We start from the raw sequence: 236,951 nt of genomic DNA, 5'->3' as shown, positions 1-236,951 counted from the left end.
GAGTGAACTAAAGAAACGACCTCCTCGCTTCCTCTACCTGTGAGAGACAAGCGGCACCTGGAAGCCCGGACTGATGTCTGTCCCGTGAAGTGTCCCTCCACATCTGCTCTGTGCGCACCGCGGGTTCGAGCCTTTACTGCGGCGGGCATGAAACCGCTTTTATAGTCTCCTCTGGTCTGCAACAGCACAGCCTGCCTGCTGGGTCTTCCTGCTCTGCCCCGGTGCAGCCTCATAAGACGAGGCTACCTCCTAAATGACCAGCAGGGTGCCGCCGCCACTGGGACGGGTCCTGGTTAAATCCTGGTTAAGTTCTATTTCTGAACGAGTTCTATGGCATGGCCGAAACAAGTACAGAATGAATCCATCTATTTATTTTCTTCAATCATCCCTATCCGGTTAATATGAAATAATTCAGGGTTATCAGACTCTTGACTAGACTATCGACTATTTTGGGGGTGTTTGTCAAGCAAAATGAGTCCATGATACACTTGGGTGGCGCTGGCGGCTGATGACTCTGCTGAACCTGTGATGAATATGGGGGGAGATTAAGTACATGAACACCAGCAGCATGAATGGACTAAAAGCACGGGAGCAATTTGTTCTTTATTGCCTTTGGTATAGCTAAACTCTGGTCGAGGCCATCGGTGCCCTAGCAGACAGTGGCAGAAGAATAGCTGAGGTTATCGTACCCCATTTTGACCCATGCTAGTTTACAGTGCAAGAAACCAGCAAACCACAGGGCTGCGGTTCTGCTCCAAACTAAACATAGCCCTGTAACCAAAACTTGGACCCCCACAATGTAATGTTTATGTTCTTGCATATTTAAAAAAAATGTGGTTTAGCCATTTGTTTACACAACAAATGCATTTTGGGGGCCTGAAAAAGAAAATGAAACAAAAAAAACCGTTGAAATCAGATTCCAGAGAATCAGATACATCTTTGATTTGCGTTGAAGAATGCAATAGAAAAACGTTTTTTTTTTTTTTTTTTGCAAGATTAAAATTGTGTAAACGGTGCCTAAACTCCATGTAACACCACCTGCAAATGATTGTGAAGATAGCACTTATGTAACTGGTTAGTTTATACAGTATTGGTTTAATCCACAGCTCATGGTATTTACCAGGAAAGCAGCATGTGCACTTGAATGGGACTCAGTAAACCCGTCTGCTCTTAATCATAAACTGTTTGGGTGAGGGGGGGCTTGACAGTGATGTTGCAGAGTTTTTTGTTTCGGGGGCATCCGTAGTGTATTTAATGGGTCTGCAGGCAATGGTGCCAAGCAGGAACTGGAGCAGTTTAAAGTTCTTGTAAATCCCTCCAGTCACAAGCAGCTGAAAATAATTTTGACCTCTGAGGACGCAGACGAGTCTGTTCCGGGATGCTTTATTTTCCATGATCTGCTTCCACTTCATCATACAGTTATAAAGAGGGGCACTAGCCATTGTCTGATTCATACGAAGTGTTGAGTTCCATACAACACTTATCAGCCATTCAGATTTTTACATTTTACTGTTTACCTAATTATGTCTTCACCTTCTAGCATGCTGACGCCTACCCCAAGTAAGTAATTCAAGGATGCACATGCAGACCAGTTTGTTAAATGTTTGAATAATAAAAAAAAACAACCCATTGCTGCCTAAACAGCTGGAAAGATTCTTTGGCAATGTGGAAAACATCAGTAGCTGTTATTCAGTGTTAAATTATCCATTGTATGCAGCAGTTTATGTTAACCCTGCACAACAGAAATATTAAAATCAACCAGATCAAATCAAAGATACTTGGGAGTTAAAGAAAGTTGGGAAAAAATAATTATAATTAAATGTTTCCATTTACTCAGTAATATAATATTCATAATGTTCTGTAATAGAAGTTCAGGCTGCCAGTACACTGTTTACTGGGACTCAAAAACTGATGAAGGGAAATCCCTGCAGCTGCTGCCCAGAGAGCTCTGTAATGCCCTATGCTGCCATCTAGTGAGGCTATGCAGTAAGTGCAGCCTTAAAACTGACCATTTGTGAAAACTTTGTGCGGTTTAAAAACAGCAACACCCTTATACATATATTGGTTCACCTCAATGACAAAATGCCCAAACACAAGGACTCAAAAGTCAATAACAGACACATCCACAACACATTTTATGAAAATAGTATCATGTTTCCTCAAGGGAAAGGGACAGCATGATTACAGGCACCAACTGGCAGAGGACTTGGTTATTGCCGTACATGTTTTCTATTTCAAACAAAACAAAATATATCCACTTCAAAATTGTACACAATATACATCCATCAAGTTTCTCTGTATTTGTAGATAATGACAACAAATTGAGCCTATTTTTTTTATTATTATTTATGACAGTCTTTAATCCATCTATTTACAGCTGCACACAAAATTATCTATGGTCTGGAATGGAAAATTACATGTTAGAACTTTAATACAGAGGTTATTTCTAACCTCTTCACAACTAGCTTTGCTTTTTAGAACTTTATTACCAATACAACATATTCCATGTCTGTAGTTACCCCATTAAATCCCACGAGTGTCGTCCTCTAAACAAATTTCAGACAAATAACTGGAAGATTTAGGGAAATGTATTGTCTGTTTATTATAAGTGGGTCAAATGCATGTAATTGTCCAAACCCAAACACACACATAAAACATTAATGACGCGAGGACGACTTTCTCAAAAGAATAAGAGTATGGAGTGTTTTTCAAAAAAGAGAGAAAAGATTAGACCTGCATTAGAATAAATTACAATACCATTCCATGTTCTCCCCGTGTCTGCGTGGGTTCTCTCCGGGTTCTCCGGCTTCTTCCCACCACCAAAAAACATGCAACTTAGGTCCAGGTCGTTATTGCAAATGATAATTAGTTCTCAATTAACTCACCTGGTCAAATCAATTCTCCCTCACCAATTGTAAAATCAATATTGACTCCATGCGGTTCCACTGATAAAATTTGACAGAAATGAAAACAACTTTATGGCTTCTTCTTAGCAAATTGCATTTACACTGAAACAATACATTAAGTGTCCTTGCCTTAACCAAACGCAAACTCCATACAACATTCTACAAATTTCAGTTTCCTCTAAATAAAACCTAAAACAATATATATATATAGAACCTTTCTAATAACGTGTTTGTTCAGCAAAGCCGAGGCAACTGATGATTGTTTCTAAGTTTTTGATGCATGATAAATTGTGTAGAAAATAGCAGAAGCATAGGCAACACTGTGAATGCAATAAAGTAAAAGAAATGATATCCTATTCACATTCAAATCTAATTCTGGAGTAACATTTTAAAATATAATAAATTCCAAAAAACAATTCCAGAATTGTATTCTATGTCTCATCGCATCACTGGTCCAAAAGCATGATTCCATAATGAAAAGTCATCGCAGGGTAACTCTGGAGCCGGAGAGTACGCCGTCCTTTGGTTGTACTTCTGTAAAGCTGTCCGTGCAACAGAACAACTGAACAACACAAGATCAAAGGTGGCTTCCTCCAAAAACCACACCTGCCAAAACCAAACCTGGAATGGAAAAGTCCAAATATCATCGTGAACATACAAAATCGTGCCAGAAATAATGGAATTAATAACATTTTAGCATGTATTTTATTTGACCAGCAATATCATAGAAAAAAACAACTCAGCAGCAGACGTTCAGCATAGACCAGGTCATCAAAATCCAATAATCTCATTCTAAAATTAAAGATCGTTTCTCATTCAGTTGCATTTAGGCAGATGTGGTTCCAACAGGAGACATCAACAACTGCGGGTCAGGAAACGGTGCAGTGAAGTCTGAGACAGACGTATATTAAAACCGTTGGTGGGGTATTCTTTAACTTGATAAATAGTGTGATTCTTTTGTTTTTTGCTCCGATTACCAGCTGAAATGATCATCACATAGTCTTTTCATAACAAGTCATCGATTTCCAAGCTGGTGGGCAGAAGAGAGAAAGCAAAGGCACAGAACTTGACACCATGCCCACTGTAGAATTTATTCTGGAACTCCACCCTGGGGGGCAGAGAAACAAAAACAAAATGCTGTAATGAATACGAATAAGATCACTCAAAGCACTGTGGTCGTACGTCAGAGTTTCCTGTAATTTTACCAGTGCAACCGAAGGGCATGAAGGAACGCAGACAGGCCCTCCATCAGTAGGAGGATGGACACAGTCAGAATGGCGAAGAGGCCAAACATGGGCACCAAGAGCAAAACGCCAAGACTGATGTCCATTCGTAATCCCACTCGCATCACCATCGCCCACAGCACCTCTGACAGCTCTGTTAAGGCAGAGAAACATGAGAGTCTGTGTGATTTATTTTACACTCGGCAACGTGTTTAATCAGTTGCAGAATGGCGACAGTGCGGACGCAAGTTTAAAGACAGATTTTTAGAGACGTTCACTGGATACTTGGGTCTCTGTTTTAAGCCTAGTTGTCAATTTTCAATTCAAATATAATTTGACAAGGGAATTTCTTTTTTGTTTGTTTGTTTGTTTGTTTAAAAAAGGCCAAAAAAAAGAAAGAAAGAAAGAAATCTCTGAACATAAATGATACAATCCATTACAGCATCACACTCACGGGCATGCGCCAGGCTGAGAGCCCACAGCCGAAGGTAAGAGGCCGTGTTGGAGATGCAGCCCAGGCAATACTCGATCGTGTGGATGGCCTGATGCAGGAGCTCATCTGCAAAATTAAACTGTTCCAAACACAAAACGAGAATCAGGTACACTGATAAATAAATGAATAATACCGTGCATATAGTCGGTTATTAATACATCTGAGATTAAGGAGTAGCAATCAATGTTTACCCCGTCCTTCTGGCATTCTCCACTGGAGGAGAGATCGCGGCCACCCTCCTCCATGTCATGAGCCCTCAACAGAGAGAGCTCTTCTTCGCTGTTTCGCCTCACACGCTCATATCCCTGAGAAAACAAGACGTAACCAGAATAAAGTTATCCACAATCAGAACAAATATTTAGACACATTTTGTATTTTTCTTTTTTATTACATCTGTCCACACATTCAAAAGAAAAACCCGCAAATGGGATCCTCACCCTGTTCATTCCCAGGCGGCGGCTTCCGGTGTGAAGCCAATAAAGGTACAAAGGTTTCCCCAGGAGCAAGACTGGCACACAGAGAACAGCAACAAGCATCAGGAATACCTGCAGACCGGTCTGGAAGGAAGCAAACAAAGCTGCATCACGCTGCTCGATTTAACCTGGGAGGCGTTCGTAGGGTAGTATTGCACCAGGTTTCTCACCTGTCCCGGGTAGAGGGGCTGCAGTGCATCACCCTGCATCATGAACATGTTTATAAAGTGGATGAGGATGCTGGGGGCGTGTGTGGAGTCCTGAGCAGAGAAGACCAGCCACTTGTACAATATCATGAACACGAGGTAGCCGAACAGACACAGCAGAAACAGGATCTCGGGGAGAAACACCAAGTAGACGTTGCACTTCTTCCTAAAGTGCCTGATTTAGTTGACAAATATAAAGGGTGGATATTAAAAAAACTGTTATTATAGCATTGGGAGCTTTATAATGTTAAACATGTGTACTTACAAGTGGTTGAAGGTGCTCAGGATCACCCCAAAGCTCATGTGCAAGATGCCCATTATCACAGACATCTTCATCTTATAAGAGTTCAAAAATGTAAGGCGGTTGGAGGCCAAGTTCCAAATCTTTAAAACAGAGACACACTCCATTAAAAAAAGTTACATTTTTAATTTTACTGTACTAATAGAATTTTATATATAGACTCAAATGATGTGATTATGATTCCTCAAAGCCTATGTTAGATCCTTAATCAATTTAAATCCCAATCATGGTACTTTTACATAGATCAATCTCATCAGTTCACACTGATTTAAACAAAAGTAAACTGTTGAATCAGATTATGAATTGGTATTAGCTTGTCTGCTTCTCCAGGAGTCTCTACTCACTGGGTCGATTCCCACGGGGTACGGTCCTTTAAAAACTCCCGTCACATTTGGATCAAGAGTAAGAAATCGATTCGCTCTGACATCATCAAAACTGTTAGAGAGAAATTAAAAAAACATTTCATCTCATCATACCTTCAAACATGTACCATAAGCTCTTCCAATAAGTTTCTCAACAGTAAAAAAAGGATAACACACATGTTCTAGTGGGTGAAGTACTCACCTCCACTCCTTCTGATCAAACATAGCCTTCACGCTCCATCCGGAACCAAAGATATTAAGCGACTTTGAGAAACAGTCATTATATATCAGCCCAGTGTAGATGGAGAACAGGCCCATCATCAGGATGATGTAACGCCCCTCAAAGAAGGTGTTCCAGATCTGCGTAGGCACATCAAAATCAATATATGCAGGACACACAGGCATTTCTGAGGTCACGTAAAGAAGAATCTCAACACTGGAAAGATGCAAAAAACATAAATCCAACACTAACGCAGGGTTCTGGCCACACGTGAGATAACAAATAAGCAATGCCGTAAAATGATTTGATCAGACTTTTGATAGTTTGAGCTCATTAGCCATTCAGGAATTCCCTCCCCCTCATTCATTTCTAAGAAAAAAAGGTTTACGCCCTTAAAGCTTGTTTCTCCATCTAACTGCCGGTGGAATATAAATCAATACAGAAGTACGAGCTGCAGTTCAAACAGAAGACGGCTGGATGACTTAGCGTTTCTTAAAGGTGCACCATGACCTTTTGCACACACTACTCATACTGTAATAATATAATAAAGATGACTGAAGAATCGCTTAAGAGACCTTTTGTACGATTGTTCGGTAACAACACATGCTTTGGAGTATTCACTCACCTCGTTCCTTGTGTTTTTAAGCTTGCGATTGTTCTCGTACAGCACCATCCAGAAAGCAAACAGAGCCATGAGAACTCCATGACCCAGGTCGCCAAACATCACAGCAAACAAGAACGGGAATGTGATGATTGTGAAAGGAGCTAATAGGGAGAAGAAGGGAAAGAAAAATAACTCGAGACCAATTAATGTAAAATAAATAAATACGTAATTAATTCATTATTCATCTTCTTGAAGACTTTTTTTTAGGATTATGCTCTTTATCTTTCTGGTACTTCTCTGACAATACATGTAATACTCATAACAGAAAGAGGAAGGATAATACCTACCAGGGTTAACCTCCCTGTAAGTGCCCACTCCATAGGCGTCCACAATATTCTGGAAGCCTGAGGTAAATTTGTTGGTCCTCATTAAGGTCGGGGGGGTGTCTTTGGTGGGGATACGATTAACAAAGGAAGGAACCGTTGCTCCATTTTTCCTCTGGGAAAAAAAAACAAGGTGAAATCCAAATGTCAGCATAAAATCTGGAAACATTTGACCAACTCTGTAGAAAAGAAGGTAGCAAATGTAAAAAAGAAAAAATGAACAAACAAAAAAAAAAAGCATAAATGAAATAATACAATATACTAATTCCCTTTGAGGTTCGGTAGTTTCAGCAAACAATAAATATACCTGAAGAAGAGAATGTTAGCGCATCTTATCACAAAAACTTCAGACACACATGATGCAATTTCCCTAAATTAAAAAGGACAAACTATGTTTAACTGTCCAACCGCAGAGAAGCAATAATCAAATAGAGCAACTCTATGAAGAGCGTCCTCACCGATCCTTCCTCTAAGGCACTCCGCAGAGTGGGAACGTCATTGACGGGACACCACACCTCAGCGATCAGGCACTTGTTCGTCACATCAAAACTACACAGGTTCAGAATGTAATAGATGGCCTTCATCTTCTTGACCTGGATGACCCAGGTATAGACGGACTCCGAAGCCTTCATCAGGACCTGTCTCAGGTATTCCTCTGTTCTATGCAGCACCTAGACATAGAAAGAAAGAAGATTTTACATTATTAATTACTTTAATTCAGAAGCAATTCATTAACTAAAAAAAGCACTCGGAGAGCGCAAACCTCCGCCAAGCCAACTTTTGAATCCTTAAATGAGTTTTCAATATAAAATATTTAATATTTTTTCCTGACCTCATTCTGGATCAGATCCAGAAGGATAAACTGCATGATAGTTCATATCGGACCCCTTCATGACTGTGATTGTTGGGGAGTGAATTCAATACATATTTTACAAGATATGATTTTTTGAAAAAGCCTCCATTATATATAAATGGGAAAATCTTGAATTTCTTTTGGTATCTAGTTGGGTATCCAGATCACTCTCAAAATGTAATCATATCTAAATTAGACCAATGAACTCGCTGACAGACAGATAAATGCCGTCAAAAACATTTCCTCCTTGGTGGAGGTAATAATTTCAATACTGTATATCTAAAGACAGAAGTATAAATGTGGCAAAACTTGATGCTTTCTATAAAATTTCCATGCCAAATATTGACAGAATGAAAATAAATTAACATAAAAAAGAGGCGCGTGGGTCTTTGTGTGTACATAACTAACAGGGAAAAGGTATCAAGAGAAAAGGCCAAGGATGAAAAAAGAAAAGCACAAAAGAGTTTCTCCTTCAACTGAAGTTCCATGCTGATCATGTGCTTCAGGGGTTGGGTGTAATTCCACTTCTCAGTCACAGCTGGGTTAGGCTGTGAAATGATCCACCATGAAATGTCCCGGGACCAGTTCATGAGAACGAAGGGTAGACACAAGTAAACAATGTAATGTCGCTCCTCAGTTATTTCACCTTCGAGTGGTGCTGAAGACAAATCCACACCACGTCTCACTCACTGAACAGAACATCTTTCTGAACTCAAGGAAAAACCCACTGAGAAAGTAAATATGAGGAAAGCAAAAATACACAAGTAAACCTTTGGAAAATGACTTATATCAAGAATTACCGGTAAGCATTGATTAAAGTTAGAAAACTCGAGAGCGCAGACCTCTGCCAAGTCGAAACAAGATATTGAGGAACCGATTTTTGAAGCTCCATTTACTGCAATGTTAACGAAAAATTCAAAGTGACCCAGAATCCAGGATCTCTTCTGGATCACCACCAAAATATAATAATATGTTCCTGGTAGCATTCCCAATATCTCCTGAAAATATCATCAAGATCCTTTTGTAACTTTTTGAGTTATCTTGCTGACAGACAGACAGACAGCAGTAAAAGCTTAACCTCCTTGGTGGAGGTAAAACTTACTGTGTGCAGGTCCTGAATGCGGATTTTTATTCCTTCCACAATATGATTCCTGTCATCATTGCTAGTAGGATAGGGATACAAGTGGCAGTGGTAGCTATGGGAAAGGACAAGAGTGAAAACATATGTTACTCACATCTCACTACTGCTACCACCAAGACAACAAATGGAAGGAAATCAAACCATTTTTCTGTCAATAACAAAAAAAACAAAAAACGTGTGATAGCTCATTAGGCAATAATTACCAGTCACAGATCTTTTTCACCTTCTGCCCAATTTGGTCTCCCCAGTACGAGATCAAGAACACCACGCTTTTGATTGGCTCACCCTGCAGATTTAAACACATTTAAGCCTTGTGATCAAAGACAGAAGGAATAATACGACAAAAAGAAGTGAGAATGTTTTCTATTCTAAAGAAATACCGGTAAACAAATTGATATGTAATTATTATTTTTTTTAAATCATGCTAAAGTTCCACAATATTAGACCGATAAGCATTTCAGACACAAAGGTTGACCTTGCCTTATAAACACAATGGAAAGTACAGTTTTCTATGTGGGTCAACATTGCGTGTATAGTTTCCTGATATCATCAGCAAAAGTACATCCTGACATTCTGTTAGTGTTCAGCCACAGACGCGCGTTAACGTTGCCGCTAGATGAGATCTTTCTAAAAAGTAAACTAATATCTATTTTATTAGTGTCAGAATTTTCCTTCGTTGCCGTCGTTTGAAATGCGCTGCAATACTCCTCGAGCAACCTTTCACCATCAAGAACTGACAATGACATTTTAATGAGACCTAACAGCATCAGTTATGTAATGTCAAGCAAACATTTGTCATTTTCTTCCTTTGTTACAGCCTCATCAGACCGTTGGAAATTGAAAAAGTGTTGGAATAGCTCAATTTCTCCATTTACAAAAGAACACAACCCGGGGAGTGAGAGACAAAGAAATCAATAATTTCTGTAAATGAATTGTATATTTTACATAATCTCAAACTGTAATGTGTGATAGACAAATAACATTTGACTATCCCTCCGTGATGAAACGTACGGTATCAGGATTGTCCAGATACTCCTCGACCTCTGCGTAGCTCAGGATGGTGTAGCCTTTACATGCGCGCCAAAGCATCCGCTCAAAGGCCTCAATCTTTGCCCTCTGAATGAGGCCCGAAATGAAACTGAAGGAGGTAGAAGAGAACAGAATGAATGAACTTTAACGATAATCCATCCATTTTCTTGTAAATGAGACGAACGCAATAATCTCGTCTAGGGCCGTTTATCTGCCTTGAAGGCCAGGGGTCTGCTGGAGCTGAGTATACACGCTCCCATGACGTCTACTGAGATAAAAATTGTCTCTTTCTACTCCGCTATTTTCCATATTATGACGCAGCATAATATACTTACAGTAATTTAGCATGGGGCGATTAACGACCGAGTCGGCATACGACAAAACCCTCGGAACCCCCTGTATATAAACAGACAGAGAGCATGAACAAAGAGGTTCACATCCCTTACCCCAGTTTGGCTCCGAGCCTCTGCATGCTACTGTAGTCCGTCGCTGGGTCTTTTTCTTGGAAAGGAAACTCCTCGTACTGTAAATGTCGGGGCTCTCGCTAAATTGAAATGCAGGATGTAGGAGACTGATCGTAATTGCCATATTGTCAATAATGATAATAATAATAGCAGAGAATCCAGTTGCATTACGAACGACACGCTACCTCAGCACTTCTCTGTACGAAGTTGCGCGTGATGCGTAGCATGTGTGTGTACTCCGTCAGCTCCAATAGATTCCTCTGCAGCTTCTCCTTATTCCTGGTGACTTCACCTAATTCCCCTTCGAGCCTCTGCAGCTGCTCCTGTGAACACACACAGTCCTATAAATATAATAATGCAATAAAATAGCGATTGGTGGGGTTTGATAATTATTTTGGATGTACTCCAACGTGTAACAATATATACACAGATAGAGCAGATCAAATATTCAGGATCCCAAGTAGACCAGCGTTCTGCTGCATTTGCTGCTTTGACAGTGACATTATCAACATATAAATAAGTAGAGTGGTAGTAAATAAAACATATATATATATATATGAGCAAGTAGCTAACCATTATAGAAATGACATGCTTGGGTAAAGGAGCCACTGGGTTCACATCTGCTTCTGGGAGGGAAATGTCTGCTTTCTTGATTTCTCTCAGAAGGTATCCTGTTAAAGAAATGAAGAGAAATCATTTCTAAGAAAAAAACACTGCAAAACGAATGAAACATTAAAGGAAGGCATTTCCTTTAACTGAATCTACACCCAGATTGCATTTCTCATGACTGTAGTGTCTACGGCTCTCCAGTCAATGACGCTGAAGCTAAATTTCCTGCCCAATCGTAGACTCTATTAATGGAGAACACTGCATATCAAAAGATGGAATATATGCTTACCAAGGATCCGTTCCATCTCTTCACATTTTTTAATCTCGTTGACATATTTCCGCTGGAACGCATTAACACTTGGATTGAGCTGAAAGAGGCGCAAGAGGTGCAGTCAATAATTGAGAGTTCACCAATCAATAAAAGAAAAGTATCTCAATGTTCCACACAAAGCCATCGTGAACTTCTCAGCGAGCACCAGTGGCGCCACTTTCCTGCAACATGAACTGCCTTCTGCAAATAAAACAGAAAACGTGCCACGTCTGCCTTATTATTTTAATAACACAGTGATAAACAGGCACGTGCGAAACGGGTGACTCATGTTGGGTGCTTCTGGTGGCATCAAAGAAACTCTGCATGACTTTTAAGGTGAACTGAACTTAACTTCATTTGCTTTAGGACTCACGTCTCTGAACTCCACGAGTCCCAGTTCTCCAAGTTCACTGATGCAGTCGTAAGACGACCCGGACTGTAGGAACAGCTGCGCCAGACACATCTCCTCACCGCGAAGCAGCGAATTCATCTCGACAGGAGCCGCTGCTATTCGCTCGGGTGCGCTAACGGCAACAAGCTAACAGGTGCTGCTTGTCAGAATGCTAGAACACCCTCGTTGCCTTCAGTTAGGTTAAACGCGGTGTGAATGTCATACCTGAGCGTGGACTCTAAAACGATATTCGGCTAAAGGATCCTTAACGAAGACGTAAGATAGCCATGCAGAGGCTGTTCCTGTTAGCTACTAGGTTAGCCGGCGAGCGCCGTGTTGCTCGTTCTGGGATTAACTTCTTTTTTTTTAGAGTTTAATCTGAGACGCACCGAGTAACGCAATCACTCGTGTGGAATATCCGAAGATAAGATCACAACTCGTCTCATAGTTCCTGAAGTTTACGGCAAACGTCCGCCTCCCGTGTCAACAGGAAAACACACAGGAAGTGAACGTGTCTTTGACCAATGAGCGCTGCCGCCCGGAGTCTGCGCACAAGAGACGCACAAACTTTTTGTTTTTTTTATTGTTTTTGTCAATAAAGTTTACTTTGAACATATTTTCTGCCGTCCTGGAACTTGGTTTGAAGATTCCATGGTTGCGCTCTGGGTTCTTTCCTAAGGAAATAGCCTGAAATCTTCTAACCTGCCACCAGAGGGCGCTTCAACCCAGCAAACCAAACTTGATTTTATTTTTATTGCAGGTATTAAAAAAAACACTATTGTGGACGTGAAATGAAAGTCAACATTTAACAAGTATCAAATTCATCTAACATATTTCAGTACCTTGCCACCAGATCTTACGGATCACTTTCAAGTCTCCTCGTGAATATTTATAAGCTATCATTACAAAACCTCAAAAAGTCTTAGAACAATATACATTCATTACAAAATGGGGTGGCAATACAAAAACATTCCGACAATCATATTATACACATGTAAAATCTGTGTCATTATAAAGCTTGGCTCATTGACAAATACGCAGTTATTCTCAGTGACATTCAAATACTCCTTGTTCAGTCATGTTCACGTGTCTCCAGAAGGTTTACAGAGCAGCACAGCTCCATGCCTGTCGAATTTGCTTCCATGGAGTCCCCAGAAGCGAGGCGGCGATAAAGAAGAAAACTAAGATTAGGCCTTTAGCCAGTGACTGAGAATATGGCTCACCTGGGAGGGGAGAGGTAAAATGAGTCAGTAATGACACTGTTATTGTCCTTTATCAAAGAGCAAAAGTGTTTCACTACTGTGGCCTTTTCTTTTTGCAAATGAAAGATCCACTGATCGTTGCATTTAATGGCACCCTGTGGTGTAATACCACATTTACTTTACCTTTACGCAATGTTTAAATCTCCTCTGTGTCGCATCGCTCTCTCTCTGTAGTGGTGCCTGATGTGTCGGATGCGTCCTGATAATTGATTGTGTATTGAACTCAATCAATTATTGTGGTGCCTTTTTGGTTTAAAATAAAACTTTGAATAAGTTACTCTAAATCTTTGGTTGGCCTCACCCTTTGTGATGACGGTGCCGTATCTTCCATCAGTTCTCTTCCAATGCAGTGTCAATGCCACATGATGAATTTTCACAGCAATTCAATGTCTCTTGGCGTGGAAATTCCAATTTACCGAATGATCAACTAAAGCCAATGATGACACACAGTACTGATTTTACTGATCTGCATGGATTCCCACCTGTGTAGTACTTTGTGATGGGGAAGGCCAGTTCCGGCCAACACACATCATTCCTGTCGCAGTCATACTCTGTGAAGTTGATCTGAAATCTAAGGAGACGAAAGGTACAAAAGAAAGTGTCACGGTCAAGCAGCTCACACAAGTTATCGATTGAACTGCAGCGTTTAACACCCTTTGGGGGGGGGGGGGGCATTCTGCCGGTTTGAGGAAGCACCTGGTTTTCGGGGGTCCTGTGTTGACAGGATTATCCGTAAAGGTGACCGAGGAGGTTACGGGGAACAACTGACTCTCCATCGGGTCCAAACATGGAGAAACATCACCGCCTCCACAAACCAATGACCAGGATGAAAGGACGTAGCTAAAAATGAGCAATACAAGAGGATTCATTCAGAATCACTGATTATACCAATAAGAATGAGAACACAGTATACACTGAGCCGTTTAAAAAGCAAACAGCTACTACACACCTGACTTGCAAAGCAACGATTTCCCTTTGAGGCGAGCCATCTACAGCTCCAGTGGCAAGACTCCAAACACGAATATGCTGGTGGGATGGAATGCCACTGCAGGAACTTTCTGTGTCTTCCATAGCAGCACTGGAGTTCAGTGTCACAACTGGAATGCATTTGTTGTGTGTTGCATTTCGTTAGAAAGAGGACGGAACCATTGGCTCAATGCTGTACAATGTGCTTTGCAAATTGAAATAACAATGAACAAATGCACGATCTCAGAGACTCGCATGCAAGGTGAGAAGCGTAAGGTTTGTGTTTACGTACAGCTGATGTTCACCCAGTCAGCCGTAGTCAGAGCGTCTGGGTTTCCAGACTTTGCCACATACGTGGCTGGAATCAAAGCTGCTTGGAGAAAAGTAACAGCCTCTCTAAAAGAGAGAGAGAAAAAAAGGTACTGCAAACACACAGACGGGTCAGACATGAATCTGCGTAAAGCTACTGACCTCAGGAGATTACACTGAGTCACATTGTGTCGACTGACAGGCAGCAAACAGCCCGATGTTGAATTATATCCAAACAGAACTGTGTTTTTAGCAGCAGATGAACACGATCCATCACCCTCTGTTTGGCAAAAAAGAAAATGGCGTCGCGTCTTTCAGTTATGAACGACATGCAGGAAGTCCCTGCTCTTCTCCTAGACTAGAGAGTAACCCAGTCATAAACTTAATATGTTTCACCTGGTTTCCAGAGATTGATTGATGTCCTCTGTATTGATCCTCCATCATTATCCGGTGTGTCCATGTTTCCACCAATAACAGGTCTTCCATCTTGATAACCTGTAATTTGAAATATTCTTAAATGAAACTGTTATCAACATGTAGAGCATTCCCACAAACATTCTCAGGAAAGTTACTGTTTTGCTCTCACCTGGGTTCCCTGAGTTGGTCTCCCTCATAAAGTCTCCATTTAGAAAAACAGCCGAATACCTTGTAGTCAATTCCACTGTTAAGGGGACAGAACATCATAAAACATTATAAGATGTAACCGGCGATGAGCTAAATTATAGGTATGGCTTACCAGTACTTACCAGTATTATTTAAAGTGACAGTTCCAACAGTACGCCTCAGTGTGATATTTGTGATTCCGCTTCCTGTCCAGTAGAACGTGTAATCTAGTGCTAAGGTCACATTCTCACAAACCAGCCTCACATCTTTGGATAAAAACATTAAAACATCGTTGTTACTGGTCAGTTTAAGTTGTTTTGATAATATGTTGAAAAACATCCATACCGGAAGCCCCAGCGTTTGAAATAAAGTGACTCAAATCAACCACCACTTCATCAGTTACACTAACTACAGCGTCACCTGCAATACATCACAAAAGAAATATGAATGAATAACAATGGCTTCTATGTATTGCTACAAACATGTTTCACAGTGAATCGATACCTCCTTGAACATTCTTCACTGTGACGCTCAAATCCGACGGCAGCGTCTTCAGAGGAGATTCGGTCGGACAGGACCGCAGCAGAGTGACGCAGCCGACTCGGAAGTTTTTCAAAAATGCAACAGGAGCACCGTTCACACAGCTCCCCAGCACCTTCTGTGAGACAGAATATATATTCAAGGCATTACAGCTTTGGCCCGGCGTACAATGTCAAATATAATCTCAACACTGATTGTTGATACAGAATTACTGTTAGGAAGAATGAGTTAACAGCAAAAATAAACAGCTATTATGCATTAACAGAATAATAAACAATGTACAAGATGAACAAGCCGTTTTTAATGTCATGTTTTGATTTTAGTCTCTTTAGTAAATGAAGAGTTGAAAATCACAAATATATCCTTCTACCAACTCTTCTAAATAATGTTCATCTCATTTCATCTCCATGTTTGAAATGAATGAATACATTTACAATTAAAATAAAATCAAAAAAACACTGTACCAAAAAAATAAAAATAGCATGCAGCTAACCTGGGGAATCGTGAAGTACTGGTCATCCATCCTAAAAATAGGGCTTCCTTGAGTATAAATGCTAATTGGCACGGGTGCTGACAAAACGGAGCTTTGAAAAGATGGACCAGATGCAGGCATACTGGAAAAGGCAAAGGGGAAAAGATCAAAATAGACAAATGGGAAAGCTGCAATTTCAATAATCAAACAACAAAGAAAACATATGCTTATAAATTTTTCACATTGTGTCTCCCCGATAAAAAAGCCCAAGGAAGGGGTTGTTTTCAGGTGGAGAGTTGACGCATAGGAATGGAAACCAGTCTGGGGCGTTCTCAGCGGACTGAACTGAGCACTGATAATCTGGGGCAAGAGAGACCTGTCCACCGAAAGGCCCCAGAAGACAGTTGGATGCAAACAGTTTCAAATCTTCGTTGGAACAGTCCTATTAAGAGATAAATGTTGGAAATAAGCACTTTAAAATTAAGACATGACGGAATATAGATTTACCTTCTTTGCACTTTTGTTAAAATAATGTATAAATACCTTGTCACAGCAGCAGCGTACATCACAAGCTCTAAATGTGAGGTCACAGGGACAAGAGCCCAGGCTTTGGTACGTGTTGTTTGGGAAGGCTGTTTCATTACCTGAAATGGACAGGAGATTTATATTTATTGGAACTGTGGCACATTCTCAACATAATGGCCTGTTATGATAAAAGATAGACGTGTCATTTAAAATACCATTTCCCATATTTTCAGGAAACAACAGGGCATGTATCTTGGCCTGGATCAGCAGTGACGCCCGCTGCGTTCCGTCCACACAGGCAGACACTCGTATGGTCTCCAGCACACACAGGGGCTTTGGACAGCAGTCTGTGTCTGAGTCATTGTCACCACACAAGCGCAGACTTTTATCCAGTCTCAGATGAACTCGAACTGCAGTCTGGGGCAGCAAATTAAACAAACATGGAATAAAATGGTGATGATGGCCATTGGACATTGTTATGTCATCGTCTAGCATATAGACGTATAAAGAATCTTAAAAGAGTGATGCATTTTTCTAACACTGAACCAAGCAAAGTGGAATGGATTCTCTTTTTTTACCTCGTCAATCTGCTCTCTCGTAAGTGTCCAGTGCGTTGCCTCATCTTCACATGATGGAGAATCAATACTTCCTGTAAGAGAAAAACACGCACGCACACACACACACACAAATAAGTTCCAATTCCTGTTCTGGGGCCTTCGTGTTCTATTTGGCTTTTACCTGTTGTATTGGATGGAGACACTATCCTCAGATTCAGAGACATCTCTGACGTGTTTCCAAGCAAAAGCGCGCTGACAGCTGGTCCGTTTGCGGTCACATATGACGGCTGGAAAACTGGTTTGAATATTTAACAGTTTAATGTTGAAACCCCGTTAAGTTATAGAACAATTTGTACAATTATCTTAATTCAACTTTCAGCGTTAGCAAGTTAGCTTTTAACTAGCACTCGAATAGCTGGATATTTATCGATAGCGTTAGCAAGGTGTGGGAAAAGTTAGCTTAGCTATTTTAACGTGAAATCGGATTAATTGTGCGAATAAAATGCCCTTACCGACAGTGTTTTGAGTGTCCGCCAGCGACATGAACAATAAGAAACATATAATCTTGCGTAAAACAGACGGGGGAAGCAATAAAACCAATACATTAGCCATTTGGTTCACGCCTAAGGATAAAGAGGACACTTGTAAACTATTCGCGATGTCTTGGCAACGGGAGGAGTTCTTCTTCTGGAGAAATAGGAGGGACAAAATCAGCTTTAAATACTCAACAGCGACATCATCTGGCAAGAAATGGTAGTTACATGTAGATTTTCTGCATTAGTTTGAATGGAAACAACAAGACAAGAAACGTCTAAAAGCATACAATAGAAAAGAAACCACCGAAGTCAGAGTCGTGTAAAAGGGTTAATCATTAATTAAAAATTAATTAATTAACGCAACAAAAATGTAGTAGTAGGAGTAGTCGTGTGTCCACCTTTGGATTTCGAATATATTTTACGTTATGATGTGTGTTTTTTTATTGGCTTTAAACTTTAAATTACGAAAAGATAAAGCTTAGAAATGGCCAGTAGGGGAAAACTTGGCGCCGAACTTCTCCTACGACTGCATCTAAAAACGAGTAGAGCGAGAGAGCTACGTCACGTGACGTGAGCACGTCAACGCGCTAATATGTATGTCAAAAAAAGATCACAATCTGTTCACTGAAAGTAATCGAATAATGTCGTCATTCCAGGAACTCGTGACAAGTTTTCAAAACTGTGTGCTCACCGACGACCAGGCGCCGGAAAGCGTCTGTAAAACACTCTGGATCTTAATCGATAAATTATCTGAATCCTCCAGGTCGGTGGTATCTGTAAGGAGGACGAACTCGCCTTTTTGAATCAGATGTTATTAGTAATTATTCCGCCTTGCTTCGTGGACAGGAGCGCCGTGAAACGATGCAAGGAGCGCCGCTTGGAGGAGGCCGCCCAGCTGCTGAAGCAGATCCCGGAGGCAGAGCTCCGCTCTCTGGAGGAGAACCGACTCCTGCTTCTGGTCCGGCTCCTGCTCTCCGTGCAGCTGCAGACGGTCCACATCTCCACGGCCTTTCGCAAAGTGGACCAGGTTCCGCCCTGCAGGATGCTCGTCTTGCTCATCGAACGGGTTCCGAGTTCTTATCCTAACTAACTTCACATTTCTGTGACAGATGCTGCAACATCTGGCCAAGGCGGACCCCCAAAGGGTTTTTAAAGAGACGCACGACTGTTTGGGCTCCACGATCCAAACTGACCAGGTGCCAGAGCTTCACTTCTCTTGTGATGGTCGTGTCGTTGCATACACAGTAACCTTTACAAATGCTCTTTTCAGATCCTGTCATTTGAGGATCTGCAGAGAGGTTAGTGGCTAGAGATCAGATTACTATCACTATTTTACGCATTTAGTTATACATCCCCTTTGTATTTTGGGTTTATTGGATAACGTATGCTATTTATTAACTTTTCACAATGACTAAATCAGGTATGTACAGTTAGGAAAGCTTAACATGACATATATTACAAATGTTTTCCACAGATATAACACAGATATAACAAGTGTCCCACACAGATCGTTGCCCTTTAACTTGTCCTCTAATGTCCCCGGCTTCGTGTCCCACAGCCACAATATCTCAATTCCCCTCGATATTTTCTGTAGAATTTTCTGTAGAATTTCCCAGACACCAGATGAGCAGTGTGTATTTTTTTTATTTTGAAGCCTAACAAACAAAAGTGGTTTAAAGCTGTTTTTCCACCTTGTATTTTCTTTGTGTACTTATTTTTTAGTCTGCATGTTCCTGGAAGACAGCGCCGTCGGCCGTGAGGTGTACCGCCATTCGTGCCGGCCTCTGCTGACTAAAGTATCCGAGTCGTTTCCCGTCATCCTGCGACAGCGATCCCTCAGAGATGGACGGCGGTGCTACCTCGCTGTTAAGGCACGTGGGGGAGGAGTGTGCGGCACCAATCGGGCCGCTCACCGCTCCGGTGTTCTGACCGGATGCTCCGATCTCTGCAGGTGTGTCTGCAAACCTTTCAGCTGTTGCCCGGTGACGTGGCCTTTGCGGCGTGGGACGAGAATGCGGCGAGCCCAGCAATGCGGGCGATTCTGCAGGCTCTCATGGACATAATACTCGGACAGGTTTTGTAAATGAAATATCGACGACCTCCTCCTTCTCGCTGCCTTTGCTTGACCTTTGACCGCTGTCCTATCTGTCAGTGCTGCGACAGAGACACTCGTCTTCTGGCGGGCGCCGCCGTGGCCATGCTGATCAACACGGCGCCGGCGGGCGGCGCTGGGGCAGCTGCCGCCTGGAGCCTGCTGCAGGTTTCTCACTCAGGTCGGTCGCCGCTAGCGGCGCTAAAGTAAAAGCCAATCCTGAATCAATGCGTGCGTTATTCTCTCTTTTCCATTTCACAGAGCCGTGGCTGCTGACTGTCGGCGTTCTCCGGGTGCAGTGCAGTCCTGCGTGGGAGGACGGCGTGGGCCTGCTGGCCGTCAGCAAGGGCCTCCTGACCTGCTGTCGGCCTCACGTCCTGCTCAGTTCACTCAGGGATGGCGCCGAAGTAAATGGCGTTGGAGCTAAAAGGCGTGTTTTTTACCCGTGTTGCGCTCGTTCCTGAACAAATCCCCCTTTTCCTTCCCTTCAGGCGAGTTTACTGCTGAGCGGTTTGTTTCCTCTGGTCTATGATCTGTGCGAGCAGAAACTGGACGGCCTCTACTTCGCCTTTGAAGGTGAGCAATGCAAGCTTCCTTAGTGTTCAGCAACCCAAGTACTTTTTTACTCGATGACGTTTTAAGGTGACTGCGCGTCCCTTTTCGACGCTCCGCTTCCCGTTGTAACGTCGCTGAGCTGGTTCTGGAAGTAACCGGCATGTCGTTTCGCAGTATTAACGCTGTGGCTGAAGAAGGCGAAGGACTGTCTGTCTGCTATCTGGAGGATGAGCGGCGTTCGCCTGCTGCCTGACGGCGGCGTGCTGCAGAAGCAGCTCATCCACATTGTCTGGAGCAACGCAGAAAGCCCAGTGAGTCGCCCGAATACACGCAAAACAGGCTTATGTGAAGCGACCCGGACTCGTGTTGGTTCCTCGGATCATTTAAAGGCCGTCGTCGCTCTGTGACATTTGTCTGGTTGCGTTTCGCAGGTCAGCGGCGTGTCAGACTTTGTGCGTGCGGCCTTCGGTTTGCTGCTGGACCTCTACGACATGGACTGTCAGAAGTTCTGCGACACCAGCAGGCCTCTTTATTTGACTTTACTTAAACGAGTAATCCAACTACCATGGGAGGCTAAAGCCAAGTATCCCCGCCTCTGCGCCCTCCTGCCATATTTGGGCACCAACACGGTGAGGATTGAGGGTGACCGCGGGGGGGGGGGGGGGGGTTTAACGATGTAATGGTCCATTCATGCTGATTTTGGGTCCGTGCCTCTTTTAATCGATCAATCAGGTGCTGGATCAGTACGCTGAAATGCCCACTCATCTCCTGAAGTGCCTGTCGACCAATCACCTTTCACCATGCGGATCAGAGCTTTACAAATGTCTGATCCTGCAGCACAGACGCGAGCTCTGCGGCGGCCCGCAATCGCTTTCACGCACTGAGATTGATCTCGCCGACCGGTGGTCAAGACGCTGGCGCCGCTTCCTCCATGAGGCGCTGACGTCTGACGTGACCCTTCTACAGAGCAACAGCTCGACGCACTTGCTCCCCTGCACCATTCAAGTCTTCCCCTCTGCTGTGGATCATTTGCTGGCCCCTCTGGACCCATTCACCCGCGGCCACCTCCGCGCCTGGGCCTGCATCATGAGCGCCTATCGAGCCGCGAATCCGCGCTCTCCATGGGCCCTGCAGGGGAGCTCGACCCTCGACACCCTCCAGCTCGCTCTCGGGTCTGCAGACGATAAAGTCCGCCTGGCCGCTCTCGACTTCCTCTGCTGCAGCCCAAAAGACAAAGACGCTCCAAGAACGGAGGAGGTGTCCATGATGAGGGTCTTCATTCCTCAGAACCTGAACTGCGAGTCCTCGTCCTTTCGCCAACACGTTCAGGCCGCGGTGAAGAAGTTTCTTGTTCGTATCAGAGACGGCTGCTTGGCACATATCAGAGGGCAGAAGAGCAAAGAGAAAGGCGATGCCGTTCACTCGGAGAGGACACGGGACACGCTGGAGCAGGGAATAGGTGAGGGAACACTGTGGTACTGGACAAACTGAAGTATTTCAGTCCTCCAATCAGCACCTAAATGGAGCTAACGTCAAATTCAGAAGAGCTGCCAGGGTTTTACATGACCTGAAGCTGTACTTAAATGATCGATAATTGAACACATGATACGATTACAGCGTAGCTCTTTGTTTTGTTCATCCGATCTTTTTGTCAATAACGCAGGGTTTGTGGAATGGCTGGGCCGACTCCCGTATGGCTATCTGGCGCCGGGACACAGTTATCAGAGGAAGAAGACGGCATTGCTGTTGCTGTCTGCGGTGCTGGAGACGTGCACAGACAGCTGGAGCCCCGGCAAAAAGAAGGGACAGCCTCCAGGTCAGTTTGGAAATCGGCGATCGGAAAACATAAGCAAAAAAAACAAAGTTGACTCGGACATTTCTGTGTCGTTTCAATATATATATATATCTTTTTTTTTTGCAGCAAATATGGGGTCTCTTATTAACGTTGCCAGACAAAGAGGACAATGGGATTTCACCTGCAGGGCAAAACAGCTGGTCCTCATCAGCTGTTTAGAAGACTCTACAAATGAGGTAGAAAATGCGTTGACTTGCTCAGATCGAGCTTGACGATAGTATAAAGTTTATTCTTTTATTTCTTACAGATTCGGGAGCTTTCAGCCGGGTTACTGTTGGGATTCTTCCCACCCAGCTTTCCAGACGACGTTGCTGCCGCGCTGCTCGCACGAACCAAGCATCTCCTTCGCAGTCCTCGGGTGCAGGAGGCTCAGACGGGCGCGCTGATGATGAAGGTCCTCCTTCAGAAGTAAGGATTTCCTCCCAAATCCCCTCAGTCAGACAGATGCAAAAGGAGAGCACACACACATATCCGATGCTGCTCGACTTGTAGATCAAAAGAGCAGCTTGAGAGCTGCAGGCTGGACAGTAGCAGCGCAGCCGGGAGTGGGAGTGACCCCCACCCCTCCTCGGTGGTCAGATTCCTGGTAAAGGAGCTGGAGGAGCATTATCTGGCAGCCAAGGCCGACGTGATGCTTGCTGCCCGAACCAGGCCTGTTCACGGTGAGGCTTGATAGCGCCAAGAGAATTTAGGCTTAAATGAAAAACGCAGTTCAGTTCCTTAAATCCTGTGTTGAATCATGTTCCAGGCGTTTTGGGCGCCCTTCAGAAGTGTTTGCTTGAGACGCCCTGCAGTGTCTACGACACGCTGGACCACAGTGTGACCATTGACATCCTAACACTGCTGGAGAATATCTCCCAGCTGCTTCTGGGTGTTCTCTACGGAGGCCTTGATGCTTCTGCCACTGAAAAGGGTGATGGAAGTTGGTGACGCGCAGTTTTCTTTTTTTTTTTGAGGGGGGGGGAGGGGGGGTGAAATACATTTTATATTTCTTCATGACACCTTGTAGTAAATGTCATCTTTCACAGATGCCCCCCCTTCTTTTTGTGATATGGGAAATGCTATTAGTTCCCTGATCGCCCAAGCCTCCGGAGGAGAGCAAGGGGATGGCGAGGAGTGTGTCCTGCTATCTGAAGAGCACAGCCTCGTCCTCACCTGCTGCTGGGTCTCCCTCAAGGTGAAACGGGACCCGACACACTGCCGGGCCGATCGCATTGTGGAATCGTTAGTTTGCTTTGGTTTTAATTTCTCTTTCTTTTTCTTTTTTCAATCAGGAAATAGGAATCTTTTTAGGTTCTCTGGTGGAGAAAATTCACTCTGAATCCAAACCCGGCGAGAACCGTCTGACGAAAGATGATCTGGTGAGATCCTCAGCAATATTTAAGAATATTCTTCTTAAATGCCGTCACTGGGTGAGTTTTTTTCTTCTTTTATGTTAGTTCATTGCATCTCTCATTATATTTCCTGAAAGTCCTTATTTTCTGTCCACTAGGGGGCAGTAGAGGGATGTTGTGTGGGTTTCACCAAGTTCTGTGCCTCTCTGTTGAGCAGCAGCGATGCAGAGATTAGGGATGTCCCGGCTCACATGCTCAAAGAAGTGAGTGCTGATTTGTGCTTGTCTGTACTCTGTAGGTTAGTATTTGGAGCTGCTGGGACGGCTGGCCTACAGATTCCTCTCGTATCGCTTTCTAGGGATTGCAGGTTGTGCAGTCTCCTCGGTTGACGTCCGTGACCCGCCGGGCTGCCGGGCTGCCGATGCTCATCCTGTGTGTCGTGTCGGCTGAGGAGGCCTGCAAAGCAAGACCGCTGCTGACCCACAGTATGAACTCTTTACTTCAAACTGCTGAGACCCCTCTGCCGGAGAACTGGGACCAAAGACTGGACCTGCCACAGGTTCATAAACGGTGGAAACAATGAGGATATTGATCCTTTGTAGATGCAACATCAGGGGGAGCCCCCCGGATAAATGTCCTTTCCTTTACAGGTGTGTGCGGTTCACACTCTTCAGGCCATGGTGCGTGGATCAGGTCTCGGGGTGGCTGTCCTTCAGTTCGCTCCTGCTGTGGCCATCTTGTCTCTCACGCTGCTCAGCTCTCCTTGTTGGGCAATGAGGAACGCTGCTCTGCAACTTTACAGTGTGTAGATTTAAAAGATTACGCACTATCTATATTGGTAATCGGAAGAAATGCGCTGGTCATCTGACCATGATTTTCTCGACCCGAACCAAAACGCCACATCCCACGCAGGTGGGATATGATTGGAACTCTTTGTGTTCACACACATGTTTGGTGATTCTGGTTCTGCACCACAGAACTTCATTTCCACCCTGGTGTTTTATAAAATGAATACATTCAATAATTGATGATGCAAATACCCAGTGAAAATTAATATCCTCTCTATTATTAATCCAGCGTTTGGTTTGGGGCTCATTGATGCCTCTGTTACTATTGATAGTGTGTGTGTGTGTGTGTGTGTGTGTGTGTGTGCAGGCTCTCTGTGCTCACGAATGCTTGGCCAGCGGCCCAGCGGCGAGGAGGATGGCCCCACCCAGCACGGCATGTCCCCCGTTGCCTTCTTCCTCCACTACCCCGCGCTCCAGCCCTTCCTCCTGGGCGAGCTGAGAGGGGCAGCGCGAGACCTCCAGAGTCCCTCCAATGAAGCCAAGCTGCATCTCCAACCCTCGCTCTTTCCTGTCCTCACTCTGTTAGCCCAACTCCAGCCTGGTGTCCAAGACTCATCAGAGTGATTACTTATTGCTGGTCACAATTAAACACTTAGTTAGTATGAATCTCCACTCGACCTGTTAACTGTGCTTTCTGACTTCCTGCCTCCAGAACCCTGTCGGACTTTCTCCCTCCTTTGCTCCAGCTGTCCGCCAGCCCGATTTACGGCGTGAGAGCGATGGTCTCAAAGGCTCTGGTTGCTGTGACCCCCCCCTCAGAGTACATGAGCATCCTCATCAAACTGACCGGTCAACTTCCTAGTCCTCAGGAGCGCCGCTGTCACAACCGGCTCCACGGACAGCTGCTGCAGATCAGGGCTCTTCTGGAAAAAGCTCTCTGCGCGGTCGGGTGAGACCCGGAGCAGCTGCCCGGTCACTCGTAAGACAAGGCCACGCTTTTTGAATCTGCCTTCTTACCCCTTAGCGCCCCTTCATCTGACCTTATGGAGGTCCTAAGTGGGGTTGATGCCTCCCTGTGGTTGGTGACTGCCACTCAACGCTGCCCCCTGGTGAGAGCGGCCTACCTCGCGGTCGCAGATTTACTGAGAGCGTTCTGCAGTGAGGCCTACCTGTCAAAACTCTGCGATATCCTCCTGCAGGAGCTCCGCACGCCCCAGAAGGAGCTCCAGGTTTGTGAGACGCATACTGACGCATCCGTATACGAAAGATAAGGGTCTTTGATTCACAGGCGAACATAAACAGAGATGGGGAGAGAGAGATGACATGCGGTGATTGTGTCTTAAATATCCTGAAAAGCCGTTTCTCAATCAGCCATTTCCTCCAAGAGACTTCGGTTTTAGCGACTGTAATTTCTAACGCTCCGTCTCTGTTATCTTCACAGATCGGCTGGGCGTCTTTCCACAAACAGGCCGTCTACTTTCTCTGTGCAGATCCGACGCGGGCATGTCAGATCTGGGATGCCTTTTCTCCGGCGAGCCCTGAAGTGAGGCTCTCATTGGTCACATGGACGAGGGACGGGAAGGGTTTACGCCCGCGCTCCTTGAGAGAGGCTGTTCAGCGGGTGCTGCAGGTGAGACCTGATTTGCTCTGCAGACTTCAACGTGAAGCGTTGGAACAATCCCAAAACCCTGTTTGATGGCTCTCGGCTCAAGGAGAGGAAATTGGTGGAGCTTCAGATCCTGTCTGGCAATACAGAGGATGTGTTGCTAAACTGTTATATTCTGGAACCCAGAAAAAGGGGATTATGGAACTGTGCTAATGCTCTCTGTTCCCAGTCCAACCTGAGGGAGGCCTTGGCGAGCCACAGCGTGGGATATCGCAGCGCGTACCTCGCAGCCCTGGCGGCAGTGATGGCTGGCAGTAATTCTATTTTACCACAGCATCTGCCACTTGAGGAGCCGGTTTTGCTTGAGTGTCTGAATATGTTGCTGGGGGACCTGGAGAATCAGCGAGGTGGTCCAGAGTTCTTGTCCCAGGCTCTCCATGTTGCCAGTCTGCTACTTATCCAGCTGTCAGACTCCAGGTTTGATGTGGTTTGTCTCTTATTTACTTCAACGAGGAGTCAAATGTTATCGATTCTCCAACCTGCAGCTCTGACTTTCTTCTCATCTCTGCTGTAAATCAGAATGAAGTTGTCCTTGTTCCGTCGCTGGTGCGGCATCTTGGAGTGCCAGCGTTCCCCAGCCACCCCTGAAGCGCTCAGGATGGCGTGTGCGGAAGCTCTTCGTGTGGCTGGAGTTCCTCTGATGAGCATGCGAGAAAGCAGCACTGCCGTCATGAGCAGGTGTGCAAGGAAGTCAAACGTGCAACTGCATGAAACGCTGACTGGAAGTGAAAGCTGTTTGACTCTCTCTCCATGTTTTAGGGTGATCCACACAGGCCTGTGCCTGCTGCAGGACCAAAGTCTGCAGGTAAGGCTGGCGGCAGCTTCCTTTACGTCCACGTTGCACCACAGGCAAAGAGGGGGGACCCAGAGGAGGGTCCACCACGTGCAGGTCAACCAGGCTCTGCCGCTGCTACTGGACCTGCTGCTGGACACATGCTGGGATGCCCCTGCCACACTGGAGGCGCTGCTGTCTCACCTACCTCGGCCTGACCTCAGATCAGTGCTCAGAGAGGCCTCAGAAACGGGGTGTGCTTATCTCGCAGCATCACAGAACACACACGCAAACGGGAAAACCATCAGTTGTTGCTGATTTGCTTTTGCCGCTTTCTCTTTCAGGTGCTCCAGTCTGTACGAGCAGGATGAGGCCAACGTGTTTGCAGAGCCGTCTGTGATGTCTGCGCACGTGCTGCCCTATCTGCTGCGGATGGCTGACAAATGCTCTGAATCGTCTGCTTTGGCACAGAGCCTGAGTGCGTGGGCAGAGGAGAGCGCCGCACGGGTGTTTGACAGCCTGATATTCTGCACAGAAGAGCTCCAGCCAGGTACCGCGGCTGGAGTTAGGATGAGAATGTGCATGATAAACGTCTAAAATGTTCTGTGTTAAAACGCGGTTGTTTATTCTCTCCAGCTGAGACACTGACCCCCGTCTGGCTGGCTCTCCTCAAGAACCCACGTCTCCATCGCGCCCTATGCGGCCTGTTCGCCAGGGCTGCCTTTCTCCTCCGCCTGTCGAAGTCATCGGATGATGTGGGACGCCTCTGCGATCCTTCGTCCCTGCATAGGACTCTACGGGAGCTTCTTTGTCTTCTCAGTGAGAACGGTGTCCACTTTCCCGCTGCTTTAAATGACGCTGTGGCCGGAGAGCTGCTAGGATGATGGAACGGAGAACACAATCACCTGTGGGATGTCTCTGGGAGACGTGTATGCTATCTGAATGTGCGGCTGGTGATGCTGCTAACAGAGCGACGGTGACTTCAGTCTGTTGTTACTGTAATTATATTAGCTGTACTGACATGAGGCACTCTCAACTTTAAAGACCTGATTTTCTTGCATTCTTTTAAATTAATCTATAATATCATATTTGTAACTACAAACTAGTTTTTTTTAATTTTTTTACACAATAAAGATGTTTTAAGCAGAGCAACGTTCTCCAGAATTACTCCCATCCCCTAGCGAAGTGCTTTTTCTTTTCAGAGACGCTTTTGCAGGATTCAGGCTGGAAGCGGTGACGTAATTCAAGGAAATTGGTTGCTTGGCGCCCAGCAGGGAATACGGGATATGTTTTAATGCTCCATTAGAGGCCTTCTGCCGGCGTAAGTGTCCATTTAACGGCCGTATGAGGGCTGAAGAGGGTTGACCAGTTCTGAGAGCGAGCCATCAGCCGTCCTGCAATGAAACCGCACACTGCTGGAGTCTTACGTAAGCAGATGGGGCCCGATGCTTCTGTTTGGGATGGGCTGCTGTCAGCAGCAGACAAACTCTGGCTTGAAACGGCCTTTCTGTGCTGTTTGTTACTTTAAAAATATTTTTACGGTTGTATTCACAAGTTTTCTGAGGTGATGAAATTCTCATCTAAACACCCAAATTATCAACTTTACTGTGTCAAACTAATGTAAGTAAATAAGGTAGCAGCTTCCTTTTGAATGTGGCTGGAGAGCCTGTGTTAATCAAGATTAGGCAACAGCTGTGTCATCAATTCGTAGTCGTGATTATGCAACAAGTCTCCCTGGTGCTGCAGTTAAGTCCTGCCAGAGCTCTGTGAGATTAGCATGCGCTTCAAAGGAAGCTTGCAGGTGGCTCAGGTCATCCTCTTGCTGCATTCTGTGGTAGAACATGAAAATGTCATCCTGGGTGATATAACTATAAGGCGCAAGTAGCAACAGTTATTAAAAGAACAAAACAGGGAAAGATTAGACAAGGAATAACCAAAGTTCTTGTCCTTCATAATTTGACTCTTCATTTATTTGATGTGGTGCCATTATTCTCTCCCGCCTTCTGACTCAGCCTTGAAAACAAGATTTCTATAAAACCCAGTCTGGAGGTTTCCTAAAGGAAATTTACAATCTGCCTCAATAAAAGCTTTTTGTCCCAGAGAGAGAAGTCTCTCAACTTTCTGCTAATGAATTTATGTCCTCTGGTGACACAGGGGACAAGTCCAAGCCAGGACCACTTTGACTCACTGTGTGTCTGTGTCCTCCTCACACAGACGTCCTATAGTTGCGACACAAAGAGTGTGTTTCCATTGCGTTGATTTGTGCTCTTAGCTCTTCTGCTTCACTGAGTAAACCGTCACTGAGTGGCTCTCCTGAAACCAAATCCTATAAAGCGAGTTTTTAATCAGGAAGTTAGACTTGGTAGATTAAACTTGTGTTCCGTGACTGTTGCCCTGACCTTTCTGATGATAACTCACTTCTCAAATACATTTAGGTATTTGTGGACTTTTTGTGGTGGAAATTGGATCAATCCAAAAGCATTTAATCCTCATCAACAACCACCTCCGACTACATCCTGGGGGAGGTTTGGGTCCTCTCTGCCTGAGAGTTGGGCAGATGTTGTGTGTTTTACTTGATGAAATGTCTGTAAACAATCGTGTCTCGTCAAACATTGACTGATTCATCCATTGGGTTGTCCTCTGCTCCATCAGCAGGTCATGTCTCTGTCCTCCTCCGACTGGCAGCAGAATGGACTCCGGCCCCCTTACTAAACGTGCTAAATAACTCCTCCATGTATGAACTGTGTGTTTTTTATTTTTATTTTTTATTTTTTTAACAAAAGAACGTAACATAAATTCATGGATTTGTCCCTTTATGTGGGTCCGCTGTAAAATCGGATTGTTTTTTTCTCCTGCTTTTTTTTTTTTTTAATCTGTTTATTCATTTGAATATAATGTACGCTTTTTAATAATAAAAAAATCAAATTTATCTCAGCTTTTTAATATATTTATTTTATTGATGCGATGATGACGTTTCACTCATCGTCGTATCAAGCTAATCAGAATCCGATTAAGGCGGATTACGTCACCACATTAGTCGGGTTTCAAAAAAAAAAAAAATCGAGTTTGTATAAATAAGGTAAAGATGCACAGTTTAGAGTTTAGACGTAGTGTATGGATGGCTGCGTAGTTTGTGAGGCTTTAGGACCTTGAGGTTTGTACTGCAAAGTGCTCCTCCTCTTCCTCCTCCTCCTCTTCCTCCTCCTCCTCCTCCCCCTCCTCCTCCTCCTCCTCCTCCTCCCACTGAAGGTTGTTTACGAAGAAAGCTGAGCTCCTCTGACAAAAACAAGGGCTGGGACCCCAGCCTGCAGGAGCCATCTATCCGATGCATGTGCAGATCCCCAGACCCGCGATGCTTCCCGTGGATTCAGGCCATCAGCTCTGCAGAATGCTTTTCTCTTTGCACGCTGTTGTTTTCCTGAGCGTGGCTGCAGCAAATACAGACCCGAACACAGGTAACGTGTGATTGAAAGTAATTTAGATTAATAGTTATAAACTGTTTACGGGATTAACTCGGGTGGAACTCATCGTCCTCCTGTCGTGTGATTGGTCAGACTGTTTGAGAGCCAACGGCGTGGGGTACAGGGGCCCACAGCAGAGCTCCTCAGCAGGCTTGACCTGTCTTCATTGGACCAACGCCACTAGAGACTATGACGTCAGCGTGACCCCTGATTCACAGACAGGTAACACAACGTGCTGTGAAGTTTTTAAACAAATGTCACTGATGGTTTTTTTTTTAAATACTTTATTAACAAAACTCACTGAATAGATCTCACACAGTATACAAAACATTCACATTTTCCGAGGTCAAAATAGAAGGAAATCTAACAGTGAGTAATATAGAATCACCAATATGTTCAAAAGGAAGGAAAGAGTGAGAAGGAAAATAATTAAATACAAAAATAAACGCAAGAAGTATATACAGGTAAATTCAAAATAAAATTACAAACAAGGGGTTTGGGAAAAGTTAAATTCTTCTATAAATGTCTTCAATTTTTTTGCAATGTCACTGATGTTGATGGATACAACAGTTTCCTCTTGCATCTTTATTTACATTTTACATCCCCAGCGATTGTGTTTATAACCCACACTTCAGCTACGGTGCATTTTCCTTTTTGTTTTTTTTTATGGTGGTGTAAATGCCTCTTTATACTGAAGCCGCCCTTGCTTTTCTTTCTGCTCATGGTGGCCTGTTCATTGTGCTGGCGATGAGTTACAGTTAATCATTAATGAATCCACAGGGCGAGGCAGACAAGGGAGTGCATTGCTGGGAGGAATCGGTATAACATTCATGTGCTTGTTTTTTTTTATATATATATATTCCTCCTGTAAGGCGTCGGAGATCACAATTACTGCCGGAACCCGGACTCCTCTGAGGGGCCTTGGTGCTACGTTGCTGGCCCGGATGGGACAGTCCAAAGACAATTCTGCATAACTGCCCCATGCAAAGGTAGATTACACGTTGAAACCCAGCTGCAAAACAACATGTGTGTTTCAAATGAATAATAACAGCACACACCTGGCAGCCGTTTCCATGTATTGTGCAGTTTTTCCAAACTGTGCACACTTTCATGCTGATTAAAAAGTGAGATGTGTGTGTAGCTCGGTGAGAGGAGATGAAATGTAATAGTTGTAGCAAAAAAAAAAAGTTTTTTGTTTTAAACCACAAAATCAACCTTAATATGTGGTAAATCTTTCAGTCTCAAGTAGTTTCATTTGGTAAAGTTTAAAGTCTAAAAGTTGCCTCTACTCTGCCCTTTGTTTCCTTCGTGTCTCAAAAACAAAGACAAAGCAGCGCGAGTCACATTTGAGGAAGTTCAGTTCCCAGAAAGCCGCTGGCCACGCCCCAGCCCCAAGCTCATTGGCAGAGAGAGAAACACTTTTACCTCGGAGACAACATCTAATTGGCTGCTCCAAGTTTCAGGCCCTCACCGCCCCTTTAACTCCTGGCGAAGTCCATAAACAAGTTTCCCGTTGGATGGAGGACAGATTTAAAGAGCAGATGTTGAGCCTCCCCATCTGCCAAAGGAGAGTCAAGCAAGGCGGGGGCTTGTTTTTTTGGTCTGGTGCTCGAAGAGAAGCGCTTTCGAGCCCGACCCCCTCGCTGCTGGACAGCTTATGTTATTTGAACCCGCCGTGAAGCACGTCTGGTCGGGTTGAAGGGTTTAGTCATTGCGTGAATGCAACAAGTTGTTTCCATTCAGAAAATAAAAAATCAATCAGAACCCACATGAGAAATGAATTTGATATTGCAGCACTGGCATATCCTATGATCATATTGTCAGCATCAAATGACCTGATATTCAACTCATTTAGGCAAACAAATGTAATCCATCACACTGATGCAAAATCCAAACATCACATTTCCCATATATCCCTCCTACGCTCTAATTTTAACACAAGCTACAATAGTTTTAAAACACCGTCAAGGAGAGATTTTATGTATTACATATTTTATCGTGGTTAGAGCATAATCTTTTGTTCTTAAACATTGGCATGGGTGAATTGTGTCTTTTAGAAGAACAAACGTCCACTGAGGCAGCAGAGGCTGAATCCCTCGATCCACGAGGGACGACTCTGTCCTCAGTGAACCTTCAGCCGTCGCGGTCGGGCCCTTCCCAGAGTGACGCCGCCGCCGCCGAGCGGCCGGTGATGGGAATCAGTCAGCGAGTTCGCACTCAGCCCAAACAGAAGAAGGACCTTGGCACTCTCGGTACGTTCCATCTTGTTATTGCTCTGAAAGCACACGTGTGTGAGTGCAGTGCGACACTAAAGCTGCCGTTTTTAATCAAACAGTTGTGAGTAATCCAAATATTGTTGCATTTAATGTGCTATTTTTTTTTTGGGTTGCTAGGCTACGTCGTCGGCATTCTCATGATGGCAGTTATAATCGTCCTCGGAGTAGGCATCACTTTCGGGTACTTCTATAAGAGGTCAGTATGAAAAAGATTACAAGTGATTGATCCCAGTGTGACCGGAGTTTTATGATAGCGGATCAAAAGTAGAGTGCTAACTTGTTTTTCTGGAAAGTTATTATTTCCAGGATGCCGTTATTAGGACACGGACATCGAGTGTCTTTGTGGCGTAATCCCCAAAACATGTCGCGTTAGATCTTTCTTGTCTTCCTGTTTCCACTGAAGCATGCGGTGTTTGAGTTTGCCTCCCAAATCTGATTAGCAGTGACCGTTTTCTATTTTCAGGGGGTGATTATTAATAAAGAGGTCGCAGCATATCGTGTCGGCGTTAACCCTCCCCTCAGCAGACAGTGGCACCATCTTCAGTTCTAGGGATGGCTGGGTGGGAGACATGTCCATATTCTTCACTGAATGAAACTCCTCCGAGTACCACACGCATCCTATAGTATAAAATAAATGCACTCTAATCTCTTTAGAGTTGTCCAGGACCTGAGAGAGGATCAGTTTCTGCAAAATGCAGACCCTGCAACTGTCCAAACAGGCCCTGTTACCTGTCTTGGGATGAATAATCTAAAGCTCCTTACATTAATATTTAGCCGAGCTGGCGTCTAACGACTCAGCAAAAGATGCACTTGATGTTTTACAAATGAACTTCTCTTAAGAGGCACTGCAGCCGATGATCAGCTGCTTCATGAGCGGCCCCACTGAAATCAGACCAATTGACTAATCCAGCTCACGTTGGAGGTGAATCAATGCCAATGAATCTGTCGTGTTTGTGTTCAGGGGCCGGGATTTAAAGAAGCAGCACGAGCAGCGGGTGTACGAGCGCGAGATGCAGAGGATCACCCTGCCGCTGTCAGCGTTTTCCAACCCGACCTGCGAGCTGGTGGACGAGAGCACTATTGAGATCACGGCAGAGCGGGAGACCACTCCGGTCCAGGAGGGCGGGGAGCCTCTCATGGAGCAGCAGGCTGGGACCCCTGGAGCATGAGGAGGCCTCGTGGCCCTGAAACTGAGACCGGCACGTTTAGTTCTCCTCTCTGCCTCCCTGAGTAACCTCTGTTTTAAAAGGAGTGGGAGGAGCAGCGCTCTCTTTATAGACTTGAACTGAACTCAGTGTCCTTCTATTTCGTGTTTTGTTTTTTATACATCTTGAGGGGCTAGAGAGAAGCACAACCGATTTGATAGCCAACGGAATAAGGTTACGGGCTGCCATCTAAAATAAGACTGTGGATGTCCAGTCAAACGGCCGTTGGGCTTGCTTTCTAATGCGGGATGCAATCAGTTCATGCAACGAGATGGTACCTGGTATGGGGACGTGTTTGAATCCCTTTTTTTAGTGTGTCCCCGTGTGGGGGGAGGGGCTGTCCACAGGGCTCGTGTGTGGTTACATAATGTTTTTTTTGTGTGTTGACCCACTGGCTGTGCCGAGAGGAGGAAGTGGAGAAGAATTATTGCAGACCGCTTTGTCAAGAAGACACTAATGTGACTGTCCAAAAAAGAAAAAGCATCTGCTCCCTAACGGGACGAGGGAACATGCGATGAAACCGTTCCACCGACGACGAGCGAAAATGCCTCAGCGTGATGCTTTCGCATTTGATTGTTTATTTTTTTGCTGATGTTGCTTCAAAGCATGACAGCGGTCATTGGCAGGCACGAAAGGGGACTTTTTATTTTTCATCCACAAGTTAAGAAGTGACAGGAAACACACATCGCACTCTCAGGAAGCATGAGAGGGAGGAGTTAGTCCTCAGGTCAGAATGGATTTGTCCCAACAAAGAGCAGATACGGCATCAGGAGAGGAAAAGGACAGCCTCCATTCAGACGGTTGGGTTATGCACTTATAGACATGAAAGGAGCAGAAGTACAGTCCAAAAGGTGTGTTTATACAGAGAATCATTCAAAGACGTGAATGCATGTCCGTGGTTACTGGCTGGACTTTAGTATTCAGGGTTAAATTCTTTTGCATCAACAGTAGAACTACTGATTAAAGTGTTATTCAGAAAAGACCTGTTGAAAGTAGAAATGATCTTAAAGCGTATGCACCGTTACTCCTCAATGTATTGCGCGTTTCCTTCTTGCCACTCCGGATGACGCGTTCCGATTATCTCCGGTTACTACTGCTCCATTTTGTAAATGTCTGTGTGCGACTTGTAATCACATTCAAATTAAGGTTCAGCATTTATTACTTGCAGTGCTTGGAATTTGTACGAATACAGCGTTTCACTGCTGAGACTGAAATAAAGCAACGCTTTCCCCATTAGTGTATTGTTCACAGCAGCAATGCTTGGCTCCAGCTCCCTCTGTGGGTAATTCTTAGGTAATCACAGTACAGTACGTACTTCAGATTATCTGAATCCAGCAGCACACACGCGCTCTTGTGCAAATTTATCTTACTCTAGCAAAACCTAAAAGGAGATGTTTTATTTTTTCATTTTATGTTGAATTCAGGAAATGAAAGTAATTACGTAACACTGAGCCAATTAAAATGTTCTTGACTGATTTTGTTATTAAAAGCCAGCAAACAAATTGTAAAATTATAATACGAGGATTTCTTTTTTGGGGGGGGGGTTTACATCTGTACACCATGCAGCTAACTGTTAAGCTAATAATCACATTGCTATTTTATTCTGTTGCAAAAGTTGCAAATATAAAACACCGCCTGAGAAATAGAGAAGTTGCTCGTGTGCTTTAAGGAAAACAGATCCTGAATTATAGCAGAAGAGCCGAGTCCTAGATATAGATTTACTGACATGCAAAGAGAAGAAAGACAAAAAAGGCTAAGTTTAAGAGTTCATTTATAAAACATGACAGTGATATAAATAATAGTGGTTACAATTAGTTAATCAGTACCATGGCATGATGATAGAAAGGTAAAAACATCCCTTGTTGCAAAATGTCTAAAAATCTAGTTGCTATTAGAAACTGTCATCCAATTAGTGACACGCTATTTACATATACATTTCTCATGAAAGAAGTCCAGTTCTGATTTCTAGTGATCAAATGTTTCACGATGATGTCTGACAATCACAATTAAGAAACCTCTGCCCCGTTTCTTAATTGGGCATAAGGAGTTGCGTCCTGATGAGATTTGTGTTGCACAAACACAAGAGATCTAATTAGTGTTCATTCGCCTTCTAAAAGACGCATTAAAATTATAATGTACAGAATCATATACGTTGTACCTATACCTGTGCATTCCACACACACCACAAGTACGGTAAACATCAGAACTGGAAACATGAACTGGAGATGCCCGGCATGTCAGAAAAAGCTGCATATTGTCTTAACACACAAGTAAACATTAGTGTAACCCCGTTTGTTGATTGGGGGCAGAGTAGATTAAGAGATTATGAGTTGACATGTCTCATTGAAATGTGTTTTTCTGCTCACACTGCAGTTCATAACTGAGCTAATCAAGAGTTAAAGTCCCAGTTAGGAAGATTGGTCCAGCGACCTCAGGCTATCCAGTTCAGATATGGATCGGGTTCAATGCAACGTTTCTCCTTATGTCATCCACCGTGTGCAGAGTGCATCAGTTCAAGATGCCCGGGGCACTAGGTGCCATCGTCTGGTAGGCTGCATGATTCGGGCGACTCGGCTATTGGGTCTGAAGGCCGATCCGTTTCCTGCGCCGACACGTCCTTAGGCCAGTTGAGCTGACTCAGACTGAGATGCAGTTCATCCAGTTCGGCTGGTATGGGGATCCCCAGCTCTTGGTTGAGGGAAAGAGCTTCGAACCAGTCTTCCAGCTTCTGGAAGGATGGACTAGAAGAGGAGGGGAGAACACAGATAAAGAGTTGAGATTAAAACCATTTTGATCAGAGAGAAAAGCTGAAGTAATCTGGTCAAGATGGCATCCGAGATAAGTTTTTCTTCGACACCTTATTCTAGATGAAATAACTGGCTGCTCTCAAAGGGACAGGCAACATTAATCCCAGATTTCTTAACATTTTTCCAACATGGCTGCTGAATACCTCTGCCTCTTCAGGCTAGTGTGACAGGACTAATAAACATTGTGACAACTATATAGATTACGCCAACAGTAGGTTCTCACCGGTTATCTGGTGTGAGGTCACAGCAGGCAACAGTCAGTGGAAAGAAAGGTGGTGGACAGTCTTCAGGCAGGAACTTCTCCATAAACTTCACAACATTTAGTCCAAAATCCAAATTTCTGGGGAGGCACTCGGGGTCTGCATAGACTTTTCCAATGATCTGTACCATTAGACAGAAGACGGGGTCATGTAGAAATGCAAACGTCACAAACTAAAAATATTCCGTTTACACACAGCACTCGGTAAAATAGCACATCACACAGTGTTGCGTAAGAATTTACCAATAAGGAATAAATCAATACATGAAGTGTGCTTACTTGCATATTATTCAAATTACAAGGATGAATCAGATACAAAATGTCTTCTCCATGTGCGACGTGTCAAACTCCAAGTGGCTGAGGATCGTAAGCCGAAATGAAACTCAACACATTTCCCAGCCTGTTAGGACCTACAGCTCAAGCCCATAGGTGAAGGTTGGAATGTAGACTGACTAGTATAGCGAGCCGTAGGTCATGGCTGTTTTCTCTCAATGCCCACATTACCGGTGGGGCCGTGAAAAAACTTTCTGTCAGAGCTTCAGCTTCCCAACACGCGAACGCCCCTCAGCACCATCTCAAAGGGAGCAGCCCTATGATTTCCGACCAAAAAACATGGCATTGCTTCTGGATCGAAGATGCTGGCTCTGGCGTGTGCTGAAGATCAAGAACCTCAGAATTTATGCTCACGTTCTTACCTCACACAGTACAATTCCAAAGGAGAAAATGTCCACCTTCTCATCGTAGCGTTTACCTGAGACAGAAACAGGTTAAAACGAATAAAAAATAAATGCACCCACTGACCCCCATGAGTAAATTATCTGCCCTAGAATAAATCCATTTCTGGTTTAGCAGTTCACCATTTAGCATCTCTGGAGCCATCCAGTAAGGGTTTCCGACGACAGTGTACCGCTTCTTTCGATCGACACGTCTCAACATTCTTTTCTTGGTGGAGGGTTTTTCAGGCGGAGGTTTAACTTTGTCTTCTAGTATGAGACGGGACAGTCCAAAGTCTGCAACGACCACAGTGTTGTCCTGTTGAGAGAAAAACATTATCAATGAATACCTTTCATAAACTAAGTCCACTTGCGGAAGAGGGGAGTCTGAAGGCTCTGCAATGCTAAGGAATGAGAAATTTAGTGAATGCTCTTGGGGACACTACTAGAATCTGCTATTGCAATAATAATAAAGCAATAAAATACAAATGTGACATCGTCTCCAGTTCTTGTTAAGAAATAGACAATATTGCCTTGAAAAAGAGAACCATGTTACGTACCAGCTTAACCAGGCAGTTGTGAGAATTGAGGTCTCTGTGTATGATGCTCATTGAGTGCAAGTAAGCCTGAAAGACAGGAAAGTCGAGGTTGATAACATTTATACATGCAAGATTTGATATAGTAAAACCTTTCAGAGCACATAATCTGGACATGAAGCCATCTGAATCATTCTCTATGAGCTATTGCTATTCGGATCTTATCAATTCTCCTTCCAACTTGAAGTGCCGTTTAGTTCATGGCGGGACAACTAGGTTCTACTTACATAACAAAAGTTTTCACTGAAAAATGAGGAACTAGAATAAATATGTGAAGTGAGACAGTGTCCACATCATTTTGAATGAATTTTTGGTTTGCTCATTTACATAAGGGTAGAGTGACATATTCAAACGTTTGTGGTTTTACTCCTGGACAACGTTGCTGCCATCGTGTAAACGGGCAGGCAAAATGTTGTGCCCTGCAAATGGCCACTCAGACACGTATAAGGCAGCTATCATCAATGGTGATGTCTTCTGAAGAGGCCAACTTACCATGCCAGAAGCAATGCTCTTTGCAAAGCTCACTCTTTGTTTCCATGGAAACGGGTCCTGTTAATCCAGAGTGAATAAACAGAAATCAAGCAAAGAAAAAAACAAAACAATGAAAAGACGCTCTACCAGAGCTAAAATGCATAATCAGCGTAATTAGAAAGTAGAAACAGGAAAGTGTTTTTGCTCCTTGCCAAGCCCCACCAGATCCTCAAAAAAAGCTTTTCTATGGGAGGATGGGAAAGACTTGAAGCTTTCCCCCCACTCAGCGTCTTTGCCACTTGACATGCCAACCGGCCTACTGTGCCCACTTATCAGCACAGAGTTTACTGCAGGTCAGTCTCCTCCCACACTGCAAACAGTTCTTTCTGTCGTTACTTTGGTTTTTGTGCTCTTCAGTCAACCAGGTTAACTCACAGTGTCTCTGATGAAATCCTTAAGTGTGCCTCCCTCGATGAATTCTGTTATCAAATTCAGCCTCTTGTCCTTGTAAAGCACACCAATGAACTTTAATACGTGGGGGTGATCCAAGCATCGCATTACTTTGACCTGAAAAAGAGGAATGAGTTCAAGACAATCACCATTAGAATTGAAATCCGATTATTTTCTAACCAGTTTCCAAGTAGGTGAAATTTCATCTTCTTAATCGTCCCACATAACAAAAGCAACATTCAGGATTTCCCACCAAGTAATAGCCAAATAACATGGCTCCAAAAGGTAAATATGTGAGCATTGAATTAGTTGTATAATAAAGGACACCATCCAGACCAGGGAACTGGTTTTCTTTTCTGAGACGATTACCTCCTTCAGGAAGGTCTTTTGGGTCTCCTCATCACACCGGAGAAGCTCTTTCATCACCATCACCTCTCCAGTTGCTTTATGAGTGACCTTTCAGAGGGGAAACCCAGCAACACGTTTCATTTAAACTGCAGGTGAAACCAGTAAAGTCCTGAATGGCAACAAGCACAAGGTGGCGGCTTGACACTGACCTTGATCGCCTGTCCGAAGAAGCCCTTCCCCAAGATTTCTCCATGAATGAGGTCACATGGCCGGAAGATGCGATGAGAGCAGCTACTGGAGGATCTCAAAGATTCAGAACGCCCAATGTCTCGTGTGATAAAAGGGGTCTCTCTAGGAGAATTTGGCCCAGGAGATTTACATATGCTATTACTGCGCCTGTAACAAACCAATGGTCATAGATAAAAAACATGTTTTAATCAAAATGCACCGGATATACAGCTCTCTGTTTCCCAGCAAACAACACATATGCAGAGAGTGTTGCTTTAGGCTGTTCTAACGTACCTCAGAGACCTCCTTTTCAGTGTGCCTTCATCAACCACGTCTGTTCTCTCCAGGACCCCATCAGGTGGCGAGGACATACGCATTCGGGAGGTGGCTGGGCCTCCCAGAGTGGTTCTCGGTGATCCCAGTCTGAGCCGCTCTAAACGCTGCCTGACAGGATCGTATTCGATAAGCAGCTGCAGGGTGTGACTTGTGCAATGAATTAGATCATCCATCTTAAAAAAACAACAAAAACAGACAAACCAACAAGCTAAGGTTAAAGGAGTTTTAGATTATTAGAACTGGGATAATAGATCCTGGGAAACCGTCACTTTTTCCGAGGATTCCTCAGATGTTTTTTAAATAAAATTTTTAATCTATTACAACAATATTGTAATTATTTCATATTTATAATACGACATGTTATGCAATATAAAAGAATGACAGAATGGTACTTTATTTCAGCATGAAAAGCCTAATGTGACCAAATCCTGGTGTACTGAATAAAATGACGTTGAGACATACAGTGAGTCGTTGAAATCATGGTACTCCTAATAAAAAGCTGTCGTGCTTTTAGTTTACACCTATTATTGAGCTGGTACGAAGGAATGAGGGTGAGGTTGTGCTAATGAGTTCTTTGTTAATTCGTTCCATGTACCGTCCTCACCCTACTGAAGAATGTATACGTCATGGAGGAATGTCAGGAATGCCACATATCACATCTGTTAACTAATGAGCGTTAATAGCTTTGCAAATTGCACCCTAAGTGAAACTAATTAGCTTGGTGTGCCAGATCACATATCACCCCATTAGCATCACAGATGGGGGCGGGGTGGTCACCCACCTCCTCCTCCAGCAACATCCCGACAGGAAGGCCATTGATCTCCAGGATTCTGTCCCCGACATGGATGGCATTCCGCACCTCTGGACTAATAAGCATCCCTCTGACTCTGGAACAACATGGTCGATAAACGTGTTTATGCGAGCGAGAATCAACCACCTTGTGCTGAAAGTGACACACGTAGTCGCTGCTACTGAGCAGACCTATAGTCAGTCTCACATGACAAATTACTCATGCCCTCCTAGCAGATCATGTGAAACAGGTACGTGCGCTCTTACTCTTTGACTTGAACGCTGGCAGAGCCGTTGGTGTCCCTGGACACCGACACCGAGAGGCCCCTCTTGCCGTTGGCTGCAGAGGGCATTGAGATGAGGGTCACCGTGTGGGGCAAGGAGTCTACGACCGAGTCGTGTGAACGCTTTTCCAACATGGGCGTCAGGACGACCTGCTTGTAGCACTTTCCGCTGTACGCAACAGAAAAGGGGGAAAATAATTGGAAGGGCAATGCAAAGAAGAAAACACGGGACACTGAGGACAGGGCTTCTCTTCAAATTCATCTTTAAATATAAATAAGAGTATAACAATGTTATAAGAGATTAGAATTGTCCAACAATGTGGTTCTCAAATAAAGCACAGCTACTAAAAGGACAATTTGTGTTTCAAGTACCGAGCTTACATCAACACTAAACAATCTTTCCACATGTTGAGGCTGGCATTAACCCAGCAGCCGCCTGCTGCTTCGCTACGACAGTGTCAATACATGCACGTAGCTCAAAAAGCGCCGTGCAAAGCGTCTTACCAGTATAGTTGTGAGCGTTCCACTAAGGCATAGGTATCCCTGTCCTCAATCACCACCTTGCAGCTCAGACAGACGAAGCACTCGGGATGATACTTGTGTTCGCCGGCCACCTGGAAGCACAAACAAAATGAGCCGATCCTGAGGGCGTTTCGGTTGCGTAGCAGCAGAGGGGAGTGATGTGGCCGCGCTTGTGCCGTGTGTTGCCCGTTGAAGCCGAAATGCGTTGTGTTGCAAGCGTGACTCCTCCCACTCTTGACACAACCTGAACATCTGCTTTGCTCTCACACCATCTGGAGCCTGCATGATGTCACCTTCCCTCTCCAAGTCAGACCATCACCTCGCTAATGTTTTCACTGAAAGGCTAGCCTGCAGGCAACGGCGATCGCCACCGAGTGTTTTACGACAGTTACAGATACTCCAGTTGAAGTTTATTACATTCTCCTTTTATTTGTTTTATGAATTGTCTTTTTTGGAATAGGGCCGTACATGAGCCATCTGAACTTTTGTGGAAGCATGAAAGTACATGACGGATTTGAGACAGAACTATTAAAATGACCCCACGTTTACCAGAGCTCCGAGTCAATGCTGGGAAAAGGGTTTCCAGCTGCAAATAAAAGATTAGCGTGATACCGGTCAAATAATGATGTCATTGCAAGAGTAACTCCCTGCCTTGCTGGCAAGAACAGAAGCACAGACTACCTGAAGAAACACCCCGCCCGATGCCAACAGCGGGGCTGAACTGTGACACGTACGGCCAAACAAGATTTAAGCGAAAGACGTAATTAAGCATGGAAACTGGAAAACGGGGGGGAAAAAAAAGAAAAAGTATTGATTACATGATAAATAATTAACACTGGGGGGGAAAACAGAGTTCTGCAAATGAATGCAGCTCTGCATAAGCCTCCTCTGCTGCTGGCTTGCCTGATGAATGATTCCCTTTCTGGCTGAGAGACTGCCGCTCCAAACCAGCCAAAAAACAACTGGCTTTACTGGCGGCTGACGCAGGAGGCCAATACTCAATAGAAGAGTCCATTGTTTGTGTTACCTCGGTTGTGACCAGCACGAACTGCTGCCACCTGAATTCAAAACGGTACACACTGCATCAAAGTTGGCTGACATTTGGATTCAACTCTCTGATGCCAGTTGTCGTTTCATTATTATACCTCCTTTTATTTTAAATCTGCATAATTATTACATTACAAGGTATGAAGATATGGTTCAACAGTGTATTGTTCTCTACGTTCTGAGAGGAGGATCTAGTAGTTGGAGGTGCGTTAATTATACATTAGTCGAGCCTCGAGTCGTACATCATCGCTTTAGCAACAGCTCAGAGTGTGTGAAGTCCACAGATCACCACCACCACCACGATGGGTTCTAAGCCCACCTCATGTTCTGTGCTTCGCTGTGCACTCAGGGAAGTGAACTGTACAGAACGTCCCAACAGAGAGGGAACATTATGGGGCCTCAACAGGGATTTCACAAGTGAGGTCAGGAACGCAAACCAGTATGTTCAGTGGCAGCCAAATGAAAGTGTCACTCATCTGTAAATGTAATGATGGCCACTCCCACTCCCACCACTCCCACCACCACAGGCATCTTAAGTATTAATCCGGCAGCTAGGTTGAAACTGGCGCACCGAAAGCATCGACACACGATGCAGGCTTTCTTGTATTTTTCAGTAGGAGGAAACGCTAGGTGGCTGTTACACAATTATGTTGAGGCATAGTTTGAAAGTCCGGCCTTCACATATAGAACAGCAGCCAGAGACAGCATCCCAACTTAAATCTCCACGAATGGGTAAGAAACACCAGATCCTGTACTTCCCAAAATGGGAGGGTGCTTTGATTCCTCAAGTTCAGCTCAACAGTTTTGTTACAAAATCTGAGTCCGTAGTTCAACGTCATCTCTTGAGCCGACTTACCATGGCGGGTCCAGTCATGAGCAGAGAGCAGCCGTGACAGAGCTCACCAAACTTCTCCCAGTAGTGTTTACGACAGTACAGCTTTCCATTCTTCTCATAGTACCAGTTGGTCAGGTGATCAGCGCACACAGAACATCTGACGAGACAAAAGCCGTCCACGTCACATTTGCGCTGCATAATGTAGAGAGTGATGGCCTTCAACAAGAAGGACTTAAAAAGACGTCCTTTTAATTCATCGGTACCGCAGAAAAAAACCTGTTTATCATGAAAGACAGTTTTGATTAATACATTGGAAAGTGTTTTTTTTTGTTTTTTTACTGCATCTCATATAACGTCACTCCTTGCACTGCAGGTAAAGTGGAGCCCGGCTTAATGACTCTGGGGAAGACGCCACATATCTCAAAGGTTTCTAGATTAGCTAAGACCATGTTAGAGGGAGGTGCTTGATGAAACACTGGAGCAATATTTCAGTCTTCAACATCAAGTGGCACCCATTCTGACGGCTTTACAAAATAGGGAGAGCAAGCAAATCGGTCTTCTCATCAGAGGGGAAAGCAAAATAATTAGACCACAAGGTCAGAGTGATACTGACTAACCACCACAACACCGGTCCTTGATTTCTAAGACAAATGCAACTACATGTTCTCCCCCACTATCGTAACTTCTGCTTAAAAAAAACAAAACAATATGGCAACAGCCATAATACCAGATATTTAATGAATTTTGTCTTCACCGTCAACCTTGAGAATCCAGTTTTGATCAAGCTGCATCAAGTAAACATCTCTGGTATGATCGGCATGGCGACTGCCAGGTGAGGCCATTGTACCCATTTCAAAACTATGTCCGCACAGAAGAATACAGAGCAATTACATTGAAGTGTTTTATGCCAACTGCTATGCATGACATTCAGTATCTGTCCAGGTGTGGCTGGAGAACCATGTTGGACTACGTCCAATTCAGCCCAAATTAAAAGAGACAGAACCGGCATAAACTACCTGCATTGTCCTTGAAGATCCTGGAATATAACCAGATAAAATGATTAACATGCGCGGATGTAATTAGCTTCCTTGCGTGTGATGGTGAATTGGGGTAGGCACCTCTAGTTTCTCTTCAATGACGATGTAAAGGTCATGCCTGCACAAACACCAAGGGTAAGCATTAGCCATTTCCTTAAATCCACATTCCTGCTGGAGGGTATCGTTTTGTCGGAGCATGGCGAGCGTAAAAGTGAGACCTCGAGTTGTGGCCTTGAAGACCTGGACAGGGAGTGTTTCCAGGTGTGACTGGAATTTTTTTTTTTAGGCTGACTAGCTGTTATGTTCCTAATGTTGCTAGCAGTAAACCGTTTAAGGAGTGGAGAGTGACAGTTATCGCTCCTCTGGGTCACGTATGCTTTATATTTGTAACTAGCGTGCAATAAGAAGACAGTCATCGCATCACAGCTGCACCAGGGACGGTCGTCTTACAACTTAGGTTAAATCCAGCATACTGGAGTTGCTAGTTTAATATATATATATATATAAACAAACAGACACTTTTCTGCAGGTTCTGAATAGCCGTCTTGGAATGCACGCCACAGCAGACTGGAATGCGTTCCTATAGGCCTCAACAGCACCGCTCGGTTTACTGGAACAAGAGTGACGTCGGCCTTTAGGAATGTTAGACAAGGTGAAGGTACATGGCAGGCAGAGTGGCAGCATGTGAACAATAGACAATAGAAGCACTGCAATTAGTATCACATAAGCAACGCCATAAACCCTTTGCTTTTCAATTTCTGAGGGGAGCTCAGACATATTAAATAAAGAGTATTAAATAACATGATTGAAAGCATCGCTTTCTCTGTGTGTGTGTAAAATAAACATTATTGCATGTGTGCCTTGATAAATAAAAGGAGATACTATTTAAATTATTAATAAAAAATGCATGTAACTGTAAGTTTAATTAACAGTAAATGCTCCTCAACCCAGCAGTCACACCAAAGAGGGACAATCTACTTAAACTGAACTGCAGAGGCTTTTAAAATATCTTATATCTGGAATTTTTATGGAGTAGCACTAAAGGTTTATCAAACATTAATGAAGGGAGAAGCCAAAAGCGCCGAGTCAAGCACTAAGGGGGGGGTAGATGATCATTCATCGCCGTCGCCTCTGAAAACGATGAAAGCAGCTGCATGTGTTGTTGGAGAGTCTGGAGAAGAGTGAAACTCCAGGTTACGTAAGGACATCACGATACTGGCTGAAAACCTCAAGAAGCTGTTTCAGTTGACAGAAGCCAGACGGTGGAAATAGAACCGACTATTTTTGGACACTTCTGGCAGAATGTAGCTTCTGAGGAAGAGCTGACCATTCACTCTTCTCATTAAAAACAATATCGCTGTAATCCTGTGATTAATTCAAATCTCAGGCCGGTTATTTTCCAATGAGAAGAAATTAGTGTTATCGGTGGGGCACTCAAGTGTGTCATTCCAGCCAAAGGTTCATTGCCCTTTAGTGAAATCTCATTAAGGGGCAATGAACAGTGAAAGCCAGTCACTGAACTCCAATCCAGGATTATTTTACCAACTGATCTGCATTTAAAAACCATGAGCATCCTCATCCAGCGGTCTGCCAGCGCCGACAGCAGCAGAAACGCTACACGGCACATTTTGTGCTCAAACACGAGGGTGAATTGTCAGAAGCAGATCTAAACCAATGCATGCGTTAAAAGACAGAAGCTTTCAGGGGCCCCAAACAACAACAACAACAACAACAACAACAAACAAAAGAACGAAGCAGTAGGTATGCTGAGGAAGAGAAAAAACATTTGCATCCATGTCAACACAAACAGCCCCACCCCCACCTTTCTGTGGACACGGAGGTTTTAGTCAGCAAATGCACTGCATGCATTAAAAATAATAATAATGAGAATAAACTGGAACACTTACTGAAAGCAAGCGTTATGCCAGGTGTCCTGGAGAACTTTAATGTGAAACGAATCTTGGATTTTCCCTCCGCAACCCGCACAGTAACAGCCGTGTGTGCCTGCAAAAACACGAACTTGTATCTGAAGGTAAAACTAGCTTAACGGCGTAGCCGAGGGAAGGAGAACGAGGTTTTTACAAGACAACAATACATGAAACCAGCGAACGAACGACAACCCGAACCACTCCCCGTAATAGAAACGTAACCTGAAAAAGTCCTCACCTTCTGGTTCCTCCATCTACCTTTCAGGGTGTCGTCGAGTTCCCAAACCGTTCACAAATACTTCATATTGAAGAATACGAGCCGCAAAAAAAAAACTTTAATTACACTCAGCGATGAAAACGGGAGCACGAACGTCGAAAACGACAGGACAGAAAATCACTCAGTTCGTCACTGAAAAACGAGCTAACCTTGCATTCGCTGAGGCCGCTTTCTTGTCGCTGCCAGAATAAGTGACGTAATGGAGACAACAAATTCCTGTACGGAAAGCGGAAGGGTTCAATTTGCAGCGCTGGGAACCCCCGCCTCCTAAAGTTAAAATAGAAACGGTGGCGCCACCTACTGTCAAAGCCACTCACACGCACCGAACACGCTGCTTTCAGCCTTTCCTTCTTTGGTTCTCCGCCCACCTGTTGCTGCTGCTGCTGCTGCTGCTGCTGCTGCTGCTGATGATGATGATGATGATGATGAGCAACAGGTGTGTCAGGGCGGCGAGCCCTGAGAAAACCTCTGCATCTCCACCCGGCTGTCTACCAATAAAGACAAGATTGGACAATTTAATTAAAAATAGTTCATATTAAATACCGACACAATGAGACATACAATTGTGTCGATAGAAAATGATACAAGATTGTATTTAAAAAAATATATATATATATATATTTATTCGGCCCCCCTTTATCACAATGCAACAATTGCCTTCAGAAGTTTAGGAGTTATATATGTATTCAACAAATAAACAATCTGATTAAGCAGATTGACCCCCAACAATAAAATGTCTTAGTTATATTTGAGGTTAATGGGAGGGCAGCTGCAGGGCACTGCAAGTTGCAAAGCAGAAGTTTCATTTCATGCAGGTCTCAACAGCAAATCTGAGCACTACATGAATAGTACTATAGTATTTAACACCCTAAAATGTTAAGAAGCTCTAGAAGTCTAGAAATGACCTTACTGCTGAACATGCACACACCAGCCTCTTCTTGAAGGTCCGTGTAGAAATGCAGACCAATCACAACTGTGGTCTCCATTCTTGATCATATCGTTTAATCATTTCTGTAGTATTTAACCATCAACCAAGTGTATCAAAAGTCAGGAACACACTTTGTTTGCAGTTTCAACAAAGAATTTAGTTAGCTCAAACCAATTTCATGGCCAAAAACCTTCGATAAAAAAGGCTCTTTGAATGCAAACGCGCGATTCACTGAGTCCGTTTTCCATTTTCCTGTAGATGAGACAATCCGCTTTGCCGCCTTGCGGGTAGAGGTTGTTGCTGGAGGAGCCTATCCCAGCCGGGCCCGGCCATAGGCCAGAGGCGGGGTACACCCCAAATGCATCGCCAGCTCATTGCGGAGCCACGCAGAGACAGACAACCATTCACGCACACACTCAAACATTACGGACATTTTGGAGCGATTAATTCATTGGAGGTGGGACACAAACGGCGAAGCTGGAAAAAACTCACGGAGACACGGGAGTACATACAAACAGAAAAGGATTCACGCTCGGTACCTTCTTGCTGTGAGGTGACAGCGCCACCCACTGCCCCATGTTAGATATTTTAGTTATGCATGCACGCTCACAATACACAGGTTGCACAAACACTCTTAGTTTCTTTATCTCTGCATGCTTTGTGGTAATCACACACATAGATTAATCACATATAAAGCATCACACAGGGTTAACTGATACATGGTGGGAATAAGGAGGAGGGTGTTTTACACCCACTATAAAGATCACTGCCCTAGCGCATTCGGGACTCTGATACAGGTTTCCCTCTGCCGCTTCTGTTGGAGAGTCCAGCGTTGTATTTCCTTACCAGCTTTGTAATTACTGAAAACCTTCAGTAAACCTGATTCGTTTTATAATCCTGACTCATTATTGACTAAACACCTCCAACACGAGATATAATAAAAGAACCGAGGGGAAAAAGGAGATCCCCCCCCCCCCAACACCCACCGATTCACCTACAGCGTCTGATGGAAACCGACACCAAAGTTCATCGCGTTTGGACAACAATGTCGGACAGAGTCGAAGGTTCAGAGATACAATCAGAGGAGGGGGATTATGCTATGAAATCCCTGGGTGTCAGACCGAGCCCCGCCAGGACCGTGAAGGCAGAGCCGCAGAGAGACACGTGGACCAAGCAACTGGAGTTCATCCTGGCATCAGTGGGGTACGCGGTGGGACTGGGCAATGTCTGGCGGTTTCCTTACCTGTGCTACAGCAGCGGTGGAGGTAAGACCGTCTGGGTCAAAGCGATCGGATGGACCTTTGTATGATATATAATTTGTATAATAGGTGTAAAAGTTTACCAAAATAATGCACTGGATGCCTATGTTCACTCTCTCAAACTTGTGATCATCAAATTTACTTCAGTAGGATAAACCGCTTGAGTTGAATCGTCTCGTTTGAGTCTGTGTAATCTGTTTGTTTGCTTATTGACTGACTCGATCTATCACAACAAAACAATCACAGTGTGTCGCGACTGAAGACAAATCACACTCAATTTCTTGCTAGAATGTTAACCAAATTATGACGTCATAAGCATTGAACACTCTATTAAGTTTGCTCAAACAGTGATGCGGCACATGACACTATAGAGGAGGCTTACCTAAACTATGTGATACCCTCCCGCTGTTTCCTTTTTGTTCTTCTGGTTCAGGTGCTTTCATGATCCCGTATCTCATCATGCTGATGTTGTGTGGCATACCGCTGCTTTTCCTAGAGTTTGCTATTGGGCAATACTCTCGCATAGGGCCTGTGCATGCCCTGGCCAAAATCTGTCCCCTGTTAAAAGGTGAGTAACTCTGCTGATCAAAGGGACACAGGATCTAGTACTGCAGCACATATAGACTGTATGTCACATTGCTGCTACACACGGGATATGATGTCACTGTCGTGTGATGAGGCATGAGTAGAACACACACTGCAAATTTATGAAAATGTTGAGCTATTTCTATAAACGTATTGATATGAGAAGGAAAATGTTTTTAAGCAGACTGGGGGGAAAAACAATCGAGATCACGATTACTTATTAAGGAAACTTCATTTTCCTCTGGTAAATGTGTCCTCGAGTAAAACAATAACCGTTACTGCTTGAAGCCAACAACTTCTAATCCATCGGTCCAGGAATGCTCTTTATATCTGTGGCTGCTCTGTCTCAATGTGAGATACAGGCGATGCTTTATCTACTTTATTGATTACCCGTCCCTTCAACGTGGGAGTGACTTGATACCAGCCATACAGATGGCATCATTGATTTTGCCTTCCTTCATTTTCATCGTCTTTCCATTCACTCTGCAGGTGTTGGGCTGGCCTCAGTCATTGTATCTTTTATGTATTCCACATACAACATGACCATCATGAGCTGGGCGCTTTACTATTTATTCAACTCTTTTGGAGAGAGCCTCCCATGGACATCCTGCAACAACACCTGGAATGTTGTGGAAAACTGTTCCAGTGTTTTCCTCGGCAACAACAACACCCTTCTGCAGTCTGCCAGCCAACAGTTTTTTGAGTGAGAATAGTTCACTTGTATTTATATCTTGTTGATAACGGCAAAACACTAATACTTTTGATACATTTTCCAAAAGGTTTTTTAAGAACAAATGGGAATAATAATTTTATTAATTGTATTTGTATGCCCCCCCCCCCCCCCCCCCACCCCCACACACCCCAGTTACAGGCTTCTGGAGAAAACCAATAGAATCGAAGAGTCTGGTGGCTTTCGATGGGAACTCTTCGGTTTCCTCATTTTCGTTTGGGTCGTTGTGTATTTTGGCATATTTAAAGGAGTCAGATCCACTGGAAAGGTTATAATAATATAATGATGAGGCACAGTGGCGATTCTAGTTAATGTTGTGTTAGAGTTCCATGGTTATAAGCTTTAATTTTACCACAATGAAAGTTGGCAATTCAGCAGCGTCAAGGAAAAAGTCTTGTGAGCAGTTCATTTTAATATCAGAATATAATTTAGAATGTAAAAGTATTCGTCAGGTATTTATTTATAAGTTTATAATTCAAAGATATATATATATAGGTATATATATCAGGTTCTCTTTTTCACTGTTGCATCATACAGGTTGTGTATTTCACTGCTATATTCCCCTACTTCATCCTTTTTGCCCTGCTCATAAATAACGTGCAACTTCCTGGAGCCATGCATGGTATTCTCTACTTTGTGACACCTGTCTGGAGCAAACTATTTGAAGTGAAGGTGAGCAACTTTGTTGTAAAGTAAGCCAACCCATGAAACCTTTGTTAGACGTTGGTATTTATCTCATTGGACATACATAAGTGGTGGCAATTACACGATTTGTTTGTCAGAGAATGGGATTATAAATCAGATAACATTCAATTACCTTGTGCTTATACTCAAGCTTCAAACCAAGATCTGCAAAAGGGAAAAAAAGTGAAGAGTCATTTCAGCACCTGCGAAACTACAATATTTTGGCTTAGAACACAATTTATGAACAGCTGCCAGAATTAGTTATTACAGAAAACTAAATTGAGTGACAATGTCCCTCTGGTGAAAAATCAAATAAACAAAATCAATAGTCAGAGTTCAATAGTCCAGTCATAGCTGGGTCTTTCTTGACCTTGCAAGTGCAAGTAAACTCCTCGAAACAGGAGTTGCCAAACTTATGTAATGCTTTCAAAATTGGAAAACAGGTTTCTGGGTGGCCCTGAAAGCGACGTAAAAAGCTACTCCACTATGTTCATGCTGTCCTTTATCTCCATTATAGGTTTGGGTTTATGCAGCTGCGCAGGTGATTACCTCCCTTGGAGTAGCATTTGGCTGCATGATTTCTATGGCTAGTTACAACAAGTTTAACAACAACATTTTCAGGTAAACCCCTTATAAGACTCTATGAACAAACGGATCAACCTTAGTGTCCCCTGGATGGACTACAAGAGCATTTATGACTCCATTCAACATCCGCGGGTCCTGGATTGTCTAGAACTGTACAACATCACCAGTACGGAAGAGCTTAATGGAATTGAGGAAGAGGATTAGCTTCTCTGTGGAAATGATCAGAAACCTCAAAATGCCCCGTGTGCTGCTTTATTTCCGGTTTACGAGAACTATACTGAGGTGGTTAATTTTGTCTTTCTTTCCCAGGGATACTTTAATTGTGTCGTTTATCAACTCATTCACAAGTATTTTGGCTGGCTTTGGGATATTTTCCGCCATTGGTTATATGGCTCATATACATAATCTCCCAGTGGACAACATAGCTACAAGTGGTAAGCATCAAGCCTGGGAAGACTCTACCCCACTGTGTTCTCATTAAATACTGTCTGTCTGTCCGTCCTTCTGTCTGTTAGCAAGATAACTCAAAAATGTTCTGGACGGATCTTGATGAAACTTTCATGAAATGTTGGGAATGTTACCAGGATCAGATGATTACATTTTGGAGTTATATTGAAACATCACAGGCACATTGAAAACCACATTTACGGATTAAAAAATCAGTTAAAAATTATTATGCAATTATGCAATTATGTACATACATTTGTATCTTAGAAATAAGAATACATTTACTCTTTCATGTTTCAGGTCCTGGTTTGGTATTTGTTGTGTACCCAGAAATCCTTTCCACCATGCCCCTCTTTCAGCTTTGGTCTGTTTTGTTCTTCATGATGCTGGTATTGCTTGGCCTGGACAGCCAGGTAAGTCTGTATAACACTCCTGTGAACACAGTGTTTGGTGAAGGGTAATAATGTGGAGATGATGCACTGAAATGTAGCATTTATTTACCATTTCGATTCGTATTTTCAGAAAGAATGGAGCTCAGATTCACATTTGTTATTGTTGTATTTGGAAACAGTATGCTCATAGGGAAATTACTCAACTATTTTACATCCCTCTCCCTTCTTTATCATTCCATTGTACAGTATTTAAAATGGCGTACCACCGGGTAGTACCGGGTTCGAATCCTATCTGTGTGTGGTTTGTGTGATTATTCTAAATTGTCCGTAGTGTATGAGTTTGTGTGTGAATTGTCTGTCTCTGTGTGGGCCCTCATTATACACACTGTGAACATTTTGTGCATTCCACAGTTTGCGACAGTTGAAGTCGCCATAACGTTTTTAAAAGATGAGTTTGGCCCCACAGTTCGACAGTACCTCAAGAGAGAAGAGCTGCTGACCCTGGTTGTGTGCAGCATTTGCTTTATTCTGGGAATTCCTCATGTTACCCAGGTATACTTTAGTTGTTGTTGTGTTTTTTTTCAAGTCACAATTGAATTTAGTGATGTTGCTCTGTCTATTTCTTTCATTCTCCTTAAATAGGGAGGTATTTATATATTTCAGCTGATGGATCACTATACTGCCATTGTTTCCCCCATGTTCTTGGCTTTGTTTGAAGTTGTGGCCGTCTGTTGGATCTTTGGTAAGGTCCTCATAAAGTTTAACAGTTCAAAACCAGCTGTCGTGTTCATGGTAAATATTTTAAAGCTCTACAACGTTCCCCTTTTCATTCAGGTGTGCCAAAACTCTCCTTAATGGTCAAACACATGCTTGGAGAAACACCAAACCTCTACTTTCGTCTCTGTTGGCTGCTATTCTGTCCTCTGTTGGTTCTGGTAAGGTTTTAACAATGAGAATAAAACAATCAGTATCATAGGAGAAAAATATTAATAACAATGGGCATTTCATTTTAAAGTTCAATTTGATAAACCATTCCTTTCCCTACACAGTCTATACTGATCTCCAGCATAGCCAAATACTCCCCTGCTCGGTACGGTACCTACACATACCCATTGTGGGCTGAATATGTGGGCTGGTGCATCTCATTGATCTCCTTAGTGTGGATTCCACTTGGAGCAATTCAAGAGATGTATAAGAATGAAGGCTCGTTTCTTCAGGTGAGTACAAGATTTATTATATGGACAAACAGCATTAGAAATTGGGCAAGTGGCACTATTTTGTCTCTCAGCTAACAGGAGGTAGCACCCATTCTGTTGAGTAGCTAAAATAGAAGCTCTGAGAAGCTGCAGCTCTAGACAATGCATGCAGTAGTAGGCAGGGGAAAGATTAGAGAAGTGATTAGCATGGTACATGGACTATATGGCGCTTTTTACACTTTGACGGTGCCCAAAGCGTTTTATGTCAGGCCTCACATTCCCCCATTCACAAACGCATTCATACTCCAGTGGGTGACTGCTGTCCACTGGGAACAAGTTTTATGTGCAGACAGGAATCAGTTTTATTGACTGTTCAATATACTCTGAGGTGTTTCTAATATTCGCCTTCTCCAACCATTAGAGACTGAAAACAGCAGTGACTCCAACAATAGATGTGGAAGCAGAAGATTTACTCCCAGAAAAAGAAAACCCTGACAACCCAGCTTCTGTAACATTGTTGACATAAACTGGATTCAGATGAGTTAAGACAACCGCCCCCCCGCAAAAAAAAACCCCGCAATTTAATAATAATTAAATATTTATAGATCCAAGTTTAGCTGCTGTGATAGCAATGACACAACATCTGATGATTTGAAGGTCACAGAATATATATATAAAAAAATCATATCGTTAATAGTTTTGAGAAATGCAGTTGACAAATAGAAAAGCAAAAAAATAAAATCAGAACAAGGTCACTTGTTTGCTTAAGTTCTTGCACTTCTACAGTAGTTATTTAACAATCAATGTTCTACATTTATGTTGGAATAAAGTTGAATCTGTGACTGGATTCTGTCTGTTCTCTCTATAGGTTTAGGAACTGGTTTCAAGAGATGGATTCAGTGTTATTTTTTTAACTTTCTAAAAGAGCAAATCTCAAAGGTTTCAGAGATTATTAGCGATGCCACATGCAACTTTGAGCAGTAGTGTTGAGTAATGTTGATTTGATGATTGACCTGACTCAGAGAACACTTTAAATTTGGGAACAAAATATTTAACACAGGGCTAAACAGGTTAAGTCAGTGATAGAACTGCGAGTTTATGGATAATATATTATCTAAATGATCCACCTCAAGTGGAACTTGTCAGTAACTCATGCTACCATACTGAGTGTGCAACAGGCCCTGAACAATGACTTGCAAAACACAACAAATCTTTTTCAGAATCAAGCAATGTGTCTAGAATATTGTAAGAAACATCCTGTCAGTAGTGGGTGCTCTATGCGTTACATTGGATTATAGATATATATAAAAAAAATTCAGAGGGACAGATATGATAAAGTAAGCAAAAGTATTTATAAAACACTCTACATTTGAGATTAATCAAGAAACAGGTGTCTTACTGACAATGAAAAGGGTGACGCAGACATCTGGATTTCAGGAGATGTGCAAGGCGTGATTTGAAAGCAGGTTCAGTTGTGATAGGTAAAATGTCATTGTGGTGGAAGTCACTTTGTCTTTACTTCAAGGCCTTCATGTACAAGTTCATAATAGAGAATCTTTGCTCACACAAGAATGTGAAGCCAAATAACCTCAGCAGATTAAATAGCATAAAACTCCAGTCATCTTTCCCATGAGATGCATAATAATATACATTGAAAGGCACCAATTCTCACTAGTCACAGATTCGTTGTTCATCTATGATGTGTTTGAATATACTCATTTGCTTAATTTAATAACAGAATATTTCACTCAGGGGTAGCCCGGTGGCGCAGTGGTACGCGCTGTTGCCTCACGGAGGTCACGGGTTCGAATCTGGCCTTTCTGAGAGGAGTTTGCACGTTCTCCCCGTGTCTGCATCTCCGGATTCTCCGGCTTCCTCCCACCACCAAAAACATGCAGTTTAGGCGGATTGGTGAGGCTTACTTGCCGTGGGTGTGAGTCAGTGAACACATGCATTCATACCGTCTATTGTTTCATAAACGACACGGTCCGCCTACATTGCAATGATGAGGCATTTGTTGATCAACCACAGGATTCTATTTTCTGGTTGCTCAGGTTTGTGTGTAAACTGGGTTCACACAAGGTGAACAACTTTATAATCCACAAAATGACACAAAATGTTCAAATGAGAAAAGCATGTGATGATGATGATGATGAATATATTTATTAGATATAATGTTAGAGCAGTACCAGTACAGTCAAACAGTAGCATGTATTACAGTACAAGTACAGTCAATCATCCTGTCTAAGAGGAGCATTTCAAAAAAGCCCTTGCGGTCTTGTTTCCGTTGAAAGTCTTTTAGTACATAAATCATAAATGTAATGTTAAAATTAAAGGCTCACGTCAACAACACAACAACAACAGGGGACAATTAAAACTGTAAACAGGGAAAATGTACTACGAATGCATGCTGTGGTTACCTCGGCTGACAATCGGAACCGAGCCAATTCTTTAAAGAAAATATTGAAGTGAAGACGTACTTATCGGTTCAATAATTCACAAGGACCATATCTTGGTGAACCACAACAGTTCTTGGTGAGGGCTTTTGTTTGTGTGTGTGTGTATTGTGCTAGTCTATACAAGTACTAATACTTTAATGTGACAAAGAGTACTACAATTACGTGCTGCAATTTACATAGTGACACCAGAACTTAATGGAGTTTATTCAGGCCCAACAGCAATTACAGTGCATGAATGATTTCACAGCCTTAAACTTTCCACAAATATAACATTGTGAGCACAATCTCTAGAAAAACTGATTTGTCCATTCATTGCTGGACTGCTGTCGACAGAGATATAAATTACTTGCTTTGGTTAATCTCATGATTAATCCATGTTTTTAATTCACTCAGTGTGTGCATTGAATAACAAGCACGTAGATAATTTGGGTCGATGCCACCATCCATGACCAGGTTTAATGGAGCACTGCCTCGGTCAAACCTGCTGAACTTGCTCCTTCCTTTCCGCCTCCACCAAAAGCATACCAGGTCAAAACTGGTTGAGTTTACACCCTCGTCATCCTCATCATCATTTGTTGTGCAACAGTTATTCAGGTCACTGAATAATGAATTGTTTAGCTCTCATCTGTGCTTCTCATTCACCGTATCTTGGAAAACATCTGCACAGCTCATGTCACGTCAAATAACTTTATTTGATTTCACATCATATGATTTAGATTACAACAAAAATCACTACATACAATACACCAGAAATGCTTTTTGCAGTTCTGCATCAATCCCAGAGTTATGAAAACATATTCCCAACCAAACTGGTCAAAACGTGCACTGCACCCCAGAGATGAGTAAACGATGTCGAGAAGTTCCCTTCCCTCCTTCAGACAGTTTTTCCAATAAGATAATTCACCTTGAATATGTAAAGATGAAAATGATTTTCTTTTCTGTCACATTCAGCTGAGTATCTTACAAAATAAACACGACTGTCATCAAGTAGAAAAACAAGCCTGTTCAATAATTAAGGTGCTGCAGTTCCATGATAATGAAAAAATAAGAGTAAGGGACTGGTGTTTTTCTCACAATAACTTTAACCAAAATGACCTCAAAGAACAATGATTAAACAAAAAAACAATTACAGTAATTTTATCCTCCAAAATATAATGAGGAGTCTGTTGCCAGAATAGTCCAAACTCAACAATCACATTGATCATTTTGGCATATATTCCTCTGGAACTCCCGGTTGCTCTTTTTCCTTCAATGCAGCGTCGACTCTTCTTATTAGCTCATTGATGTTGGCTTGCATTTGAGGAGTGTAGGGGTTGTAGGCAAGATTTCCCTGGTTTGATCGTTTAAATGTTCCTTCTTTCTGGCCCTCGACACACAGCAGGCGTTCCTCAGAATCCTTCAAACCCAGGAACTGGACTATTTCCCTCAGTTGGCAGCGCAGGTTCTTCTTTAGATCCTCATAGTGGACCACCTTGACGTTTTCCCCATAATTCAGCCAGCTTAATATTTGGGAATTCCATTTAGGAGCACTATTCTTCACAAACACAGGCCATCCTGAAGGACAAAAGGACATAATTTAAGCAAGGGGAATAATGTATCCAAGAATTTGTGAAATGTAACGCAGGATATAGAACAACCATCCAGTTATACTCAGCATTACATTTTTGAATTCTCAATGGCGTTATTGATTGGCTCCACAATTACAGTGTAATCTCTGAGAAACGGCCACACCATGAATAACACAAACACAGCAGGAACAGTTTACCCTCAACCCTGTTGTTCATTGTTAAAACAATTTTCTTTTTCATTGTTAATGTCAAGTAATTAATGATATGAAACCAAAACCAATCTAATATATTTATGATGTTTAACTATAGGATAAAATAAATAAAAGGATTTAATGATATGTTTGAAATGGAGACAAAAACAAATCCAAACTGGAACAGGAAAGAAACTCTGTACATTGAATAACTTATACAACTTTGGCATGAAGATTTTAGTGTTACATTAAGAGGAAATTATATTGCAAATTTAATGAATGTCATCATCTTTCTTTTGTTGTGCTTGAAGATGAAATGCTATAAAAAGGGTAAACTATTATTTGAAGAACCTTTTCTGATAAATTTGACTTTAATTCTGAAATATCACTTTTAGAACTTTGAGGAAAACAGAGGAGTTTAATCTCTATACTTGTTCTCCACTTATGCTGCTGTTAACTGTGCACTTTCACGTCCGCATAACTAACTGTTCTTCAGACGTTCATGAACTTCATCATTTAACCAATTTAGCAGCTTCTCCAGTCTCAGCAGTATCATCAACCACCACCACCACCACAAATGTCTGGACTCCTTTGGGATTCATTGTTTTGCAAATTTGGGCAGATGCCCTTCAATTACATTTTATGACCACCAAATGCATTCTGACAGTTTTAATTATCACTAATTTATCCATCCTTTGACAAATAACCACATATTCCTGTGGGTCACCAGTTCATCAAGCTTTTGGACACGGGGAAGATGTTGGAGCCCACAGACACGCCACAGACCAAAGGGGAAGATGCAAAGTCCACAGAGAAAGGTTCAGAGTTAGGATTCATTATTGTGGCTGTGAGGCCACAGTGCTATCCGCCACATATGAAAAATATGCGGCAATAAATTATTATATTTACTTCACCAGCATGACTGAAATAAATTACCACACAACCAACAAGGTATTAACAGTTGTTTCATATTGCACAACAAGACTGGTATCAAGCATCTCACTATACTCTCCCACAATAAGCAAAGAGACGTGAGAGACGTTTCAGCACACACAAAAACATTTTAGGAAATTAGCGCCGGAATATTACCACAAACACTTCTCACTTTGACACTTCTCCCTCATCGTCTTGTCTCACCAAGACAAACATCTTCCAGATCCAAACTAATACGGCGTGTCTGTTTTCAGATTGATCTGCCAATGGACCCACGCACACACGGCGCGATGATGGAAATAATCTCAGGATGCAATTAAAATGCATTGAATCGTCCATCCATCCACCTTCAAACCACTAATGCAGGGTCGGGTCGCGGGTGCAGCAGCCCAAGAGGAGCGGAGATACTTCGCGCTCTGTGGGAGCGTCTCACACTGTCACCCTACGGAGGAAGGTCATTTCAGCCCTTTTTTACGCGCGGCCTTGTTCTTTCGGTCACTACCCAAAGCTGGTGACCACAGGTGAGGGTAGGAATGGAGAGTGACCGGTAAATGGAGAGCTTCGCGTTTCGGTTCAGCTTCCTCGTCACCGTTACGGATGTCTATCTCTGTCTATCTCCCGCTCCATAAAGCAGTCTCGTTCAAAGTGTTTACCACACACTAAAACATCCGTCCGGAACATTACCACCAAAAATAAACTTTATGCAGAGTGTAGACGGGCAGAATGCAGACACGGGGATGCACACACGCATGTGCACGCACATCTTGTGCACATTTGCCCCTCCTGACGTCAGAAGGGCGCGATTTCTTCCTGACGTGTTTCAGGAGGTGATTACAGACCTATGCAAACTCCGAAGGATTGACTTGATGGTTGATTTAGCTGTTTTGGGGTTGATAAGGACCGGTAATCATGTATTACCGGTATTCATGGTCCTTTCACTTGAATTTGAAATCCATATAGACATGGCTCGCATGTTCTAACGAACATATTAAGGCCAACAGTTACTCAGGGTAACCCTTACAAAATAAATGTTATTCTTCACAAATGAGGGCATACTCATTCATACATGCTGACACCGAAGAAAATAGTCTTTATGTGAAACTACTTACAGCAAGGTCTGTGGATTTTGAGTGATCTGGTTGATTTCTACAAAACCACATTGATGTTTGTATGATTTATGACTATTCTCAGAATTCTCTACACCTGAGAATGCAATCTTACTTACAATCTTACACACACCAAAAGTTGTTGAGTGCTGAAAAAGAAAAAAATATTTCCAAAAATATTCTGACAGCAGCTTACTCATCCCTCTCCAGTCATCCTGGGAAGCAAATCCATTATGGCCACCGCGCATTCTGTTAAATTCTGCCATGAGGGATTTGTAGGGGTTTCGGATCAATAGGATGCTGGAACCAAATCTTTCAATATGCGGCCTATCAAAGGAGTGAGTCTTAATGCAGATCGTCTTCCCACTCTTCGAGTTTCCCTCTCCTTTAAATCCTATGACAGAATGACGTCACACAATTAATCACACATAAATCCATTAATGAATCACGTCAGATAAATGTTGTTGCGTACCCTGATCGTAAATGGCTTTGTCAAAGTGCATGCTGCCGGTGTAGAAGCCAGAGGCCTGCTCTATGAGAAGCCGTGACCAGGTGTTGCCGGATCCAGGAAAACTGGCCAGGGCCACCAGCTGCTTGGCTCCAGTAGGGAGGAAGCGTCGGTCCATGCAGCGGTTATCTGACCAATAATACAGTCATCATTATTGATTTATTGTTGACATCCACAATAATAAACACCAGCATGTTGGTGACATCACTGCTGCCAGTAGAAAGATAAAAAGCTTCCTGCAATAATTTTATTAGAACACTGGAGATTTGTGGTGAAGACATTAAACACCATCATAGAAGAAAGGTCAGTGAAACAAACACATTATGGAGGTGTTGTTTTTCAAATGGGTCAGTTTCAAATGTGTTCACATGCTTAGTCAGTGAAATTAAAAGTAAACTTTTTTTGTTCATTTTAATTCTCAGCATAAAATTCCTGTTATGCCCCTTTGGTCCCTCCTATGGGTGGTGAGCCCACGGGAAGGAGGCCACACGTTGCGATTCGATTATGGACAGAACTTCTAGGTGCAGCCTGGGTGTTGAGGGGTCCGGTTTGATGACTTCAGGATTGGGTCGCTGCTTTTTGCCGATGATGTGATCCTGTTGGCTTCATCCGACCGTGCCCTCCAGCTCTCACTGGATTGGTTCGTAGCCACGTGTGAAGCGGTCGGGATGAGAATCAGCACCTCTAAATCCGAGGCCATGGTTCTCAGCCGGAAAAGGAAGGAGAGCACCCTCCAGGTCTGGAGGAGATCCAACCCCAAGTGGAGGAGTTCAAGTACCTCGGGGTCTTGTTCACGAGTGAGGGAAGGATGGAGCGGGAGATCGACAGACGGATCGGTGCGGATTTGCACAGATCCGTCACGGTGAAGAGGGAACTGAGGCGAAAGCAAAGCTCTCGATTTATCGGTCGATCTTCATTCCTACCCTCACCCATGATCACGAGCTTTGGGTAGTGACTGAAAGAATAAGATCGTGGGTACAAGCGGCTGAAATGAGCTTCCTCCTTAGGGTGCCTGGGCTCTCCCTTAGAGATCGGGCAAGAAGCTCGGTCATCAGTAGAGCCGCTGCTCCTCCGCGTTGAGAGGAGCCAGATGAGGTGGGGCGGTGTTCAGTGCGCATCCCACCAGGATGAGACCACGGGGAAGATCCAGAACACGCTGGAGAGACTATGTCTCTCAGCTGGCCGGGGGACGCCTCAGCCAGCCGAGAGACATAATGAACATAAAAAAAATAAAGCAAAAACACCTTGTGTGGCTCTTGTCCAATGAGAAGCATGGAAATACTAACAATATAGGAGACTCAGGTGCCAGCAAGCTTTACCTTGAACCTGTGTCTGGTACACAACAAAGTACTCATCATTCCCACAGCTCTCAAACCCTCCCCCGGGGCAGTGGGGAAGACACATGTCTTCAATCTGCAGCTCGTGAAGGAAGAAGAGACGAGTTGGAAAACCACAGTGACAAAGATCTCCAGCCAGAACAGCCAATGATTTCTCCTGGAATAGAAACGCCATTACTCAGGGAATGCACTCACATGAGCTAATATCCAATGCATTAATACACATCTCCTCACCTTCTCTGTGCACATGTCCACACACTTGGCCACGGTCATATTTTGGATGTCTGCACTGAGAGGAAATGCCAGAGTGATGTTGTCTGGCCTGTGGAAACATCCTTTGAAAATGGCACTGTGATCTGAAAGGTAGAGGAACAAAATATCACAGGACTCCAGATTTATGGTCGCTGAAAATAGTTGAGACACACACTCACACACACACAAATGCCTCACGGCGTCTCAGCTCCATTTTATAGACAGTCAGTCGGTTGACTCCTCCACACTGGTTTTTCTCTCCTGTACAGTCCTTGTTACATTCAATGTCTCCTGTGTTGAGCGTGAAGATCTTCTCACCACAGAAGCACTTGGCTCCAGACTCCAGACCTGCGTACATGTAGCCTCTGGAGAAAGGAGATTAGCATGGTTTGTAAATAATAACAAGGAGGTTTGACCCATTGCTTCATGACATACGATTGGATGAAAGATGTTGAAGTTATGATGAGGACATGTCCGAATATATTCCAGAAAAATAAATCTTTCACTGGTGAAGATGATTGCCATTACACTTGTGTAACAGAGTCAGAATTGAGCCTGTTTGAATTTCTTCAAAATTCTTGCTCAAGTCACTGAAAGCATTTATGTTTAAAGTTTTAAACACAAATGCTTTCAGTGACTTGGGAGGCTAACACTAGCCTCGAGCTAGCGAATTAACCCCAACATTAATAATAACTAATAAAACAAAGAATAATAACTGTACTGAACAACAACTGGTCGTGTGTTCTTCTACACTACAGCTTAATCCAGCGCAGACATTTCTTAGAGTAGTTTGTCGTTTTAGGGAAGTGAATAAACTGGTCATGTTAAAATTGAATTACCCCTCGGTCAGCAAAAAAATTGCCCGGAATGAAACCGGTCCGTGGCAGGAAAAAGGTTGGAGACCTCTGCTCTAAAACCAAGACTGGTGTGGCCTGTATATGCGCATCATCTTTTTATTTTTTCACTTAGTGGGTGCGGTTTATAATCAGGTGCGATCAATAGTTCAGAAAAGTAAAGAAAAAGACTAAAACTGACACACGTACATTTTGACCCACTTGTGGATACAATAAATTTTTGTATGGAGCACTGAGAATTTTGTATTTAATTTTTGTAACCACTACAAATGTTGGCAAACCATTAATTTGTGTATCTTATTTTAATTGTTTAATAGGATCCCCATTAGCTCCCACCTCGGTAGTTGCTTTTCTTCCAAACTTAAAAAATTAAAATTAAAATACACAAAATATACAATATAAAAACACACAATAACAAATTCTATACAGACCCTTTAGATAACAGATATAAAACCAGTCTTAGAATTCATCTGACCGTACATCAACTACACATTACCTTAAGGTAAAATGGGACTTCAAAGCTATTTTAAAAGTACAAACAGTTGATAAGTCTTTTAACTTTTTTGGCAATTGATTCCAAAGTTGAGTGGATCTAAAAAAGACAGAAAATTGTAAAAAAAAAATAATTGTATTGTTCCATATAGTATCGTATTTTTATGGTATTTGAGTAAAGATTTTGGTCAAACAAGCTCGTACTTTTCAAGAGGTACATGAATATATGTGAGTAAGTTACCTAAGAAGAAGTAAGAAGAGGTTTGCCATGATATGAAGTTTTTATACATATACTCTGAATCAGAGGTTTTATGCCTCTCCTCGTGGAGTCTGCTACTTCCAATCTCCTTATCGAACCCAGTGAAGTGTAAAACTAGAACCTGAGTAAACTGTAATCATATTGAACTGCGAGGTCTTGGTCTGAAGTATTTTAGAGGAACCTGGATTAAATACTGTAATTAAGCCAAGATCAGTAGAATAGGAACCTAAAAAAAAGGGAAGGTTGAGAATTCAAAAAATGACTATTGTATTACAGGCCTGCAGATCTTTGATCATTTTGACTCTACAAAACACCACAATAGAGGAAATACCTCATGACGACAATCAGTGTGTTTGATCCTAGATCAGCTTTTCTTACTTTACTTCTGACGGAAGAAAGGAAAACTAGAGAAAGGAAACTGGATTTTTCATGGCTGTTGTTGCTGCTATGATACCTTTCTATACAGTTATTCTGGCATCTCAAGACCGTCATATTTTTGTAGTCAGCAAAGAAATATCCTCTCAGTGCTCGTTTCTGAGTGGAGCCAGAATCGGAACCAATGAAGCAGCCGATATACTTTGCTGTAAAAGACAAAATAAAAGTTCACAATGAGACACAACGTAACACTCACACACAAGCATGCACGCGCACACACACACATTTTATATAATTTTTGTTAATGCCTGTGATGATTTCCATGAGTGCATTTGAACCACCTTGGACACAGATGAAACTTCTCTTTCACAATAATAACAATTATTATTATTTTGAAAATGACCATAATTTGTAATTAATCTTAGAGTAACTCACCTCTTATAAAGACCTTGCCCTTGTTGTTGTTTTCCTTAACTACAGCGGTCTTGTTGCAGAAGTCAATTGTCCTTTTGGGAATTTCTTCTCCAGGGACAAAACCAGAGTACAGGAAGATGAGGGCTCCAGTAATCAAGCAGATGATGCTGAATGTGAGGATCTGGACATGTTTCCCACAAACATAGTACAGTATCTTCTCTAGTTGCATGGCCATGCTGGTTCCCCTTGGAACATTAGAAATAATGTGAGCAAGCCATGACACATCACACTGCAAGGAGACAAATATGGTGAATTTCCTGCTCGTCTTAAACCCAGCCAAGAAGTAGCCTAAGCAGCTGCGTAGGGGCCCCTGGCCACTAGGGGCCACTGAACCTACAGAGTGACGTTGGACCTGACTTTGCGATGATAGATCAGCCTTATTATAAGCAAACTTGCATGGAAGCAAGCAATACATGATACAAACAGCGGTCGTCACTAGTCATCATGTCTAAGATTATTTATCCGTCAGGTGCAGAAAAACAGAAGAAGAAAAGGATTGAAGGAGAAAAGAAACAACAGTTGCAAGGTAAATATTTAATGTTGTTTTGTAGATACACTGTTGTGACTAGGTTGATAGAACGTTTATTTGTGTGCATGCTTGGTTGTGCCATTTGCAACCGAGACCGAGTTGGTTTTTTGGTTAACCGGACAGCGCTAGTGTAAATTGTATTGAAGAAGAGCTTATCGTAAAGCAGTGGTTCTCAAATGATGCAATGTCAGGGGGGGCGCCTCTGACCTTGGAGAACATGCTTTTTTTGCCGTACTAGATTAAAGTGTAATTGCATATCCACTCCAGTAGTTGGCAGTGGTGCGCTGATTGTCAGAGTGCGCACAGGGAGTATTAGCTCTATGGTGTTTTTTGCAGAAGAAGAGCAGTTGTAAACAAACCCTCAAGAGACAGCACGGAGAAATATTTAACAGAGAGACGGAGATGATAAAACAAAGGAAGGTCAGTCGAAAGCCAAGACGAGGAAATATGACGTAGCGTATGTAGCGCTTGGCTTCACCGTGACTACGGTTGGAGACGAGGGAAGACCTGACTTCCTCAATTGTTTTTTCATTTTGGTTTTGTAGGTTAAAGTGTTTTATATTTTGTGCTCCTGAGTTAATGTTGCTGATCAATTTTAATTTATTATTATTTATTGATGTTATTTAATTTAATTTATTATTTAATTGTATAAATTGTAGTTTAAGGATTAAAGAAAGATTTCAGGCAAATTGATGCACTTCAAATATTTTCTGTTGCAGACAAAAAAAATTAAATAAAGTTATTATTTGTTGTAAGTTGATCTGTATTTCTTTATTTTTCATATTTCTTTTTATGTTAAGGATACAAGAGTGTTTTTTGGGGGGGTGGTCGCGGAATGTTTTTTTCTTCCTAGGGGGGTTGTAACAGAAAATAATTGAGAAGCACTGTCGTACAGTAAGAGAGCTGCATCAACTGACTGCACTAGGTTATGCAGTGCATTGTCATCCAATGCAAATTTTATATGTGCGTGCTGTGCCCTCCAATATGACTGTTGTTTTCGTTCGCTGTGTGCACCAATGTAATTTACATTTTATTGTGCAAACTCCATACTGGCTGCTGGGATAGTTGTTGACTGGCCCTCACTCTTGACTGTCGAAAAATGACAGTGAGAAGAGCACCAACAAATTATATATGTAGAAACAACAAGACAACATAACTCGTGATAAAATTAGACAAAAACTGTCTGCCCATTGCACTCCAACCAGACGGTCACTGGTTCAAGTCCCGGCACAGACCAAAATACGGAGTGTGGACTGATCTCTGGAGAGGAGCTAGTCTACCTCCCAGGGCACTGCTGAGGTGCCCTTGAGCAAGGGCCCCTTGTCTTTAGTTTGCCCCAAAATAATCTGGCCCTGTTCAACACATATGAAGAACAATCTGTCCATTCAATAACATGACTAGTTTCTATTATAATGCTGTTCATTCAAGCGAGTTAAACTGTCCTCTTTTGTGTTCAACTCACAGTGAGAAAACCATTTGGAATGAAGACACGATACAATAGCTGAATTTACCGTAATTAAGCCTTCCGAAATTTCTGTTCAGCATCATTGCAACAGGCTCAAGACTCCATCTGATCTCAGTGACCCAGGTCGAGATAAGTACCGGTAATGAACAGCAATGCCGCAGAATCAAGCAAACAAACATCTGAAGGAGACCTTCTCAATACTAGCTCTTAGTTAGCAACTTAACACCGGTTATGTCAGAAACTCCGACAGACCATTTCAGTACAGAATAAACACTCTTGAAACTTTAAGATTTATACATTAGATTGACATTTAAATTCAATATCCAATTCAAAATAACGAATCAATGAATCCAAAACTAATCACTTCACCCATAAAAAAACATTTTTTTTGAGCTATTATGTCTGTAGCTTCTCAGTCATGCAGGCCGAGATAAGTCAAGGAGAGCGGAAAAAAAGAAGCTGAAGAAGGCTCTTGGAAGAGAGGTGAAATGTCTTCAGTCCAGTATATTCTTTTGTTTTTTTTCTGCTCTTCTTGATCAAAATGTTCAAATTATAAATGCATGTTAAAATTAAATACTATAAAGATTCTGAAAGACTCACGACAGCATCAATCAGGTTTGCTTCCCTCATACAGTAATGCGTTAATGATAAAAGACAAACATGCATTTACACCGTCTATTGTTTCATAAACCACACGGTCCGCCTACATTGCAATGATGAGGCATTTGTTGATCAACCACAGGATTCTATTTTCTGGTTGCTCAGGTTTGTGTGTCTTTTTCAGAATCAAGCAATGTGTCTAGAATATTGTAAGAAACATCCTGTCAGTAGTGGGTGCTCTACGTGTTACATTGGATTATAGATATATAAAAAAAAAAGTATTTATAAAACACTCTACATTTGAGATTAATCAAGAAACAGGTGTCTTACTGACAATGAAAAGGGTGACGCAGACATCTGGATTTCAGGAGATGTGCAAGGCGTGATTTGAAAGCAGGTTCAGTTGTGATAGGTAAAATGTCATTGTGGTGGAAGTCACTTTGTCTTTACTTCAAGGCCTTCACGTACAAGTTCATAATAGAGAATCTTTGCTCACACAAGAATGTGAAGCCAAATAAGCTCAGCAGATTAAATAGCATAAAACTCCAGTCATCTTTCCCATGAGATGCATAATAATATACATTGAAAGGCACCAATTCTCACTAGTCACAGATTCGTTGTTCATCTATGATGTGTTTGAATATACTCATTCGCTTAATTTAATAACAGAATATTTCACTCAGGGGTAGCCCGGTGGCGCAGTGGTACGCGCGGTTGCCTCACGGAGGTCACGGGTTCGAATCTGGCCTTTCTGAGAGGAGTTTGCACGTTCTCCCCGTGTCTGCATCTCCGGATTCTCCGGCTTCCTCCCACCACCAAAAACATGCAGTTTAGGCGGATTGGTGAGGCTTACTTGCCCGTGGGTGTGAGTCAGTGAACACATGCATTCATACCGTCTATTGTTTCATAAACGACACGGTCCGCCTACATTGCAATGATGAGGCATTTGTTGATCAACCACAGGATTCTATTTTCTGGTTGCTCAGGTTTGTGTGTAAACTGGGTTCACACAAGGTGAACAACTTTATAATCCACAAAATGACACAAAATGTTCAAATGAGAAAAGCATGTGATGATGATGATGATGAATATATTTATTAGATATAATGTTAGAGCAGTACCAGTACAGTCAAACAGTAGCATGTATTACAGTACAAGTACAGTCAATCATCCTGTCTAAGAGGAGCATTTCAAAAAAGCCCTTGCGGTCTTGTTTCCGTTGAAAGTCTTTTAGTACATAAATCATAAATGTAATGTTAAAATTAAAGGCTCACGTCAACAACACAACAACAACAGGGGACAATTAAAACTGTAAACAGGGAAAATGTACTACGAATGCATGCTGTGGTTACCTCGGCTGACAATCGGAACCGAGCCAATTCTTTCAAGAAAATATTGAAGTGAAGACGTACTTATCGGTTCAATAATTCACAAGGACCATATCTTAGTGAACCACAACAGTTCTTGGTGAGGGCTTTTGTTTGTGTGTGTGTGTATTGTGCTAGTCTATACAAGTACTAATACTTTAATGTGACAAAGAGTACTACAATTACGTGCTGCAATTTACATAGTGACACCAGAACTTAATGGAGTTTATTCAGGCCCAACAGCAATTACAGTGCATGAATGATTTCACAGCCTTAAACTTTCCACAAATATAACATTGTGAGCACAATCTCTAGAAAAACTGATTTGTCCATTCAGCTGGACTGCTGTCGACAGAGATATAAATTACTTGCTTTGGTTAATCTCATGATTAATCCATGTTTTTAATTCACTCAGTGTGTGCATTGAATAACAAGCACGTAGATAATTTGGGTCGATGCCACCATCCATGACCAGGTTTAATGGAGCACTGCCTCGGTCAAACCTGCTGAACTTGCTCCTTCCTTTCCGCCTCCACCAAAAGCATACCAGGTCAAAACTGGTTGAGTTTACACCCTCGTCATCCTCATCATCATTTGTTGTGCAACAGTTATTCAGGTCACTGAATAATGAATTGTTCAGCTCTCATCTGTGCTTCTCATTCACCGTATCTTGGAAAACATCTGCACAGCTCATGTCACGTCAAATAACTTTATTTGATTTCACATCATATGATTTAGATTACAACAAAAATCACTACATACAATACACCAGAAATGCTTTTTGCAGTTCTGCATCAATCCCAGAGTTATGAAAACATATTCCCAACCAAACTGGTCAAAACGTGCACTGCACCCCAGAGATGAGTAAACGATGTCGAGAAGTTCCCTTCCCTCCTTCAGACAGTTTTTCCAATAAGATAATTCACCTTGAATATGTAAAGATGAAAATGATTTTCTTTTCTGTCACATTCAGCTGAGTATCTTACAAAATAAACACGACTGTCATCAAGTAGAAAAACAAGCCTGTTCAATAATTAAGGTGCTGCAGTTCCATGATAATGAAAAAATAAGAGTAAGGGACTGGTGTTTTTCTCACAATAACTTTAACCAAAATGACCTCAAAGAACAATGATTAAACAAAAAAACAATTACAGTAATTTTATCCTCCAAAATATAATGAGGAGTCTGTTGCCAGAATAGTCCAAACTCAACAATCACATTGATCATTTTGGCATATATTCCTCTGGAACTCCTGGTTGCTCTTTTTCCTTCAATGCAGCGTCTACTCTTCTTATCAGCTCATTGATGTTGGCTTGCATTTGAGGAGTGTAGGGGTTGTAGGCAAGATTTCCCTGGTTTGATCGTTTAAATGTTCCTTCTTTCTGGCCCTCGACACACAGCAGGCGTTCCTCAGAATCCTTCAAACCCAGGAACTGGACTATTTCCCTCAGTTGGCAGCGCAGGTTCTTCTTTAGATCCTCATAGTGGACCACCTTGACGTTTTTCCCATAATTCAGCCAGCTTAATATTTGGGAATTCCATTTAGGAGCAGTATTCTTCACAAACACAGGCCATCCTGAAGGACAAAAGGACATAATTTAAGCAAGGGGAATAATGTATCCAAGAATTTGTGAAATGTAACGCAGGATATAGAACAACCATCCAGTTATACTCAGCATTACATTTTTGAATTCTCAATGGCGTTATTGATTGGCTCCACAATTACAGTGTAATCTCTGAGAAACGGCCACACCATGAATAACACAAACACAGCAGGAACAGTTTACCCTCAACCCTGTTGTTCATTGTTAAAACAATTTTCTTTTTCATTGTTAATGTCAAGTAATTAATGATATGAAACCAAAACCAATCTAATATATTTATGATGTTTAACTATAGGATAAAATAAATAAAAGGATTTAATGATATGTTTGAAATGGAGACAAAAACAAATCCAAACTGGAACAGGAAAGAAACTCTGTACATTGAATAACTTATACAACTTTGGCATGAAGATTTTAGTGTTACATTAAGAGGAAATTATATTGCAAATTTAATGAATGTCATCATCTTTCTTTTGTTGTGCTTGAAGATGAAATGCTATAAAAAGGGTAAACTATTATTTGAAGAACCTTTTCTGATAAATTTGACTTTAATTCTGAAATATCACTTTTAGAACTTTGAGGAAAACAGAGGAGTTTAATCTCTATACTTGTTCTCCACTTATGCTGCTGTTAACTGTGCACTTTCACGTCCGCATAACTAACTGTTCTTCAGACGTTCATGAACTTCATCATTTAACCAATTTAGCAGCTTCTCCAGTCTCAGCAGTATCATCAACCACCACCACCACCACAAATGTCTGGACTCCTTTGGGATTCATTGTTTTGCAAATTTGGGCAGATGCCCTTCAATTACATTTTATGACCACCAAATGCATTCTGACAGTTTTAATTATCACTAATTTATCCATCCTTTGACTATAACCACATATTCCTGTGGGTCACCAGTTCATCAAGCTTTTGGACACGGGGAAGATGTTGGAGCCCACAGACACGCCACAGACCAAAGGGGAAGATGCAAAGTCCACAGAGAAAGGTTCAGAGTTAGGATTCATTATTGTGGCTGTGAGGCCACAGTGCTATCCGCCACATATGAAAAATATGCGGCAATAAATTATTATATTTACTTCACCAGCATGACTGAAATAAATTACCACACAACCAACAAGGTATTAACAGTTGTTTCATATTGCACAACAAGACTGGTATCAAGCATCTCACTATACTCTCCCACAATAAGCAAAGAGACGTGAGAGACGTTTCAGCACACACAAAAACATTTTAGGCAATTAGCGCCGGAATATTACCACAAACACTTCTCACTTTGACACTTCTCCCTCATCGTCTTGTCACACCAAGACAAACATCTTCCAGATCCAAACTAATACGGCGTGTCTGTTTTCAGATTGATCTGCCAATGGACCCACGCACACACAGCGCGATGATGGAAATAATCTCAGGATGCAATTAAAATGCATTGAATCATCCATCCATCCACCTTCAAACCACTAATGCAGGGTCGGGTCGCGGGTGCAGCAGCCCAAGAGGAGCGGAGATACTTCGCGCTCTGTGGGAGCGTCTCACACTGTCACCCTACGGAGGAAGGTCATTTCAGCCCTTTTTTACGCGCGGCCTTGTTCTTTCGGTCACTACCCAAAGCTGGTGACCACAGGTGAGGGTAGGAATGGAGAGTGACCGGTAAATGGAGAGCTTCGCGTTTCGGTTCAGCTTCCTCGTCACCGTTACGGATGTCTATCTCTGTCTATCTCCCGCTCCATAAAGCAGTCTCGTTCAAAGTGTTTACCACACACTAAAACATCCGTCCGGAACATTACCACCAAAAATAAACTTTATGCAGAGTGTAGACGGGCAGAATGCAGACACGGGGATGCACACACGCATGTGCACGCACATCTTGTGCACATTTGCCCCTCCTGACGTCAGAAGGGCGCGATTTCTTCCAGACGTGTTTCAGGAGGTGATTACAGACCTATGCAAACTCCGAAGGATTGACTTGATGGTTGATTTAGCTGTTTTGGGGTTGTGGACCGGTAATCATGTATTACCGGTATTCATGGTCCTTTCACTTGAATTTGAAATCCATATAGACATGGCTCGCATGTCCTAACGAACATATTAAGGCCAACAGTTACTCAGGGTAACCCAGGGGTGGGCAAACCTTTTGACTCGCGGGCCACAATAGGTTCTAAAATTTGACAGAGGGGCCGGACCAAGAACAGATGGATGGAGTATTTGTGTGAGCTGATATAAATGACACATGAAAGCTATAGCATTAAAGGATTTGGCCTTTTACAGGTAGCATTACAGGGAAAAGGTCAAATGAATGAGGTTTAATTATAATACAATTATATTTAATGATATAATTTGGACAAGTTCGGCGGGCCGGATTAAAAAGACCAACGGGCCGCATATGGCCCCCGGGCCTGGGTTTGCCCATGTCTGGGGTAACCCTTACAAAATAAATGTTATTCTTCACAAATGAGGGCATACTCATTCATACATGCTGACACCGAAGAAAATAGTCTTTATGTGAAACTACTTACAGCAAGGTCTGTGGATTTTGAGTGATCTGGTTGATTTCTACAAAACCACATTGATGTTTGTATGATTTATGACTATTCTCAGAATTCTCTACACCTGAGAATGCAATCTTACTTACAATCTTACACACACCAAAAGTTGTTGAGTCTGAAAAAGAAAAAAATATTTACAAAAATATTCTGACAGCAGCTTACCATTCCCTCTCCAGTCATCCTGGGAAGCAAATCCATTATGGCCACCATGTCGTCTGTTAAATTCTGCCATGAGGGATTTGTAGGGGTTTCGGATCAATAGGATGCTGGAACTATATTGATAAATATGTTTCCTCTTATAGTTGTGTGTCTTAATGCAGATCGTCCTCCCACGCATCCAGTTGTCTCCCTCTCCGTTAAATCCTATGAAAGAATGACATCATGCAACTAATCACACACAAATACATTTATTAATCAAAGCAGATAAATGTTGTTGCGTACCCTGATCGTAAATGGCTTTGTCCATGTATATGCTGCCGGTGTAGAAGCCAGAGGCCTGCTCTATGAGAAGCCGTGACCAGGTGTTGCCGGATACAGGAAAACTGGCCAGGGCCACCAGCTGCTTGGCTCCAGTAGGGAGGAAGCGTCGGTCCATGCAGCGGTTATCTGACCAATAATACAGTCATCATTATTGATTTATTGTTGACATCCACGATAATAAACACCAGCATGTTGGTGACATCTCTGCTGCCAGTAGAAAGATAAAAAGCTGAGTGAAAGGTCAGTGAAACAGACACATTATGGAGATGTTATTTTTCAAATGTGTCAGTTTCAAATGTGTTCACATGTTTAGTCATTGAAAGTTAAAGTTTACCTTATTTTTTGTTTATTTTAATTATCAGCTTAAAAACGTTTTGTCTCCATGGTTCTGTTTTTTCTGATCCAAACCACAGCTGTCAACATTTATTTCCTAGATTTATTTACTAGACTCCTAGTAAATGAGTAAAGCAAGAAAGAAGTAATCTTTATGGAAAATGAATTTTTTTTAAAAATATTTAAAACAAAACCCAAATAAGGCAAAAACACTGTGTGGCTCTCGTCCAATGAGAAGCATGGAAATACTAACAATATAGGAGACTCAGGTGCCAGCAAGCTTTACCTTGAACCTGTGTCTGGTACACCACAAAGTACTCATCATTCCCACAGCTCTCAAACCCTCCCCCAGGGCAGTGGGGGAGACACATGTCTTCGTTCTCCAGCTCGTGAAGGGAGAAGAGACGAGTTGGAAAACCACAGTGACAAAGATCTCCAGCCAGAACAGCCAATGATTTCTCCTGGAATAGAAACGCCATTACTCAGGGAATGCACTCACATGAGCTAATATCCAATGCATTAATACACATCTCCTCACCTTCTCTGTGCACATGTCCACACACTTGTCCACAGCCATGTTTTGGATGACTGCACTGAGAGGAAGTGCCGGAGTGATGTTGTCTGGCCTGTGGAAACATCCTTTGAAAATGGGACTGCCATCTGAAAGGTAGAGGAACAAACTATCACAGGACTCCAGATCTATGGTCGCTGAAATTAGCTGAGACCCAAATGATGAGACAGAAACGTGACAGTCAGCAGCCGCAGGTGAGTTTTCTGACACAGCTGACAGAGCACAACAATACTTCATGATGTCTGGGTGTGTATGTTTGTGTGCCGAATAAAACTTTAGACACATTATTAGCTTTTATAACACACACACTGTATATTGTATTTTTCGGACTATAAAGCACACTTAAAATCCTTTAATTTTCTCAAAAATCGCCCGTGCGCCTTATAATTCTTGGTTTTCCTTACTGACCTCAAACCGATTTTATGTTGTACACAGCACTTTTAGGCAGTGTTAGTATGACTTTGGTAAGCTGCGAAGCCGCTCCGCTTGATGGATTGTCGGAGCATTACGACTACCGTAGTCAGGAGGCTGGAATCATCACTTAACAGCTTCCGGTAATTAACAGCAATGAGACTAATTTGGTTAATGATGAGAGTGATTCGGGCATGCTTGATGCCGAAATCGCCCAACTATTCAACTCAGACACGGAAGATGAATAATTTGATGAATTTATGATAGAACAATGAACTGAAAAAGTGAGTGTATTGTTATGAATTTTATGTGTTATCACATAAGGTGTCTTAAATGACTCCCAATAACACATCCAGGTCTGGTTGTTTATTGCACCTCAACTCTCCGCATACAAGTCACTGGCAATGTTACGTCTACCTCTATGTCTATGATGATGATGATGAATATATTTATTAGATAGAATGTTAGCGTACAAGTACAGTCAAACAGTAGCATGTATTACAGTACAAACATCCCGTCTAAGAGGAGCAATTCACCAAAGGTTTGTGCTCCCTTTAGTATTGTGGCTGTGCGTGTCACTAAATCTTTGAAGGTGTTTCGTCAGGTATGCAGGGATTGAGGGGATTGAGGGCAGAGCTGCATTGACTATTTTAAATGTCAATCCCATTTTGAGTTGTTTAACCCTGTCTTCCACCCTGAGCCACTTTAGGCTCGCAAAATGTCTAGGAAGAAGGTGGGTCGTGGGCTCCAGTTGTGGCATTGTCTCGCGAGTCCCGAAGGTCCACCATGCCCTCTTGTGGTGATGCATGAACAATGTTGAGAGTTACTGTGAATGAATTCAATAAAGTTTTTACATATTTTTTTAATGCCTGTGATGATTTCCACGAGTGCATTTGAACCACCATGCTTAATATGCTGGTCGCAGCGTGCGCATGCGCCCGGGCAATGCGGGTCTTGCCTAAGGTACACATGCGCCTGAGCCGGGGGTCGAACCGCCAACCACTCGTAGGACGACCCTCTCAACCACTGCGCCACTGTCGCTTCTCTTCCACAATAATGAAAAAATTATTATTTTTGAAGATGACCACAATTTGTAATTAATCTTAGAGTAATCTACTACTTGTTGTTGTTTTCCTTAGCTACAGTGGTCTTGTTGCTGAAGTCAATTGTCCCTTTGGGAATCTCTTCTCCAGAGACAAAACCAGAGTACAGGAAGATGAGGGTTCCAGTAATCCAGTGCTTCTCAATTATTTTCTGTCGCGCCCCCCCTAGGAAGAAAAAAACATTTCGCGCCCCCCCCCCCCCCCCCCCGAAAAAAAAAAGCACTCTTGAATCCTAATTAACATACAAAGAAATATAGATTAACTCACAACAAATAATAACTTTATTACCATTTTTTTTAGTCTGCAACCGAAAATAAGGAAGTTAGGTCTTTCTTCTTCTCCCAGCATAGATTGTTTACAACCGCTCTTCTTCTGCTAATACTCCCTACGCGCACTCTGACGATCAGGGCGCCACTGCCAACTACTGGAGTGGATGTGCAATTACACTTTACTCTCGTAAGGCAAAAAAAACATTTTCTCCGCGGTCACAGGCGCCCCCCCTGACATCACATCATTTGAGAACCACTGCAGTAATCAAGCAGAGAATGATGAAGGTGAGGATCTGGACATGTTTCCCACAAACATAGTACTGTATCTTTCTGTAGTTCCATGGCCATGCTGGTTCTCCTTGGAAAATTTGAAATAATGTGAGCAAGCCGTGACACATCACACTGCAAGGAGACAAATATGGTGAATTTCCTGCTCAGCTTCAACAGATATGAAAACAAACTGTCCATTCAATAACATGACTACTATTACTACTACTACTGTACTTTCGGCTTGTTCCGTGAGGGGTCACCACAGCAAATCAACTTTCGCCACTTCACCCTGTCCTTTGCATTGTCCTCCCCAACACCAGCCACTCTCATGTCCTCCCTCACTACATCCATGTGTCTCCTCCTGGGTCGACCTCTAGCCCTGTTCCCTGGCAGTTCCATCCTCAGCATCCTTCTACTGATATAGTCCCCGTCTCTCCTCTGGACATGTCCAAACCAGCAAAGTCTGTCCTCTCTGACCTCGTCTCCAAAATGTCTAATCTTCACTGTCCCTCTTATTGTCTCATTATTTCTATTCCTCTCCAATCTGGTCACTCCCAAGGAGAACCTCAGCATCTTCATCTCCGACACTTCTATCTCCACACGTCTTTGGTCAAAATAGATGCTGCAGGACAGCGTCCGTCATTTCTGTCTCTAACAGCTCCGTCAGAAACGCTTTAAACCCGGAAGTAAAAGTATGTTCATAGCGAGCACACATGCATGCACGCTACCATGGTAAAGAGACGCAAGGGACGTTTCAGCACACACAAAAACATTTTTGCATGCCCCAGAGACACGGATGGTGAAGTTTGCAGATGACACTACACTGATGGGTCTCATCACCAACAACAACGAGACCCACTACAGGAAAGAGGTTAACCTTCTGACCACTTGGTGTAGAGACAACAACCTCCTGCTATCTGTTAAGAAAAACAAAGGATGTTGTGGTTGACTACAGAAAAAGCCACACTGAACACCCACCACTGGCAATCGATGGTACTGCTGTGGAGTGAGAGAGCAGCACCAAATTTCAGTGAGGACCTTTCCTGGACCACCAACTCTGCATCACTGGCGAGAAATCACAGCAGTGCTTCTACTTCCTCCGCAAGCTGAAGCGGGTGACTGTTTGTTGTGCGCCTCGAGCTGGGACCTGAGTGCTGTTTTTTGTTCTTGCATGAGAGTGTCTGAATGACAATAAACATTTCTTGATTTCTGTGTACCTTATCTGTCTCACCGTGGGAGAGTGGGAAACGTCCTCTCGAGTCCTTGTATGCTTTTACATACATACAAACAAGCTTTGTTTGTGTTCAATAAAATAAGATTGGAACGTTAAAAGTGTATGTTGTCAGTTATTAAAAAAAGGTCAGTTTTTTAAAAATTGGTGATCGGCCAGAAAATTGCAATCGGTGCACCCCTACTTTATATTATATCTGATTGTTTTTAGCAGTTTTGAGGTTACATACATTGTATTTACTTTTCTGTGATTTAAGGATACTGTATTCATGAACATTTTTATAAAAACTGGAAGAATTTTTTACTGTCAATACCGAGAAACACAGATCGATCAGATAACCGAAATATATTGAAATCCCACTTGTCACAATCTCGCACAAGGGATTTCACACAGTTTGTTCAAGTAAAAACTACAAACTCTGTGTTGTGATTACAAAGAAAATGTAAGGCTGAAGTTCTTTGTTCTTACCTTGGTGAAGGATAAAAATGTCTCCAACTCCACTGTTATTCCTCTTATTGTCATGAAATGATATTGAAATCATTTATCAGCCAAACAATCAGTGCTGCTCTTATGGCATGTATTTGCAACTGCTGCTATTTCTGAAAGTTTCAGAGTTCACTCATGCTCTAGTCAGTGCAGTAGAACTGGACTAACAAGTTCTCAATGCCATAAAGAAATGACCTCATTACCACAAGACAGCTAGTGAATAATTAGTGTGGTCAATCTTCTGACACACTTCTAAATACTAGCTGTCAGTTAGCAATTTAACACCAGGTACGCCACAGACATACCATTTCAGAATAATGACTCTTGAAACATTCAACATTCAGAGGCACGATTCGGATGAGACACGATCACCTTCCCCCTGAATCCTCTTCACAATGGCTGTAGAGACTGGGGTTCTTGAGAGATGTTGCCTTTTTATTTGAGGTCTCACCAATGTTTTCCACAATTCCTCTTCTGTAGCTTTCCTAGGCGATTCCACCCTGGGTTCAGTGACATCCAAATAACGAAAGCGTTTATATGCGGAGATATCCAGCATGTCAAAAAAGATATGGCCACAGAGTCGCCCGTCCCTGTGCAGTTAACTCATGAGCACCATATCTTCTTTCTGCAGCTTGTGAAAGGGAGAAGAGACGAGTTGGAAAAACGATCTCCAGCCAGAACAGCCAATGATTTCTCCTGTAATAGACCCGCCATTACTCGGGGAATGCATTAATACACATCTCCTCACCTTCTCTGTGCACATGTCCACACGCTTGTCCACAGCCATGTTTTGGATGACTGCACTGAGAGGAAGTGCCAGAGTGATGTTGTCTGGCCTGTGGAAACATCCTTGGAAAATGGAGCTGCCGTTCCCTCTGGTGGGCTTGATTTACCACAAGTAAAGTCACTGCTCGACACGCTCCTATAAGTTGGAGCATGTTGCTGAGTCGCCACAAGGAGAGGAATTGTAGGTGACGGGACTGTAAGCAATCTCCAGTCAGACTACAGTCCCCAAATAACAAGAAATGTATTGGTTTCAAACCATGAATTAAGATGCTGAATTATGTCGAGCCATCTATCATGTCAGCACACCATCATTTAGGGATGGGCCAGTTTGAAGTTTATAATAACTGTGTGTGGCATATTCAGACTGCTGGTGTTAGAGCTCAAAGAGATTAAGTAGGATTTTACTAACCTCACATTTGAGACACCCAAATACTCTTTCATTAAAACTACAACTCTCCATCAGACCTTCACCCATATTCCAAATACACACCGACTGACTGGATCGCTGACTCGATGTATTCTCTTAAATGTCTTTTCATGGATTCCCTTTTAAAGATATCTGTAGACATGTTGTTCACTTTATTGTCATTACACACAGTGATGCAATTAAATTAGACATGCAGGCTCTGCACAGTGCAAAAACCAAGTCATGTCAAAATCAAGTATGAATTTAAAAAAATCAAGTGTGAGGTTCATATTGACAAATTATGCAGTTATTGTACGTATAGTGACAAATTATACATTTAAACGAAATGGCAAAAACACAGAGTAATTTAGAACATCACTTGCGGTGTGCCAGATATGCAATACCAAGAATGCCCACCAGGGGCTCTAAATTACACATCTTAAACGAGGTGCTTTCTGATAGCGAAAGTCACAATAAGCACTAGACATAATCTCTAACTCTGTTACACCGGAAAGATTTAAAGTAAATCTCCAGAAAAATATGAAATATGTTTGACTGATGCCTTCTTGTCAACTGAGTCGGTATGTTTAGTGTTTAGACTAGTCTTCATGTGTTTGTGTCATTATTCCTAAAGTGTGGGGTGGGATATGTGAGGGTGGTCCGTTGACAGTGTCACTATTGCAGTGACATTCTCTATTGATCATTAATGACAGTTAGGCTAGCACGCTGTAAATATAAAGAAATTCACTGAAAAGATGAGCAACCAATTTTGTGATATCAATAAAGAATCCAGCTACTAACTATAGACATTTAACCTCCATTAATAGACTGAAATTCTAAAATGCAGTAAAACAAACAAAAAAAGATTATATTGAAAGCAAAGCTAACACTATTGGCTATGGCCATACAGACAGCTCCTCATACAGGTGAGTGGAAGCGAAACTAAATTCCGCGTCAATTGGCTGCATTAATAAGACTAATAATAACACTTGTTTTATTGGCACAATTGTGCTTTGCAAATCAACGCCATCTTGCTCCTTTGTATCTCGGATTGGAACAACAACCCTGCGAGAGTGAATGAAGAAATGGGGATGAAATCAGAGCGCTGAGAGTTGTGTCCACTGCGGTGTCTGTTTACCTCCAGCAGGCAGTGCTGTTGGTCCATGCGGGAGCGCAGAGCGCAGGGCGCAGGGCGCAGAGCGCAGAGCGCAGGGCGCAGAGCGCACAGTGCGGCGCTGCCTCTCTCTCTCTCTCTCTTTCTTTCTCTCTCTCTCTCTCTCTCTCTCTCTCTGCATCAGTTCGCTATTTGAGCCGAACAGCTGACTGGCGGTAGATGCAGCCCAGCGGGCCGCCCACGTTACTCCTTCCGCCCGCAATCGGAAGACAAAAGTGCGCAGCGGTGCTCGAGATTATTGGGCAAACACCTTCACGAGCGAAGGAGACCGCCGGTCAGTCATCTGCGGAGCAGGAAACGCCGTACTCGGAAGCCGCTGCTGCTCATAGATGGCTGGACGGTCGCGAAGATGAAAGCTCATGGTGGACCCTCCTCTGCTGAGTTTCACCAAACCATCTGCAGGAGCGTTCTCGTGGCTTGAAGGTACAGTGAAGCCACTAAACATAGTACGTTCTGTTTCATAGAGGAGTCCTGTACAGCAGTGCTACAAAATGGGAACACAGTTTTTGGGTATTGATCTAAAACTGCTCCTTATTTTCAGTATTCCAGACATCAGTTCTCCAAAATAAACTTCAGCATTTGTTGTTCTGCACGAAGGAGCTCTGTCTTAAAGAAGGACTTGACTGCAGTACTCAGTCTGAGCCTTAGGTGGTAAAAAAAAAAAAAAAATGCTTGGACGAAGTCGAGGCAGTGCTTTAATCTACCCAACCATACCCAGTGAAAACTATTCTATTTATATGACTCCCAGTGTGTTCTATCCAGTTTGATTGTTTAATATCTAATCTAGCTGTGTGACAGATGCTCATGCGTGCCAGCTCTTAGCTCAGGACCTTATCATGTTGAGTAGGCAGTAAAAATGCATTGGGCTCTAACCAGGTGCGAGGTCGGAGGCCCACATTCTGATTTACATCGAAGCATGTCTGTTAAATTTGATTCAGCACTGAGAGCTTTCCTTTACGTTTTAAATAAGTATTACTTTCTTTATGAGAACACTGTGAAAATGATTCTCTTGGGCATGGACACACAAAAAAAAGTGGTTGGAAAGCTTTAGTGTGCGTTCCAGGCCAGTTGTTGGCAGGTAAACCTCAAGACCACAGATTAACACTTTGTCTTTTTTACTCCAGCTAAACTAAAAAGCACTCGCAAGATGTGCCAGTTTCACTGTGAGAATAATAATGGTTTTTAAAAGGTGGCTTTTCAAAGCTTTCTGTTTTCAGGTCACTAAAAGGCCATCCTTTTTATAACTATAAGGCCAAACTGCAACAAAGGTGTACCAGCATAGAACCTAAAAGGTATTTCCTACATCTTTTTTTATATATACCGGTGTGTATATATAAAGAAAACAAAGATTCATAATTTTAAACTCTTTAATTTACATAATTATTTGGCTATTTTCATATTTATGCAAATTGTCCACCACTTCTGCCTCATGGTTTCTGATGACCTTGGTGTACTGTAGATCAGTGTATTGAACCAGCTACTCAATCTGATGTGTTGAAATGGAACATGACCGACATGATGGATGTAAAGATTGATCACATTGCTGTTAAAATCAATTCATGAACGGCCCTAATTGCTTACGCTGCTGCTGCTGCTGCTGCTATTTCGGCTGTTGACCGGACAGTAAATAAAAAGCGTAGAGCATTGGGACCTTGTGTTGTGGCAGCTGGAGAGCAATGAGCAGAGCCGGTCGGTACCATGAGATGTCATGTTAATCTCCAAAAAGTATTCTATGCCGTTTTCTCCTCATTATAAGCCTCTACTTGCAGGAGTTTTCATTTGAATATTGGTCGCAGCTGCAAAGGGTGGGAATCTGAATTGAAATCACATAGGTGTTGTTTTTTTGCTATAGCACAGCCTGTTCTGTCCCATGTGCTCATTTCTCCCTGAGGGGGGGCAGACGTCAGAGAACTATGGCAACAACTGTCAGACATATTTGTGTACTTGAGAATGTGAGGCTGCTGTTCCTGCAGCTGTTGTTAATTGTGGGAAGAATCAGATAAATCAAAGTGTCGGCAATTCGCCAACGTGGAAATTAAATTCAGCGCCATCCTTTTTTTTTGGGCTTTAACTGATAAGATTGAACTGCGAAAGAAAGAGACGTCTTTCTTCTCCAAGTGATGTTAAATTTCAGAGGGGATTTCTTTCACAGAGAACTTGAAAGTGGTTCAGGGTTGAAGTCTTTTGTATTGCGAGTGGGTTCCATTGAAATGATGTTATCTCGAACTATAATTACTTTTGGTTTCTGTGAAGCATATTACTCACGAGTTGTCAGGCCTTTAAGAAACCCCAAAAAACAATAATAATTCAAGTTACATTTTAATGTTTCATGTTTGACTGGGGAATTTGTCTCAGTTGTCTGTATAGAAAACCTTGTGCTTTTTGACTTTGGATAAATTCCACTAGCCTGATACGTTCCATATGTTCCCCAGATTGGGAGCCTCTGTCGCAAATCAGTCCATGCAAGTAATACAGAACTGCCTTACTCAAACAACTATATGTTTATTGCCAAGTCTATGCATAAAACCTCTATTTTCCCCCAAGACTGGGTTTTCACAGTGCGATCCACCCACCAGGGGGTCAGTCAGGGTCTCAGATGTGGCATCAGCTCTGGCTCCCCTCAGTCTGACCCAACAGCTCTGCTTTCCCACCCCACTGTCAAATTGATTCACAACTGAGTGACTGTCCAAAACTAACTCCTCAGGAGACGTAAAAGGCCTGAAATAGAGAGAGAGAGAGTGTGTGTGTGTGTGTGTGTGTGCATGAGTGAAAAGAGAGAGAGCAATTCAGATGAAAAAAAAGATCAATTAGATGTTCTAGAATCTCGATAATGGTGAATATAAAACCCTCCATTCAAGTGGCTGACATGAGCATTAAATACTGTAAGAGCTCCCCTGGAGTCGCAGAGCTTCAGTTGGATGCCCCGTTCACAGAAGAGCCTTTGATGGAGTTAAAGTGCTGGGCTCTGTTTTCTGGACCTGCTGCATCAACAGAGCTCTAACCTGGAAGCAAACAGGCCTTTAAATAGAGACATTTAGTTTACCAACCCAGGGTTATGACGGATCTTACGATAATACACTATTTATACTCCTACATTTGCATATGCATTTATATCCTGAAGAGTCAAAGGAGCCTGAATAATGCAGGACGAAAGACACATGATTTTTGTTCACACTGATTTTGCGTACAAGCTCTGTTCGGTCTTTTTTTTTTTTTTTTTTAAGATTAAATGCATATTAATTAGCAGCTTTGTGGTGTTTTCTCAGCTTTGAGAACAGACCCAAACAAGCTTTTCAATAATAGAGGACATTAGGAGGTTTTGATACGCCCTATCGCAGTGCCCCCCCCCCCCCCCCCAACTGGGTCTGTCAGCCTGTGCAGTCAGTGTCAGCAGTGACATCAGATCTCCTTTCACACTGCTGGTCCCTAACTGGGCTCACACTGTCTAGAGAAATTCGTCAGATTGCTGAGAGATGAAATACACGTACGCTCTTATGTTCCAACTACTGCTGTGATTTTCATGGAATAACAGGATATTGAAGCTTTAAAAGGGATGAACTGCTTTGGCTCATTTCCTGTTGGGGGTGTTTCATTGGAGGATAAGTAGGAGTACATTCTCATGATGGATGAAGGCTCAGTAATGACATCTATTACGGTGATGATATCCAAGCGCTGTCTTTTTAGAAGCTACAAAAGTAAGCACTCATGATGTTTATACTCAGCCCCACATGTTCCAAAAATTAGCCTGTCCACTCAATAGCTACTTTCCTGTGGTAAGCAGAGCTGACATGACCCCCCCCCCCCCCCCATCATGCTGATATTCTCTATCTGTCAGTAGAGCTGCCCCGCACTGGCTGTGATGTTAGGAAATATCATTTAGAGGAAATGGAGCATGCCTGGTCAGTCACTGGCCTGCTACCACACCTTGTCAGTCTTCATCATGTTGGCTGTCTCCATGACCGTGCAGATGTCTGTCTCGGGTTGCTTCAGGGTGGGAGGATGGAGCTCAAGTTCCCACTCGCCGCTTCCTCAGTCAACCGTAGCACCTTAAACTCGATCCATCTTAACAGTCAAGGCCAAAACACAGCAGCCCTTCATTGTACCTTTTTTAATAGGTGGGTTGTTTTCACCAAATACAATAGAAAGAGAGGTCAATTTATTACAGATCTTCAACATTTTTCGTCTAAAGTCCTTCATCTTTAAAAAAGCTAAAATGTTCGCCTGATCACACGATTGTTATTATTGTAATCTTTGCAAGCAGATATTTAGATTTTGGTCTGCTGAGGCTTCAAGATATCTGACCTCAGATATTTCTGGTTTTGGGCCCCTGCAGGATTGAAAATGTCAGCAGAAACTCTTTAAATAAGTAATGTCTCGCAGAAAACCCACACTGACGGGTTTTCTTTGAAACTATACTAGAAAGAGAAGCTACATAAAGAGAAGCTAAGCCCAGGTAACATAAAAACCAGGATCTGGAGAGCTGAGTTCATGAGGCATAGGAAAAATTCTGTATCTGGACCGAACCGAACTGAAGTGGAAGTATTCTTTCACCAAAGTAATCGAGTGCCCTGCTGTCATCTTCCTCTGTTACTTCAGAGATCTCTGTTTCTGCATTTCACACACTGCGATGCGTTTTCTTCCGTTGCCCTGGAGATGTTGTCCATTTTGCATCAGAGCAGCAGTGAAATACTTACTGCATGCTTGTCATATTTTATTGATCTGTAGCTCTCTCCTTCCTGTCAGAATGCCCGAATCCCCCAGATGCTTTGCTCATTTCTATTTCTACTTGCACAGACACAGCAAAGAACATTTTTTATTACACATATTCTGCTCCCTTGTGATCTATCTATAATATTCATGGAACCTTTTTTCACTTTCCTGTTCCTTTTAATTTTATGGCGTAACTGATACGTTTTTAAGAATCATATGGAAAACGACACCGTTGACAGGTCGGTGGACTTTGTTCTGCTGCTTTTCATTAAAATAGATAATAACCTACATATACTTGTATGTTCTAAGCCTAACCTTTCATGGTTGATTGGGCCGGACATGTTGACAGGCATTTAGTGCTGCTTGACCTTTTACAGGCAGATGTGCGTGATGCTGATGAGGCCCATGGTTCAGTACACTTTTCACGGGGCGTCTTGTCCGAGCAGCACACGCACTGTACAAGTCGCGTTCCTCGTGTGAATGCACCCAGATCACCGTGGCCAGCTTGCTGCCATGCATGATTGTGCACACTGCACAGCTTTTCAGAATTAGCTAAATAGCTTGTGCACAAGGCATCGAGTGGCAGGCGAGCTGCACGGGGCCACGGAAGAAGTGTTTTTCCACTGTCATCAAGCAACAGTGTTGTGTTTCATTGGCTTGTTTCTGTTTCTCTTGGAAAATAAAGAGTTGACTCTTTTGCTAAATATTTACTGCAAGCTGTGACTCATGCTGCGACGCCAGCCGGCAGTTCAGGAATCTCGTAGTCTGCATTGAACCTAGCGTGTGTTGCTGTGAGCAGGATCCCCTTTTTATTCCAGACGACGTTTATCAAACATTAACTCTGCAGACAGTGAGGTTCCATAATACAGTAAGTCAGAGATGTTGTAATGTGAAGTTCGATGCTTTTGGTTCACGATATATTCCGGGCTTACCCAGAATTCTTTGCAGTGGTTTAAACATAAATGCAAAACGCCGTTTTCATTTCTCTCTCAGTTCAGGAGGTGACACATTAGTCTCAGAGCAGCTCGGCTGAACAACTCGGCTTCCTGTTTAAGGACGCTCGAGCAGAGTGGCTGCTTATTGGAGCAGGAGCTTGAGTGTGTGGATCCTGCAGTGGAAGGTCGGTCTGCCCTCTCATTTCATGTCACGGTTTTTCTGTTCTTACGCTGTCCAACAGACCAGAAGAAGCTCTGTGATGCAGAACCGACGCCTTCCTCCCTGTGAATAGCGTTCTCTAGCAACAGACGGTTGTCAGGTTGCTGGAGCCTCGTTCTGTATTCCTTTGAGAGATGTGCTGCTTTTATTTATACCTTCTTCCTACCTGTGGTTAGAGTTAGAATCTTCTTTATAGTACTCTTCATCAAGATGTTTTTCTGGTCTAGCAAAAGTAAATACTGGGTAACGTTAAAAAAAAAAGGTACCTCGCCAGGTCTCTATACTGCCAACACCATCAAGTAAATCTCACCTGAGCAGAAATCAATCCCATGCAGGCTGCACTGGTGAAAGCGGTGAAGCCTAACCTCTAGACCAGCAGAGGCCATTAATTAGCTCGCTTTAAAATGACCACACGTTCAATACAAAGGCTTTTCCCATTCTCCCTCATTACTCCTCCTCCACCTCCTCACCAACTAAACATCTGGATCCATCTTCGATCCTCGTTTGCCTGTTTAAGCAGAGCGGGCTGAGATTCTCAACTGAGACAATGAGATCTTGTGGGTTTAGTGACGGTGGGGGGAGAGGGGGGGGCACACACTCTATTCCTCATTGAAAAGCTGGGCTGCAGATTTTCTGAACAGCTCTGAATGAAAAGCTTTGTTCAGGTCGGATAGTGGAGGACATTATTTGATCTCCCATTGATAGCGTTCCTCCCTGCTGTGGAATAATTACGTCTTTTATGAAGCCATTGGATTCAAGCGATTGTTTCCTTGATGTCCATCTATCTGGCCAACTGGGAGTAGCCGCGACTGAGATATACATGAAACTCGCTTTACAGAAAGTGAGGCATTGTGACACATCATTAGTGCCACAAATGTCTTGCCCGTTGGCAACCGTGCTTCTCTCCCGACAAAAAAAAGACAATATTTTCCTTTCTATTTCTTTTTGTCTCTCATCCCTTAGATTTAAAACAACACCAAGCGTCTGCAAATGGGCTGCTTGCATAGAGGCGTCTAAAATATCCTGATGTATCTGATCTGACAATTGGTCTAATAATTGGTCTTTATGAAGGTACAGCTAATTAGTGGACCAGATAATATGAAGCCAAACTGCTTTCATTGACTGAACTCACGCAGCATCTGCACACTGATACAGGCGGTGGGGGTGCATGCACAAGTACTGCACAATATATCATTTCAGCATAGACATTTCAATATCTGTATGCGCAATGAGTCACTCCGCAGGATGTGCAATGTGACTCATTGCGCATACAGATATGGCAATATCAAGTGTGTATGAGGCACATTAACTCAAACACACCAGTACAGCTGCTTGATGTGATTTGATGTGGGTGTCTAATACAATATAATTTACATTGTCATAGGAGACAGTTTGATATTTGTCATAAGTGACTATGACCGGCAGCTTTTTCCTTTTGCAAACTACAAAATCAGATTTTCAAGTCACTCGAATCAGAAAAGACCGGCGGTCGACGTAAATAATGTTGATTAGAATAAATGATATGATGTCATTTCTGTGGTGTGATTATGTCTTTCACTGAAGAACTGATGAGGACAGCTGATAACGAGCAACACTCTGGACTGTGTTGGCAGGAAATTAAGACGGCGCACTCATGAGAGGTGCGAACGACAGAACCGTATGGTGACGGTTAATAAGTAGCTCAAGTGCCCAAAGGCGTCGGCTTCCCGACTGACCTTACGCTGTTCTATAGAAAAAGAAGGGGGAAATGTTTACAATTGGTTCGTGTCTATGAACAGAAATGGGAAGAATCAGCGCAGCTTGTTGTTGTCATGTTAGTGATGTGAAACTGCTGCGCGTGCACAAAGTGGAGAGACAAGTCGTCATTGCAGTGATTTTTTTTTCCTTTGGCCTCAGAGAGACTGCATCCGTTGCCTTCTTATCCTCAGACGTATAAAAAACGAGCAGTTATGAGCATCTTTTCACCTGAGAAAGAGAATTGATGTAATGGCTGAAAAAGATTGCGTATCCTATTTTGTTCAGTTTGTTTAGTGTTTTTCTGCTTGGCGGCTACAGTAGAGTGTTATTGCCTCAGTTTTGACTGCATTGCTTTTGCTTTGTACTGGTGGACATGTTCACGATCAACACACACACACACACACACACCCCATTTCAATGCTGCAGCTTAATGCTACTGTGCACCAAAGAAGAGGATTACATTATTTTTAGGCCCTTTAATTTACCTCTTCTCTTTCAGAGGAAAAGGTCACCACTGAGCTTAATGGGCCATTGAGTATTATCAGGATTACAAAGAGCTTTTTCCCTGCCATCCTGGGCTTAATTTTAAGCTTCATAGGATGTATTTAGAATGAACTTAGAATGTCCTGCAATTGGTCAGCTCTGCCTCTTCAATGTCAAATATGCCTGTATTTTTTAATTACAGAAAGCTTTATAGCTAAGAAAGCAATTAAATTGTGAATGCATAAAAAAGATAGGTGCTGAAATCTGCCTGTTTTTGTTTTACTGTGCAATCAAAGCACACGGATTTGCACCTTTTTTAACTAAAAATAGTCAATGCTCATTGTATGTTGTAGATTGAATCATAACCTTGGTGTCTTTACTTCAATTATTCATACGCTGGTCCTGATGTGTGAGTAGAGATCTAGTGCATACCTGAATCAAAGTATGGTGGCTTGGAAGTGGATATGATACAATTCCAGATTCCATAAAAACTTCTCGGGCGATGACGCTGCAAAGTGCGACTCCATTGAGCAACTTTGTTGTTTCTGTTTAACTGCCTTGCATAAATGATTCATGTTCCAATTATCATCTTCATTCTGAAGTAATGAATAAATGAAAAAAAAAAAAAAAATTATAAGTTGCATATAAAATGCAAAACTATGTCTGTATGCCTTGTTTTTAAAATCAACAGTGGAGCTATGCTTCCCTTTTTATCTCCAGACCAGAACTGGCAAGGCTTGTACTCAGACATGTGAAACAGATCTCCACTCTACAGCTGCCTCTTTGTTCGCCTTGCCTTGAAAACATCTCTGCTGATGATTGTCCTTTTGACTGGGAAGTAAGCAGTTACTGGTGCATTGGGCATTAAGCCAATCTCTAATGCGGCAACACGCTGAGATCAAAAGCTACTCTAATACAAATGGCTGAAACAAAATGGAAGGCCCAAAGTGCAGTGCTGTTGTGCCAAACTGCCCTGGCAGCATGACCCTGTTGGTTTTGGAAGTGCTCTTGTTCACACTCCAGTGTCCCGGAGCCGTTCTCTATTTGGAGATGCATTCTGGGCTAAGCGAGCTGCTTGAATCTGCAAAAGTTTGGCATTAAACTGTTCTGTGAGCTTTATCAGAGTCACACTGTTATATGTCACCTTACTTTTCCAATTTGAATCCCCATTGATAAGAATTTCGAACAGTTAACACATTGTGTCTGCATAATGACGCGTTTTAAACTTTCAGCCGGTTGTGAGTTTTCTCCTGGGCTTGTTGTGGGACGACTTTGCCGGTTGGATGGCAAGAGAACGGCTGTCTTGAACGATGCACCCAAATGCGTTATCGCCAGGAGAGCAATGCAATCTTTGGATGGATTTGATTTGGCAAATGTTGTTAATGTGCACTGGCAGGCCAAACGCACGGGGAGAGCGGTTAGACCGGCTTCAGGGTGAGGGAAGGGTCGGGGTCAACACTGTTAACCCTTCCAACCAAAAGGATGGCAGCGTTCACAGGATGGGACTCTGTCTGCACACAATACAGGCAGGGAGACCATATGACAATGAGAGAAGAGACGGTTTCCTGTCCCTCTAACGCTCATGCACCGGATAAGCTCTTCTTCCTGCTACTGTTAACATTTAGCATCTCAACCACAATAACCTTCTGTATCGTTGCCTGTATCGAGCACTTCTCTGACATTCTGCCACGCGGTGGTTTTCCTGTACTCATTTCTAGCTTTTCTAACGGACTCAACAAGAAAAACACGTTTTAAAGACGGCTGAGGATTGCATTTAAAAAGTCTCACCCACTTTTGAGTGAAAGCAATGCTTTTTGGCAATGGATACATATTACATATAATGTATTAGTACATATATTACTACATCTGCAGTAATATATCCAATATATTCCATTTTTAAATGATCAGTTTCAGTTGAAATCAGGTTTTTTTGTTGTTGAAATATTTATACCAGAAACGTATATCTATTTTCTTTTTAAATGTTGCGTGACTTGTCAGTTTCTTTCCTTCCAACCTTTAATAATAATATAGGAGATTTTTAATGTTTGTATTTAGCTAAATCAAGAGTATGTCTTCCAGCAAGATGACTCCATGTTTGCTGAGCCCACCAGTTGTTTTTGCTGACTACAGACATGTTTTTCTGAGGTGCAGCTCCGTCTAACTCCAGCCTCTCCTTGGACGATGCATCCCAGGATAGATATGAATAATATTTATGGGGTGACTGGAGGAGCCGTTTGCCTGCAGTGTGCGCTAAACTGTCTGTCAGCCTGCTCACCAAAGATTAACTCTGACATTTCCTCCTCTAAATCCACTCTGATTAAATATTTGCTGGCTCATTTAATGTGAATGTGAATACAACAGTCAGTCACTGAGCTCATGCCTGATTCACTTGAGTAATTGCCCTGAATTGGCAAACAGATTCCTGCATTCTGACTGTCAAGTAACACATTCTCATCCATTCATCATATTTTTAGCTTCATAGATGAAGTGAGTGATGTCTGCCAATCATGGCTGTCATTAGTAAAAACATTTTGTATGTGAAGCTGCAGTGTGACGGCCTGACTGTGAATTAGTCTCTAATCAAATACCCCCCTCCAATTCTCAAATTTCCCTCAGGATCAATAAAGAAAATAAATGTTTTTTTGTGAACTGTTGATGTAAATTATGATTTTAAATATCGTCACCATCAGAATACATGAAAACAAGCTGACAGCCTTCCCAACTTCCTCAGCTGTGCTTTGTGCTCGGCCTAATTAATCAACAAATATCGATCTCACATGAAAGTGACTCATTGAAATAAAGATCCAAGTATCACCTAGTCGGTATTACATCGTGAGCATGTTGTCATGGCGATATAAGCATTTTGCCGTCGTATAGTAGTGTCACAGAGTCACTGCGCCTCTTCCATTTAATTGCAACTGGACTCCATCCACACCATTGATACTGTCATTTGAACCTGCAAATTAGCCTTGCGTTCAGTTGCATATGTGTGGGCGGGCGTGAATTATTAACAGCAGTAATTACCCAATATGTGTGGACTGCTGCATACTGAGAGGCAGCAGGGACACCGTGCACTTTATCCTGTTCCATTGTCACACAGTGACCCTGTTTACTGTTTGAACTGAAGTGTCTGGTTTCCTTTAGCGTTAGCCGCCATCGCGTTATGGATGCACACGTTTTGTTCGTAAGATCTGGACACATTGCAGCCGCGCTGTAGAGGCCACAACATCTAAAATACTTCCACCCTCCAGTGAGTCTGAAGATTTATTTTTTTACTTGTAGCTAAGCTCAGCTACATCTGTCTACAGGATACAACTGAATATGAAGATCTAAATTATGTCAGCTGCATTTATGTGAATGGAGAAGAAAGACTGTTCATGCCAATAGAAGTATCACTGAAATGAATTGCCATCTCAAATGTGTGTGGGTTTTTTTTCATAAATATTTATGGCAGCCAATATAACCGAGATCTTTTTACATAATTAGTTTATTTTGAAGTTACCATGACAGTATCAGGAAAACATGCCAGATCTGTTGGTGTGCATTCAGTAAAGAGTAATTTGTCCAGTAATAGTAGAATTTTATGAATCAATATTTTTCTACTTACTTGGAACTTAACTTTAGTGAGGAAAAGACTTTTGATCTAAAAATAAACAAAATACTGAAATGCAGAAAAAGGTGTATATAATGAAGCCCGTCCTCGCTGGTATTTTTACTGCTGAGGATGCAGTTTTGAGAAGTCAGGCGGGATGAGGGTTGCATTTGTGTCCAATTGTGAACAGAAGCTCGTGAGCAGAATGTGATCCATTTCTCCTTGAGGGTCCGAACTCTTCCCAGTCAGGAAAAAGCAGAGAGGCGGAAAGGCAAAGGGAGATCTGTGCTACCATACAGGTTTCAGGTGACGCATGTTCTATCCTGGGGGAGCCACAAGGGCGAGTGTCCCCTTGAATGTTCTGGAGAATGTCCTGACCCGGGGGAGTGTTGCATTACACCTTCCACTTATAGGCTCTCAGAATCGGACTCATCCCAGAACAGAGTTTCCTTTGAAAGAGGCTGCAGAGAATTTTGGAAGTCTGATTATGACGGCTAAAATAGCGGCAGGCTAGATGAACAAGCGCGTAGCAACGGGACAATGCGTTCAACACATCGACCCTGACGTTCCACATCCACACAGGGGGACAGCAGAGATTCGTTCACTTTAGAGAGCTGCAGGACAGCACAGGAAAGACAGAGGCGGTTGGGTCAAAAAGACAGCATGATGGGATCTGGAGTTCACATGAGAGTAAAATGGTCGCACCTGCAAACTGTGATTCAACCCATCACTCCTTCCATCCGCTGGTCAGGGGCCAGTTGCGGTGTTTACATATAGATGATGGCGATCCGATCGGGCCGCCTCAACAGGGGGGAGTTATGTGTGTTATTTCTAATAACAGATGGAAGTGCATGCTTGCACAACTTAGCGCTGCAAAAACATTTACTTCTTTGTTTATCACTGATCATGATGAATCATAGGGAATAACACACCACGGTGCACCATAGACGCATTCCGATGATGCATGACGAGATAAGACGAGATAAGCCGGCCAGAGCTACTTAAAAGCTCACGCCCCGCATCGTTCTTAGTTGTTCGTCAGAACCTGCTGCAGCGTCTGTTGAAGAACCCAGCGCTGTATCCTCGCCCAATTTGCTCCTGATTTGTGTTCATGAAATGTTTGATTAGCCTGCGATTGTTTGTTATTGACTTTACACCTCTGACAGAGATAAAAGAACCAGAAGAGAGATTTGACACAGAATCTCTAACACATTACCAAATGTATTAAAGATCCGATGGAGTCTTGAGCCTGTTGCAGTGAAGCGGAAGAGAAATGTCTCAATGCTTAATTTTGATATAAATGCTGCTATTGTATCTTAGTTCCAAATTGTTTTCTCATTGTGAGTTGAAGACCGAAGAGGACAGTTTAACAGTCCTTGAAACATCAACATTAAAATAGAAACTAGCCTTATTATTTTAATTTGCAGATTAGGTAATGCTTCACATCATGCTCATGCTATTTCTCCTTTTCCAAGTGTGTTAAAGCTGACTCAGATCTGCACTAATTCTTCTCTTCTTTTTGTGGTTGTCTTTACAGTAGAATGGTGGGTCACGCCCTCTTTCTCCGGGATCGTTCTCAGTGAATAGCCGACACAAAGACGGAAAGATCTCAGCTCAGCCCGCCAAATGAAAGACCTTCTCCTTCTTCACAGCGTGGGAGAAAGCGCTACTGCCGAGCTAGTGGGGCATCTCTATTGGCTGATAATTAGAGTGAAAGCGGTGGCGGGCGATCGTCTTTCACTCGGAGCCATTCAACTTTTATGCCGTGGCCCCTGAGCCAGCCTTCAGAGCCTGACTGTCAGCAGACACCAGGAGAGACTCTCGCGTGGACACAATCGGCAGGGCTGCAGGTTTGCATGGGTTGAAAGCATCTTCATCATGAGGCAGAGGAGGCATACATGACGGAAAAGTCATGCGATTGTTTGGATGAACTTCCAGAAAGTGCTAAAAAAAACTTTGTCACAATTTTTTCTTCGTTTCATTTTGGACTGTGTAGCAGGAATCGGGCTTGCTGGTTGTGACTCCTCTGCTTTATGAGTTTTCATCACTGGGGAGCGGGTCTGAGTGGCGGGGGGAGCCAGCATGGCCAAGCCACTACTAAAGATACAACGTTATTTCAGCAAGAAGCCTGTCCGATTCTTTTCCCTCATCCTCCTCTACCTGACTGCTGGAAGCCTCGTCGTCCTGCACTCTGGCTTTGTCGGGGACGGTCCCGGATCTAAAGGTGCCCGGGACGCTTCATTTGCTTCAGAGATGGGCAAGCGGACTTCACTATCAGATGCTCGCGGGCTTGGCATTGTGAGTAGAGCATTTAAGGAGACGCACAGGTCGGAGCGGCGGTACGGACCTCCATGGATGAAAAAAGCTACACAGGACGGCCAGGAGACGGTGCGCAGGGGAGGAGACTACGCCAACAACTGGAACCGTGCGCTGAAAGGACGCAATTACAAAGACACGGACGACTCAAGAGGTGGGTTATATAAAAAAAAAAATACATTAAAACTCTTGTGATCTTCAAAAACAATTAGTAGATTGTGACTGACAAGCTTCAAATTTGTCATATATCAATATTTTAAAAGAAGTCCAGTAATTCAATGCACTTAAGCAGATCGTCTCAGGCGCTCACAAAATGTGCAACACATTTTGTCTGAATCAGGGAATAATACATTTGTGGTAGCATTGATTGCTCAGCGTGTACCACGCTGCTGATCATTATCATTGAAACGGTCGTTCTTATTGCAGGCTGATTCGTATTGGCAGCGTCATCCCTCAAACAGCTCGTGTTAATATCAAATGGATTCATGTTTGCCTCTGATTACAACGTGCTCTGCGTAAACTAATGAGTTTCCAGTTGTCATTGGTCCTGTAGGGAATCTCGCGAGCGTGGAGAGACGTGATGATAATGATTAAGCCCTCTGTTTCGTGTCGGAGTGAAACATTGTACCGTCTCGTGCACGTAGCTGCGGCTGCTCAAGCTCTGACACGATCAAAATCCCACATCGGTTATCGACATTACTCAAGCGCTCGCATTGTGTTTACATAGTGCAACTGCAAAATGGTCAGATAAAGTCTGCGTATAAACTCCTGATTATCAGATCCTTAAGTTTGACAACACCAGGGGGACAGGAAGTTCCTGTCCAGTGCAGATATCTCTGACCTTGGTTGGAAAGAATATCCTGTTTGCTCATTCCGTTCCAAAGGAAAGATCAATTTATCTGGTGAGAGAATAGCATTTACTCCAAACCTTCCTGCAAAAGCGATGCTGAACTTCTGCCTGTTTGTCCTTTAAGAATTCAGAAAAAGTTATTGTCAAGGAGGAAGTCCTACAATTAAGTAATTCTTTTTCCAAATATCAAAATCAATACTCTTTTAATGTTTTTTTGTTTTAACAATTAGTAACTATAGTTGTCAGGAAAACATAATGGAATATATGTAGGGGATAAAAGTAAAAAATGGCTAAATGCAAAGCGGGATTAAATAAATTACTCGCGTAAAGGACCTTAAAGTCAGTTTTAGTTCTGCAGTGAGAAGTGATCATCTTAGCGGTTCTACTTGTGATTATCTGTTCTTGATGTGACTCCAGTTCAGAGGAAACCTGTTTTTGTCGTGTGGCCGTTTCCCTTCAGTAACATCCGTGATATCTTGATCATTCCATGGATTTCCTTTGACTCTGCTGTGGCTGTTTGGTAGAAACATGAGTGTGAGGCTCTGCTGCTGTGTTTGGATTGGCACTATGACAATATGTGGATGTTGCTGTCTTGATTTGATTTAGCCCCCCTCTTCTCTTACGCAGAGCAAGTTCTCACTGAACTGAGGAGAAAATAAATAACTGATTATGTTACAGGAACTCGCAGTACTGCAGAGTACCCTACTGTGTACAATATTAAAGAACAATATTTGCCTGGCGCAAGCTCACGCTCTTTTTTTCCGCAATTGGAGGCCCAAACAAATGTTGACAAAGTGAATTCAAGCCCATCACATGAAGGTTTCTCAGCCTCGCTCGGTCCTCCTCCTCGCCCGTCTCCAACACTGACCTTGTAGGACTGCAGCCAAAAGAGATAATGGACTAATTACTTGCTTCAAAGCGTTTGTTTGCTTTTATAAAAGCAGCTCAGCACCTCCAGGAACCTATTACATATTTTCATCTCTCGCCTCGCTGCAGACGTTGTCATTCTCAGTGGCCCTGGATTTAATTATAGCCGTTGTAGTAAAAGATGCACCCTGCACCTGCAGCACATAAACACATTTCCTCTTTCTGATGCAGTACATGTGTGCTGAGGGCAAAGCGGAAAGAACACCCCTAAGACACAGCCTGGGTTAGTTGGTTCTCTGCATTCCGGAATTTGAGCTCATTGCATATGTTCTGGGGGGGAAAAAAATGCATCAGGCGCTCTCATCCTTTACCAGGAATATTCCCAGTTTCATTTAATTCAACACGTTTATTCATCATGAAGCAGATTATTTATCCGACTCAACAATAGTTAGAAATAAAGATTACGAGTGAGTCCTGCATCTCACCAGCTGCTCAAATGCAGCTTTAATTGTTTAGCTTCACAGAGGCTCTAGAGCGGTTTGTAGGTTGCAGATGCAGCAGAGATCACTCAGCTTCGTTCAGCAGAAGAGCCGGTTCATAGAGTGAGGATGCTGAGGAAGGTTCGCTGCCTTTTCAGAGGACTTCTGAAGCCCAGCCCCCCCGCCACACACACACACACACACATGAAATAATGCAGAGATGACTGCCTCCACAGCTGCACCAGAAGACGGTGTGCCTCTGTAAATAAATAAAGGCTCTGCCCCAGTTTGTGTGTGTGTGTGTGTGTGTGTGTTACATTGTGTCTCATTGTGATTTTATTTTTATTTTTTTGGTCTTTTTCAGCAAAGTATATCGGCTGCTACGTTGACGACACTCAGAAAAGAGCACTGAGAGGAGTTTCCTTTTTTGACTACAAAAAAATGACTGTCTTCCGTTGCCAGGACAACTGTGCAGAAAGGTACCATAGCAGCAACAACATCCATTTAAAGTTTCTTTCCTCTCGTTTTCCTTTCTTCTGTCAGAAGGAAGTTCGGAACTGACAAAGCAGAAGAGCTGATCTAGGATCAAAAACACTGATTATAGTCATGAGGTACTTCCTCAGTTGTGGTGTTTTCTAGAGTAAAACTGATCAGAGATCTGGAAACCGGTAATTGATAGGCTACATGACTTTCATCTTAAATGCACAAAACAATTTGGGTCTATCCACATCAGCAAAAATTAGGTTGTTCCAGTAGTGGAGGCAAAAATCAGTTAAAATACACATCAACTCTGATTCACTTTTACTTTTCATGGTTGCTGTATAAAGATACCAAGAACAATTTATAACCTTTTGATGATCATCCAGATCAACATGTGGACAGTGTCAATCTATTTATGAGGGGAATGAGCTGCTCGGCGGAGGGCTGCGCTCTCTGAGTGCTTTTCTAGTTTTATAATGTGTTTAAATGTATCCTCATCTTTCATTCATGGAAAACAATCAAGATATGTAATGAAGTAATTGATGAAACCTCCCTGTATTTATTTCCTGCCGATGCTAATCATTTATCGTTTCTCTTTTCCCAGAGGCTACATGTATGCGGGTCTGGAGTTTGGAGCCGAGTGCTACTGTGGTCACAAGATCCAGGCGCTCAATGCTTCAGACAGTGAATGCAGCATGGAGTGTAAAGGAGAGAAGAGCAACCAGTGTGGAGGCGCCAACCGATTGTCCATCTATAGACTGGAGCTGAGTCAGGAGTCAGCGCGGCGCTGTGAGTCTGATGCAATAAATAAATAACCTCCCTAACAAACAAACATTCAATTTCAATCCTTGTTTAAATCTGAAAAAATGTATTTGCTTTTTCAAAAAGACCTCAATCTACTGGCAAAATCCTCTGCGGCACAAAAATGCTATTTTAAGAGCGAACACTTGTTTTATTTTTGGGACGGCGTGTTATTGTTGTTGTGTTTGCCTCTTCCTTCCCATTGTGAAATTTAAGTGACGCAGATAAAGAGCTGATTATCAGAAATGCAAATTATTTATACTCTGAGGTAGTTCCAAGTCGTTTTGGTTCTCGTTCTTCATTATGTGACATTGTTATTGTGACATTTTAAAAAGTCCCGACAAGGAAAATTACGTTCTCATGCTGTCTTTCTCCTTGAAGTTTCTCTTCCCGCTGCTTCTCAGAAGTAATCTGCCAACAAGAAAGGAGAATTAGCGACCGAATATTTGATTTTAAGTCATTCCAACTCTAATTTTCTGGTCCAATTTGTTTATTATGATTTTCATTTCTGCTTTTTTCCTCTGCTTTCTGGCTTGCAGATCGCTGAATAAGCCCTTTGCGTTTATGTCTTTACCTCTGACCCTGAACTCTGTCATGTGAACATCAAAGAGGAAATTCAGAAAACATGTTGAGGTGGCTTTTCTATGGTTTTCTGCATTTTAGAAAGCCTCACAGTTTGTGTATCGGGATTAAAGCCAAAACTCGTTTCTCGCAAATATGTCTCCAATTACGTGTTGTTATGCAGCTTGTAATTAATCTTATTAATCAGCTGTATTTGCTGTGCAATAATTTGTGTTTAATATACTGTGTATTTGTAGTAGTCAAGTTGGTCAGATTTCTTCCTCTCTCATGAACATTTTACAAATGGAGAGACACACAGCCTTCATATGATCAACAGCAGCTTGAATAAACAGATCTAGAAAATTACATCTAATAATTTCCTTGTCATTTTGAAATAGGCAAAAATGTGTGAGCAGAAGTCGCTCAATGAAATGTCTAAACTATGAACCTTCTGAAAGTGTGAAAGAGGCAGCTCTTCTCTGCTGCTTTTATGTCTGTGGTTTATCTGTCAGACCAGAGTGAGGACCTGAGGTCAAAGGTCATTACCACACTGTAGGGATGTAAGTGCTGCTGTTGGCTGGCTCTGCTGCAGGTCAGGGCTCCTGTAGACTGCAGGGGAGCCCTGGTGGGATTTCTTTTCATTATGGGCTCATTGAACAGAAGCCAATCTGATGGAAGCTTTGCTCAGCGACCATAGATCTGGAGTCCTGTGACAGTTTGTTCCTCTACCTTTCAGATGGCAGCGCCATTTTCAAAGGATGTTTCCACAGGCCAGACAACATCACTCTGGCACTTCCTCTCAGTGCAGTCATCCAAAACATGGCTGTGGACAAGTGTGTGGACATGTGCACAGAGAAGGTGAGGAGATGTGTATTAATGCATTGGATATTAGCTCATGTGAGTGCATTCCCTGAGTAATGGCGTTTCTATTCCAGGAGAAATCATTGGCTGTTCTGGCTGGAGATCTTTGTCACTGTGGTTTTCCAACTCGTCTCTTCTCCCTTCACGAGCTGGAGAACGAAGACATGTGTCTCCACCGCTGCCCTGGTGAAGAGTTTGAGAGCTGTGGGAATGATGAGTACTTTGTTGTGTACCAGACACAGGTTCAAGGTAAAGCTTGCTGGCGCCTGACTATGCTATATGCTCGTTATTTCCATTTAATTCTCCTCCATGTTTGTGGAGACGAGGTCAGTCAGAGCAGGTTAAGCCATAAACTAAAGGGCAGTAAAGACCCACAAGATCCAGCACTAGTTGAAGTCCTTCATAATGGGAGCACTGGGAGGCCAGTGGAGGAAAGTAAAGCCTCCTAATCCCTTTGGTTTCACCAAGAAACTTCCAAAGCAGAAGTGGAGTACATCTGCGTAGACACATTGGTGGCGGGCCGAAGGGGGACCTGACCATGCTCTGGGTAGACCTACCCAATCGATCAGGTTCCACCCCCCCAATGGGCTGGTCCAGACAACCGTGGCTATTGATGATGAGACTCGGACTAACCCATAGACACAGAGCACCACCATAATGTGACTGTATCGTTGACCTTTGCTCCGCCAGTGACGCGTCAAATGTCTTGACCACAAATGTCAAGCGTTTCAACATCGTTCTTCTTCAGACCATATTATTAAGCAACTTTTTTTTTTGTCTTCTTCCCTCATTTGGATGCAGAAATGTCACCGACATGCTGGTGCTTATCAGAGTGGATGTCAGCAATAAATCAATAATGAAGTGTGTATTATTGGTCAGATAACCGCTGCATGGACCGCCGCTTCCTCCCTATTCGAGCCAAGCAGCTGGTGGCCCTCGCCAGTTTCCCCGGAGCCGGCAACACCTGGGCTCGGCATCTCATCGAGCTCGCCACTGGCTTCTACACCGGCAGCTACTACTTTGATGGCTCCCTTTACAATAAAGGTTGGCGTCAATATTTATCTGACACAATTCACCAACGTATTTCGCGCGTGATTCTTTGATTGACGTCACTCTTTTCCTAGGATTTAAAGGGGAGCGGGACCACTGGCGAAGTGGAAGGACAATCTGCATTAAGACACACGAGAGTGGCAGGAAGGAGATTGAAGCATTTGATTCCAGCATCTTAATGATCCGAAACCCTTACAAAGCCCTCATGGCAGAGTTTAACAGGAAATACGGCGGCCATATTGGGTTTGCTTCCCAGGCTCACTGGAGAGGGAAGGGTAAGCTGCTGTCTGAAAATCCTGTTGCATAGTTCTGTTTTCTATTTTCCTTCCTTATTTAAAGGTATAAATTTTAGCTTAAAGTGTCCTTGAAAGATTTTTGATTGTTTGTTCTTTTGTTTGTTTACAAAGTGACATGTAAGCATATCTGATAGGAGCCACTCATATAAAGCATCTGTGGTGTATTCACTTAATGAACAAAGGAGTTGCGACTGACGCTCAGAGTCCCAGTCCTCGTTTCTCAGTGCTCGCATTCTGCGTCATCCCTCACCACAAAGAAGCCTCCTCAAAGACCAGGAAAACGATCAATGATGATGTGGTATTCTAAGGAAATGATGGAATGAACTCAGGGCTGTTTCAGTGGTTTCAACAGATGGACCGATATGGCTGAGCAAAGTTGTTGTTGGTTTTTTCTTTTTTTCCTTTGAAGGTCTCATGCAAAGTCAAAAGGAGAAGTGAAATGGTTAGCCAACTAAAGCCGCGGTCATTCCTGGCAAGTCGCATCATAACTTGTGTCACTAGGTAAAACAGCTGGTTCCTCAAAACCTCGTGCTAAATGTAGCTAGAACATTTACGTGGCGTGTGTGCAGAACATTGCGGTCCGTTTGTTACATTCCCCAACAACTGGCAAGAGTAACTGTATTTGTTTGCTTTGTGTGCGAGAGAATGATAAGAGCCAACAGAGAAAACCCAATACCTGTGTGTGCGTGGGTGTGTGTGTGTGTGTGTGTGTGTGCGTGTGTGTGTGTGCGTTTTCTCAAAAGCCATTTTATGGTGAGATTTATTATTGTTCCATACTAGATTGACTTCTCTTGAAATTTAAACCAGGAATACAAGAATAGAATTAGATTTCATCCATCATCTGCATTTTCTCGCTATGTTCTCACATTGGTAACTATGGCAACAAGTTTGGTCTTCTCTATGTATCATCTCTCTTCCGTTCTGTGATCTTTGATCGATTTTTCCAGAGGCTGGAGAGTTGGCAAGCCGGCATCAGCAACATTTGCCCTTTTCATGTTCAGTCCTTGTATAGTTGGGGAAATGATTACAGTGACATCAGTGAAGAGAAAGGCTTTCTGACAGCTGCCAGTTGCAATACAGCCAGAGAATCCAATGTGAGAGTCAGCATGACATTGTCTGCAGAGGGAGGCTGCGGGTCCCAGATGACATTACAGATACTGATGCGTTCTCTATAAAGTCAGTGTGACTGTATGCTTGTCTGCTATTTTTAACTTTGATCCATTAAACTTACATTTTCGTTATATTTTTTATTATTATTTAGGGTGTAAAGTGCATTTCTTTAGTGTTTCTATACAGTTGGTTGTGGTTGTTGTTGTTGTTGCTTGCAACTCCTGCCAGTCCCTGTTTTTATGAGCCAGTAGATTGTCTGTGACCAGAGGATATAAGCAGAGTCTGCATTTTTACAGCCAGACAAACATTTCCACTTGGCTGGCTGAACATTTCAGGAATGACCTGATGTACGCCTCCACGAGTTGCAACAGATCTGAATGCCATCAGTGTTCGGGCGCCATGAATCTCACTTCCTCTTTGTTATATTTTTTGCCTTGTTATTTATTTTACCTGCCTGTGGTTTGTTATAAGGTCAATGTCTATATTTATTTTCAATGTAAAATTTCAGATTTAAAGCATTTAAAAAAAAAATTCCAACAGCTGTTTTTTTTAATTATTTAATTATGGGGGGGGGGGGGCGCTAAAAGAAAGAATAATGTTGACTTTGATAAATAAAACATTTCAGTTCTGATTAAAGTAAATCTGGTTGGTCTCCCATGTTCTGGTTCCTAATAACCTTGCTTATATTCTGTCCTTTCTTTTCTCCTGCAGAATGGCCTGAGTTTGTACGGAACTACGCTCCGTGGTGGGCGTCTCACACGTTGGACTGGCTGCATTGGGGGACAATTGTCAAGGTGGTCCACTTTGAGGATCTGAAGAGGGACTTGTTCTCCAAGTTGAAGGAAATGGTCCAGTTCCTGGGTTTGAAGGTCTCTGAGGACCGCCTGCTGTGTGTCGAGGGCCAGAAAGATGGAAACTTCAAGCGATCTGGGCTGCGAAAGCTTGAATACGACCCCTACACTCCTGAAATGCGGGCTAACATCAATGAACTGATAAGAAGAGTAGACGCTGCCTTGAAGAAAAGAAAACTACCAGGAGTTCCAGAGGAATATATGCCAAGATGATATTTATGATTGCTAAGTTTCTCCTTTTTCCTCCTTTGAACAGACTGTTTTTGTCAACAGACCCTGCATCATATTTTATAGGATAAAATTGCATTAATAGTTTTTTATTTAATGTTTTTCTTTAAGGTTGCATATGCTCAAGCTGTGCTGAGAAAAAAAAATAAGTCTCTTACCTTTCGTTTCCTTTTTTTGTTCATCCTTTTTTGTTGTCCTTGTACTTTGGCAGCTTAATTATTTAATAGAAGAGGCTTTCTTCTTGTTTTTCTGTCTGAAAAGCCCTTTTAATCCTGCTCTATGCACATGCCTTAACAAGAGAATACAATAGCTGTGATCCCAGAGGGGCTCTCGCGACTGCAAAATTTGTTTAATCCGCTTATTTTCTGTAAAAGAAGGCATAACTATGGGAGGTCAAAACATTCACATGTATGAATTTTCTGCTGCGATCAGTTACAGAGCAATGCTATTTTATTAAAACACTAAAAGCGTTAAAATTCTTTGTCAGAGGAAAATAATGCAATATAAAGGCTATAACTACCTGATGATGATGATGATACTGTGTGTTTCCAATTTTTTAAAAGTACTCAGCTGACTATATGTCAAAGAAAGGAAAATAATTCTCATCGTCTTTTATTCAAGGTGAATTATCTTGAAAGCACTGAAATCTCGAGCATTTATTTATCCCTGGTGTGCTATGTCTCTGGGCTGGGTGCAAATATCCAAAAAGCATTAACCTGTGCGACACTAGCCCCAAAGATCAGAGGGGTTTGGCATTACAGGTTTATTTCTTTATTTATTTTTAGATTTAACATTACAGATTTATTTTGTGCCACTAAATTCAAACTGAATGCAATTTCTGTTTGTTGCAGGTGATAATTTAAAGTTTAAATATTTTTTTTTTAATCTTTATCTCAACGGTGTGAAAAATTCTGTTCAGACTCCATAAGTAGCATAAGTGTACTAAGCCATAGGATTAAAACTACAGAATCCAAATATTAGAAAGACTATAAAGTATAAATTATCTTTTGACTGAGCCAGAGGGGGAAAAAAAGATTAACTTCCATTTTCAGTATAATATATATTTTTATAGCTTGTGTTCACGCATCAACAATGTTTCTATTTGTAAATCTTTAACGCTTTAAACTTTATTAGCTCCCGCTTTCATTGACAAGTCGACACTTTCAGAATATCGGCGTCAGAATCGAATGTATTTTCTATGTAATGAATGACCCAATAAATGAGTGCGTAACATTCATTATAAGGTCGACTGTATTTCATAAATCACTTGAGAGAAATTTGGGTGATTACGTGTTTATGAAACAAGGTAGCAAGGTAACATCATCTGGGTCTGTGGTGTTTGCGCTCCATCGTGATTGCTATTCTGAGATGCTATTAAGGTGCCTTCATCACACACGATACGGGTTGTAGAACACTGGAGAACAACAGTTATTTATTTAGTCTCTGCTCCATTACAGACAACTCTTTCTAAAGCAATCATCCACCCATGAAATACTTCAATACAATGCAGCAGTGGCAGCTGATAAAGCCTCAGAACACATATTATTGGGCAGAAGCCAAGTTCAGGATTAATGTGCATGAAAGAGAAATAGCAGCAATCAGCTAAATTCTTTCAGCAACAGTTTTTCATGATTTTCTGTTATATTTCAGTTGAACGGTGTCGTCGTTTTAGTCCAGGGGTAAATTCTCCTGGAGCCGATGTCGGGAAAGTTGCAAAATGTACACTGCAGTTTATAAGATTATTTCCCCTCTTGTTGAATTTTGATTTGTTTGACTAATCAGTAAACGTGCAAAAGTTAGATGAGTATGTAAGAGCGCTTTCAGAATCACAAAATGTATGTGCATGACCTGTATTTACGATTTGAAAGGCATGCAGAGTATCAAAAGTCTTTCTGCTGAATAATACTGAAAGGAGAACTTCCCGTTTGTATCTGGCCTTGCAATGCCTGACATAATAATCATACATTTCCTGTTAGTAACTAATATTATAATATCATAAATGCTTCCCTTACTTTGAAAACGTGCTTCGTGAAACTGCTGTCACGCACCATCCGCGCTAAAACGAACCAACGAGTGAATATTGTCTCAAACGTGACATTCTGGCAGCGTTATTTACACAATTACACATTTCATCCAAGATTCTTTCCCCACATCGTGACGCCTCTAGATGTGTGTCGAAGCTCTGGTGTCCACGGAGCTTGACCTGGACAGGTATCGGCTGGTGGTGCGGCCTTCGTCCGCCATCGCGTTCTCCATCTTCGAGAGCACGGAGCTCTTGAACTTCCGCTTGAAGTCGTTGCCCATGAAAACGTACAGCACTGGGTTGAGGACGCTGTTGGCTGCAGCCAAAGAGGTTCCCACTTTGAGTCCGGCGGATAAAACGCTGTGGCTGTAGTTCTGGTGGCTCAGCTCAAGCAGGACGAAAACGTGATACGGCAGCCAGCAGACGAAGAAAGCAGCGATGAGCGCCGTCATGACTTTGAAGGGTTTGGAGGATTTGGTCATCCTGTTGGTTCGAAGTTTGAGGATGATGATCGAGTAGCAGATGATGATGATGACGAAAGGGGCAATAAACCCTGCAAGGAGGCGGCTCAGCGCTACTATCTTGTGACTGTGCTGGCTTGATGTGTAATTGTTGAAACAGATGGTCCGGCCCAGGTGACTGCCGACATCCCTGAAGACCGCGGAGGGAACGCTCAGTGCGATGGCCATGAGCCAAGCCAGGACAACGATAACGGAAGCTTTACGAATCGTGCGATGGTTCTGGGCCCAAACTGGAAACGCGACTGAAACGAAGCGGTCGACACTGATGATGACCAGGAGGAAAATGCTGCTGAACATGTTGAGGAACATAACGGACGGGGCGAACTTGCACATGAAGCGACCAAATACCCAATCCTCCATCGCCATGTTGGCGATGCTGAATGGAAGGAAGGCACAGAACACAAAGTCCGATATCGCCAGGCTCAGGTACCAGGTGGTGTTAATTGTCTTCTTCATCTTGAAACCAGAAATCCAGATGACCAGAGCGTTTCCACAGAAACCCAGCAGGAAAATCACCACGCTGACCACGAGCAGCGACATGCACAGGATTTCCTTTAAGCACGTTGACGTGTGCTGAAAAACGGACTCTTCGGTTACAGTGGCGTTCTCGTCATAGCTGTAATTATAGTCGTAGGCGTAGTTATCGGAATAATCCATGTCGTGTTGAAGAGCGGAGCAGGCTTAGAGATTTCTGTCAAATTTGGAAAAACATTTAAAATTAGTATTTCGTTTAATTCTGGTAAAGAAAAAGAAAAAGAAAAGATTGAAGTGCATTAAAATATATTTTGAGCGAATGGAAGTCTCGTGCGATACTCAGCTCACTCATCAATGACACGTACCTGTAGCGAAGCGCTTCACTGCTGCTGACCCGATCGTGAGTCGAGCTTCCTGTCAGCCGGGTCGTGCTGCTAGCTTTTAACACAGAACCAGCCTATCAACAACTCATCTGCTTCCTGATCAGCTGACTGTTGGCTTTCTCAACACTTCCATCCCTAAAATACTTTCAGTACTTCATTTTTGAGATCCTCAAATACAAACTGAGCTGAGATAGGCTCCAGACCCGTGACCCCACAAGTCGAGCAAGTGGCTGAAGATGGATTGATGGTTGGATGGATGGATGGATGGATGGATGGATGGATGGATGGATGGATGGAAATGTTCAAAGCACTCTGATGTGGGAGGAATGAAAGACCTTGGTCTTCATTTAGCAATAAAACAAAGATAAGAGTCTCAAGCCGTAAATAATCTGATTTAATTTGATATTTCAGGCGCGGCTTGTGATCCAGATGTTCCAGACAACAAGCATGAAAAGCAACAGCTGCTCTCCATACAGGCCAATGAACATCAGTGTCATCATTACGGACTGAATCGGCCCTCCGATTTTCCAGCTTCATTGAATCAGAATCGCTACGGCAGATGCAGCCGTCCACGATGTCGTATGTGAAGCAGCTTGAGAGAGAGCCGCAGATGCCAACGACGCTTCGTTTAAAAAAATAGAACATGACCCTGTTTTACTCGCATTGAAACAACAGACTCACAAATCCCATTTATTCCTCCAGCTCGACGTTGTTTATTATTTTTACGATTTTTGGGGGAATTTGAAGAATTTTAATAACCCCACCCAGCCACAGAAATGTCTGGAAATAGTTTGCCATAATTAGAGAAAATAGTGAAGCACAAACAAAACAAAATTTAATAAAACGTTGGAGGAAAATGTCTGGTTTCACCCTGTCCTCTGGACCCACGTCTAAATTTAAGGGTCGCTCTCTGGCCCCCCCTGTGCATCCACTGAATCCGTCCCGTCTGTCTTGTGTAAATAACATTGTTGGACGTTATGATATTAACTCATTCAGTGCCATTCACGTTGTTTGCCATTCGTAAATACGTTTTTTTTTAAACCCAAACATTCACTGCCAACCCTAACTTTAAAATCTGCCTCTCTTCCACAGCCAATAACTCTGGAACGAGAAATGGTAGGAACGCACTTTCTTTTCCTGATGAAAGAATATTCCGTGGGGCTTGGAAAATCTGGCAAAATTAGAAAAAAAACTGGGGCACTCAGCAAATAGCTGAGTTGAAAATGGCTGGCACTCAATGAGTTAAAGGTTTTTATTTGACATTTTGTGTTGTGTTAAAATATCATGTTGACCGGAAGGGATCGAGTTACACATCTAGAATTCTATTTCAGGTTCGTTGCTGATGTTGTCCAGAGAAGTTTAAATTTACAATAATAAATAAAACAATATAAATCCTAATTTCCTGTTCATTTAGTCTCCAATCAGCACGATGTCAATCTGCCTCCAAACGTTCCCCACTGAACCTTTCCGCTCCACCAGTCGGGACCGATCTCCCTCTCTTTCCCTGCAGCTTCACAGAGGATGCTTCACCACACAGTATTGGGTTTCTCCCCACCTTCCAGTGCGCTATTTCAATTGTATTTTTCAGTAACTTGAGCATTATTGCCACATTAACGACTTCAGATGAAACCCATTACATAGATTAGAACTTGGCAGCGATCCTCCAGTCAGCAGAATAAATCTATTTACTATAGAATCCACCTCCACAGCCTAGATTAAAATGGGCCGCATTTTTGAGTAATCTCAGAAATAGAAAGTTATCTTTTTTTTAACGGGCCTCTGTGCCCCCCCCCCCCCCCCCCTTTGTAATGTTGTTCAGTAGAACAGTACAAGTGAAATGCATTACGTTTTTCATCCTTAATGGAATTCATGTGTTTTTCCAACACATTTCAAATTATAAAGTGGTAGCCTTGCAAAAAAAAAATCGGGAAAACGGGAAATAAAACTGCCATGGACATGAAACAGTACAGAAAACATTATCATCATCATCATCATGGACTCTGCTACTGCCCACTAGAGCATCAGTGAATCACTTCTACTAAAATCATATTAATATTAGATTATATTTGATGTTGAGGTTCAGCAAGGTTTTCATTAGCCGGTATTAAAAAAATGCTTTCGTCTTTTTTTTTTCTTTTATGTAAGTAAGAAAAGAAATGGAATTAATACTACTAGTTTATCAGATTAGTATAATTAAACCCAGCGCATGAAGCAGAGATGCCCATTAACTGTGCATGTAATCTAATTTGGCTGTAGCTCTTTGGATTTATACTTATGTGACCATCTGTGAAGCTTTTAACCAGTTAAATCCTGTTGGAGCGATCAGACAGATCCTATAGCAATGAAAAACTCAGTTAGTAAATATAATCCTCCAAAAGACCAAGGATCATGATGATGGGACGGGAGCGAAATGATCATCAGTGAACATTTAATCATACGGTAACAGAATACATCTCAAAGGCATCATCTGGAGGAAGGGTTAACAGGATGAGAAACGTTCTTTGGTTTGCAGTGGGGGGGGGGGTCACATGATGAAGATCAGGGTTTTTTTATTCAATGCCAAAGGGAAATTTGTTTTATTTATAATATCAAGTTCAGTCACCAGATGGATCCTGGTATGATAATTTCCGCATGGGACCACAGTCACATCTCAGTGTCTCTGGAGCACAAATGTCTGCCAGTAAAATGCACGGATCATTCTGTCATGTGTGTGTTAGTTTTCAAATAAGAGCTTTTTTTTCTTGTCTTTATCTATGAGTGTAAATAAAACATAAGTGAACGTCTGACTTGAATGAAAATGTCTTGGGGAAGAAAAATAAAAACTGAAATTTGAGGTGAATGTTAACATTGGCAAGATAAAATAACATAAAATAACACATGCCAAGCAGTATCTCAGCTAAAAACGATGCACGCAATTAATAGAGAAAAGACTCAGGACACTACAAAAAGAGGCCCACCGACAGAGTTTAGGATTGATTTGCGCCCTTTTATGGCATTAGGCTTTTGGTGTAGACATCACACCAGATCATTAGAGCATGTGTGTTCTGGCTGCAGGCAGGCTTCATTAAAAAGGAATCCAAACTAGGGCTGTGGGAACGGTTCCACTCATGGTATTATTTGTTTCCCGTGCAACAAATCAACAGGCCCCACCGCCCCATTGTCCAATTCTACTGGCTTGTATTTGATTGAGCAATAAAATGTTATTTTCCTTGTCTCTGTGTATGTTACCAAAGAAACCAAACACAGTCATCAAATATTTCCTGGTGGGTGGAGAAAATAAAGAGCCACCCACAAGTTGCTGAATCACGGCTGTGTGTGTCTTAATATCGCCTGTTAGTGTTACAATTGGTGCATTCAGCTGGAGGCTCGGACACCCACTCCACTGAGGCCACTCTGGTGGCCAGTGAGTCAGTGAGACGTTACAGGAAGAAGATGCACTGGGGGAGGGCTCGGTAATGGATGGTCCTCAATGGAGACCTGATTATGTCTGTCTCCTGTCCTTCCACCAGATCATTTATCACCTGGCGGCTCCACTCGGATTCTCGATGAGGAAACCAGGCTCCAGCGTATGACAGAACACGTGGGGCTGGGCCTGAGGAAAGATAATCTAATCTAAGAGAATATGCTCAAATTAACATATAATAAGCATAAATGGCAATACTGAACACTTCAAGATTGTTTTGATGCAAAATGTCTTCCTTTGGGGGCAAATGTGACATTTGGAGGACGAGGCAGACAGATAGAAGCAGGAAATGAATACACTTTATTTCATTGCTTGTACTTGTGACATGCTCAATGACAATAAATTGAATCTTATCTTAACTTGTGGAAAAGGTTACTTTAGAAAACAACTAGAAGAACTGATTTTATTTTTAAATAGAAAATCACTTTTAGAGACAGTAGAGAGACTGCTCTTCTGAGGCTGATGAATTACCTGCTTGCGTCTATTAGTCTATTATACATACACACACACACACACACACGCACACACACACACACTCGCGTGTTGCTATGAACTCTCTCTGGTTTCCTGGCAACCCAAGACAACCTTCTGTCCCCTCTATCCCCGATGAAAGCAAACAGCAGCCTGACCTCCAGCAACGTCTTGTAACAGTCCCATAGCCAGGCTGCCAGCGAGTGCGTGCAGCTGGCATTCCACAGTAAACCTTCCATTTACAGTGGCAATGAGGACGTTTTCACTCCCAGTGCAGCTCTCCTTCACTCTGTCATCTGATTTACGCCCCCTCATCCGGGCTCTCTGAACCAGCATCCCTCTCTCTCTCTGACTGCCTAATGAGATCCTCTATCTCTGACACCGAGCTCTGTCACCCAGAGCAAAGCCTCCTCTCAGACAGAGGGGCAGGCGGACTGACAGCTCCGCAGAGACGGGAGAGAGGAGCTGGAGCCAGGAGGAGGCGAGGAGGCGAGGAGCCGAGGAGCCTCTGCCACGGGGCTTTATTTCCTGCCCTGACAGTGAGCTTCTTTTCCAGGTGGCAGAACAGCCTCAGCAAGTAGTAAAAAAAATAGAGTGTGTTGTTTCAACATTCTCTGAGATCCTCTCTTTTTATACTTTATTTGTTTTATCAAACCTTTATTTTAATCAGGTTGATTAGAGTTTAATTTTCCATTCTGAGGGAGAATGAAACAAATACCAGAGTAAATCATAATAAATGGGAAAATAAACTATTGAGCATGTAATAAAATAAACAAGGAAGGGTAATAAGAGTTTTACTAACTGCCTACTTAAAACACCTCTTGTTACAATAATTTACAAAAACAGTCAGTCAACTGAGAATAATACTGACTCATGTATTCGCATAATCTACAGATATTCAGTAGAATCAGCTGTTTTTCCTCAGATCAATGAAAAACACTGGCAATAAAGGAAATACAGGCATACATTAAAAATGTAAGATAACTTTCAATGAAGTTTGTCTGTCCTGTTAATAATCCCACAGTGGCACGAGGCGTTTCACTGCAACAACACGGCGTAAACTGAATTAGCGCTCATCAATGACTTCAGCTTTGGTTTTATCTGCCAGATGGGCATGAGATTAGTCCGCAGTATAACCCGGGGGCGATTCATTTCATGCCATCAGTCGTCCTTCGCAAGTTCTGCCACATTTGGGCTTTCTTTTTTCTTTCGTACCACTACTTTGAGCACTTGTTCACACTCTCATTGTTCTCTCTATCTGTGGTTTTAGATGTTTGAATAAAATAATAATACATTCATTAAATAAAATTTACAAGCTGCAATTTTATAGCAGGGCTATAGAAAGATAAATGCCCATAAATGCATACACATGCTTTTGGTTAATTGAGAAAATTAATACATTAAATGAAAGGTAAATTTAGGAAATCAATTGACCTGTTATTGCATGTTTTTTTTTTGATGGTGGGGAAAAAGCCAAATAATCCAGAGAGAACCAATGCAGACATGGGAAGAACATGTAAACTCCACACAGAAAAAAATTCCACATCCTCAGTTGGATTTTAATTCAAATTTCAGACAGCATCATGAACTCAATTTAAAAGAAAATGCACACACTTTGTGATTCATTCATAATGCTGTCTGCACTGCCTGTGCAGACGGTGCTGGTGGAGAGTCTCCTGCTGTCTGTGAATATTCAAGAGCTAGTCTAGCGTCTGCTGAGGACATGTTCAGTGTTGGCTTTGGAAAACATCCAGGAATCAAGTTGGTAGTCATTTACTAACGGCAGTTTCACCATTGGTATTTGACATAAATAATGACATGATACTTAGAAAATAGATAAAACTGTACAATAAGAGTAAAGATAAATGTTAAATGAAAGATGTCGCTGAATACAGAATACAGAAACTGGTTTGTTGCTCTGAAAATCTGGTTTGTATGATAATAAATAATCATTTTTGAGGCCAAGAATGTTACTGCAGCCCACAATGTATTTAGTATACTGTCGCAGTAATAGAGGAATGCTGCCCTCTTCTGTTCGTAGGACAAACATGAGGAGGAAGGAACTTCAAGGAGAGTTTGCAAAGATTTCATTCAGTTTATGTCAATTTTTGTCAACTCTAAATCTGAATCGTTTCACAAATTTCACATTTCAATAATGATTATAATAATCTCTTGGTTTTTAAATGCTGATTACGGGAAGAACCTCTTACTGAATTAGGTTTCACGGCTCCTAAGAAATTTACGCATCTCGAGTTTGCTGTCGCCTACGAGTCTATGAATTGGGCAAAAAAAACAAATCCAAAAACTAGCCAATCACAAACGGTTACGAACCATTCGTTGTTTAGCTGCATTCTCAGCCATCATTATAATTCTGACCAATCCTATTCGACGATGTTAGAACGTCAAAACCTGGGAAGTCGATGATGCACATTTTGTATCGAACGGCACCGATAGAGCGAATTCACCTGCTAAGTAGCGAAGTGGTCCGGATTTTAGAGTTCCGTCACGTAAATTGCGACACGGCGCTAGCTAGCCAGCTAACTAGCTAACGCGAGGGGGCTATAGCATTTAGCTTCCTCCTTCCGGCTGTTTATGTTTTGACGTGTTTCCCTCGCTGCCGGAAGCCCTTCGGCTTTCTTAGCAGGGCAGCTTATACATGGGGAACTGCGTCGCCACAGGATGGCGGAATTAACCGGGAGTCATCATCATGACTTTTGTAACGGTGTGGCGGTACGCCATTGGCCGTGCCCTCGGAGGGTGGGTCCCGATGCTGTGCGTCCTCCTCGGTTCTCTGGTGGCCCTTCTGATGCCCCTGGTGGGGGTGGAGAACGAGTGCTGCCCCCAGCTGGAGGGCCTGGCTCTGCTCCGCTGCCAGCTGTGGGGAAGCCCCCAGCGGCCCCCGGCTGTGCAGTCCACCAGCCTGGCGGTCCCCTTCACTGCGCTTGATTTGCTGCCTCAGAAGACCAAGGCGAGCAAAGGTAAAAGTGTTCCCCTCTGGATGTCATTCGTCTTCGGCGTTGTCCCGCCCTGTTTCTGTGTTGAATCTGCGTCGTCCTCATCGTGTTCCGCTTGCAGAGATGAAGCTGGAAGCCAAAGCGGCGCTGCTGCAGGCTCTGGAGATGAAGAAGCAGGGAAAGCGGGCGAAGGCCCACAAGCTGCTGGTGCACGCGCTCAGCATGAATCCGGACTTCGTAGATGCCCTGACGGAGCTCGGCACCATTGTGGAGGAGAAGGACGTCGTCCAGGCGGACCACCTCTACACCAAAGCCTTGTCCATCTCGCCGTGCAACGAGAGAGCGCTGGTCAGCCGCGACCGAACGCTTCCCTTGGTGGAAGAGATCGACCAGCGCTACTTCAGCATCATTGACAGCAAAGTGCGCCGGCTCATGTCCATCCCGAAAGGCAACGCCGCCCTCCGCAGGGTGACGGAGGAAATGTACTACCACCACATCTACCACACTGTGGCTATCGAAGGCAGCACGCTCACTCTCTCGGAGATCCGCCACATCATCGAGACGCGTTACGCCGTCCCCGGGAAGAGCCTGCAGGAGCAGAACGAGGCCATCGGCGTGGACGCGGCCATGAAGTACATCAACGCCACCTTATTGTCCAGGACGGGCGCCATCGGCAGCAACGACATCCTGGAAATACACCGGCGGGTGCTCGGCCACGCGGACCCCGTGGAAGGAGGGCGGCTGCGCACCAATCAGGTGTTCGTCGGCCACCACATCCCCCCGCAGCCTCGGGACCTGCGGCGGCACATGGAGGAGCTGGTGCAGTGGCTGAACTCTGAGGAGGCCCTGCAGCTGCACCCGGTGGAGTACGCGGCGCTCGCCCACTACAAGCTGGTGTACGTGCACCCGTTCGTCGACGGCAACGGGCGCACGGCACGCCTGCTCATGAACCTGGTGCTCCTGCAGGCTCGGTACCCGCCCATCACCATCCGCAAAGAGCAGCGGTCTGAATATTACGCCGCCCTGGACGCCGCCAACGAGGGAGATGTTCGGCCCTTTATTCGGTTTATTGCCAAGTGCACGGAGATGACGCTGGACACGTTGTTGATTTCTACGACGGAGCACGCCGTCGGGCTGCCGGCGGCCGGGCAGAACCGCGTCTGTCTGGACTGCAAACAGACCATCGCCATCCACAACTGAGACGGAGATGAGACGAAAGGCTGCATGGCGTGGGGGGGGGGATTCTTCTAACACCTGTTGCTAGGGGTGCTATGATAATGTAGTTTGCTGTACTCTTATTGCTTATACCTTTATCACCCTGACATTTTATATCCACTGAATTCATGTAAAATCCTCCTGGATGGTCGATTACAATACAGTCAAAATCAAAAGGAAGCTTGCTTTTAGTTTGGATCCATATTCCCATCGAGGTCTTATTGGAGTTTAGCTTCCTGATGAGATGAGAGGGAAAACGTTTCTCTATTAGGGATGCACAGTAAGGAGTTTCTTTTTTTGTTGGTTGCAATCTTTCATATTTGGATTTTAAAAAGAAGTTCTTAACCTGTGGTTTGGTCAGCCTAAAATGTTACAAGCAGGGATTAGATGGTTTAGTGTTGACTCATTTAAACAATCTGACGTCAAACACAAGATAAGGCACAAGAGGGTTGTGTCGCTGTTCACTTAATCAGCACACGGAACACAAGTACACCTGTGCCTTACGGGTTGCTATTTCAACGACGCCATCTTCCCGACGATCCTTTTTCACGTGCAAATTCAGCTGGAGGGGAAGGAGGAAGTGAAGATGGCCGGGCCACTAGACCGGTCACCCTCATTAGTCAGAGATTGGATACAGATGGGGGAGAAATTGATTTTAATGCATCTCAGCTGTTTTACACGTCCAAAGGTAACTCGGTCCAGCCCCTTCTATCTCCCTCGTTCTCGTGTCATTTGCTTCGAGGCTTCGGTGATTTCAGCTGCAGATGTGACGTGTATGTTTATTTAAATCATTATCTTTGGGCTGAAGACGATGCCTCATAACACTGTAAAGCACTTTCATCTATGTGATTATTTATTTTAAAATAAAAGCATTCTCAAAAAGATTTAACTCTTAAGTTCATTTGAAACAAGTCTGTTGTACCAGGAGCAAAGAGTTTATTTTACCAAGTTCTGAAACAGAAAAAATACATTACTTTACTTTTTACAGAATCCCAAAATACAAGGAGTATACGAGGGCCATGATACAACAATCAGGAAAAATACTGATGGAACCAAAATATCCATTTAAATATTTTCTGATTCAAAACATCAACCAAAGAAATACAGCAATGTACTTCTACAACCTTCTAGTACTGAACATAAAACAAAGTGATAGACCAAAATATTCAGATTTTTTTTTTATTAGGCCACTGTGGTGAGAGCAATACAAATACATATATCTTGTATTCCGTCTGTTTTGAAAACTAAAAATTATATTACAAACTAGCATGACCTTTTTCAAATATTACACTGAACTTTATGTACAACAGCAGAATCAGCGAGACGAGTCGACGACCAAACGGGAGGACAAACGGGGGAAACTGCAGATTCTCTTCTGCTGCAGACTGAAATATGGAATGACGGCGAGCTGTGGCTCCGTTTATACCGAACACAACCCAACGGTGAAATCAACACAACACAAGATCCGAGCCACACCCCCTCATATCAATGGCGTCAGTGTGCCTATTGTCTTAACTGGCAGAGGCCAGCTGGACACAGTTTAACCCCGAGTCCATAGTGATGCTCCTGGGGCTCCGCTTCGTCCACAGATGGGACGGTTAATCAAACTTTTCACCTATACTCTGCTCACATGGGCGCTCCTTGATTCTATAAACTCAGACCTAACACACCAGTGATGTTTTTAGACGTAACGATGGAAGTTCTGATACTGTGTGATGACATCGCTTGTGCCGTGACAGGACACGTCATGATGGAACAACATTCCCCTCAGCTCAAAATCAAACCAGCGAGCCGATGCCGTTTTCTGAGCTCCCACAGACGCACCCGTCTCATTGGAATACTGACACTTACTTGATTTGTAACTCAGGAATACTACACAAAAAAATGAAGTAGTCGTAGTACATGGTGTTAATGCTAGCCGCGTTACACGTGTCCTTCGGTCAGACTAAGTTCACACAACAAAAATGAAACTTGTTCACCACTGCAAGCTATCCAGCCTACGTCCACGCAGACAAACCATTTAATGCCAACTCTAGACACGCGCATTTCATCTTTTTAAACATTCACAAGTTTTTCTGCTTTGAAGCGATTCTCTCACATTTTCTTCTTCCATTATAAAACTAAAAAGAAAACACTTGGCCACAAGCAGCCATTACAATTTTAAGATGCAGTATATTTACACACAGTAGCAGTTTCTTTTTTTTCTAAAAACAAACGGCCAGCCATCTTTGAAGAAAACAAGCCGTCTCACTGGTGAAGTCTTCACTGAGAGGGTTTTGTGATGGAGGGCAGAAGGTCGGCTTTTAAGGCAGATCTTGCGGAATGAATGATTAAAACAAGATTTAAAAAAAAAGGAGGGCAGATAATTAATCACAGAAAAATCTCTGACACTGATTTCTAAGGACACCAGATGGCTTTCTGTGTGAAGGGGGGGGGGGGTCTTGATTCTCTGACTCTTCATCTCACTTACTAAGAAGCATCCTGGCAAAATCTGAATTTGACAAAGGCTTGTCGTCCTCGGCAGCTGGTGGGGGCTCCGTTGCTGCCGTCCCGTTCTCCACTTTGCCTGCAAGCCCACTTTGTCGGTGCAGAGAACGGGGAAGTAATGACAGTTGCGTTCGTCCTCTTCCTCTCCTGCAAAGAAAAAGACAAATGCACCTTTTGTTTCAGGGTAGTAATAAATATTATAGTCGTCAAAGAGTTTCAAGTCATCCCCGTGGCGTGATGGAAAAAACAAACCAAGCGAGCACAGAAACTTACGATCCATAGAGCTGGCGAGGCATCAGATCGGATGTGGGCTTGCCGGAACCAGCCTTAGCCGTCGTGTTCCTGCTGGGAGGGTTGCTGATGGCAACAGAGATTTTGCTGCCGTCTATCTCCGTGTCGTTCATCTTCAGAACTGCCTCAGAAGCATGAGCTTCACTTGCAAACTCGACGTATGCCAGACCCTGCAGAACCAGAGAACGAGACGGATAGCAGATCAATGACACCGACTATAAACCTCCCTCAACCGCTGCACAAGCAGGTGGACTGGTTTGTGAGACAGACACCGCGGGACACCGTCCTCCTCCGAGTCCCACCTTGGGTTTCCCTGAGCGGTACGTGACCAGACGGACATCTTTGACGGTGCCGTGGTTTCTGCTGATTTCTTCCAGTTGCTCTTTAGTGCACGAGAACGGCAGCCCGGAGATGAAGATCTTCTGTTTCTCCACGGACGTGTTGTACTTGAACACCTGCCAAGGTCAGTGAGGTGGAGGTGGTCACTTGTATCTATATATATCTATTTAATATGGCATAGAAGTACCTCAGTTATCGATTTTTACATGGTAATAATGTCTAAAGGCGTTATCAAAACACTCAACCCAAACAAATGGCATAGATGGATAAAACCGATCTCGCAGGTGATTAAACGATTTTAAATGTGACTGTTTAAATAGCCTGTGTGTGCTCAGTTTTTTTTTTTTTTTTTACCTTGAAGTCGGGATTTCTGTTTTTGTCCACACAAGGAGACACGAACATGGGCCTGCCCTCGATCTCCCGTCTGTCCAGCTTCAGGCCTTCGGGGACAGATACTGGGGATTCAAACTGCACATAGCAGTAGCCTTTGAAGCTCCCTTTGTTGCTGAAGACGGGCCGGATCTGTTCGATGGGACCGCAGGTCTCGAACAGCGTCCTGAGCTTGGCCTCCGGCTCCTCCAGCGTGTACGCCAGGTTGCTGATGAAAACGCTGCTGTTGTCATTGCGGAGCTCGGGCTTGTCGTCTTCCTTCGCACTATGCTGCGGCTTTTTAGAGCCCGGTGGAGCGCTCCTCCCAGAGAGTCCTGCCTCGGTCTCCATGCACTCCTCTTTGGCGTGATCCCCTTCTCCTCTGTGCCTTTTGGGAACTTGTTCGGTAACCAGAGGGAGAAAACGATTATTGAACACAATCTATGAAGGCATTAAGTAAAAAAGGTTCATGAATCCTCTTTCTTTACCCATTTCCTCCTTCCAGTCGTCGTGGTGACCATCACGCTCTGCTTTCCTTTTCTCCCCAGCCCGGCTTCCCTTCTGGACCTTCTTCTGAGCCTTCTTGTCCAACTTGACCTTCCGCCGCTGATCGCCTCTCCCCTCTTCTTGCCGAGCCAAGTTGGCTTCTTTCTCAGCTGCCTATCGGATGGGGAAAACTCGCTAACAATAGCCCGTTGCAGCTAAACGATACACCGGGCCCATACGACGCTGATGTGTGCCTACTTTTGCTCGCTGCTCATTGATCTTGTTCAGCCGGGTCTCCGTCTTCTGCACAGCCGCGTCCCAGTCTTCCAGAGAACCTGGAGGTGGCGAAGCGCACACACTGTGATCGGTGGAAATCTTCATCCATTTAACTTCATGTTTCATATTAGGACTCACCTTCCACCCTCTCGAAGGTGACCAGAACATCGCAAACGTGCTCTGGGTAGTCGGACGTGCACTGAACTGCTCTGTGGAGAGCCTTCCTGCAGTGAACCGTGTCTCCGTAAGAGCTGCCAACGCAGAAGAACGTCAGCAACGTGTAATACAAGTCGGTCCAAGTGTTTGAATCAGAGGCATCAGGACCGACGAACCGTTCGAGGTTGTAGTACTCGAGCCACATGTTTGCATATTTGGCATTCCCCCTCGTCATGATGTTGTCCCACAGCTCTCTGGCTTTTTGCATATTCTTGCAGTGCAAGGCCTGATGGAGGGAAGAAACAACAACTTTAAACCATTCCCATTCCAAACACACAGAAAAAGAGCCACAGAAGCGATTTAATCGGTATAAATCGGCCACTATTTGTTTTAGAAGTGTTGTCATAGTAACGGTTTCTTTAGTCCGTCATACATCTCAATGCACCGTTGTTGATAACTAGAACAATGTGCACTCTGACATCACACAGCGAGTTTAAAACGGACAAGCTGACCGAGGCTTCGGAGACACCATGTCGACATTTCAGACTCAAAAACATTCAAGTAAAAAAATGTTACATGAAATAATTCAAAATAACACAACAGACCCAGATTACACACATTATTAACCCCGACAGAAATCCAACCCCTGAACAATGCAAGAACTGGAACACTGCTTACCTCTATCCTCGCCCAGATCTGCATGATGATACAGGATGGATCTCCACTTTCACCGAACCCTAAGGAATTATCAAATCGAATGATTACCAACGCAGCAACGCCACAATAATAAAAGTCAAATCCACCGACGTACTTTCTTCAACATCTTGTTTCATGTAGTCTAGAGATCGTGAAAAAGCCCCTCGTAACTCCTCCAACTCTTTACTTGATTCTGCAAAAAAAAGAATGTTCGACAGAAGTGAGCCGACGGGTGACTGGAGATCGTTTTCCAACCGTGCATACAAATTATTTTGCTGAACCTTCGCTAAAATCCACACGCCTCCTCAGATAGTCGAGGAACGTCTGCCAAATCTCTACGTAATCCGTAGCTTGAATGAAGCCTGCGTTCAGCGCCTTCTCGAAAACATCTGAGGAAGGCAAAAAAAAATACAAGCGCATGTTAAGAGCAGGGTGGGCGGGGCTTCCCTTCAAGAGGATTACTACGAAAACCAAGTTTTATTGAGTTAACCAGCTGTGATTAATCAGGAGTAAACTCAAGATTAGGGATTTATATGAATTAACATCTCAATATTGACAGCCCAATTACAATAATACTTGCACTAGTTGCTACCTGAGACAGTGTGGTGGTCTGCTCCATGCCTCTCCAGCGCTAACACGTAGCTCTTCCACAGACCCATGGTCCACGGACAGTTCCTGACCCCACGTTCATGAGTGGAGAGGACCAGGTCCTTGACCTTCAACTGGCGATCCTGGAGGACATTCAATCCCAGTGATTATTTCAAGTTGTTGGAGGAATCGCAGGCTTTATTTGTTCATTAAGATAAAGTCAGTGTGACGTATTTGTCCAGTCCTTGCTGGTATTCCGTGGATTTATTCAGTAGGCAGTGAGTGAGAGCAGTCGGACTGGATTTTTAGTCCAAACTGTCCGCAGCAAATCCAACAGCCACTTAAAACAGCACCGTGCGAATACTCACAAGATACTGTGTGCATTTTGTCCACATGTCCGGTACCAGGCAGTTCTCTGCTAGAGCCCGCTCAAAGGTTATCTGGATCCGTGCCGGGTCTCCCTCCTTCATTTCAAAGTCAATGTATGTCTGGTACTCCGCCAGCTTAGGAGGTTCTGCTGCCAGCTGCAGAAAGACGAGAGCATGAAGGTGCTACGAACTAGCGGCATTATCTGAACGTCATAAAACAGGAGATAGAAGACGAATTGAAGGGATTTACCAGCGACTCCTCGAAAGGTTTGCACTTCTCCATCTGCTGCAGAGCCTTTTTGTACTGATGTACGACGGTCTCAGGCACCCCCTGTTCAGACCACTCCTCGTACTCCGCGTAGGTCGCCTCCATGTCTGCAAAGCAGAAGAGCCCACTTTTCTTTAAACACAATGGCTCACACAATAGGAATCCAAAACCATTTTGCGTCCCTTCCGACAGAGGAGGCATCCTGCTCACCCATCAAGGGGACGGCCAGTTGGCGGCGGAACAGCGCGTGGACACGCTCAAGCTGAGTCTTCAGCAGCTCCTGCTCCTCTCTGCTGGGAATCCTGCCAGGAGGAGGCTGAGACGAAAAGCACAGAAGTGTAGCAAATGCTGATTTAGTCTAATATCAAAGAGTCCCGTTCAGCGTCCACATAATTTGTACCGATGCGTTGATATTTTTGAATGCACACAAATAAAATCAGATTGCGTAGTGTAATATTTTTGGAAACACAAACCTGCACCGTGGACAGAATGGCATTCTCAAACTCTCTGTATGCCTCCCACACGGTCTGTCCCTTGGTCATGTGAACCCCCACAGCGGTCACGGACCTCTCAAAGATAGACCTCGCCGTATCGATCCCGCCGGGTGAGCCCATACCACCAATGGAGTACTGGGCGTATTCAAGCCAGATATCTGGACCTGAGGAACAGATAAAGAATTTACTGTTACTGTAATGCAAAGACTGAATGGCAAAACTAGAGGCAGTGATAAGGAAGCGATGCACTCACAGATATAGTCTTTCACCGCTCGTTCAAAAAGTTCATACACTTTCTCCCGGTTTGGTTCCTCTTCGGTCAGGCGGATCTCATCCTTGAGCCAGTCGAGCCAGATCTCTGCCGGAGTCGACACAACGTTGTTTTTCAGTCGCAAATAATGAAGGGTTGCTCTCAACTGTTGAGAATCCCCCCCCCCCCCCCCATGTTCTCAATGTTAATTGACCAACCTTCAGTGAGAGGGAAGAGTTCGCTCATCTTCTGCCTGGCCTTTCTCAGGCGGTCCAGCTCGCCCTCCTGCTTCAGGAGTTTGATGAGATCGACGTGGCAGTTGTAGTCAAAAGCATTGATGGACAGCTGAAACGTGGGTCAGATGTTGAAGCACGTCAACGGAAGTTATTCATTTAAAACGGGTAATAATGCTAACAGTGACGAACGGAAATGTAACATGGTGCAAGTATAATGTGATGCAAAGTTAATAGTTGTTATTTTTTTTACTATATTTTCACATTTGTTCTGCAGCTATTTAAATAAATCCCAGCACAAATACCAAACACTATCACGCTGCAGTCCCTACTTAAAGTTGCACGTATATTTATTTCCGACTAAATTGCACACTAACAAAATATGTGCGGTAAAATATAAGTGATTAGCGGCATAGATTTAGCAAAAGAGCTACTCAGAATAGCTACCAGTGACGTAGTATCACACGCGCGCTTTTACACGTTTAGCAACAACAGTTAGCACAAGTTTGTGGATTATATCAATGTTAGAGAACATGGCAGGGCAGGCAACCGTCTTAAAGCTGTCGGTTTGTCGAATTTAACTGTGCGCACCATTCATTCATTCTCATTAGCTCCTCGGCTAACGTTAGTCAACTAAGCTGGCTTCGTGTTTAAAGTACCTGCTCCTCCAACCGCTGGATTTCGGCTTCATTTTCTTTCTCGTCTTCCGACGAATCGTCCTCTTCGTCGTCTGTGTTTTCAGCTCCCATGCCGTCCTGCTCCTCCTCCGATTCCATCTCCCGCTCCTCCATTCCCGCATCTTCCTCCTCCATATCTTGCAACTGCGTTTGCTCTGCGTTACCCGACGCTGCCATGTTGGAAATGCTATCTGCCTGGTAACAACCAACCCAAACAGCCGAGAGTATCGCGAGAGGTGGGGCCCGCCGCTAACGACACCTCTCGCGAGAGTATCGCGAGGGGTTACAACCAACCCTAACAGCCCAGAGTATCGCGAGAGGTGGGGCCCGCAGCTGACGACAGACCTATCCTCTTGAGCCGCTTGAGGACGCTGTTTCCTTCGCTATCCTTTTGTCCACATACATTGTGAGCTTCACTCGTGTCATTTCGTTGATTTCCGCACACCTTCGACACTTAAACATGGCGGGCGTGTGTTTACGGAACTCTGCGTCCTCGTTACTGAGCAGAAGGCTATTTAGGTCGCAGCTGAATGCGTTTTGTTCTTACCACAAAAAGGTAACGAAATTAACGTGCTGTTGATTTAATAGCAGTAACATATTAAAAAGTTGAGTGAACGTTGACGTTAGACAGAGAAAGCTAATCGTTAGCAACCGGATCCTGTCGTCTAGCAAGTGACCAACGGGGGTGTTTTAATTGTTTTCTTTCAACTCTCCATAAGGTGGTTGACCACTATGAAAACCCAAGAAATGTCGGGTCCTTCGACAAAAACTCCAAAAATGTTGGGACTGGATTGGTGGGGGCGCCTGCGTGTGGTGACGTCATGAAGCTTCAGGTGAGGAGGTGAAGAGCAGGGGTTCACTGTAACAGCTGGCAGGACTTCCTGCTACTCTCCTTCTCGGTGTTTTTCTTCGGCACGTGTTCAGATCCAGGTTGGTGAAAATGGCAAGATTATCGATGCACGATTCAAGACATTCGGCTGCGGATCAGCCATTGCCTCCAGTTCTCTCGCCACCGAGTGGGTGAAGGGGAAGTCGGTGAGTTGGTAGAATAAGTACATCAGAATCATTGATTATGGTCTGAGGAATGTATCATCTTCCTGTAGGTTGATGAGGCTCTGAGGATTAAGAACACAGACATCGCCAAAGAACTCTGCCTTCCACCAGTCAAGCTTCATTGCTCCAGTAAGTAAAGAATAAAAAATGGATCTCATGCAGAGAAATATTCTTGGTAACAGAGGTAGCGTTATCATATATATATATATATCTTAAGATGTAAAATAGGTTCAGGGACAAATTTAATACTTCTTTAGGTTATTTGTTTTGTGCAAACAAATTTATTTTTTAAAGCTTCATACCTGCTTTTCTTACAGTGCTTGCAGAAGACGCCATAAAAGCAGCGCTGTCAGACTACAGACTGAAACAACAGGAGAAGAAGGCGTAAAGCGGAGTCCAACCGGAGTCCAACCGGAGTCCAACCGGAGTCCAACCGGAGTCCAACCGGAGTCCAACCGGAGTCCAACCGGAGTCCAACCGGAGTCCAACCGGAGTCCAACCGGGAGGCCCCAGGAATGTTTCAGTGCAGCGTTGCTTTCAACATTTCTTACCGTGCATTTTGTCTTTCATCCTTCTGGGAGTTTTATGCTTTAAAAAAAAATGTAAATAATCAGATGCCATCGCTCAGATGGTGTTAATCTGGTTTAATCACATGATCAGAGATTGTCTCATTAATGATACGGTTTTCCTAAATATAAACAGTAACTCGGTATTGTTGCTACTATGCTACCATAGTATACACCATAACCAAGAGACCATTGTTTTGGGTTTTTAAAGTGGCGTATTTCAGCTTTATTTGGCTTCAGTGTATAAAACAGCCCCTCCCTCTTGGAGGGGTATGAGAGGTTTGGTCATAATCACATCATACGTTATTAAATCATTGAAAATACGCTCCGTGTCTCCGTGCTGATGTCATCCGCCAGATCCCACGTCGAGGGGAGCCACTCTCTGCTGGCGCAGAAGAACCTTTTTCAGTAGAAGCAGCACTGCTAGCGTCAGGAGAGCCACCAATACACATAACACAGCGAGCAATGCGATGACCACCGCCCCAGAGTCTCGCTGGGAGCGTGGCGGTGGGTCAGGAGTGGGCCAGAGGGCTTCTCTGTTTGTGGAGATCAAAGAGCGAGTCCCTTCAGCAGCGGTTGAATTCGCCCGAGGGAATTGACCTGTGATGTTGTCTCTGCATTTCTGTTCCTTGTTTGGGGGATACGTTGTGGGTTTAGAATGAGGTGGGCTGACTGACGGTGTTGTACGTTGCGACAAACAATCCTTAAAGGTCAGGGACTCTAAAAAATAGCGTCCAAGTAATACACGAGTCTCTGGACGGTCTCTGGACAGAAGCTCAGCGGTTCCTTCTCGTGGCGTTGGCGTTGACTGAAACCTTTTGTTTTCCGCGGGGCTTTCTCCGGTGGTCTTCGCCGTCGGCGTCTCCGGCTGTGCCTGAAAGTTGGAGTTGAGGGATTTGGTCCTGGAGACGTGCTCCTCGTTTGGCTTCGGGGCATGTGGACAGATGGACGTAACCGAGAGGTTCAGAAGCAGACGGTGGGCGAGATGAGTGGGCTCGTTGCACACCGGGTCTGCGGCCGTCGACAATCCGCCGCCACGCAGCGGCCAGCGGTGAAGATTCAAAATGTCACACTTGCACGCCCACAGGTTGTTGGTGAGGTCTACAGACCGGAGACGTGCCAGGCCATCGAAGGCGCTCTCTGGGACTGAGCGCAGGCAGTTGCTGTTCATCTTGAGCACCTGCAGGTTTACCAGGGCTGACAGTGAGGGCGGGTCCAGTGCAGAGATGCAGTTAGCTGATAGGTCTAAATGGGTCAGCGATGGAGGAAGATTCGGGGGGAGGCTTGTAAGATCGTTCCCCTTCAGTATCAGGACCTGCAGCCTAGCAAGGCTCTGAAATGCCCCTGGTTGGATGGCGCGGAGCCGATTGTGCTCCAGATCGAGGCGCGTGAGGTTTCCAAGCTGCCGCAGGACGCCAGAGGTGATGTAAGTTATGAGGTTTTCCTGCAACAGCAGGGACTCGAGGCTGGGAGGCAAGCCGCGAGGGAAGCGGGCCAGCAGATTGTGACTGAGGCTGAGCTCCTGCAGCCCAGAGAATGGCCCAAGCAGGTGGTCCACGTTGCAGAGCTGATTTCTGGCCACAGACAGAGCCGAGGTACTGAGGGGGACGAAGCGGGGAAGCGACCGAAGACCCAGCGACTCGCACAGCACGAAAAATCCTGGACGAGGACAGCAGCAGCCAGAAGGACAGTGAGGCATCACGAGGTGGGCGAGGGGACAGACGCAGAGAAGGAGTAGGACTCCACATCTGCAGCGAAGCATGGCTCGCTGTGAGGAAGAGAGACAAACGCATGAAACACACACAAGAAAAGCGTCAGCAAGGAAGCCTGAAGCCACTAATACTCTGAGTTTTTTGTTTAAAGCGCTACCCTTTATAAAGAGTTTAGAAGTGGTAAATAATGGCTTTATTTATATTTTATATCAATACTGCAAAGGACATGCAGTATTGTAATGAATCAGACATTGATATAAGGCGGGGGGGAATTGGTTTTGTATTAGTGACACTTCTTGACTTCATCAGGTCAGTGTCCTGATGCACATTTTGACTTACAAGAGAGTAACTATACTGCGGATGTAATGGATTACTGCAAGAGGCATATGCAGTATTATTATTTTCTATAACTGCAGCTGAATTCCGACTGTTTGATATTAGATTCTTACACTTTAGAAACCTTTGATATTTAATATTATTTAAAATGAGTCCTAATGAAAGTGAGCAGCAAGACGTCATGATGACAAAGTAATTAATTTACTCTTTATAAAGTTGTTCTTATAAATGTGAAACCCCCTAATGAAGAGGAGTTTATTAGAATCATTATAGAGATAAAGGAACTTACCACATTTCTTTATTGTCTCCTCCTCTGAAGGGACTGGCGGGCTCCTCACTCTGCGGTTCTTAAGTGATCCGAAGTTAAAGAATCCCAGGCAGATGGCCATCAAAGTTTAACGACTCCCTTAAGGTGCTCTGTTACCTTTTCTGGATCCTCTTCATCTTTTGAATGGATGAAAGGTCCTTTTGTTTGTCAGTGGCAGATGGAAGGAGTCAAAACATGTAGAGTCAGAAATATTTTGGGGGGGGGAAGGGTATAAAAAAAAGAACTGCAGAAGTGCCCTAAATATACGGTATACCTAGCTGAGGTTACCAAAGGTCGAGGTGCCCAAAAGTCAAACGGACAGTTTATGAGCAAGGAGAAACTGTTGTCGGGTGGCCATGTGTCTTCCTGTCACCTAAGGTGAGTGAAAGTGAAGGGCTTGTATTTTCTCAAATTATTTAGCACTTCATTGACAAAAGAGAAGGGAATCCGACCCTGGAGCGAGGCTCTGTCGGGGCTCACGTTTCAACCGCCACAGGGTTATGCTTGCTCTGGAGAGACTGTGGGACATCTTTGATGTTTGACCTTTGGTCATTTGATCCTTTTGCAAATCACACATCATACATTTGGGCAGTTGCCTTAAACATTGTCTGGTCAATTCATTCTTGAATGGATGCAGGTCAGAATTACAGGTGAACATTGTGTCTTAATGAGGACACTTTTAACCAAATCTAATTTTTTTCTAATCAGAGTTTCTCCACAGATGTCGCTTATCTTTGAACGCTTTCACTTTTCACATTTTCAAAGACATGAGCATCGGTATCAATAGTTTTATTCAACAGAAGCAAAACAACAAACTCAAGTATTTGAGGAAAAAAGTCTCGAGGTTCAACAGAGTATTTAAAGAAGACAACATTTTGGCCTATAAATAATTCAGACTCAACATCACACACTTGGTTTAAATGCTCAGTTGATATTATTAATGAGATGCAGAGTTTTTTAGTTTAGAGGTAAAAAAAAACATCAATCTACCAGTATTCAGAAAATGTTTATTAAAAACACATAGCAGATACACTGTGTGTTTTTCGACTTTACTTTCCCAGAAATAACACAACTGCCAACTGCTGCCTTCAGTCTAACACTTTGTGAATTAGGGGTTTGAAAGTAAAATACAATGATATAAAATGACACAAAATATTATGCAAAAAAAATAATATTAAGATAAATATTACGTTTACTGCCACCTCACTTTGCTTTTACTATTTACAGCTGCAAAGATTTCACTCTAAATGATGAGTTCTGTTAAAGCTGCTAAACGATACGACAGGATTCAGCAGTACTTTCTGAGGAGAGTCTTTTACCTACCTTAGTGGACAAAGAGTTTTACAACCAAAACACAGGAATACTTTGGAAAGTATGGAAAATATCATTGGACCCATTATTTTTGTCGTATGTTTCTTCTAATAAACCACCCGGCTAAAATGTTTGCAGCACCTGAGTGCAAACAGATCCATGAACCACTTTTAATCTGAAAGGCTGCAGTATTCAAAGAAACATTTCATCCTTTTAAACGTACGTACATAATATTCAACGCATATAGAATAATTTATGTCATAATAATTTCTAGTCATATGTCTGAAACGGGTTTTTTACTTAGATTGAAAAGGATAATATATTAGATGGCAGTCCATATTTTTGTGTCTTTTTACATTTATCTTGATACACAATGAGGGTTTGTCAAACAACAGCCCCATAAACACATCTCTTCTTTGCACTTGTAGTTATATCTGATTTTAAACATGATGCATTTAAAGTACATGTACACTCAAGGAATAAAAAAAAAAAATTCATCATTGATTTTTGCCCCACTGTGAGAAAACCTTTACAATTTGAAAATGTATATTACCGGTACATGTACGGCAGGTTCAATGATCATTCTCAATTTAAGGTTTGGTCACGCTTGACTGATTTTTCTGTTTTGTTAGTAGACTTGAGTATGAAAACGTAATTTCTAAAAAAAATTAACTGGGGAGAAAGACTGCAGAGAAAATTCCATCTCTGAGAGTTGGGGTAGTTGCCATGGTGACAAATGCTCACCATTTCACTGTATTTATCTACAATGCTGTTGTTTGACCAGAGGAACCACTACAGATCGTTTGACCCGAAACCCGAACCCTCCTGCTGCACCTCAGACACAGGTTCTACCCCCGCTACAGCAGCAGAGACCATTGGATTGCATAACGGTCAGCAAACGACAAGACATTAACACAAGATGATTAACACGCACAGACCCATCTCTCCTTGTGGACAGCGGCGCAGGTCCATGAGGAGGAGGATTCCTGCTGGAATCAATGCTAATGTGGGACACACTACCTATTGATGGTGGTGAATGTCCTTTACAGAAGTTTGACTTTGTTACGTCTCTTTGAATTAGAAATCACTTAGTGTTGTATGAAAACTGGTATTTGTTGCTAACTACCCAAGCACATTTACAGGTAAACACAATGTGCATCTTAAATCCCTTGAGCGCATTTATCTTTCCACGCGTATATCGAATGTGTCTGATCTGTTTAATTTGTCATGGACGTGACGTTTGACTTCTTTTGCCGTCGTGGGCCTCGTACCAGCTCTAGTTGTGGGCCTTTTTCAGATGGCAGGTGCAGACTGGGTGGCTGGAGCTGGTGCCGGGGCTTTGTTGCACCTCCTCCCTGTGCTTCACCTGCTCTTTAGGTTTGGGCTCCTCTCTCCGTTTCTCCGCCTCCTCCGCCTCCCTGACCTTTCTGACCTCCTGGCGAGGCGAGACCCGGACATCTCTCCCCCTCTCTCCCACCAGCGCTTTGGAGGGCGTGCGCAGGTTCTTGGGGGAGGACGTGCCCTGAACATGAACCCCCCTGACGTGGTGCGCGGCGTACGGCCTCTCGTGGAGATCGCTGGAACTCTTGATTGCTCCGGCTTTGTCAGCCATATACTTCTTTGGTGGCGCTGGAGGCGTTTTGTAGGCCTCCAGTTTGCGTTTATGACTCATGGCAGAGGCACAGCAGATGATGAAGACCATGACGATGAGAAGAGACGTCACAACGATGATGATGAGCAAATTCTCCTGCAGGAAATCCACCACTCGGGTCAACACGAAGTCTTTCAGACGGATCATGGTGGTGGTGATAGAGTTGGTGAGAATGGGCACTCCAGTAGACGCTGTAACGTGAACAGGAGCTCGAGTGGAGAAAGAAGTCGGGAAAAGGAGTTCCAGCCCTGCTTCATCACCACTGCCATCCATGGATACGTTGTAGGACACAGGAGCGGCGTGACACACGGCGCACCACAGTGAGAACAGGGTCGCACAGGCGACGAGAGAAACCCAGCAGGACTTCATCTTCTCTTGTCCTGTAACAAGAATTGGGTTCTTGAAATTAAGGCGTTAAAAGGAGGAATTTCCCGATCATCTTTGATAGATAGAACTGATGCAACGGCTTGAGACCTTTACACCAGAATCATTTGATCATTTGGGATAAACGTTGAATAATAAGTAGACAAAAAGATGAACAATCATCTCGCATCTCCAGTGGAGATGGAGCCAGATGTTATTTGACTTAAATTTGCACAAGACTGAGATCAACAGATTGGCCTGGGCTTAAAACCTAGCGGCACATTTCATCTTGTTTAATATGCATACTGATTTAATTCTTAACTGAACAACAAGGATTTACGTGAAGTTGTAAGCTGTAGATGCTTCCTGGAGTCTGCAGCTTGATGTGAATCCAGAGTTAGAGGAGCTTGTATGTGTAATTTTCACTTTGGATAAAGGCAGGGTAGTTACAGTATTTCCCCCTATTTCCAGTCTTTGTGCTAAGCTAAACCCTTTGCCTCCTGGCACTGGATTCGTATAGAATGTTAGGGCCTGGCAAGTATAGATATGCACTAAGATCTCACCAGAGAACACATTTCCTATTCCTACTTCATCGCTACGGATGATTTGATGATTATAAATGAAAAAGATTGAAAGATTTCCCCCCCAAAAATGAGATTTTTCTTGCAATTATTACATGGTTTGGGCGTTAAAGGTTTAAGGATGATGGTTCCTTCTGAAACTCGAGTATCCATTTCGACTCAGGATCTACCAGGTTTTTTTTGCCGTTCTTTTGCACAAGTTCTATTTTAGCATCAGAGTAGCCATTACTTATGCGGGGTGGAGACAGCGATTTTGGCGCTGAAGGCCTTATAATTTGGAAAGTAGAGGGAGGCCACCCATCTACCACACCAAAGCCAGGAGGAAGCGCAGAGGCGAGGCGAGGCGAGTGGGAGACCTGTGGCTGTGGCCTCTATATTTACGCAAGGCAGCAGCAGCAGATGTACGACATCGACCTGATGGAGATATTCCTGTTTCCAAGAAAACCTGCATTTACCGGCAGTGCATCTGACTGAATAAACACCTTTACCCAATAATACTTTTCTTCCATTGTTCTCGCTGCATCTTCTTGAATGTAAAGTAGAAGTTTTTTTTTAATTTTTAATGCAGTGTGTAATCTTACTGTGTTAAAGACAAGCTTCTAATTGGCATCATGCTGCTGCTCTGTCTGACCCCCCGCCCCCGTGTGGTTGTGCTGTAAGCCATGTAGTCTCTACTCTGCAGGACCATATAGGTGGGGTTTCTACAGGACATCTCTTCCTACTGAACCCTCCTAATTACAGCCATAATTACATATCTTGTATTTTAGTACAGGATCCACTTGACCTTCAGCTGAAGGCCTTCAAACTACAGATAAGCACTTAATCGATTTCATGACATTCGATTACTCCTAAACTCCCATATTTCCTTTTGTCCCTGTAAAATCAGTCGGACATGTGCAGTAGCTAATTAAGATAATAGGATACATTTGTAAATTAGACCTTTTTAAATCATATTCTCATCTAAGATATTACAAATGTATTAACAAGATGATTCAGTTTTTTTTCTAGATTGCAAACAAAATCAAAGGATTGTTCCTTGAAGACGCTACGACTGAACAAAACAAAAAAAAATTCCTCAAATCTGTTCAGAACCTTTTGAGTACTGCTACAGCACAGACAAACCAACGTGCTGGAAGTAAAAAATGTTACACAAATTAAAATGTCCAGTATAAATGTATACTGGTCGTTTAATCCACAATAACAAAATGTGTTTTGGAAAATGATCTCGCTCTGATTAGAAACTGAAGTAACTGTAAAAGTGACGGCATGTCAAGTGCATTATGTCCCTGTGAAAGGAAGTTGAAGCATAAAGGAGCTGAAAATATAAATACCCAAGTGAAGTACAAGTAACTTAAAAACTTGACTTGATTTCACATCAATGTTAGTTTTAAAGAGTAAGAAATTATATCCAGAATGATAGATGAAATTTGACTCAACATGTTACGAGTTTCTAGACACACACACAATACCTTAAAATACATTTTTGGCCTTGTTTTTTTTTTTCTTCATTCAACAAAAATCACAACAAACAAACTCATACTTACAAAATGTGTTATCCTGGATTTATCTTCCAAACAGCAAAGTTCACAAAGCCTAAATGGAAATAAATAAGCGACAGAGTGTTGAGAGGAAAGTAAGAGTGAAAGAGGTTTCCAAGTATTCGTTCTTCTTTTGCACAGTAATTGTGAGCTTGAGCTCTGCAAAGTCAACTCTCTGCAAAACGGTGATCCATCCCTCTATTTTCAGCTTCTCCTCCCTCTTCCTCAACCTCCCCAGTCTTCATCCACCTCTGCATCCATTTGGGTTCAAGCACTTCTCCTGACATTCACGCTTTCTTATACATTAACAAAGTAAGTCTCTATTTTTGTGCTTATTTCAACTTTAGGTAAACTGTGTTCTCCTTTAAAAAACAATTATGCAAAGACCTTGCTGTTGTTTTAGAGGACCTTTTTTTTTTATAGGAAATGGGTATTTCTGTATTTGGCAGGGTGAGTCCCACAACTCCTCTGCCTCCCACTGAGTCCTCTCTAATTAACTCCTCCTTGATTACAGCCTGGCGCTGCGGGGCATCCAAGAGAACAGGGAGAACCCCCCCCCCCCCTTTTCATCTAGAAACACATGTACAGAGGGAACATATAAACTTCATGGTGTCAGAGAGGCACTAATCTCCAGACAAAATTATGCAGGTTATCTATTTCAGGCTGCGCTCTCCTCCTTTCTTCGGTCAGATATTTGGACAGCTGGTGTGAGAGATGCTGCTGCAACGCTCATCCCGAAGTCTGAGTGACAATCTTTCCAGGTTCACGATTCCATAAATTCAATTGGAGGATCTGAATACCAAAATATCTGTTATTTTTGGGAAAACTCATTCATCTACAGAACAGCTTTGTCCGTTACCGAGTCGTTGCATGAATTCGGATCGCTCAGAAGACCCAAGTCTTTTAAAACAGCAGTCATTAAACCGCTTCTCAAAAAACCAACATTAGATGCTGATGTCTTGGCTAACTATCGGCCAATTTCAAACCTTCCATTCCTGTCAAAGCTTTTAGAGAAAGCAGTTTCCAGTCAGCTGTGTGAATTCTTACAAGACAATCAGTTATTTGAGGTTTTCCAGTCGGGTTTCAGAACTCATCATAGCACAGAGACAGCATTAGTTAAAGTCACCAATGACCTTTTAATAGCGTCTGATAATGGACTTGTCTCCGTGCTTATTTTATTAGATCTCAGCGCAGCCTTTGACACAATAGATCATCAGATTCTGTTACAGAGGCTGGAACAGTCTGTTGGTGTTAGAGGATCTGCATTAAACTGGTTTAGATCATATTTATCTGATAGATTTCAGTTTGTACGTGTTCATGATGAATCTTCTACGTACACTGAAGTTAAATATGGAGTTCCACAGGGTTCAGTGCTTGGACCTATTCTGTTCACGCTGTATATGCTACCCTTAGGTAACATTATTAAGAAACATAGCATAAATTTCCACTGCTATGCGGACGATACTCAATTGTACCTGTCCGTTCAGCCAGACAAAGTCGATCAGTTGGTTAGACTTCAGACGTGCCTTAAGGACATTAACTCCTGGATGACCGAGAACTTCCTGTTATTAAATCTAAATAAAACTGAGGTTCTGGTTCTTGGGCCAAGGCATCTCAGAAATGTCTGTTCTAGTGTTGTAGTTGAACTAGATGGCGTCTCAGTGTCCACCAGCACCACGTCCAAGAATCTGGGGGTAATCTTTGATCAGGACCTGTCCTTTCAGTCCCAGATAAAGCATATTTCAAGGACTGCGTTCTTTCACCTTCGGAATATTTCAAAGGTCAGGCACCTACTAACCCGAAAAGATGCAGAAAAAATAGTCCATGCTTTTGTGACTTCCAGACTGGACTACTGCAACTCCTTACTGTCCGGCTGCCCCAAAAAGTCTATTAAACATCTCCAGCTAATCCAGAATGCAGCAGCTCGTGTTTTGACGGGGACCAGACTGAGAGAACACATTTCCCCTGTTCTGGCGTCTCTGCATTGGCTTCCTGTTAGGGAACGGATTGAATATAAAATCCTTCTACTTACTTTTAAAGCCCTCACTGGCCAGGCCCCTCCTTACCTTACAGAGATGATTATCCCGTATTGCCCCACTAGGACCCTGCGGTCCCAAAACGCTGGCCTGCTCGTGGTTCCAAAAATTTCCAAGAGCAGACAGGGGGGCAGAGCATTCAGCTATCAAGCTCCTTTATTGTGGAATCGGCTCCCCGTTTTGGTTCGTGAGACAGACACCATCTCTATGTTCAAGAGTAGATTAAAGACTTTCCTTTTTAACAAAGCTTATAACTAATCAATGCAGTAATCAGTATAATCAATCTGCTGTCATTAGGCAGCATTGGTGGCTTAACATCATGACACACTGAGCTCCTCCCCCTTTATCTGATTATTTATGTTATAAATAGATGTGTGCAATATGTCTCTATTCCCCGTAGTCTTGTTCGCTCTCTCCCGCTGTTTGTCCCTCTCTCTCTTTCAGGTCCTTCTGTCCGTGGTGCTGCAGAACCTGGACCTGTGTCCCTCAACACTGAAGTCCACGTCGCTAGCATTAGCATTTAGTTTTTGTCTGCTCCTGCTCTGTCTCACTATCACTTCCCTATCCATCTCCTTGACTTGTCTCCGACCTGCCATTCTCTCTCTCTCTCTCTTTCTCTCTCTCTCAACCCAGCCGGCCAGACAGATGGCCGTCCACCACGAGCCTAGGTTCTGTCCAAGGTTTCTGCCCGTTAAAGGGAAGTTTTTCCTTGCCTCCGTTGCTCTTGTGGGTCAAGTTGGGTTCTGTGTTTCCCTGCAGGTCTTTCCCTGCTAATCCTGTAAAGTGCCTTGAGATGACTTTATGTTGTGATCTGGCGCTATATAAATAAAACTGAATTGAATTGAATTGAATTGAATTCATGTTTTTTGTTGATAACTCAAACTACTGTTGATAAGTACAAGCCTTTAATGCTACCAAAAGTTATGTGTGTTCATTTGACATGAAGTAAAGAAAAGCGTCACAATGAGGCCACTTTAAATTCTTTTATTAATTTTCCTTATAATCAATGATTGATACTTGAAGCAAGAATAATGAACAAAAATGCTCAGCAGAACCAGACGAGGCTTCGTATTGGTTCTTTTTCATCCGATTCTTTCCTGATATTCAAATGACCTCCAACATTACAGAGGGTCTGCTTTTCTGATGATGCATTATGGCAAGGTGCAGGAAACAGACAAGGGGAAACATTTAAATCCCACCTCCTATACAAATACCCTCTTCAGCACAACCACAAAAACAAATGCAAAAAAAATACGGCCCTGTTATTTACAAAGCTTTCATTTTTCTAGACCTTAATTACAAACATACATCTAGCTTTCAAACGCACAGTTCTCCAACCTACGATGTCCCTTTGGATTGCTATTCACTACTCCTCCTTAAAACGTACCTCTTGTGCCAACATCGCGATGAAGAACTGCAGTCTGATACACAAGTTGGGGCTGCACGATCAAACCCACATTTCTGTATCAGCCTGTAGACTTCCTGTCACTAAGATGCCATGGGCTTACTGCTCAAATAGCATTTTGAAGCCATGATACAAGAGGCTGTTCAGCTGATAGCTTTGACATCAATTTTGACAACGTTTTTGAATACCCGTACCTCCGTGGAAAGCATGGAAATGTCAGCGCTACAATGCTTCTAAGGAAACTCCCAGTAGAGTAATGGTGCAGTCGGATGGATTGGCTGTCCATCCTGATGTCGGATGGGAGGCTGACATACAGTACTTTGGGAACAGGGTCCTTTAAACATAGCATTCACACCAAGTATAACATCAGAGTGGTTTAAATTCGGGCACCTATCAACTCTCTCATTTACTACACACCTCTACTCACACAACCGCCCCCTACAAACACTTGCATGGTCACCTCTATGGCACTTTCAGGTCTTTACAACAGGCAGAACCATTCTATACCCTTACGTCTCTCCTTCCCACTGGGAAACACATTTTCTGGAAGATCTTTAAACAAGAATGTGATATAAAAAAGAACTTGGACAATCCTCTGGTTCCTTTTACTTTGCAAGAACTACAGTGAATTGAATTTGAGACAACTTTAAAAAAAAAAAAAAAAAAAAGAACAAAAAAAGTGGAAGCGCCAAGAGGAACATAAGCACAGCTGGAACAAGAAATAAGCTAAAATTAACAGTGAAGCAATAACCCAAATATTCATTTGACAGTCAAGATATCCCACCCCCCATTACAAACAAAGCAGGAATGTCTCTAGTGACATGTATCCAGAAGACCAAAGACACGAGGCACATTTTCAACATCTCGGATTCTAGAGCTCGACTTGGACAGACTGCTTGGACGTCCACGGTCGGGCACACAAACGCCACAACCAGTGTTGCCAAGTCACTAGAGAGGAATGATTCCAGAAAAAGAACACAAGTATTTTCTCCACCAAAATCATGAACTGCCAATGAGATTTGTGGAATGTAAGCCAATTTGTCCAAAGAGAACACAACGAATATCATTGAAGTAAAATTGGAAGGAATGCATTTTTACATGGATTGTTGTCAACAGTTCAGGGTAACAGGAATCAGCAGGAATGATGGGAATGGACAAAAACTTGGTGTTCATTTGAGCAGCAAGACACAACATTCATGTCTGTGGGCCTGGTGCAGACTTTATGACCCAAATGTTTGGCAACACAATTTATTTTCTCCTAATTATAAAGTTTGACATGTCTATCCTCCTAATATGTAGTTAACAAATTAAATTCATTGTAAATTATTGAAGTAATTATCATCCCCTTTATATAACGTGCATCGAGCTTCCTGGTTTGCATTTTCAATCATCCCACAAAGAGACAAATAACTAGAAGAGGTGTAAACAAAATGTCAACATTGGCAATTTTGTAAATTTGGGGAACAGAAACACTGATACCCAATTAGAAATACTTGTGTAGTCAACGATGGATGAGAATCACTGGACTGGAATTGTCTTGGCAATATTTCTAAAATGTAAAGGAATGTGTTTTTATGCAAGTAGAGAAAATATAAAATGACATTTGTCAATAAAAAGCAAAAGTATTTTCTGCTAAACTTGCCACGTCCTTATTCCACCTGTGTTTAAGTGAGGGTCAGGGGTTAGCTAAGAAAAGGTTCATCTGGAATGTTGCTAAGGGACGTTGCTAGGCAGGCCTCAGACGAAACAGTCAGTGAGATAGGCAGTGACTGGTCCCGCCCTCCCCCCAGCCAACGGAACGTCCTGAATTGTAGCGGGTTGGGTATAACGTGCCTAAATGGAAATTTTGGACATTTGCTCTTCAAGTTTGACGATTCTCTTCTCCTGACTGTCGACCAGATCTTTGAGGGATTTGATTTCCTTCAATATCTCCTCCAGCTTGGCTTCGGATTTCTGTGGGAGACGAAAGAGTCGAGTGATTCTTTGTGCTCATATCTGCCAAAACTGCTACGATCAACTGACGTGACAGAAAGACGCAGCTGGACCAAATCTGAGCTACGTCACAATGGACTACTAAACACATCCTGTCGAGAAGCTACCTACAGTCCTGGACTATATATGCCAAGTGGTGGGATCTGGTACTCTGGGAGTTAACCTGATCCACCAGCACTGGAGCCCAGTTGGCTGTGATTACAGGGTTGAGGTGCAGAAACACACATGGGCTGGGTCACAGGCGAGCGGCTGTGTTGTGGCACCCAGAGCAGCATCAGACCACTGACTTTGTGGGGCAAAGAGAGGCTTGAACAACACTGACAAAGCCCCTCATGGCGACAGCCACTAGTCCGTCTTGTTAGCAACATGCTTAACAACAACCATCCTCCAGCTCCTCAACTGCTTTGCTTTACTGTGAACGTACAATTAATATTGTTGGGTTCTGGGCTTTTTGCCAAATAAAATGAGCAACAGACTCAATGATAATTTGAGAAAATATGAGTGACAAAGACATTTTGAGAACACAGGTTGTCAAATTAAACCAGACGATGTTTCATGCTGTCCAGCTATACTGAGGAGAAAACTACGATCGTTTATAACAATCATGCCCTTCAGTCATCATAAAAAACAAATACTCACAATCGATGGAGTTGGGGAGACAGAATTCTGGGAAGGGACCAACTTCTCTGCCTTCTTGGTCACCTTGCTGTCCAAAATGTTCTTTTTGACCACTTTGAACTCATGGTGTTTGGTTGGGACATAGCCATTCTTAAGGGAAATGAGGATGGGCTCTCCATTCTGGCCCTCCAACCAATCCTCAGCCTCCAGGCTTGGGTCGGATCCAGCCGTGTCTGGGTACAAGTCTTCCTGGAACAGGTCCGACTAAGGAGAAATGACAAGGTCTCTTATGTACGCCTAATGAGACTGGCTTTGATGAATCAAACACATTAGAGGTCTATTATCTGTAGCCACTTGGGATGAGGACTCACCTTTCTGGGTACAGTCATCACAACAGGCTCACACTTCCTTTCCAGCAATTTATAGAACCTAGTAAAATGCAAACACAAATAAAATTATGCAGTTTAAGGCAACATTGACCCATTAAACACAACAGACTTTAGAAATTAGGCCATGGCTCTATTATGCCTCCTAGTGGGGAAGATAGGAATTACATCTTAGATCTAGTGAATGAAGAATTCTGAAACTACAGGTGATGATTAGCCATCCGTATCAAACGAGCTTACCTTGTGATTTCACACTTGTTGACATCAAGGCCCCTCTTGCTCATGTAGCCCATCCCTCTCTGAGGCTCCTTGGACACAAAGATATTGAGGAAGTGAATGTACGGGGCCTCATCTGTGATTTCAAAGTAACGGATGCTGGTGTCGCCCTGTGGAGAGATACAAGGGCGTGTTTAGATTTCTGTATTTAACCACACGACAATCTTGCAATATCTGATTGCAACCATGCTTAAGGTAACTATAAAGTACACAAAAACAACTCACCTTCCCACAAATGTAAACAACATTGGTGTCGGGGTCATAGAAAGGCAGGAGCACTCCGTTGCTGGTGTCTAACTCGATGATACTCATGGCCTCAGACATGTTTTCCTTTAATACATAAATTGTTTTTTACTTTTAACCGCTCTGAGCAATGTAAGCAGCCCATGTTCACTGAACTAATGTGTTGCAGTCTGCACACATGAAGCACCTCACCATGTTCCAGAGGGCTAGCTGTCTCTCACTCATGCGACTAAAACCTGTGGTCAGGATGTTGCCATCAGAGAGGAAAATGGCCCTCATGGGTCGAGCACCGTCGTGCGCCCTCTCCTTCTCCTAGGAGGAAAGAACAACCACCAGTCACCATTTTTAAAATGATTGTCAATTTGCTGTTTTTACACTGCTAAAGTCACATTCCCAGGGCCTGTTTCATAAAGTAAGCTTATCAAATAAGTTTAGTTTCAGTTAAAGATAACTACTGGTAATTACAGAAACTTCTGCTGGGGATCGAGACTGGTTTGCAGCAGGCTACTACACAGATGCAACATAGATAATTTAATAAACAAAAGAGTGATTTTTTTTTACGTTAGCTATGATTGAAATATGAGGTTAATTCAAATGATGAGAGTAGTCCATGTACTTATATTTAGGAGCAGTGATTAGCCTTCCGTTTATGGTAGAAAAACTCAACTATGACACAGGAGACAAACCCACAGTTCTGCTATGGGATTCACACAATTATTGTTACAGTATATTAAAAACACCACATGGTGCATTGCATATAAATTAGTCAGATAAGACGCAACTTGCATATTTAATCGATCAACTATTTTTCTTTATATGTATCTAATAGTCAGCGTTGTTTAGTGGCAAGAACATCTATGCTCATTTCGAACCACCGCTGTTTGCTAGAGAGGCCAGCTCAGCCTGGCTAGCATTAGTCTGGCTTGGCAAGCAACGACTGAGCTTTATGGAACAACGTAAATCTGGATTGATTCCTAAAGACTCATTCAATATCCACATTTCACACATCAACAATTCAATGGATCACAAACAAAAAATGCCACAAGATAGAAATATCTGAAAACTGCTTACGGCAATAATTATTTCCTTGCGGGGATCAATGACACGGAGAGCCTTGTCCTTACAGGTGGTGCAAATAAGGCTACCATCGCGGTTCCAGCCTGCGCTGTAAATGACATCGGGGTGCATGTCTTCCAGGGTTATCAAAGCCTCACCTGTGCCCACGTTCCAGATGATGACATTGTTGTCACAACCTGACGGCAGAGTTAAGTGAAGGTGTAACACACATAGATCTTGGTGGCCTTATTTATTAGATTTCAGTCGAGTAGGTAGAACAGAGAGAACACTCACCTGCACTGAGAAGGACATTGCGTGCTGTTGGATGCCATGTGATAATGCCAACGCGCTTGGAGTGGCCCTCAAGCACGACTACTGGCTCAGACATGGGCGTGAGTAGGCCATTCTCAGGAATCTGCCACACCTTTGAAGAACACAAACGGGACATCAGGTACAAAACAGCACTGCAGGGAAACACTTTTTTTTTTTTTTAAACTGAATTTGATATATTCTAAACTATTCTTAAGTTTTAATTTGACTACTTCAACCACAACCTACCAACCATATTAACTGCCCCAAGACAATAAATTGTAGTTACCACCAGGAGCCTGTGGGGGGCAGCAGAGACTAAGGATTCTGTTCACCCATACAGCGTATGTTCATGACAAACAGAACAAAGTCAAATCAAATACTATGCAGACAAGCAGAAACATCACACTGTGTGTGTGTGTGTGTGTGTGTGTGTGTGTGTGTGTGTGTGTGTGTGTGTGTGCGTGCGTGTGTGTGTGTGCGCACGCACATTCACACTTCCCCCCACCCTCTTTTCCGAAGGATTTTGTTCGGGATAAATCTTTATTGTGGTTGTTCAGGATTGTTTTGCCTTTACCGTCATGCTGCCTTTATGCCATATTCAACATGTCTGGATGACATGCAACAGATTCCTAGTGTGTAGGTGAAGTCAAATGAGTGGCCTAGTTAAATATGCTTTAAAAAAAAAAAGAAATATTAATACTTTAAGCTACTTGTTTTTTCCTTTTCTATCTGTCTATCGCGGCCCTTCATCTCCATTTATCTCAAAAATCTTGCACGGTGATAAAATGAACTGCAGAAAGGCTGTGTGTACATATGATTTTAAAAAGTGATCAATAACACTACGATTAGGACCAGCACTGCTCATCAGATGTCTGTTATACACCATGTGTACAATTATAAGTATCGTGACCTTATTGTCATTTTCATGCATATTTCCCAACTCCAATTTGAACGCTAATTGGATTGCAGCATTTTAAGGTGTTGTGTGTTTGTGTAAAGAGGGAGGGTGTGGCCTAAAGTAACATGGTTTTCTGCATTCTAGTAAATGAGAAGGACATTTTTAGTTTGTCATGTAGTTTCCTAATAACTGTGCAGACACAAATACTCTCCCAAGAACTCACCAGGTTTGAAGTTTATAAACATTTTGGATTGACAGAGTACCGCATTTGTGCACAAACAAAAGTAATCCTCAGCAATACAACTCTAACAAACTGTGCATGTAGTGTATACTTTAAGTGGGATGAAATGTATCCTTTAAAAATGTTTTAATAAAAGTGTAGCCATGCCCGTAACTCCAAGTCTGCTGTAAATGCTAGTTACACTACCCTCAAGTGTGTACACAAGTGATCTTGGGTTCAACAGGAAGTCAGATTTTTCAGGTAAGGAAGTAGTAGCAGGCAAAATAAAAATGCAGTACACTAATCTCAGCCTTTTATAGTCCAAATAAGGGCACATCAAGGAAAGAACTACAGTCTCAAAAAGTTTTTGGTGACCTCAGCTCAACAAACAGCTAAATCATTCCCCAGCTCTGATTCCTACAACACATATTTGAGCCTAATCTAATCCAGAGGGTGAGTCCTGCGCCCATGTCTGCGTTACAACAACCCAGTCTTTCGCATTAAAAGCATATAGTCTGTCATTTGTATGCTCAAGAATGTGTGCTGCTTTTGCCAACAATTAATAACATCTGAGATGAGGTTTTAAAGGGTGAAGCAGAACTTTACCATCACTGTGCAGTCCTCAGAGCTACTGGCGATGACCTGATCATTGTGAGGGCACCATTCAATATCTAGCACCGGGCCTTTGTGACCACACACTGTCGGGTAGGATTTGTCAATGCGTCCCGTCTGTAAATGCAAAAGGTAAACACAAGAAGCAATGGGATTAGCAGGTGTGTGGTAATGCTCAGAAAACAGTTCAATGCCGCAGGAGTAAGCATGTTGGGAAAGAGGACAGTTACACGGTTACAAACAAACCTACAACCATAAAGCACTTTGTTTTTTTACAATGTAAAGCGATACAATTTGAAGACAGAATCAGAAGTCATACTGACATGGAATACAATGCACACACCAATCAAAATGTAGTAGAAAACAATTGCAGTCCTACACGGGACTGGTCAATTGTAGTCCTACACAGCAGAACATTGATGTAAATTATGGCAACTTATTCTGAAAATGTTTGGCCTATAGATGCGTCACCTGCCTGACAGTCGGGTTTTGACACAAACAACAACTCCCAGCGCAGCGATCAAAGTCTACTGAACGTTTCCAACGGCTAGTATTAGAAAATCACAAGATCTTGTCTAAACCTCACCCTGACTGCTGAACACACCTTGTAATCTATCCCGAAACTGAGTGCAAAGAAAGGAGACTTTGACACTGCTGTCAATAGGGCTTCTACACACTACCATCCTGTATCAGAGAATGTCACTATCAAATGTGAAATCAGCAGTGCATTTACCATTTTATTTGTATGGTTGAGGTGCTCCAATGACCCATTACATCCCGAAAGAATTGAAAGACAACCGTGTAAAACTTAAAGCTCTACTGCCCGACCTCTTGCTCAACTGAGGCAGGGCAGAACAGGCAGAGAGTGATCAAAATGGAAGACGTTCTTCACATTCCACACCTTGGCCGCAGGCAGTTCTGAGTATGACTAATAAGAGCAAGAGGGCTGCTAGAGTGTCAAAAGTAGCACCCTTAGAGGTGGTAATGGGGTTTGTATCTTATAGACATTATCTGTCATTTAAAATTAACACAGGGATTTCCTGTGTTGCGATAATAAAGCAATTATAAACTGTGGCAATAAGCGGTTTCAATAAAAAAAATTAAAGTGCAGGTAAGGTGATTGTGAGACTCCACAGCAGTGGGATCACCTGTGCAGAAACAGCACAGGTAAGTTAGCCTGTAGAAACATGTTACATTCCACTCGCTGTTCCTTTGGTAAAAACAGTGCTTCAGGCCAGATTGCAAATCTACATGTCTCAAGATGATAGTGTTAGAAAAAACATCTATGAAAGAATTTTGTACAAATGGCAAACAAAAAGAGTAAAAAAAACAGACCAGTATACCAGGCAGCACTGGGTCTCGGGTCCAACACTAGGCTGGCGTACCTTTATTCCTAAAATGAAACACCACCCCTATACCTATAATTAATACCAATGTAACATTCACCTCTGTTAGGGTGGAAGTACAGTGGAAGCTTGGTTCTCGAAAGACTCGGTAGTCAAACAACTCCGTTTTCGACCCCAAAAAAATGGAGTTTATAATGCCTCTGCAGTCGAACAGATTAGTGAATACGAAAATTAGTGAATAACCGACTTCACTGTTGATAAGTCATTGGGAGTGTTGATATTCAGGACGTTCTGACCTGTTGCAGATCCTGTAGGGAGAAGATCTAGGCCCTGGACACACTAATGCCATGTTTAATATTTTGCATCGTTAGTGTTACGGGTAAGTTTTTCTTTATGCAAACATACAACAATCAGTTCAATTGTGCCACAGCTATTTGTCCTCCATGCTAGAAAAATGTATGTCTGATTAAGCATGACTTGAAAGTAAACATTGTTTCTATTAAATACTGAAATCACTACTTGGTATTGCCAAGTTCTCAATGTATCCCTGACTCGGTCTTACAAAAAGTGGCAGCGGTGCATCCATAGTTAAGGGGTGACAATGAACAGTAATGAATCACAAGAGGGATGAAAGATTTGAATTCTAGAAAGTTGAAATCATATTTCTAAAGAGGTTTGAGCCATTTACTGCGTGTGAAAGGATGTGAACACAACATGTGGTGAATTCCCTGCTCTGGTAAACGAAGAGCAAGGGGGAAAAACGCTGCAGTCAAATACCTAATGCTGCAGACATTCGTATCCTTTGAGAGGAATGTCTGATGCCTAGAAAACAACCAGTTGCATAGCAACAAGTAAGACTGCAGAAAATGAAAGTGAATCACAAAGCAAAGACACAAAGGACAACACTAAACACAGAAAAATGGATGAACAACACTCCCTCAAGCAAAGGGAGGACGTTCTTTTCACTCACACAAGAGGCCTGCACACTTCCTTTCCTTGCAGCTCAACATGTGATTCACACATGCACAACACTGAAGGGTTTGCATGCTGTCCCACTGCAACTCAGATGCCCATGGAAATTTCCACTTTTACAACTACGTGTCTGTGTGACGGGACGAGAACAATATAGTGTGACATGCAACAGACTGGAGGCCCGAGCTAAACGGATAAGGAAGACGAACCTTAACGAAGAAAAGACAAATATTTATGCATGAATCCATGAAGAATAGACATTAGAATAGACACCAAACACGCCACCCAGAAATACTAATGCTACTTGATTGGATAAAGTCCATTTGATGAAAACACGGGAGCGCTGCACATTCATTCAGCTTGTTGAAAATGTGTATGTGTACGTGTGTATATATACACACACACACACACAGGTCAGCTATCAAGAGTATAAAAATAGTATTATGCATGGAAACTAATCAAGGACAACTGTTTTGTTATAATATCTAAAAAGCAACACTAAGATTATGCAGCAAGAAAGCTGTCAGAGATTATCACATTTCTATAATTTTAATATAGCACTCGGATACAATGAGCATCTGTGACATGGAACACATCTAAACCGTTCTCTCATCTCGGCCTATCCCAGAATTCACATGTGTACCGACACCGAATAAAGCAGCCAATGGCAGGGCAGGGAGGAAATGGTCTTGGAAGGCTGTCAGGCAGGGAGCAGTGAATGACCATATATGGTAAAATCTGAAGTCAGCAGGACTAAGCAGCAGAGGCAGCTGAGCAGTGTAGAGGTCTTGGAAGTTAAATAATGGGGGAAGACCATTGATATCATGTGCAGCCGGTGTATTTGTGTGTGTAGAGAGAAGACGGTTTCGTTAGAAGCCAACCTGGCGTAAATGAGACAGAAGTGATGCGTCACTGAGCGCACACACCCATGGATTTATTTCAGCAAAGGTTGCTCACTGATGAATGGTCCATTGATGGGACTGAATCCAAATCAAACACACTCCAACCTTTATATACAGAGGCAGCATTTGAAGCACCGGCACAGATCACACCTTCTATACCATCAATCAATGCACTGTGGGTGGAATTTAGGTCAATCTTAATACAAAATAAATAAATAAAAAAGAACAGACAAAAGGAAAACAATTGACAAAGTGACTAATATTTACTAAGGTGTCCGTTCTTTTACATTGAGCAGACAGAAACTATTTGGAATGTTTCACTCAACTCTTGCAAGTTATGGAATTCTCTGCTACATGGAAATCAGGCAACATTAAGAAATGTTCTGCTAAGACACAGAATGAGGGTATTAAAAGCATAAGGCAAATGAATAATGTGTTTAGCTGGACATCTGATGCCCCATCTATAAATCCCTGCGTTCTGACAGAAGGCAATAACAATACTCGTGACTGTGGTTGAGTCACGATAGTCTTCCGCAATAACCTCAGCCGACTGTGTCACACACATTTCCGCTAGATGACGTCTCAAAATGAAGCTCAGACTTCAGGTCAGGTCACCACTCCACAAGATCAACCTCCAAACACCAAGAGATTCTTTATCATCCATTTCCAGATACAAATCATGGCAGATTTCTCAGAATGTCTACAAAGAGCGCAGTGTCTTATGCCTCATAGCTTCAACAATTAAATATCCTGCTGTTACTGAATCATTCCATCAAGGAGGGTGCACATTGTTTAATTGCAAAGGGTGAAGGCACACCATTACACTTCTGCGCCGCCCCCCCAGCCAAAGTTTGGTCATGACAAAGGACTGTGCTAAGCGTAAGCGTAGGACAAAGACCCCGAGCAGCTGGCTGCCCACAGAGAGTGGGAGCAACAGCACAGCCAGAGCCGTTCGGCGGACAGACGCACCCTCTTACGGACATTAAAGGGTGGGACGATGGGAGTTTTAGCGCAATGTATGGATGGCCATGGAAACAAAAAAAGAAATGTGACTAAGATGATTTAAAGTGCCAAGTGTCCTTCTGTCACAGGTATTTATCCACAAAGCAGAACTGTGTAAAGTAAAACAGACAGGGTGCACAGTGGGCCCAATAACAATTTGGACAGCATACCGATGCACTTACAAACCTTTTATAACTCGAGGCAACATCTTGGATGAAGCATCTTGGCGCTCTACTACGGATCCCCTTCAGCGCTGTCTAGTTGCACCATTTTTAAGAACAGATTTTCTCATACGGTTTGATCTGTATTGCCAGTAGGCTACAGAAATAAAAGGGATAACAATTAATTTAATGAATTAAATTACGGTAATTTTGATCCAAATTCCTGATGGCTGACTTTTGACTGCACTAAGCTATAAAATTGGTGGAAAACATTCTGGTCACACTGCTCATAATACAACATGCAGACAGAAAATAATTATTTTATAACATGGCATTCCCCTTTTCATACAAGCAGATCAATACATGCCCCGTTGAGAGGAGGCAAATGCTGTATCCAATGGAATAGCTCATGTCACAACACACACGAGGGAAGACCTGAAAAATGGAGACAGCCTTATTTTAAATATCTCATTTCAGGAAATTGCCTGAGGTTTGCAGTGCAAATAAAGACCTCAGTTTCACACACATTTTTTTTGGACAGTTATGAAAGTAGACTTTGTTCAGCAGATACACAATCACTGTACTGGGACACAGCATGCGAAGCTAGTAGCTCGTTTTTACAGCCAGACCCAGAGAAAAGCAACAGGAGCTAACAGCCCACCTTCAGTGTCAGCGTTGTATTGAATGAGGCGCTGAGCGGTGTAAGCTGGCGATGACAAGACTAAGGCCATGTCCACACGTATCCCCCAAAGCAAACGCATTTTTCTACGGTTTGGCCCGTCATCCACATGAAACCGCATATTTCTGCCACTAAAAACGATGGTTTTTAAAAACGCCGGTCAAAGTGAAGATTTTTGGTTAGGCGTCTGCGTGAGGACGCCTGTAAACGGAGTCTTAAGTTTTGAAACGTCACTGCCACGACGAAAACTGCGGTGACATCATGCGTGCGACCTGCGCTTACATTCACGGACGCCTTCGAACTTACCGCTTACTTGTTGACTTTATATTCCGAGACCACGTTTAGGATAATTTCTGCCTACTTGCCGATCCACGCAAACGAGTCTGAAAGAGTTGAGTTTTTTTTAAACGAGGTCGTGTGGATGCAATTATTTTTTGGACGCGGAGGTTGGAGGATATTCGGGTTCTGAAAATCCCCTGCTACGTGTGGACGTGGCCTGAGAATCTGTTCACAAATGCCAGAGCCTTGTATGCCAGAGTATACTGCACACTGATTAAAGGCCCAGGCTAGATCTGTCAAAAAGCTTTGCAGTACTCGTGTCACTCAATTTCAGCTCCTGACACTAGCAGCCAGCAAATCACCACTGGCACTATGGTTGATAGCGGGGCACACGTCAGACTCTGCTTTTAGATATACGATACAGGTCAGACTAATGATCCGCCAGTTCAACCAAAACAAATGGGGGGGGGGGGCATTCACCCAGCTAACATGTTTACAGTTAAACTCGCCTCTATTTTTTGTCCAGCTCAAGTTCTACTTTGAGTGGAGCGATTCCTTATATAGAGTTAAAGATCAGGAGGCTGTTTGCTACGGGGTTTAGGAGTAGTTTGTTGTAAACGAGGCCGATTGAAACGGTCCGCTGGTAAACATAAATCCTAACGTACACTGACACGAGGAGTCAGCAGATCTAATTGTTCAGTGGAGCTCATCATTCAATGCGCAACATCATTGGGAAAATGAAGACTCAATCTTTTAAGTGCTTTGTGCTGCATTCTTATCAGTCCGAATATGATCCCTCGGGGAGCATGGTCTCTCTTCGCTTTTTAATATCAAGATCTCCCCTCTAAACATAGCCAAACCTAATCCATCTGTTACGAAAAACATCACATGCACAACAGCACTCAGAATGACAGTGCCTTTAAAAGTTTGGAGCAAATCATTTCAATGCATAATATTTTACAGAATAAGGAAAATTCAGATTATCCAATTGTAGGTAAAAAGAGCAATGAAAAAGGAAAATGATGAGATAGAGATCATTGATTATTTGCACCTGGCAGCCAATTTGCACCACAGATGAGGGCAAACTTTGGTTTGTACATCTGATGGGTAAAATGTGCAGGTTACACCCCCCCCCCCCCCATTGCTGATCATTTAAATGAAAATGAGAAAAAGCATGAACATTATTTAATTGCAGATTTCAACTCATGAAATATAATGAAATAAATACTTTAAAGGCAATGGCCACAAAATTAAACACTGCCTATTCATTGTGGCATCATTTACTCCATGATAAATTATAAACATACCTTGTGAAGGGGGAGAATAAGGAAGGCTCCACCACCGCTGGCATCAACGATTATGGCAACGAACTTGGGGTTGACCGAACAGAGGGCGCTGTCCCATGTGACCTTTGACACGCGGATATCATCGTAGCACTGGTCATTCTTAGCCACTTGGCCGTAGACGTGACGGAATTTGCTCTGCCGTACAACTCTGACTTTACTCATATCTGCACAAAGGATTTAACAAGTTGGTTAGAAAATGCATTCATTAATTTAGAAAACAGAAAAAATAATTAAGATATTCCGAGACAGCATCTATAGCCACCTCCTTTGATCAGAAATTAAAGCAGATACACTTCATTTTCAGACGAGCAACTAAAACAAATTTCACAATTGTAACACTCAAAATATTTAGAATTTATTTGCTTGAATAATAAACAACAAAACAGACACGGTCGATGATATCTCATAGGACTTATGTGCAGCGTCCTTAAGCGTGTTCATCCTCAACTGTGACAAATATTATATATAATAATATAACTCCAACCCCATCTGCTTCATCCTGTGTGCTCAACTGTCATGGACGCCCTGGTAGCTAGGAAAATTCCAGCAGTATGGTTTGACTGTTCAGAGCAAATTGTGAGATAGGTACATTTTACTAGATGAACTGTGCAGTCCGAAACAAAAGGCGCGACTCGACTCACAGCTCTGCTTCAGCTGTGTGGGAATATTTGGAACCAGAATGTCGGGCACGTTAAAAGTTAATTCGACCGTGCATTGGACCATTAGGCGCAGCTGAAGGAGCTATCTGCTTGTTCCACCCTGTACACCGTGTGACCATAGACAACGCTAAAACGAGCAACGGCGCACGAACAAACGGATCAAACCACATTCACATCATCATCGAATCAGAACGGCACATGTTCGAGTGGTTTTTATTTTGGAAAACTCGAAACTTTTTGCTTTTGACAGCACTTGGTACCAGCTTCCTAGCCTAATTCGTCTCCCCAGCATGATAAAAATCACAGCACAGGATGTGTAAGTTTTCCACTGTGTGTGTGGAAAAAAAAAAGAGTGAGAGAAACGCTTGTATGGCATGTTCCCGACAGAAACACGAATCACAACACAAGCAGGAAGTTCTTCCTATAAGGATGTGGGAGCCTTCTATCAGCCAAATTGTCTGGAAAACACGTCAGTCATGACTGCTCATTTTTAGAGACTTCAAACGCAACAGATTTATTCAAGGTAAAGAAAGCAGCCAAGGAGATTTAACTGTTAAATCTTTCATGAATCTCAATTTGGGTTACAAGAGATTATCCAATTCTTTTGAAACCAACTAAACACATTTTGTCGAGGGAACTGAATTTTATTACAATAAGAATGGCTTAAAATAAGAAAATCTTTGTCCAAATATTCTGGAAACTAAATGTTAGGAATCTTTATTTACAGGTAGTCTACTGAATATTTGAATGAGTTTTATGTCATGCACACATTACATACATGATAATTTAATTGACCTTTATAAGTCTCCCCCCTTATGTAACTTTCCTTTTGACACACTGAAGGCAGATTTCTCAATGTCGATTATCTGGATGTGATACCACAGGATAAAATCTCAGCAAATCTCAAAGAGGCACTGTGTTCATGTGATTTACATGTTAGTCCTGCTTAGTTTGGATTGTATAGAATGTTATACATACCCCTCTTTGCATTCTCCCCTACATTATACCGGTGTGCTTGTGAAACGCTGCCGCAGTGGTGAAAAGACCTGAATTAGTTGAACAGTCCACTGATTTTCCTGAAAATAGTGTGACTAAACTGTTGTATAAAAATTATTAGCACAGATACTGGTAAACAACAGACCAGAACATTAGCCATCTTGCCACAGATTACCCAGAAGAACATGAATTTTGCAATGAACAACTGGGTTGATTTCTCCCATTTCCTCTTCTGCTACATTGTTTTACCATCCAAGAGCAACTAATATATAATTATGTCATTCTGAGGTCATCAGAGAGCAGTGAGAGGACTGCAGCAGCAATTGGAGATTTAACATGTGACCTGGGTACTTTCCAACAAAAGCCAAGCGTTGAGTTCCAAAAAGGGATGGAAATTTACCTTTTTTAAATAAAGTATGTTGCTAAGTTACAGTTTATTTTTTAAATGCTCTATTTCTCAAAATACAAAGACTAGCAGCATCACAAAGATTAAGTTCACCTCCATCTAACATTTCTGTCCATGATTCAATTTAGCAAATATGGTTTGAAATGCATTGGGGAAAATATTTCATGGGATTGAAAGAAAGTTGAATTTGGCATATACAGGAATGACTTATTCTCTTGGCTGGAGCATTCTTCCCTAAAAGGCGAGCAAAGCAATGACTAACTGAAAAGACCAGTGGCAGGTCGTCAAGAAACTAATTGGCAGAAGATCGAAAGATAATCAATCACCACTCGTGTGCTTGTAGCTATCCTGAGTTATGGAAAAATGTATTCCTTAAAAAGATCCACAATCATGATGTAGAAACTGACGGGTGGACAGGCTAGTCCGTAGCCTTGCCCATCCTTAATAAACAGACCTTATGATTCCTCTCCCAACTTGTATTACTTTATGCATCTAATGTCTCCTCCATTAAAACAACCTGCTCATTATTTTGAGAACTATGCTAATATCCTACTGTTCTTGGCTCAGCTATTTTGCAGCAGAACAGTGCACTGTTTTACACAGGAGAGCTTCATCATCATAATCGTGTAACTAGTGTAGACAAAATAAACTCAGTATTCTTGAGTCACACTGGGCCTGGAGAAAAAGTATATCCAGTCACGCCCTTCTTTAGCTATGCAAACAGCAGGAAATGGCCCAAAAACACATGTTAAAACCAGTCATTCTGAAGAAAATATAGAGAATACCTACGTATATATATAACCACAAAAAAATACGTTCTGTGTTTAATCATCAACACCTGCAATTAAAGGTGAATGGGAGTTCAACATTTTCAACTGACAACTATATGCTCAGGTTGCCCAGCCCTCCTGATGCCAGAAAAACTCTTATTCAACTAATATTCAAATAATACATTATTATCTTTATGAAAATGGCAGGCATTCGGGCGTAATAGTATCAGCAGGGGTTGAGCTGGGGTGGTAACGGTTTGGCAGCAATGTGACAGGCTCAGACATTCTTCAGACACACCTTTGGTAAATGCAAAGCTACTCTGACACACAGATCCACCCCTAATTCAAGCAAAGAAACCTGGCGTATCTGTTGGGTATACGAGAAGAAAGCAGAGCTGTGTGTCTACTTGCCTTCTGAGAGCACAGAGCTAATCCTACTGTGGACAAAGACGTACGCCACAGCATGAGGAAAGGACCCACAGGAAACGGGATGCACGGATGTTTACCCGTCACTGGTATCAACGCATCCTTAATTTCTGTTCAAAATAAAACCTAAAGTCTTTCTGCATAGAAGTCTTGGTCTTCCCAGCTTAGGTTCAAGACCACAGTCCAGTAGTACAGGAAGAGCTTTTTATTTCAACTGAAGCCAAAGTCGATTCTTATCTCTTAATGTAAAATTACAATTACAGGAGGAAGATACACCTGTGTTTGTTTACTACAATGGATGATTGTTTCTCTGCAGTTCTATACCACGGTGAACCATAAAACTGGACAACACATTACACACTGGTACTTGAAGGAATGCTATTGTATTCTGTAACGCTTGGGGAAAGGAAATGACATTTTCAGACACAGGGGTCATGTGACTCAACTTCCAACTGGATGACACAATGAAAGAGACTTGGTCTAACCAAATTCCTAAAGTAGGAAAAGGTTCATGTATCTATAGATTCTATTTTCTGAATAAAAATGTCAGAAATGTGCCTGAAAATATTTGTTTGGTTATTCAGCACCAACCTCCTTTCCAAATCTATCAATGTCTGTGCTTTGAGACTAAGCAGACAGAATCTTAAACTTCTTATCCTACTTAAAGTCAAGATTTAAAACAAACCACTTGCAAATCCTAGATAATTACAACACGAAAAGCTCTAGTTTTTAATGCCCACCGCCACTGCCCAAGTTCTCATTTGTACCTTTCCTTATTCAATTTTCCATCAACTCAATTCTACCACAATGAAATACATACAAAAACTCTGCCTACTATTCGATTTTTTCAAATTAACTCCTAAATACTACTTCCTGGGAATAGAAAGCATACGTCTCTTCGCCTTCTTGATGACACCCCCCATGGGCAATGCAAAAACCACTGTTCCATTTCAACACATGTTGTCAGCTGTGCTGGGAAGGGCCAATGGAAGAAATACCATTAGTCTGTACTCTGTATGCCTCTTCTGGAATGGCTAATGCAGGAGTGAGTATATGAACGCCATCTACGATAGACATTTCAAGCTAGACGCTTATTTTTTCTATTTTATTTTTAAACAAACAATAGGAACGAGAATAAATTTGCAAAATTAATACACATGTTAAAGCAATGAGCTGAGATAACTAACATTTAACACTCATTTTGGCTAATTAAACAAAGGCGATTCAACACTGAGGAGCCGAGTGTTGCAACACAGAGTGTGGGCTGGGATCATCTTGAACAGACGTGACTGGACACAAACTGGGGCACGACAGACATGTTCAAAGAATGCAATTTTGAGTTCAACCTTGGTACAGTGGCCTAACTGGTATTACCTCTGGAGGGGAGGTAATGTTTTCAATGGCATCTGTTAGCATGGCATAAACTACAGTACGTTCTTTCATGAAACTAGGACGGACCATTAAGTATCAAGTAGTATAAAATCCCATTTTATTTGAGTATTCGGACAAAAGAGAGGATCCAGAATTGCTCTCGCTGTCTTAAATATAGCAAGATAGGGGTTTTTCATCTTTTTTTTTTAATCCATTCCATATAAACTACAAATCCAGACCAATGTGTGCATTCCGTATTCCATTAGACAAAGTGAGCTCCCACATTACGAAGATAAAATCAAATGGTTGTGTTGAATGCCCAGCATAAATAAATGGTACATCTTAATTATCTTTTTGAAACCAATTCAAAAGGTTAAAAACGCAATCAAAACCAAACTACAGCCCACATTAGCACACTCGGCTGTAGCCGACAGAAAGCAGCACTCCCTCACATCTTGCGTCAGGAAGCAGAATTCCCCCCCCCCCCCCCCCCCTGCTTCCTGACTTAGCCCAGTGATACGAAGGGACACGACACACTTTTGAAGACGTTGCACTGTAGCACAACCAGAAGAGGTTGATGCACTGGGAATGGGTAACGAGTTCAAACACAGCTGCAACACCACTGACCCCGGAGTCACTGTCAGCCTCCGCTGCGGGTCTCAGCAAGGAAAACCGAAAAGCTGATTACACACAGAACCTGGGTAACCTAGTTCCAGACAGGGCCTACCATAATAGAATTATCCTAGTCTTTTTGCATACGAGTCACATTCAATAACATATAAAACCGCAAGTTATGCAAGAAACGTTGTCACATTAAAAACTGCATCAGAACAGCACCAGGCTCACTGTGTTCAGGTGGGGGAACTAATGATGGACCACAAGTCAGTGAGCATCAGCGTCTCTCGGCCCGTTCGCACATCAGGTTCTTTCCCAGCCACTGCTGGGCCTTTTTTCCCTAAGAGCAGTGTTTTGCATGAATGCATTAACTGAATGCACTCGTGTGTTTTTTTTTTTTTGTCCCATAACAATGCAGTAGCGGCTCAAATCACAACCGGGCATTTGGAAGAACACGCCATACTTCAAATGAAAGAAAATATTTGTTTGAATAAAAGGAAACAGTCGATTCCTACATATTTATTACGCGCATTTCCCCCTAGACACTAACAATCAGGATATTGCACTCCCAGGGCGCGGCTATGCTAGTGCACCTCCGCGTATGTGGAGCTATCGCGTCGAGATAAGTTTCGCCGTAGCGCTATCGGTAACATTAGCCACCCCACCCCGGTCAAGAAGGTAACGTTATAACAGCACCTTCCGCGTCGCATAGCCAGGATCAGAAGGCACAAACACATTTCCTTGTTCGGACATAGACACCGACTCGGAACTTTTATCAGTGTCACGGTAACGGTGTCTGAAGGCTAGCGCTAGCTTAAAGGACAGCTCACGGTCCTACAGATTCACATTTAAGCTAGCGCATGCACTTTCCTTCCTGGAAGGCTAGAGGTGGACAAATGAGTAATAAATCAGCTAAACTAAGAGCACAAAACAGCTTTATATGCTCTAAATAACCCACATAATGGAAAGCCTACCTTCTGTGATGAAATCTAAGTATTCCCGAGAGCTGAACGCTGTTCCGCAGCCTAACGCTTCACCTGATTGATCCCTCTGTCGGAGCCACTGCTGCGCCTACACCACAAGCTCCGCGAGCTCTTTCCACACTTCCGTTTTGTCCCGCCTACTTGGTTTTGGCGAACCGTGATAGGATCATTGGCCATTGACGGACAGCCACAAAAGCCATTCACGGCGGCTTTACGGATCTTCCGGGATCCAAATTCACGTTACCTTGTTTTGAGATCCCAGGGAAAGACAATCGGCGTATTTCCGGTGTTTTCGATAGCATCTTTATCCTTGTTATCTTTTCATTTTTCTCCACTCCATTTCTCACCATCTCTCTATTATTTAGGTAATAGCATACGCTTATACTTTGGAACAGGATTTTACTTCCAAATTGATTTGACAACTCATAGATTTTGTTTTTATTTTATTTTTACAAATTTTAAAAAGTCCACTTCAATCTGTAAGCAACTGGGATAAATGCAAATAACACCTCTAAAATAAAAATAATCTATTACTATTCTACGTATCACTTTATTATATGAAAATGTTTATTTCCTCATTTCGGGAACATAACGTGCCATAAGTGTGTCAAAGCGCCACAAGATGGCGTTGTTTCACATCCAGAGTGTTTCAGACATTTGACAAGCCTATATTTTCCCTCCTACATCCCCCTTTAGTCCTGAAGGCTGGAGGTCATGATGAAAGCTCTGGCGTCCCAGATATTCCAGTTAATGTACCATGAAAACAAATGTTATTGTTTCTTAATTTCAGATGATTTACCAAAAATGTAACACAGTTTCCACTCATTTGATATTAGATTACATTTTTGTAATAAACTAGATTTCACCCTTACCTTTTCTCACTGATTGTTTCCTCTCTATTTTCTTGTCTGGGGATTTCTGAGGAGGGTCAAAAGCCGCCTTCATCTGTGCTACCTTGACAGACTGGCCCATCTCATCAGACTTGACTTCAGCTGGCCTTGGCCAATCGTGGTGCTGTTGTTTTTCCTGCAGTTGAATAGTTTCCTTTATGAGTTCTGAGACAGGCCTAGACTTGGGAATGTTTTGTGACTGATCGCTCTCTGTGCCAAGTTTCTGATCAGGTGGGGCAGGCCTCATGTCTTCTGGTTGAAGTGCCATATGAGGATCCTGCTTCATATCTGCTGTGACCTGCGGATATTCCTCTGCGATAACGGCGCTGTCGTTAACCAAGACCGTGGGAATATGTAGCGCTGGCACAGAGGGATCCCCGGTGGCGTCCTTGACCTGATTTCTCATCAATAATTGCTCATCCGAACCTTCAGAGCTAGATAACTTTGAGTCTTCTTTGCTCTTGTTGTCACTCTTTTTTTGGAGAGGTTGTCTTAAAGTAATCGTATCTCTGCCCTCAGCAGCAATTAAATGACACGAGTCTGCCATTTGTACATCGCTTTTTGTGGGCGGAGTCTCTGTATCAGACACTGAGGAGTGAACCATCCCGCCACTCACCTCGTGTGATAATCTTTCATGTGAGACATTTGATGAGATTACATCTGATTTGATCTCCTTTTCCTCCAAAGCGACCAAAGCGCCGGTTGAGCTCATGCTATTTGAACTCTGACAGTCGGATTTGGAATAATCTGAGTTTGGGATTGAGTTCTCAAACAAACTATGTCCAGTCATTTCAGCCTGTAAATCCAGCACATCTGACACATCAGCAGTTTCAGTCTTTTTCTTTTCAGGCTCCTTATTGTGATGATCTTCGGCTGGGAGTTTCTCTTTGTCACATATTGATGAAGTTGTATTTGCAGCCGATTGATCAATCTTATCAATAAATAGCTCTGTTGCTGCGTCATCGATGACTCTCCTGGCAGCGGCATCTGTCCTGTCCTTTTCTTTTGTCTCTGGTTTTACCTGCTTCCTATTTCTCTTTAGTAGCTTCTCCAAAATAGACGTGGTTTCACAGGGTGAGGCTGCATTCGATTCTTCCTTTTCTGAATTGCTCTCTGTTCCTTCCTTTGGTGGCCTGCAGCGGGCCATATCGCTCATGTCTGATAGAGACTCCTTCTGCAGGCTGTTTTTCAAAGGATGTTGGGTTTGAGCTGTAGGAGGCCCCTTCCTCTCCATCAAATGCCCCAGTGTTGCTGCACAGATTTGAATATCGCCATCCACAACGCCAGCCATGATGATGTCATTCTGGTCTGCTTGAGCAGACTGTAACGACTCACTCGGAGCCTGAGCGTCACATCTGCTCATCGCAGGGTCGTCCTCAGTGATTTTCAGCAAGTTTGCGTCCTCTGAGGTAAAAGCCTGACCTTTATTTTCATGCGACAATCCAGCCGAGTTTTCATCTTGAATCTCCTCATGTGGGATAATTACCTCCATCTTGATCTGTGACGATAAAACAAGTTCCTCTTCAGTCTTCTCCTCCTCGCTCTTGGAATGGCTGGACAGCTCGTATGCTATGGATCTTTCCTCCACCCTCATACCACTCTTTTGGTTTTCGTCTTTCTCCTGCGGAACCAGCAGAGCAGTCCTGCCTCCTTGTCCTGTTCCTCCTCCCTCCTTTCCTGCAGCCCCTCCCTGCCTCACCTCCTTCGCAGCAAAAGGCCTCACCCACAACTTAATGGGCTTTTCGCTAGAAGGTGTTGTTGGCTTCTGGCCGGGACTCCCATCCAGATCCTGAGCGTCTGGCTTCCCTGAAACTTCCCCGGTGTTCCCCGCCTCCTCCTCACCGCAGCTTACTTCCTCCATGACGTCACCCGCTTGACTGCCGGCACCTCCAGAGTCGGTGCCTGGGCCCATCTTCTCCAATCCTTCACCAAGGGCCTGTTCGCCCCCCTCAACTTTATCCTGGTTCTGCCCCATACTGGTCTGTGGGGGGAAAGATAAGGTTAACCTCACAACCAATCAGGATGCTGACTAAATGGAAAGTCATGGTAGTTTATTTTGCCTGGCAAATGATGACGATTGTCCTGCTCTGTTCTACAGCATCTATATCTGATGTGTGACTGACCATCTCCGGAGAGGAAGAGTAGCCGACATTTGAGACATTGTTCAGACATTAGAAAGAACTCGAGTCTCAGGAAGAAACTATATTACATGTATAGAGAACAGCTCGTAGTCACACAGGACCTGTTTCCAGGGAAGAGGTGAGCTGCAGGATCTTGTGACTTTAACTGCCATAGTATACTCTCTGTTGGGTCATTCACGCAATTACAATGCCCACGGTTACTCATCAGATTACAGTCACGAGATTTTGCGTGTCACTTGTGGATTTGAATCCTTTGTTTTCGGACTCGTGATGGGTTCAGCAGGTAACGCTGTACTTTCACTCATTCAAACATAGGATGAAAGCCTCAACCTGGGAGTTACAGGATCAATCCTTATGGAGCGTCACAACGAGCAGTAACAACAGGAGCGCCAAGTTGGATTAATCGATTTTCATAAGCACAGCTTTAATTATAGAACACCTTTCCAACTATTCATCACAATATAAAGTGCTTTATAAGAAACTAATGAGTTTGATAGCATCGATAATAAATGGAGTGTTTATTTCGCATTTGGACTCGAAAATAATACATAAAAAAAAAGATGGGTTGTACTGTAAATGTAATTATAAATCGTAAAAGACAAGACAGACAATATGAACATTAAAATAAAGATTATATGTTTCTACGCTACAGTAACTCATCACTGCTATATGTGAAAATAAAATAAATAACAATAACAAGTGGTGAAATATTGCAAATAAATCTCCATGTATAGACTATAAAATAACAACGTTAGTTACCTGTATAATATAACCTGTATAACGATGGCGTTATCGTTATATCGAGTTAAAACCCTACGTAATGTTTGGGTTGGCTGGGATTTTGTTTTCATGAAAAACTATCAAAATTGTCAGCTCTTATCCAATTGTCATATTTCTTTTATGTGATACTTTGGACATATTGTTGGGTTTTTGTTTTTTTTTGGTCGATATATGGTTTCTTGTACACGAAAAGGTATTATATTGTTTTGTTTTGTTTTTTAATTTTTATTCTTCTTGAAACAAACAAATAAATAAAAAAATAAAAAAATACTTTTAATTTGAGCCTTTTTGAGTTCTCACATGTTCAAAGTAAGAGGACATGATATTAGCAAGTCATTCAATGACTGATTAATGTGATTTTTGTGTTTGTTTTTAAAGCCCTGCACCATACTTATCTAACTTTGGAAGTGTTTCGTTTCCAGTTCATCGTTCCTCGGGGACTTTACCTTCCTCTCCTGTGTCAGAGACAAACGCTTGCGTGATTGTTCAGTCGTTCCCACCCACTAAACTGCTGCTGTGAGCAGACGCGTCGAGACGCCATGGCGAGGCACAATGGACAATGAATTGCAGCACGAGTCTGCTCCCTGTCTGTGTGGCAACATATGACTGCTGCCGTCTCATCACCTGACAGGCCAGAAACATGGCTGAGACTTCATTTGCCGCTTGAAGCCTGGAGGCACAGTTGCATGAGAAGACTCGCATGAGTTGTTTTTCATGCTGTGTTACTGAGAGACAGCAGAACCGTAGGGGTTGGCAACAAAACAAGAGCAAGACATGCCCCCCCCCCCCCCCAAAAAAAAAATCAGGTCATGTGAAGTCAGGTTAAAGCCATTGAAGACCTCAGAAAGAATGTACATGCATGTATTTCTCTCAACCCCCCGAGGCCTAACCCTGTTAACAACGGTTGCATTATCCTGTCTCATCCTTGCTGAATGTCAAAAGCAGATCACTTGATCAGCTTGTGCTTAGCTGCGTTACTCGTTACGACACACAGGGACAAACAGCAAGCTGGAAGACAACGGACAATTTGATGTTTTTGACCATCTCCCAAAGCTCAGGCTTCTCCGTCCCTGAACGCTGGGTCCCGTGACAGCTTCCCGCTCCGGCCGTGACATGCATCAAACGTTTACACTCACCAGTTAGTCGTTGCAGACGAGCCAATCTCCTTCTCGTCGGACCGATAGAGTGCCCTTTGCTGGTTGTTGTTTGGTGATGTGCAGTCCTCCCACAAATGGACAAGCAATGGGAGTCTCACGCTTATTACATCCATGTGATGTCACACCACATTTGACTAACACAGTCAGAGAAACACGGCAAGAAGCGAAGCCTCTTAAGAGAGCTATCCTTTATGTTTCATTTCAATAGCTATTTATTACTTGTGTGCCATAGAGAAGGCAATTTTATTCTATTACATTTCTAATAAATGCTTTTTTTCCCATTTCACTTGCAGTTAAAAAGAAAGGTTGGATAAAAAAAAATGGATTTTGTTTCTCTTTGTAGTTAAAAACCTCCAGTAAAGGTGAACACAAGGACGGACGTTTTTCCTCTTTCCACGCTTTGCCTTGTCACAGGTAGCACAAATACGACTTCACTCCAGGAAAGTTGTTAAGATAAGTAGGTGTGGAAAATGATCTGAAACAGCTCGGGCTATTTAGTTTGGTTTTGTGTGGTCTCTATAGTAACATCCAAAAGCAGGACAGGTCTTCAGGTAATAAACCAAAGGGGAGCTGCCAAGAATTTACCGCTAGCCGAAGAGGAAGAGCCGGCACCGCACCCAGCGCCTGTGGACTGAAAGCTGCCCCATTGACAGACAGGCAGCTTGAAGTTCTGGTGTTTCAGTGTTTGAGAAGGGTTGCAGGTTATTAATACGCGTCTAGACAAAAGACGATGGTGTCTTTGATTTAAAAATCTTCATTATTTCAAGATGGGATCCTCGGGCTCCGAGGCACGGCGATAATAAAGTGTTTTACAGGGCTCCTTGTTTAATCCCCTCCTTTTAAAGGATTAAAGCAGTCAGGTATGTTTGTGTGTTGTGTGTTCGCAGCTCTGAGAATATTAGGTTAGGTTCAAGCTGAAATGCTTTAACATGGTTCACGTGGAAACACCACACAATAATTAGATATACAAACATGGTCACGTAGGAGAAAGTTAAAACCTGGCTGTCAGAAAACAGATTCCCCGCCAAATCAAGCAGACGAGGGCCCCGATTTATTGAATGTCAAAATGCAAACAAATTCCCGACAGTTATTTATGCCCGATTCGTTCCTCCATCTGGGAAAACGTGAAACACGCACGCGCAGCACATTTCCAAGAAACAAACAGGATCTGTGGTTTACTATGTAAAACATGTTTATTTCCATACTGACCACATACAGTACATTATTTTTGAACTTAAAAAGTGCAATATGCATTCAAACTACAGCAATGGACAGTACAAAAGTTACTGCATACTTAAATATAAAAAAGAAAATGGTTTACCAAACGGTGTGGGAACTGGGATTGCCGTCACATCCATGTGACCAAAACTTTCACATCCACTGGCGATACGAGCAGAAGAGCTGAACAGCTCGGAGCCCGATGACTTCACGGAGTCTTTTTCACTTCTCCCAAAAAGGTGCAGAAAGACAGCATTTAAGCACATAATATACAACCGACATTATGACTCACGCACTTAGTACAGCTTCGATTGCTTTTCCCAATTTGTCAAACGTGGGCCAAAGAACTTTGGTCTTCACATTTAAAAAAGAAAAGAACGACTGTAAGTCAAGATGGTTTGGATGCAACGTGATGCGTTTTCTTTGTCCTAAATGTTCAGATAACGTCAGTTTTTTTAAAATGCTCACATAAATCTAATGCCAAAAAGCCCTCAGTGAATTGACTCCTTTACTCCGAAACAAATGGAAGGAAACGATGAGGTCAAAAACAGAATTCAGATGTCATTTTGGCATTTTTTCGCTCGGACTATTCGGTCAATCCACAAAGCAGTGCAAAAATAAACAACAGAAATGTGTTTCTGTTTGTTGAGAACAGCGAGGAAAACAACATCACAACCTTTTTCATCCAACTCACTCACTCGGACTCGCATCGATACGCTTTAATGCATAAACACGCGCCTCTGTGTTAAAGTGAGTCGGCCGATTACCTCGCTCTAATTCGACATCGGCAGAGGAACTGAGTAAAGCTCCCGACTGGCGTTCACTCGAGTGAAGAGCTCCATGAAAGCAACATGAGGTACTGATTAAATTTACAACCGTCTAGCATCTAAAACAAAACTGTGCGGTAAACAAATCTGCATTTATTTAACACTTTGCATCCTGTCAGGTTCTACTGCAGGGTGGAGCTCGGACACTTTGTACCCGATAAGTTAAAAAAACAATAATGCGAGCGCCGATAAATACCATCATTTGGTACGTATCAGGCGGCGGAAGTTAAAGTTTGGAGCATCTTGTACCATCTCGTCCTGCAATCTGACAGCGGAGCTCTGTGCCTCTGGTCTCAGCAGTAAGGCACATATTTGTCCGTGAATCAAAAACCAAATAAGGTATGAACTGATTGGCTTTACATGTTTGTTAGACACAGCGATATCACTTCCTTCACAGTGAACAGCAGTTAGAGAAATAACGTGGCTAAAGAGAGACCGCTCCTTTTGATGACAGTTGGCAAAGTTTTTTCTTTTTTTTCGTTTGGCTGAACTCTACAGATCCACAGGCCGGCGGATGAAAGGATGGCCGGAGTGTTTTAGAATCTCTCCTCGGTGCGTTAGCTCGCGGGCTTGCTTGGCAGCGCCCTCTCCGGAGTGCGCAGGCCCTTTCGTACCCGGGGCAGAGCAGAGGTGGTGGGGGAGGAGTCCCACTCCAGCCCGGGGTCTGGCTCTGGGGACAGCGAGAGGAGCAGTAGCGTCCCTGCGTCTGAGGAGCAGGCCGAGCACAAATCCTCCGAGGAGAAATTGAGGCCGCCCAACTTGGCCAGCGAGTTGGACCGCTTCAGCCTCGAAGGCACGGTTAGACCTGCCAGGCGCATGCGGGTCTCGATCTCCTGCGCCCTCTGACGCACCAGACCGGGCTCCCCCCGAACGCTGCGCAGACTGTCGCTGCTGGAGCTGCGTGTCAGGGCGGAGCCGTGAGGCGAGGAGGTGGGCGTGAGCAAACCAGGCCCCGCCACCCCCGACAAGGCTTCGTTGGTCAGCGGCACCACCAGCGGCTCGAGCCGCACTTGGCATGGCGTAGAAGAATTAGGGAATTCCTCCTCAACCGCAAACCGGCGGGGGCTCTTTGCAGATCTTTGACACACATGCAAAGGGGAGCGAAGTCTCTCCGGGGACAGACCTGAACATCTCTCCAGCCTCTCTGCACGCCGGCGGACCAGGCCAGAACTCTGGAGCTGCAGAAGCGTCTCCTGCTGTCGGCCGACATAGCACGCCGCGGCGGGGCTCTCGCCCTCTGAATCCACCCTCATCAGCTCAGGAAGTGAATCCGACAGACATGTACTTCTCTGACTCGCCATCGTCGCGTTCAATGACTCCCCGCCGTCCTTGCGCTCCGTTGAGTCCAGTAGGCCCCCCGGTTGGCCGTCTGCCCTGAGGGGAGCCGTGGGCGTGGCAGCAGAGTCGTTGGCGCGGTCACGCGGAGCGTCATACGAGGGCAGCGGTAACGTTGACGATGGGAGATCGTCAGAAGACGCGCCGGACAGTGGGAGCGAAGCACTTGGGACTTCAGGAGTACCGGGGTTAAGGCAAGGCTTTGGGAGCAGCTGTGGAAAGTCTTCCTCCCGTGTGGGCGGGAGGGCAGGAGGTGAAGCTGAGGGAGCGACGGAGGCGGCATTTAGCTGGATTAAAAGAGAAAAAGAAGACGTCAGGGGAAATGCGGCCTTTCGTTCAAACTGGATTTGACATTAACAGCCTTTATATGCTGAAGAGAAGGTCGAACTTACATTAAGGTTCGACGGTGTGCTCAAGTGGTTGTTATTATTGAAGTTTTCATTCAGGGTTGCCAGGTCAATCCCATTTCCATCTTCCGTTCCCTCTCCTCCACCTCCTCCATCATCTGGCTGCATGAGTACCTCCATCTCTGCCTCCTCCTTTTGCACCTCCTCCTCCTCCTCCTCCTCCTCCTGCACTGTGCTGAACTCCAGCCTCAGACGCAGCTCCTCCAGGGGCTCAGGTGCCCGAGAGCTCGTCTGAGCAGCGGCTCCCCCCGACGAAGGTCCGAAGCGGGAGAGCGGAGGGCCCTCGCAGCCAACAAAGGCCTCGTCGTCCTGCAGAGCGTCTCGCTCCACGTCCTCGATTTCTATAAACACCTTTTCCATGCCGATGAGGGGAGGGCCACGCACAGGGGTCGATGGTTCGCTGTCCAGCGCCGAGTCAGAGAGCCGGCGGAAATAGTAGTTATTGTAGGCAGGGTCAATCTCCAGTGAAACATTCCTCGATAGGGAGGGGCACGCTGCCCCCCGCTCAGACAGCACCTCCTCACAGGAGGGAGACATCCCCGGCTCTGGAGTGAGATGGCCCCCCTCCTCCCCACCACACTGAGCCGACCCCGGCGGCCCCTCGGACATTTCACAGTCTGCATCTGGATGCCACAGCTTGTTGTGCCGCTGTTTACTACAAATGGAAAAAAAATAAAGAGAGCAGAGGTCAAAAACCAGACAAACAAAACTACACACACACACGGGGGGGGGGGGGGCACCTCGCATCCAGGATGCCCTCGTACTCCGCCAGCTGTCTCATGAAACCCGGGTTGGGCCGTGTGATGTTTCTCTTTTGCTTGACAAAGTTGTAGGCCTTCTCGAGCGACCAGCCAAACTCCTTCATAGCGTAAGCGATGACAGTGGAGGCGGAACGACTGACACCCATCTTGCAGTGGACCAGACACTTGGAGCGGTTCTTCCTATGGTGGAGAGTTTAGAAAAAAAAATCTTTTACAAAACAAGTCTGATGCTCCAAACACAAGCTAATTTTTCACACACGGTGGAAACGATCGCGCCGTAAAGCGCTGGCTCGGCACTCACTTTGCTTTAACGATAAAGTTGTACGTGTCGTTCCAGTGAGCCAGCAGGTCAGTTGCGTCCTCATCGTACACACGTATGTTGTGATAACTGAATGTGCCTGGAAAGAAGTTATCTATCTCCCTGGTAGCGTTGAGGATGTAACCCACCCTGGGGAGGAGAGATAAAAGCCAGCTCTTCAACAACATTCCTTCTCGGTCAAATCATAATGAAAATGTTTTTGCACGGATATCTTAATAAATCACCCCGTGTCTTGCAGTTCCTCCAAATTAGAGGCATTCCATTCAGATCCCTGCAAAAAAAAAGAAAAGAGAAGAAAATACTGTTTCGACTCCCTCTTGCAACCAAAATAATCACTTCGAAAGGAAGTCGTGTCCCTTCGGGGGGTGGATTTTCACAGGAAACAACAACAAAAAAAAAGTGTTTGTAACTAGTCCCACCAGATAGACGTGGTCAAAGATGAGAGTGGCTTTGTCCATCTGGCCCAGGATCAGCAGCATCTCATTGTCGATGAACTCTTTGTACTCCTTCAGGTTACAGTTCATGTGTTGTTCCAGCTCTGTGCGGATCTGCCAGAAAGTTGTGTAAGAAACACGCAGATTTGTGTTGAGCATCAGTTTCTAATTCCCCTGAAAAATGTGCATTAATAAATGTTGAAAGACAGCAGCATACCAGATCTTAGTTTGCCACAAGGTATCTCTTAATGTAAATAGAATCATATAGAGATAGACTAATTTAAAAAAAGATAGAAATCAGAAATGATAATGAAATCTCCTATAATGCTTTTTTTTTAATAGCAATTTAACATCCGTAAATATTGAACTCCCAGATCAGTCTGAAAACAAGAGAATAAAAAGCCCTAACAAACACTGAAACCACAGTGTGTGTGTGTGTGTGTGTGTGTGTGTGTGTTAATGCGTATTTACCTGTTTGCAGGTGACGTTCTCAAGGTCCTGGCACGTCATGATGCTTCTGAGTTTAGCTTTCACAAGGCACTCTGTCCTCTCTCTCTCTGAAGGCCTACCGAAAGACGAAGTCACCGGTCTCAGTCCGAGCACCGACACGCAGCATCAGCTGTTCCGAGTTCATCCGACGGCACGCGACTTCGTTTCGGTCCGTGCGTAAGGAACCCACGATTCAAGTTGGCGTTTTTTTTGTGTTTACTGACTTGTCGACAAACAACGGAGGCGAGTCTGGCCGCGTGCTCTCCAGGTCCTTCATGGCGTTCCACTCGTTGATGCAGCTCTGCTCTGAAGCGATGCAGCTCTCGTAGAAGCCCGTCCAGGTGAGGGCGATGCCTCCGGGGAAGTAGTTGTGCCTGCGTGACACCTCGCATACCTTGTGCAGCACTTGCAGCGCGGACCTGGAGGGCGTAGACGGGTTGAATAAAGTACGTTTCGGAGCAATATTGCAGCACTACTCATAAAGGTTCAGTTCAGTGGTGATAATCTGTTAGCGGCTCCGTGCTGATTTTCTGCACGTGCAGCTTTGTGTCAGCAGGTGGCAGACAGAGTCAGCGCTGTCTCAACACGCCTGAACGCAGCAGCGCCGTATGTTGATCGGGACGGATGCTACGGTGCGCCATGAGGCCGGACCCGCTGTGGGGGGGGGCTTGCTTGTTACTCACCACATAGCCTGCACTGACACGGGTTTGAAGACATGAGTCCGGCCTGCCGTGCTCACCGTGAAACCCCTGATGAAAACAGAAACAGATGGCCGTTAGCCACAAAGGCAACGTTTCAGCTCTTGGGGCGATCAGCGGGGAAATATCCCAATGAGAGCTCACCCATCGCCATCCAGATGGATCTTCGTGTCGCTCCACAGAGGTAGAACCATGCCGATCGAACAGCTCTTGCTGGCAGGAGAGGCGCAAAAAAAAAAAAAAAAAAAAAAAGGTTGCACGCTCAGTGACGATAAAGCAGTAGCGACTGAATAATTAAGGAGAAAAGAAATACGAAGAGACCCTGGAAAAAGGAAATAAACAGTCGTGTCATTTCCTGTGCATCACAGGTTGCAGGTTCAAACGGAGCTTCTCTGGAAGAATCTAAGAACGCACGTGAAGAAGGCTTTCTCTCACCACTCTTTGCTGATGAAGTCGATTCCCAGTAGAATGTTCTCCTCCGTGTCTTGCCGCCCACTGGTGTACACCACCACCATGTACCGCACCCGATCTGACCATGCGCTCTCCAGCCTTACTGCCTGGACACAGGGGGGGGAGGGGGGCAACTTAAAAAAAAAAAAATGTTGTGTGTAAATGTTTATAAATGCGGATGCAGTAAATGCTCACCAGTTTGATTCTGTCCTCTGAGCGAAGGATGTTTATCATCACCTGCAAGTGTTGAGGTAAGTCTCCTGTTGAGAGAGAGAGAGAGAGAGAGAGAGAGAGATCAATGGCTGATGATTAAATAGCCTCGTCGGATATTCTGACACGCTTTTACCTGAAAGATTAGACCCTCGGCGATGACACAGCCCCGGTGTAAAAGGAGACGTGTTTGTCGCATCAAATGTCACCGTTCGGTCTCGCTTATGACAAAAAGCTATTTGAACCCTATTTGAGGTATCAGCGTTTTCGACACCAGAGCACGGAGCACGCGTCACCTCCCCACTGTGTTTCCTCCTCCAAACGTCTTCCGAGGCCAAAGCAGGAGAGCGTGAAACCGGACTGGGACCGCAGGGACCGCCATAGTACATGATGAACATTAAAAAACAGAAAGAAACTAGGTGTGCGTACACCTGCTGTAAGTTTCCTTTTCCTGTGGCGCTCATTTACATCTTGTTGAATGTTACACAAAACAAACTAATTAAACATACGCTTCTAATATGCATTTACTCAGAACAGTGTGGGGAGGACAGCCGAGGTAATCCCAACAATACGGGCCTCCTTCAGAAGTTTTCCCGTGCACTGGATTTAAACGCTAATCTACCTAAGCTATACGTCTGGAACATGCTTATCGTCGAGGCAGCCTCCATCCTCGTTACCTCGGCCACAAACATCTGCTGCCACTAAACGCGGCCGCGTTCCCTGAAAGAGGAGACCGATGAGCGATCCGAACCGCTCGATCCCAAAAGGTGCTGCGTGATGTCGGTAGCGCGAGCCGTGTGGCCCCCTCACCCGCATGCTTGTGGTGAGGATGCGCCTTCTGGCCTTGCTGACTGCTTCCCTGCTGCAGGAAGAGAGCAGCGCCCTTCACCATGAAGAAGCTCTCGCTCAGGCTGCAAAAACAAAACGGGACAGAGTTCAGAGCACACGGACGTCCTGCTCCGTGGAGGCTGAATGTCTTCGTCCTGCTCCGTGGAGGCTGAATGTCTTCGTCCTGCTCCGTGGAGGCTGAATGTCTTCGTCCTGCTGCGTGGAGGCTGAATGTCTTCGTCCTGATCAGTTGATGTTTGGAACACGTTTGAAATACATTTGCAGTAAAACGAAAAAATATTTAGCGTAGCCCATAATGGGATAAAAATGTACTCAAACATAAACACTTATATAATTGAAGGTTCTTGCGGACTGTGCACAATCAGTTTAATATTTTACGCCGCCAGATCCCTTATGGATTTGTGCGAGTATCAACATTAAATATAAATACCACATTGCCATTATGACAGACGATTACTTTTGATTACAATCAATATCAGAATTGGGTTGGGCTAAGACCATTATAGCCATCAACAAGCCGTATCAATAAGGAAGAGCAATAACAACCCAGGCGGGATTCAGTCGTTCCATTCGGAAATCTACCAGCAACACATCACGGTGATGAACGGCAGGCCTGAACATCACCAGGTAACGCAATGAGTTAAATATATACACCGGTATATATATATATTCACAACAATAGAGTTGTGATTATTGGTATTGGCTTTAAAAGCCCTGCTCTGTAATATTTGTTGCATCCAGCTGGATTCCCAAACTCGGCTCTCTGATCACACAAAAAGAGCCGCCCCGGACAAACGGAGGGTTTGCATGGGAACAATGGGCCTGTTTTGTGCACCTCATAATAACCCCCCCCCCCCCCCCCCCCCCACCCCCAGCACAACAGAAATAAGTTCCACAGAGACAAAGCTCGTGGGCGGACACTCGTCAAGAGGAGCTTTTGTCTGCGCTTTGGGGGGGGGGGGGGGGGGATTTTTTCGTGACTGGCGCTGCTCTGTCAGAGATTTATGATGCAGAAGGGTCTAACTGTCAGGGACTGAAGGAGAGCAAGAAGAGGCAAGAAGAGGAAGAGGTCAGGAAGCCCTGCTTATTTTTTCATGGTGGAACTCGGGACACGACCTGAAGCCTGCAGGTCGTACCATATATACAAGGACACCTGGTATATATATATATATATACACGATCTGAAGCCTGCAGGTTTCAGCTGGTATATTTTCAGAAGAAAAAAACATTTAAATAAAGGTGTACTTGTACTTTTGGCGAACTTGTAGAATGTCTGAATCAAGATGGGCTCCACTGCGTTACAGTCTGTGTTGAGGCATCCTAATTAAACATCCTCAGGCCGACCGTCTCTCCCCCAGCGGCACCCTGCTATTAACTTCAAAACAAACACTAAGACTAAAAATACACACACAGGCTATGGGAGCAAACACGGACGACGACAGGAGCGCTTGCTACAATAGCTCCGTGATTACAGCCTGCGGTCCTTTACGGGCGTACAGATGAAGAGTTGCGTGAATTTATCCATAGCATCTGTTGCAAGTGGAGATTGAATGCATCAGACCGCACTCAATTCTAAAGAGAAAATATAAAGTCACAACTCGAATTAGTTCATGTTAAAACCCGAGTGGAAGGAGGACAACTTTAACCCTGCTGAGTTTGATCCAAAAAACAAAAAATCGGACAATTTGAGTCCTCCGGCTCACGGGGGAAGATGAACTTGACTCACATGCGGTTTATCTCGCGCTGCGTCAACACGGCGTTCTCCAGGAAATACGGAAACATCTTCACCGTGGCCTCCGGAACGGGTTCTACAACCAAATGCATCCTGTTGTCCGGAGCGCGGGCCGAGGACGCTCCCCCCTCTTCATTGGTTTCCAGAAACAGCCGAGTCCAACGGACGGGTTAAGGTGTTGGTCAGCACTCTGCTACCGAGTGACAGACTCGCTGACCGGCTGCATGCATCTGTGCTGGTCTGTTCAGCCTCTTCCTCCTCCTCCTCCTCAGACTCCTGCCTGGAGGGGCATTCTTCCATCTACACCCACTGCCCTCATTCACACAGCTGTGCTGGTCCCCCCCCCCCCCCCGACCCACCCTTCACTCCGCAGCATGGCCACAGCACGCCGTACCGCAGTTCACTCGCCCACAGCCAGGAGACAAGGGCTTGCTTTCACTTTTCCATTCGTGATAAGCATCGTTTCCAGATCTCCGTGAGTGGCGCTACGCAACACACGCATCAACAGAATCTGATGCAGTGCCTCCAGGAATCTAAGCACCTAAACCCAGGCTTCCAGGAGGGGGGGGGGGGGTTATCTCATCTCGCTCCTTCAAGGCCTGCTGCCACTCATTCAAATGTACGGCAAAGCTAAATATGGCAGATTAAGGGGAACACCTTTATGTCGAATCTGCACAGTGCATGGAACAAAAGTAAAATACAGAAATTCAACAAAATCTAATAATGCAAGAGCATGAAAAAAGAACTGTTGCCAATGAATCGACAGATTAGTGCCTGTTCTGGGGGGGTTTGACTGATTATTTCCACTTTCCCACCCTGGCAGCGTAACATCCACGCACGCACAGAGATGCAGCAGAACTCCTTTAATCTGGGAGGACTCGCTGACAGACATTCACGGCAGCTCTGTGACACAGATAGCGAGCGAGCTAGTCCTCGACGACAACAAATCTACGACTGTGACACCTGGTGGGCAAACAGATGTTCTCCGAGGTGACCTGGGTCCGGTCATGGTTCCGTTTGGCGCATGTAGAAGAGGAAGAGCCTGATTGGATAAATGAACATCCTGGGGCGTATGGAGGTCAGGCTTTAGGAGCAGCAGCTCACGCCCCCCGGACTAAAGCGTAGTCCGGGGGGGGGGGGGACAGAGACGTGGGACAGGCTGGGCAGGAGATGGATGAAATCATGTTTCTACCATTAATGTAGTTTCTACATTCAAGCCCGGTGGGAGTATTTTTTGACCTATTATGGCATTTAAATCAAGATCAACATCCATTTTTGTTCAGATATTCTTGCCAAATTCAGTGCACGAGGCGATGGGGTGACATCATATCCTGGTTCGGCGCCACCAACCGCTTCACGGGGGTTTATTCTGGCCTCGATCGAGCCGCTTGTTATCGTTATCAATGTTGGTTGCGAAAGTGCAAGTACTGCCATCTGGCAAAAGTTGTAAATCTAGTGTAGCAGAGCTACACGCCTCTCACCTTAGGAGAACTTCGTTTGTCCAATGACAAACTACTTCATGTGCAAAGATCATTTAAAACAGGAAGTTACTGGTAATTGTCCTGCATAGCTTGAATTTTGCAGCCCAAGAAAAAGTATCATGAGGCAAAATGGGGCTCGTATCACGCATAGCTAGTTCACAGACACCCATCACTAAGGGATACCGCACAGACTGTTGCATAACTAAAAGAGATTACGCTCTTACAGCCTCCTCTTTCATCATCCCAGGGTCATCGGTGTTCTCCTTCTAAAGGTAATGGAGCAAAAATAAACACTGCATGAATCCAAGTTTATACTTAAGAGAAGAAAAAAAATCAGCATTGATGCAGAGGAAGAAGCTGAAAAATAAATAATCAGCCATAGAGTGTGCTTTTCCACGCTTCAGCTTTTCCATAATCACAGTATTTCAGTAGGTTATTATAAAGTATATATTTTATGGATGTTTAGTGGAACAAAACATCCAAAATAAACATTTAGTCTACAGACAAATGAAACGAGAAAATGGTTACCAAGGGAACAGATGCCTCCACGACTGGGAAAAACTAATTTTGACCCGATAGACCATAAACCTTTGTAATAGCAAAATTATATATATATTTAAAAAAAAAGAAAGATCAAAAGAAGTCATGACCTTTTGGGCCCCATAAGGTATGTGTGAAATTAAAAGTGAATTGTATCCAGCGGGTTTTTTTTAGGTGGAGGGACAAGGGAAATCCTATAATGCCACCTCGGCAGGTCAAAACTATCGTTTGATGGAGAGACACGCTTCAATCATATCTCTGTTGCGTTATTACATGAAGGCTTACAGCTCTTAACCTTTGAGCGTTTAAACCAGGGGTGGGCAAACGTTTTGACTCGCGGGCCACAATAGGTTCTAAAATTTGACAGAGGGGCCGGACCAAGAACAGATGGATGGAGTATTTGTGTGAGCTAATATAAATGACACATGAAAGCTATTGCATTAAAGGATTTGGCCTTTGACAGGTAGCATTACAGAGAAAAGGTCAAATGAATGAGGTTCAATTATAATACAATTTAATTTAATGCTATAATTTGGACAAGTTTGGCGGGCCGGATTAAAAAGACCAACGGGCCGCATATGGCCCCCGGGCCTGGGTTTGCCCATGTCTGGTTTAAACTGTGCCAAGATCAGATCCAGAGGTCAACGAGAGGTACTTCGCCACAACTTGTAAAGCACTCGTCTCTTATCTTGTCTTATCCTATCTTATCTCTTATCAGAAAACTGACGGCGCAGAGGTTTATAAGCCTCAGACAGTCCAATGGGTGGTTTAATAAATTGATGCTTTGCCGTCCTCATCGTGCCAGCGAGTCTGCTTCCACTCCATGTTTCAGTTAACAGCTCTCACAGACGATTTCAATCTGCCCACAACATACGTGTACTATCATTTGACCTTTTTTCCCCACCATGTCCCCCATGCAGGAGAGGAAACAAATCAAAACTTAGCGTAAACTTACCTCTGATTTATTCGTCTTTCATCTTCACTCCCAAAATCCTGCAACGTAGATAAGGGGGAAAAATCTGAACACCACGTTCATTTTGTTGTTAATAAACATTCCAAAAGCATTAATGTAACAGAGGTTTATCAGCTTTGGACATATTTTACCAATCGTAACCATTGACAAAAAGCAGAAATAACAAGGAGTCCTTACTGAAGAAGTTCAACATATGTACAAGATAATCCTTCAGTCTTTTTTAGACCTCCAGGCGCAAAGATGATGACGATGCTAAATCTCGATGCTGGCGGATTCCACTCAAAGCCAGCCTTGTCTTTTTTTTTTGTCCAATGCTGTCAGATAAAGTGCTGCAAGCAAACATCCCTGCAGGTACAGGCGTGTGCGTGTGATTTAACAGCATCCAAACCACGTGGAACGACATGCAAACATGGTAACGTCCTTAAAAGACAAACAGGCCTTTCCTGTGGGACAGTCATGGAAAATGAGGAACATGGAGCGCACTATTATATGTAGGAAGAGGGGCATGCAACACTCTTTCCTTTAGTGCGTATTATATGAAATAAAGTCATTCTGTTTACATCTGCCGCCCCCCCCCACTTGTACTCCAAGACGCCACCCACCCCTCACTAGACGATGACATCATAGCTGCAGCAGCCTTTATCTGTCACACCTCAGGACACAGCCGGAAAACAACAACTGCTTCACAAACACAGGGGGGGGGGCGGCAGATGTAAACAGAATGACTTTATTTCATATAATACGCACTAAAGGAAAGAGTGTTGCATGCTCTGAAAGACAAAGTGGTTCCGGTTCGATCCATCTCTGGCTCCAAACACTGACTGCATTAGAATCTGCATGTCTGACGATGCGAGCTCCACTATTAACAGTTGGCTGTTAACGCCCTCATCTGGCAGCACAGACGAGGAACGTATTTCTAGAGGCAGTTTTGAATGACTTTAGATTTGTGACAAAACAAAAAACATGATCTTGTTTGCGAGACCCAAAAATATATTTTTATGGATTGAGAGCTAAAAGCAAACTTTGAAATAGAGCTGCTGTTTTGTTTGTTTTACTCCATTTGGCCGTTCAACAATTTGGAAATGTCATACTTTCATGCATATTTATCTATAGTGAGAGGGAACACCAGGAAAGCACAATGAAAACTGAGAGAAATGCCCTTATAATGGCATTTGACTGAATTATTTGTACAGTAGAGCTCCATCATCACACCAAAGCAGGCCAAAAACACCAAAATCTCACGTTTACTATCGCTAAATTAAGATGAATTTAACAGAAAGAGGACAGAACTGTCGTGAATGGCCCCGTTTATGGAGTGTTGATGGTGTCTGTCAGAAAAACGTGTTGTTTTCAATGCCAGTCAGTCGCATCCTGAAGTGCTAACGTTAGCTACCGCTGGTCATCCACAAGGCACTGACGGCTTCTATTTAAATCGGGTTTTTTTTTAAACACCTCTGAGATGTTTCTTTATTTATTTATTTTTTTAAGTGTTAGTTACATTTAAAGGCAACTATTTCATCATCTGTACTGCCACATCTGGTTATCATTGACGCAAAAAAGGGATGCTAGCCACCGTTAGCTTACGTCTTTAGCTGGTGCTGTTTCAGTGCTAGTTAATTTAGCCTCAATCAGCGGGGCCTTTCTCCCGCAACATCTGCGTTTCCAGCAACACCTCAAATTAATGGAGCATCGTTGTTTGTTTTTAGCCAACCCCGGGGATCCGAACTGACCTCCCCCGCTGTCGTAGTTGCTGTGCTGGCGGTGGATGCGGCGCTCGGCGTCGGGGACCGCTGCAGAGTAACCAACGCCATGGCTGGGCTGGAGGCTGAGAAGGTAGCGGGCTACCGGCAGGGGGCTACGCCGAGTTCCGCACGCCTGCGTGCCGCTCAGCGAGGACGGCGCCGCCCGAGGACTGCGAGCAAAAGACGGGCTTATTCTTTAACCGTCTTTATCATCAATATATATTTTTTCATTTTTTTATTTTATCAAGGAACAGATATTCTAATTGAATGTGTAAAATAATAAATAACGTTAGAATGAATCAATAAACAGCAATATAATAACAAAAAACAGTAGTAACAACAGTAGTAACAATAAATAAATACATATATAAACGTATAATAAATTGATGGTGCAGTATATGTGACAAATAATTAAAAAACAAAAACATGCCAATATTATTACCATCCATTTCTCAAGCAACGTAAGTGGCGTATATAACATTTTATACAATCAGTGTCCAAATCAGTATTAATTACAGGTATAATTATCCTCATGACTCTGGAAGGGTGATCCCGATTATGTTTCTCCAGTGGAGGTATTTTTTACAGTGTAAAGTTTGGGTTGGTCATTTCTGGTCTAGCTGGATGAAGACATGATGAAAGTTTTGCTGTCCTGTAGTGATCTCTCGTACTGCTTGTCTTGTGTTTCTGTACTGACAAGAAAATTGTATCACGATAGGAATCAGAAGTTGATCACAGACAACAATTACATGGATACACTAGGATTTATTAACTATGTCAGTAACATCCATCCATCCATCCATCCATCTTCCACCGCTTATCCGTGGCCAGGAGGTGGAGGCTCAGCAGGGACTTCCAGACTTCCCTCTTCCCAGCCATCTCCTCCAGCTCTTCCAGGGGAATCCCGAAGTGTTCCCCGGCCAGCCAAGAGGCATAGTCTCTCCAGCGTGTCCGAGGTCTTCCCCCGAGGCCTCCTCAGTCGGAAAATACACAAAAGGCGTTCAGGGGGCATCCGACATAGATGCCCAAGCCACCTAAACTGACTCCCCTCGATGTGGAGGAGCAGCGGCTCTACTCCGAGCTCCTCCGTGCTGACTGAGCTCCTCATCCCGTCTCTATAAGGGTGAGCCCAGCCACCCTACAGAGGAAACTCATTTCAACCACTTGTATCTGGGATCTTAACCTTTCGGTCATGACCCAGAGCTCATGACCATCGGTGAGAGTAGGAATGTAGATTGACCGGTAAATCACGAGCAAATGTGCAAATGTGTAGTTCTACTTTGCAAGGGATTTAGATGCACACACTGGTCATCGGGTACGCTTGCAGTGCAAAACAACAATGCTGCCTTGAATTCAGTCTCAGATTCACATGAGAAATTGTAGTAGAGAATACCAATGCCCATGACTTTCAAGTAAAAGGGAGATTGTCACATGTTTTGTTGTCACAAAACAAATCAGAAACATGATGTTTCTGATTTGTTTTTGTCATTCTGAAGTTGAGGCATGGATTTTGTTTGATATTTTTACTCTTAGCTTCTTTATTTCTACATATTTTGTGGTAATTATCACACTCATATTATAAGCGCTGTATTTCCTTACCAGCTTTGTAATTACTGAAAACACTCAGTAAACTTGATTCGTTTTATCGTCCTGACTCGTTATTGACTAAACACCTCCAACACGAGATATAATAAAAGAACCGAGGGGAGAAAAGGAGAATTCCAACCATTTCATCGACCTTTTAGTGCTCTAAAACAAGCAACTACTACCTACGTGTTAGCCAATCAGAGCATAGTAGTACTGGCCAATCACAGCGCCGTGACACCGCAGGCAATTAGCATCAGTAGTGGGCAGGTAAACAGGTGCCCCGGGCTAAACATCAAACACTGTTTAATGCAGTAACTAGACCGAACCGCTGCAGCTCGTGACGTGAACAAGTCGGGAGAGTAATCTGAAGGTAAAGTGAAACATTATTTCTCTTATTGCAAGTCTAAGAAATGTACATGACAACGGCACGCCCCTTTTTGAAACGTATTCGTCATGGTTCCGGACGGGTTCGTTTGATCTGCGGGAGTCTCCCTAATGGTCGGGGGGGTAACAGGCGTTGTGTCGCGTCGTGACATGACATGCCAAACAATATATCCCTCCGCAACTACGTTGTTGCCTAATGCGAACTGCATATACAAATGGAGGCTCAGAAAAAGTTCTGGTAAATAAATTCAGTAAAGAAAAAAAAAAAGTATTATGCGAGGACTAGGCTCGAAACGTCATCGTCAAATCGATCAGAGGTCAAAGTAAAACATTCGGCTGACGTCTGTTCCTAACAGCTGTTTGATTGTTTTAAAATTGGACAACAAATAGCGCCCGCGGAGGGACACACCTGTCCGAACAGCGTCACATCATGACTGCTTAAATTAGCTCAAGGCAAAGCCTTTACGCTCGACAAAGTTCTCAGTCGACACAACGCGCATTTCGGAGGCAGCAACACATTAACTTGGCGTGAACTCATCACACTCATCACGTGATCAGATGTTCCCCTCACGGCACACAAACGACCCGACAGTTGGTGCCAACTTCTGATTGGACGCGCTGGCCGCACCGGGACCCGCCCACAGAATCGAGGTCAAATATTTGGAACGTATATCCATGATTGCGTAAGAGTTACTCACCTGTCCGGCGCGCAGCCTGCAATTACACTGGAGGTGTTATTAGTTTCTATTCAACAAGTGGCGCATTAATATTTTAAAGAACATTAAATAATCATAATGGGAACAGAAAAATCCCAGATGGTGTGAGAAAGTGGTCTGCGTTTCCATGTGGGATGCTTTTGTGTCCCGTGTTGATGCAGACATGCGGGTGGCGGTGATTGGAGCCGGGGTCATCGGCCTGGCCGCGGCTCAGAGCATCTATGAGCAGTACCACTCGGCTGTCAGTCCGCTCACCATCGAGGTGTATGCAGACCGTTTCACTCCGCTGACGACGAGCGATGGAGCTGCTGGACTCTGGCAACCGTACCTACACGACAATGGAAACATCCAGGAGAGGTACGCGAGTGTTTTCTCTTCTGCTTCACTTCTTTACCTGCTAAACATGTCCTCATTTCAATGCTGTTTGTCTTCGCATTCAGGAAATGGACGAAAGAGACATTTGACTACTTGTTGAGCTACATGAATTCTCCAGAGTCTATAAAAATGGGCATTTTCCTCCAGTCTGGTTACAACCTGTGCACTGAACCAACTCACGTAAGTTCCCCTTTGCTCTCTTGAGTCAAGTCAATCTGACCTTTTGTCCTTGCCTTTTCCAGCAAAGCGTGAAACTTACGCTGTAAATGATTAACTGGCCACAGATTCACCCGTGATGAATTCTACCTTTTTATTATTGCAGAACATAAAAAAAAAAAAAAAAAAATAAAAAGTAGTATTGTTGTGTGCTCTTATGTGAAGGTTGGGGTGGATTTAATTTGATCTTTGAATGGTCTTGGTCACTTTTTTGTACTTGTATTATTTAGTTTTGGAGGTAAATCTTGGCGAGGTTTTTGTACATACTTTTTGTAGTCTCTGTCGGGACGTTTTTGTATTATGGCGTTCTGGAGCACTGCCCCCGCGCAGCCTATAAATACACTTGCCTTTAGGCGCTTAGGGCCGCTCCCTCTCTGTCTCACCCGCGCTGTCGCTCTCTTGGTTTTGGCTAGCTCATCGGATCGATCTTGAGTTGCGTACTTCGGGTCTTTTTTTGTGTGTTTCGGGGCAAACAGGGAAATGTCTGAACAATGAATAAAATTGAATGTTAAGCCTTCATCGTCACCTCTGTGTCCTCTTGGGCCGTAAACAGCCTTGGATCGAACCGATAAAAGAAAAGACAACGTGCCCACACTTCCCATGATGCTCTATTGTTCACAGGCGAGCAGACGATGCGTTCCTGTGAACGATGGATTTCAGGATTTCATGCTGAAATCACAGACTGTGTTTTCAGTTTACAGCATGCTGTGAATACAACAGGGTGCTGTTCAGGGTCCGCCATGTTTTTACAGCCACGGTATCTAAACGACGGTCCAACAGTTCATTTTCTATCCGCAAGGAGGGATCTTTTAAGATGATCCTGTCTGATAGGGTAACAATGACACCGCTTTGTCTTTGACCTGAACAGAGACACAGCTGGTTCATTTGTAGGGCAAGTCCAATAAGGTAAGCGTAATGTTATCAGCACAGAATAAGGGTGGTTGTTGCTGGTCCTCTCCGGAAACCTGTCCTGGGTGTACACCTCTAATTCAGTTCCTTCGCGGGCCACCATTGTAATACTGTACATTTGTAGTAGTAATAAATGCACCGGACCAGCATCACTATGCACAGTTGAGCTTCATTACATACTTAGACGTGAGACCTGCTCGTCAGATTTGCCTCTCAGCGGCTTGTTTCTGACTGCAGGACCCCTCGTTCAAAGACGCTGTCCTGGGCTTCAGGCGGCTCACGGAGCGAGAGCTGCAGATGTTCCCCGGATACACGTAGGTTGCTCCGGAAGCTGCAAACATTAAGCTCTTCTATGTGGATTTAAATGATATATATATATATATATATATATATTTATCTCATTCTGTCTTTTCTGATGTGCCTAGTTATGGATGGTTCAACACTGCTATCATGTTGGAGGGCAAAACCTACTTGCCTTGGCTGATGGACTGGTGCGTGATTCCCTCTCCCCTGAATGTTCTCTTTTCTTTCTTTGTTTGATTGGCACTGATCAATAAATGGGGGGGGGGGGGGGGTTCAGTTTATCTAAAGGTCATTTACTTCCTGATAAAAAGATGAAAATAGTATCTGGCAGTTTGTTAGATTAAGGTTTCATTCATTTTCTTTTCTATGTTATTAATTTCTGCTTAGTTCTTTACTAATCATTCACTACCATGTATTGCACAGGCATGGGGGGGGGGGGGGGGTGATACAGTCTACATATCCTATGTTAAAGATGTTTAAATCATTTTTGAATGCTTCATGGCTGTCTCTTAATATTATTTTTTCTTGCTCTTAGGTTGCAGAAAAGGGGTGTCAAATTTTATCTAAGGAAAATAAATTCCTTCAAGGAGGTCTGTGAGGATTTCAATAACATTTTTGGCAAATTGTTATTTATTATTTTTGTAATTACAATTCTAGGATTTACGAGGAATCTGCAATTACTCAAAATGTTTATCATGTCAAATGTATTTACTGGTTGGGTGCAGTTTTGCTTATCATGCATACCTCTCATAAGCTGGCAGAGACCGGGGCAGATGTGATAATAAACTGCACCGGCATGAGATCGGGGGAGCTGCAACCGGATCCAGAACTAAAACCGGCCCGCGGTCAGATAGTGAAGGTGAGCGGCGCGGTGCCGGCAGTAAAGGCATCACGCATTCGCAGCTGAGCCTTGTTGTTGTTGTTGTTGTTCCTCTTGTTTTTCAGGTGGACGCTCCATGGATCAAGCATTGGCTGATTACCCACCATATGAAACCGGAGTTGTACGACTCGCCATACATCATTCCAGGGTAGATCTGGAGACACTGCTCATCTTGTAATGCTCATAACGCAGGCTAGGAATGCAGCTGCGCTATCGTAATTACTATATTATACATGATGTATATGCGTGCTTTTACTTTCTGGGCTCAAACGGGACATCTGTGTCTGCAGGAGTCGTCACGTGACAGTCGGCGGCACTTTTCAGATTGGAAACTGGAACAATCAGAATAACGCCACCGACCATCAGAATATCTGGGAAGGAGCTTGCCGGATTTGTCCAAGTCTAAAGGTGAGATCGGAGGCCAGGCTGTTGATATCTTTCTCAAAATGTTTATCTTGAGAGAATATATTTTGCTATTCTTTAACCCTAGCATGCCCGGATAATGGAGGACTGGACTGGCCTCAGGCCAAGTCGCGACAATGTCAGACTGGAGAGGGAGACCATACAGGCTGGTGCAACGGCAATCGAGGTACATTTAGAGGCAAGCAGCACTTAAAATCTTCACTTTTGTCCTTCAGAATATTATAGAATGTCCCGACTCTCACTCAGGTGATTCACAACTACGGCCACGGGGGATTCGGACTCACCATCCACAGAGGCTGTGCCCAGGAGGCGGCGAGGCTCTTCGGTCAGCTCGTGGAACAAAAAGGCCAAGGTCCGAAAGCTCGCTTGTGAATTTGTCTCTGACAGAAAAGTGATTGGCGCTCGTTCGGAGAGTTCCACGTCCGCGCCTCGTATCCTTAATTGCACTTTAATTTATAGCTAGTAAGGTAAAACACAAGGATGCATTCAGCTCTTAATTACATAGATATTACAATAAATGTAAAGTTAAATAAGCACTTGACGCTGTTAATTGTTTTAAAGATTATTTACTATGGTATCATACACATTTACATCTAGTGCGTTGACAAGAATCTGTGCTCACAGACACAATGCAGCACAACACCAGCAGGTTACTGGACCTGTTTGGATCTTTCTCCACGTGGAATCATAGAATCAGACCTTTTGTTTCAAACAAAAGCAGAGACGACAACTAAATCAGGTATTCACAGTATTTACAGATTGACACAAGGTCACATCCTGATGAATGGTTGTGTTTACTGTATATTCAGTATGTTTGAATCAACAGAAGCAGCCACCTCTACTGACCCTGTGATTTTTAAACTTTTGCTACTGGAAATAATCAGATTTAGAATCTTTAATATGAAGACACTTAATGTTTTAAAAAAAATGGTGCTGAAATGATGACAATTTGTCATCCTTTTGAAAATAAAATAACCGTTTGATGAACCAGCTGTGTGGTGGCATTTTTATTATTAAATTAAGGTCTGCCGTTTCCTTATTTCTTGAACAGATATCAAATATAATCCATCTTGAAATGTAAAATAATCCTGACTCGACACTTGATGAGCTCTTTATTCCAGGAATGGTTTTTTTTAAAATAAAGCTGAGTGCAATTGGTGTTTTTTTTTATCATGAAATGAATGTGCACTAATGCTTTCTTACCGATTCATCAATGAACGCTATGCTAATAAGACTACATTTTTCATTGGAAGGGAAGAGTCTCAATCGCTAACAAAATATGTCGTCATAAGGCTTTTTGAAAAGAAGGTGGTCATTTAAACACTTTTAATCTTTTCAAAGGATTCAAAATACTTTGAAGTATTTGAATTCTCACTTGTTCGCACCTCGGCGGCCGTTTGTTTGCTCTTATTGTACCGGTGTACAACGTTCTGACTTTTGCGATCACCCCTTGTGCGGTTATTCGGTGGCAACACTGTGATAGCAGTGGTGGTTGAAGGCTATGCAATAACATGTAATACTGCGCCCTCTGGTTGTCGGAAGCCGCTGTGGCGCCTGAACCGACATGAATGGGACTGGAGATGGAGACCAAAAGCTGGTCGAGCTTCTTCTAATTCTTTGCCTTCTTTTCTCACTGCACTCATCTTTGGTCCTCCCTCTGACGTATCCTCAGCTCTGGGGTCTTGAACTGGGCTGAGGGACTCGGCCTAAGCTATGGGATGGGTCCCGGCCCTCCATCTCCTGACCCCACTCGCGGTGACTGGACTCCTGCAGACCCCGGCCTGTGGTCTCAATTGGCAGTGCGCAGGAGGCGATGGCAGCCAGGAGGCAGCAGCAGCAGTACACAGAGAGGGCCAGGTATACGGATGACTCCAACATCACCTGCAGGATGACACACACACACACACGGATGAGCAAAGACGCTGTTTTCTCGTGGCTGAGCTAAAGATGAGAGTGCTACCTGTGCGACGAAAGGCGTGATCAGGGCACCAACTCTGGCCATCCCACTGCTCGTTCCCAGACCTAAAGCTCTGGTCGCAGTTGGATATACCTGCAGAGTTTTAGAAAGCACTGAGGAGGCTGCTCTGATGTCGGTTCTGTCAGACAGAAACAATCCAATAACTGCTGGATAGCTCACCTCTGGAGTGTAGACATACGCAGCCTGAAACCCTCCTGAGATGAAAGCTCTGGCGATGAATATCAACACTGTCATGGACGCTCTGAGACACAGACACGGCGAGGCTGGATTAGTTGTGGATGCATATAGTTTGATAGTTTGACTCCCAGTAGTATCTGTTTTACCTCCCAACACAGCCGTAGAGAGGAATCATGCACATCGAGAAGATGAAGAAACACAACGCCATGGTCTTCCTCCTTCCCAAACGATCGATGGCCCACAGTGTCACCAGCAGTCCTACGGAGGAGTTCAAAATACAACGTTTAATTTTAGTATCAAATATTGCAGGTGCCTTTTTCCTTTACTGGAAAATAATTACAGAGACTAATTTTGCTTTACTGCTCTGTCAGTGAAATTTATGGTTGCAATACAGGAAAAACACACACAAAAAACAATGTTAGGTGGTGCGATAACGCAAAATGAATTGATTTGTACCTGGGAATTCGGATAAAGTGGTCCAGAGTAGGTCTTTGTAGTCATCAGAGTTCAGATATTTACACTCCAAGCTGCATCGGAGCTCTTTTTTATCACCTTTGGACGCTAGACGGAGACATAAATCATTAGAAAACAAGATCGCTCACACTTTTGCTCATTCATCATGTTATACATGAAAAGGACAAGTAAAACCAACTTTGTTAAAAAAACAACGCCTCACCTCCGCATGCGCCTCCTTCCTGGAACAGCTCAGTAGTGAGCAGTACCAGCCCGTAGTAAGAGAAGGCATTAGCAAACCTGAGGAGACAAAAGGGGGGCTGGATGAAGCACAAACAGAGAGAAAGGAAACGGAGACAGAGGACAAGATTGTCCCGCATCATTTACTCCACTTACCAGATGAACCACAGCAGCACTGTGGTCCAGCGAAAACGGGATGAGAACAAGTCTTGAATCTTCCCACGGTCCTCCTAGTTAAAAGACGAGCGTGAAAAATGTCAACGCAAAACACGACAGGAAGACGAGCGAACAGGCTCTTACCTGTCTGTCCGCTATGAGTCTCTTACCTGTCTGTCTGCTATGAGTCTCTTACCTGTCTGTCTGCTATGAGTCTCTTACCTGTCTGTCTGCTATGAGTCTCCTACCTGTCTGTCCGCTATGAGTCTCTTACCTGTCTGTCCGCTATGAGTCTCTTACCTGTCTGTCCGCTATGAGTCTCTTACCAGTCTGTCCGCTATGAGTCTCTTACCTGTCTGTCTGCTATGAGTCTCCTACCTGTCTGTCCGCTATGAGTCTCTTACCTGTCTGTCCGCTATGAGTCTCTTACCTGTCTGTCCGCTATGAGTCTCTTACCAGTCTGTCCGCTATGAGTCTCTTACCTGTCTGTCCGCTATGAGTCTCCTACCTGTCTGTCCGCTATGAGTCTCTTACCTGTCTGTCCGCTATGAGTCTCTTACCTGTCTGTCCGCTATGAGTCTCTTACCAGTCTGTCCGCTATGAGTCTCTTACCTGTCTGTCCGCTATGAGTCTCTTACCTGTCTGTCTGCTATGAGTCTCTTACCTGTCTGTCCGCTATGAGTCTCTTACCCGTCTGTCTGCTATGAGTCTCTTACCTGTCTGTCTACTATGAGTCTCTTACCTGTCTGTCTGCTATGAGTCTCCTACCCGTCTGTCTGCTATGAGTCTCCTACCCGTCTGTCTGCTATGAGTCTCTTACCCGTCTGTCTGCTATGAGTCTCCTACCTGTCTGTCTGCTATGAGTCTCCTACCTGTCTGTCCGCTATGAGTCTCTTACCTGTCTGTCCGCTATGAGTCTCTTACCTGTCTGTCCGCTATGAGTCTCTTACCTGTCTGTCCGCTATGAGTCTCTTACCTGTCTGTCCGCTATGAGTCTCTTACCTGTCTGTCCGCTATGAGTCTCTTACCTGTCTGTCTCCTATGAGTCTCTTACCTGTCTGTCCGCTATGAGTCTCTTACCTGTCTGTCTGCTATGAGTCTCTTACCTGTCTGTCCGCTATGAGTCTCTTACCCGTCTGTCTGCTATGAGTCTCTTACCTGTCTGTCTACTATGAGTCTCTTACCTGTCTGTCCGCTATGAGTCTCTTACCTGTCTGCCTGCTATGAGTCTCCTACCTGTCTGTCTGCTATGGGTCTCTTACCTGTCTGTCCGCTATGAGTCTCTTACCTGTCTGTCCGCTATGAGTCTCTTACCTGTCTGTCCGCTATGAGTCTCTTACCTGTCTGTCCGCTATGAGTCTCTTACCTGTCTGTCTGCTATGAGTCTCCTACCTGTCTGTCTGCTATGAGTCTCTTACCTGTCTGTCTGCTATGAGTTTCCCCAGAGGCATGGGCGCTCCGTTCTCTGTAGCGATGCGCTTCAATGTGGCCAGTGCTTTTTCCTGGTTCCCCGTTAGGACGTCGTATCGAGCGCTCTCTGGTAGCCACTGCACCCCCAGCATCAACCCCCCCCCCCCCCCCCCCCAGACAAAACAGACTTACCAGTTGATAAAGCTGTCATTTGATATGCTCATATCATTTAGAACATTTCAAGATCATTAGTGTCCGACTCACAAAACACAGGCTGGCAAAGATGAAGAGTGGAATGGTGGAAAGGCTGAGCAGCCAGCGCCAGCCCAGAGTAGGCATCACCAGGATCGCTAAGAGGACCTCAAAGACAGTCCCCAGCGCCCAGAATATCTACGAGGAAAAAGGTAGATGCTATAAAATCCCAAAACTGATCACAGTAGTGCAAAGCGAGGCCCTATATGAACAATAATCAGGCTGGTTCACACCTCAATCAGCAAGATGCACGTGGCTCTGGACCTCATAGGCAGAAATTCAGCATAGAGTGTCACCCTGACAAGGAGCAAAAGTCACAGTCAATCCAAAATCAAAGTAATCCATCACAGTGTTACTTATTGAGCAGATAAGACAGGGTCACTCACGACTGAGGGGCTCCTCCGATGCCAAAGCCAACCAGCGCACGCAGGACGAGGATCCAGGCATAAATAGGTGCAAATGCGCTCATCAGGCCGTAGAACATCGTCCACAGCACGCTCATCTTGAGACCCTGCGTGCACAGGAGCGCAACAAAACCGTTACAGGAGCGATGTTGTTCTGAGGCGGACAGTGTAATGCGTCTGAGTACGATCGTTTTGTTTTTTCTTCATTCAGAAACACTCAAGCTAAATGTTTTTATGTTAAACTTGTGTTACCGGAAGCAGAAATGTCTTTCATGAGAACCTACTGTTTTCCTGCCGTATCTGTCAGCTATGTTTCCCCAAAGAGAAGAGCTGAGCATCATCCCAATGAACACCGCCTGCATCGATAAAAAAAAAAAAGCTTGAATGTGTTTCTATACTTAAATTATGGACATTACATCATATGTGTATTCAAACAGTCACAGAAATGTCGATACCTTTTTTTTTTAGCTCGTTACTCCACCAGATTTTACAACAGTTGTCAGTGGAATTTGATGGGAATTCAAAGGCAGGCTCAGATGCAAAAGCAGATTCTCGATCACATTTTCACTTTCATCACTATTGTGAGATTTGTTTTCATCTAAAAAAGATATTTTTTTAAAAATAGACCAATCAAAATAAAACTGCCTAGGCTGGGGCAACTAAAAGTGAATACATTCACAGTATCTTTAAAAATCAATCCAAGATCTGACTCTTAACGATTAGCGGCCCTGTTGTTTCCCCGAGTGGCTCTAACCGTTCAGTGAATGCACTTAATCAATAAGGATCTGGACAGACATATATAGAAATGTACTGGCATTGGCGAGCCATTACCGATGTGAGCAACGCCACCGCAAGGCTGGGCAGTCTCCATTCACAGTGGAGCTGTGGAGCTAAAATGCTGAGGATCATCATTTCCATAGAATCCGCCATCTAGGAAAACACATAAGAAAGACATAAGAGGAAAGGATGCACTCACACACACACACACACACAATATCTGGAAGGGTGTGATTGTTGTGAAGAGCAGTGCTCACCCAGGACAAACCAGTGAGGATGGACAGTTTCCACTGAAATGTCCCAAAGCCTATGGCCTCTACAGCGTCCTCCACCATGAATATGTCTGAGGGAAACCGATATTACTTAACATCTCCACTTGAGGGGATAAAAGTGAGTTTGAGATGCAAGTCTTAACAAACTGAAGAAGTAAAAATAAAACGCGTGCCGTACTGTACCATCGGTTGGATTTGCAAACTCCCTCGGAACTGCGGCTCCGTCTGCAAGTGCCACAGACTCCGGATCCGTCTGCGCCGCAGTCTTGACCACCTGTTCTCCGTTCTCGCCATCATCGTTGGATTGCGTGCTCTCCCCCGTGCGACGGAAGCGGACGACACTGCAAAGAAGCACAACACAAACGGAGCTCAGGTTACTTTAGAATCTCTACACCACGTCAGGAGGAATGATTGCGTCACACTCTGCTCTTTACTTGCACGGTGAGCTGTGGAGAATAAAACTGCAGCGAGACGGCGGCTTTAGGTGGAAGGTAGAGTTTTCTCCCACGTGATGATAATAAGTGGTTTGTTGAGCATAGAATCACAGTAAGACAGCTGAATGGAGTTCATGTGATGTCTTAATTACTGTAATTATGTGTGTGTGTGTGTGTGTGTGTGTGTGTGTGTACAGTGACGTTCAGTTAGACTTGTATGCGCCAGTCTTTACCTTAATATAGGATGAAGTAAATCACGAATCACTGAGTCATGACACAATTACAAGTTGGATTAAAAAAAAAAGTGCCCAGCTTTGAAATGAAAGTAAAATTGTTTTGTTTTTTTATTCGGAAATAAATACAACATAGTCTTATTTTATTATTATTATTTTTTTTTAATGTTACCTGTAAACAAACCGCGGTGTCTGAACATGCATCCATCGAGCTAATCATCCAAACACGAAGCCGTCCGGAGGCGACGCGTCGGCCGCGCAGCCTGTCGCGTTAGGAAATATAAAACAAAAAGGTGCTAAATCTCAAGGGCGGATTCCACTCACGGTAGCTGCCTCAGCTGGAACACGTCATCGTCCATTTTGGTGTTGACTGAGCGAGGATCCGTTTGGCCTCATTGCCGTTTACATTATCGCGACGAGAGCAGCGATTTCAGCACCGAGGAGAGCGACTTGCGCCACGTGTCCGCCGACAGCCAATGAGGAGCCGCAGACCAGGGGCCCGGACATGTGTGGACGCTGGGGGGGTCCAGCTGCGCAGTTTAGAGTCTATTTAATAACACCCACGCCCCCCCAGTCTTCCCCTCCATGCATAAAGAATGCACATTAAATATCACAATGGATCCGGACAGTAGGCGCGGATATAGGATTTGTCAATTATTATTATTATTTTTAGCATTTTTATAAGTTACACCTGCATACAGATTTGACGGATTTTCATTACATTCAGAAGAAGATTGTGCAATAACATAGAAGAAGACAGCAATAACAATAAATATAATACGTTTGCTGACCTTCCTGGGCCAGAGCAGACACTGCAACTATAGCGAATAAGTGCGTGCACATGTTTAGAGTCTTTTCCATGTAAAGGATTATTTAACTTTAATATATTTTATGCAATCCTTTTATGGGAAGCACAACACTAAACTTTCCCCCATTATCTGTAGCTGGTCGGAATTTTAAACTGTGAACACATCGGTACGCTCCTTTATTGTGTCCCTCCCGAAACACGTGAACAAATACAGGAGTTCCGCAATGAGCGCAATGTTGTGGTTCAAACCAGAATACTTTGATAAACCAATCGGGGACTTCCTTGGCACTGGACCCGTAATCAGGTAAAGCCCCCCCCCCCCGCGTTAAACAACAAACAACGCCTCTTTTGTAGCGCAATGGGACGGGGGGGTTCCAGACGTCGCTGTACCTTATGACCTGCGCAGGCAGGAGAGCAGCCACACGCAGCCACGTTTGACGTCAAACATGAAAGAACTGCGTATTATAACGAGTAGCAATGACAGCTGCTGCTCGTAATGCCAGCTAGCAGCGTGGGTGTTTATTTAGTCATTACGCCGTTTGGCCGTTTGGCCTGGATGTTGTCGGTAAGTTAGTTAGCCGAGGCGCTACAAGCTAGCCTCTTCTCAACTCATCCAGACGGGAATGTTGGCTCGTTTTTTTTTTAAATTCGCGTCTAAGAACTTCATAGTAAAGGTTTCCCAAACGGGTAAGGTCTGATCACAAACCTCAGCCTTTGTGCTTGTCGTGTTATTCGACGTAAGGCCGTAACTCACACAGGTTACACCACAGTGCTCTGACTGGGATGCAATAGCATCTGAACATCTTTTTATATCCAAGTGATTTTATACGTAGTAAAAATGGGAACTCACATGAATCTACAATAAAGCAAAAAAAATATACATAAATAGTTTTATTTCTTAAATACATTTACAAACCGAGGACAGATTTCTGCAAGAAAGAAAACCAAAACATCCAAATATGAAGACAGGATAAGACATGATGCAAGAATTACCGTATTGGCCCGAATATAACACGATGTTTTTTGCATTGAAATTAGGCTGAAAAAGTCGGGTCGTGTTATATTCGGGGTCTAGACGTTATACCCATTCTGAACGCTAGATGGCGCCAGATATCGTTACAACGAATGGTGAACTGAACTACCCAGGCTAAAGCAAACGCTGATCATTATTTTATTGCAATGTTTTTCCTTATTCATATGTTGTGAGATGTGTCTGTGTGGATGTGTGTGTGTGTGTTTGCGCATGTCCAGCTGGGGTGTGTCCCGCCTGAGCGAGCGAGTGTGTGAGAGAGAAAGAGAGAGAGCGCAACTAGGAGACAGAGATATGCGAGCGATAGGAGGAAACGGAGTTTTGTTTAACAGCGCAAGTAAAATAAAGCAGCTTCAGTGATTCAGCACGTCTGGCCGGCGTCCATCTTGTGTTGCTGCGCTTCAGCCTTCGTCCCCAGCGTGAAGTCTGGAAGTTAACCCCGGAGGCGCTGGAGAACAACGATCTCCCCAGTTAGACTTCACTTTGATGGTTCATGCAGTTATTGCAATTTTGTTGTTTTATCACAGTAGATTGGTTTATTTACATTTTAAAAACCAGAAGCCATTCATTTACAAATGTGATTGCACTTTAGTTCACATATTTAAATGTTCAGATATTAAGATGTGAGACAGTTTTTGCATGATTTGAATGTGGCAAAATAACATGCTTTTTCTCTTGAATTTATTGTTATAATCATTTGTTTCAGATGTACTGTAATTATTTTCTGCATAAAAATTGAAATTGGTGTTCAAAAAGTATTTTCTCAAACTTGAGTCTTGAAAAAGAGGGGGTCGTATTATATCCGGGGTCGTGTTATATTCGGGCCAATACGGTATGTCAAAATCCGTTTACACGTTTACAATGTTTCTTTCCTTCCGGTTCTGCAGAGCACCTTGTTCAGCTCACAGCGGTTCTGGATCCGTAGAGACTCCGTGGATCCAGACGCCGTTTTATACGAGTCTCTGCATTTTTATTGTTATTTTTTAATTAAATCCTTTTATTATACTTTTAACATCATGTTTTCTTCTTGTCCAGAAACAAGATGTTGAAGAACTGGCGCGTCATCGGTGGGCTAGCTGCTGCCATCGCAGCTGGAGTTTACGTTTTGTGGGGCCCGATCACTGAGCGGAGGAAGAGGAGGAGCGGTAAGCATGAGTGCGGCGGTGACGAACGTATGATGAATATATTTATTAGATAGAATGTTAGAGTACAAGTACAGTCACACAGTAGCATGTATTACAGTACAAATAACGTCAAACATCCTGTCTAAGAGGAGCATTTCAAAAAAGCCCTAGCGGGCTTGTTTCCGTTGACGTGGGGATCGGATCGTAACTTAACGTGTCATTTCTTCAGGCATGGTACCTGGACTGCTGAACTTGGGGAACACCTGCTTCCTGAACTCTCTGCTTCAGGGTTTGGCAGCGTGTCCGTCCTTCATCAGGTGGCTGGAGGTGATTTCAGCTTCACCAGCGATCCAGTCCTGCAAAGAGGACCGGCTCTCCGTGACGCTGCTTCAGCTTCTCAAATGTACGTGAAGCAGTCCGGCGGTATGAGACCTTTGGAATGTAGTGGACATGCGGCGTTCCTACCTGTTGTTGACGGGGGAAGGGGGGGGGGGGGGCGTCTCTGTTTCTGCACCGGCAGCTCTGTCCAATGACGAGGAAGGCGAGGAGGATGTGCTCGACGCAGGACGCATCCTGGACGTTCTCAGATTGTACCGGTGGCACATCAGTTCGTTTGAAGAGCAGGTTCATCAGTGACGCTTTCTAGTGATGTCTTTCATGTTTGCTATCTGATATAAGACGCTCCTGTGCTTTTGAAATATTCAAATGTCTCTGTTTGTGTTGTTTTAACCCCCCCTCCCCTCCAAGGATGCACATGAACTCTTTCATGTCCTTACATCTTCTCTCGAGGAGGAGCGGGATCGGCAACCCAAAGTCACCCACATTTTTGAAATGCAGACGCTGGAGGCACGTTATCACCCCCCCCCCCCCCCCCCCCCACACACACGTTATGATGTGTTCACGCTGTTATTCTTTGTCTATGTGTTTGTTTTATAGAAGACTCTACTCAATCGAGATGAGAAAACGATGACTTGCAGAAGTCGAGGTAAGAAGACAAACAGAACATGAAGCCTCGGGTGAGGAGTTGGGGAGAATACATTTAAAGTGTTCGTTTGATTTGTTTTGCAGTCCCTCTTCATCCGATGCCAAGCCCTTGGAAGTTTCAGCATCCTTTTCACGGTCGCTTAACAATCAACATGTCTTGCAAGCGCTGCGAACAACAAGTGAGGCTTCTTTTTTCTTTTTTTCTTGCATGGAAGAGCCTTATAAAATATGTTTACGAAATGTAAACTCTATTCTGATTTATGAAGCATAATGTTTCTATGAAAATGGGCAGACTCTACTCCAAAAGCAGTAAATGATCATATGACGAGGCTTTTTGATAGGGTCAGCCAGCTACAAGTAAATGAACTCACTTGTGTATTTAGACTTTCCTCCGTCTCAAGGCCTCTGCTTTGCTTTTAATCAGAGTCCTGTTCGGTACGACTCATTTGAGAGCCTCTCCCTGTCCATCCCTCTGCCTCAGTGGGTAAGTCAGGAACGCTGAGGAGTATACGAGCCGTGTGACAGTACTGGTACTCCATGCTATTTGTTGTTCCTGTATTTGTCTTGAGACTTGGCCTCCGTTTCTTGTCAGGATCGACCGATGTCTTTAGATCAGTGTCTTCAACATTTCATCTCCTCAGAAACCATCAAAGAAGTGGAGTGTGAAAATTGCAGTCGGGTACGTTCAAGTCTGACGATCGCTTCTTAGAAGTGTGATAAATATGACAAACTTTCTCCCCCCCCCCCTCCCCTCCCTCCGCCAATGATTTGTCTTCAGCTTCAACAAGGGACCCCAGGAAATGGGGAAGTTCTAGAAAGCCAGAGGACAACATTTGTTATGCAGCTAAAACTGGGAAAGGTAATATTATATTTTCATCATATCTTTAATTAAATACCAGCAGCCCAAGATGTTGGGCGGCACGGTGGCATCGCTGTTGCCTCGCAGCAAGAAGGTCACAAGTTCGAATCCGAATGCGAAGATGAATGAAAACGTTCTGTACGATCAACATAATTCTCCTCCTCTTATTTTCTGCTCGCTCTGCTAGCTTCCTCAATGCCTCTGCATCCACTTGCAAAGGCTGACATGGTCCAGCGAGGGAAGGCCCATTAAAAGACAGGAGCACGTGCAGTTCACAGAGTACCTGTCAATGGACCGCTACAAGCACAACGCTGCGGCGCGGAGACGTCCGCGGATCAGAGCCGCTCCGAATCCCATCAGGTCTGAGAGTCCGGATGAATCCATGGAAAGGCCGACTGCCAACGGTGCGACACCTTTTAACTCTGTAATATCACGCTGCTTCACTTTTCTTTTTCTTTTTATTGCTGACGTTATTCCTTGTTTTTTTTTGCATTCTGTTTTTCAGGAGGAGAACATTGTAACAACAACAAAACGTTTTTCAGTGGAACCTGTTCGTCTATATTTCTTCACTCTCCTGGTGTGAACTCGCACCTCGGCCTCACATACGACTACGGGTAAACCTAATAGTCATTGTGGCGCTTTTTTTGGGTCTGTTCAAGTGCAGATAGTCGTACAGCTGGCCGTCGACGTACGACCCGTGCGACTCGCGACGCACTTACAAACAGACTTGACATTGCTCCTTCACTTGGCTCCCATATGTGTGTGCTTTGATCATTGTTTCTTTCCTTCCAGTTCAACAGAGTACCTTTTCCAGCTCACAGCTGTGCTGGTTCACCACGGCGACATGCACTCGGGACATTTCATCACGTACCGCCGCAGCCCCTCCTCGCCTCGCGGCTCCCCGCTCTCCGGCTCCCAGTGGCTTTGGGTTTCAGACGACTCCATGCGAAAAGCCAGTCTGCACGAGGTGCTGTCCTCCAACGCTTACATGCTCTTCTACGAGAGAGCACAAACACGAGGCCTCTCGCTGTGCTCGCGAGAGTAGCCGTTAGCTTGCGGCTAACAGGTCATTTTAGGACATGGATCACGTAGTGATGGTCTGGCTCTAAAATCACGGTTTGCGATCAAAGAAAGGAGGCGGTCGGTCTCTCTTTTGATGTGTAACGGCTTCTGTCATGTAACATTTTGAGAAAGATAGGAACACCTGACGATTTTGTGCTCTCCATTGATTTGTCTTCTACAGTGTTGTAGTTTTTGGTGTTAAATTGTGCTACATTATACTTCAAGGTGTTGCTGTTATTCGCGCAGGACAGATGCAGCTGATCATTAATTCCCGGTGATATTACTTATTGGTTGTTTCAGATATTTAAAAAAAAAAAAAGAAGTCAGAAAGGTAGAATTTTGTGCAGCGCCGGTTTTCTCATCACCTCTAATTAGCCTACTCATTTCAGGAAGTGCACATAGATTGTAGTGGACAGCTTACATTTGAAATCCTAATCTATTTTTCTACGGATCTATTTGTTCTCACAGAGCTGCACATTTCAGGTTAAAGTGCCGTGCTGATTTTTTAACTCGTGAAACCGTTTGTGCTACAAATAATGTGAAGCTATGATGCAGCAGAGCCATTTGGCTCGGTGTCAATATTCTAGCAGGTTTATAATGAGCTGCTCTCTCTTAACATTGGGGGCAAGTTATCCTTCATATTTTTCAGCATGTGTAGCTGCCATTTATGCATCTACCAAAACAATTATGTCACCTTGGAAAATTTGGCAAGGCAAAAAAAAAAATTCCTTGTTAATATTTCCAATTTGCACTCAATGAATATGACGTCAGATTGTATTTGTTTGCTATGTGTAAAGATTGTTTTAAGATATTAAAAAAGTGTACTTTGGATTTACTTTTGGAGAAAGATATTTTATTTTAAAGTTTTTTTATCACGCTCCCGGTTGCAGAATCTCTATCTCTACCAAATATAAGAAAGTTTTTGTTATGGGCTGGGTTAGACGGGACGTGGTGTAACTCTCGCGAGAATACTACATTCAATCGACGCTACAACTTTAACCTCGACGTAAGGTTCACTGATCGTTGTTCAGCAGCTACAACGTCACCTGGACTCAGATGTGTGACGTCAGAGATGGAGGTTAATTATTTATTCATGTCTTCCACACGATCCAAACCCGAGCAAAAAAAGGAAAAAGGGTCCCGTTAAGGACACCGAGGTTCTGGGAACAACTGGAATGGAGGTAAGTGTTGTTTCACGATCGATTAATAATAAGATTGATTCAATACTGTTGCTGCGCGACGACATTAAATACATCCGGTATTCATCAATGCTCATTAAAGGAATATCAGACCCAAAACAAGACCCATAAACTAAACATTTAATTTCTTTAAAGCTCTCCAAGCTAAAAATTCCTCCACCGGCATTTAAACTGGAGCGCTTTTAACGTCAAGACTTCATGAAAGGCAGACTTCGGACGATTATCCACATTCGCTCATTTCTTTCTGACCAGAATGCGTCTGAAGGTGAGATTTATACGAGGGAGGGGAACCTTCTTGCGAGCCGGGAGGCTGTGATACCAGAACGTGTTGGTCGGTGAGTTCATGAGGAGCAGGCTTCCGTGAGCGAGTTCCAGCCTCACTGGATCAATTTGTCGATGGATCCGTTTTCCCCGGGCGTCTCTGTGCCGGAAGACAAAGTCTCGTGCCGCTCCGAGGGAGACGGAGGCGATGGGACAGAGGGGGTCCAGCTCCTTCTCATCGTCACGATGCTCACCCATGTGATCGTGCCCATCTTTGTACCTGACGGAGGGAAGGACTATTTCAGCGGGGGGGGGGCAAATGATCAATTTGTGAGCTTTAAGAATCATTTCTCACCTGTTGACCAGAACAAAGTTAAATGTTTGTCCAGTTGTTTTTGTGACGGCATCTCGAACACGTTCCAAGGTCGATGTCCACGGGCGGGCCAGACGGGTAACCCCGGAATAAGTGTAGGTTAGGCCTGCGTCTCCGTAGGTCGCCTGCTTTCTCGGTATATTGTACACTTTTCCAAAAACCTGGACCTTTGCTTCTTCCCCTGGGGGTGGAAAAAAAAGATGCAAAAGTTAAAAGCAACTTCTGGCCATGCCTTTACGGAAAAGGGTTCGTAGTTGTACCTGTGGAGTACGCCACCTCCTCCTCTAGCTTTCTGAAAAGGCAGTCCGCTTCCTCTTTACAGAATAGCAAAGCGTAGTCACAGTCGAGTCCCTCAGCCTCGATCTTCTGCCAGGGAACGGGATGAGAGAACTCATCGGAAGTCAAGTGTTCATCTTCTTCTTCGCCGCTCTCCTCCTCCTCCTCCTGATTCTTCATTTCCTCCTTTGGCTTCACTGGCGCAGGAGCGTTTATGATGTTCCCAAACCACAAACTTCCATTGCAGTAACCTGCTGCCCGGAACACTCTGAGGAGATTAAGTGTTGAGATTAAGATTAAGTTTTCCAGACCTGGATAAAAAAAAAAAAAAAACACTGATTTTGATTTTGTTTTAAAATGCATCTGTGATGTAGGTCAGAGAACTGTCTTATTGGACCTTGTTTTTGTCAATAGATAATTTTTTCACATTATTTTGTTGAATTTGTGACTTAATGACCTGGACAATAACTTTAATTATCAATTAATATCTTAGTTTATTATTAATAAACTTACATATAAAAAAAGTTAGGGAACAGTGAAAATGGCAATCACAGTTTCCTTGAGTCTAAATTGGCCAATTAATATGGAATAATACTCGCAAACGAGTTTATTATCAAATAAAGACAATCTAGCAAATACGTAAATGACGTTACCATAACAGACAGAATATTTGGACTAAAAATGACGTATTTATTTACTCTAAATGATTAAATGATTGATAAAAAACATCTCCCAATTAATTATAACCCTACAGAACATCTATTCAAATACTGATAAACAGGCTACGGACGTCATGCGCTTTATCGAACACAAACTGTAGCGAACACTTCCGTTTGTCTTCTTGAACAACCTTTAGCTCATTGCTTTCGTCACTTCCCTTTTGGCGCGGATTACTGACATCCCGGACAAACAAGAGTCTTCGCTGTCTTACGCCCTTCCGTGAGACGAGGGTGACTTAATTCAACTAAAGTAGATTACCGTAGACTCCAAAAAAAATAAAAATGATTGGACAGAAGACAATTAACTCGTTTTTTCCGCCAGTTTCGAAAAAGAGAAATGGGAAGGATTTAACCGAAGCTGGAGAAGACGCTAACGAGCCGGTGAGTCGAGTCACTTATGCGTCAAGTATGTCTATAAATCAGCCAAGTGTGTGTTTAAACTAAAAACGCTATTATTTAAACATCACTCAAGTTGTAGGAGCATTCTAAACTTTCCGCTGCTGCACGTTTTTCGTACTCCAAGCTGCGTTCAAAGCGCCAACGCGTTCGCGTTTGCTATTATTATTATTCTTCGCACAAGCTAATGAGAATGCGCGTTCTTCTCTGCCGACGGTTTCCAGAGCCGCCGTTTAATCCCGCTGCGCGCTTCTTACCGGCCCTTTATTCCGCAAACTATTCTGAAATTGCACAGAAGAAGCCGAAAGCCTCCGCGGTGGAGCCAGGACGGTGCCCCCCGACTTCCGCTCCTCTGTCCGCCGAGCAAATCGAGAGGGTCGCCCGCAACAAGAGCGCGGCGCTGCTGAGGCGCTCGTCCGCTCTGACGCCCGCGGGGTTCGGGGGGAGCTGGAGGGAAGGCCTGGCGGCGGAGTTCGGGAAGCCGTACTTCCAGAAGGTGAGAGAGAGAGAGAGAGAGAGAGAGAGAGTCGTTCCGGTGCGAGCGTCCCTGTTGCTTTTAAATTCCGTTTCTTAACACGATTTATTTTCTTCAGTTGATGCAATACGTTTCCGAAGAGAGACAGCGCCACACTGTGTACCCGCCCGCCGAAGACGTCTTCACCTGGACGCAGATGTGTGACGTCAGAGATGTAGGTTTATTTGCGTTGTTTATTCTTCCTGATGGTAAAAAAAAAAAAAATCTGTTTCCTTCTATGACGAAAACATAAACCCCGCCCTAGTCTGCCTCTGATTGGCTGGGCGTGATGACGTTTTCGAGCGGTCAAAGTTTTTTTGGGGGGGGTTAGAAGTTACTTTAGTATTTTTAACACTAATGTATTTTTATACAGTCTCAAAAATCTGGATCACCAGCAAAATTAAATCATCTGTTACTGGTAACATTCCCTGAAAATTTCTGAACTTTCTGAGTTATCTTGCTAACGGCGATCGCATAGCCTCCGTCTCGGCTGAAGGCGATAATGACAAACCCTTTGTCTCTAATTTCAGATCAAAGTGGTGATTCTTGGCCAAGATCCGTACCACGGTCCGAATCAAGCCCACGGATTGTGTTTCAGCGTTAAGAGACCCGTGCCTCCTCCACCGAGGTTACAAAACGTCTCCCTGTGTCTCTCACTGTCGATTAGACTCATCCGTTCTGTAAAGTATTCAAAGGTCCATATTTATGCCATGTTGCTCTTCATTTCATTTCCAGCTTGGTGAACATGTACAAAGAACTGGCTGCAGACATCGAAGGCTTTGAGCACCCTGGACATGGAGATCTGACTGGATGGGCCAAGCAAGGTAAAGCGATAGAAGAGTATAAACGTGCGGCCGGCCACTAACAGACCCGTCGTTGCCGTCTCTCTTCAGGTGTGTTGCTGCTTAATGCCGTGCTGACGGTCCAAGCACACAAGGCCAACTCCCACAAGGAGAAAGGCTGGGAAACGTTCACTGACGCTGCGGTGCAGTGGCTCAACGGCAACACGGAAGGCGTCGTCTTCATGCTGTGGGGCTCGTACGCTCAAAGGAAGGGCGCCGCTATAAACAGGGTGCGCTTATATACGCCGCCGCACCGAAGCTTTTAATCGCACGGATGCATTTGCAGTTACGATCTTTTTTGCTTTACAGCGACGCCACCACGTCCTGCAGGCTGTGCATCCCTCTCCGCTGTCTGCTCACAGAGGCTTCTTCGGATGCAGACACTTCTCCAAGGCCAACGAGTTGCTGCAGAAATCTGAAAAGTCTCCTGTGAACTGGAAGGACCTTTAAGTTGTTGTGTTTGTCAGCTTTTCTGATTTGTCTTTTGGTTTACTAACCCGATCATAAGCTTTCACTGTTCCCTGATTTGCAATACAACGTACAGAGAAGTCTTTAGTAGTTCATGTTGGTTGTTTTCACTGTTTTCTCTACACTAATTCTTCATGAAACTTTTGTCATTTTGCCATTTTCAACATTGTATATATGTTTGTTTTGTTGTTTGAAATGTTTTTATTAAAATGGCAGTTTAAGTTGTTCCAAAATTGGATGCTGTGTAACGATGTATAATTTAATCTGATATACGCTCATTTCTGTGACTGCAAATCCAAGGTTCACGGCAGGATTAAGTTGTGATTGATTTTTATGCCTTCGTTAAATGCGGCATATTATACATAATATATCATTGTGCATCTGTGTTGTCAGACATTGTAGACATGAAGGCCGAGGCTAAATCTGAAAATGCACTTATGGGTTTCCAATATATTAATAATACTGAGGTTTAGTTTCTTTTGGTTAAATTCTCATCCTCTCTGGTTCTATTTGAAATCTAAAGACATGCCATTAAGTCCTTAACTTCTGACATGTTATGTTTTATTTGAAATAAAAGGGCCTAAACTGATTATTTACACTATAAAATGTAATATTTTTTTCCTAATGCGCTTCTGTATGATGGATCTGATCCGGAAGAAGTGATCCTTAATCCAAGATCTATTTAGGATCATCATCAAAAATGTAATAATCTCTTCCTGGCAACATTCCCAACCTTTCCTGAAGATGTAATTAAGATCCGTCCGGAACTTCTTGAGTTGTGTTGCTAAACGGGCAGAGGAACGTTCCGTCGGCCTCCTTTATGCGTTGCTTCGTTTGTAACTAAGCTCATCAAAGCTTATTAATTTAATACGTCATTTCTGAGCTGTTCAACATGCAAGTATTTATATAGATCTCGATGTCGCCTGTTTAATGCACTTTCTAAATATGCTATCGTCTTAACATTAGATTTCCGTTGCGTCGGGGCGTGGCTTCGCCGGTGACGCAATGACGCCAATACGGAAGCGCGAGAGAATTTCTTCAGCGTCTCGCGCCACAGTTCTCTCTCCTGCTGTGTCCGGAAGTGAGACGAGTAAAAACGATGCCTGTTGAAAGTCTTCCTCTCCGGGAGGCGCCCGTTCACTTCCGGCTCTTGCAGCAGTATCTGATTCTGTTGAAGCGACACCCGATCCTCACTAAGTCTGTAACGAGGTCGGTTGTTCTAATCAGTTGCCATATTGATTGTTTGGTTGATCGATCAGCAGTCCCTTTATTTTTGCCATGGATTTTGTGAATGGAAACCTGCCTGTTGCGTTTGCATTCTGCTGTGTATTATGTATTTGTACACTTTTTTTTCCAGTGGCATCCTCTCTGCTCTGGGGAATCTGCTGTCTCAGATTTTGGAGGCTAGAAAAAAGGCCCATGTCAAAGAGATCGACGCCGCTGGAGCTGCACGCTATGCAATTTATGGGTGAGAATGAAACACAACATCCTTTTCATCTACAATGAAGTTACTTTGACGATGCGCTCACTGCATGTCTCGTTGTCTGCTGCAGGTTGTTGGTCACAGGACCCCTGAGCCATGTCTTTTACCAGCTGATGGAGGTGTGGATGCCCAGCACAGATCCGTATTGTGTAGTCAAGCGTCTGCTGCTGGATCGTCTGGCTTTCGCCCCTGCGTTTCTGCTGCTTTTCTACTTTGTTATGAATATCCTGGAGGTGAGTCGTCTCAGATAGTCTTCCTCCTCATCATTTGTAGTCTTCAAAGAAGTGCAAGTCAATAGCAAAAGTGAAAATAATTATACTTTGACACAACTTCAATTCAATATCCAAGTTGTTATTATTCACTCTTTATGCATAACATGCTGGATAAAATCCATTCATAGTTCTAAATATGGTGACGTTCTAATCTATTCTCAGGCTAAAGGGTGGGAAGAGTTTGAAAAGAAGATGAAGACAAGTTATTGGACTGCTTTAAAGATGAACTGGAAAGTTTGGACTCCTTTCCAGTTTGTCAATATCAACTTTGTGCCTGTTCAGGTACGTAAACCGGGCATCCCGTCACGACGAATGATGAATCACGGTCTGACGCCGCTCTTGTTTTCCTCTCTTCTTGCTTTCACAGTTCAGGGTGCTGTTTGCAAATATGGTTGCCTTGTTTTGGTACGCCTACCTTGCATCTGTGAGGAAATGAATCATTTGCATTTCTCAGAAAATCAAGAATCAGAGACTGCTTGATGTATTATGGCAGAAAAGATCCTAATCTGGGCAATAACACTCATAATGCACTCGTGGTCACATTCTAACAAACCAGTTTAAATCCCCATTTGCATCACGTTACTGTTTGGAGACGATTGTCACAACAGAATTAATAATACAAGTATTATTTTTCTATAGAACACGTGTAAACTTGATGTTTTCTCCACTGGATGTTCGGTTTAAACCTGAATAAAGTGCCTTTTACTTGTGATTATTGTTTGTACTAGTGAGGGAGGAAAAGGATGAGATTAATATTCATGACTCTTTTTCTTTATGATCTAACTGCTGATTTGACACGAGAATATGTTGTTTTTTTTATAAATGCTTGTATAACACTGAATGCTTGTTTAATAAAACATAAAACAATGCAAGCAATGTGCTAATATTTCCAAATGCAAACAAACAGGATATTTAAGACGACATGATCTTCATTTAAAGTAAACGACGATGTAAACAAGCAGAAGCATCCTCAGCCTCCTCTCAAGCGGAGCATCATGTCGGAGCATCATGTCGACGGTGCTCAGCTCTTTTCCACGTTGTAGTCCGACAGCCGGCCGCCATCCATCACCTCCCTGCTCTGGTGGAGGAGCCTCTGCTGGCTCACCTGGACCCCCTCCCTGCACTGGACCTTGGCCTTAAAGTTGCTCACGGTCTCGTCGGGTCTGACGTCGAGAGCCCACTGTTTGCTGCGGGTCCACACGCAGGCTGTCGATGGGGATGTCCATGATGGAACCGGGCTGGAAAAACATTCAGCGGGGTTTTTAATCAATAAATCAAGAACGAGATATAGATCTAAGTGCAGCAGTTAATTATCATACCTTATGATAAGCGGAAATCCTGACCGGAAGTCTCCCAGCTGAGCGGCGGGGGTCGCGTCTCATCGCAGGCTTTATAGAGCTGCCGTCGCCGCGCCCAAAAGGAGTTCACATCCGTTTTCCTTCACCAAGTTTCACTTTCTATTTTCCTTACATCACGGATTCATGACGGGGTTTTTTTTTTTTTTTTTTAATGACACCCAAAAGCATCTCTCTCAAGCAATACCACAAGGTGGGGTTCTAATACCACAATTAAAAGTACAAACTAAGCAGTTATGAAAATGAATTATTTTAATAGCTGGATAGATTTTCATTTACCGTGACAAATTTATGGTAGATCTTTCTACTAAGGTCATGAGAACAGAAACAAAATCTGTTATTCCATTATGATTGTGCTCGTTGTGGCTTTCCAATAATATATATAATAATAAGGTTCAATAGAAAGAGCTGCTATTGATGCCACGATCACATTAAAATACAATATGACGTCTGGATCGCATCACACATGGCTTCGCAGTAGCCTACGCCACTTGCAAAACATAAATGCCAATTAAAATTTGACAAAATAGAAAATGAAATACTCAGCCAGCAGTATTTATTGGGAAGCTATAAGTCAAAATGAGCAATAGATATCAACTATGGAGCTCTGAGTCTTTCAGCATGGCATCCCTCTTCTCCTTCACTGGGAGAGGAATATTTCCTGTGGTAAGAAAACAAATAGTTCAAGGCTCTCACAGTGAAAAATATACAACATAATATTTAATCCTATTCGCTTACATAAAACAATCTTAAAAGTCACAGCGACTTTTACAAAATGTCATTAGTCTCTTTCTTACCGGGTGGTGTAACAAAATATTCTTCCACTGAGTTTTTGGACAGCTGAAGGAGCTCGTCTGCACAGTCCCCTTCTCCAACCTCATCGTCTCTCAAGTATAACACCCTGAGAGTGGACAGATCAGAATCAAACAATGAGTCACAGGCTTCCTCCGAGCTGGTTAGAACGTCTACGCCTTACCTGTCCTCCAAAACGGAGTCCATTGGTTCGATTCCCGATGTGTCAACGACATGAAGCTGATCTGCGAAGCGGACCGCTTTCTCCAAACACTCCAGCCCCTGTTTGTTACGAAAATCCACTAAAGCCAGTCGCTCCAATTTATCCACCAAGTCGGCAGAGATCTGGGCAGGCTGCAAACACAATGCTGTGCTGATTAGAAAGTGTTAGCATCATCAAATAAAGTAATTACATTTAGTAAACATGAACTAAAACCCTGGCTTGACTCATGACCTATTGTTTGACCTCTGACACGGATGACGTCATTGTGCGACTCAGCCATGCGGACCTACCGGAGGAAGCTGGTCCACTGGTACCTGCTCCCATGTTGCAAACTCTGGTACCTACCGAGAGACGCACCTGTTAATACCGACTATCAAACAAAACCGATAAACAATAAGACACAGTTTGATGTTATTTTACCTTGGATGTATATGGTTTAGAGCTCAAAAGACGAGCTGAGTTTGTAATGTGACGTTTATAGAAGTTCCCACCGTTTCTTAAAAAGGTAAATAAAGACCGAGTGACTTTCAGTGACGCGACGCCGCAAAAACGTTTAGCTGCGGTGCTAAACATTTTTTAATAAATAAAACATGAAGGTCAGCGCCGGAGTGTCGACTCCCTTTACTGGAGAAGTAACCAACGACACCCCAGCGGCTAGCGCTAGCTCAGAGGAGGAACCATTACGTCACAGAACTACGGGAAGCGAGAGGTAAATGTTCTAAATACTTCCTTCTTCCGGTTTGTCTTCGCAGACAACAGACGGATTAGTTTTAATTTGAATGAAGGTTGTCTTCAGAGTGGACAAATACTGTACTTACTTACCAAAGTATCGTGAAGTAAAATATATTAGAAAGGCACTGACAGCAGAATGTAACTATATACCGCATCTGCGCATCTGTGATGCAAAATAAAAAATGCTTTTTAATTTCGCTTTATGTGTGGGCCCATTGATATGATAAAAGAAGACTGCGGGTTTCGGAGCCCGGATAGCTCAGTCGGTAGAGCATCAGACTTTTAATCTGAGGGTCCAGGGTTCAAGTCCCTGTTCGGGCGCATACATTTTAATAATAGCCCTGGAGAAAGCAGTAAAAAAACAAAACATCGTGAAGATAATGAAGATTGTAGAATGAGAAGTGGCATCCTCTTCCATAACACCGAATAAAGGTCAGACTGCATATAATTGACTTCAGTTCAGGATTCTTGCTGTTTTACAGTAATAAATACCAGACCTATCTGTGCTTATATTTTGCCGAAAATTTATCAAACACTCTTGGCAGTAATTTTGTATTGGAAGTACAACCCTGGATTATTTTGACACTGAAAAATACCTTATTAGCACAATTCTAGTGCTATGAGAACTAAATAAAACTAAAAGTATTTGGTTTGTGTGGTTCCTTTTCTTCGTGAATCTGTGCAGACGGTTGTTCCTTTCAAAGGATGTGGTAATGATTTATCATCAGAACCAGTCAGCTGCTGTCAGGACACCAGTATTGGGCCTGCAAATTGGCTTTATAGTACACCGGAAACATGCCTTCTCTAACAACATACAAAAATACTTTACCGCCCGAACAGGGACTTGAACCCTGGACCCTCAGATTAAAAGTCTGATGCTCTACCGACTGAGCTATCCGGGCTCTGATGCGAGGCTTACAATAACGTTTTTTGACAGAACGCTAGAAGTTCTCATACTTTCTCACACTGTCAAAAAAGTGGAAAAAGAAACAAGCTAATAAGATGAACAGTTCATTTAGAAAACTTAATTGTGCCAGTGACTCCTTTTTCACTAAACACTGAAATAAAAATGACAATTTCATGATGCTCCAATCAGTCACTCAATTTAATCGCGTCCTATTGAATTGTTGCTGCGAGACACAAGTCTTGAACAAACAGATAAGATTTATCATTTCACACCTTAACCTGTTTACCTCAATAAAATAAAGATAAAAGAGTTTATCTGCTCTTCTGAACCAGTTTGTGGTCACTGGTCAGTAGGTTTTGTGTGTGAATGCATTCATCTCTTGATGTCAGTCTATATTAATGATGCTGTGTATTTCTGGCTCTCACCTTCGTTTGACTCATTTAGGTAAAATACACATTGCAAAATGTTTTGGAAAAATAACATTCCATTTTTATTTTATTATAAGGACATACATTATTTAATTTCTTTAACAATACATATTTAGAACTGGCCCAAAAAATAATGATAATAACAACAACAAAAACAGGTTTACAATCAAAGCAGCATCTGCATGGGAAAAAAAAGAATAAATAAATAAATATTTTTGGCAGGAAACATTACAATAAATTAAAATACATTTGCCCAATAACAGTTAACATTCACAAAGAAACATCAATATTTAAAGTGTTCATTTTACCACATTCATGAAGCAACACTTGAAGACCAGCTGAGTTTTAGGTGATGAATGGCAAGCATGGATGTCGCCAACTGAGGCCAACAATGTCACTAATTCAAAGGTTAAAATTACGAACATCATGTTTTCTCACCAGCTCCAAAACTCCTAAATACATTAGCTTTTCGTCAAAACTGGCCATCTGCAGTTTATTTTAAAAATCTGTCACTTTGGTCATTTCATTTTCTGAAGTCACCCTCAGAATGAAGAATACGAGTGATGTGGATGTTTTCATTTGGTTTCTGTGACTAAATATTATCACCGTCTCATCTGAGCTTTCTTCACAATCATAGTCAAGCTGGAATTAATAAACAGGCTACAGACAGTGAACTACACACTTGAAATATACAAGGGTTCACTGTATACAGTAATGGAAGATAATTCAAGAGCACTATCAAATCAAACTTGTCGCTGTCGATAAATATCTGTCCAGACATCTATAATCCACATAAATATAAGGTTGTGATTTTACAAGTCTCAACATAATATAGTCCTCTTAAGTTAAACACATTTTCCTTAGTTTTTAATACAGTATATTTAACATATAACAAATACAGACAGTATTTGGCAGACAACGCAATTCAAGGACAATTGAAATACTGTGTTATGTGAAATCACTGACATAATGCTAAAACAAAAAGGTTTAATTATTCCTAATGTTATTTTAAAGGTAACTGTGTTTGGTGTTCTAAAGAAGTCATCAGTGAATTTAATTTTGGGCTATTGAGTTCAAAGACATTGAAAGTCCTCTCACATTCTTTTTTTCCATTACGGGCTAGGAATAGATGGATAAGTCACTATTATATTTAAAAGTGTAATCTTGTAGACTTTGACTATTAAAATAATTATTATAAACTGCTATTAAAACTTTTCATTCTCATAAATATAGTCTCTGGATGAATTTAGGTTTGAAAATTACAACTAAAACCATCCTTTTCTCAAAAGTGCACACGGATCAAGGTGGACACTTAAGTAATTTCTGATAAAAATATTGAGAAATCTTGAAAGAGATTGTTTTCACATACTTTTTAAACATACCAACGATAACGAAGGACCACACCGTCACATACTGAAAACACGGTAGCATTGCGGATACAGTCAATAAGGCTAATAGCAGCAAACTGATTGTTGAGGCTTTGTGTTCTGTGTGTGTTTGTAGGTATGTGTGTGTGTGTGTGTGTGTGTGTGTGTGTGCACGAGAGCAAACACATATGTACTATTTGACTCTTGTACTGCTACAGCCATGCACATTTTACGTGGAAGGAAAGGAGACAAAAGAGCACAATCACTTGTTCTCTATCAGCATCTGCACTTTACACACCAGATCTCTGGCCTGGGATAAAATCTGCTTCATGTTGTGGTGCTCAGCCATTTCTGAAAGACAAAAACAATCAAATTAACTGTACTTAAATGTCTGGAGAACATCTGAACATACTTGAGATCATTTCGTGTTCTGATAACAAAGCGGAAAGACCTTGTAATTGGGGGGGGGGGGGGGGGGGGCAAACACGTGCTATCTTACGTAGAATCCCAGAGCGATTACAGAACTGTTGCAGCAGGCTGGACAGTCGTCCTCACGCCCAGCAAGCCAGACACTTAGTGTGTTAGATCAGTGCAGCACGCATTTAGCAGGTGTGGCAGTCGGGCCACAGTCTGAGACCACAATGTCTTACCATTGAAGAACTTGATGATATCGGTGAAGTCCATGTTGTTCTCCAGGATGATGTCCCTGTAGATCTCCACAAGCGCCAGGGCAATGAAGAGAACAAAGTGCCTAGAGGAAACGCACTTGGCTGCCCAGATGGTTTCCCAGACTGCAAAGACATCGTCGTACACAAGCTCTGGTCGACAAAGCACACAGAAGAGGAGTTGAAACATGTCGGCGTGTTTGAAGGCCCAGATGAAGACGAAGTCATCCACAAACTCGGCGTCAAGAATGAATCTCCTTGCCTTTTTTACTTTTTTTTGCACCATGCTTTTCGCTTTACCTCGTTTAAAATCTAGGAGAAACCAGCGGTAGCAGAAGTAGAAGTGGGTGTAGTCTCCATTCTGGTGCATTAGCTCAAACAGCTCAGAGTCCAGTATCTGCAGAGAGAGACGGGATCAGAGCAGACCCAGCAAGGGAAATCGTGAGACGTGCTCGTGGAGGCAAACATGGGCCGATTGAGGGCAGTGAATGGATTTTAGAATGCCGCCTGATTGCCGCAAACGCGTGTGAAGGCAGCCAGTGCTGCGTCACCTGGATCAGAGAGCGCATATTGGCGAAGTGAGTGTCCATCGCGCCTCCGTGTGGAAAGTTTTGATTCATCCTCTTCATGAGCTCGGTGAAACAGCTGAAGGCCATGGCCTCTGAAAGCAGGACACAAAGAAAGTGGTGTGAAAAACAAGTGGGTGAAATGTTCCACCAATTACTGTAAAAATAAGACGTGACTCAGAGCGCCGACTCACCGTCATCCAGAATGACGAGTAGAGGAGCCAGCAGATCACACATGCCCTGCACATAGCCGATGTCAAGGTGCCTCCAGATATAACTGAAAAGGTACAATCAACACGTCTTGATTTATTTATTTTTTTATCCCACACTGCTGTCGGTTTTTAAAAAAGGTACTTTCGTCTATTTCTTCAGTGCTGAAAAAAAAAAGTGTGACTCCCCCCCATCTATGAAAGCATCTAGTTTTGAAGAAGACAAATCTATTAATAAGAATGACGTGAAAAGACTTTCCCCGAGGCGTAAATATAAACTGTTATAAAATCAATTTGCTCCTCGCTAGTGGGAGAGCAGCATTTATTTTTTGGTGCCCTTTCAGCTGTGCTGGTGTGAAGGTGCACTGGGAAGAAAATGTTCTTTGTTGAAAATAATGAAAGAAGATTTTTTTTTTTTCCCTGAAAGCCTAGGCTGTCTGTGGGGCTCGGATCTCAATCCTGTTTATTCCAGAAGACCTAAATCTTTGAATGGAGGTCATAAATTCAGATTATTCCAATTTAAAATTTATATTTCACAATGCAAAATAAACCTATTCAATTGTATTGACTGCATTTCAACATAATGGAGCCTCAGTCTCAGATTCATACCAATTGTCTTGGGTATAAAGAAATGGGTAAACCTTATTGCAACTCTCACGCTGACCGTTTTACCTGCACATGATGTTACGCAGCTTCTCCAGATTGGCAGGAGTGAAGTAACAATAATTTCTGTCACAGCGCTGGACATCCTTGTCAATGCGGTGCAGATTTAATGTATACGAGTCCAAAAGCTCTTGCTGGAAAAAAAAAAAAAAGAATCAATAAAACCAATAAATGAGTAAATCATTCAAGCTCGCTGAAAGGTTGCTTTACTTGAAGAAAATAAATGCGTACAGAAAAACCACTCCCAGTAGATTCTTGAGACGCGCCTCCGTTCTTGATGCTTTCTGACCCGGCCAGAGAGTCAAAGTTGGGGTAAAGGCTCTCCATCTCCGGCTCCTGTGACAGGAGAGACTCCAGGTCTTCTGGGCTGGGCTTTCCCGCCTGCTCCTCCTGCCTGAGCTCCACGCAATGGGCCGAGTCGTCAGAGAAAGTCGATGCTCCACAGCGTCCCTTCCTGCTCCAAGGCGCCATGGATACCTTGGCTTTGGGGATTTCCTCCATCTCTATGGCTGAAGGGGACTCGTCCGATTCAGTCGTGACCTGAGCCTCATAGGCTTCTCGCGAGACGCCAGTGTCTGCAGAGAAAAGGTTCTTTTCAACTTCAGGAGACACGGAAGCGATATTCTCTTTGCGTTCTACTTTTGTTTTAATTGCTCCCGACTCCTCACCAGCATCTCTTCCAAAGGCTGGATCATATCTTCCCCAGACACCTCAGCCTTATTTACCACAGTTTTTACATAATCTTGTGCTTTACCCTGCTCCTCCTTTTTGTCCTGCACTTTACCTTTCACTTGCGCTTCCTGTGCCGATGCGGGATGGCCTAGGCTTCGCGGTGCATGAGCGACAGCTGCAGCGGCAAGCGTTGCATCAGGTGCCGCGCCGTCCTCTGTGCTGAGCGAGCCGTCCGACAGGCCGGAGGTGACCGAGAAGTTGCGGGAGGAGGGATGTCCAGAGTCGGGAGAGCTCGTCTCGTTCTGCAAACTTCCATTTGGCATTTTTGGCACATGTTTGACCTCGTCACCTTTGGGCTCCGCCTCAATCTGGTCTACTTCCTCTATGGATTCAAACACCTGAAAGAACATGCCAAAAGGAAAGCAGGGTACTCCAAAGGAAGGGATGGGAGGATGTGAAGAACGAGCAGGAGAGAGCGGGGAGGGATGAGGAACACTTTAGATCACTTTAGCCATGCATTGAGAAATGCCTCATAAAAAAAAAGAAAAATCAGGATGAGATTTTAGCAGATTGTTTTTTTTTTTCTTAGACCATCTATGCAGGCTGCAAAATGGTGAGATTCAGATACCTGTGTGCTGCTACCGGAGTCACTCTGGAGGCGAGCCAGACTCTGTTGATCTGAGCTCTGGGAGGACGACTGGGAAGAACGCAATATCATGATATGAATTATGAAATGACTATTTCTAACTGCATTTTTCTTATAAGGTTGTCTATAAGCTTTTGGAATTCCCATTCTTTGAACTCCGAACGGAATCACTGCTTCACCTCGCTGCTGACGGTGGAGTCACGGTGCGTCAGCTTCTGATTTGAACTGTCCACGCTCGCTCCGGAGGAGCACTTCGCCAACGCTGCCGCGTGCTGCCCTTTCTCCCGTTGGCGGACAATCTCCTCACAGCTGAGCCACTCGTGCATGGTCTGCTCGTAGCGCACTCTGACCCCTTCATCCACCTGGCGGGGCGAGAGGAAGGATAAAAAGGATCAGCGGCTCAGGTGGGAGAACGGTTTAGAAGCAGATCCAAAGTCGCGCAGATGACAAACCTCCTTCCTCTCAGCATCTGACATTCCAAACTGGTAATGGCCCAGCAGGAAAGGCCAGACCTCTTTACGCAGGGCGGCATCCACGCCGCCAAAGTAGACCAGACGAAGCAGCTCCTTCTCCTCGTATGCCTGGTGACACAAGATATTCGAGTTCATAAGGGATCGTTGCTTACTGTTTGCTGGACACATTCAACAGCTCCAGACAGAAACTTCTACGGTCCACGCAGCGAACGATTACCAATCACGAGTGGGTGTCAGATGGCTGCGACGACAGACCTGCTGACTCTCCCAACTGTTACTGCACAGTATGTGCCGATTATTGTTCATGAACCTTCAGATGAGAATCAAAATTACAGCCGGTCCTCACTTAAGGACGGAGTTACGTTCCGAAGACACCGTCGATAAACAGTTTCGTCGTTGAACGAGACCCCAAGTTGACCAACTTTTTTGTGCGGTCCAAAAAGACCCGCAAAGGGGGATGAATCGGACATGAATGAATGAATGAAAAATGCTTATATTTGCATATGCATAGACCATTTCTACTGCACATATGTACGCAGCCGGAGCATCTCGCTCGTTGGAACAGCGATTCCTTGTTGCTAATCACACACTTTGAAATGTCAAAAATCCTGTCGTAACTCAGAGTCTTCAAACGAGTACATTGTTAATTAAGTGAGGACCATCTGTAATTGAATTCATATTTAACAAATAAATAAATTGTGTTTAAGGACAAGGATGCCTCCAAACCAGCTTCATAACAGAGCAAACTCTACGGGACCTATTTAGTCAAACTACAATTTCCTTAAAAAAAATTAAATACAAATCACATACTAATTACATTTCAAAAACAACCAAGGTTTGTAAAATAATATTTTTTTGTGCTCAGGCCGAACGCTAGGGAAATCAAAATAACATCTAGGAAGGCTGCAGACGTGAATTTCCAGCCGACAGGTCTATTAGTCATTCTCCATCCGTGCTGCTGTGAGACTAGGCCTGAGCCCAATGATTAGCAGAGGATGAATGTGGATGAGGCTGGAGAGCGACAGCCAAAGACAGCGTGGTGTGTGTGTGTGTGTGTGTGTGTGTATGTGTGTGTGTGTCATGCCGTCTGCATCAATCTGAAATCTGTGTTTCAGTGCAGAGACACCGGCGATGCTTACTGTACGGTCCTGGAGGAACGTCTGCCACACACCCGCGGTGAGGCCGCCGCAGGCGTCGCGCGGTACGTCAGGCGCCACTATGGCGTGGTTGACGAGAGCAGAGAGGTGCGTACGCACGGTGGACAGGTGACGACAGTAAGCCAGCCCTGGGAGACGACACGGTTTATTTGTGAATGCCTTCATTGTTGCACTCTTTTCCTGACGTTTCAAAAGGTGAACACGGGCAGATGAGATCTGAGATCTAAAGCTACATACAGCCGTAAAATGCCCGGGAGATGATCTGATACTTCATGTTGTCGCACAGCATCTTCAGAGGAGTCCTGCAGGAATCAGCACAGAGAATGTCACTTTTTTTCTGGATGCAACTAGTCGGTTCTCTTTCTGTTGAGGAATCCTTCATATTTCCCTGAATGAATGCATCTAATCCGAGGAAATAGCCCGACCACTTCATAGTCTCCAATCAGCTTTGCTCATCACCTCACCTGAAGCGTCCTCAGTGAGTTCCTTCACAATGATGCATCATTTCCCAGTTCTGCTTGCACTCTTTTGAGTCTTCTTGATGGCACTAATCTTAGGTCTGTTTGCTCCTGCAGCAGTTTCACCATCGCAATCTAATATAACTAACGCGCACATCGCTCACCTCTCATAGTTGCACCCTTTAGCTTCAGAGAAGCTCCCCCGGGAACAAGAGGAGCACGAGGACTTCCTGAGAGCGGGTTGCCACAAAGCTCCTTGATCCATGAAGTCTGGAGGAGTCACTGCAACACGAATAAACACAAACGCCATCAGTGTGGCTGAAAAGCCCACCGTGCTCCTCTCAAAGCTAATTACGTTTGATGTTTCAAATTATTTGATCACAGCTGGAAGCATCTCATCTCAGACGCAGAAGCATGTTAATCAATCGTGATCCGCACCGAAAAACAACCTCAAGAGCACAATATTTTCATTATTGATTGTAGTTACCGCGTTAACGCCATCGGGGATTGGAGCGCAATTTTAAATTATGAGGCTATGACACACAAACACATTGTTATAGAGAGAAGGATTCATTCAGCAGCAGCTTTTCGTAGTTTGAAAGCAATTAACGCTCAATCAAAAGTCCACCCTGCGGCTATTAAAAGGTTACTGCACCATAATGCAATAAAAAAAAAAAAAAAAGTGACACAGGGTGGCGTGAAGTGAGAAGGGCTTTAATAATGGGACACATCAATAAACTTTTGCCAGGGGCGCAGGACGGGCCGGGAGGATATTAGATCTCGTGAATTAAAGCGAGGCAAGCTGACAGACAAGCCGCGGCGTGACAGCGTGACAGCGTTACAGCGGATTCCTGCGAGCGAGGGGGATTCTTCGAGACAGCTGTGGGCTCTCCTGGGTGCAACCAGGGCTCCTGCTTTGAAGGGGCATTGTCCACTCAGTTGAAGGGACAGAGAGGGTATCAGATGAGGAGGATGGGTTACAGTCACTGTAATAAACAATGAGTAGCATTATCATAAAAATATACGACAGCACGGAAGGCTGGCGGGCGCTCGGGTAGGAGTCTCACCAAAGTCTGACCGGCCGTTTAGAAAGAGGATACGGAAGACGTAGTCTGTGGCCTCATCCTCTTCCTTATCCGACACGGAGTCCGTGGATTCAGATCCCTGAGGAATCCTCTTCCGCAGCTTCGGGAACACCTTTCCCTGCAATAAGAAAATAACTGAACTAATAGCAAGATTAAAACGGCCTCAACGGTTGGAGCCCAGTTCAAGGCAGCCATGCGGGTTTCCATGTGTTACGCTTTCTAGCGCTGGCTCCTGCATGCGTGTGTGTGGCTGCTTCCTATTATCCAGCCGGGCTGCAGATACAAAGCTACTCACAGTAGCCAGTCAAAAGCCACACATTCATTATAATCACTCCAAACATTGGCTTCAAACTGGAAATGGCAATGCCTCTATTGATTAATCGATCAGACAGGGTTGCTCTTGTAGTTATTTTTGTTATGAGAGTGCTTAATATGTGCAATTTGAGCAAAGAAAGCGCTCGTGCTCTGACCTTCCCCCTCTGTGACCACAGCGGCGGGTCCAGCTGTCCGTGGGGAAGCAGGCCGTTCTCCAGGCAGGACAGGAATTGGAGCAAGTGGCCTCCTTTTGGGAAGCGGAGTGGAGGTCTTTGGATTCCATCCTGACTGACGAGCACCACCGTCCCCCCGCTGTCAACTACAGGAGATTTCCATTTTTAAAATGTCATTTTTTGGGGGATCATAATGGCGTTTGCTTTAATTTTCTGGACGGTGGTATAAAGTGGACCCACCTTGTTGGTGACAGTGCAAGTAAACTATCTCTCCTAAAGGGATTGTCATGGCGTAGTCCCAGTACACACTGGAAAACATCAAAGCAAATACATAATCAGTAAAATACTAACCTAGACTGGTATGAACGTAACAAATGGACCTGCTTACAGTGAAAAAAAAAAAAACAATCCTCAATTATTATCCGAGAAAGTGAAAAAAATAAAATCCCAAGGAACATACATTTGATAGATGATCTTGAGTGCAGACACAAATGAGCAGGTGCAGAGTTGCCTAATGCAATGATCTCTTTGCTCTGCGCATGCACGGGGACATAACGCGGTCTGCTGGTTTGAGAGATGTCTGAGTGTCTCTGTCAGTAAATCGTCTACAGGCTCCCGGTGTGATGAAAATAGGCTTCATCAGATCAGCTTCGTGACCGAGTCCCCGGGCCTCGCAGAGACGCTGAATTATTCAGTAACAGTCGAGAGAGAAAAAAAATGAGCCAATAACGCGGAGTCTCCGAGGAAGCCTGTCATGTCTTAGGTGTCCTTCATTGTTAATATTGTCAACAACAAAAAAAGAAAACAGGCCAAACAACTTTGCAGCTGAACAATCGTGCACCTGCGTTCATAGTCCAAGTCTCCGACAGAGCCGTTCATGAGCTGATTTGGCGTCCACTTCAGCGTCATGATATCGGCATTCTGGTGCAGAGAGAGGTAACCCGGGACAGCCTCCATGTCATCCCTCTGAAACGGTCGCACAGACGGAGGAGAGGCAGTTCAACGGGAGGGATTAACGCGGGACTCGGCAGGCAGGAGAACTTCAGAACTACACAAATTATTCAATCAATACTTGAAAAATCAAAATACACTCAAACTCGGATTGTCTGCTTTAAAGTCAGACTTTGGAAATGTGACAAGGGTTGACACACTCAAATGAACAAAATGAACATTTGATATTATACTGTCAATGTTTGGCCCCCCCCCCCCCCCCCGATGGACTGTAATCGAGCAGAGAAATGTCTTCAGGCGTGAAACTGCCAATCATATAACCCCCAGTCATATCTGCAGGTCTGTGATGATAAAGAGGAAAACAGTTACCGGTTGCACGAGCACATTGTTTTTGCCAAACAGTAGGGTGACCCGGTTATTTTGATGCAGGGACTCCACATATTCACGAGCCGATGGCGAGGGAGAGGGGCGTTCGTCCATGCTGCTGCTGGAGTGTCTCTTCTGGATCTAGACAACGCAAACACAAGATGCGCACGTCAAATCAGCAAAGTCCTAAAAGCAACTGATGCCCGTGTTTGCAGTTTCAATCCCTTCCTTCAAAATCAGGGGAAAGAAAACATTTCATCTCCTTCCTCCCTAAACCAAAGGCCAGTCTGCTTGAAAATACTAGACGCATATGCTGTGGCGTCGCAAGCTAGGCCACACCAGGCAAAACAGGCCTGTCGCTGATTGTGCATCGGCATCTGCCGCATTAACCAGTCGTTGTACTGACACACAGTGTTGGCCTCTTTGTGGGAGAATCCTGTCTGCAGTGGCCGCCATGGATACGATGGCGTTGCACCAACTCGTCTGCAGACGGGTCTGTCCAGAAATGGTCGGCGGTTTTCATCTTTGTGTACTCCAAAGCACAAGGTCCCACTGCGACAGAAAGAACACGTGCACCAATGGATACAGGTTTGTATAAATATTACATCTGTACTTGGGCGTGGGGGGGGTTGTGCGATGACAGTATGTACCTCACTGTAACAAGACTGAATGCTATTAATAAAAGAAACAAAACAAAATCCAGCAAGGTTGTGCCCTCGTACATTTAAAGGCATTAAAACATGAGACCAGGATCCAGGATTACATTCAAATTCACCAACGCTTACAATATCATGCGATTACCTAGCAGAGACGCAAGGATGGGTCCGTCCACAGGGTCCATTAGAACAGCCTCCTTTTCATAGTATTTACTGGAAGACACATGGGAAGGACAGTTTGGACGGGACGTGGACTTCTTGCAACAGCCGAACCTGTTCGGCTGTTCCTTACCTGCTGTTTTCCACCAGGTGGAGGACTATCTTATCCAGCACCTTTTCAAACAGAGCCGCCCGAATCCAGAGGTTTTTCACCCCCTGCGGGTTGAGGATGGGCAGTCGGGGCATCTTGCGAAGACTGTCTTGGCTTTGCAAGCTTTGACTTCTTCTGCAGACGGAGAGAGTCACAAGTTGCAGTTTAAAGAAAGTACAACATTGCTTTAAACATTTCATTTATTGAAACGGCATGAAGCCAAAAGCAGTTATTTAAGATTCATAAAGGAGCCGGAACATGAATTAATTAGACGATTCAGCCTTCAACACGCTTTGACATCTGCTGTGAGAAGCCGCCGCGATGGACCCGTCTCTCACTTCGTCTCGACGACTTGCTCGAGCTCCTGGGCCTTCCCGCAGAGCTCCTCGGCCGGTGCAAAGCTCTTCCCCACCTTCGTGAAGAGTGCTGCTATCTTGTTGCTGCGTAGAAAGCCTGCAGCACGCCGTTTCAGCCCATGAAGGACACATGCTTCCACGGCAGCTGTGTGAAAACGGACAAATGGATGGAAGAAGGTGAAAAAGTTGCTGCCATTAAATACAGATCAGCTGTAGAAAGGGAATGCATCTGAAACGGCATCATAATAAGAGAATGCTAATCAGCACTTCAGTGTATAAAATATGCAAATGGATTTTTCTCAAACTGTACAATCGAAACATTCTTTACATTCTCAGGAGTGTTTATGAGACGGAAGATGACATATTTGCATTTTAATTCATGATTACCATCTCGGGATCGCCGCTACACGAGATAGAACGACCGGCGGCGGACAGGAAGACAAGCGATTGTTCGATTGTGCAGAAAAACAACTCCCAGGGCTACGTGGCAGTGCCTGGAGCTGTGTTGACATTTGAGTTCCCTTTCAGGACTAATCCCGTGGCTCTGTTCACATGAGGTCAGGGGGAAGGTTGGGGTTGTCAAGGCAACCCTTGTCTCTGGAGCGATCTGGCTTGGGGAGGGGCTCCGGCGACACATCAGAATCTCTCTCTCCATCATCCGCCGCTTCCCTCCTGCCTCCACCATCATTAAACCCGTCGCTCTCTGTCCTCTTGCTTTTTTGAGCCTCATCTGTCTGACGTGCTTTTTACCCTCCACATCATCATCATAAGAGGAAGAAGCAGAATGTCAGAGCAAAGCGTAACATTAAAAAGTCCACCTCCACTGTGGCCTCGTCATTTCTGCTGTCAAGTCTCAGATGGAAAAAAGAGCAAATAACTCCTCGACCTTTTCTTTTTAAAGTTTCTCCTTTATATGTCAAGTTTTTAATCAAGTAAACTTCCCAGTGCGGGGAATATCTTTATCAATGTCGAGCACATACAAATAAAAACATGCACACTTTATATGACAGACACCTGGAAAAGCCTGTTTTCCTTTCTCATGCGACCATATGAACTAATTAGGTTCCCTCAAATGTTCTATGCAAAGAAAAAGATCATTGTGTGTGTAGGACGAGTCCCTCCTGGTAAACAGAGCTACCAGTAAACAGCCTCTTATCATCCCGTGTCTGTGGCAACCGAGTGGACGAGTCTTGGGCAGTGACACACAGAGCAGCACACGAAAGGTCTGACAAAGGAGAGGGAATGAAAGGGATAACATCTGATCGTGTTTTATATTCATTTAGATGTTGTTGGGGTTTTTTTTTTCAATCATCGATCGTGATAAATACGAAGGTTTACCTCATTGCATTGTAGGATGAAAGCTTTTAATGGCAGCTCAAACAAAATGAGCTATTTTATATATTAAGTTATATATTATGCTAAAGCTGTGGGCTCGCTTACATTCAGTAAGGCCTCGCATGATATTAAAGCGTGTGTGTATTGCAAACATTGGCAGCAAGCCTCCATACATGACAAACTAACAGAATGCAGATGGCCATTATTTCAGCAAACACATATTTCCAACGCAAACATTTGTTTTTCCGCTTCTTTCCTAATTTGAATCCAGTTATCCCGCGTGGGCGGATTGACCGGCAACCATTTTGGCTCGCTGCCATTTCTTGTTATTCCTTCGGGGTAGCTTGTCCAAATGAAAATTTAACTTTTTGAAAAGTGTCTTGCAGAATGAGATTGAGCGTTTTGCTTTGGCTTGGAGGAGGAGGAGGCTGTAATAAAAATGTGTTTTTCTTTGGATACATTTTCTAAACCCAACAAGAATAAAAAGATGAAAGATGAAAGACGAGCTATTCCCTGGTTGGGAAGGAAGTCCAGAATCGTTTTCTACATTTCAACACTATCAAAGAGGCACAAAACTCATTCTGTATTACAACATGTTGATTTCCGGAGGATATTACTTTGACCCTCCTCTGTCCTTTTAGTTTAGTTTTCACTTCTGTGCTTTTTTTATTGGCTGAGCTGATTATATTACATTAAGGGACATCGTGATCAAAATGTTTGTGTCTGTTTGTGTGTGTTTTTTGTGCAGTTATTAAATCTGAGTACAGAGATTTTAATTTTCTCTCTTTGCCACTAATAAAATCTGTGCAGCTGTATTGCTATTCTATGTTTCTCGGTGCACCTCCTTTTATGTTGGTATTGTGGCGACGATGAGTCATTTATTCCAACTATTTTCCACATGCAAAGATAAGATTGTTTATACATATATATATGTTATTGTCTGAACAGTGTTTATCTGCAGACTGGGCTTCCAGCCGGTGAAATAACAAATTGCCTGCAAGATGAGAAACTATTTATTCACACTGAGTTCCCCAAATATATCTTGTAACTGATTACAGATCTGGGTTGAGCCAGACATCTTGCCTGCATGTAAAAAGCTCATTAGTCACCAGAGTTTGCGTTTGCGTCGGGATGCATCTTTGGAGGAGAGGAAGATGAGATTAAGTCGTGAGGCAGCTATAAAATGTAACATGGTTTATTTGTTTGTGAAGTTTGGGGATGCTAGAATGTTGCCAGATATAATCCAGACAAGATGACACCTTAAAAAGATTAAAAAATAAAAAATAAAAAAAAAGACATGTTTCCATAGAAACAACAAAAAATGTAAGGAAATTCAAATTGTGATAAGTCTATGGTGGAGGTAGACACTCAACATGTATTTAATATACGGATAAAATGTATTGCAGTTATATCTTCTTATTTTACATTGGTGGGATAAAAGCAATTAATGAAGAGAAAACAAAAATTAAGATGACTCAAAAAAAAGGACAGATTTGTAAATGACACAACTAAACTGTAAAAAATTAAAAAAGGTGTTACACAAGTCTCTGAGATAATGAATGCCGTGTGATTCGTTCGGCTACTCACCACAGAAGGACACAATATGGCTGCTGTCCTCGTGAACAAATTTCCTGGTGACGGCTTCCTCCATAATCTGCTTCACCTGTCAACGACACAGACGGTGGCGGACGGCTTGGTCATTAAGTCTGGAGGGGGGGGGGAATGATGCGGGGGGGGGGGGAAAGCACAGCGCTGGGGATGATCTGGGGTTCTAAAAATTAAGAAGAAGAAAGGGAAAAAAATAATAGCGAGTGGGAAGAGGGCATGTTAGATTGGTGGATGAGTCACCATGCTCTCATCAAAAGGACTTCTACTGGGTAGTGGAAGTGGAGGCAGAATGAAGTCAGGGGAGAAGCTTTCGTCCGTTACGTACACGTTCCTGAACACTTTGTAATCCTGAGGGGGAACAATTGATCATGTCGCATCAAAGGCTGACAATTCTCCTCGTGCAAACCTGACTCATTTTCTTTTTTTTAAAGAGGTCAGGCACACTCAGCATTTGTCATCACGACAGCACAGAGATGGCGATGACTGATAAATTAATCTGGTCCCTCCACGCCAGCACTGCTCTGCAATCTGCATGGAGAAAATCAACCTCCGGACGCAGATGGCTGCAAATTTCCTGTTGAAAACAGTCTGTCCACAGTGACCATATTGCACTGCCTGTTCACCGCTACACAAACACAAACCCACACGCGTAGACATCCACTCCAGCGGTTTGAGGTTCGCCCTGCTTTTCCTTCTTTCCAATTTACAAATCGACTCCATCCTTCAATATTAGCTTTCATGGAATGATATGCACGGCTTGATCATAAAAGTGACCTGGCGATGAAGAGTCACGTTGGATTTTCCACTCCGGCCATATTTTATGGATCAATAATCTTTTACTTTTTGCACACATATGGGTTGGGGTTATAATGCCTGCGCCTGTTAGTGGTGGAAGATGCATTACAATATTCAAGTAATATAAAGAAAACTACATCTAAAAGCCATTTTGAATCATACAGTGACGTTAGGAATTTCATTCTGTGCTTTGAGTAGAACTCGAGAGGCGGCATAAAAATCAACCAGCTGACGAAAACATGTCCATAAAGAAACGTTCACTCATCTGACACGACATGCACATCCTCTAAGAGTGCACGGAAAGCCTACACGTGCACGCATGACACACCATCCAGTTTGATTTCTGAGCACACTTGACACAGTCAGACCTCATTGATGAGCCAACTTAAGGATGCAGACGCCGCCTCATCTCGCTCATCAGGGCCACAGATCAGGCCTTTGGGTGTTTAACATGTTGAGCGTCTAAGCTCAGGCAACCTGCTGGTTACTATGGAGACGACACGTGTCGCCTAACACGCCTAAACAGATGCATCAAAAGCATTCAACCAACAAAAATGGCTGCAGCTCTTCAATGACAGTAACACTGAATGATTTGAAGGCACTCTGCTGTCGTCATTTCCACTATACGATCCAGCCACAAAGACTACAAGTGTGTTTATGAGGCATCAGAGAAACACGACAAATCGACCCAGAGGGCTTCATTCAAGGGGGGAAAGATAGAGAAATGTGTTAAATGGGCAACGTAAGTCATTAAACGTTATGTTGTAGCAGCAAAGCGTGATGAAACCATTTAAACCAGTAGATGGAAGACGTCAGCCAGAATGAAAAAAGGATCTTCCGAGTGTTTCAATAAACTCTTGCATCAAGGACTAAGAAATAAGCGCGAGAGAAAGGCCCATCCATTATCGCTTGTGTGACCACTGGAGAATGAAGCAGCACAGTGGCTGCAAATTAACTCTTCAGAAGCAGTGCAGATAAAAGAATAGAGTCAGGAGGCCACCCACCACAGACATCCTGCAGCGTAGCTGCTCTTTTAATCATATAATTATATAATCTAAGATATAATATAAAGTGGAAGTTAAATGTCCATCCATCATCACAAGGCTTCATAGATATTAGATACTCAAAATGTTAAAATGCTTAAACATCAATAAAACAACAGGCACCTAGAACATTAAGAGCAGCTTAGAGTTGGCTGGTGATGCAGGGTGCGTCATACGTCTGTGTCAATCAGGTGATCCGATCTCCTCCACTGCAAAACCTCATTAAGAAGATATTCGCCTAGACGGCTGATAATATTCATCTGCGTGTAAAAACTGCAATTATAATATGACAATTCCCTGCAGCCACGGTATGAATCACAGCAGCATTATTCAAACTACAGAAAGCATTAAAACGCAAAACAATGGTGGATTATATGACGTTCCACTGAAACAACAAAGCAAACAGAGCAGGTCTCTGTAGCGTATTTTCCAAGCTTCTCTCTCTCCCTCTCTCCCTCTCTCCCTCTCCCCTTTAGCAAACACAGGTGTGTATTTGTGCTTGTGTGCACATGTGACACAAAAAAGATGCATGGAGGAGCAAACTTCAGAGGCTGGATGAGAGCTGGATAAATGCAGTCCGACTGAAAGAGGGTCTCGGTATCAAAGCTAAGGCAAAGAGGAGATCTCATTTAAACCCATTTGGTGCCATAAGGTGATTCTGCTCCAACGCTCTCTGAAATATGGCCGGCGTCCAGGTTTATTCAGGCATCCCGGTCGGGGAGGGTGTGAGAACATGACGCATAGAGAGCTACCATATGGTAGGACCCATAATAAGCAGAAACCAAAGGAAACATAAACAATAGCGTTTCTTTCTCTTTAAAGTGGGACTGCTTGTTTGGAAAAACATGACAAAATCATTTTACGACTCATTAGGATTTCTGCCAGTTTTAATGAAGAGTGCTCCGAACTCCATCAGGTTGCATTTGTGGTAAAGAGACTGTGACTGAATCTCAAGCAAGGCCACATCCGGACACACAGGAGGCAGCGGAATGAAGGGAAGGGTCTGGTCGCCACTGATAAGAGAACATTCAGAGGAAAAACTGAAGTCTGCATTCCTCCTTTCACAGCATTCAGGATGGGATTTATTTTATTTATTAGGCATTCTAGGATGCAACATTGGACATAAATTCAATAAGGAGGTGAGAGGAGTCCAGGAAAATTGGAAAATCTCAGCTCCATTAAAACAACTGTTAAGTTCAGTGTGGCCTAAATGTTAAGTTCCTTGAACAAACAGAAGGAAACATAAAGCTCAACAGGACAAAAAAACACAAAGAGCTCACTGCTGAAGGACGACGGACACAAGGGGGCAAAACTCAGGTTCTTTATCTCCTCATCCACACCGACCTCCTTCAGAGACAAGCCAACAATTAAATATTCCAGATCCACCGCCATCGGGTGCATTTAGTTGAAGATACATCAAACTGTGTGACTGAGGCAATAACGAGGAATGAGGAGGATCCAACGTATCTTAGATGCTAACACGACGTTCAGTCCAGTGTTGACATTGAAAGAACAAAAGTCCTCTCATTACCTCAACGGGAAATTCAATCAAGAGTTTCTCATATTTTGCATAATCTGAGGCAAACCTCGCTCGCAGAATGAGCAGAATTTTATTTTCCAAGACCACAAAAACAGAAAAACACATTTGATAAAAGGTCATAAATAGTGAAAGGCTCCACCTCAGTCACTGATTGTTGTTTGCACAAGCTCGTTATTTTTCTTGTAAATGCTGAAAATGATTTGAGATATTCCCCAGAAACAAAACCAAAATTTAGAATGAGCTGGAGTACAACTTGTAACCATAGAAACAAAAAAGAAAACAAATGACTAAGAATCCCCAAGTGGACAAATGCACCGCTTTCATGTTAGATTACGCATTTTCAAATGATGCTACGCAAACCAAGCGCAAAGGATGGGATGCTGGAGGACAGACAGACAGACAGACGGATACTTTTATTGATCTCAAGGGACATTTGCGCTGGCGTTGTGTAGCTGTAACGACCCAGGAACAACATATCCGCCAGCTGCAGCCTGGAGGACGAGGATTACTGCAGTAATCAATGCTGATGGGAGACACACTAATAACCCATTGTGGCACGCTACAGTTGAGAAATGTACGTTCCTAGTTTTAGGTCTTATTTTCCCCTCTGTCTCCTTGTTTATGCATAAGATAGTGATTAATGAGGACAAAACACGGGTTGTTGTTTTTATAGGACACAAGCTATACCCTGGGGAATTAACACAACCCATTGCGTTTATTGCTTGGTCTCTTTTTGTCAGCGTACTTGCAGCTAATGGTGCAAAAAAAAAACAACAACCTGATTGCGTGCAATTAGGTGCAAAACAACTGCTTTATGGATTTTATTTATTCAACCAGGACAAAGTCTGATCCTCAGCATCGACACAACAACACGATGACAGTCTGAAGTGACTTTTTCCAAGCAGTCTTGAAGCATGTCATTCCTCAGTGTCCATTCCCCCCGAAATGTGGCACCCTTTGATGACAAACACTAAACGGCAGGAATAATTCATTTGATCTCTCCTGAACTCATTCCTGTTTCAGCAGCAACCTCAGATGATGATGATGATGATGATGACGATGATGATGATGAAGCCTCAAACCGCCAGAGCTGCATCCACATTTGTTTCCACTCATCACCATATAACCCATTACTTGCATTAACCGCGCGCGCACGCACGCGCACGCACCATTTAAGCGTCTAATTGAAGCAGGCAAATGGTCCAGAAGAAGATCTGACGCTCACTATCCCATCATGAACACTAAACTACAGACAACCTCCACTCGTGGAGTCGATGAGCTCGGACACTCAATCACAAATCAATAGTGTAAAGATTAATATACAAGTACACGTATTTAGACTAAAGGAGAACCTAGCCCGCGATCTGTTGGGTGAAAGCAGATCACGTGTCTCCAGGTAGATGGTCTCTCCACCTGGAGACACGCAGCTTCTGATAAAGCAGCAGCAGGAACGCGTTCCCGGCCGGATGAAAACACCCACCTCCTTCTTGACGGTGCGCAGCAGCCTCTGACGCGTCTCTGCCTCTGAACACATCGCAGAACAGAGTCCAAACACACAAGCAGTTCTCAGTTTGATGGAATAGGAAATATTGATCTAATATTTTAAGCCTGATCTACTTATCATGCTTTCCGTTGCCTCCCCACCTGCCATCGTTGAAGCCACGAGTCCTGTCTCTCCCCCCCAGTCAGCTGCCTGCTCAGTGCGGCTCCACCTCTGTTCACACACGCCTCTTAAAGACGCACGCAGGGCGCGTCCCGTGAGTGCCCCCCCCCCGCGGGATTAAACGTACGGGTTGCAAAATGTACCAGAAAGTGGGCGCACACTGCATTTGAAATAAAATAGCCTCAACTCTATTCGATTTATCAAAATCTGTCATCTGTCAACTGCTTCCTTTATTTAAAATATATAATACATCTTTATTATTTGCTTAAATACATTTTGAAAACCTCCTTATACTACGTTTAATTCGAGATTTCTATATTCCCAATACAGTAGCTAAAAAAAGAAAAAGAAATGCTAGTTCACATTATGTCCAGATAGTGGCGCCGCTGTCATTTTTATAGCATAACGAGAGGCTGGATGGATGGATAGATGGATGGATGGATGGATGGATGGATGATGTAGATGTAGATCCACATGGATTATGATTTTCCGTTTTAATTTAAGTCACAATAATTCTTAGCTGAGCGTGTGAGTGAAAACAAATCCAGTCGGAATATGAAGGTTCCAAGACTTCAGTGCACTGGAGTGGAGTGGAGTTACCCCTTCAGGGATAAACTGTCAGGTAGATCTGGTGGTGAAAGGATGGAGGGATAACGCAGGATGACAGACTGAGAAAAGCACGAGTGAACAGCCCCCATCCCCGTCCCCCCCCCCCCATCATATTTTCAGAACCAACTCAATTTGTCGGTTCATTCTGTGAACGACTATTTCCTGATTTGAGATACAACCCTGAGTCCTTTATTACATGCTGAGACCTGTAATCGTCCACGCTTAATGAAGCCAGACTAAAGACCAGTAACTAGAAGCTCTCTCTCTGAAACATGACACCGAAAGGAACATAGAGTTTTAGAATATTGTGTTCCCATTCGGATGAAGAGTTTGTGAAGTGACAAGAGAGAGAGGAATATTTACAACGATGGCAACACACCATGGAGAAAACAAACCAGGTCAGACCGAGATGAGACCTTATATTTTCCACCAGTCTGTCCGGCTGTCAGCAGAGCTCCCGGGCCGGGCCGACGAGCACATGTCCATGTATGATTAGAACCGACGCGCTCCAACAGGCACCGGGGCTTCTGGTGGGGGCTCCTGTCAGTCTGATGTTCTTCTGCCCATGTGTTATGAAGTAAATTGACAGAATCTCATGTGAGAGAATTCTAGTTCTATATGGTTTGTTGTTATGTTTTTGGCCCTCAGGGGCCCCCATACCTCATCCAAGGAACCGGAGGCTTTTTACACCTGATGATTGTCATCGCCTCCCAGTCTATCTATCTATCTATCTGTCTATCTATCTATCTGTCTATCTATCTATCTATCTATCTATCTATCTATCTATCTGTCTATCTATCTATCTATCTATCTATCTATCTATCTATCTATCTATCTATCTATCTATCTATCTATCTATCTATCTATCTATCTATCTATCTATCTATCTATCTATCTGTCTGTCTATCTGTCTATCTGTCTATCTACCATCTCCCAGTGTCAGGTGACCCATCTCAGACACCAGGCCACTGGTTGCCATTAGCTTTTAAGTGACACTGCTCTGATGGTGCTGGATGTCTCTTGTCGTTTCATATCCATTTCCTAAAGTAGCTCCATTTGATGCACTCTGTCTGCTCCGCCGTCCTCGCAGAGATCCAGTTTGGGGCCTTTTTGGAAGTACTCTGAGCTAAAAGAGCTGGATTTGATTAGAAAGCCTTTTTATTAGGTTTTTCCTAATGAGTGCAGTTAATCTGCTGTAATTCCATTCTGCTGTCTTCACCAAACTATATTATACCTCAGGATCAGGAAGTTGAGATGCTTCAAGGTGCTTTTTATAGCATGTGTTAAACTTTTGGTAGTTTAAGTGCACTGTCCTCTCATTGGTTTGACAGTTTTGTTTTTTAATAATCTGACTATTTCTCCAGGTTTGTCCTCCTTATGTGTTGCATTAATATTCTTTTCATTATTGGCAATAAGTGCTGTTATATTTTCAATACACAGACATTATGCTGAGATTTATTTTGTCCCCTTACAATCACTGTTGAGTATTTACAGGGTTTGGCAGCATGTGGAAACTCCAAAAGCCTTTGCAGACATTTTGTTTTTTTTAGCTATTGTTGGAATGCTATCAGAATTCAAACTGAACAGAAATACATAGAAAATGGACTGGATATATAAATCTGTCCTGTTGTTTAATACTGATAAAATCAATACTAATCTATCAGAAACAAACAAAAAAGAAAAAGAAAAACATGAAGACCATCTGTGAAGCAAACTTAAAGCCTCTTTACACTTGCTTCTTTACATTAATTGGCATGAAATAAATACATAAATAAATACATAAATAAAGTAACACGTTATTTCACAGGAATGACTCCATCAACCAGTTTGAAGCGAGCCTCGAGCTGCTTCGACTTTCTGGATAATACCGATAACATCTGATCATATTGATCCATATCGATCAACTGTAAAAGTATCAGAGCTTTGTTTCAACTTCTGAGAGAATTTACTAGGGGATAGTTCTTTTAGCCACGCCCCTTAATAAGATGATATATTAACATAATTTACTAGCCAAATTGTTTGCTGTCGATCCACTCCGTGTATTCGGCATCCAACAAAAGTGGTCCACATTATTGATAGGCTGGATATGAACGATGAAGGCTTGTCCAAAGCTGCTCTCGTCTTTCTCCACCAACAGGTATTCATTCCCAAGTGTCCTCCGCCGCTCCCGAACTCCTCCCACTCGGCCCCGCTATCAGATCAGCTCCCGGTCCTCGGGCTGACTCCTCCACAGTCCGGTGTCCCGACAGGGCTCAGCAGTGATGGCCAGCTCCCCCCCGAACCCCGGCTACAGCCCCAGCAACGTGGTACCGGTGCCGGTCCTCACTCAGACGGACTCCAGGGACACATGGGGCAAGAAGATGGACTTCCTCCTGTCTGTTATTGGCTTTGCGGTGGATCTGGGAAATGTTTGGAGGTTTCCGTACATCTGTTATCAGAACGGGGGCGGTAGGTGTTGACATTTTATTTATTTTTTTTGAAGTTGTTCAGAAAGTGAAAAGTGTGACCCAGTTGGTATTGTGTTCTATTTTAACATTGTAGGAAGCAGGTTAAAGCTAAAGCTACGCATTCAGCACCAGTAACTGTCCAAGGTGCTGAAATGCGCAGCTGCAGCCCAAACACCAAGAAAAATAGTAATTATAATAATTTTACTAAATGTCAAACTGTATACATTTTTTATTCATTTACTTTTATGAATAATTTATGCAAAACGCCATCTGACAAATCTCGATTTCTTTTTTTTTAGACCTCTACACAGTTTATCCAAATGATTTCATAGATTTTTGTTCATAGTTTTTCTTTATAAAATACTTTTACATCAGCAACTAAAGTTCAGACATATTCTGAGGCACGTTGGTATTTTTTGAGGCTTTTCAACAACAATGTATTTTTTTTAGAATATTTTGGTGTTAAAAATGATTAACTAAATATTAAAAAGGTGAATTTACACATTCAAAGGTTTATGGATTTGTGTGGGAATTATACAGCAAAGTGTTTCGGATGCTGGCTGATCTGCTTAGTATGAACAAAAAGGCATTTTCAATGGTTTGAATTCTTATAATAAATAGTCTATTAAATAATTAACTTATTTAATAGTTGTAGTTGATTTTACTCAAATGATTAATAAAAATAAACGATATTCAAGCCCTTTTAATGCTTCACTCTTGAGTTTATCAGTGCTCTCACTTTGTCTTTGCACAAACAGCAAACGACTCCTCTCCGGTGTCTCTGTGCAGGTGCTTTCCTCATTCCCTACATTTTGATGGCCATCTTTGGAGGTGTGCCTCTCTTCTACATGGAGCTGGCGCTGGGACAGTTCCACAGGACTGGAGCCATATCTATATGGAAACATATCTGCCCCATTTTCAAAGGCAAGACCTCTCACCAACTGCTCTGTGGCAAACATTCAAGTGATATGCATGCAGCGATACTTTCTCTTCTGTTTCAGGTATAGGATATTCCATCTGCATCATCGCCCTGTATGTGTCCTTCTACTACAACACCATCATCGCCTGGGCTCTCTTCTACTTCTACTCCTCTTTCTCCACCATTTTGCCTTGGACAAACTGTGACAATGTGTGGAATACCCCCGACTGCACCAACTATTTCGGCATGGATAACGTCACCTGGACGAATTCGTCCAGGTCTCCCGCAGAGGAATTTTACACGTAAGTGCATGTAAGTGAGAATACCAGAAACCGCATGTAAAAAATAGCTTTTGCAGGAAGTCAATGCTTCCTGCTTCATTACAGGAGGAACGTTCTGGAGATCCACAAGTCATCGGGGCTGAAGAACGTCGGGGGCGTCCGCTGGCAGTTGATGCTCTGCCTTTTCCTCATTTTCACCATCGTGTACTTCAGCCTATGGAAGGGCGTGAAGACCTCGGGAAAGGTGATGTGTAAATACTAAACATTACTGTGCATATTGTTCATGTTAATCACATAATTCCACCATTTGTGTGCTTATCTTCCTGAAATGCCGCCTTCCACCACAACAGGTAGTTTGGGTGACAGCTACTTTACCCTATCTAGTGCTTTTCATCCTGCTGATTCGAGGCGCCACTCTGCCGGGAGCCTGGAGAGGTGTGGTGTTTTACCTGAAACCCCAGTGGGGGAAGCTGCTGGAGACCAGTGTAAGTTGTACAAAGTTTATTTTGACAAACAAAAAAATATTCAATATGATTAAATAAGCACATTCATGGTTGAGCTTTGATTTGACAACAAACAAATATAAATTTAGAGGAAATGACCACAGAGAAATTAGTTTAATACATTTCTATCTCAGTGAATGCGATTTATTTCCTCCCTCCCTCACCAGAATACGCTTTTGCTGTTTGCTAAACGTGTGAGTGCTTTGGTTGGAAGGGAATATGAATAAGGTGAAATGAGATGCATAAATAAGCTACAGAGCAGGATAATAAGATGCATAATTGCTTTAGATTTTCTCCCCATTAACAGCGGCCTCCCTTTCTGTCTCCCTCGCCCATATCCGTGCTGCCCTTCTCTCTTTTTTTTATGTTGTTCCTCTTCAGATCTCACTGCCTACAGCTGTGCAGCAACTAGGGTTTGATAACCACTGATGCCGGGGATCAGGATACAAATAATAAAAGCTAGAAATATAAAGATACTCGTACTAATTTATTCATTTTTTTTTTATTCAGATGATGAAATCACTAAAATGGAAAACTGAAATTAGCTCTGCTGCATGTAAGACAAACTGTTAAATGTTCTCAGGAGCCCCTCAAGCATCCCAGACCTCATACATTTCAGATTTCCAGGCAGCATTGTGTCTCTTTCTGGGTCTTATTTTTGTCTTTTGCAGGTGTGGGTGGATGCTGCTGCTCAGATCTTCTTCTCTCTGGGGCCTGGGTTCGGGGTGCTCCTGGCTCTCTCCAGCTACAACCCTTTCACAAATAACTGCTATCGGTAGGAACTGAGGCGCTCTGAGTCATGAGAAACCACGGCGCAGTTTGAACACAGCGTCATAAGTAGCGGCTCAGGAGCCAGATTGAAAAAAAACACACACACACCTCCATTAGAAGTAAAGGCTCCAGTTGAATGACTCATCAGATGAAACTCCAAGAGCAGCAGAAATAAGATGAAATAAGTTTTGTTGAAAGGATTATATATGGCTACAATTAGTACAACTGGATTTGATTTCTTCCTCGTCAGTGATGCGATCGTGACCAGTTTGGTGAACTGTCTGACCAGCTTTTTGTCCGGTTTCGTCATCTTCATGGTGCTGGGCTACATGGCGGAGATGCGGCAGGTGGAGGTTGAGGATGTAGCCAAGGATAAAGGTCAGCAAATATGTTTCATATTTCAAATCACAAAATGTCAAACTCTCCCCCCCTGATGTCTTCATATTTGATATTTTCATTCGTTCAGGACCAAGTTTACTTTTCATCACGTACCCAGAAGCCATTGCAAACATTACGGGCTCCACCTTTTTTTCAATCATCTTTTTTGTGATGATGATCACGCTGGGATTGGACAGCACGGTATGGACACCTTGAGTGCATGAAGGACACGGGGTCACGCCATGTATTACACCGAAGGCCATCAAACAACATATCTGATCAAATAATGACTTTTTCTCAGCTATCATTTCACATAAATACATAAATGATTTAATATAATCCCCCTAACAGCAACAACAATAAAAGAAACCTCATTTTTTGCTTATTCTCTAGGATTTTACATTAATTGTATTTTCTTTAACATGTGGTATTTGATTAAATATCTAGAAACTACAAAATAATGCTATATGTGTTCTAAACCTTCTCTGTGTGTTTCAGTTTGGTGGTCTGGAAGCGATCATCACTGCCGTGATGGATGAGTATCCGGATCAATTATCTCACAAACGGGAACATTTCGTTCTGTGCTTGGTAGTTTTCTGCTTTTTGGGCTCTCTGAGCACCCTTACAAATGTAAGTTTTGCACATTTCCAATTGGTTAGAGAAGAAAAATTCCAACCTTCCTGCATTATTTAAATAATTGTCTTCTATCACACGTACTGTGTGTCAGATGGTTGAATATTTTATTTTTGAGCTCTTCTGTTGGACAGACATTCGATGATGTCATCACTCAAAGTAAAATGTTTCTGACAGGGTGGGGCCTACGTGGTGAAGCTGTTTGAGGAATTCGGAGTGGGGTGCTCCATCATAGTTGTGGGATTCCTTGAGGCCATTGCAGTTTCCTGGTTCTATGGTAAATAAGAGATTATTGTCAATTCTATTTTTTCTATTATTATTAGCTTTCTATTATCTGCAATGTATTTTTTTTTTAGCATGTGCCAAACATCAACTCTCATAATTCTAACGGTATTGCGTTTTCTTCAAGGCATCAACAGATTTAGCAGCGATGTTCAGGCCATGCTGGGCAAAGCTCCGGGATTATTCTGGAGGGTGTGCTGGGTCGCTGTCAGCCCAGCATTTCTGGCGGTGAGAGTTATGACTGCAGATCTCAATGTCAGAATTATTCTACAATATTTTTTTGGCAAATCTTACAGTATTTTTAATATGCTATTGTTAATTGATATGCTAAACGTTCACACAGAGATCACAGAATAAGCTCAGTGGTCTAGAGGGCTGTAGAACTTCATGCAACAAAATAGTTTTCAAATTTTCAATATGGAAACCTTTATGTGTACCCAGTATATTATATTGAGCTCCCTGCTGAAGGCGCCATCCCTCACGCTGTTCGACTATAAGTACCCTGACTGGAGCATCACCGTGGGATACCTCATTGACTTCTCTTCCTTCATGTGGATCCCCATCTATATGGCCTACAAGCTGGTGTGGACTCCTGGATCTCTCAAACAGGTCAGAGGAGACCAAGAGGGGAAAAAAAAAAGTTTTCCTGAAATGTACTTACATTCACCTTGTCTTTCTTGTCCAATGGTTTCCTTTCAACAGAGGCTAGCGGTGTGTCTCAGGCCAGAGAGGACCATTCCAAACATCCCGGCTGATAGCCTCAACTTGGCTACTGTTCCATAGAAAGAAAAACCACCATGGATCACATGACAAGCGCTATTTTCCCATTAGAATAATGGAATAATCCTGGCAGCAGTGTTTCACATGTAATTTAATGTAAAGAAAACCTCGAACCTTCATACGGAGGGTTGTTTATCCATCCAGTAGACGGATGGCTGATGGTATTACAGTTTTAACAGATGTGTGTGTTTTGTGTCAGATATATTCCTTTGTGTATTAATTTTCAGCCTGCAAGGATTGAATGTGGTCAAGCCCGAGTCGGCTTTACAGTAGACATTTCGTGAAAGCCGTATTCAATCTTTATAGAATTGATCTTTGCTGAAATAAACTGCTTGCATAGACTTTTAGCTGCTGGAATATCTTGTGAAAAAAAGTGCCATTTTTGTGTTTGTGATGGAGCTAAGCGAGGCACGCAGACAAAAGATGTGTAAGATCCTCATAAAGTATTTATTAAGTCCTTGACTTTAGCGTATTGGCGTTATGTTGGTTCACAGAGTACAGCAGAAGCGCTGCTGTCTGGAGGTAATGTGCAGCGTGTTTGACTCTTTAAACTTAAAGAATAACTTTTTCCTCTATACTTTCTTTTAATTCAGTTTGATCAGGAAGGTGATGATTTAACTATTGTGTAACCTGTCAATACTTTTTAATCTTGTAATCGTCCTACAGGTTATAAGAACAATCAAATTAAACCTTGGAATATTCACAAAACTGGAGGCTCTTGCCTATTAAGAATGATTCCTATATGAACGCTCCCAGAAACAGATGTCTGGTCATCTGGATCACTTTTGCAGCAGAAGGATCGTGTTCAGAATTTGAGAAAAGCTTGTCATTAAATAATTTTGAGACCATTGTAGCCAGTAAAAAGGAAAGGGAATCAATCACTGGAGAAATCTGCTTTATTGAGCTATTGAAACTGTTCATATGTGACGTGATTATTGCCTACAGTTGATAAACAGTATATTTTGCAATAAAGCTAATATTTAAATGATTGAATAATCAGACATTGTCATACGGTGGATCTTAATATCTTTGTACTGGCTTTTAGCTGAAGCTAAACAGAGTCGCCTTTACACCCTTCAAATGCGCTCCAAGCCACCCGACAGATCTTTACTTATTCAACTGATTTTTTTACTCCAAGGACGGCATGTAATGAACATATAATTGCAAATACAATGTGCCATTGAGCTGCTGGTTGATGGACTAACAGATCAAAGAGCTTTTGTGTCACTGACTGCTATTGAAGTAGCGAACAGGAACCGAACAACCATGAAAGAGACGTCACTAAATAGACGTGTCAGCAGCTCAGTGAACAGCACGTTAAAGAAGAAATGGCTGCACAGATAACGTTTATCCCAACAAAAAAATGGAGAACAACTCTATGAGAACGCACACGGGATGAAGAGGAAATGTTAGGAGCTGGATATGGAATCGGTTTTACACACATTTGTTTCCTCTGCATATGAAAAGTATTTAAATATCAATTATTATAAATGATCAAATAGTTTATTATTATTATACAGGATTGGATTGTAAGAAACAGTCAGTGTACTGCTGAAGTACTGAGTTCAGGTAAGGTTTAAGTAGAAACAAAAACACACAATCAGCCATTACATCTTCATCTAAGACTCTGAGACTTCTGTTGGGTCGTTTAGAACTTCAGAGCCAGATTGTGAACGTTTGTGCTTCCTCTGTGTAGATTTGTAGAACGTCTCCTAATTGTTGAACATCTTACCACACAATTGTGGTCCTCAGCAAATTTCACTCAAGAAGATGGGAGAGCAGTGAATGGTGAAAATGGTGATAAAAGCGGGGCCGAGGAAAAAGCCCTGCGGTACACCTCTTTGGCGGAGGTAATAAATACATAAATCTATAATTGTTTTTATTGAAATCACAAAACCCTCCGTGAAAGCGGTGAACGGCAGCTTTAGTTCCGTCAGTCGACACCAGAAACTCGGCGGGCTTTAGGACCCCGATCATCCAGCGGAGAACAACTCTTCGTCATTATCATCATCATCCTCCTGCAGCCTCCGCCGCTATGACGCTCCGTCTCATCCCACAGGCGCTAACAATGTGCTTCAGTGTGTTATTAGTTAACGGACAAGAGGAGGAGCCCAGAATGACGGAAACCGCGTATGAGATCTTAGCGAAGCAGAATCTAGGTAAGATGTCACTGTCGGACCCGACGGGCCGTGAACGCATCATCCCCGGCTCGTGTGTCTGACGCTGCGTTCACGTCCTCGCAGTCACGCTGGGCTGCGTCGTCGCAGTTCTGCTGCTGCTGATGATCATCATGGCTGTTTGCGTCTACAAACCGGTGTCCCGTCGGTGAAGCAGCCCCCCCCCCCCCCTCCCGAGAGACCGGGAGACCGGGAGACCGGGAGACCGACGCTCCGTGTGACGTCACCGCGCCGCCGCTTCCTGACTGGATCAGACTGGAGAGGAAGATCTCCCCACTGTAAAGATGAGATCTTCCAGACAATCATATTGGCTGTGTCTTTATTTAATGTAACACGACTTAGGAAATAATAATAATAATAACAATTACCGGTAGTTCATCTGTTTCTGCAAATATTATAGGTAGTACTATTGGTACAAATCGATTTGACATGGCTTAAATCCACTCACACCGGTCTACTACGAGCTTTGCTGCTCAAATTTATGGAAATCAAAAGTATTTTTTTAAAATAAATTGTGTATTTTGTTGGCTCTTGAGTTTCCGTCAGTTTGCAGGTTCAGCTCACCATTAAACTAAGAAATGTGATTACAAAATGTGATTCAACTTTGATCTACAACGAGAAAATGCTCAACAGCGACGCTGCAGCGAATCAAACCAGATTCAGTGCAGATAAACATTGAACCTGATTTTATCTTCTAAAGATCAACGCCTGACATTAAAATGTAAAGAAAGCCACAGGTTCTAAAACTCGGCCAACGGATCCCTGCGATGTTGTGTAGATATAAATGTCTCACATTCAATTTTAATGGAAATAAAGTGCTTTTATTTTAAAAACATCTCAAAACACATTTTCTTAGACTTTCACACATTAAAAAAAAACACTATGCAGCTGGAACAGTGCATCATAAAGATCTGCATTAAATTACCCAAAGAGAGCCTTTCTAAAATCTACTGCTCAGAACTTTTGGCCTCGTTTTTTTACCATCAAAGCCTCTGCAGGTAAGACGCGGCGACTCGCACACCTTTCCTAAGTGGTTGGCTGTCAGTGAAATCAACTCTAGTGGTTAATGCACCCAAAGTTGGCCTCATCCAACAGAAACGTCACTACAAGTTATAAAATGTAAAACAAAAAACAGAGTTGCACCACCTTCTGGCTGGACTTTGTTCGTGGCTACGAAAGACTAACAATCTAAATCTCTGCAGCACCAGTTGTGCGAGTCGTCTCTGCTGTCGAGTTCGCTCGTCTCTCCTAACCAAAGTGACGATGCTCGAAGAGAATCAGTGATCTGAGGAAACGTTCATCGGAAAACGGAGAACGGCGAAGTCCGATCGGAGACTTTACGTCAACGTGCGGCCCATTTAGTTCAACATAATTTTAGTCTGTCGTTAAAGTCGTCATTCACAGAGAACAAAACCCAAACGTGTCTAAACCTGTGATTTCAGTGCCTTAACGCCGATATGGAATGGAGCGATAAACGTGAACGTGAGACCCTTTCATACCAAATAAACATATTTCCAAGTGATCATCAAATGAATTTCAAAGTGTTGACGAGATATGTCAAACGGGAACCCTGAGATATCTGTGGTGTGAGTCCATCATCCATAAAAATGTGACCCTGAACGCATCCCTTCAGGTCTTCCTATTGTGCCGAGTCATTTCATAAAAAAATCAGGAACCTTCGAGCCAAATCTGAACGGCAGACATCATGAAGTCATCCTCGACACACGAGACCTTAATGAAACCCGATTGCTGCGATTATTATTTGTAAAAGAAAAGGAATCGATTCGATCCGGAGACTCTGCCACCGCCCGTGGAAGGACGGCGGGAAGAATTCGGCTTTTGCATAGATGACTACGATAAATCAGACGGTACGTTTGAGGCACGGTGGTTGGTTCCGGATCTGGAATAGAATGCAATTCCCTAAAACCGTTTTCATTTCTCAGTGAGCGATAACTGCAAAATCCTCTCGAGCTCCTCTTCCTCCTGCTTCGTCAACCGCTCTTCTTCTGCTTGAGCTTGCGCAGAGAGCTCCAGCGCTCGCCGCAGGTCGCCGTCGGGCAAATTGGAAGAGGCGGAGCCGACGGCGCCGGGCGTGTCTCCAAGCGCCACCAACACCCCCTCTGGGACAGCCCTGGAATGGACAGACTGGGAAAGTGAGACCCCGCCCTTTCCTTGGCGTCCCCTGACACGCGTAGGACGCGTCCCCCCCCCCCCCCCCCCAACAAGGCCCGCCCCTTTCACCGCATGTCATCACATACACAACAGCAGCGACCTTAAACTGCGATCCTAACCTGTCGCTCTGGCTTCCGGGCGTTAGATCGTCGAGTTCACCGTCGGGTTCCTCCTGCAACGACAGGAACATTTAAAGGACGCAGCCGGGACAGCACAGGAGGGGAAACGACGAGGACAGATTGGAGGGCGCCGAGGTGACAAGGGGGGGGGGAGCTCCAACCTGGCCTGGGACGGTTTGAGACTCCAGGAGACTCTGATGGATGGCGTACTGCAAAAGATCCTCCTGGTTGTTGGACGCCGGGGCGTGTCGGCTGCCTCCGCGCTGGTGGTAGCCGGCGGGCACCTCAAACACGGACGGGCACACTCGGAACGGCGGCAGGGCTGGGTGAACGAGGAGCAGATCAGGAATCACAGACACGGAAACTGCGTTTGAGCGCACTCGTACTTTGGGATTAAACTGACCAACCTGCAGCGTCTTCATCCTCCGTCGAGGTCGTCGGCGTCGCTGCCGGCGTCGCTTTCGCCTCGTCCTCGGTGGCGCATTTGTTGACGTTACCGAACGTAATCCTGGCATTCAGCACGTGAAACAGGGGGATCTCTGCAGGAGAGGAGGCGTCACAAACACAAATTGGGAATTTGACGCCAGTTTAACGGGCATCTCGAAGGAGCAACCTCCATGCACCTATTTTAACGGGGAATCCAGGAGGGAATTTCAGGGTGATGAAGTCCCGTAGCCGTGCAAAATGGGAACTCGTCCGTGCCATGAGGTCGATGATGGGGGTCACCTGCTCCACGAGGGACAGGGGGTGTTCTTCGCTCATCCACAATGTACCTTTGAACCTGTTTCAAACGAGGTAGAAGAATGTGGAAACAACTTCCTTTCTGGATGTGTATAAAAATACAAAGGAGGTACGAAGCTCACTTCTGCGTCCGAATGCTCAGTTCAACGGGACGGCCGATGTCTCTGTCCCCCAGGTCAACGCCGGGATCAAAATATTCCTCTGGAGTGATGGCAGTAGGATTGTTGGCAGTTGCATATTCCAGAGTCAGATCCTGTAAAGTGACGTTAGTCATCAAATACGGCGGAAATGAAATACATTTTAACATGATGGCTAAATGCTAAATGTCCCACCCCTTGCGCACTAACGTGCTGCTCCACGGTCCCGAGCAGGGACTCCAAAACGTTCCTTTCACCTGTGGACAAAAAAAAAAAAAAATCTCACTTCAGTTCTCAAATTCAGCTTCAGCCAATATACGGTAAAAATAAATATGCTTTAAAAAGGAGCAATCGTTCACCGACTTTTTATCCTCGCTTTTTCCTCGTCTGTGAGATGCTCCGTCCTCGTCCTGACGACCACGTCTACATTGTTCGCAGTGAAAACCTGAGACAACGACCAGCGTTTAACGTCCGGCGCGATCTTAAACGTTTTCAGTGTCACCGAAGCGATGACAAGAAAACGACAACTTCTGCTAACCTTCGCTTCAAATCCATTGACCTCTTCGGTTCTGTCGCTCCTCCAGCCCCAAATGCCCGACTTGCTCCTGTGAAAGCAAAAGTGTCACTGGCGCCAAATCTCACCGTCACATTAACCGTTAAAAGTTTGGCGTCTGGATAAAACCTTCACCAGCTCAGGTACTCGATTATATTCTAATCACAGCCTACAAGTCAGGCTAAAGTATAAGAAACACAACAGATAAAAGAGTCTTGCCTCTCAAAAACGATATTCTTGGTGTCCAAGTAGGTGTTGACAATAGGAGTCGTCAACCTTTTGGCAACTTCCTGTTCGGCTGGTCGCATCGACGCGAGCGTAACGTCCTCCATCTCTTGACATATGTTGAAGCTTTCAGTGTCCGCCACTTCATCGTCGTGGTTCACTTCCGTCAACTCCGCACAAGAATCTGGAGAAACATCATCAGGAATAGAACTTGTTCTGTTTGGAGGTTGGGGAGTTAGAAAAGTTGATCCCTGTAAAATCGCACACCCTCTCCCCTGAAGATGTAACTCCTCCTCCCTCTGATCCAGGTCATGTTTTCGAAGCCCAGAAGGGTGGCGTCGACTCGCAAGCAGGCGCCGCTTTTCCAAATGCGACAAACGTCGCTTGGACAAACCCGGGACAGAAGAGGGACTGTGAAGAGCGACAGAAACAACTTTATTTAAACAAAACAGCGTTTTCTAGTACGACCTGATGAATCCTCCCGGTCGTCCAAGACCGTACTTTCCATGACGGCAAACACCTTTTTGTTTTGTATAATTACTGATAATCTCCCCTTTACGGAAGCAAAGCGCCTGCATAATTCCACACGGCCACTTTGCCATTTCAATCAACCGATCGGCTCGAATATCAACGTGCAAAAAAAAAAACTAACTTACTCCAACTGGTGAACTCCCACTTCATTTCCATGTAGAAGTCTGGAGACTGTGGAGGTCAAGGTGCGCAAAGCATTCATTTTCACCGCCGGGAATGATTTTTTGCAGATTGGCGAAAAGTCAACGACAAAACGAAGAAATGGGAAAAACCTCTCGGATCTTTGAC

At 43.4% G+C, this 236,951-nt stretch overlaps 27 protein-coding genes and 2 non-coding genes across 30 annotated transcripts in view; 12 read left to right on the top strand and 17 right to left on the bottom strand.

The window, feature by feature from the left end:
• Positions 1-3,324: 3,324 nt before the first annotated feature.
• atp6v0a2b (ATPase H+ transporting V0 subunit a2b) lies at positions 3,325-12,067 on the bottom strand. The gene is made up of 20 exons (XM_068738340.1): positions 11,951-12,067; positions 11,557-11,635; positions 11,232-11,329; positions 10,844-10,981; positions 10,641-10,738; positions 10,177-10,303; positions 9,369-9,451; positions 9,127-9,220; positions 7,630-7,842; positions 7,136-7,286; positions 6,810-6,949; positions 6,167-6,324; positions 5,947-6,037; positions 5,567-5,685; positions 5,266-5,476; positions 5,060-5,179; positions 4,814-4,927; positions 4,584-4,701; positions 4,112-4,283; positions 3,325-4,014 (listed from the first exon to the last, which is right to left on the bottom strand). The coding sequence occupies exons 1-20, from the start codon at positions 12,065-12,067 to the stop codon at positions 3,912-3,914; spliced, it is 2,544 nt and encodes an 847-aa protein (XP_068594441.1). The 3' UTR covers positions 3,325-3,911.
• A 564-nt stretch (positions 12,068-12,631) lies between these two features.
• On the bottom strand, positions 12,632-17,814 carry tctn2 (tectonic family member 2). The gene is made up of 18 exons (XM_068738341.1): positions 17,715-17,814; positions 17,384-17,497; positions 17,224-17,294; positions 16,861-17,062; positions 16,664-16,764; positions 16,363-16,562; positions 16,142-16,262; positions 15,613-15,766; positions 15,463-15,528; positions 15,252-15,392; positions 15,092-15,166; positions 14,902-15,000; positions 14,668-14,785; positions 14,489-14,592; positions 14,180-14,327; positions 13,927-14,070; positions 13,713-13,801; positions 12,632-13,191 (listed from the first exon to the last, which is right to left on the bottom strand). Exons 1-18 carry the CDS (start codon positions 17,812-17,814, stop codon positions 13,070-13,072), a joined length of 2,169 nt encoding a protein of 722 aa, XP_068594442.1. The 3' UTR covers positions 12,632-13,069.
• Positions 17,815-18,379: 565 nt separating this feature from the next.
• On the top strand, positions 18,380-27,684 carry si:ch211-225b11.4 (tRNA (32-2'-O)-methyltransferase regulator THADA). Its single transcript, XM_068760797.1, is given in 31 exon segments — positions 18,380-18,501; positions 18,585-18,765; positions 18,848-18,934; positions 19,009-19,036; positions 19,461-19,609; positions 19,690-19,812; positions 19,891-20,011; positions 20,092-20,237; positions 20,322-20,406; positions 20,560-20,696; positions 20,817-21,014; positions 21,118-21,844; positions 22,049-22,201; positions 22,307-22,416; positions 22,488-22,675; positions 22,760-22,902; positions 22,989-23,153; positions 23,269-23,417; positions 23,515-23,652; positions 23,733-23,837; positions 23,933-24,133; positions 24,225-24,375; positions 24,730-24,982; positions 25,075-25,311; positions 25,387-25,612; positions 25,804-25,992; positions 26,198-26,433; positions 26,548-26,706; positions 26,788-27,054; positions 27,145-27,350; positions 27,437-27,684. Coding segments are annotated over 31 exon segments (5,628 nt in total).
• Positions 27,685-30,086: 2,402 nt separating this feature from the next.
• Positions 30,087-35,241, top strand: pik3ip1 (phosphoinositide-3-kinase interacting protein 1). The gene is made up of 6 exons (XM_068761101.1): positions 30,087-30,255; positions 30,355-30,483; positions 31,134-31,250; positions 32,322-32,513; positions 32,655-32,733; positions 33,499-35,241. Exons 1-6 carry the CDS (start codon positions 30,126-30,128, stop codon positions 33,704-33,706), a joined length of 855 nt encoding a protein of 284 aa, XP_068617202.1. The 5' UTR covers positions 30,087-30,125; the 3' UTR covers positions 33,707-35,241.
• A 261-nt stretch (positions 35,242-35,502) lies between these two features.
• limk2 (LIM domain kinase 2) lies at positions 35,503-46,713 on the bottom strand. Of its 2 annotated transcripts, XM_068761008.1 has the most exons (16): positions 46,631-46,646; positions 46,372-46,468; positions 43,449-43,584; positions 41,528-41,637; positions 41,007-41,192; positions 40,732-40,837; positions 39,909-40,123; positions 39,596-39,782; positions 39,408-39,494; positions 39,024-39,155; positions 38,610-38,666; positions 38,082-38,147; positions 37,666-37,840; positions 37,504-37,559; positions 36,773-36,930; positions 35,503-36,483 (listed from the first exon to the last, which is right to left on the bottom strand). In XM_068761008.1, exons 1-16 carry the CDS (start codon positions 46,644-46,646, stop codon positions 36,273-36,275), a joined length of 1,995 nt encoding a protein of 664 aa, XP_068617109.1. In that variant the 3' UTR covers positions 35,503-36,272. The 2 variants fall into 2 exon arrangements, with proteins under 2 accessions (XP_068617109.1, XP_068617110.1); XM_068761009.1 differs by lacking the exon at positions 46,372-46,468 and having other exon boundaries at positions 46,631-46,713.
• A 2,043-nt stretch (positions 46,714-48,756) lies between these two features.
• Positions 48,757-54,001, top strand: si:ch211-225b11.1 (uncharacterized protein LOC561694 homolog). The gene is made up of 13 exons (XM_068760796.1): positions 48,757-48,862; positions 49,290-49,424; positions 49,931-50,144; positions 50,307-50,439; positions 50,709-50,843; positions 51,373-51,476; positions 51,750-51,874; positions 52,188-52,300; positions 52,691-52,831; positions 52,922-53,021; positions 53,114-53,214; positions 53,329-53,496; positions 53,897-54,001. The coding sequence occupies exons 2-13, from the start codon at positions 49,298-49,300 to the stop codon at positions 53,999-54,001; spliced, it is 1,566 nt and encodes a 521-aa protein (XP_068616897.1). The 5' UTR covers positions 48,757-48,862; positions 49,290-49,297.
• A 2,611-nt stretch (positions 54,002-56,612) lies between these two features.
• Positions 56,613-63,972, bottom strand: LOC137918308 (sialate:O-sulfotransferase 2-like). The gene is made up of 7 exons (XM_068761077.1): positions 63,889-63,972; positions 62,028-62,194; positions 61,812-61,933; positions 61,560-61,734; positions 60,205-60,369; positions 59,929-60,126; positions 56,613-57,488 (listed from the first exon to the last, which is right to left on the bottom strand). The coding sequence occupies exons 1-7, from the start codon at positions 63,924-63,926 to the stop codon at positions 57,136-57,138; spliced, it is 1,218 nt and encodes a 405-aa protein (XP_068617178.1). The 5' UTR covers positions 63,927-63,972; the 3' UTR covers positions 56,613-57,135.
• Positions 63,973-68,943: 4,971 nt separating this feature from the next.
• LOC137918052 (sialate:O-sulfotransferase 2-like) lies at positions 68,944-78,341 on the bottom strand. The gene is made up of 7 exons (XM_068760795.1): positions 78,303-78,341; positions 77,537-77,579; positions 73,752-73,873; positions 73,500-73,674; positions 72,842-73,006; positions 72,563-72,763; positions 68,944-69,820 (listed from the first exon to the last, which is right to left on the bottom strand). Exons 1-7 carry the CDS (start codon positions 78,339-78,341, stop codon positions 69,468-69,470), a joined length of 1,098 nt encoding a protein of 365 aa, XP_068616896.1. The 3' UTR covers positions 68,944-69,467.
• A 15,254-nt stretch (positions 78,342-93,595) lies between these two features.
• wscd2 (WSC domain containing 2) lies at positions 93,596-102,880 on the top strand. Its single transcript, XM_068760614.1, has 8 exons — positions 93,596-94,067; positions 96,474-96,588; positions 97,194-97,378; positions 98,688-98,809; positions 98,887-99,061; positions 99,692-99,856; positions 99,937-100,137; positions 101,980-102,880. The coding sequence occupies exons 1-8, from the start codon at positions 93,680-93,682 to the stop codon at positions 102,330-102,332; spliced, it is 1,704 nt and encodes a 567-aa protein (XP_068616715.1). The 5' UTR covers positions 93,596-93,679; the 3' UTR covers positions 102,333-102,880.
• A 737-nt stretch (positions 102,881-103,617) lies between these two features.
• Positions 103,618-105,548, bottom strand: cmklr1 (chemokine-like receptor 1). Its single transcript, XM_068760615.1, has one exon. It carries the CDS (start codon positions 105,546-105,548, stop codon positions 104,511-104,513), a length of 1,038 nt encoding a protein of 345 aa, XP_068616716.1. The 3' UTR covers positions 103,618-104,510.
• Positions 105,549-112,386: 6,838 nt separating this feature from the next.
• On the top strand, positions 112,387-114,729 carry ficd (FIC domain protein adenylyltransferase). The gene is made up of 2 exons (XM_068738702.1): positions 112,387-112,660; positions 112,758-114,729. The coding sequence occupies exons 1-2, from the start codon at positions 112,390-112,392 to the stop codon at positions 113,834-113,836; spliced, it is 1,350 nt and encodes a 449-aa protein (XP_068594803.1). The 5' UTR covers positions 112,387-112,389; the 3' UTR covers positions 113,837-114,729.
• A 120-nt stretch (positions 114,730-114,849) lies between these two features.
• sart3 (spliceosome associated factor 3, U4/U6 recycling protein) lies at positions 114,850-122,006 on the bottom strand. The gene is made up of 19 exons (XM_068738346.1): positions 121,812-122,006; positions 121,138-121,264; positions 120,923-121,027; positions 120,649-120,833; positions 120,386-120,491; positions 120,158-120,282; positions 119,908-120,063; positions 119,544-119,682; positions 119,233-119,340; positions 119,067-119,144; positions 118,934-118,992; positions 118,432-118,541; positions 118,238-118,350; positions 118,082-118,158; positions 117,826-117,997; positions 117,323-117,735; positions 116,932-117,084; positions 116,612-116,799; positions 114,850-116,485 (listed from the first exon to the last, which is right to left on the bottom strand). Exons 1-19 carry the CDS (start codon positions 122,004-122,006, stop codon positions 116,314-116,316), a joined length of 2,781 nt encoding a protein of 926 aa, XP_068594447.1. The 3' UTR covers positions 114,850-116,313.
• A 257-nt stretch (positions 122,007-122,263) lies between these two features.
• On the top strand, positions 122,264-123,415 carry iscua (iron-sulfur cluster assembly enzyme a). Its single transcript, XM_068738408.1, has 5 exons — positions 122,264-122,385; positions 122,549-122,662; positions 122,754-122,864; positions 122,933-123,011; positions 123,200-123,415. Exons 1-5 carry the CDS (start codon positions 122,290-122,292, stop codon positions 123,268-123,270), a joined length of 471 nt encoding a protein of 156 aa, XP_068594509.1. The 5' UTR covers positions 122,264-122,289; the 3' UTR covers positions 123,271-123,415.
• Positions 123,416-123,794: 379 nt separating this feature from the next.
• Positions 123,795-125,147, bottom strand: LOC137918051 (leucine-rich repeat-containing protein 24-like). Its single transcript, XM_068760794.1, has one exon. It carries the CDS (start codon positions 125,145-125,147, stop codon positions 123,795-123,797), a length of 1,353 nt encoding a protein of 450 aa, XP_068616895.1.
• A 3,243-nt stretch (positions 125,148-128,390) lies between these two features.
• On the bottom strand, positions 128,391-129,134 carry tmem119a (transmembrane protein 119a). Its single transcript, XM_068738856.1, has one exon. The coding sequence runs from the start codon at positions 129,132-129,134 to the stop codon at positions 128,391-128,393; it is 744 nt and encodes a 247-aa protein (XP_068594957.1).
• Positions 129,135-134,252: 5,118 nt separating this feature from the next.
• On the bottom strand, positions 134,253-154,282 carry coro1ca (coronin, actin binding protein, 1Ca). The gene is made up of 11 exons (XM_068760610.1): positions 154,206-154,282; positions 147,950-148,152; positions 141,296-141,418; positions 139,554-139,683; positions 139,275-139,456; positions 138,396-138,515; positions 138,186-138,290; positions 137,925-138,070; positions 137,670-137,727; positions 137,320-137,562; positions 134,253-136,641 (listed from the first exon to the last, which is right to left on the bottom strand). The coding sequence occupies exons 2-11, from the start codon at positions 148,148-148,150 to the stop codon at positions 136,522-136,524; spliced, it is 1,428 nt and encodes a 475-aa protein (XP_068616711.1). The 5' UTR covers positions 148,151-148,152; positions 154,206-154,282; the 3' UTR covers positions 134,253-136,521.
• A 7,502-nt stretch (positions 154,283-161,784) lies between these two features.
• Positions 161,785-173,716, bottom strand: ssh1a (slingshot protein phosphatase 1a). The gene is made up of 15 exons (XM_068738351.1): positions 173,636-173,716; positions 171,888-171,925; positions 167,141-167,241; positions 166,316-166,380; positions 166,106-166,227; positions 165,815-165,883; positions 165,656-165,721; positions 165,197-165,391; positions 164,955-165,048; positions 164,469-164,597; positions 164,274-164,320; positions 164,032-164,178; positions 163,710-163,910; positions 162,955-163,624; positions 161,785-162,849 (listed from the first exon to the last, which is right to left on the bottom strand). Exons 1-15 carry the CDS (start codon positions 173,714-173,716, stop codon positions 161,785-161,787), a joined length of 3,090 nt encoding a protein of 1,029 aa, XP_068594452.1.
• Positions 173,717-176,497: 2,781 nt separating this feature from the next.
• LOC137893110 (D-amino-acid oxidase-like) lies at positions 176,498-179,812 on the top strand. The gene is made up of 10 exons (XM_068738551.1): positions 176,498-176,691; positions 176,775-176,889; positions 178,072-178,148; positions 178,260-178,325; positions 178,673-178,727; positions 178,892-178,996; positions 179,083-179,165; positions 179,308-179,425; positions 179,508-179,606; positions 179,687-179,812. The coding sequence occupies exons 1-10, from the start codon at positions 176,498-176,500 to the stop codon at positions 179,810-179,812; spliced, it is 1,038 nt and encodes a 345-aa protein (XP_068594652.1).
• A 1,296-nt stretch (positions 179,813-181,108) lies between these two features.
• Positions 181,109-186,585, bottom strand: svopa (SV2 related protein a). The gene is made up of 16 exons (XM_068761092.1): positions 186,551-186,585; positions 185,743-185,900; positions 185,545-185,630; positions 185,342-185,440; positions 184,795-184,866; positions 184,493-184,617; positions 184,340-184,403; positions 184,119-184,244; positions 183,863-183,991; positions 182,445-182,518; positions 182,272-182,348; positions 182,052-182,156; positions 181,742-181,853; positions 181,578-181,659; positions 181,401-181,490; positions 181,109-181,321 (listed from the first exon to the last, which is right to left on the bottom strand). Exons 1-16 carry the CDS (start codon positions 186,583-186,585, stop codon positions 181,109-181,111), a joined length of 1,647 nt encoding a protein of 548 aa, XP_068617193.1.
• Positions 186,586-187,267: 682 nt separating this feature from the next.
• usp30 (ubiquitin specific peptidase 30) lies at positions 187,268-192,922 on the top strand. Its single transcript, XM_068760715.1, has 13 exons — positions 187,268-187,338; positions 189,100-189,209; positions 189,418-189,591; positions 189,709-189,812; positions 189,936-190,034; positions 190,128-190,173; positions 190,257-190,351; positions 190,597-190,656; positions 190,765-190,851; positions 190,951-191,031; positions 191,219-191,435; positions 191,537-191,645; positions 191,824-192,922. Exons 1-13 carry the CDS (start codon positions 187,268-187,270, stop codon positions 192,074-192,076), a joined length of 1,506 nt encoding a protein of 501 aa, XP_068616816.1. The 3' UTR covers positions 192,077-192,922.
• Positions 192,923-192,924: 2 nt separating this feature from the next.
• alkbh2 (alkB homolog 2, alpha-ketoglutarate dependent dioxygenase) lies at positions 192,925-195,704 on the bottom strand. The gene is made up of 4 exons (XM_068760718.1): positions 195,575-195,704; positions 194,187-194,470; positions 193,909-194,107; positions 192,925-193,833 (listed from the first exon to the last, which is right to left on the bottom strand). The coding sequence occupies exons 2-4, from the start codon at positions 194,380-194,382 to the stop codon at positions 193,527-193,529; spliced, it is 702 nt and encodes a 233-aa protein (XP_068616819.1). The 5' UTR covers positions 194,383-194,470; positions 195,575-195,704; the 3' UTR covers positions 192,925-193,526.
• Positions 195,116-197,732, top strand: unga (uracil DNA glycosylase a). Its single transcript, XM_068760717.1, has 7 exons — positions 195,116-195,302; positions 195,613-195,813; positions 195,911-196,006; positions 196,362-196,459; positions 196,567-196,655; positions 196,725-196,903; positions 196,983-197,732. The coding sequence occupies exons 1-7, from the start codon at positions 195,204-195,206 to the stop codon at positions 197,121-197,123; spliced, it is 903 nt and encodes a 300-aa protein (XP_068616818.1). The 5' UTR covers positions 195,116-195,203; the 3' UTR covers positions 197,124-197,732.
• Positions 197,733-198,222: 490 nt separating this feature from the next.
• Positions 198,223-199,739, top strand: pxmp2 (peroxisomal membrane protein 2). Its single transcript, XM_068738715.1, has 5 exons — positions 198,223-198,350; positions 198,499-198,609; positions 198,695-198,857; positions 199,059-199,178; positions 199,264-199,739. Exons 1-5 carry the CDS (start codon positions 198,241-198,243, stop codon positions 199,330-199,332), a joined length of 573 nt encoding a protein of 190 aa, XP_068594816.1. The 5' UTR covers positions 198,223-198,240; the 3' UTR covers positions 199,333-199,739.
• Positions 199,740-200,432: 693 nt separating this feature from the next.
• On the bottom strand, positions 200,433-201,947 carry gatc (glutamyl-tRNA amidotransferase subunit C). Its single transcript, XM_068761017.1, has 5 exons — positions 201,687-201,947; positions 201,557-201,607; positions 201,228-201,397; positions 201,049-201,152; positions 200,433-200,912 (listed from the first exon to the last, which is right to left on the bottom strand). Exons 1-5 carry the CDS (start codon positions 201,837-201,839, stop codon positions 200,845-200,847), a joined length of 546 nt encoding a protein of 181 aa, XP_068617118.1. The 5' UTR covers positions 201,840-201,947; the 3' UTR covers positions 200,433-200,844.
• A 299-nt stretch (positions 201,948-202,246) lies between these two features.
• trnak-uuu (transfer RNA lysine (anticodon UUU)) lies at positions 202,247-202,319 on the top strand. The gene has a single exon. It is a non-coding gene; the product is annotated as a tRNA-Lys (tRNA).
• Positions 202,320-202,827: 508 nt separating this feature from the next.
• Positions 202,828-202,900, bottom strand: trnak-uuu (transfer RNA lysine (anticodon UUU)). Its single transcript has one exon. It is a non-coding gene; the product is annotated as a tRNA-Lys (tRNA).
• Positions 202,901-204,962: 2,062 nt separating this feature from the next.
• On the bottom strand, positions 204,963-222,393 carry sgsm1a (small G protein signaling modulator 1a). Its single transcript, XM_068760792.1, has 26 exons — positions 222,379-222,393; positions 222,223-222,336; positions 217,344-217,419; positions 214,404-214,566; positions 214,048-214,200; positions 213,901-213,968; positions 213,506-213,651; positions 213,103-213,240; positions 212,624-212,748; positions 212,023-212,090; positions 211,765-211,928; positions 211,277-211,412; positions 210,374-210,491; positions 209,989-210,053; positions 209,734-209,879; positions 208,574-208,702; positions 208,301-208,483; positions 208,104-208,172; positions 207,558-207,873; positions 207,035-207,378; positions 206,813-206,937; positions 206,126-206,208; positions 205,917-206,026; positions 205,666-205,762; positions 205,351-205,518; positions 204,963-205,051 (listed from the first exon to the last, which is right to left on the bottom strand). Exons 1-26 carry the CDS (start codon positions 222,391-222,393, stop codon positions 204,963-204,965), a joined length of 3,408 nt encoding a protein of 1,135 aa, XP_068616893.1.
• A 2,714-nt stretch (positions 222,394-225,107) lies between these two features.
• slc6a4b (solute carrier family 6 member 4b) lies at positions 225,108-230,011 on the top strand. Its single transcript, XM_068760791.1, has 14 exons — positions 225,108-225,151; positions 225,248-225,462; positions 226,251-226,385; positions 226,463-226,682; positions 226,767-226,905; positions 227,012-227,146; positions 227,836-227,939; positions 228,186-228,313; positions 228,402-228,514; positions 228,812-228,943; positions 229,124-229,223; positions 229,356-229,456; positions 229,670-229,837; positions 229,931-230,011. The coding sequence occupies exons 1-14, from the start codon at positions 225,108-225,110 to the stop codon at positions 230,009-230,011; spliced, it is 1,815 nt and encodes a 604-aa protein (XP_068616892.1).
• A 2,971-nt stretch (positions 230,012-232,982) lies between these two features.
• The window catches only part of ankrd13a (ankyrin repeat domain 13A), a 5,141-nt gene continuing 1,172 nt past the window's right edge, over positions 232,983-236,951 (bottom strand). Inside the window, exons 3-15 of the mRNA XM_068761045.1 lie at positions 236,936-236,951; positions 236,789-236,834; positions 236,400-236,543; positions 236,127-236,316; positions 235,893-235,959; positions 235,718-235,799; positions 235,550-235,611; positions 235,340-235,470; positions 235,100-235,257; positions 234,884-235,015; positions 234,638-234,798; positions 234,477-234,529; positions 232,983-234,316 (exon numbers count right to left, since the gene is read on the bottom strand). The exon at positions 236,936-236,951 is cut by the window's right edge and continues 109 nt beyond it. Coding sequence (XP_068617146.1) covers positions 234,118-234,316; positions 234,477-234,529; positions 234,638-234,798; positions 234,884-235,015; positions 235,100-235,257; positions 235,340-235,470; positions 235,550-235,611; positions 235,718-235,799; positions 235,893-235,959; positions 236,127-236,316; positions 236,400-236,543; positions 236,789-236,834; positions 236,936-236,951 — 1,441 coding nt within the window. The 3' untranslated portion in view covers positions 232,983-234,117. The remainder of the gene's footprint in view (positions 234,317-234,476; positions 234,530-234,637; positions 234,799-234,883; positions 235,016-235,099; positions 235,258-235,339; positions 235,471-235,549; positions 235,612-235,717; positions 235,800-235,892; positions 235,960-236,126; positions 236,317-236,399; positions 236,544-236,788; positions 236,835-236,935) is intronic.

The sequence above is a fragment of the Brachionichthys hirsutus genome, chromosome 4 (genome assembly GCF_040956055.1).
Source record: "Brachionichthys hirsutus isolate HB-005 chromosome 4, CSIRO-AGI_Bhir_v1, whole genome shotgun sequence".
In the NCBI taxonomy this organism is placed as follows: domain Eukaryota; kingdom Metazoa; phylum Chordata; class Actinopteri; order Lophiiformes; family Brachionichthyidae; genus Brachionichthys; species Brachionichthys hirsutus.
This window is presented reverse-complemented; position numbering and strand designations above follow the sequence as displayed.

Bases quoted from the DNA above. Each gene is read 5' to 3' on its own strand.
- atp6v0a2b (XM_068738340.1), bottom strand. From the start codon at position 12,067: ATGAATTCGCTGCTTCGCGGTGAGGAGATGTGTCTGGCGCAGCTGTTC. The intron at 9,221-9,368 runs GTAATTATTGCC...CCTTTCCCATAG, and splicing joins GTGAAAAAGATCTGTGACTG to CTACCACTGCCACTTGTATC. The intron at 4,928-5,059 runs GTGAGGATCCCA...TTGTTTTCTCAG, and splicing joins GCCGCCTGGGAATGAACAGG to GGATATGAGCGTGTGAGGCG.
- tctn2 (XM_068738341.1), bottom strand. From the start codon at position 17,814: ATGGCTAATGTATTGGTTTTATTGCTTCCCCCGTCTGTTTTACGCAAG. The intron at 16,765-16,860 runs GTATTTTAAATG...TGTCCATTTCAG, and splicing joins TCCTGAAAATATGGGAAATG to GTAATGAAACAGCCTTCCCA. The intron at 15,767-16,141 runs GTTAGCTGCATG...TCTGTCTCACAG, and splicing joins AGTACTTCACGATTCCCCAG to AAGGTGCTGGGGAGCTGTGT.
- pik3ip1 (XM_068761101.1), top strand. From the start codon at position 30,126: ATGCATGTGCAGATCCCCAGACCCGCGATGCTTCCCGTGGATTCAGGC. The intron at 30,256-30,354 runs GTAACGTGTGAT...GTGATTGGTCAG, and splicing joins AAATACAGACCCGAACACAG to ACTGTTTGAGAGCCAACGGC. The intron at 32,514-32,654 runs GTACGTTCCATC...TTGGGTTGCTAG, and splicing joins GAAGGACCTTGGCACTCTCG to GCTACGTCGTCGGCATTCTC.
- limk2 (XM_068761008.1), bottom strand. The intron at 39,495-39,595 runs GTCAGTGTCAAG...CCCCTCTGAAAG, and splicing joins TCTTCGGACAGGCGATCAAG to GTCACTCATAAAGCAACTGG. The intron at 37,841-38,081 runs GTACGTAACATG...TTCTCTCAACAG, and splicing joins ACAACTGCCTGGTTAAGCTG to GACAACACTGTGGTCGTTGC.
- si:ch211-225b11.1 (XM_068760796.1), top strand. From the start codon at position 49,298: ATGATCCCGTATCTCATCATGCTGATGTTGTGTGGCATACCGCTGCTT. The intron at 51,875-52,187 runs GTAAGCATCAAG...TTCATGTTTCAG, and splicing joins GGACAACATAGCTACAAGTG to GTCCTGGTTTGGTATTTGTT. The intron at 53,215-53,328 runs GTAAGGTTTTAA...TTCCCTACACAG, and splicing joins TCTGTCCTCTGTTGGTTCTG to TCTATACTGATCTCCAGCAT.
- LOC137918308 (XM_068761077.1), bottom strand. From the start codon at position 63,926: ATGACGGTCTTGAGATGCCAGAATAACTGTATAGAAAG. The intron at 61,735-61,811 runs GTGAGGAGATGT...TTTCTATTCCAG, and splicing joins TGGACATGTGCACAGAGAAG to GAGAAATCATTGGCTGTTCT. The intron at 60,127-60,204 runs GTACGCAACAAC...ATTCTGTCATAG, and splicing joins CAAAGCCATTTACGATCAGG to GATTTAAAGGAGAGGGAAAC.
- LOC137918052 (XM_068760795.1), bottom strand. From the start codon at position 78,341: ATGGCTGTGGACAAGCGTGTGGACATGTGCACAGAGAAG. The intron at 73,675-73,751 runs GTGAGGAGATGT...TTTCTATTCCAG, and splicing joins TGGACATGTGCACAGAGAAG to GAGAAATCATTGGCTGTTCT. The intron at 73,007-73,499 runs GTAAAGCTTGCT...ATTATTGGTCAG, and splicing joins GTACCAGACACAGGTTCAAG to ATAACCGCTGCATGGACCGA.
- wscd2 (XM_068760614.1), top strand. From the start codon at position 93,680: ATGGCCAAGCCACTACTAAAGATACAACGTTATTTCAGCAAGAAGCCT. The intron at 98,810-98,886 runs GTGAGGAGATGT...TTTCTATTCCAG, and splicing joins TGGACATGTGCACAGAGAAG to GAGAAATCATTGGCTGTTCT. The intron at 99,857-99,936 runs GTTGGCGTCAAT...CTCTTTTCCTAG, and splicing joins TGGCTCCCTTTACAATAAAG to GATTTAAAGGGGAGCGGGAC.
- cmklr1 (XM_068760615.1), bottom strand. From the start codon at position 105,548: ATGGATTATTCCGATAACTACGCCTACGACTATAATTACAGCTATGAC.
- ficd (XM_068738702.1), top strand. From the start codon at position 112,390: ATGACTTTTGTAACGGTGTGGCGGTACGCCATTGGCCGTGCCCTCGGA. The intron at 112,661-112,757 runs GTAAAAGTGTTC...TTCCGCTTGCAG, and splicing joins GAAGACCAAGGCGAGCAAAG to AGATGAAGCTGGAAGCCAAA.
- sart3 (XM_068738346.1), bottom strand. From the start codon at position 122,006: ATGGCAGCGTCGGGTAACGCAGAGCAAACGCAGTTGCAAGATATGGAG. The intron at 121,265-121,811 runs GTACTTTAAACA...CCCACGTTTCAG, and splicing joins TCCAGCGGTTGGAGGAGCAG to CTGTCCATCAATGCTTTTGA. The intron at 116,800-116,931 runs GTGGGACTCGGA...CTGGTTCTGCAG, and splicing joins ACCGCTCAGGGAAACCCAAG to GGTCTGGCATACGTCGAGTT.
- iscua (XM_068738408.1), top strand. From the start codon at position 122,290: ATGGCGGGCGTGTGTTTACGGAACTCTGCGTCCTCGTTACTGAGCAGA. The intron at 122,386-122,548 runs GTAACGAAATTA...ACTCTCCATAAG, and splicing joins TTTGTTCTTACCACAAAAAG to GTGGTTGACCACTATGAAAA. The intron at 123,012-123,199 runs GTAAGTAAAGAA...CTTTTCTTACAG, and splicing joins AGTCAAGCTTCATTGCTCCA to TGCTTGCAGAAGACGCCATA.
- LOC137918051 (XM_068760794.1), bottom strand. From the start codon at position 125,147: ATGCCTCACTGTCCTTCTGGCTGCTGCTGTCCTCGTCCAGGATTTTTC.
- tmem119a (XM_068738856.1), bottom strand. From the start codon at position 129,134: ATGAAGTCCTGCTGGGTTTCTCTCGTCGCCTGTGCGACCCTGTTCTCA.
- coro1ca (XM_068760610.1), bottom strand. From the start codon at position 148,150: ATGAGTAAAGTCAGAGTTGTACGGCAGAGCAAATTCCGTCACGTCTAC. The intron at 138,516-139,274 runs GTAAGCAGTTTT...CTTTCCTCCTAG, and splicing joins GCAAGGAAATAATTATTGCC to GAGAAGGAGAGGGCGCACGA. The intron at 138,291-138,395 runs GTGAGGTGCTTC...TATGTATTAAAG, and splicing joins AGCTAGCCCTCTGGAACATG to GAAAACATGTCTGAGGCCAT.
- ssh1a (XM_068738351.1), bottom strand. From the start codon at position 173,716: ATGGCGTTGGTTACTCTGCAGCGGTCCCCGACGCCGAGCGCCGCATCC. The intron at 164,321-164,468 runs GTGGGACTAGTT...TTTTTTTTGCAG, and splicing joins TCTTTGACCACGTCTATCTG to GGATCTGAATGGAATGCCTC. The intron at 163,625-163,709 runs GTGCCCCCCCCC...TTCCATTTGTAG, and splicing joins GAGGGCATCCTGGATGCGAG to TAAACAGCGGCACAACAAGC.
- LOC137893110 (XM_068738551.1), top strand. From the start codon at position 176,498: ATGCGGGTGGCGGTGATTGGAGCCGGGGTCATCGGCCTGGCCGCGGCT. The intron at 179,426-179,507 runs GTGAGATCGGAG...CTTTAACCCTAG, and splicing joins GGATTTGTCCAAGTCTAAAG to CATGCCCGGATAATGGAGGA. The intron at 179,607-179,686 runs GTACATTTAGAG...ACTCTCACTCAG, and splicing joins CTGGTGCAACGGCAATCGAG to GTGATTCACAACTACGGCCA.
- svopa (XM_068761092.1), bottom strand. From the start codon at position 186,585: ATGGACGATGACGTGTTCCAGCTGAGGCAGCTACC. The intron at 185,901-186,550 runs GTGAGTGGAATC...GCTTCTTTGCAG, and splicing joins TTCCAGCTGAGGCAGCTACC to TGTCGTCCGCTTCCGTCGCA. The intron at 181,854-182,051 runs GTACAAATCAAT...ACTCCTCCGTAG, and splicing joins CACTTTATCCGAATTCCCAG to GACTGCTGGTGACACTGTGG.
- usp30 (XM_068760715.1), top strand. From the start codon at position 187,268: ATGTTGTGGTTCAAACCAGAATACTTTGATAAACCAATCGGGGACTTC. The intron at 190,035-190,127 runs GCACGTTATCAC...GTTTTATAGAAG, and splicing joins TTGAAATGCAGACGCTGGAG to ACTCTACTCAATCGAGATGA. The intron at 191,032-191,218 runs GTAATATTATAT...TCGCTCTGCTAG, and splicing joins TGCAGCTAAAACTGGGAAAG to CTTCCTCAATGCCTCTGCAT.
- alkbh2 (XM_068760718.1), bottom strand. From the start codon at position 194,382: ATGAAGAATCAGGAGGAGGAGGAGGAGAGCGGCGAAGAAGAAGATGAA. The intron at 194,108-194,186 runs GTACAACTACGA...TTCCACCCCCAG, and splicing joins GGAGGTGGCGTACTCCACAG to GGGAAGAAGCAAAGGTCCAG. The intron at 193,834-193,908 runs GTGAGAAATGAT...TCCCTCCGTCAG, and splicing joins AACTTTGTTCTGGTCAACAG to GTACAAAGATGGGCACGATC.
- unga (XM_068760717.1), top strand. From the start codon at position 195,204: ATGATTGGACAGAAGACAATTAACTCGTTTTTTCCGCCAGTTTCGAAA. The intron at 195,303-195,612 runs GTGAGTCGAGTC...GAAATTGCACAG, and splicing joins GAGAAGACGCTAACGAGCCG to AAGAAGCCGAAAGCCTCCGC. The intron at 196,460-196,566 runs GTTACAAAACGT...TTTCATTTCCAG, and splicing joins CCCGTGCCTCCTCCACCGAG to CTTGGTGAACATGTACAAAG.
- pxmp2 (XM_068738715.1), top strand. From the start codon at position 198,241: ATGCCTGTTGAAAGTCTTCCTCTCCGGGAGGCGCCCGTTCACTTCCGG. The intron at 198,610-198,694 runs GTGAGAATGAAA...TGTCTGCTGCAG, and splicing joins GCACGCTATGCAATTTATGG to GTTGTTGGTCACAGGACCCC. The intron at 199,179-199,263 runs GTACGTAAACCG...TTGCTTTCACAG, and splicing joins TCAACTTTGTGCCTGTTCAG to TTCAGGGTGCTGTTTGCAAA.
- gatc (XM_068761017.1), bottom strand. From the start codon at position 201,839: ATGTTTAGCACCGCAGCTAAACGTTTTTGCGGCGTCGCGTCACTGAAA. The intron at 201,153-201,227 runs GTAAGGCGTAGA...GTCCACTCTCAG, and splicing joins GACTCCGTTTTGGAGGACAG to GGTGTTATACTTGAGAGACG. The intron at 200,913-201,048 runs GTAAGAAAGAGA...TTCTTACCACAG, and splicing joins ATATTTTGTTACACCACCCG to GAAATATTCCTCTCCCAGTG.
- sgsm1a (XM_068760792.1), bottom strand. The intron at 208,484-208,573 runs GTTTGTCATCTG...TCGCCCCGCCAG, and splicing joins CAGATGCTGAGAGGAAGGAG to GTGGATGAAGGGGTCAGAGT. The intron at 205,763-205,916 runs GTGACGCAGCAC...CTCTCTCTGCAG, and splicing joins ATATGCGCTCTCTGATCCAG to ATACTGGACTCTGAGCTGTT.
- slc6a4b (XM_068760791.1), top strand. From the start codon at position 225,108: ATGAAGGCTTGTCCAAAGCTGCTCTCGTCTTTCTCCACCAACAG. The intron at 226,386-226,462 runs GCAAGACCTCTC...CTTCTGTTTCAG, and splicing joins TATCTGCCCCATTTTCAAAG to GTATAGGATATTCCATCTGC. The intron at 227,147-227,835 runs GTAAGTTGTACA...TGTCTTTTGCAG, and splicing joins GGAAGCTGCTGGAGACCAGT to GTGTGGGTGGATGCTGCTGC.